General features: G+C 38.3%; 1 protein-coding gene and 1 pseudogene across 10 annotated transcripts; one reads left to right on the top strand and one right to left on the bottom strand.

Annotated features, from left to right (window-relative positions):
• Window positions 1-56,427: 56,427 nt before the first annotated feature.
• RNGTT (RNA guanylyltransferase and 5'-phosphatase) lies at window positions 56,428-276,492 on the top strand. Of its 10 annotated transcripts, XM_089921854.1 has the most exons (18): window positions 56,432-56,672; window positions 65,773-65,882; window positions 69,388-69,491; window positions 69,582-69,670; window positions 77,363-77,438; window positions 78,627-78,867; window positions 88,047-88,156; window positions 89,737-89,838; window positions 92,559-92,566; window positions 112,653-112,803; window positions 120,552-120,687; window positions 130,617-130,688; window positions 141,837-142,001; window positions 164,624-164,692; window positions 184,432-184,532; window positions 227,700-227,766; window positions 274,181-274,304; window positions 275,762-276,492. In XM_089921854.1, exons 1-18 carry the CDS (start codon window positions 56,609-56,611, stop codon window positions 275,920-275,922), a joined length of 1,950 nt encoding a protein of 649 aa, XP_089777980.1. In that variant the 5' UTR covers window positions 56,432-56,608; the 3' UTR covers window positions 275,923-276,492. The 10 variants fall into 10 exon arrangements, 9 of the variants coding, with proteins under 9 accessions (XP_089777973.1, XP_089777975.1, XP_089777974.1 ...); XM_089921852.1 differs by lacking the exons at window positions 92,559-92,566; window positions 112,653-112,803 and adding an exon at window positions 169,633-169,812 and having other exon boundaries at window positions 56,437-56,672; XM_089921847.1 differs by lacking the exons at window positions 92,559-92,566; window positions 112,653-112,803; window positions 274,181-274,304; window positions 275,762-276,492 and adding exons at window positions 169,633-169,812; window positions 255,958-274,174 and having other exon boundaries at window positions 56,428-56,672.
• LOC111163642 (methylglutaconyl-CoA hydratase, mitochondrial pseudogene) lies at window positions 217,772-219,600 on the bottom strand (annotated as a pseudogene).
• Window positions 276,493-288,358: the final 11,866 nt, after the last annotated feature.

Here is a 288,358-nt window from a genome sequence, read left to right as displayed (position 1 = left end):
AACCTCTGGAATGAGGTAATTTGTTCTTTTGTTTTTGTAAGAGTTTCTACTTTTTCAAAGGACTTTTTCATCTGTTATCTCATTTTATTCTTACTCCAATCCTTTAAAGTAAATAGCAACATGTAAATAATATAAATAAAGCCTCTAAAGGTAAAGTAACTTGCCTAAGGGCCACAGTCCCTTAGGTCCGAGTTAGGGACTAAATCACTTGAACTCCTAATGCAGTGCTCTTTTCACCAGATCCCAAGGCCTAAGATTTGACTTTACTAGGGTGTACTATCAAACTGTCCTGAAGAATAATTTACCCTTCAGGGAGCTGCTAATTTGTAGTCAGTTCAATGGAGCCCTTGATCAAGAACACCTGTTGTTGTCTATGTATGTGTCTTGGGTGGGTGTTGGGATTATTATGTGGTATGTAGTTTATCCTTTTGAGACCTGAAGTGTAGGCCTTGCATAAAACCCTGGATTCTGTACTTTAAGAAAGGTAGCCTTGCAGCTGTGGCCACCTGGGTGTTAGGTGCTAAGATGGTGCCCACCACCAAGAGACTGGGAGCTGGAATGGACCACTGGAAGAGAGTAATTTGGGTTTTATAAACCATATTATTGGATTTCATTTTTACCCTTTGTGTATAGTTCCCATAGACTCCTAGTCTTTAGTAAAGTCTGGTTTTAATATTCAAACCTGGTTTCATCTGTGCTATACGATATAAAGGAAAAGATCAGATACGCTTGTCTGGGCCAATATGGAGGTAGCAAGACATTCCAAGGGTAAAGTTAATCTTGAGAGGACTTTAGGGTTCTTGAAGATTTTTGTTCCATTGCATGTCTTGGTTTTATTTTTGTTAAGTCAACAGTTTATTTACAGGAGGTGTTTTGTTTGTTTGTTTAAATAAACAATTGAAAAGTAGTCAGGAATTAAAGCCCACCTGTGTTTCTTTTTCTTTTATTTTTGGCTGCTCCAGAGGCAGGCAGGATCCTAGTTCCCTGACCGGGGATGGAACCTGTCCCACCTGCAGTGGAAGTGCAGAGTCTTAACCACTGGGCTGCCAGGGAAGTCCCCCCATTTGTGAAATAAGCAGTTTACCTGCATTGACATTCCAGAGCCCTCTGAGTTCCTCTGCCCTCTCTTCTGTCTACCTTTGTCTCTCTCACATTTCACTTCTGCCCTCATCCTCTCCCTCTCTCTACCTTGAATATCATCTTTCTCTCCTGCTCTGAATGTCCTTCTTCCCCCTTCACTGTTACTTTGTTTCCATTTCCTCTGCCTATTGTTGCTTAGATCTTGAACATCTAAGCTCAAAAGGACACGTGTATGAAAAGAGGAACACTTACTCCAATTTATACTTTGCTTAATTCTCAAATTATTACTCTTTCAAATCTATGAAATAATATTCCTCTAAACATTGAACATAACCATGAAATCACAATGTTTACACTTAATGAATAAAAATTTCCCTGACATTTAAGCCTTGATCACAAACCTTATTTTATCAACATACCCTGAAAAGTTTATTTGAAATTTAAGGTTTACTTTTTTAAATATTTATTTATTTGGCAGCGCCAGGTCTTCGTTGCTGCATGCAGGCTCTTAGTTGCGGCATGTGGGATCTAGTTCCCTGACCACGAACTAGAACCTGGGCCCCCTGCATTGGGAGCGAGGAGTCTTAACCACTGGACCACCAGGGAAGTCCCAAGGTTTATATTTAAAGCAAACAAAATATGCACAAATTTTCACAAAATTTATACTGACACTTAAATTGCTTGTGAAGTATTATTACTGTAGGTCGAAATTGTTGCCTTCATTATCCCTATCCTCCTTCATTATACCTTTCTGGGGTTGCAGTAATTTTACCACGTGTTTATTTCTTAAACCTTCCTAAGAAGGACAGCAAGCCTTTGCAGGCTGTGCTTTGCACAAGGGTGACTGGCTGAAGGGATGAGGGGGTGCTGAAATACAACTCTAAGTCTGCTCTTGAAAGCTGTTGTCCCAGGGGCTGGGGCCACCTGGAGGAAGGGATCTCTTTTTCTTATTGCTACAAAGGTTTCAGAAGAACTAGTGGCAGCCCTGGGGTACAATAATATTATGGATACTTGATACTATTTCATCCTAGATATGAAACCAAAGGAAAAAGCATGTTATTTAGACCAGCTGAGGTTTCAACCAATTGAATCTTAGTTGGGGTCACAGGCCTGGTTGTGCCTTCTGCCTGGCTCTCCTTTTATACACTGTTAGAACTTTAAAAATCCTTACCACTCATAGAATGCAACCTATTGCCTCTCCTGAAATGTTTTTTGTTTCACTTGGCCACCTTACAGAACCCAGTTTCTTAACATTATATATTGATTGATCTAGACTGTTCATTTTTGGAAACTGATTTTGTCTCATTCATTAATTATGATAAATATGACTATTAAAAGGTTTCATCTTTCATGAGACAGGGGTGGAATCTACATTATTAACTGTCTTCTGTTTTCCTCAGGACATTTGGCAAATCATCATCTTTCTTTTTTTTTTTTTTGAAAACTTTGGAAGACATTTCTTTTTAAAGTCACAAGTCAGGAATTCCCTGGTGGTCCAGTGGTTAGGACTGCACGTTTTCACTGCTGTGAAACACACCACTGAATTCTCCATTTGGTCATTTTGCAACCAAAATGTTGGATCTCCTTTCTACCTGGTTGTTTTGTGTGGCAAATAATGTGAAGGAGTTCTTTCTGTTGTTGGTATAGTTAATAATTTTCTCCAGGGCTGCTTGGCAGATTCCCAATTCCTCCATTCATCCCTCTCTACTTTCACAATTAGAGAAAAGGCGTGTTTGTACTTTATAAGCTAATATATGGTTTCGATTTTTATAAAACCCCATACATACAATTCTCTGTACTTTAAAAAAATTAACATATCTATATTATCACATTCACTATCTTTTATGGCCAAACTACCTATTAGTAAATTGCAAACTTTTTCCTTTGGAGAATCATTATGAACTTTCATACATTAACATAGTTTTGATGATCGATAATTATTTTCCCTTTTTTGCTCAAATCTTTAGAGCTTGGCCAGTAAAACGCCTTTTAGGATGGTTCTATTGTCTCTTCAGCACTTCTCCCAAACATTTTTGAAAACATTCTTGCTTTGCATACACAAGATGTTCCAGATTATCCTCATCTTTCTCTGACCCAAAGCGTGGAATGAGCTATTTTATAAGGAATCTTAGTTCCTTTAAATGAAGAAAAATATTAGAGGCGAAATCTGGGCATCAGGAATGGATATCAGATTGTTCTGCATGAGTACAGTTTGGGATTATGATAGTATCACTGTTAGACCTTTTTTTTTTTTTTTTTGACAACTTTGGAAGACATTTCTTTTCAAAGTCACAAGTTGGGAATTCCCTGGCTGCCCAGTGGTTAGGACTGTGCGTTTTTCTCTGCCGTGGCCTGGGTTCAATCCTGGTCAGGGAACTAAGATCCTGCAAGCCACACGACTTGGCCAAAAAAAAAAATTAAAGTCCTGAGTCTGGTTTTTTTTTTTTTTTTTAAATTCTAATTTAATTCAAATACTACAGAATCATTGAACACGTTTATTCCATTGTAAAAAAATTTAGTTTTCTACCTAACATAATCTTAAATTTTTAATCCCTCACCCAAACTGCAGTTGTGCCCTCATGTATAATCCTTAGGTGTCTCATCAGTCATCATTTCTGTAAACACCTCATTAACTTTGACGTCTTAGTCTGTCTGCTTTGTCTCATGACTTACTCCCCTTTTAATCTTTCTGGTTTTTTCTACCGTTCTTATCATCATCCTTATTTCACCTCCTTTCCCTTAAACACTCAGAGCATGGAAATAAAGGATAATTCCTGCTCTACAATTTTTTTTTTTTTTTTTGGTACGCGGGCCTCTCACTCCTGTGGCCTCTCCCGTTGCGGAGCACAGGCTCCGGACGCGCAGGCTCAGCGGCCATGGCTCACGGGCCCAGCCGCTCCGCGGCATGTGGGATCTTCCCGGACCGGGGCACGAACCCGCGTCCCCTGCATCGGCAGGCGGACTCTCAACCACTGCGCCACCAGGGAAGCCCTACAATGTTTTGTAACTCTGGAGAGTTATTGCTGTGTCATGATTTAAGCTACTTGTAAAACTTGGGACATCCAGGCCCAGCCTTACTTGCAACTACTCCAGATCAAGTCATCAAAAATTTCATGCCATTTGTGTGTGTGTGTGTGTGACAGAATGCATTCTAGAATATTGGCACATTTTTATTGACTTATTGATATACTTCTACTTTATAACCACAAAGAAAATAGCATATCTCATTTCTACAAAATAGTGCAATGCCCTAATTTTTATGGTATTTGAATTTAGGGTGATATGATAAAGTAGAATTTCAGACCCTAGGGCTCTTTCAACTATGTGATGGTAAAAGGTTCCAAAATGAATCTTTGTTTTAGAGAAATGCTTATGATTTTCAAGTCTAAGTGGAACTATATAGAGTTTTTTTCTGTAGTTTGTAACCCCAGAACACAAAAAGAAAAATGAGGTTTGGCCAATGATTTTTCTATTAATTTTTCCTAAGAAAGAAGATTTTCCATGTCCTTATAATATCCATAAAGATTTAGGATTTGTCCAAAACAACCAAATCAACATTGCCTGAGTTATCTTTACTGTGTCCTATTTTATCCTTGGAAATTTAAGATTAGTATAAGAAGATGAAATTGACATTCCCTGAGTTATATCATTTTTTTTAACATTCCTGAACACACAGAGAAAGACCAAAACAATGTTTGGATTGCAGAGCCAAAGAAAAGCACAAAGACGCTCAGAATGAAGCTGTGATATTGATATTTTGCCTGGTTTTCTCTGAGATATTGATTATGACTCGCAGTCAGATATGACTCATTGCTATAATCTAACATGATGTCATTAGCTTTTTGAGTTGCAGGAGAGGTGCGAGTGATATTTTGGCCTAATGAGTAAGTTAGCATATTACAGTCATTCTACATGTACCACAAGTGCATATCATGTGATTAGCTTAAATATTGACATCAGGGATTCTTTAAGATATAGCCCAGCCAGATCATCCCATAGTGATGCCCAGTAGCCAATAATACATGCCATGCACACAGAGTTTACCATCAGCTTCTTATTTCTGTACCCTAAAGTGTAAGCAGTCAGGCAAGGATCACCAGACAAACAAACAGGAATAAAAGGAACTTGCAGGACACAGAGTAGGAGAAAGTTTTAAAAAGCCCCTCTAATTAATAGCCTCAGAGTGTTAGGAGTATAGTACACCCATGAAACAAAAACGAGATGCTATAAAAAGGAAATTGAATTTTTAAAAAATAAATTTATTTATTTTTGGCTGCGTTGGGTCTTCGTTGCTCCGCGTGGGCTTTCTCTATTTGCGTCGAGCAGGGGCTACTCTTTGTTGCGGTGCACGTGCTTCTCATTGCTGTTGCTTCTCTTTGTTGTGGAGCATGGGCTCTAGGCACACAGGCTTCAGTAGTTGTGGCACGTGGCCTCAGTAGTTATGGCACACGGGCTCTAGAGCACAGGCTCAGTAGTTGTGGCGCACAGGCTCTAGAGTGCAGGTTCAGTAGTTGTGGTGCACGAGCTTAGCTGCTCCACTGCATGTGGGATCTTCCCAGACGAGGGCTCGAGCCCGTGTCCTCTGCATTGGCAGGCAGATTCTTAACCACTGCACCACACCACCAGGGAAGTCCCAAGGAAATAGAATTTTAAAAGAGCTATTGAAAGTGTAAAATACCATGGCAAAAATAAAAATTCCAGTTGAAAAAAATAAAAGGTAAATTTAAGGCAATCTCCCAGAAAGTAAAATCTAAATTTGAAGAGTCTGAAAAATAGAAAATAAAAGAGAGTTAGAGGCCAGTATTCCAGGAGGCCCAGTATTCGAAATAAGAATTCCAGAAAGATAAAACAAGGCAAATGGAGAGAAGGAAATTAACAAATAAACCACACAAATTTCTGAGAACTAGAGAACATTAATGTGCAGGTTGAAATGGCCCACTGAGTGCTCAGTATAATGGATGAAAATAGGCCTACATGAAGAAAAAAAGAGGCATGATTATTAAATTCTTTCTAAGGGAAAAACAGGTCACATACAAAGCAACAAGATTAGAATAGTATCTGAAATATCAGCTTGAAGCTAGAAGACAATGGAACAATGAAATTCCAAGGATAAATGAATTACAACTCTGAAGTCTGTTTCCTCCTGTTTGTGTCCCTCCAAAATTCATATGTTAACACCCTACTTCCCTGATGATATTAAGAATTGGGGCCTTTGGGGGGTGATTCGGTCATGAGCGTGGAGCTCTCATGAATGGGATTAGTGCCCTTGTAACTGTTCTGAGAGAGCTTGCTTCCTTCTCTTTGCTCTCTACCAGGTGAGGACACAATGAGAAGTCTGCAGTCTGTAACTCAGAAGAGGGCTTTCCCTAGAACCCAGCCAGGCTGGCACCCTGATATTGATTGGACTTCCAGCCTCCAGAACTGTTAGAAATAAACTTCTGTTATTTATAAGCCACCCAGTCTATGGCACTTGGTTATAGCAACCTGAACTAAGATACCTGTCAAACTATCAATCAAACCTAAGGTCACAATAAAAATCTTTCAAACACAAAACAACTCATGAAATTTCTCCCATGCATTTTTTTCCCCTCAGGAAGCTACTAGAAGAGGCACTTCATTAAAGAGAGTAAACCAAGAAAGAGGAAGACATGGGAACTAGGAAACATGAGAGCCCACAGGAGAGGAGTAGAAGGAATTTTCAGGATATGGGTGAAAGGTGAGCTCAGGACAATAGCTGTACTGTGGCCTAGAGGGCAACCAGCTCAGCCTGCAGCAGGAAGCTGGATGACTCTGGGGGGAGGAGAGGAGTTCCAAGAAAAAGATGAAATTGATAGAATCCTCAATATGTCTGAAGGAACTGAGAAGAGATGTACACCTTTGGCAGAGAGCTTGGGGACCAATGAATGCTGGGTAAATGGAAAATGAAGCAAGGAAAATAAAGTCTAGGAAAGAGCAAGGCAATTATTGATTCCAAAGAAGAGGAAAAAGCCCAAGAAAGAATATATTTATAGTAAAACTGGTTACATGTCAACGCCTGTTAAAAAGAAACAACAGGCCTCAAACAGCAGTCACTGTGCTAAGTCACACCAAGACTTAATACCTAACCTATTCAATAATTGCTGTTTTAGCCTCTCCTGGAAGGTTTTAAAACCATTAAGTCTGAAATTTCCTGGTTGGCACTAGTGAGGTAATCTGCCTAAAACCCCCTGCCTTCCCCTTAGGGAAGGTGACCTTCCCTGAAATAATCTGCTCTTGTAGTTTCCTTGTCCAACCCTCTTTCTGCTATAGAAACCTTCCATTTTGCACAACTCCTCTCTGCTTGCCAGATGAGACGCTGCCTGACTCATGAGTCATTTAATAAAGCCAATTAGACCTTCAGACTTATTCAGTTGACTTTTGTTTTTTAACACACCAAATAGCAACAGAATCCATACTTATAACTATATTAGGAGGATGGGGAAGGAGAGTATATGTATATATGTATATGTGTAAGTATATATGTATAGTTGGGATCTGGGTGATAACAGAGCGAAAACCTCTTCTTTGTAGTAGAAAGTCATCAGTTTGTATTCAACCAAAAAAACAAATATGTCATTATTGGCATTTTATTTTAAAATATGAAGGTTAATACTAAAAGAACGGATAAGAGTGTTAGAAGGTTGGGGGGAGGTGCCGGGAGGAAGCGTGGACAGGAAGCAAAGGGTGGGTAGAGTAAGGCTGATTTCATTTAAGGCCTTATACTTATTTTAAAGAAATAGCATTTTTTTTTTAAAGTAAACCTACAGGATTTCGATATTAAAGCAAAGGCACAGAGGCATGAGTATGCAGGGCAAGCATGGGTAGGAAACAAAATAATCCAGAGAAATTGGAAATTTAGATGGAGGTCAACTGAAAGGGGCACTCAGGGCTCTGCTGAGGAATTTTGAATTCATTGTCTGTGCTGTGGGTACCCCTAGAAAGTGGGGGAGTAGAGATGCTACGTGTGGGAGAGTATATTTTGGAGGGGTTTGAGAGGGCCGAAAAAAAAAAAAAGAGAGCCACGACACCCAAAACTGAAAGGCAAGAAGACTACTTAGAAAATATTTTAATTGATAAGTATTTAAATTGTATTCTATTGCTATTTGGTGTTTTCTTTTAATTTTTAAATTTTATTTATTTTTTTAATACAGCAGGTTCTTATTAGTTATCCATTTTATACATATTAGTGTATATATGTCAAGCCCAATCTCCTGCTATTTGGCGTGTTAAAAACCAAAAATCGACTGAATAAATTTGAAGGTCTAATTGGCTTTATTAAATGACTCATGAGTCGGGCAGCATCTCATCTGGCTATTAAAATATCAGTTAAAGTATTTCCTTTAGTCTGAGGGAACTAAGGCACCTTGGGTGGGAGTGGAAGGGATTGGATATATGAGAAATACTCCAGGTGGAGCTGACAGGATTTGCGTTACTGATATGATATGGAGCAAGGAGAAAAGAAAGTTTAGAAGGACTTGGGTTTTTCCAAAATTTAGTTTGTCCAATGTCAATTGTCCTTCTCATTCCCGCGTTTACTCCAAAGTTTGATCTTTAAGAAAATAAGGCACTGAGTTTGGCCAGAAGCAAACAAAATGCTTCCACTGGTTGGATCTACCTACATTATTACAGGGTCATTATGAAGTCCCAAGGATGTGAAAGTGCTTGTTACACTGTACGAATACTGGTGATTCTATCATAGCCATTATTATTTTCTAAAGAATCTGACTCAATTTCTAAGGGCAACGCCGAATGAAAAGTTCCAAAAAACATTTTGAGCAATGTCAGGAATATTAAATACTGATACATATTGCCAACATGTATCAGCAGGCTTCAAAATGGGCATATCTTTCACTGTGACGTTATTTTATTATATATTACATTATATACGGGTGTAGTGGGTTGGATGATGCCCTCCAAAGATATGTCCATATCCTATTCCCTAGAACCTGTAAATCTTACCTTATATGGAATAAGGGTCTTTACAGATGTTATTGTTACAGATCTAGAGAGGCAGACGTCATCCTGGATTATCTGGGTGGGTCCTAAATGCAATGACAAATGTCCAAAGGGAGCCTGACCCTGTCTTTTGGACTTCTGGCCTCCAGAACTCTGAGAGAATAAATTTCTATTGATTTAAGCCACTAAATTTGTGATAATTTATTAGGGCAGAAATAGGAACCTAGTATAATTGGTAGTATTACATTACCTAAATGTCCTAAAATAGCTAATTACTAAATGTCTTATATATAGGATTAGATGTTTGGTTTCTTTCTTTCTTTTTTTTAAAAATAAATAACTAAATTAATTAATTTATTTATTTTTGGCTGCGTTGGGTCTTCGTTGCTGCATGGGCTTTCTCTAGTTGTGGTGAGCGGGGGCTATTCTTCTGTGTGGTTCTTGGGCTTCTCATTGCGGTGGCTTCTTGTGGCAGAGCACAGGCTCTAGATGAGCAGGCTTCAGTAGTTGTGGCACACAGGCTCAGTAGTTGTGGCTCTCGGGCTCTAGAGCGCAGGCTCCGTAGTTGTAGCACACGGGCTTAGTTGCTCCGCGGCATGTGGGATCTTCCTGGACGAGGGATTGAACACGTGTCCCCTGCATTGGCAGGGGGATTCCCAACACTGCGCAGCCTGGGAAGTCCCAGATGTTTGGTTTCAAGGAAAAGAAACCATACAAGCTAACTCAAGCAAAACAGGATTACTCTAAGAATGCCAAGCTCAAGGAATCTATGGAAAACTAACCAAGCATCAACACAACCTAGTAACTCACAGAGTACTGCTTTCCTGTCCAGTGGCCAAGTCAGCCATGGGAATTCCTCTTCCAAATTCCCAAGAAAGGGCTTGGAGTGACCCAGCCTGCTGTATTTGCTATTCACTCTTGGCCCAATCAATTTTCTGGGGGTCTTCAAGCAATTTGTAATTTGTTTGTCCTTTCTACTAAATAGATTTCTGCTGTGGCTTTTAAGTCTCAAAAAAATTAATATGGGGCTTCCCTGGTGGCGCAGTGGTTGAGAGTCCGCCTGCCAATGCAGGGGACAAGGGTTCGTGCCCCGGTCTGGGAAGATCCCACATGCCGCAGAGCGGCTGGGCCCGTGAGCCATGGCCACTGAGCCTGCGCGTCCGGAGCCTGTGCTCCGCAACGGGAGAGGCCACAACAGTGAGAGGCCCGCGTACCGCAAAAAAAAAAAAAAAATTAATATGCTTTTCCTTGAAAGTTTGCATTATTTTTTAAATTGTGGTAAAATATACATAACATAAAATTTACCACTTTAACCATTTTAAAGTATACAATTCAGTGACATTTAGTACACAGTGTTGTGCAACCATCACCATTGTCTAGGTCCAGAACATTTTTATCATCTTGGAAGAAAACTCCTTACCCATTAAGCAACCACTCTTCATTTCCCCCTCCCGTCACCTCTGGTAATCACCGATCTGCTTTCTGCTTCTATGGACTTGCTTTTTCTGAACGTTTCATATAAATGTGGCCTTTTGTTTCTGCCTTTTTTTTCACTGAACATAGTATTTTCAAGGCTTATCCATGGTGTAGCATATCTATGTAGCATATCCATGTAGCATTATCCATGTTGTAGCATAAAAGTATTTTATCCCTTTTTAAAGCCAAATACTATTCCATTGTATGGATATACCACTTCTTGTTTATCGAGCCATCAGTTGATGGACATCTGGGTTGTTTCCATCTTTTGGCTATTGTGAATAGTTCTGCTATGAACATTTGTGTACAAGTTTTTGTTTGAGCACCTGTTTTCAGTTCTTTGGGGTATATACCCAGGAGTGGGTTTGCTGAGTTACATGGTAATCATACGTTTATTGGAGAACCACCAAACTGTTTGCCACAGGGGATGCACCATTTTACATTCCCACTAGCAATGAAAGAGTCCTCCAATTTCTGTTTTCCATTTCCCAGTTTCCATTTTCACCAGCACTTGTTTTCTGGGTTTTTGTTTGTTTATTTGTTTGTTTTTGTGATTATATCCATCCTAGTGGGTGTGGTTTTGATTTGCATTTCCTAAGGACTGATGATGTTGAGCATCTTTTCATGTGCTTATTAGTCATTTACATGTCTTCTTTGGATGTCTATTTAAGTCCTTTGCCCATTTTTAAATAAGACTTTTTGTTGTTGAGTTGTAAGTATTCTTTATATATTCAGATACTAGGCCTTTATCAGATATACATTATTGTTTTTTTTTTTTTTTTTTTGGCTGTATGCAGGCCTCTCACTGTTGTGGCCTCTCCCATTGTGGAGCACAGGCTCCGGACGTGCAGGCTCAGCGGCCATGGCTCACGGGCCCAGCCGCTCCGCGGCATGTGGGATCTTCACAGACCGGGGCACAAACCTGTGTCCCCTGCATCGGCAGGCTGACTCTCAACCACTGCGCCACCAGGGAAGCCCCATTATTGGTTTTTAAATATGACTGCAGAAGCAAAATCTCTTGCCATTTTTTTGGTCAGCGTATTCTCAAACAGAAAAAAATCAAGGTCCTTGTTTGTGCACACTCACTGCAGGTTAAACCCATATTTTAATAAGCATCTAAGAATACCCTATGTTCCTTCCTAATGATTCAGTAGTTACAGCTGTACAAGTGCTGTTTGTCATCTACTTTCCTATCAAATTCATCTCGGGGTGCCCCGGGGACAAGAAATGACATGTCTATTTCAACCTTTTGTGATTTTAGGTTATTCTGATTCCCCCTGCCCCCCCCTTTTCTTTTTTGCCTTTTCTTCTTTTACCTGTTTTGAGAATATACTTCAAACTTTCTGTTTTTAACCATCTATCCATGTTTGGTTTAGAAAAATTAGTTTTTCAAAATTATTGCACTATAAATAGGTAAGTCAAAAAATGACACCAGCAATCAAGAAAACCAGGATCTTTGATATTTTTGTGTTTGCAGGGAACTGTCCACAGTGAGAAGTGGAACTAAATACAATCTAGTAAATAAAATAAAATAAAAGTAAATTTAAAAAATGAAATAATGATAGCAGGACAATGACCTGATTTGTGTGAGTTAATGATTTTTAAGTGATCAAAAGTTAAAAGTCAGGGGCTTCCCTGGTGGCGCAGTGGTTGAGAGCCAGCCTGCCAGCCAGGCCCAGGAAGATACTAGAGATGTAGAAAGACAATTATGTTATAACACCAGTTCCTTCCCTTCTGAGAACCAGCTCCTTCCACATATGCCCAGCAGGTTGGGCGTCATTGTTTGTTTCCTTCTTTCAGCCCAGGCACTGAGTCATCTTTGTTCATAAATGTGCCTGAACTTCCTTTCTCGCTGAAGAAGGATGGTATGTTTTCTTTCCCTCACCCCCTTTCTAGGATGTCTAGTCCACGCCCTTCTTCCAAGACCAGAACCCTCCCTCAGGAACTTACATCTTAGCTAACTTTCCTGCTCCAGGCTGCCAGGTGTCTTATACATGACTGAAGAAATGTGCAATCCTAAGCCAAGAAACGGGAGGCAGGGAAGGTGAGAAATGGGGATTCTGTTTTTACAGCAGGATCTAGAGTTTCTGTAGGGCTGGGGCTCTGTGACAGAGACGGTCATTATTGCTGCAGCAACTGTCCCTTTAGGACAGCAGTTTTCAGAATGAGGTCAGAAACCCCTGAAGTCCCCAAGATCTTCCCTTTCCTAGCTACATGTCAGTGTGAGGCCAGATTTCAACCAAAACATATCGCAACATATTGAACAGAGGAGCAGATTTGAGAATCCAGCTGCCTTCTATTAAGCCAGACACAACGGACTTGCAAAAAAAGTAAATGCCACTCTTCTCGGTAAATTTTCTTTTGGAAATATAGCTGTGCTTTATACATACTACTGTATATAAAATAATCAACAAGGGCCTACCGTATAACACAGGGAACTATGCTATGTATATATATATATATATATATATATGAATCACTGTGCTGTACACCTGAAAGTAACACAATATTGTAAATCAACTATACTTCAACAAAAAAAGGAAAAAAAAGAAAAAATAGCTGTTTTAAATAAAAATATTACTTATGCTAACATGGAGTATTTTCATTTTAAATAAATTAATAAATATTTCAAATTTTTTGTGTTAATTTTAATACAAGTAATATTGACATAACCCATGTAAGGAGAGCTGCGTGGAGTCCTCAACAATTTTTAAAAGTGTAGAGGGGTTCTGAGATTTAAAAGTTTGAGAACTGCTGCTCTAGGGCCAATCTCGGCCCCCATGTGCGTTCTTTTTTGCTCTTCCCGAGGAACCTCACCAAGACCCACTGCTTCAACTACCACCTCCAAGCTGGTGCCTGCCCTGGGCAGCACGCAAGCTCCTGGGTGCCACTCTGCAAAGACCCGGAGAGAAGGGAAGTAAGATTGCCCTGAGAGTTGGACTGAATAAATCCACACACAGAAGATGTGATGGACCATTCAGTCATTCAACAAATATTTATTGAGCACCTATCCTGTGCCATGTGCTATTTTATTTTATTATTATTATTTTTTTAATTTTTTGCGGTACGCGGGCCTCTCACTGCTGTGGCCTCTCCCATTGCGGAGCACAGGCTCCGGATGCGCAGGCTCAGCGGCCATGGCTCACGGGCTCAGCCGCTCCGCGGCATGTGGGATCCTCCCGGACCGGGGCACAAACCCGTGTCCCCTGCATCGGCAGGCGGACTCTCAACCACTGCGCCACCAGGGAAGCCCCATGTGCTATTTTAGATGCTGCAGTTACAGTAGCAAGCAAAACAGAAAATCCCTGAATGTTCTACTGGGGGTATATAGGGAGAACATAAAAAAGAGTATAATGGGAAATCGAGCCGTATGTAGAAATAATACTAGAAATTATTTGTAAGAGCTTGATTTCATGAAGTTTGGGGAATAATCCGAAATTCCAGGTGTCTTTCCCTACAAGATTCCCAAAGGTCATATTCAGACAACAGACGATGATAAAGGAAAGCAATGTGACAAAGATTATGTATGTGGGGTGTATGTATGTGTTTTCTTCTATCCCATAAATTATGTTTCCCCAGGAGCCATTCTGCTAGTACAGTTCTGGGAAGTAGGTGTTCATAGATTTCTTCTTGGTGAGGAGGCAGATATGATGCAAGAAAAGTTCCTGCCAGCCACAGGAGTGGGGGAAGGAGCAGAACCAGGAGAGCAGACCTTAGGATTGGCAGCTCGAGGGCAAGACCAGACTAGCATCCTTGCAACACAGGTTGGTGACAATCCAGAGGAGAAGAGCCATCATGGGGTGCCTGAACTTTGTAACATCTTCCCTTTAGACACCGTCTCCAGGAGGAATGGAAAAAAGGGAGAGAAACAGCTCTGATAGAGAGTTGTTACCTGGGATAATACTATCTTTCATTAGAAGAGTGAGATACTTTCACTGGTGATTTTAAGCTCCATCTCCAACATTTTCTTTGCACGTCTGAGATATGTGTGATCAAATTTCGATCTGGCTGTGTTAACCTTTTATTGTTGCTGGGCTCGTAAGTGAAATCCTGGGGCAGGGAACTCCAGCAATAGTGACCCCATTAGACCCTGCCTTCTCCTTAAGCCTTAACCCAGATGTAACGACCAGTTGGTCACATGGGAGACAGGAAGTTGAAGTGAAGAGATGCCAGAAGGAAAAGAGAACAGGTTGGACAGGTCTTTTCTCCAGAAGGAAATGGGAACCATTTTCTCTGCCACTTAGGCCACCTGGAAGGAAGAAGCAGAGAGAGATCTGACCACTTACCACTTACAGCATGCACACAAGAAAGAGAAGAGAGGAGACTTCCCTGGTGGTCCAGCGGTTAAGAATCCACCTTCCAATGCAGGGGACACGGGTTCGCTCCCTGGTCGAGCAACAAAGCTCGCGTGCTGCAACTACTGAGCCCACACATGCCACAACTAGAGAGAAGCCAGCGCGCCACAACGGAAGATCCTGTGTGCCTCAACTAAGACATAACACAGCCAAATAAATAAATATTTTTTACAAAATTTTTTTAAAAAAAGAAAGAGAAGAGAGGGCTAAGAGAAAAACAATGTGTGTGTGTGTGTGTGTGTGTGTGTGTGTGTGTGTCAGGGGTGGGGTGGTGGGTCTCCTTCCATGCTGACCTTCAGACAAGATAAAGAAGAAAGGGAGAGAGCCCCTCTCTCCTGTGGCGCAATCCCTAACCCATCAGATTGCGGTCTCCTCTTTGGAGGGGGAATGAAAGCAAGGACCAAGAAAGAGCCTGAGTAGACTCCCTTCTCATGCCCAAACTGTAGCATCCCTGAAAGTCAGGCATTTTAAATAGGCCTATCGAATGAGACTCAAGAAAAGAAATTGAAGTCCTACGCTAAGCAAGGAGCAAAGTCAGGGTTTGAATCCAGGTTTGCCTATTTGCAGTTGCCAGTGATCCATGCTGCTGCCCCCCTAAGCTCCACCCCACCCCACCACAATCAGAACATGATTGGTTAGTGTAGGTAGTCTTTCTTGTATCTTGCTGTCCTGTGTCCTTCCCCACCCTGGGATATTAGGTGAAATTACTGATTCAGAAGGACCACACCTATAGGCATTATTTATTCATCCAGCTAATGTTTATTGAGCTTGAGGCCTTTCCTCAGTTCTGAGGCCTGAAACCGCTTCTGTGATCCAGTTCCCTGAAATGTGATATGCAGTGGAATGGATCCAGCCACAGGAGGACAGCAGGCTGAAACGTCAGGAGGTGGAGGATGAGAGGAGAAAGAAGACCCACATTCGCCAGCCCTAAAGGAGCTGCCATTCCTGGCTGTGAGCAGGACACAGGGGCCGTGTTGTTTACAGGAAATGAGACTGTGGTGATGAGGCCTCCCTCTGCTGTGTGGTTTCTCCTTGACAGCTTTGCTGTTTCTCCTTGACTGTTTGCTGTGCTGGTGGAATCTTGTCCCATGGATAGATAGTGCCTTTTTTAAAATTTATTTTTTGGGAGTTCCCTAGTGGCCTAGTGGTTAGGATTCCGGGCTCTCACAGCTGAGGCCTGGGTGCAATCCATGGTTGGGGAACTCTGTCTGGCACAGCCAAAAAAAGAAAAGAAAAAGAAAAGAAAAAAATATTTTAAAAAGCTGAGAGGCAGCTCCTGTGTTCCCAAACATTCCCCAAGCCATTTGAATCACCTTCTTTCAACTCTCTTTGAGGTGCCTACACAAAATGACCCGGATGTCAGCTGTTAAAAGACAAACGGAGGCATATAAAACATTTTAAGAGTTTATTTGAGCAGAAATCAGTTGGAATCAGGCAATGCCAAACTGGAAGTCGTTAGGAGCACTCCACCAATAGGAGCTAGGGGAAAGACTTACGAGAGAAGGTGGATGCAAAGCAAGGAAATTATTTGATTGGCTATAGCTTAAGTGCTTGCCTTATATGGGAAAAACCGCTTGGCTGTTTGTGATTGGCAGTCCTGAGTTTCGGCTTTCTTCACCGTGAGGTATTTACAGGCTCGGGTTTGGGTCTGTTTACGCCTCTAAGGCATTAGGACCCCCTCAGGGTAACAGCCTCCTTGTTTATTTGAACACTACATAGACCAGTACTTGTCTGTACAACTAACCCTAGCACAGAACTGGTCACCCACAGCAAAATTTATTTATTTATGTATTTATTATTTAAAGTTTATTTTAGAATATTTAGGAGGCAGTACAGCAGGGTGATAAAATGGCAAGAGGCCCTGATGTTGGACCATCTAGGTGAAGTGAGTCCCAGTGACTGCATTTACCAGCTCTGTGACTTTAGAAGAGTTATTTGACCCCCTCTGCTTTGTTTTTCTTGTATGTAAAATGGGGATAATAATAGCTTCTTCAGAGTTGAGAGGAAGTAAATGAGCCAGTTACTACCCAGTAGATAATAGAGGACACTCAGTAAATGTCAGTTTCATCATTATTAGTTTTTAAGGTTCTTCCCTCTTCTTTTCGTCCATTAGCACCGTTAAGCCATTTACTTCTTTTTCTTTTTTTAAAAAAATACCTATTCTAATAACAGAATTAATACATATTAGTAAAAGATTCAGAGAACACATAAAAAGATAAAAGAGGAAATAGAAATTACCCACTAATCCCAGGCCTAAGAGATATAACCGCTTTGAAAATGACTCAAGAAATCTAATTACCAGCATTTCTGAGAAATGCCTGAAATTTCCACTATTTGGTTTTATGGAAAGAAAAATCTCGTTCGTACCAAGCTGCTATTTCTCTTCCCTAGACTGCCTTAGTGTGAATCTGTACACGAGTAGGTGGACTTTTATTCACCATGTACAATTTTCTTCGCCACAAGAAATCAATGAATTATCCTCAATATCCACTCTGTTCTCCTCTGACAGCCTCAGAGGAATCCATCGTTATACTTTTCCCATCTCCATGTGTTAGCGTTGTCATCTGAGGAATAGGGACAGCGAGAACTTGACAGGGCTCCTGGCCCATGTGTTTCACTCGGGGACACCTCCCCAGACGCCGGAGGTCCCCTCTGGGGCTGGAATTAGAAGCTGGATCACCTGGCGTCCAGGCCGGTGCCCTTCCCACTACACCGTGCAGCTGTGCAAGGCCGGACTCAGAGAGTCTGCCCATGCGTGGGTGATTTCCCACCTCTGAAGTCACCGGGTCTGTGTGGGAGAGGCTGTTTTTAAAAAATAAAGCACAGCCTCTGAACCCTGAAGAGGGTGGTTGGCAAGGTAGATCTCCTAGGGGCTGGGGGGCCCTCCCTCTCAGAAAAGGCAGGGAAGACGGCCTGAGGCTGAGGAAGGACTTTAACTAGAAAACACAGTATTACAGAGTAACAGGGCAAACCCCACAGAACCACAGAAACAAGTATACAAGTTGATACTGGGTGGTACGTGTACATAGCTAGATTGGGCAATATATCTTTGAAAGAAACTCTAGTTTTTGTGTTTGTTTGTTTTTTGAGGGAAAAAAACCCACAAAGTTGTCTTATTTGAAAAATGTTATTAAGTAGGTGTTTTCTTTCTCTAAAGTGAATATCAAAGGTCTAGATTTCAGTCAGACATAAATCCTTTTAGAAAGATTTTCAGCACCGATTATTTCAATAATAATAAAAGAGAAATGTTTAGGATCCCATACAGAAAATTAAATGAGTCATTTTCTCTGTGACTTCTATTTGGTCTTTTTAAGGAAAAGGCCACAACGCTTCAGTGTGTTTATATTTGAGCTAGTCAAAATTAACTAAAAGATCAAACATGCAAAGTGCTTGTCTTATAGTAAGCCTTCAATACATATTTGTTTCTTTTCCATTTTTAAAAACATATGTATCATTAAACATGATAACACTAAAATATTAGGGTTGATTTTGCATATAGTTCAAGAATTTATGAATTCTTACTTAATCTGTACAATAGTGCTCCCTTTATCTCTGGGTCATTCCAAGACCCCCAGTGAATGCCTGAAACCATGGATAGAACCCAACCCTATATATACCAACATATACTATGTGTTTTCTTATATATTCACACCTATGATAATGTTAATTTATGAATTAGGCACAGTAAGAGATTAACAACAACTAATGATAAACCAGAACAGTTATAACACTATACATACAGCTTGAACAACTCGGGGTTAGAAGCACTGACCCCTGTACAGTGGAAAACCCGCTGTAACTTTACCGTGGGCCCTCTGTGTCCACATCTGTGGATTCTGTACTGTAGTATGTATTTATTGAAAAAAAACCCCACATTTAAGTGCATTTCAAACCCATGTTGTTCAAGGGTCAACTGTGATAAAAGTTATGTGAATGTGGTCTCTTTCCTTAATCAATTTCTTCAACTCTGCCGGAAATGTGGCAGTGGCTTCTTCATCAACAGACTTGATCTCTCCAGTAATTATTTATTTTTGTGGATTCTACAATGACAGTTCCTTTTTTGTTGTTGCAGTTTATTTAAATTTTTATATAATTTAAAAGGTTATATTCCATTTTACAGTTATTACAAAATATTGGCTATATTCCCTGTGTTGTACAATACATCCTTGTAGCCTATCTAACACCCAGTAGTTTGTAGCTCCCTCTCGCCCTGTCCAAACCCGTTCCCAAGTGTGTTCCCTGACTTACAGGAAGTAGCTGCTGTCACTCGTTTCAGGGGGTTCCTCGCTCAAGTCTTCCTATAGGCTCGTTGCTTTCTGGCACAACACGTTGCCACCAATCAGAACACCTCTTCTGTTTATGTCTCCCACCCACAAATTTAATACCTTTCCATCTTAACTAAGCACTTATGCACTGTGGTCGTAACCTCTGCAGTTTGAGGTGTGACTGTAAAACTAGCACAACTTTACTTTTCTTTCACAATTTCATAGACAGAAGATTCATTCCCACTGTAGATCTTAGCAAACTCAGCAAACCTTTTTCTTTCCTTATTAAAGTTGAGAACTTTCACCTTTTCACTTAAAGAAAGCACTTTATGGCTTCTCTTTGGCATATTGGAGTTGCCAGCATCACTACTCTTGGACTTTGGGGCCATTATTAAATAAAATAAGGGTCACTTGATTACAAGCGCTGCAATACTGCGACAATCAATCTGACAACCCAGACGGATACTAAGTGACTAATGGGCAGGATACACTGGACAAAAGGATGATTCAAGTCCCAGGCAGGAAGGATCGAGATTTCATAACAATACTCACAATGGTGTGCCATTTGGAAACTTATAGTTTACTTCTGGAATTTTCCATTTAATATTTTTAAATATTAAACATATTCAGTCACTGCAGGTGACTGAAACCACAGAAAACGAAAGCACGAATAAGGGGAGACTACTATAAAACATCTATGAGAAAGATAAACTGGAAGATGTGAAAACTGACAGGCAGAGAGGTTGAATTTGCCCAATTCCTGTAACCAGTACTAGTAGATTCTGAGTCTGTCAGATCCATTTCAACCCCAAATAATCAGACTTTCTACCCCCCTACCACTCTACTGAAACTATGTTTTCATCGCCCAACCCAATGATCAGTTTTCAGTCCTTATCACTATCTGATATAATGGACCACTTCCTCTTTCTTGAACACCCACCCCGCCTTGGTTTCCAGTGCCCTGTCCTGTCCCACCTCTCTTGCATTTTTCTTAGCAATTAAGACTCAGTCTATTTGCCTACCCCTTCTCATTATCCCTAGCATCCCAGTGTTCAAGCCTTGCATTTCTCTATATCTCACTCTTTAGGTGATCTTGATTTAAACACCATCTTCCCCAAACCTGTTCCTCCCTGAAACCTCCATATTTCAGTAAATGACATCCTTCCAGTGGCTCAGGCCAGAACCGTGGAGTCATCTTTTTAATCTTTTTGGTCTCCCATTTCATACCTAATGCATCAGCAAATCCTATCGGACCATTTTCCCCACCTTCGTTGCTACCACCCAAGCTCAACTCCCACCTACTACTTCAGTAACCTCCTAACTGGTCTCCCTTTGCCCTGTCTCACCCCTCGACCGTCTAGCCTCCACATAGCACCAGAGTGATTCTTTAAAATGGGATCAGATCCTATGACTGCCCTGCTCAATGGCTTCCTTTATTTTGCCAGAGAAAAATTCCAAGTGCCCACCTGGCCTCTGATGGCCTCTCTGCCCATGGCACCCTCTCCTGCTCTCTCTTCACCCCACATGTTGGCTTTGCTTTTCCTTGGTCATGCCAAGCTGGCCTGGCCTCAGGAGCTCTGAACCTGCTGGACTCTCTGCCCGAACTGCTCTCCCCAGGCCTCTGCAGGGCTCACCCTTGTACTTTATTCAAGGCTTTTGTTAAGTGCTACCTCCTCAGAGAGGATTTCCCTCACATGCTATCAAAAATGACACTCCCACTACTCTATTTCTTTAAATGATTTATTTTCTTCATAGCCCGTATCCCTACTGGCCATCTTATATCGTGTTCATTTGTCTATTGCTTGTCTCTATCACTAAAATATAAGCGGCCTGAGGACAGGCGCCATGTCACTTTTTTGTTCACTGTTATATCATCAGCACCTAAAATAGGGCACATGGTAGCTAGTCAGTAAATATTTATTCAATTCATTAATCGTTCAATACATATTTGTTGAATACTTTCTGTGGACCAGACACTGTTCTAGGCTCTGGTAATGCAGCAGTGAATAAAATAGACAAAGTCCCTGCTTTGTGGAGCTTATGTTTCAGTGAGGAGAGTGGTACCATGGAAAATAAACAAGTACATATGTAGTACACCAGAGGGTGATGAGTTCTATGGAGAAAAATAAAGCAGGGAAGGCGGGGTAGAAAGTGTAAAGGGGCAGAGGTTTTGGTTTTGGTTTTGGCTAGTTTAGTCAAGAGTGGTCAAAGAAAGCCTCACTGATAAAGCAATGTTTGAGTTGAGAATTCAAGGAAGTAAAGGAGCACGTCGTGAGGATATATGGGGGAAGAATGGTCCAAACAAAAGAAACAGCAAGTGCAAGGGCCCTGAGGCAGGAGTAAGTATGGTTTCTTTGAGGGACAGCAAGAAAGCCGGTGTGTCTGGAACAGAGTGAATAAGGTGATGAATCATAGAAGATGAAGTCAGAGACATAAGGGTGACAAGATTGTGAAGGGCCTGTAATTCATGTAAAGACTGGTGGGAAATGTTTCTCTGAGATAGGAATCAGTGCAGTGCTGGAGGTATGCTAAGCAGAGGAGGGGCATGTGATAATGGTAGTGAGAAGTGGTGGAATTCTGGATATATTTTGAGGGCAGAGCTAGCAGAATTTCTCAATAGACTGACAAGATAATATTGAGACAGGAGGGAAGGGCACAGGACACTACCTTTAAAAAACTGCCTTTGGGGCTTCCCTGGTGGTGCAGTGGTTGAGAGTCCGCCTGCCGATGCAGGGGACACGGGTTCGTGCCCCGGTCCGGGAGGATCCCACATGCCGCGGAGCGGCTGGGCCCGTGAGCCATGGCCGCTGAGCCTGCGCGTCCGGAGCCTGTGCTCCGCAACGGGAGAGGCCACAGCAGTGAGAGGCCCGCGTACCGCAAAAAAAAAAAAAAAAAAAAAAAAAGTATGACATAGCTGGTGAGGATATGACATAAACTGATTAGAACTGATCAGACCCAAGAAGGCAGGAGATTCGGTTTCCTCATTATACGCTCGTTGTAATACACTAGCTAAATGACACACCCACAGGGACCATGACAGTTTCGAGGCCAACCATAAAAGGCCAAAAAGTGGACAGTGGCCCAATTCCTGGAAATCCCTGCCCCTTCCCCAAAATAGTTGGAATAATCCCCCCACTCATTAGCCTATGAATTTACCAGCCCATAAAATCTAACCACCCCATATTTCAGGACCTCTTGCCTTCTGAGATGGCCCACACTCTGTCTATGGAGTGTGTATCTCTCTCAGTAAATCTACTTCTTGCCTATCACTTTGCCTCTTGCTGAATTCCTTCTGCGCTGAGACATAAAGAACATGAGCTTCATTAAGTCCTGACACCAGGTGTGCAATTTCAGCTGGGAGATTTGTGGGTTCGGGTCCCCTCTTAAGTCAGAGACTGTGGGTTCGAGTCCCATCTGGGGTGTGCAGTTTCAGCATGAGAGAAAGAGAGGAATCAAGGTGAAACCAAAGGTTTTGGCTGAGCAACTGATAAGCCATTCACTGAGATGGAGAAAACTGAAGGAGGCGCAGATTTAGGGGATGGGGAATTGGGTATTCTCTTTTGGATATACACATTTAATATGCCTGAGAAACATACATTGGCGATATCAAGCAGGCAATTGAGTATATGAATCTGGAGTTCAAGGGAGAGATCTGGGTGGAGATGTATATACATTTAGGAATCAGCAGCATATTGATAGTATTTAAAGCTACAGGCTGCCTAAGGTCATCTGGGGGGTACATCTAGAGAAGGGAAAATGTTCCAGGAATTCATCCCTGAGGCACTGCATCCATAGAGGTCAGGGAGATGACGAGGAATTAGCAGAGGAGACAGAAAGAGTAGCCAGTGAGACAGAGCAGAAGTAAGAGAGAGGATAATCTTGGAAGCCTAGGGAAGAAAGTGTTTCAGGGAGCAGAGAAAGTTCAGCCACGCAAATGCTGCTAAGAGGTCAGGTAAGACTTGGACTCAGGTTTGACTGTTGGATTTAACAACATGGACCTCACAGGTGATCATGACGAAAGCAGTGGAAAGATGATTGGAGGAGATTCCGAGGAGACGAATTGGAGACAGCATGTACTGACAATGTACATTTCCAAGTTCTGTTTGAAGGGAAGCAGAGAGATAAGGGCAGAAGCCAGAAGGGAGATTAATGTGAAATTGAGAGGTAAATGTTGTCATGTGCTAAGATGAGTATATTTTAGAACATGTTGATAGGCTGTTGGGAATGATCTAGTAGACAGGAAAATTTGACTAAGAAGGGAAGATAGGAATAATTTCTGAAACAATGTCGTTGAGTAGGTGAGAGAACATAGGGTCTAGTACCCAAGTGGAGACAGTAACCTTGAACAGGGAGCTTGGATAGTTTATCTATGACAACGTGTGATAAAGCAGAGGATATGCTGAGTATAGAACTTTAGAGTTTGGAGCTACACAGACCAAGTTTTCAATTTCGGTGTATGAGGCGTTCGTAAGTAAAACGTTTGGTATGTTCTGTAGCGGTAGTTTGTGAAGAGAGGGGAGAAGGAGACAGTAATGAAGATGCCTTTGATGGAAGGATTAATAACCGTTTCAAGCGTAAAGGAAGTAAAGAAAGCCAAAATCAAGGTCATAGAGATCCATGTGGGAAAGGAAAAAACTGGAAAGAGATTTGTCTCACATTTCAAGGTAATAGTGACTGATGTAGGTGGGTGAAGGGAATTGGAATCAGTGTTGAAGCAACAATAGCAATACCTGTCCTTGTTGATCCATGAGGGGACTTCCCACAGGTGCTGTCAAGAATCATTAAGATGCCTGATTTTATGGCTCTCCAAAAGCACTTGTTGGTGACATCGGGAGTTGTTTGGTCACTGGTTGCCATGTGTGATGATGAGGCCCAGTGGAAGGAGAGGGCACAGTTTCCTCCCTACTCAATGGTCATTCACTTCAGGGGACATCAAGTAACAGTCAAACCAGAGGATGAGTTGGAACAATAAACCACATTATCTGGACACACTGTGTCTCCAAACACAGGTGTCTGAAAAGGCGGTGAGGGAGACCTCTGGCCACTCAAGGAAAACGCAATAAAAGTTTATTCAATAACTTGGGTGACAGACCTTTCTGTCGCTTATCATTTACTTTTGAAAATGATCACCTATTGAAAAATTCAAATAAAAAATAAGCTCAGAAATGAATTCTTGGGATTTCCCTGGCGGTCCAGAGGTTAGGACTCAGCACTTCCACTGCTGTGGCCCCGGGTTCAATCCCTGGTCAGGGATCTTACAGGCAAGCCACACTGTGTGGCCAAAAGAAAATTCTTTTTCTTTTTAAATTTATTTATTTTATTTTTGGCTGCATTGGGTCTTCGTTGCTGCGCGTGGGCTTTCTCTAGTTGCAGCGAGCGAGGGCTACTCTTTGTTGCGGTGCGCGGGCTCTAGGAGCACAGGCTTCAGTAGTTGCAGCACGCAGTCTTGGTAGTTGTGGCTCACAGGGTCTAGAGCACAGGCTCAGTAGTTGTGGCTCTTGGGCTTAGTTGCTCCGCGGCATGTGGGATCTTCCTGGACCAGGGCTCGAACCCGTGTCCCCTGCATTGACAGGCGGATTCTTAACCACTGCACCACCAGGGAAACCCCTCAAATAAGAATTCTTATTGTGGTGATGGTTGCACAACTCTGTAAATATACTAAAAGTTATTGAATTGTACACTTAAAATGGGTGAATTTCATGGAATGTAAAAGTATACCTCAAAAAACTTTTTAAAAACCCCAAATTCATATTTATTAAATATGGTAATGATATAGTTGAAAATTTAATTCAGGGTTGAGCTTAAAGTTGTACTGAGAGTTGATTTATTAAGTTATTATTTTAAGCAGCCTACCAGGGTATAGCTCTAATAAAAGGAAAATCGAGGGATTTCCCTGGCGGTCCAGTGGTTAAGACTCTGCGCTTCCACGGCAGGGGGCACAAGTTCAATCCCTGGTCGGGGAGCTAAGATCCCACATGCCACACGGCCAAAACAAAAAAAAAAAGGAAAATCCACTGGAAAAGAATTAGGCCACTCATTATGTGTTTGTAGTACTGGTTAATATAAATCGGAAGTGAAACTGTAACATTGCCCAGGATAATAGCTGCAGTTGGCGTAAGGCTCTAGAAAATTCCTTCTTTGCAACACTTCTTGGCCAGTGTGTGCTCTTGCTCTTCCTGGTAAAGTCCAGCCCACCTTGTGTCTGGGCTGGACTTCTCTTTAACCTTCCTTTTCTTGTCGCTTGGCTGGATGTGCTTTGCTGCCAGGAGTGTGACAATTTTTTATACTGAAGTAGGAAAATAGCTAGAAGACATTAGTAGATTTTGCTGCCAGGAGAAAGGCCAAGTAGGAACTTGCTTGTAAATCAGCCGGCTGGTTAGTCATCATTCTCACCAATAAAACGACATAACTGGAAGGTGACCAATGAAACTCCATATCTGGAATGTTCAGCGGCTGGACTGGTTCCTGGGGACTTTGGAAAGTAGCCTGTAGTTGGTAGTTCAGACCCAAGGGTAGAAAGGAGGGGCTGCTGCCTCATGATCTCTTCACAGCTGTTATTTCGTAATAATGACTTATGGTAGTGAGCAGTCAGTGAATATTCCAGGCATACTCCTGTGTACGCCTGTGTATGCCTGTGTTAGTAAACGTTTGATGTTTACTGCCAAAGTGAAATGCTTAGGGCACCCAGCAGTAGTAGGCGAACTGAAAGTCTCCAGTCAGAAGGGCTCCTTTCTAGAATAATTAACTACCAAGTTAATTATTACCAACTACCAATAATTAACTGCCAAGTCCTGCCTCCCTACTTTTCCTCATGTGATTCTCCCGGCCCTGCTGCGCCGACGGCCTGTCTACACCAGGCCCTGCTAGCTTCCCCGGAGCTCCAGCTCTGAGCTGGTCTCTCCCAAGTTCCCGCTCCGGCTCTGCCCCTTAAGCATCTGTGTGATTTAGGGAAGTTCTTTTACCTTCTCTGGAAAATGGGACCATGCTTCTTAAGGTGGTGGCTTGGCACGAGATGCTCAATAAAAATTAGCATCTTTCCTAGCTGTTCCATAAGAGAGTAAAAATTACATCACTTTCCTCTGAAGGGAATGTACTTCATAAGTCAGCACTTTACTATAAGCTCGCTTGTCTTCTGCTCACTGTTTCATGGGGCAATTTGTCTTATACCCTCAGTGAGCCTCAACCTACCCTGGGGAAAGAAAAAAGCTTTTACTCTTTTCTGAAGTCCCCTTAGAATGTCTACTTAGTTCACGCAAGGTTTGGACTATGTTGTGCTTGGTGGGCAGCTTAGTTTGTTGACACCACTGTTTTCAGCTCCATTAGGCTGTGCTAATGAGATCAGACCAGGTGGCTAGAATGTAGGGACCCTGTGACAGGGCTGTTGGACCCGAGTCACTGGCTGACTACTGTGTAGGGTTGTCTCCTGGCATCGTAAGAGTTCAGTTTCTCAGAGGGTGGAAAGCCCTCAATTACTTTATCAATCCAAACAGAGGGCTTTTCATACCATCTAATATGTGAAACTTCTACCACTCATCTCAATTTAGTGACACTCAGCCGGAAACTTGAGACATGCTTAACTCTGCCCACTTTACCTCCCTCACACCCATACAGACATTGTCAGCAAAACCCGGTTGATTCTACCTCTTCCGTGACTCTTCAGACCCGCCTTCCTCTTCACCCAGCCTTCAGGGCAGGCTCCCATCCTCTCTTACCTCGACCTTTGTAATAACCTTGTTGCTAAATTAACACCTCTGTAATTTTCTTCCAAAACACTGCCACCAGTTATCTTTCTCAAATAACCATCAAATCAGATTATCCTCCTTTGTAAAATCTTTTAATGATTCACCATTATGGACAGAAGAAAAACTCCACCCTCCCCACCCCCCCATGGAGTCTGTCACCTCAAATCTCTGTCCCCCGTCCCATCTTTATTTTCCACCATTCTTCTCTTCACATCCTCACCCCAGTTATAACTTGCAGGCTTTGTGCTCTTTCAGGCCTCTGGACCTTTTAATATACTGTTTTCTTGTCCTGGAATGCCCTTCTCCTTCATTTCTTTTACAGCATAGTGCTTCGGAGCAAAGGCTCTGGGCAGACACCTTCATTTGAATCCTGACTCCTCTGCTTGCCAGCTGGGATGTTGGGAAAGTTATTTAAGAATACTAGGTTTTGGGGCTTCCCTGGTGGCGCGGTGGTTGAGAGTCCGCCTGCCGATTCAGGGGACATGGGTTCGTGCCCAGGTCTGGGAGGATCCCACATGCCGCGGAGCGGCTGGGCCCGTGAGCCATGGCCGCTGAGCCTGTGCGTCAGGAGCCTGTGCTCTGCAACAGGAGAGGCCACAGCAGTGAGAGGCCCGGTACTGCAAAAAAAACAAACAAAAAAAGAACAAAAAAAAGAACAACTAGGTTTTATTTTACATAGGAAAGGGACTTTGCAGATGTGATTAAGTTAAGGATCTTGAGCTGGGCGAGTGTCCTGGATTATCCGGGTGGGTCTGAGTAATCACAAGGGGCCTTATAAGAGGAAGACAGGGAGGTCAGTGAGAGGAGAAGAAGGCAGTGTGATGGTGGAAGCAGAGATTGGAGTGATGCAGCCATGAGCCAAAGGATGCTGGCAGCCTCGAAAAACTGGAAGTGACGAGGAACATATTCTCCTCTGGAGCCTCCAGAAAGAACCAGGCCTGTCAAACACATTCATTTTAACCTTTAAGACTCATTTCTGACTTTTGACCCCCAGAACTGTAAGAGAATACATTTGTGTTGAATTAAACCACTAAGTGTGTGTTAACGTGCTACAGCGTTAATAGGAAACGAACACAACTTCCTAGAGATGGGGTGAATCCCATAACACTTACATATCTATATCTATACCTATATCTATATCTAGTCTCTATATAGTTTTTAATTCATATGTCTTCCCCATTAGACTGTGTGTTTCTTAGGGTCTGATGCTTTTGTGTGTGTGTGTGACTAGTGTGAACAAATCCTTCTTCAAATTGTATTTATCTCAGGAGGGCCAAGGCTTGGGTACCAAACTGTACCAGTGAGTAGACAGAGACAAAACCCGGTTCAATAAGGTCCTCTCTGCCAAGGAAAAGTCAAGGAGTCTGCTGCGTCTTATAAATATTTTAAAACACCCACTATCCCCATGACTACATACCTAGCACCATGCGTGGCACATCCTAAAACTCCTATAAATATCTGATGAAGGAATAATTATGGTCTCAAGTGTGATTTTTGTTTTGGTTGGATTCAGTTTGTGTCAAAATGGAGGGACCAGTTGTGGACTCTCAAATAAGGTTCTGGCCCTGGCAAGCACAGGTCTGGGAAATGTGTCTGGGGAATAATTGAAAACAGGTCTGGGGATGGTTGTAGAAAAAGAGAGCTGACTGTAAGTGAAGGAGGGCCTGGCTCTGGAATATTTTATATGATGAATATTTCATAGGGTTCTGGTCTCTCAAAGATATAATAGAGCTAAAAAGACCCAGAGAGGACATTAAAAATGATCAAGGGCAGAAGGAATTAGGTATGGTGGTTAAAAATAAAAAGATTCTATTTGCAAAAAAAGTTAAGTCTTAAATTCATGAAGAACAATCCTGGATTATTTTCTCAAATCTGAAAAAATAAAAATAGGTAACATTCCTTGAAGCCTGACTGTCTTTCTAATAAAAATAAAAAGGAATACCTCTTTATATAGCATACATTAAAATATAGAATTCATTACTCCAAGAGGCTGTGCCTACCAAAAATATAAAGTCTGCAGGCAGAGCTGGATTAGGGGTCAAGCAAGCCAGCAGAGGCCTGAAGTACATCTAAGAGGCACAAATCATTGCTGAACACATTAGAATATGGTGTCTACTAACTCAGGTTTTCCAAATACAGCTTCTTACAATTTTACATCTGTAAAATTTGCATGTCCTTATTAAAATAAACAGTGACCTTGAATGGAATCTGAAGAGAAGAAAAATAAAAATCTCATCATTTGGATTTGTCTCCTTCGGAATGCTTTTGAATTACATATATAATAGACTCATCACCTAAACTTTTGGATTGAACAGAACGGATGGCCTTAGTACTGTTTATCACAAGGGAATGATTTCTTTTCTTATGTACATTTTAATCTTTTTAATATATTTTACACAAAGTTATCTGCTTCAAAAAAATCGCAAAAGGAAACTATGGAGAGAATAAGGATCACAGAAAAGTGGGAATTATTGTACAGATTGTTTTCAGGACATTTAACATATGATCTTGGTATGAGTTGGGACCTGATTTTTTTTTTTTCCAAATGACTAGACAGTTGTCTCAATGCTATTTATTGAATACTTTATCTTTTCTCTAATGTTTTAAAACACCATTTTGTTATATACTAAATTCCCATATCAGTGGCAGTTCTTATGCTTATATATAGAAGTGAATCTGAAACCAGTGGAAGGAGGAAGTTCATGACAAGAAAGGACTGGCTCCTGAACTGTCAGGCCATGGGAGTTTCCAGCAAGGAAAGGATGGGGACTTTCTAAAGCCAACACTGTACTTTTTGGTGTTAGGCAAATAAATTGGCAGCTAAATACTCTAAATTCCAATAATATGAATTCATTTAACAACTGATCATGTCATTTTAGCGTTTTCTTTCCAGAATCTATAAAACGACATCACCCTCGTTGGTGCAGAAAATAAGGTCGGGATATTTATCCTCCAGCTCCTTTCCTGTGATATCCCTTAGACTGCTGGTGTCACCACTCCTCTCTCCTGGATTCTGGCAACCTCTCTCTCCCCTTGCTCCTTTGGACCTCTCCTGCTATTAGTCCTGGGTCCTTGCAGGATCCCTATATCTCTCCCACACCTTTGTATATAGTCTAGTGATGTGCTGGTAAGCAGCTGCAGTGGGGGGTGGCAGTGGGGTGGGGCAGAGCCTTAATTTGTAGCACTTGCCAATTGCCATGGTGTAAATATTCCCATCATGGCCCATTTCAAGCTACCTGTGTGAAGCCACTGAACACGGAGTTGGGAGGAAATGTAGAGTCGGCTTTTATAAGTTGCTATGGGCCAGCTCCAGCACAGCCCTGAATGGTCGTCTTGTAAATGAATTCTTTTAAAATTATGCTAATTGGAGTGTGCCATCTGATTCCTATTGGGCCTCAGACTGATTCTGATACCATCCTGGAACGTTGGCTGACTGTTCAGTCAGAGGGAGAAAGGAGCTCTCTTTTCTATAGGACTTAAATCTGGGAGGACATAAGCCTAGAGCTTCAGAAGCTGTCTGAGAGCAAAGGCAACCAAGAGGAAGGCAGAGCTAAGAGACGGAGGTAGACAAATTCTGGTGATAACCGTCTGGGCTCTGGATACAACCATACTTGGAATGAAGTGTGCCCTGGCCTTTTCAGGAACATGAACTAATAAATTCTCTCCCTCTCTTTCTCTTTTTGTTTCTGTTGATTTCATTGTTTTTGCTTAAGCCAGTTTCCCTTGGGATTTTACCACTTGCACACAGAGCATAGCTAAGGGGTATGATGGCATGGCATGGTCTTTCCGGCCTGTAAGCACTCTCCCCTGGGTTTCTGCACTCCAGCTACACTGGTTTTCTTTCAGTCACTTAGAAGCTCTCGTGCCCCTCTGCTGTAATTGCTTTGCAGGTACCATTTCCCCTGCCTGGAACAGTCTTCCATCCCCTTTGCCCAGTTAACTCCTACTCACCTTCCAGATCTCTAGCTAGTGTTACTCTGGTAGTTTGTTACGTGGCCCCTGATGAATTACACCTTCCAGTATTCGTGCCCTTGTGTAGTCAGTCCCTTCCCCTCGACTCTGGGTTGGCACTGTGACTGCTGTAACCAACAGAATTCAGCACCTAATGGTGCTGCACCAGTTCCGAGCCTAACCCTTAAGAAAAGCATCTTCCGCTTTTGTGCTTTTGGAAGACTTGGGCTGACATATCAAAGGTCTGAGTCCCCTGTTGGAGACACCAAATGGAGAGACCACACGAGAGAATCCTAGCTGTGTCCCAACCTATGTGCCAACTGCATGCAGCGCGTGAGTGACCCCCGACAAGACCAGTAGGGGAATGGACCAGCTGAGCCCAAATTACAAAATTGTGAACAAGTAAAAGGCTCCTCTTCTTCAAGATTGTTGTTTGTAGTTATTACATTTTGGAGTAGTTTGTTGTGCAGCAATGGATAACTGAGAGAATTCCTCCAAAAAAAAAGAAAGAGAGAGAAGATTCCTCCTTTCCTAGATCAAGTCATTCCCCCATCAGACATTATCAGCACCATGCACATGGCCTTCACGACACTCAGCACATTCTGTAACAATACATTTAACTCAAGAATGACTTTCCTTTTTAGCGTCCCTTTCCTGTGATAAATCCTGGAACTCTAAGAATATTACCCAACCTCAAGGCATCAGTCCTTGTAATAGTGGTCAAAAAGTTAGGTCCGCCCGCCCCAGGGCCTGGTCCTCTGCTTTCATTTGTGCTGAATCTGTAGCTGATCCTCTGAATGTAGGTTCAGTAGAAGTTTTTCCACAGACGTTTAGCACAGTAAAGATCCCATATTCTCCCCGCCACCACATTAGTGATTTTACTCTCAAGCATTAGGCACTATTAATAGGGAAACTAGATTTGAAAAGATTCATGATTTACAGGTTTACAGTATTCAGATTTACACAGCGGTTTCTTCCAAATTATACTCAGGGGAATAAATCAGTGACTAACTTTGGCACTCTTACCAAGTACAGAGTCTTCCAATTCTAAAGGATTTTGCTGGTGAGTCATTAAGTTAAAAAAGGAAATCCATATTGGTAATAAATCTTTGTAGAAGTAGTCTATGTTCTTTCGAAAACTGATTGTTTCTAGATGGCTACTTCAACTAACATTATCAAAAACAATAGATTTCTGTTAGAATATAAAATGATGCTTTCTGAGAAATTGTTTCTTTTTTTTTTTTTTAAGTTGATACAGGAGATTTATTATGAAGGGTACTTCCAGAGGACCAGAACTTTCAGTAAATTTATTCTGTTATTTTCATTTTTAAAAAACTATTATAGGGCTTCCCTGGTGGTGCAGTGGTTGAGAGTCCGCCTGCCGATGCAGGGGACACGGGTTCTTGCCCCGGTCTGGGAAGATTCCACATGCCGCGGAGTGGCTGGGCCTGTGAGCCATGGCCACTGAGCCTGCGCGTCCGGAGCCTGTGCTCCGCAACGGGAGAGGCCACAGCAGTGAGAGGCCCGCGTACCGCAAAAACAACAACAACAACAAAAAAAAAACCTATTATAGATCATAAATCTCTACCAGGTTGGAATTTTGGTTGCTGTATTTGTGGGGAGAGGGCATGTGGAGACCTAAATGTTATGCAGCTTAGAACTGACTCTACTGGCGTCCCAAAGCTTCAACCGTGGTGACTGAAGGTAAGCGAGGATTCCCCAAAGCCATCCTCTTGTTCGAGTGCTCTTCACCCACCCTCCACATATCTCCTGACAAAGACCATATATGCTTCCTCTCCAAGCTGCCACCTTCTCTCTTTTGCTATTGACACTGTTCTAGTTCAGGCCTGTGGACTTTCGGCCGCACTGTTCAGCATGCGGAACTTCCCCAACCAGGGCTTGTACCGGCACCTCCTGCATTGGAAGCTCGGAATCTTAACCACTGGACGGCCAGGGGAGTCCAGGTCTGTGGCCTCATGAGTGGTGTTCCTGCCTGCAGCCTCATCTTCACTCCATCTACCTCCTCGTCTGTTTCCGCAGCACTACTGGAGTAATTGGCCACTCTCTCTCTTAAACAACCCTTCCAGGACTCACCATCCTTATCAGCAGAGGTCCTTAACCCATGGTCCACTGACATTAGGCAGATGTATGGACAAGGGACCAGGAATCCTTTGAAGATGTGCAGACAAATGACGTGAATATGTCCATTTCTTGGGAGAGGGTGTGTAGCCTTCATTACATTCTCAAAAATGTCTGTGGCTCCACAAGAGGGAAGAACCACTAAACTACAGGAGAAAAGCAAATTCCTTGGCAAGTAACGTGATTGTTGAAAGGGTGATGGAGTTGGTGAAAAGGTGCTCTAAACACCACAAGCAAAAAGGTATAATTTCCAATCTGGTAAATGTTGTGCATCACAAAACAAGACTTGGGTGGGGGGAGAGATAAATTAGGAGTTTGGGATTAACATATATACATTACTGTTTATAAAATAGATAACCAATAAGGACCTACTGTATAGCACAGGGAACTATGCTCAATATTTTGTAATAACCTATAAAGGAAAAGAATCTAAAAAAGAATATATATAAAATATATAACAGAATATATATGATTATATACATCGATATTTTATGTATATATAATTGAATCACTGTGCTGTACAACTGAAACTAACAAGACATTGTAAATCAACTATATTTCAATAAAGAAAGTTTTAAAAGCACAAAAAACAAAGCAAGACTTGGCAGCATCCTCCCCAAGGGAAAGCCAAGCTTTCCTTGTCCTTGAGTTCCCATAAAGGCACCCTATGCTGGTGCTACCACCGGACCAATGTCCTTTGAGAAGAGACCATCCCAGCCCCTCTCAGAATGGCCAGTTGTTCTCAGAGGCCAATAGCTCTTCTGTGTTCCTGACAGCTTGTTGGTGCAAACTATGGATTAACTTTCTCACGGTAGGAACGTACCCTGCCCTGGGGATATTTACCTCTTCCTTTTCTCAGGTTGGTATTAGGGATGGGGTGAAGCAGGCTCAGTACATTTCTAAGCAACCACAGTGGGCCCAGGTGGAATCCAAGAACAATCTCCAGTGACATCTGAATCTCACTTTCCCAAACAGGATAAAGCTTCAAGCTTATTGGAAGCTCTATCTCCCGTAGGACATACAAGGCCCTTCACGATCTGGCTACTGCTCCAGTTCTGCCATGTGTCCTGTGGTCCAAACATACTAAAATATTCTAATCTCCCTGAACCAGCCATGCACTTTTTTTTCCATATATATATTCATGAATTTGACATTGATCATGTAATTTTCTAGGTAGCGTATATATTTGTTGACCAAAATATGATTTCTTACAGTTGTGAGTGCTTCTAAATCCCTTACGACCATTGGAGCATTATTGCACTACAGCCACGCACTTTCATGACTCTGCCTCTGACATAACATCAGTCATCACCATCATCATCTCCAACCAAAACTGTGAGGTAGGTCATATTATCCCTAGTTTAAGATGAGGACCCTGAGGCTGGTAGGAGTTAATTTATCTGCCCAAATCTAACAAAGGAAGTGAGTATGACCTAGAATTGCTCCTCTCTTTCCTCTGGTGAATGACATTCCTGACAGCATCAGCTCCCATCACTTCCTTGTAAAGCCTGCTCCAACTTCTCTAGATAGAGTTAGGTGTTCATTCCTCTATGTTTCCACCGGATCTTCAAATATATTTTCACTATATCAGTAACATATATGTATTATAGAACATTGTGAGATCTAAAAATTATTCCTCAGTAGTACATCTATCCAAATACAATCATTGTTACTATTTTTATAACTATTCTCATAGATTTTAAAATATCACTGTTATCACTATGTGTGTATTATTTGGTAGTCTACTTTTGGGGGGCTAGTAGTACTGGCATCAACATTTCCTACGTTACACAGTTTCACAATACCTTTACTTTTTCAGTTAGGATACTTTTGGATCCAAGTTAACAACCAACTCAGATTGTCTTAAACAATAAGGAATGTATGATAATCACTGCTGTAGTGGGAACCACAGAAGTAGGGCAGGCTCCAGGCATGCTATAATTTGAGATTCTACCCTATTTTTCTGTAGTTATCTCATATCTGCAGTTGCTCCCCATTCCCCGCATGGGCTAACATCGTCCTCAGGGCCCCCTCACATCACAGGCTGGGGCAGCCTGCTTCCTTGCTCATGAGGGGGAGAAATGTTACCCTAATGATGGAATAAAGTTCCACTTTTCAGTCTGATTGGGCCATTTTTAGGTAATGTGCTTTTTCCTGGACGTAGAATTGTTCCTGAGGGAATCTAACTCTAACCTTAAGCTTGAGGTCTTCTCTTTTTTTTAAAATTATTTATTTATTTGTTTTGAGCTGCGTTGGGTCTTCGTTTCTGCGTGCCGGCTTTCTCTAGTTGCAGCGAGCGGGGGCTACTCTTCGTTGCAGTGCGCAGGCTTCTCATTGAGGTGGCTTCTCTTGTTGCGGAGCACGGGCTTTAGGCGCACGGGCTTCAGTAGTTGCGGCACATGGACTCAGTAGCTGTGGCTCGCGGGCTCAGTAGCTGTGGCGCACAGGCTTAGTTGCTCTATGGCATGTGGGATCTTCCCAGACCGGAGATCGAACCCATGTCCCCTACATTGGCAGGCCACCAGGGAAGTCCAAGCTTGGGTTCTTGAACCAATCACTGGCCACCCACCAAATAGGATTATGATCTTTGGTTTATTTGGAATCAGCCTTTGGATCCCAGGATAAAGTCAACTTCTCTTGAGTCATCTGACTGCATAGATGAGGCATGAACACCCAAAGAAAAATTGGGATTCTGTTAGGAAGGACCAAGGAGAGATTGACTATTACTCTTTTACGTTTATGTTTGCTAATTTGATAGGAGAGAGAGTTCCTCATTGCTATTTTACTTTTCATGTCTGTCGTTCCCTTCCTACCCTCTGTTGTGGCACTTCTGCGTCAGATGGTGGTGGATTCTTTACTCTCTGTGGGCTTCTTATGGATTATGAGCTTCTTAAAGATAAGGAATCTGTAATACTAACACCTGCTTCCTCAGAGCTTAGCAGGTGTTGTATAAATGTCAGTTAAATAAATGATTAAATGAAAGAAAAAAAATGAATGAATGCAGTGCAGAATGCATACAATAAGATGGCATTTAGGATTAAGATACAGAATGATGTTATAATGAAGAAGAGACAGAGATTCCTTTTTTCAGTGAATATTTATAGAGGTCTTATTCTGAGCTATCTGCTGAGATACCACAGGGAGCAAGACAGACGTGATTCTGCCTTCATGGAACTTAGATTCTGATGGGAAGAGGAACACTGAAGAAAGGACGGAGTCTGTTTTACAAAGAGAAGTGCAGGGGGGATGGGAGCTATGGAGTTGAAGGCTGTTCTGGGCTTTGTGAAATTTGGAGCTGCTTCCCTTCTCTTATCAGAATCAGGTCTGGCTCTAGGTCTTCTGCTTCTAACGAGACAGACAACTCAGGGCACCAGAAGGTAGTAACCAAGCCAAGGCTTTCACTGGCTCTCTGGTCCCTGTGACTCCAGTTTATCACTATTGTTAAAAAGGCACTGCTTCTAGAGCTCTGACTGAAGGTGGAGCTTTGCACATGCACGGATGGCTCTACAGCTGGCGACTGGACAGAGTGGCGCGGAAGGGAGCCAGCAAGGAGGTTTAGCTCACAGACGGCTGATGAGCTACTGCACAAACTGACTACTGTCCTACTGTCGTGTGTGTGTGTGTGTGTGTGTGTGTGTGTGTGTGTGTGTGGTGCTGGTGTTCTGGCCCATTTCATTGCTTCTTGAGGGTAGAACTTGTCGGTCCGGGGTAATATCCAATCACAACTCTCTTCTCTTATTTAGGGCACTGAGGGGGCATATTTCTCTCCTTATGACATAACATGAAAAGCAAGCAAGCATGATTTCTAAACCAAAACAGCTTTTAATTGGGGACTTTTAGGTGTTATACACACTCCTCCTTCATTCTGAGAAGGGGAATGCCTTGCTTAAGAGCAACTTACAAAGGTCCCAGCCTGCTTTCTTTGAGCAGGAAACTCCATGGTTCTGTGCTGGCTTCAGAGCAGTTCAGGCCTTGGGAGGTGCTTTCGCATAGTTCCTCCAGGACAGGAACCTGACCTACTTTGGGAGAGGAGGGATTGCTTTACTGGGGAAATGATATTTCTGTTGAAACCTAAATGGTGAGCATGGTTTTTCCAAAAGAAGGAGAGGGTTAGGGAGGGCAGCATTCCAGGCAAGGAAACAGTTTACGTGGAGGCTTTGAGGCCTCAGGCAAGATCAATCCCAGGGCGTTCAGGGAACTGAAAATTTCATGTGCATGGCGTGCAGAGTGAGAAGAGGGGTGCTAGGTGAGACTGGAAGGAGAGGCAAGGGTGAGATCTTGTACGGCCTTGCAACTGTGGTGAATTTAGGGTTCAGGCCAGGTCTGGAATTAACAAGGTCAAGGCGGGACTTCCCTGGCAGTCCAGTGGTTAGGACTCAGTGCTTTCACTGCCGTGGGCCCAGGTTCAAGTCCTGGCTGGGGAACTGAGATCCCGCAAGCTGCATGGCATGGCCAAAAGAAAAAAAAAAAAATATATATATATATATATATATATATATATACATTTTTAAACATTTTTAAAAATTAAGAAAAATAAACCAAAAACCAGGGTTAAGGATTCACTGGGCTAGGCTAGGGTGGAAGGCTATGACCAGAACAGTTTTTGTGTGAAATATTTTCTACCTTAAGGTTTCAGCGTGTAATTAATTGACATTACAAAATAGATTAAAGTTTAATTTTCATGCCAAATTAGAAGATTGGCTTTTTAAAAAATAAATTTATTTATTTTATTTATTTATTTTTGGATGTGTTGGGTCTTTGTTGCTGTGCGCGGGCTTTCTCTAGTTGCGGTGAGCGGGGGCTATTCCTGGTTGCAGTGCGTGGGCTTCTCATTGCAGTGGCTTCTCTTGTTGTGGAGCATGGGCTCTAGGCGCGTGGGCTTCAGTAGTTATGATGCATGGGCTCAGTAGTTGTGGCTTGCAGGTCTAGAGCTCAGGCTCAGTAGTTGTGGGACACGGGCTTAGTTGCTCCGTGGCATGTGCGATCTTCCCAGACCAGGGCTCGAACCCATGTCCCCTGTATTGTCAGGCGGATTCTTAACCACAGCGCCACCAGGGAAGCCCGAAGATTGGCATTTTTATCCAACATTTTATTGCAAAAATTTTCAAACAAAGAGAAAAATGGAAAGAATCGCCTATATTCTACCATTAATGTTTTGCTCTCTTTGCTTTATCACATATCTGTCCATCTAGGCATTCCCCTCACTGTCCCCTCACTCATTTATTTTTTTGGCTGCGTCAGGTCTTCCTTGTGGCACGTGGGGTCTTTGTTGAGGCATGTGGGATCTTTCGTTGCGGTGCGTGGGCTTCTCTCTATTTGTGGCGTGTGGGTTTATCTCTCTCTAGCTGTGGCGTGCCGGCTCCAGGGCACGTGGGCTCTGTAGTTTGTGGCACACTGGCTTTCTAATTGAGGTGCGCGGGCTTAAGCTGTCCCACAGCATGTGGGATCTTAGTTCCCTGACCAGGGATTGAACCCTTGTCCCCTGCATTGGAAGGTGGATTCTTTACCACTGGACCACCAGGGAAGTCCCCAGTCCATCTTATTTTTTGATGCATGTTAAAGTAATTGGAGACATCAGTCAACTTCATCCCTGGACACTTCAGTATGCATACCATTATCTAGAGTTTAATATTTGTTCATGGTTCTTTTTGTGTGTGTGGTAAAAGTCATATACAGTGATATGCAAACATCTTAAGTATTCCATTTGATGGGCTTTGATAAATATGTACGTAAAAATTTGAAGTTTCAAAAAAGATACAACTTTTACTAAAAATTATTATCATATACTGTTATAAGGCCTTTACATTATACATGAAGTGGTATAATATCAATTCAAGGTAGATTGTGATGAATTAAGGATGTAATTGTAATCTTTAGTAATCACTTTAAAAATATTAGCTAAAAAGCCAAAAGAGGAGATAAGCTAGAATACAGAAAAAAAAAAAAAAAATGAAAGAAGAAAACCAAAACAAAAAACTTCAATCCAAAGGAAGACCAAGTAAAAAACAATAGCAAGATGGTAAACTGAAATCTACCTATAACATAAACACACCAAATATAAAAGGACTGAACTCTTCAATTAAAAGATGGAGATTGTCAGCCTGGATAAAAAGCAAGACCCAACTATATGCTGTTTACAAGAGATGCATTTAAATACAGAGACATAGACAGATTTTTTTACCCTCTTTAATTTTTAAACTATTTCTCTATACCATGCAAACACTAAGCATCAGGAAGCTAGTATTTCTATATATGAGGTGAAGTGAATTTAAAGACAAAGAATATTTCCAGGAATAAAGAATGATATTGTAATAACAAAAGGTCAATCAATCAAGAAATCATAACAATCCCAAGTGTGTGATCACCTGATAACAGAGTATCAAAGTGTACGAAAACAAAAATTGACAAGAGAGGAGTAGATCTGCAGTCATACTTGGAGATTTTAATACTTCTCTTTTGAGAAGAGATGTGATAGAATAAATAGACAAAAATATCAATAAGGATATAGGAGATTTGAATAACATTCTTACCAACTTGACCTAATTGACATATGTAGATGACCCAACAATTGCAGAGTATACATGCTTTACAAGTGCACATCGGACATTCACCAAGATATATTTTATGCTACTGGGCCGTATGTGAAATTAAAAAAAATACCATTTATGAGAGCATGAAAACATAATACTCAGGAATGAACAAATTTTACAAAAAATGTGCAAAACATCTATATTGAAAAATACTATACAGGGAAATTAAAGATCTAAATAAACGGAGTGGAAACTGCTCATGATTAGAAGCCTTCATATTATTATGATGTCAGCCCTCCATAAATTGATGTACACAGTCAAAACCATCCCAATCGGAATCATGGCAGGATTATTTAAAAAGAAATTTATAAGCTGACTGTAAAGGTTATGTGAAATTGTAAAGGACAGAGAATAGCTAAAATAGCTTGAAAAAGGACAACGTTTGAGATGTCAAGAATTACTAAAAAGCTACAGTCATCAAGACAGAGTGATATTGATGTAAGTAGATTAATGGAATAGAATAGAATCCAGAAGCAGACTCACACTTTTGCAGTTAATTCGTTTTCAACAAAGGTGTCAGGGGAATCCAATGGGAAAAATGACAGTCATGTCAACAAATGTGACTGGAATGACTAGACAATGTATGAAAAAATTGTCGTTGTATAATCCCATTTGTAGTATATATGCACGACAAATTAGAAATTTTCACCCTATGTTATCCATGTCCTGGGAAATAAATTATGCATCTGGACTGCTATACTAGCTTTCTCAAGCCACAGGAATATTATTCATTAAGAAAAACTTGTGGGGGCTTCCCTGGTGGCGCAGTGGTTGAGAGTCTGCCTGCCGATGCAGGGGACACGGGTTCGTGCCCCGGTCCGGGGAGATCCCACATGCCGCGGAGCGGCTGGGCCCGTGAGCCATGGCCGCTGAGCCTGCGCATCCGGAGCCTTTGCTCCACAATGGGAGAGGCCACAACAGTGAGAGGCCCACGTACCGCAAAAAAAAAAAAAAGAAAAACTTGTTAAGGGGCTGCAATAACATTGAGGACACAAGGGTATCATTCAGAAAATAGTTTGAATTCATTAAATAATGCTTTATTTCCTAGGTGATATAATAAAAATGGCCTTCTGTTTTTACAATGAGTTTAGTCCCTCCTTGTATATTGGTAGTAGGAGACATTTCCAATTTCACTCATGACCAATGATATGTATTTGTGAAACTCCTAGCTGGGTGGAAGGGCAGGTTGCAAAAATGAAATCTCATAAGCCAATAGTGGAAGGCTTCTTTTAGATGCTGGAGGAATCAAATCCTTGATGTACACTGGAGCTGGCATTATTATTGTGACTAACAGAGGTTAATCAAAAGGAGAAGTTCCTGCCCCAACAAACTGAAATGTAAATGTGGTTAAGTTTTGGAAACTTTTCCCTCCTACACTTTGAGTTTTGAGAGGGATTTCTTGAGGACGAAAGATCCGGCTGCTCTGTGGTTGTAACTCCCAGATCCAGGAGGCTCTGTGATTAGATAAGGCTTGGTGTTCCCCAGGGAGTTTCTGCTTCCAAAAGGGCCTATTGATTCTAGAGAATCAAGTTATAGCTGGAGTAGCTGTACCATTTCTTATTCCAATAATCCAGGAAGGTCTCCCAAAACTGGGTCAAAAATGCTCCCACCACGCAAGATAGGTTCTTTCTCCCATACGGTGCTAGAGAGAGGCACCATAAACTCTCTCTACCTCTTTTTTCATTTCTTTTTTTCTATCTCTATAGTGTTTTCTTTTTTATAGTCTGTGCAGGCAATGACACTTCCATTACTATAACGTCACTTAAAGTGTTCAAATTCCAGGAGGGTTGATCAGAATCCATTTCTGTTTAGTTAACTAGCAGGCCTGAGGATACATTTTGAACACTGTGACTGTGGTTACTTTCTCAACTCCTCCACGAATTGTACAAATCAGCTCTTAGGAAGGATTACTTTTGCAAGTGGGTCATCTCAATCATTTTGCATTTATTCTCAGTTTGCTATTCCTGGAGCATGTACCAAGGGTCAAGTTAAGTGCTTTCCTTACATTATTCAGTATAATCCTTATGACACCCTTTCAAATTGATACTTTTATTTCCCCATTTTACGATTAACTTACTCTAGGACAGAGAGTTGGGTGGTGATAGAGTTGGACATCAAACACAGATCTGAGTCCAGAAGAACAAGCTCTTACAAACTCCTTCCTCAGCTCAGAGGATGATGTAATTCTGATCTTACCCCCAATCCCAGGTACCTGTCTGTAACTCCCTGTGCTTTTACTATCAACTGATTGCCTAGTTTTGGCAGAAAAACTGTACTAGGCTGCGTGGGGTGAGATAAAGCAAAATACAAGAAATGGCGAGCTTTTAATCTAGTTAAGATCTAGTTAAGCAGTTGTTTTCAACTTAAGACACACACTAGAATCATCTGTGGAACTTTAACAAATACTGATGACAGAAATCCTGATTTAATTGGTCTAGGGGGAGGCCTGGGCACCAGAATTTTAAAAACTCCTCAGGTGATTCTAAGGTGCAGCCAACATGGACAACCACCTAGTGTGATTTGAAAACACTCATAAAAATAACATCAAAACCACTACAATGTACAAAATGATATATTCTGAAATGTATTTACCTTACCTCATTCCACAAGGATGTGGCTAAAAAAAATTATTCGGTACAGAATGAATTCCATTGAGGGGCACAGAGTTCCAGGTACTTGTCAAATAGGCCGCCAGATGGGCTAGGACACGTGAGGTCAGCATAGAAATAATTCAGGTACATTTTATTTCTCTGCAAGGCAGCGTCGTCAGATTTTAGGAGAAATAGTTCTTAGAAAACGGTGATTGGTCCAGGTACTGTTTCTAGGTGGTTGATTGGTCCAAAAACTGTTTCCAGGGAGTTGATTGGTCTGGAAGCTGTCTCCAGGCTGTCTAGCCGCTAGATTGCCTTGTCTCCAAGGGTTACTCAAGCTACAAAGTGATAACGGGTCTCAGAAGCTTGTATGGAATGATATTTTTTTTCCCATTACAGAGGCTTATTGAAGAAAATACAAGTATTTGAAGGATGACTCATAGGCACATTGCGCATTTCTTTGCTCCAACTTCCCTAAGGGTTATGAATTGCTCACAAAGGAGAAGCTCCCTAAATGGCATTTTCACAAGTAGTGGAGGGGCTAGAGCCATGCCATGAAAAATTTCCAGCCATTAAAAGGGCAGCATTAAACTATTCAGTGCAGTTCAACTGTTGGAATATTTCCTGACTTTTCTTTCTCCTTCTCAAGAGCAGAAGAAGCTGCTGTCAGTTTAATAACAGTAGGGAAAAACAAGATAGTGTATAAAACGATGATGTAATAACAAAGAAAACTGAGAAAAAGGGTAAAATCACTGCAATTCTATAATCTTAATATTCAACTATTTTCATTTTCGCATATTTTAATTCTAACCCACGACCAATATTATTTGGATGACAACATATGTAAAATTTAAGGTTTGACTATCTAATCATATTTTTTAAATGGTGCTATCCGTTTCTTTCTTTTATTTTAGGCTGTGCCTTGCGGTACGCAGGACCTTAGTTCCCTGACCAGGGATTGAACCCGTGCCCCTGCAGTGGAAACGCAGCGCCTTAACCACTGGATTGCCGGGGAAGTCCCCAGTTTCTTTATTTTAGAGTGGCTTACCAAGTTCCTCTACAAGTATGATGTCAACATGATTTAGGAATAAATTAAAAATTTTTAGCTTTAGAGTCAATGAATATATATATATATTTTTTTGCGGTACGCGGGCCTCTCACTGTTGTGGCCTCTCCCATTGCGGAGCACAGGCTCCGGACGCGCAGGCTCAGCGGCCATGGCTCACGGGCCCAGCCGCTCCGCGGCATGTGGGATCTTCCCGGACCAGGGCACGAACCCGTGTCCCCTGCATCGGCAGGCGGACTCTCAACAACTGCGCCACCAGGGAAGCCCCAATGAATATTTTTGAGTGGTATACACACATTCTGTACATTTATTTTACATAATTATCTTATTTTAAAAATAACAATAATAAGCATTTATGGAAGGCCACATTGTGGCAGGCTCTGTTCTAAGGACAGGAGATATAGAGGGAAAAAAACAAACAAAATTTTCTTACTCTAGTAGGACAACAAGATAGGCGATTACAACCCTGACCGACACAGAATGCTTCTGTGCTGCGTGTGGGTCACATATTAACTCATTTAATTCTCTAAACAATCCTATGAAGTAGGTACTATCAGCAACTCCATTTTACAGGAGAGGAAACTAGTGCACAGAGAGGTTAAATAACTTGCCAAAGGTCACACAGTTAGTGAGCATTTGAGCTGGGATTCGTGGCACCACACACTGCATGCTCAACTGCTATGTTCTCCTGTCTCTGTAATTAGCTTATTTATACTTATTCGACTGATGCAAGGTATCACAAGTTTTCTTTTTCCTTTCTCAAATATTTTCAATTTTTACTTCAAATATTTAATATTTCTCTGTAAAGGTATTGGGTTAGTATTACAGCCGACACTTTCCAATTACAGGACACTTACTGTGTGCCTGGTACTCTACTTACCTGATGAAAATAAGGTGAATGTTTTGTCTGGTGTACTTGCAAAAATTTTCCTTCAAAATAAAATGGCAGGTAGATAATATCTATAACCTCAAATTAGGAAATGAGCTAATGAAGTAGGGGCCAACCTTCTCTGCACATTAGATTCATGTGAAGAAAATTTTAAACTATATGGACTCTTGGGTCCCACCTCCAGGAATTCTGATTCAATTGGTCTGGAGTGAGTTCAGCCCACTTCGCTAATATGTTAAAGTGGCAAAGTGATAGAATGTTTAAAAGCCAGACGTTTAAAATCATCATCATTATTAAAAGCACGGCTTTGAATCAGACTGACTTGGATTAAATCCCACATCCACTCATTAGCTGTGTGATCATGGGCAAGTTTGCGCAGGGGAGGAAAAAAATTCTCTACTCTCTTAGCGGCTCCAGCTGGGCCTGAGAATTAAACTGACACAAGAATAACAGGAAAAAAGTGTACACGTTTTTATCAGATTTTACATGTACATTCACAAGAGAATGACAACCCAAAGATGAGACCAGAGCAGGAAGCTTTTATACCTTTTAGACAAAGAAATGATAACTTTTGAAGAAATGACCAGACAAAGGGGTTTGGGCTGGCGCAGTAAGTCGTGGGGAAGCGACTAGGAGATACAAGAGGGGAAGTTGTGGAAGATAAGGGTTATTTCAATAAGCTTGTTTGTACACACCAATTGTACATTTCAATGTCGATTCCCCGGCTCTGGGGACAAGGATGTTCTCTTCCTGGTACAGCAAGGGCAACTTCCTCCTAGGAAATTTTATGTTCTGTTTTCAGGTAGAAAAGGGTAGATCAGAGAGCCCTTCTCTCACACCTGCTGTTTCTCAAATGCCTTCGGCTCAAAATGATCAACATACCAAAGCAATATATTTTGGGGTGCCACATCCTGAACTCTTTAATTTCTAAATCTCTCTGCACTTCTCTTTCCTCATCTGTAAAGTGGAAGTAAACATTCACCTCGTAGAGCAGTTGTAAGAATTAAAGCGCACATGCGGGAATTCCCTGGCAGTCCAGTGGTTATGACTCTGCGCTTTCACTGTTGAGGGCACCGGCTCGATCCACTGGTTGGGGAGCTAAAGAGAGAGAGAGCACGAGGGAGTACGTGGATGACCATCATTTTCACAGTCCTGGCACAAAGTGTGTGCCTAATCGGTGGTTCCTCTCATCTGTTCATGCATTAATTCCCTCGGCAAATACTTGCCGAGCGCCCACCATGTTCCAGGCGTTGTTCCAGGTGCTGGGGAGGCAGCATTGAATAGAACAGACAAGGGGCTTGCCTTCTGAGCACTATTTTGAATTTTTTTTAGCATTAATAAAATGTGCTTAATCTCATGGTCCTTATATTACTCTATCCTGTACTAGGTCATCTGAACTTGGGGTCTCTTCCTTACCTGCCTCAGAGACCTCCCTTCATCAGTGGTCCCTGCTCCTCTCTACTGGCCCTTTGTCGTATTCATTTAAACATAAACACTTTTTTTTCATATTCAAAAAAAAAAAAAAAAATCCCCGAATCAGGGATTTTAGGCTTCAAGTTACCCAACAGTTTCTACTTTCGTCCTTGCATTTTTTTGCTTCACAGGTAAGTATAGATGTTGTCTGTGTGCACAGTCTCCACTCCCCAGGCTGGCTCCATCTGTTCTCGTTCACACTCCAGAGCACTGTGGTCAGGCTTCTGTCTCCATCACTCTACAGATATTACTCTCAACAAGGTCACTCCCTTCTTAAAACCTTTTGATGACTCCAGATTTTCCTCGGGACGAAGTCCAAACTCTTTAAAGTGGCATGCAGTCATTTGTAGCCTTCCCTCCCATCACTCCCTTTTCTGCCTGCACTCCTCTCCCCTGCCTGCTGCCCACTGCCCACACCCACACACACTGTGAGTTCCCACCCCACAGGACTGCTCGGAGTTCCCCAGAAGCATCATACTTCCACCTCTAGGCAGTGATGCTCTGAAGTGGTTTGTACCCGCTTGTGAGAGTTTGGTGTACATTTCTTCCCAATTATGTGTTTGGTGATGCCCTGTTGGTAGCCTAAAGTCGGCCATGGTGGGAGTATTTATATCAAGGAAATGGGCAAATTCTACAAACTAGGGCCTTCTTGCCTGCCTCTAGAGAGATGGCTGTTAAATACCTACCACACACCATTGCTTCTAGGCCTGTGCACATATGTTCTCCCTTCCACCCCAGCTTGGATCAGCTTAAATGTCCCTTCCTTTTGGAAGCTTCTCCTGACTCTTCAAGATTGGGATAGAGGGACTTCCCTGGTGGCCCAGTGGTTAAGACTCTGCGCTCCCAACGCAGGGGGCCTGGGTTCGGTCCCTGGTCAGGGAACTAGATCCCGCATGCCACAACTAAGACCTTGTGCAGCCAAATAAATAATTTTTTTTTTTTTTTTAAAGAAAGATTGAAAAAAAAAAAGATTGGGATAGATACTTTTCTCTGTGATTCTATGGAAACGTGGGCAGCACCCTTCCCCCCTCCCCCTCCCCATGGCATGTATTGTACTGACTTTTTCTGTAACCTATACTGACCAAGTGAAGTCTTTGAGGTCAGGGAAGCCTTCAAGGTGTGGTCCTCCAGTCAGCAGCGTGATCATCACTGGGGGAGCTGGTTGGAAATGCAGACTCTCAGGCACACCCCAGACTGATTGAATCAGAAACTGCATTTTAACAAGATCTCCAGGCATTGAGTCCATTTAAATTTAAGGTGCACTGCCTTAGGGGCCATCTCATCATTTTTCAAATGCAAAAACAAAACATCAGGGGCCTTGTCTTATTCATTGCCATTGTTCTCCACCTGGGATAGTGTTTGGCACATAGCAAGATGCCACATCATATTTCGAAATGAAGCAGTACGTGAGTAATTGAAATAATTAGCCCTCTCTATTAAACAAGAAGCTTTTTAGGGTTCAAGAATGTGTCTTCATCTTTGCATCCCCTAGATTTCCTCATACACGTCAGCATTCAGCAGAAAATGGAATAGGATGAATGAACTAGGCTTGAGTGCACTTTTGCTGATCCTAAAACTAGGGCCCAATTTAAGATATTCATCCTAGAAGTGAGGCAATGACCTTTAAAGCTATGGGTCTGTAGAATCCAAACTTGGAGTCTTGAAATATGTCACCGGAAACTTAAGATTTTTCCTAGCCATCAACCTGCTGCAATGTTCTACTCTTATTTCCTCGTTTCTCCTAATACAGTGATGCCAAGCTTACCCCACCTCCTTCTTTCCTCTTCCTTTAGCTACAGCGTCCACACGCTACTTGCTCAGACTCACACGCACTTTGAACACGAGGTAGAGTAGGAGAGCTGTGCAGTGCAGTGGAAGGCACTTGGCGTTTAGTCAGGAGACACTGGCTGTGTTCCTGCCTGTCACAACCTTGCTGGAGCCTTCGTCTTTCCCTCTGCAACGGGGAAAATGCTATCTTTCCTTTCTAATTCACCACGTTTTTGTAGGATCAAATGAGTTAACATAGGTGAAAGCGCTTTTACACATTGTAAAGCACTGCATAGAGTAGATGCAAAATCTCTCAGACAAATGGATCTCAAGCACACGTTATGGTTTAGTAACTCCCTAGCACGTGGAATATGCAAGGAGATAAAAGAATGTTCCAGTATGGAAGGGTATAGAAATCTAGAGGTTATTTATTTGGGGAACAGGATGCCTTACCTGTGTCCAGGCATGTAATTAGATAAAGATTATGGTTTTGCATTGCAAAGACATAAAAATAAAACATTGGCTTCGTATCAGATGTCACCTAGGAAATCTGGAGTGATTCCATCTGAGATGCCAGGTGTGCTAGTAATTAGCAATAAAGAACAATTAATCTAAGAAGCAAATGATAAGGACATGTTGGTGGCCGATAACTGGAAAAACAGTTTCATTCCCTAATAGGATCTGATAGGCTCCAACTAATCTAGGTGCAAAAAATATAGAGCAATACCAAGCAAGAGTTCCTTTCAAATAGACAGCTACCAGTGAATACTGCAAACTGCAAGCATTGTCCGCCCGTTTCTTAGTGTTGGGACATCCCTTGCAGATGTTAATAATTATCTGCCCACAATAGGAAGGCTCCATGGTGTGTTCTTTCAATCAGCAGCCCGGGCATCCCCTGGGGAGTTGGTCAGAAATGCAGACTCTCAGGGCCACCCCAGAGCTGTTGAATCAGAACCTGCATTTTAACAAGATCTCCAGGGATTGAGTGTATTTAAATTTAAGGCAGACTGCCTTAGGGACCATCTAATAATTTTTCAAATGGAAAAACAAAAAATCAGGACTTTAAGGGTAATTTTTTCCCCTCAAGGTCTAATAGGCATGGGAGGCAGAGCCTGGATTAGAAAGAAAAGTTTTCCGACTCTGTTGGCGGTTCCAGCATCGCTCACCACCTCACAGCCTGGTTCTTCAGCTTCTGGCTGTGAGGCTTAGGGCAAGTTACTGAACCTCTCTGAGTCTGTTTGCTCATCTATGAAATGGAGATGGTAGCAATGTCTACCTCACAGAGCTGTGAGGTTTAACACAAATTAGAAAATCTCTGAACATTTTGTCCAAGGCATAATTCACATGAAAAGGTTTATTATTCTCTAATGAAAAGGCAGACAATGTTCCACATAATTTAAACAGTAGAAGTAAATTTTTTATGGCACACAGAAGGAGATTGTTATTTATATCTCTGAAAATCTTCATGCCTTGACAGTAATGTTTGGAAAACAGTTATTTTTCCTTTTAATCTTTCCTATTTTCCAGTGAAGAAGCTTATATAAGCTACCCCGCAGAGGTGCTCTGCTAGTCACTGTAATTTAATCATCTTGAAGGTTAGGCTGACTTCTGTTATTATGAAAGTGGTGAACCCGGGCCAAATTCAACCTTTGGAATAGGCACCCACATATGTAATTAAAGAATCTGACTCACTGACCTACTTTCTTGGCCACCGAAACAGGAAGGACTGCATTTCCTAGTGTTCTGCGCCATCTAGTGGCAAACATGGTACATGGCTCAATTTTCCGTTACAGAGAAATTATCGGGAATTCTACAATAGGTTTTCATGTCTTAAACACAAAACACATCCAACTTCTCACTATTGAGGAGAAATGATCCAACATATACATTTTTAATGCTGTTTGTTATACTTGAAATAATAGGCTTAGGATTCTTACAAATGTACCATACTAATGCAAGATGAGAGTGGGCAAACTGGGGGGCGGGGAGGAAGGGTCTGTGAGAACGCCGTATTTTCAGCTCAATTTTCTGTAAACATAAAACATTTCTAAAAAATAAATCCAATTGATTTAAAAAAAAATAGGCTTAGGATGCTTGTTGCTGCTTGGAAAGTTGGAGAGTTTCCAATTTGGAACAGGAAGACCAGAGTCATCTTTGATGCTTCCGTTGATGAAAAAATTAGTCAATAATCTAAGAAAGAAATAGAAAACCTTATTCGAGTCAACCTGAGGATTATAAGCCAGGAGACAGTCTTTCAGGAAGCTCTGAGGACTGTTCTCCTGTTAGAGGTTAAAGCACAGTTATAGAAGTTTTTGAGACGAAGGGTTATACATCAAAGTGACATCATGAATGTTTAAATAGTCCAACAAGGTAGGCAGCGGCTTATTGTGACCTCTTATAGGATTCAGAAAGGAATGTCATCTCCTAAGGAGTTACCTTGCTGGTGCCAGGAGGAAACTGCTTTTTTTTTTTTTTTTTTTTGGTGAGGAGGCATTCTTGTGTCTTCTAGTTAATGTATAATGCAGATGCACAACGCCCACTAAAGGGGGGGGGGAGTCGTTCAAATGGCAGAGAAAATTTTATGTTAAATTTTCCTTTTCTTGCCTTAAAATAATTTTATTACATCACTTCCCTCATGTGATGTATCCATTATGTCATCAAACACTAAAAAATTAATTTCTCAACACATTAGCCAGTGTTGGGGAGGAAGACATTTTCCTCTACCCTTCTAGGTTTTTCTGGCTGGTCTAAGAATTAAATTGGCATGAGACAGATTAACAGGAGACAATCAAACAAAGTTTAATAACATGTCTACATGGGAGAGACCCAGGAAAACTGAGTAACTCACCAAAATGGCCCAAACCATTAATAAACCTTAACACCATCTTCAGCTAAAGACAAGAGACTTGAGAGGGGAGAAAGGCAATTGACTTGGAGATTAAAAAAAGCAAATATTTGGTAAATAAATGCTTGCCCGGGCCATGGAGAGATAATGGGACACAGAGGGCACCTGATCTCTAGAGAGTTTTCCTCCCCACATATAGCCCATACCCTTTGTGGATATCTCTGGAGATGGCTCTGTTAGGGAACAGGCTTCCTACCTAAATTCTTTTTTAGACAGTTAGGGGGAAGTTCAAAGTTTCTTCCTGAGTTTTTCAGGCCCTCATTGTTTTCAGCTTGAAGTAACCCATATGCCAAAGAGACATTTTGGGGTGGCAAATTTTGTTCCTCTACACAAGCCACATGTACTTATTTAATCCTTCCTTTGGGACCGTCTGATTAGTGAAGAAAGGTGTTGGACATTACTCCAGACCCTGTAGTTTGGGCATCTCGGAGAGGAATGCCTATGGGTGCACTCAGAAGGCCTGAGCTGTAGGGTTCCCAGTCTCACAGAAGATCCCCTTTCCTCACAATGTGGCCGAGGAGCAATAGAGACCCCCTGGGGCCATGGGAGTCATGCCAAGGATCGGTGTCAGCCAAGGGAACAGAGGGTCAGTGACAAGAGACCAGCCCTTCGGGGCTTCCTTGGTGGCGCAGTGGTTAAGAATCCACCTGCCGATGCAGGGGACACGGGTTCGAGCCCTGGTCCGGGAAGATCCCACATGCCGCGGAGCAACTAAGCCCGTGCGCCACAACTACTGAGCCCACGTGCCACAACTACTGAAGACCACGCACCTAGAGCCCCGCAACAAGAGAAGCCACTGCAATGAGAAGCCTGGGCACCGCAACGAAGAGGAACCCCCCCCCCCCGCTTGCCGCAACTAGAGAAAGCCTGCGCACAGCAATGAAGACCCGACCCAACACATCCATAAATAAATAAATAAAAAACAAAACAAACAAAAAAAGAGACCAGCCTTTCCCTTCACCTCTTTTTTGGAGACGTGTTGTCAGAGCCCCTGAAGCCAAGATATAATTCCAGGCACAGAAATGGGGTCAGGAAGCCCCAAGAATGCCAGAGCTAGCACTTCTCACTAAAGGGTAGCAGAGTATGCTACCCCCAAATATGTCTCTTTGGTATAAAGATTATTTTGAGTGAATTATTTTTTTGAGCAAAGGCAGACACAGGAGAAGCTCTGAAAACAGAGTAGAAGTTACCTTTTTGTCAGGGAAATTTATATTTATAAAGGAAATCTCCATTTGTGAGGGTGTCTCCTTCTCAGTACCAGGAAGAAAGGAATGACTAAAATCACGTGAAACTTATCAGTGAAGAAAGCAGAGACTTAAATCTTCATAACAAACCTTACCTTTTACTGTGCTTTTCCTGGTAACTTCCCATAACTGGTCTCTTTGTTCCCCCAACATCTTTCGTCTTTGGCTAAAGATATTAGTATTTAAGGTGCTAGCCATCTCCGCTTCCCTGGGTATCTCGCATCCGCACATGAGGTATACATGTTAATAAACTTCTGTTCGTTTTTCTCCTCTTTGTCTTTTATTACAGGAGGTCTCAGCCAAGAAGGGTAGAGGGAACATTATTTTTCCTCCTCTAAACGACTGATTCAGCAGGAAGGAATTCAGAATCAGGATTGAGTTGATTTATAGAAAATACATGTGATATCCTTGTACGCAGGTCTGTGGCCTGTTCAGAGTTGGGCATATATTTGCACCCCTGGAACTGGAGTCATTTCATGTTGAGACTTTGTTGGGGAATTGATTTTGTTAATTTAATTAAACAAGGAGGCCATCCAGCTGATGTGGCTCTCATGCCGAGGTGGCCTACAGAGACAAACCAAAATCAAACCCTGTAAATGCCTCCAGATTAGGAAACCAAAACGCTAAGGTCAACTAATCACAGACAGCCAACGAGCCTTTAAGCTCTAGCCAATCAAATACTTTCTTTTCTTTGCTTCTGCACCTTCTCTATATAAGTCCTTTCTCTGGCTCCTGTCCTGGGGAGCTCCTAACCACTTCTGGTTTGGCGCACTTCAACTGAAATTGATTTTTGCTCAAATAAACTCTTGACATTTAAAAATGTGCCTCAGTTTATCTTTTAAAAATATGTAGATATGAATTTGGGTCTTTAGAAACCTGATCACTGAGGGAATACTTGCAGCCTCTCTGGAGAGCAGGTTTGAAAGTGTGTCACTGAAGAATTTAAACCGTTCAAGTGGGATCAGTATTGTTGGTAGAAAGGAAGAAAAGAGGGTGATTTTGAGTTTGCTCAAGATATCTCATTTCCTGCAGCTTCTAGTGTTACCGAACCAAACTTGGGTCCTGTTTGCCCATGTGCAGGAAAGCCAATCTACTGACACTGGGTTGTGATGAAGGAAAGTGTGGCATTTATTGTAAGGCACCACACAAGGAGTCTGGGATGCTCAAAAAGCCCGAACTCTGGACTTCCCTGGCGGTCCAGTGGTTAAGACCCTATGCTTCCACCACAGGGTGCACGGGTTCGATCCCTGGTCGGGGAACTAAGATCCCACATGCTGTGCAATGCAGCCAAAAAATAAATTAATTAATTAAAAAAATTTTTTTAAAAAGGGCTGATTAGTAAAAAAAAAAAAAAAATGTTGTTTAAAAAAAAAAAAAGCCCAAACTCCTTGATGGGTTTCAAGGAGGCACTTTTAAAGGCCAGGTGAGGGAGAGGAGTTGCAGGGTGTGTGATCAGCTTGCGTGCACAATTCTCCGAATGGCTGATGGTGAGGTAACAGGGTGGTGTCACAGGGGTTAACATTATCAGTCCTCAGACTCCAGCAGGTCTGGGGGGGCTACATGCTCATGGTCATCTGGTAGTTAACTTCTTTCATTTAGTGGGGGTTTTATTTTATTTTATTTTTTTGTCCATGCTGCTTGCGGGATCTTAGTTCCCTGACCGGGGATCGAACCCATGCCCCCTGCAGTAGAAGCACAGAGCCCTAAGCACTGGACTGCCAGGGAGTTCCCTTGGTGAGGTTTTAGCATCTGTAAAACAACTCAGGAAATGTGCATCAGATATTGTTATTAGGTACTTCAGAGAGGAGCTACAGCAGAGGACATGGGGGGAGGGGTCTGTCCAAGGAAGGCCCCATAGAGCCCTGCTTTGTTCCACTAGCAGTATACAAAAAAAGGGAGGGACGTAGAAGGTGATTTTTAAGGCCTCTATCTCAGTCTCTGACTTTCCAGAAAAACTTCCTTCAGAAAGAGGAAGACATAGAGCAGCCACATTCCTGGGATTCAAAACAGCTTGTGTGTCTGCAAGCCTGGACTGTGCCTCTGAAAGTAAGAGTGGGTGTTATGGGTTGAACTGTACCAAAAGATACGTTTAACTTCTAACCTTGTACTTGTGACTTTATTTGGAAGTAGGGTCTTGCAGATGGAATCTTGATGAGTTTATACTGGATTAGGGTTGGCCCTAATCCAATATGACCGGTTTCATATGAAGAGGGGAAATTTGGACAGAGGTACACATAGAGAGGAGAACGTTCACTCCACAAATGTAGCAAAGAAATAAACCAGTTTTATTATTAAATACGCACTGAACCAGACTCTAATGCAAATCACAGGCAATCCTCTAATGAGATTGCAAAGTGAGAACACTCACCCTTGCAAACAGCCAAGTATATATGATCCATTCCATACATGTTCTCGAGATAAATAATAACTAGTCCCCACGTAAGAGGACTTCGGCAGCACCGTTTATTATACAGTCTTTCATAGTTCATCCTAAATTTACTTGGTAACTGGCTTGGCTGCCTGTGTTAGCTAACTGCCATTATCTGAAAGGAAAACAAAACTTTTCAATCTCTGTGACTTTCAGCTTGGAACGAGGTGTTTTAGGTTAAATTCCCATGGTGACAGGGAGACAGGGGGTGCTATCTTCCTTCATGTTTACAAAGAGGTGGCTCCCTAGGCCCTAAGAAAATTTCCTGGGTTGTAAAACAGGCAAGAGGCTCGTTTAGCTGTTCAAAAGATTTATATACATATCAGGGTGATGAGGAAGGATTTACAAATACAAGCTTTCTCAAGGAAATACCCTGGGAAAAGGAAAGTCTCTTCCTTTTTGTCAAGAGGGAAAATTCAGTCTTCTTTACCCTTACACACACCTTTCCTTATGGGCAAAATAAATGTTCTATAGAAGAATTCACCTGTGAAGAGTCAATAAAGAGGAGGCCAAGACATATTTATGAGAATGTGTTGGTGGTTCCAGGAGGCCAGGGAGGAGACATGTTGGTTCCTCTGGGGGCATCTATTTTTCTTCTTGAAGGATAGCAGAGATGTGGGAGTAGGAGTGATACTGGCAGAAGTACCCATCAGGCAAAGGATTCCTGGTAGGGAGAAATGGGAGAAATGGCCCTCTCACTTGGATGCCACTGTCCTATTCTGCCCTTTATTGTGGGCAGAAGGGAACCACAGGGTCCTCTGGGTCTGTTGGCACTAAGGATAAAGAGGGCATAACTGGGGACTTCCCTGGCGGTCCAGTGGTTAAGACTTCGCCTTCCAATGCAGGGGGTTGCGGGTTTGATCCCTGGTTGGGGAGCTAAGATCCCACATGCCTTGCGGCCAAAAAACCAAAAACATAAAACAGAAGCAATATTGTAACAAATTCAATAAAGACTTTAAAAATGGTCCACATCAAAAAAAAATCTTTCTTTAAAAGAAAAAAGAGGGCATAACTGGATAGTGGTGTGAAAATTAAGCACACACTGCTGCCTTAACAACCAATAACAGCTGCTCATCGGTGGTATGAAGCCTCTGCGAAGCATTCCCTGTGCCTAGTACTGAACTCCCTAGGCGGACACAGTGTGTGAGAAGGACAGTCTCCAAGGGGAGTCATCCCCAGAAGGGGAAAGTTAAATACTTTTCCAGGACCAGGCTCACCTTTTTCATCCTTGGAGATTTGGGGGATCAAACATTTCACCACTCTGGGTCTGGTACCAACTTCCCCCTGCCAGCAGAGAAGAGAATTGGGCATCATTTGGGCAGATTGCTGATTTGTAAGGCAACAGTCTTGTCAGCAGAGGAGTGATACTTTCACTAAAAGGTCTCAGCAGATGTAATGGCAGGACAGACCAGGAGTGTGACCTAACTCAGGCTCTCTCGGAGAGAGAGCCATTGGGCCCTCTCTGTTTCAAGGGAGAATTCTGATCTTACTGAGAGGGTACAGGCATTCAGGGGCTGAGCTGTCCCGTAAGTTTAAAATGCATTCTCCCAAACCTCACACTCTTGCAGTTCAAACACATCACTGGTAGTTAAAGCCGAACTGCTACATTATAACTAATTTGCCAGCACCCAGCTTTATATTGAATACTTTAACTAAATTAGTCTGTTAACTACAGAAAGTCTTACTACAGTACATAGTTTAGAAAACACTCCCAATTGCCCCTGCTCAACTGGAAGGGAAAGACCGTTTGTTTGGTAAGGCAAGTAACACCGTCAGGTAGTGGTACTCCACTGGGCAATTCCTGCCTTTGCCAATTACACACTTTAGTTGGTAATTTTGAGACTCCCAAATACGCTATAAAACTTTGCTCCAGAAGTGTACAAACAAAACTCATAAAAAATGTTTTGAGATTAATTTCATATGTTTCATGGGTCCCCAGAAGTACTCCCACAAAGAGAAATTCCTCATTCCTGGTGCTCCAATCTCTCGCTCTTAGAATTTCTCTAAAGCTTGTTCCCCTAATCCACGTCAGGAAGAACTTTCCAAATTCCCAATCAAACGCAGATACTGCCGGGACATCAAATTTGGCCGAAAAAGGGCTATCAGGTTCTTGAGCTACGACGGCGGTGGGATGGCCCCCTTCGTCAGTAAAACAGATGCCTTTATGGAATCTGCGGACCAGTCTACGTGTGGCAAGAGGATTTGTTTCCTTTCACTCTCTGGGGTTTCCATCGGCAGTCTATGGGAAATGAATATAAGTGCCACTTCTGGTTCCCAATACTACGGCAGCTGCGCATGTGCAAAGCCGCCCTGAGAGCGCTTTGGATCTGGGCAGGGCGGGGCGGGGCGAGGGAAGACCCGCCCCTCCCATTCGCCTTGGCCTTAACTCCTTCCCATCCGTCCGCCAGCGTCTCTTTCTTCACCTCTGACCTCGGAAGGAAGGGGGTGGGGCTTTTGGGGCGGAAGTAGCGGTGCATTGTGGGCTCGCTTAGAGTTGAGCCTGAATGGAAGTGGCGCGACGCAGCTGACATTACCAGGTCCGGGCGGTTGGGGTTCGGACACCGGCCGGGATTCGGGTACCTCGACCTCGGGAGCAGAGCGGAGCGCGAGGAGGCGGCGGCGGCGGCGGCGCGGCGAGTTGGTGGAGGGGGCGGCTGTGCACGGCCCCAAGACATGGCTCACAACAAGATTCCCCCGCGGTGGCTAAACTGTCCGCGGCGCGGCCAGCCGGTGGCAGGTAACCGGGACGGGGGTTGTTCGAGTTCCTGCGCACCGGCGGGTCCGGGGGTGGGCTGAGTGGGGCGCAGCTTTTCGGTAGTGGTGTTTCAGGACCGAGACGTGCTCGGTCCGATGAAGCTTCGTGGATGAGTGTTTGGGAACCTGGACTGGAGGGAGTGGGGGCACTTGTCACTCTTCAGTAAGGCTAAATATTGCGAACGGGAAGGTAGATAGGAGCTCTGTGTGGCAGGAGCCGAGAACCCAAGAACCCAGTGGGTAATAATACTTTGAAGCTTAGTCAAGAGTTTGTAAACCTTTGAGAGTTCTCGAAAGGGGAAGGGACAAGTGTCGGTTTTGAGAGGAAGGCTAAAGGGAGGGGCAGTTCCCAGCGGTGAAATTCATCCACACTGAGACTGGAGGTTTTTGTTTTTTTAAATGATTCTTAATTGAGGACTTTTTCATCTTTGAGTTTGACACAACAGACTTTAAGGTGTACAGTTTGAAAGTGTACAGTTTGATAAATTTGGACCACAGGCGCACACACACACCCTGTGAAACACGATCAAGATAGTAAACACAATCATCACCACTCCAGGTTTCCTCCTGCCCTTTGTAATCCCTCCCTCCCTCAGGCAACCAGTGATTTGCTTTCTGTCACTATAGATTTAGTTTGCATTTTGTATAATTTTTAAAATAAATGGAAACATACTCTGTTTTTTGGGGGAGGTCTCTGGCTTCTTTAACTCAGCATTATTATTTTGAGATTTTCACGCTGTGCTTGTACGTATCAATAGCCCATCCCTGTTTACTGCCGAGTAGTATTCCACTGTTATGGATACACCAGTTTAAATTGGTTTGTCCATTCACTTGTTGATGGTCCTTTGGGTTGTTTCCAGTTTTTGGCTGTTGCATACTAACTTGCTATGAATATTCATGTGCAGTTCTTTGTAGGACATATGCTTTCATTTCCCCTGTGTAAATCTCTAGGAGAGGAGTGCATCGCATGATAGGTGTAAGTTTAACCTTTTAAAAAACTGCCAAACTCTTTTCCAAGTCATAACATTTTGCATTCCCGCCATCAATATATGAGAATTCTGTTTGCTCCACATCCTCTTTAACACTTGATTTGATCAGTCTTTTTAATTTTACCCATTCTAATAGGTGCTTAGTACTATCTTACTGTGGTTTGATGTTGAGCATCTTTTCATGTGCTTCCTGGCAATTCACATATCTTCTTTTGCAAAGTGTCCAAATCTTTTGCTGATTTTTAAAATTCGGTTGTTTATTTTATTTTTGAGTTGTTAGTGTTCTTTATGTATTGTAAATACAAATCCTGTGTTGAAGATATGCTTTTAAAAGTCTTTTCTTCCCGTTTGTGGCTTGCCTTTTCATTCTCTTAAAAGTTTCTTTTGAAGAGTTAAAGTTTTAAATTTTAACTAACTCCAACTTAATGCTTTTTCTAGAAGGTGTTTTGAAACAAAATTAAAGGATTTTGTAGTGAGCTATGCATACTTACTAATTATGTACACAGCTATAGTATGTCTGCCTAGTTAATTAATTAATTAATTATTTTAAATTTTATTTATTTATTTATTTATTTTTGGCTGTGTTGGGTCTTCGTTGCTGCGCATGGGCTTTCTCTAGTTGTGGCTAGTGGGGATTACTCTTCTTGCAGTATGCGGGCTTCTCATTGTGGTGGCCTCTCCTGTGGCAGAGCACAGGCTCCAGGTGTGCGGGCTTCAGCAGTTGTGGCACACGGGCCCAGCAGTTGCAGCTCCAGGACTCCAGAGCACAGGCTCAGTAGTTGTGGTGAACGGGCCTAGTTGCTCTGCGGCATGTGGGATCCTCCCGGACCAGGGCTCCAACCCGTGTCCCCTGCATTGGCAGGCGAATTCTTAACTACTGCGCCACAAGGGAAGTCCCAGCCTAGTTATTTTAAGTTGTTGGAAGAGAAGATTCTCTAGTCATTTTTTAATTCAGGTTTTCTGGTTCTTCTAGTTTGTCAGCTTTTCTTCACATTTTATATAAAATTCTCAGTTAATAAAGCCATATAAATGATGGATAAAAGATAATCTAAGCAAGCCTTAGGGTGAGGAAATGGTTTTCCTTAACAAAAATGAATAATGTTTTTTACGTTCTAACCATTTTTATACGATTTTCACTTGTGCTTGATAGTCATTGTACTCTCTTCAGATGAATTGATTACAATCCATCTCACTCTTCAGACATTTTGACTTTTTTTCCCTTGGCATCTCTAACTTACTGTTGAATCCTTTCTTTTTACATGTGGCTTTTTCTATGGAGTTATGAAGAAACCTCTAAACTTAGATGTCTAGCTTCTTTTTTAACCTGGAGCATGTTTCCTGGATCCTTTCATTAGAGTTACCTGCTGCACTGATTTGTGAGAAAAACAAAATCATAAAGAAGGTCTTGTCCCAGTGAATATTTTTTATTTGGAATTAGAAAAACAGTTTTAAAATCAGAATTTTAATATAATCTGCAGATGGCAATGACAAATATCAGAATACTGACTTTTTCCTAGATGAATGGGGCAAATGTGGTACTGACTGGGGGCGGACAGCAGCAGATAAGGTGCTTAGCTCCAGGCAGCTTAATACTTCTGTAAGAAATAGAGTTGTGTGCTTTTTTTTTTTCTCCCTCTCCTGGAGATGAAGGGTCAGGAATAAAAAGTTTTTCCTTTTTTATTGTATTACAGTATTTTGACCCCCAAAACATAGACTCTTAATTACTGTGATCAGTGAGTCACTAAGCTCACCTAATCTGAGCAGTTGCTGGCCCTGAACAGAACCCCAGGCCTCCTGACAACCGAACTGAATCTTTACTGGTAATCAATTCTTTGGCTTGGCTTTGTGATCCTTACTAGAAAGTAAGGTGAATACAACATAAAATTCTTGAAAAGTCTTTTTGAATTTCCCTTAAAATTTGATCTCTCTAACATTGCTGTCCTAGAAGTGTTCATGACACATTGTGTATTTTAGATAATGTAGGGTTGGCAGTGTTTTATAGTGGTAGAATAAGAAATGCTAGCTATATTCTTGCAAGCGTTAGAGAAAAATAAGGAATCATTCACATTCCCAGTTTCTACCTGCTATTTTCTTCCTCTTTTCTGTTCTGATTAGAATAGTAATTTATGCTTATTATATAATTTCTTTGATATTTTGCATATTTAGGAAAATGTGTTATGACTGCTTAAATTTTCTCATTGTAACATTAGGATGAATCTTATTAGTACTAGAAGTGCATAATTTTTCTGAATCAGAAAGAAGATGGTACTAATTATAAATAGTAATTTGTCCCACTCTGAAGTCACCTTCTCTAATTAAACCAGACTTCTAGTGAGAGAGTGAGTACCTGGAGATAGGGCCAAGCTTTATTTCTGAAGAATTCTTTTTTCCTGCTTCTGAGTGATAGATTTCAGGTGAACACATTGAAGAAAACAAACTTCTGATTATTCAACATAAAATTATTTTGTATGTACTATGTATAAAGAACCTCCTGGGAACTAACTGGGGGACTATAAATATGATTCAGTCTTATGATAATAGCGATGACTTTGAAGACATTTTACTTAGCAAATATTTGTATATACTTTGTGCTGGCTTTTGGGACTTGGGAGATGATTAAGATATAGTCCCCCACCTTAAAGAGCACACAATTCTGTGAGTAGCAAACCATCATTTTTAAACACAGTTCTGTTTTAACAAGGTCAATAATGACTCTATTATAGAATATTATGCGATACTAGAGATAATAAACCTTTTTTTTCTTTTCTTTTTATTATTATTATTATTTTTTTCAGAGAGATAATAAACCTTGATGTTAGGGAAGAAGAAGGGGATCAGGGAAGGCTTCCCAGAGGGAGGTATATATGAATTAACATGAATAAATAGAAGTTTGCTAGATAGAGTGTGAGTGTTGCTTTTTTGTTTTGTTTTGTTTTTTTTTGTGGTACACGGGCCTCTCACCGTTGTGGCCTCTCCCGTTGCGGAGCACAGGCTCCGTACGTGCAGGCTCAGCGGCCATGGCTCACGGGCCCAGCCGCTCCGCGGTATGTGGGATCTTCCCGGACCGGGGCACGAACCCGTGTCCCCTGCATCGGCAGGCGGACTCTCAACCACTGTGCCACCAGGGAAGCCCTGTTTTTTTGTTTTTTTGAAGGTCTTCTGTTGGGATAGGATGATGGTGGAGAGATTTCAGACTGAAAGTGAGGTTATGGATGTGAGGGTGGAGAGTATGAGCCAGATCGTATAAGCTTATGGTGTGATAAGGGGTTTTAATATTTATATACTTTCACAGTGCACTGGCAAACCATTGCCATTTCTTAAGCATTGGGGTCAGATGATTTGACTTCAGTTTAAAGAAGCTTACTTTGATTGCTCTGTGTTTAATGAAAGAGACAAGGGTGGAAGTGGGGAGGTTAGTTAGGAACTTGTCATGGTAGTTCAAGTGAAAGATAATGGTGACGGTTTAGAAGTAGAGTCGAAGAGTAGTAGGCTGATTTGAGAGATATTAAAGAGGGAAAATAGACGGGACTTGGTGCTGGATTTAGAATGAGATAAAGAGAGTCAAAACTTAGTCCCAAGTTTCTGCTTATGCAGTGGGATGATTGGTACCATTAGGGCTTATTGAGGGGGAAAGCAGGTTGGAAGAAGTATTAAAATCCTGATTGCTTAAATGCTGGAGAGGGTGTGGAGAAAAGGGAACCCTCTTGCACTGTTGGTGGGAATGTAAATTGATACAGCCACTATGGAGAACAGTATGGAGGTTCCTTAAAAAACTAAAAATAGAACTACCATATGACCCAGCAGTCCCACTATTGGGCATATACCCTGACAAAACCATAATTCAAAAAGAGACATGTTCCACAATGTTCATTGCAGCAGTCTTTACAGTAGCCAGGACATGGAAGCAAGCTGTGTGTCCATCAGCAGATGAATGGATAAAGAAGATGTGGCCCATATATACAATGGAATATTACTCAGCCATAAAAAGAAACGAAATTGAGTTATTTGTAGTAAGGTGGATGGACCTAGAGTCTGTCATACAGAGGGAAGTAAGTCAGAAAGAGAAAAGCAAATACCATATGCTAACACATATATATGGAATCTAAAAAAAAAAAAAAGGTTCTGATGAACTTAGGGGCAGGACAGGAATAAAGGCGCAGATGTAGAGAATGGACTTGAGGACACGGGGAGGGGGAAGGGCAAGCTGGGACGAAGTGACAGCAGCATTGACATATATACACTACCAAATGTAAAATAGATAGCTAGTGGGAAGCAGCTGCATAGCACAGGGAGATCAGCTCAGTGCTTTGTGACCACCTAGACCGGGGGGATCGGGAGGGTGGGAGGGAGCCACAAGAGGGAGGGGATATGGGGATATATGTATACTAGCTGAATCACTTTGTTATACAGCAGAAACTAACACACCATTGTAAAGCAATTATACTCCAATAAAGATGTTAAAAAAAAAAAAGATCCTGATTGCTCAGGTAGATATGTTGAGTACACAGTTGGATATATGGTTTGGAATTCAAACAAGTTTGAGTTGGAGATGTACATTTAAGGATCATCGGCATAAAGACAATATTTAAAGACATGGTATTTGATTAGTCAGGGTAAGTAATGCTAGGTTCTCTGACAAACAACTCCCCAAACTCAAGGGTTCCAGTCAACATACTATGTTTATTTTTTGCTCATATCACAGTGCATTGTGTTTCAGGCAGCTTTCCTGGGCAACTTTTCTCCAAGTGGTGACTCTCTGGGCTCTTCCCATCTTGTGATGCGGTCCTCTTAAACATATGACCTGCAGGGTTGCCATGGAAGGGGAAGAGCAGGAGTGGGTGCTCTTGGGGTGGTGTTATATCTCACTCCTGCCCATATCCCATTGGTCAGAGTCCAGTCATATGGCCCTCACCAAATTACAAGAGAAGCTGAGAAATGTAGTCTTCCTGCGTGCCGCGAAAGAGGAAAATAAATGGAGTTTGATGAACAGATAGCATTGTTTCTGCCATGGCAGTGGAAAAGACCTTTCAGGCAGAGAATGTAGAAAGAGTATAAGACAAGGCCCAGGATGGAACCCCCCCTTACCAAAACCTGCCCTTTAGAAGTTGGGTAGGGACTTCCCTGGTGGTCCAGTGGCTAAGACTCCATGCTCCCAGTGCAGGGGCCCCGTGTTTGATCCCTGGTCAGGGAACTAGATCCCACATGCCGCAACTAAGAGTCCGCATGCCACAGCTAAAGATCCCGCGTGCCGCAACAAAGATCCTGTGTGCCGCAACAAAGATCCCGTGTGCTGCAACTAAAAAAAAAGAAAAAGGAAAAGAAAAAGAAAACAAAAGAAATTGGGTAGAGGGAACAAAGGTGTTGAGAAAGAATGGCTAGAAATTGGGGGTGGTGTTAGGTGGTTGGTAGAAACTAAAGGAGTATGATGATATGGAAGCCAAGAGAATTTTTCAAGAAGGAAGGAATTGCCAGATGTATGAGATGCTGTGAGATGTTAAGATACTAGAAAAGTTGGTAGCAACATGGAAGGGAGGAAGAGTTGATTTATGGTCCTTGTGAGTGCAAAATGGAAAGAATCCAGAGCAGAAGGGAGGGGATTTGCCTTTAATGGGAGTAAGGACAGGGGATGAAAGAGAAAATGGACTCAGATACAGAAAGGTTTATAACTGCAAAGGTGAGGCAAGTTTCTACCTGGTGGTGGAGAGGCATTGTTGAATAGCAATTATTTCCATGGACCCTACGTCCAGATCACCTGGGTTTGGATCACTGTTCTCTCATTTACTAGAAGTGTGACAATGGGCAAGTTACTTATCTCTCTTGCCTTGGTTTCCTCATCTGTAAAATGGGGATAATAACGTTACATATGTTTATGTTAGGAGTAAATGAATAAATCTATGTAAAATGTTTTAAACATTATTTGGTATGTGTTAAACATATAAAGTTGCTTCTTTCTACTTTTTCTTTTCAGTACGCTATAATACAAAGCCATCAGTTGAGAAGGGGGTAGGGGAGCTTGGTATATTTTATGAATGAGGAAAAGATGTGAAACATAGGATTGCCTTTGAGATTGATGATTATGATTTATATTGTCACCCTTCTGCTGTGCTCTGAGATTTTCTCTAGGAGCCTTGAGCTGTGTAGGTGGAGGCCCAAAGAAATCAGGTGGTTGGGTTTATCGAGGTCTGGCTTTTTCTCAGGAGAGTGTGACTGAGCAGCTGGGGAGGAGCATGGAGGTTAAGGGTATGTAGAGGAAAGAGAATCGGACCTCTGAGACGACAGTGAGAAGGAGAGAGGTCTAGTGGGATGAAACTTCTAATGTACCATATTATTATTTATTATGTTCATTGTTTGTGGCTTATCTTTACCTAATAGAATATAGCTTCATGAGGGCAGGGATTTTTATGTTTGTTTTTTCTTTTCACTTATATAGTCTGTGCACCTAGAACATAATAGGCACTCATTAAATATCTGTTAAATAAACTAAATGAAGCATAATAATCTAGGTGAGATGATGGTAGAAGTGGTGAGAAGTGGTCAGATCCTGGATATATTCTGAAGAGAGATCTGATAGGATTTGCTGATGGATTGGGTGTGGGGTGTGTAAGAAAGAGAGGGGTCAAGGATAACGCCAAAGGTTTTGGCCTGAGCTACTAAAAAAATGGTGTTACCATTTGCTGAGATGGGGAAGACCATGAGAGGAGTTTGAAGATTGAGAGTTCAGATTTGGATATCAAGTCTCAGATGTCTTTTAGACATCAAGTAGAGACTAAGTCAGGTAGGCAGTTTGATATTTGATTCTAGAGTTAAGGGAGAGGTTTGGCCTGGAGATACACTTTGTCCGTCATTAGCACACGTATGGCTTTTTTTTTCTTTTTTTGTGGTACGCGGGCCTCTCACTGCTGTGGCCTGTCCCGTTGCGGAGCACAGGCTCCGGACATGCAGGCTCAGCGGCCATGGCTCACGGGCCCAGCTGCTCCGCGGCATATGGGATCTTCCCGGACCGGGGCACGAACCCGTGTCCCCTGCATCGGCAGGCGGACTCCCAACCACTGCGCCATCAGGGAAGCCCTACCCACCGATGGCTTTTAAAGCTGTGAGACTTGATGAGACACCAAGGTAGTGAATGTAGTTAGAAAGGAGGTGCAAGGACAGAGCCCTGGGACAAAACATAGAGGGGCCAGGGAGATAAAGAGGAGCCAGTAAAGCAGGCTGAGAAGGAGAGGCCAGAGAGAGGGGAGGAAAACAGGAGGATGTAGTATCCTGGAAGCCACGTGAAAAAAGCGATTCAAGAGCTCCCTCTTGAATTAAAAAATGATCAATTATTTGAGAACTGAGAGTTGACCATTGGACTTAGCAACATGGAGGTTACTGGTGATCTTGATTGGTTTTGTAGAAAATAAAAATAGAAAAAAATGATCTTTTTATGAATTTTGTTTAAAGCCTCTGGACAGATGTTAAGACTTCACTTAGATATTGTTTTAGGTAGATATTTATTCTTATTGATTGTATAATATAAATCAGCTAAAATAGGTGATTTTAAAAGATGACTTCTCCTGTGTTTATACGGTGATTCAGGAAACAAAAAGGCCAAAAGTCAGTCAGTCTTGCTGAAATTAGAATCACTGATACATTTGGAGCGTGATTTTGGTTAGTATGCTTCTCAGCATGATCCTTCTCCTGAGATGTAGGATAAGCTTATAAGATGGAGAAAGTTCCAATTTCATATTAAAAGAGTATGATAGGAATTTCAAAGAATTGATTTAATTTACTTCATTATTAGTTTTCTAGTTTTTTTAAGGCAATAACTTTTAAATGTAGTGGTTTAGAACTTAGTCTTTGTGGAAGTTCCATTCACTGGTAATTTTTTCTTTTGCTATTATATTTGATTATCAATGTCTAGAATTTATGTTGTCTTAAAAAGTTCCAAGGAGCGCCTTTTGAAAATATAGTGTAGGTTGAGAGTATTTCATGAATACTCTTTTAAATTCCATTTAAAACATTGTTAGAAAGTGATTTTGAGAATTGCTAATTATAGAGTTTTAACCTGGAACATTTTCATTATTGAAAATTATTACCTATCTTCATGTTATTTAGGAAGATTTTTACCTCTGAAGACAATGTTAGGACCAAGATATGACAGTCAAGTTGCTGAAGAAAATCGGTTCCATCCCAGTATGCTTTCAAATTATCTGAAGAGTCTGAAGGTAAGAAACAAAACTTTTTTTTTTTTTTTTTGCGGTACGTGGGCCTCTCACTGTTGTGGCCTCTCCCGTTGCAGAGCACAGGCTCCGGATGCGCAGGCTCAGCGGCCATAGCTCACGGGCCCAGCTGCTCCGCAGCATGTGGGATCTTCCCGGACTGGGGCACGAACCTGTGTCCACTGCATCGGCAGGCGGACTCTCAACCACTGCGCCACCGGGGAAGCCCGAAACAAAACATTTTTGATATTGATTTAACATACTTTATCCCTTTCTTGTTCTACAGGTGGCTTTTTATTTTTTTAAAATTTATTTATTTATTTATTTATTTTGGGATGAATTGGGTCTTTGTTGCTGTGCGTGGGCTTTCTCTAGCTGTGGCGAGCGGGGACTGCTCTTTGTTGTGGTACGTGGGCTTCTCATTGCAGTGGCTTCTCTCGTTGCGGAGCACAGGCTCTAGGCACGCGGGCTTCAGTAGTTGTGGCATACGGGCTCAGTAGTTGTGGCTTGCAGGCTCTAGAGCGCAGGCTCAGTAGTTGTGGCGCATGGGCTTAGTTGCTCCGCGGCATGTGGGATCTTCCCGGACCAGGGCTCGAACCCGTGTCCCCTGCCTTGGCAGGCGGATTCTTAACCACTGCGCCACCAGGGAAACCCCTGCAGGTGGCTTTTTAAAATAAAACTTTTATTTTGAAATAATTAACTGACTCAGAGGAGGTTGCAAAAATAGTACATAGAGTTCTATATACAGAACTATCTCTTCTCTACCGAGATAGAGAACAAGTTAGCAGGTGCCAGCCTACAGGGATGGGGGTGGGAAGAGGGTCTGACGGTAAAGGGGTAGCATGAGGGAGTTCCTTTGTGGAGAAGGAATAGTTCTGTAACTACCACCATGAATCTATATGTTAGGTACCGGAAGTTAGGACTTGAATATATGTTTTTAGGGGGCATAATTCAACCCATAACACCAACCATTGTTCTCTTCTATTTTAGACTCTTGGTGGTCTGTTATTGTATGCTCTCTCAGTACATTCAACAAATACTGGTACCCATTCTGTGCAAGTCTCTTATTATGGGATGGTAAAGATGCCACTTAGTTTTTGATAACCTGTTACTCATCCCTATTCTTGGTGTAGTTTTGGATCATTATTTGTTTATATCTTTTATCTTAGCTTACTTGTAAACTTTTAATTTTTATCTTCATTATTAATATACGTTTTGAAAGTCATAGTTAACATTTATAGAGCATTAACTATTTCCTAGGCAGAGTGCTAAGAGCTTGGGCTTAGCACCAATTAGCCTGGGTTTGATTTCTGGTTTGCCACTTAAGCTTTGTGGTCAAGTTACATAATCTCCTCATGTTTTAGTTTTCTCACTTGCAAATAAAGTTAGTGCATTTTTTTTTTTTTTTTTGTGGTACGCGGGCCTCGCACTGTTGTGGCCTCTCCCGTTGCGGAGCACAGGCTCCGGACGCGCAGGCTCAGCGGCCATGGCTCACGGGCCCAGCCGCTCCGCGGCATGTGGGATCCTCCCGGACCGGGGCACGAACCCGTGTCCCCTGCATCGGCAGGCAGACTCTCAACCACTGCGCCACCAGGGAAGCCCAAATTAGTGCATTTAAAGCACACAGAATAGTGCTTGGCACAGAGTAAGGACTTCATTTAAATCTCACAACAACTGTATGAGGTGGATACTGTAATTATCCTTATTTCATGGATTGGGAATCTATAAGGAAAAATAATTATGTGTATGTAATAATAGTTATCAGTATATGTGTATACAGACAGACACATTCACACCCAAACACATTATTCACACAGACACATCACACACATAGACACACATTTACACACATACATATATATGGGCTCAGGGCAGCTAAGTCATGCAGTACAGTTTCTTGGTTTCTGAAGTATTCGTATGTATTTAGAAAATTCATATTTTCTTGCTCATCCCCACTTTTCATTCACTTCTTATTTTGGACCTGAAGACAAACAAAATGGGTTCTAATTCTAACTAGTGAAAAGCTGTAGTATGGCATCTAAATCTTTGCATTTGGCAATATATATCCTCTGAAGGAATTAAGATCACTGAAGAAACCGTCGTGGGAAGAGAAGAGAAGTAGGCCCAGGGGTGCAGATAGTACACAAAATGCCATAAAAAATACATTTCCTGGGGAAGTGAGAAGATGCTTGACTGGAAGAGCTGTCTATTATCCATACATGAGCTAAGAAATCTGGAGAAATCCATAGAGCACATTAAGGCAGCTAGTTATATTTTAGAAGTGTACAATTTTGTCTGTTTTGTGATGTATTAAATTTAAATGTTTTTGCCATTCCCCCCCCCCAAACAATGGAGTTGAATTTTTTTTTTTTTTTTTTTTTTGTGGTATTGCGGGCCTCTCACTGTTGTGGCCTCTCCCATTGCGGAGCACAGGCTCCGGACGCGCAGGCTCAGCGGCCATGGCTCACGGGCCCAGCCGCTCCGCGGCATGTGGGATCTTCCTGGACCGGGGCACGAACCCGTGTCCCCTGCATCGGCAGGCGGACTGTCAACCACTGCGCCATGAAGGAAGCCCGGAGTTGAATTCTTATGTAGACCAGTCTCCTTTAGGCAAACGCAACAATAGGTACTCAATAAAAGCAGTAACAACAAAAGAGAGAAAAATAACAGTTTAAAAAGTACAGGTTGTTTCTCTTGCCATTCTTCTCAGAGAGTATATACTTCAGAATGAGGTGGAAGATGTTTGGATTAACTGTTCACTTGGCTCAGTTCCAGTGTGCATATATTTCAAGGCTGAATATGATTCTGGTTGTTCAAGATTTTTCAAACCTGTGGCCCCCTAACACAAGCCAACTACTTCAGTTACTGCTCAACAGAAGAAATAATGATTTTTGTTCCAATACAGGAAGAAAAACTGGCTGAGGAATGGGAGTAAGTCTTCAATGAGATGCACAAATACGGCCATGTGTACTGTTCTTTATAGATTATTTAAGGGATTTACAAGGGAATTTTGACTGTACACACTTTTTGCCCTGTGTACTCACTTGAGAATTTAACTGCCTAACATGTGCTGTAGTAATGACTGCTCGGAGTGCTGGGTTATTGTGTGCCTGGAGCTTTGGTTGGGGTGTGTTTCAGATAGATGATATCCCTGTTCTGGCTTCTTGTCTAGTAAATCATAGGTGGAGTGACAGATGCAGAAAGCTACATCAGTGTTTGCTTTTTTAGGTACACTTTTGTAATGTTGAAGTGGAGTCTGTTTTGCTTATGTTCTTGTTTCATCATTAGTTTGGGGGTTAATTTATTTTATTTAGTGCCTAAGTTCTATGTCTTGAATAAGACTTGGATAAGTGATACTTTCATTGTTAATAGTTCATTGGCAGAGTGAACCTAAAATCTCCCTTAGTGTAGTTGAATGAACTGGCCTGGAATACTGCCATTTAGTCAGTTTGATTCGGTACAAATTCAGTTACCAGTAAATCTGTCCTTTTTTCTTTCATTCTTTTTTAAGGTTAAAATGGGTTTGTTGGTGGACCTGACAAATACTTCAAGATTCTATGACAGAAATGACATAGAAAAAGAAGGAATCAAATATATAAAACTTCAGTGTAAAGGGTAAGTCATGTATTAAGATTCCTTAATATTTAAACCTTCTGCTGAAATTTGTCATCTCTTCTTAAAAAAAAAATGTTTCTGTATTACTAGACATGGCGAATGCCCTACAACGGAGAATACCGAGACATTTATTCGTCTATGTGAGCGGTTTAATGAAAGAAACCCGCCTGAACTTATAGGTATGTTTGGCTTCACTTTACCAATGTTGAATATTTTCTTTGTGATTGGGTTTCCATTTTCTTTTTTACAAGTGAATTGATACGGAAGTTTTTTTTTCTTTTTTAAGTCATCACCAAGAAGCATTTACTAAAGTAGTAGACTCACTTTTTTTTTTTTTTCGGTACCCAGGCCTCCCACTGCTGCGGCCTCTCCCGTTGTGGAGCACAGGCTCCGGACGCGCAGGCTCAGCGGCCATGGCTCATGGGCCTAGCCGCTCCGCGGCATGTGGGATCTTCCCAGACCGGGGCACGAACCCGTGTCCCCTGCATCGGCAGGCGGACTCTCAACCACTGTGCCACCAGGGAAGCCCAATTTCCAATTTTTAACGTAATTCCAAGCAAAATCCCAATGAGACTTTGGAAAAATTACTATGAAGTTAATTTCTATTTGTTAAGTCCACTGCCTCCATTAAGTCAGTATTTATTGAGTACAGAAAACAATTGTTTGGCAAATCAAACAGGTGAAATTATGGGCAAGAAAATTTTGAAAGATAAAAAGTAACAAGGGGATTTTCCTTACCAGTTATCCAAGCATATGATAAAGTAATGGAAACTACAGTGGTTTCCTAGTGGTAGAGATGTTTTTCACATCAGAGAGGGAAGGTGTGATTATTCAACAAATGGTTATGAGACAATTAGCCAACTGTATAATAAAATATATTTTAGATGGATCAAATATTTTTGAAAGGACCCATAATAATATAGGAGAAATATAGATCAGTACTTATTTAACTCTGAGGTAAGAAAGGGTATTCCAAGTTTATCGTCAAAGGCAGAATCCATAAACAGGTATTTTTTAAGCTGTATTCCTGGACCGCCTGCATCGGAATCACCTGAGGATGTTAATTAGAAGTGCATGCTTTAGGGCCCCTGGTACTGGGCTTGTATGATCAAAACCTCTGGGAATGAAGCCTAGGGATCTAATTGTTTTTAAAACAAGGGTCTTAGGTGATTTTTATGTACACTTAAATTTGAAAACTGCTGTCAAAAACTAAAATGTCTATTCATGGTAATAGTAACAGCTGGGATTAATGAATGCTTATTATTTGCCTGGCAGACTTGGTGGGAAACTCTGAATGAATGAATGAAGGAATGAATGAATGTAATCCTCATAACAACTCTGTAATATGTGGCAGTATCCGTATTTTACAGATAATAAAACTGAATCTCAGAGAAATTAAGTATAGTTTTTCCATGGTAACACATCTGATAAGTGGTTAAGCCAGGTTTGTAATCCGGTTTCTTACTTCAAAGTCCAAATCTCTGATTACTTGCTACACTGGTTTCTAGAGTGACCACATAAAAATGAAAAATAAATTCTGTATTATAAAACACAACAGAAACAGAGCAAAAAGATATTTGACTAATTGGGAGCAATATTTGAAGCATATATGACAGATAAAAGTTAATATTCTTATATACAAAAAGATTTTATAATCCAACAGGCAAAAGAGGCATTTCTCCATAGAAAAATATGGAAAACAATGAAAATGAAATTTATAAGAAATGAATTACAAATAGCCAAGAAACATGAAAAAAATTTTCATTCTCACTTGTTAACAAGAGGTACAAATTAAAATATATGTTGTTACCTTCCCCCATCAAGTTGGCAAAGATTAAAAAAGAATCATAATGTCAAGCTTTGGATAAAGTGGATGTACTTATACATTATTAATTTGAGTGTTAATTGGTACGCCCTCTCTGGAGGGCCAATTTGGTGATATTTGTCAAGATTCTTAAAAGTGTTCACACATTTTGACTTGTCAAGGCCACATTTAAGAATTTATTTAAAGGAAGTAGTCAGAGATGGACATAAAGATTTATGAGAAAGAAATTTAATCACATCTTCATTTGTAATTAAAAAACTGGAAACAGCTTAAACCTCTGATAGAAGCAGATCATTTATATTGTACAGTATGCAATTTATTTAACAGAAGAACAATAATATGGGACTATATGACATGGTATTGTGATATGTATATGTGTATATATTTACACATTCACATGAATATATGTAACAAATACACACATATTTAGGATACAACCAGAACATATACAGCTTAAAATAGCATTGAGACCTTTATTTGAACAATTAAAAACAACTTTTTTCATCCGAGAGGAGCCGTTGTAGGGGTAAAGAAGAAGAATTCAAGAAGAACTTCAAGAACACTTAACATCTGGAATCAGATATCCTGATTTCAGGAAGATTAATACTCCCAAGTCAACCCTTGTTATAAATTGTCCGGTTGTATTCTTAGAAGAACTGATGGGGAAATTTTCTAAATTGAGTGTTTTATGGGTTATAAAAAGAAATTATAGAACTGTGCTACAATATATTATATGTTAATATATATTATTTGTCTTATATCACTGGTAGGGGTTCTCTTCATGAGGATTGAAGTGGAAACACTTGCTTTGGGCCTGTCCAGTTTTGGAGCATTGTAGTGGCAATTATTTATTGTAATACTCTGAAGACAACAACAGAAACTGGTCTTAGAGCTGGTTGCTGGTAACACCTTTTCAAACAAAAAGAATAAAGAATCAAGTTTGTGTTCTTAGGACCAGAAAATATTGGTCTGCTTTTACAATATTTTAATTGTGTTAGTATCAGAGATGGAATTTTCATCAGCCTTGCACACATTCTTGCTGAAGCATACTTGTGATCAACAGTAGACATTTGTGACATGACAAAAGTTAGACTCAGATTTATTTTCAAAGCTACTCTTTTTTTTTAAATCATCATTTTACTGTCAGTTCATGCAGTTAGCCTGGTTGTGGGATAATACTGTAGACTTAGTGGAAATGAAAAGTTCTTGAAACACAGAAGCCTCAGATGTTTTCTGATGTTTAGGAAGAACTACAGCTTCATAATCCCTTATCTGAAACCCGTGGGGGTCATATGTTTCCAATTCTTACCATATGTTACCTCCCCTGGAGATAGTACCTCCTAATTTTTCTTTATTGTAGAAATTTTCAGTCATTCCAAAAATAGGGAGAATCGTGAAATGACACCTCATGTATCCATCATTCAGCTTCAATAATTATCATTTTGCTGGTTTTTTTTTTTCATTTTTCCTCTCCTCCCCCTAACAGATTTTTTTCTGAGTATTTTAAATTAGATCACAGGTACCATGTCATTTCACTTAAAGTGTTTCAGTATGCATCTCTAACTGATAAGGATTTTTGGTTTTTATATAATCACCATGCAATTGTACCAAACAGAATAATGAGAAATTCCTTAAGGTCATCTAAAGCCTAGTCCATTTTCAGGTTTCCTCAATTATAGAAAAAATGCCTCTTTCAGTTAGATTTTCAAACCAGTTTCCAATAGTGTCCACATGTTGCATTTTGTTGTTATATCTCTTAAATCTCTGATTCACTCTCTTTTTTAATGCTATCAGTTTGCTGGAGAAACCACATCATTTGTCCTATAAAATATTCCATTATCTGGGTCTACCTGAGTGCTTCCTCATAGTATTAGTTAACTTTTTCCTTTGTCTTCTGTATGTCCTGTAAACTGGTAGTTAAATCGAGAGGCGTACTTATATATTTTGGCAAGCATACTTCATAGTTGGCATTGTATGGTTCCTTTCACACCACATAATGTCTGGTGGTCCTGCTTTTAGGGGTACGAAGATGATTAAGTGGGTTCTGGTGGCACCATCTTGTTTCCTCTGTTACAGACTTTTTCATCTGTCTTTTACCTAATGATTTTATTATCCATTGATGGTTGCTGCCTTCATCCAGTATTTCATTAGGGGCTGGAAAACAGTGATTTTTTTCTGATTCTCTCTCATTTCTTCATGGATTAGCTGGAATTCTTCTTTAGTAAAGAACTATTCTCAACAGTTTGATTATCCTGAAATGCAGTTTGTAATGGAAAGGCAAGTTAAGCGTCTGATTCTCTTGTTTCTTAATTTCCAGAATAATGAATTGGTATCTTACCAATCTCCAGTGGTGACTGATTACTTTCTTTTCTTGGAGTATCTGTATGAACTCATGAATTTTTATATAGTTGATGTATTTAAATCAGTTGCAGTCAATATTTATTCTTATGCCCAAATTGCTCCATCCTAGGCCAATGGGAGCCCCTTCAAGTTGATTTCTGTATCCTTTTGATAGTACCCTATCAGTCTTTTTTAGAGCTTTTTTGAAATTATAATTACAAATAAGAGATTATGGAGCTATAGTGCCTTTGTTTGCATGTACAGAAATAACTTGAGGATAAGAATTTTGTGGACTGGAAAATAAAAAAGTCTGTTTTGTGTTAAAAGAGAAATGGCTGATTTCTTGGTAAATGGTGGACTACGTATAATAGATGTGTAGCTTAACTAATGCCTCTAATTACTTTAGGTGTTTCTAATTATAAATACATGGGCCAGATTTGTGAATATATATTTTCATGAGTAGCACACGTGTATTTTGATAAAAACATTTCTCTTGATTAAATAAAAATATTTATAATAACTTGGCACATAATAAGTTCTTTTTTTAAATTAGTTGATTGATTTATTTTTGGCTGCATTGGGTCTTTGTTGCTGCGCGTGGGCTTTCTCTAATTGCGGAGAGCAGGGGCGACTCTTCGTTGCGGTGTGTGGGCTTCTCATTGCAGTGGCTTCTCTTGTTGTGGAACATGGGCTTTAGGTGTGTGGGCTTCAGTAGTTGTGGTTCGTGGGCTCAGTAGTTGTGGCCCATTGTATATTCTTGCCTCCTTTATCAAAGATCAGGTGACCATATGGGCATGGGTTTATCCTTGGGTTTTCTTTCCTGATCCATTGATCTATATTTCTGTTTTTGTGCCAGTACCATACTGTCTTGATTACTGTAGCTTTGTAGTATAGTCTGAAGTCAGAGAACCTGATTCCTCCAGCTCTGTTTTACTTTCTCAAGATTGCTTTGGCTATTCAGGGTCTTTTGTGTTTCCATACAAATTGTGAAATTTTTTGTTCTAGTTCTGTGAAAAATGCCATTGGTAGTTTGAGAGGGATTGCATTGAATCTGTAGATTGCTTTGGATCGTATAGTCATTTTCACAGTGTTGATTCTTCCAATCCAAAAACATGGTATCTCTCTCCATTTCTCTGTATCTTCTTTAATTTCTTTCATCAGTGTATTATAGTTTTCTGCATACAGGTCTTTTGTCTCCTTAAGTAGGTTTATTCCTAGGTATTTTATTCTTTTTGTTGCAGTGGTAAATGGGAGTGTTTCCTTAATTTGTTTTTCAGATTTTTCATTGTTAGTGTATAGGAATGCAAGTGATTTCTGTGCATTAATTTTGTATCCTTCTACTTTACCAAATTCATTGATTAGCTCTAGTAGTTTTTTGGTAGCATCTTTAGGATTCTCTGTGTATTACAGTATCATGTCATCTGCAAACAGTGACAGCTTTACTTCTTCTTTTCCAATTTGAATTCCTTTTATTTCTTTTACTTCTCTGATTGCTGTGGCTAAAACTTCCAAAACTATGTTGAATAATGAGCACTGGTACTTTCTTAAATTGCATATCATCGCACGACTTAATCACTTAATTGGCAATTATTCTTACATTTCCTATTCATAAAAATATTTAATCTTGCTAGAGTAAAAATTAGATGCAAAAATAGTAGTGGTGTAGATGAGAAACATTTTTAGAGTATTTGTTGCTTAAATTGGTCTCAAATATAAAGTAGAAAGGAAATTTACGTGTTGGGTTAAGATTTATGTTGAATAAAAATGTCTATTTACAGCTGACATCTTTGTGTAACTTTTGAGGCACGTTTTCTTAACAAAGCACTGGAGATGATGAACTTACAGAGTTTCATGATTATAGCAATTATTTCTAAGGGGTAACTTTTTCTTTTCAAGGCTGATCTCTTTATTTTTTATTTATTTATTTATTTATTTGGTTGCACCGGGTCTTAGTTGCGGCACGCATGTGGGATCTAGTTCCCCGGCCAGGGATCGAACCCAGGCCCCCTGCATTGGGAGCATGGAGTCTTAACCACTGTGCCACCAGGGAAGTCCCTGATCTCTTTATTTTTTATCTCTTTTCAGAAACTTCATTTCAGTTATATCATTGTTCTCTATTTCAGTCTCTGTGATTTAACCAGGTCCTTTTCAGCCTGTAAATATACCCAAGCCTCTTATATTAAAATATTACCCCTCCCTCCAAAAAACCCCCACACCTTTCTGTTTTATATTCCCCTTCTCCTTCCCAGTCAGCTTTCCAAAAGATTGATACTTGAATCCATTTATTTTCATTCACATCACTGCGATCTGGAGTCCTCCCTCTGCAGTCTTAAACAAATAGTGACTTTCAGTTCTAATCATTTTGTGACATTTAAACAGTTGAACACTCCTGTCTTGGAACTTCCTCTTTTCCTGGTGAACATGACCCAGTGTTCATGCACTCTTTGTTTTCTTGACCCCATGATTGTTCATTCTTAGTCGTTTTTTATGCCCTTCCATCCGCCAACTTATTCTTGAAAGGTTAGTTTTCCTCAGATTCCATCCTTAATTATCTTCTCTTGTTCTGTTGATACTTACCCATTCTCAGTGATTTTGCCCACACCACAGACTGCTTCTGTAGTGACTATATGCTGATTATTCTTGAATCCACAACTCCAGCTAGATCTCTCTGTGAAGCTCTTTACCCTTATTTCCAAATATTTGTAAGTCTCATAAGAACCTTAAACTCAGCATGTCCAGCTGTACTCATTGCCTTGCCCGAAAGACTGATGTAAACTCCTGTACTTCCTTACCTGGTAAAGGGGGCCATTGCCCAAATAGTCACCCAAGTCAGAAACCAAACTCTCAGTGTTGACAGTTATTCACCCCTCAGTTTGCACATTCTGCCTTAAATGTTTCTTCCATAAATTACTGGGATGGCTTCCTTACTAGTTTTCTTGCTTCATTGATGCTCCGTCTCTACTTTACGTTGAGCTGCCATTGAAGTGGGTTCTCTACAGCGTGATCATTTAATAATGTACACCAAGCTGTTTTTATTACTTTTCAAAGTAGTTAAAATGACTTGAAAATGCAGTCAGTTTTAGGATTTATGAAACTCACTTGCAGCTTTTCAGAATATAGAGGCAGGACCACACTGATCTTGAATATGTCCTGAAAAAAAGCTTAACAAAAATAAATGTCTTTTTCTCAGCAGGTTTTTCTTCTAAAAGTTCATTTTGGAAGATTACAAGCTAATGTAAAGATACAGTCAGTTGGTTTCTAGAGAACTTTGTTTTTATTGTACTGTGTATCCATCAGTTATTTTCCGTATCTAGTGAAGTGTCTCGCGTGCATGTGTGTGTGCGTGTGTGTGCGTGCGCCTATGTTCTTTAGAGTTGTGTGTTTGATGAAATACCTCCTTATTTAAAATGCTTGGAATCTTTTAGTTTTAAGATAAAACTTTAGACCTTAGAAACAGTTGTAACTAATAAATCAGTATATGTTATATTTAAACTTATAGCTAGTGCTATAAATTATTTTCTAAGTAATTTAAGCTGACAGGTTTAATAGTTATAAAAGAAGGCCAAGCTTTAAAAATGTATTTTATAAAATGATTGAAAAAAATTTTTTTTTTTTTGATTGAAATGTTTTGATTGCAGGTTGGGGTTTTAAAGTAAAACGTAGCCTCTGAAGTGATTTATTAAATCAAAATTGTTTTATTTTTTAGGTGTTCATTGTACCCATGGTTTCAATCGCACTGGTTTCCTCATATGTGCCTTCTTGGTGGAGAAAATGGATTGGAGGTATTTGTTTCTTGTTATAATGGAAGAAGACATATTTAGTAATTGATAAAAATTTTTTATTGCTTTTTCAGTTATAGCATTTTATATTGCCAGGTTTTTGGTGAAGTCATGAGTAATATGATTGATTCAAGTGGTTCTCATTTTAGATTTGGTTAATCTTTCGAACACCATTCATTACCTGGTGTTTTCTACTAAGTAGCACTTTTGAGTGCTTATGGATCCCGTATACTATGCATTTTCTTTTCCAGATTTTTTTTCACATCTTACAGAATTATCAGAGACAAGTTCTCCCAATATTTTGTGTACGTTTTCACCTTGGAGGTTACTATTGTTTTTCTTTTCATTTTTAATAGTACCTTTTAAAAATACCTATTGAGTACTAGGAAAAACTTAAATGCTATACAGAAAAGGTATTTTGGGGGACAGAGCTATTCTGTTTAAACCAATAAGCATGTCTTTCTGAGCAGCTGTTATTTGTAAAGTGTCTTTTTAGATTCTGAGAGATTAGAGAATGGGATACTACTAACTGAATTTCCTCATTTACTTTGAAGGTCTTTACTTTTGTTTACAAAGCCTTTCACACAGTAGATCCTTCTCTGAATATAATCAGCTGAAGTACACATGTGATTGTATATTTTCCTGTTCATTCATCCTTGGGGGTTCTCTACTGCATGCACTTCTAGCCCTGCCTTTCTGGCCTTTCAGATGCTCTACACAGTAATGCTACACGATACAGACTCCTATGTCAGACTCAGCCTATGCTTAGCCTCTCTCTGATGACCTGTACTCTTAATGCCTGGGTGTGTTGAAAGTTCCTGAAGAACCAGCATGCTTTTACTCTCTTTTCATATTGCTATTCACATTTCTTTGATGTTTTCGCTGGGAGTCAGACCTCAAACTTCAAGGGTTTACTTAAATTCCTTACAGACTGTACCCAGTCTCGTCTATACACTCATTGCGGTTTACCTCTAGAGTTTTGGAAATTCCCATGTACTTATGTTAAAAATGTTTCAGAATGAATTTGTCTCTTAATAGATTGAATGCCTTGAGCGTGGGGACTGTGATTTGTCCATTTTAGAAAACCTCTATTATGCTTTGTATAATAGCCTTAAATGTAACAAGTGAATTTTGATAAATCTGCATAAATGGAGAGTAGTGAGGAAATTGCATGGTGTTTATTTTCCATAGTATTGAAGCAGCAGTTGCTACTTTTGCTCAAGCCAGACCACCAGGAATTTATAAGGGTGATTATTTGAAAGAACTTTTTCGTCGCTATGGTGATATAGAGGAAGCACCACCCCCACCTCTATTGCCAGATTGGTGTTTTGAGGATGATGAAGACGAAGATGAGGACGAGGATGGAAAAAAGGAATCAGAACCTGGGTCGAGTGCCTCCTTTGGCAAAAGGAGAAAAGAACGTTTAAAACTGGTAATGTTTAAAAATACTATTATAGTCTTTACCTTTTCTTCTACAGCTTCATTGAGACTTATGCAAACGGAATGTTAACTATGTTTGTTTTGCTAGATTTGTTAGATTATTTCATTCTGGTTATTTCCAGAGACTCTTGATAGCCATGGATCTTTGCCTTTTCTACAAGAAAAGTTTCAGTTATATAAATTCATCCTGTTTTTGTTTCTTAGGTAAACCAAAGAACTCTTAGATGTTAGATTGAGAATTTATTGTTTCTTTGCAAACTATTGTGAGATTCTAACTAAATATGTAGTGAAAATTTTTACTGATGCTTTACAAAATTGTCCCATAGTTAAAATAACTGCATATAAATTCTGCTCCTTTCCATGGGTGGTGTTTTCATATTTTTCTGTAAAGTTGAACTCAGAAGATTCTTATTTCTTCTATAGCCAACTCCTGTTAATCTTCTAGAAATAAAAGGCCTAAGAAAAAACATTAGGCATTACCTTCTTTTCTCGGGAGGACAGGAGAGATGTTGAGAAGAAGATTGCTGATTGTACTTGTACATACACAAGTAGATGGTGTAGACCAAAGGGTAAAGTTAGGGAAAGTGTGGCGGTAATTAATTGTTCATAAAGATAATAATTAAGGTGTGTGAGATATCATGGTTGAGCAGTAAATCCCACAACTCATTTATTAGTATGCATTGATTGACAGGCAAGGAAGAAAATTCCTTGTTTTATGTAAATAATAAAATACAGTTATTTAGGGCTTAAAAAGAAGTCTCTTGTTTGAAAAACATTGTTTTAATATGTATTTACACATTTCAAACTTCAAGACTCAGCGGATACTGAAAGTGTAAATTGTTTTGAAACATAGAAATAATTTCAAAAATAACTTAGTTTTTTACTCTAACTTATTTTCTGGACTAGTTTTTTACTCTAACTCATTTTCTGGACTTAGATATCTGAAATTACTGAATCACATACCTAGAAAAATAAGAATCACATTCTAAAGAAAGTCTAATAGCATAATATGACATATAGATGATTACCCTCTTATCACTTCTGTGAGGGAATTCAACTATTTTTTAAGAATAACATTAATCATGAGCATATGCTTAATATATTTTTGAATTATGATCTAGTATTTGAATGTGTAAAAGAGTTTAAAACAAACAGTTACTATTTTTACAAAATAGGGTCAAGTTTGCGGCATTTATTTTTCTTTGCCATCAGAAGGTATCTTAAAAATGACATTTATTTTATAAACTTAAGCACCATTAAATCCCTATAATTGCAAATGAGCTCCAGCAGCATTAAGAGGAAGCTAGCTAAGAAGAGCATGTTTCTTTAGGGGAATAAATGACATATAAAATAAAATCCCAAACCTAGTTTCTCCTGGTTTGTTTTGTCAGTTACTAAGAGGGGTGTTTAAAAATTCCCCACTGTGATTGTGGATTTACCTATTTCTCCTTGTAGTTCTGTCAGATTTTGCTTTTTATATATATATATACTTTTTTTTTTTTTTTTTTTTTGCGGTACGCGGGCCTCTCACTGTTGTGGCCTCTCCCGTTGCGGAGCACAGGCTCCGGACGCGCAGGCTCAGTGGCCATGGCTCACAGGCCCAGCCGCTCTGCGGCATGTGCAATCTTCCCGGACTGGGGCACGAACCCGTGTCCCTTGCATCAGTAGGCAACGACTCTCAACCACTGCGCCACCAGGGAAGCCCTGCTTTATATATTTTGAGGTGATATTTGGTTTATACAAATATGTATAAAAGATTATTTTATCTTTACAATGTCTTAACTTTTAGCATTGTAAAAGATCTGATATTTATATGGTAGTACAAGTGTTCTTTTGGATAGTGTTTGTATGGAAGACCTTGTATCTATCTTTTTACTTTCAGCCTTTATTAATCCTTTATTTAAGGTATGACTCTTATAAGCATCATGTTGCTGGGTTTTGTTTACCTAGTCATCAGTTTTTGCCTTATTGGAATATTTAGTCTATGTACATTTATTTTACTGATATAATTTAAACTTACTGTTTCACTATTTGTTTTGTTTTGTTTTGTTTGATTTTGTTTATCCCACTTGTGGTATGGTCCTTTTTATCTTCCTTTCTTGCCTTAAAAAATTAATTAATTAATTAATTTTTGACTGCGTTGGGTCTTCGTCATTGGGTCTTCATTGCTGTGCGCAGGCCTCTTATTGTGGTGGCTTCTCTTGTTGCGGAACACGGGCTCTAGGCGCACGAGCTTCAGTAGTTGCGGCTCACAGGCTTAGTTGCTCGGCGGCATGTGGGATCTTCCTGGACCAGGGATTGAACCCGTGTCCCCTGCATTGGCAGGCAGATTCTTAACTACTGCACCACCAGGGAAGTCCTCTTGCCTTCTTTATGCTTAATTATTTTTACCCTTCTGTCACCCCAACCCATGCTTGTTATACATTCCTTTACTGTTTTTTTAGTGGTTACCCAATATTTTAGTATGCATCTTTGACTGTTGAAGTCTGGTAAATGTTAGTACTTTTGCCACTTTTTAGATAATGCAAGAATCCAAGAACTTTTGAGTCCATTCATCTCTTACTGCCCTTTTGGTATTGTGTATTTTAATTCTCTCTATACTTTAAATCCCATAAGACATCATCATCATCATCATCATTATATGGTTAATATTCATTAGCTATACCCACATATTTATCCTTTCTGGTGCTCTTCATTTCTTTGTGTATTTTTGTGGTTCCATTTGCATAGTTTTCCTTCTAACTGAAGCACTCTCTTCAGTATTTTCTTTAATGTGGATCTGCTGTGACACATTGTTTCAGCATTTGTGTGAAAATGTCTTTATATACCCCATGATTTTAAGAACAGTTGTTCTTCAAAATCCAGATTCTAGAATTCTGGGTTGATATGTTGAAGATATTATTCCATAATTCATTTCTGTTGAGAAGTTACTTCTTTGAAGAGAATTTCTTTTTGGTTTTGATTTTCAACAGTTTTACTATGATGTTTCTACCTGTGGTTTTCTTTGTATTTTTCCTGCTTCCTACTTACAGTGATTCTTGAATTTATGATTGGATTTTTAAATCAGTTTTAGACAATTCTTGACCATTATCTCTTCAAATATTGTTTTAGATTCATTCTTTCTCCTTTCTCCTTCTACTCAATAGACCTTTTAAATATTATTATTTTTTAAAATGTCTCATATGTTCTTTTCTATATTCTCCACTTTTTTGTTTCATTTTTTCAGTCTGGTTATTTTTTTTCTGACCTATCTTCCAGTGTATTAATTCTCTCTGTAGCTTTGTCTAAGCTGCTGTTAAATTCATCCACTGAGTACTTAATTTCAGTTATTTTACTTTCACTTCTGGAATTTCAGTTTGAGTATTAAAGTAACTTTCAGTTCTCTGCTAGAATTCTGCATCTTGTCATTTAGGTTTTTGAATTTATTAAGGCTATTTTATTTTATTTTATTTTTATTTATTTATTTATTTTTTTGCGGTACGCGGGCCTCTCAATGTTGTGGCCTCTCCGTTGCGGAGCACAGGCTCTGGACGCGCAGGCTCAGCGGCCATGGCTCATGGGCCCAGCTGCTCCGCGGCATGTGGGATCTTCCCGGACCGGAGCACGAACCCATGTCCCCTGCATCGGCAGGTGGACTCTCAACCACTGAGCCACCAGGGAAGCCCTATTTTGTTTTATTTTTAAATCTTTTGGCCATGCGGCTTGTGGGATCTTAGTTCTCTGACCAGAGATTGAACCTGGGCCATGGCAGTGAAAACGCTGAGTCCTAACCACCGGACTGCCAGGGACTCCCTATTAAGCCTATTTTAAAGCCTATGTCAGATAACTCTAGTATGTGGATACCCTCTGGATCCTTTTTTTAGTTTTTCTTCTTGTATTCATTTGATTTCTAGTCAGCTGTAGGTTTTGTTTTGTTTTGTTTTTGTTTTAAATACCTGGGTATTTCTGCTTACTAGACATTATGTATGAAAAATTGTGGAAATAATTTAAGGTTCTGCATGCTGTTTTCTTCCTTCAGAGAAGATTTACCTTTGCCCCTACACAGGATTAGGAATAGAACATCTTAACTCAATCAAGAATTGAACTGTTTAGAAGCTAGGCTTTAGTTTTGGGGGGCTGGTCTGTTTTTGATTCACCCCAGTTTTGTAGTGTGGCCCCTTGGGAATTCTAACTGAAATCCTGGAGCATTAAGCAGGACCCCTCTCCTTGGTGACCTGGACTCCAATTTTTGTTTTCCCATTCTTGTGATAAATGCTGAAAGTTCTGTTCAGTTTTGTAGCCTCTCAGCTACCATTTTGGAAACAGTACCTTTAGAGGAAAATCCTAGAGGAAAAAAGCTATGCCAGATGTCTGTCTCATCTCTCAGGGCTTCCCTTCCTTCTGAGTTCTTGGCCCTTCAGGTCCTTACTGCCTTTCTAATTCTCTGATATCTTGAAACAGGTGCTTTTAACATTTTTGTCTAGCATTTCTCATGGCTGCAAAATTTGTCTAAATAAACTAGTCTGCCATTGCCGAAAGCAGAATGCTTACCTTCTTTGTTTTTGGAGAAAGTAGTTAGATTTGATTTCTGACTGACAATGCAATGGTAATTTTCAAGAATATTTGAGCTTATACTTCCAAAGGTAGAGTTATGAAAAAAGAAAATTCTGAAGCCTTATGCATTTTTGGTAGGTTTCTCCTCTTTTCAAATCATAACTAGTAAATACTAAAATTATTAAATATGTTTTTATTTGTAAAAATAATATACTGACATTAAAGAAAATTTGAAAACAAATAATCCTTCAACTTTTACCCTACCACTGGCATTTTTGTTATCTTAAAAGAATTTCTCCGCAATTACTTACCTATCTGTCTCTTTAAAAGTGTACACAAGTGACATACAGATCAATTTTCTTTGTAAAATAAAAATGTGAACATCTAGAGGTATATAGGGTAAGAAGTGAAGTTTTCTCTTTTCCTAGTACATACAGAACTACCTCATTCTTTTTGGCTAGCACCGAAGAGAATAGTTTATAAAAAGCAAACAGAACATTTCTTTAGAAGACAAGAGAGGATATCAATCCATAAAATAATGGCAAGCTATTATGAAGAAGAACCAGTTAGGGACCTTAGAAATGATAATAATAAAAATGTCAGTAGGTGGGTTGGATAGCAGACTGAAGTTAGCTGTGGAGGAAATTATCAAGCTGGAAGATCTAGCTAAGAAATTCTTCCTGGATGTAGCACAAAAAGACAAATATGAAAAATAGTTTAGAGTTTTGTAGTGATCTATATGGATGATTTAATAGTATGAAAAGTCATAGAGGGGATGCATACAGTAAGGAGATGAAGTGTCCACCTGAGGATAATTTTCTGTGGTACAGCAGGGCCAGGTCAGACTAGTGATTTTAAGCAGCTGATGGGAGGTGAGAAAAAGGACACAGTTGTGTTAGGGGTCCTCAGTACCACCTCTCTTTTGGAGATTCTCTAGGATTCAGCATATAGTTGTACTCACAGCTAAGATTTAACGCAGCGGTATACTAAGATCCTGCTGGATCATAAGTGACAAAGACAAGTGGAGTTTTGAAGAGTCCACGTGCAGGCTTCCTTATGCTCTCTCCTTCCCACGAGGGGTCGTACAGAGCTCACTCTTCCCACAGCAATGGAAATGCATCAGCGCATGTGTGATGTTTCTGTCTAGGAAAGCTCGTTAGAGTCTCAGTGCCCAAGGTTTTTATTCATGGTTGGTCATGTAGGCAGCTTGTGCCTAGCGTGTATCAATATTCCAGAATCCCAGAAGGAAAACATTTGTTCAGCGTAAACTATTGCCTGTACAAATAGTTTAGGTGTGATGAACCAGCCTTATCAGCTGACTGAGAACACTGAGAGTCATGTTCCCAGATGCCATCCAGGGGCCAACCTTGCAAGCAGTCCTATTATGTTAACTCTTACCTGCACACTGGTACAGACTATTCGAGTAGTTTGGTTATGAGCAAAAAGGGTAACTAAGGGTGATTGCTTGACGCAGACATATTCAGAAAAGGCTTTTTAGTATGGAATAAACTCAAGCATATCTAGTACTTGAGGATAAGGAGCTAGTGGAATCAATGAAGTTGAAAATAAATGAAATGTTAGAGGAATTAATGATAGAGCAGTTTCTGAGGAGATTAAAGGGAATGAAGTTCAAGAGCAGATAGAGAAATAGGTCTTCAGCAAGAGGAGGGAAATCTCATCCTTAGCCCTGAGATTGTGATTTTTCCTCAGTAAATTTCAGCTGCCTGTGTGTGGAAGTGGAGATTAATGGTGGGTTGATACAAGGTCGGCTATATTTAGTATGGGTGTGATGGAAGGATCAGAGGGTAAAGAGTACAGAGGATATCAGGTGAAGGGTAATTGAAGTAATCAGTGATAGGATCTAGGTTGAATAGGAAGTAAGGTCAGGATGGGGGAGCTGTTAGACTGGAAAGGGAGGAGTGAAGGATTGTTAGTCTTGGTGAAATTGAAAAGTGAGCTTAGTGAGAGTAAAAGAGTTAAGCTGTTTAATGAAAGAGGTCAGAAGAGCATATTGGTTTAGAATGTTGTGGGTACCCAGTCAATGTAAGTTGAGTTGATGAATCAAAAGGTGGAGCAGTCTGGAATGAGGATGATATGGCCATGGAGCAGGCTGTTCAAGTTAAGCACAGATGAGAGGATCATTAAAAAAGAAATTACAGGGCTTCCCTGGTGGCGCAGTGGTTGAGAGTCCGCCTGCCATTGCAGGGGACGCGGGTTCGTGCCCCGGTCTGGGAGGATCCCACATGCCGCGGAGCGGCTGGGCCCATGAGCCATGGCCGCTGAGCCTATGCGTCCGGAGCCTGTGTTCCGCAACGGGAGAGGCCACAACAGAGGGGGACCCGCGTACCGCAAAAAAAAAAAAAAAGAAATTACAGAACTGTGAAGCTTAGGTTGTATGATGGGTCAGATTGTCTCAGTGGATGTTAATGTTACCAATATAATGACAGAAGTTAGCATGGTGAGAAATACTGATGGTTTTGATGAATGTGTGGAAGTGACCAGAGGTCAATATATGAAGGATAGAGCATTTTGTTAATTTAGATTATCTGGTTGCAAGTAACAGAAACTAACTCAAACTAGCTTAAGTAATAAGAGGAATTTACTATGAGTAAATGGGTGCAGCTCAAGCGCAGGAATATAGCTGATTCCTTGTTTATCTGGGAGATTTCTGATTCTTTGTTTACGAGGGATATTTAATGTCCTATATCTAAGCTTATGTGTTATAATTTTCGCCACATGCGGAGACTTTCTGAGTCCAAATTCCAGGTTACCAGAAGAGAGAACCTGATAGGTTCAGATAGAGTTAGGGGTTCACTCATGCTCCCATCAACTTTGGCTGGAGTGGCATGTTATCTTTCATGTCATGTAACATGGCTTGTGGGTGGGGAAGGCATCCCATCCACAAAGAGAGCCGTTGTGCAACCAACCACAGTGGATGTTTGCTCTACCTGACATCTAGCTGAGTGATGTAGCTGAATGAGTCTGAATGGAAGAGGAACTTTTGAAAGAGGCCGGGAAAGCAGTGAGGATATAAGAGAATTGTTTACACTACTACCATGGGACTTGGGCAGTAGGAGAATGAGTAGCTTTCACTTAAGAGAAAAGTGAGTGGTCTTCTTGGTGCAGAGCTAGCTTCTAGTTAAGACATGGGGTACAGTGTGTTCATGAAAAAGGTTGAGTTTACAGGGAAGGTTATTGGTAAAACTTAAAAAAAATTCTGTGCTATTAGTACCTTCAGAATAAAGATAATGCTTTCTTTTTTAAATTAGTATATACAAGATGTAATTTCATCAGGATATTGAAGTTATGAGTATCTCAATTACTAAATATGTTTAAAAAACTTATCCACCTGGTTAAGCTTTCCTTTGAAAATTTTCTTTAGTTATTATATTTAATGGTAGAAATGGTTCTAAAACAGGAATTTCATTGGCTGATAAAGAGAGGTTATGGTGTAATAGGAGAGGAATGGTATTCTTTGATACTTTGGCTCATGGAACCTCTCTTTAAGGAAAACAAGGTAGATGACATTTTAGATAACTAAAATATGATTCAGAATTAGGGGCAAAAAATAGTCTGCTGGATTGACTTTAGGACTCTTCTAAATTTGACAGGGATGTATGTGGACTAAGTATTGTGTTCTTTTTTTTTTTTTTCCTTCCCAACTAGTTCAGTTTGCCAAATCTTTGCCAGAATGTTGATCATTGTAGCTTGCAGACCCTGTTTTTTATTCCCGAATTACGTTAACAGCTTGAGTTGTTTTATAGATATTTCTTGAGACTGATGCCAAACCTCTATGGGTCTCAAAGTAATTGAATCAAGACTATTTTTTTAGTCTTTAAAATTTCCAGGGGTGTTCTTTATTATTTGATATATAAATTCTCCATCTGCTTCACTTCTCTGTGATATTCTAAAAATATACTTGCTGTGAAATGGGTGAAATACAATAAGACATTGAATGTAGAATTTAGATTAAAAATTCAGTGATGAGTAATATTTAGTTTTTATGTTGATACATCCAATGACTGTAGCTTAGCTGCTTTGTCTACTGTTATACTCTTATTCTAGTTTACAAAGGTACATATTGTAGGTTTTTATCTCAAAATCCAAACTCCATCAGTGACACAACTTCTCACCCCCTTCCCCAAATGAGACTCATTGGTGAATGGAGAATCATTGGTGAATGGTATAGTATAGACCTGAGTTCAGATTCTGTTTTTACTACTTGAATAAATTACATAAAATCTTTATGCCTCGTTTAGTCATTTGTGAAATAAATATAATGCACGTACTTTTCAGAATTGTTATAAGGATTAGAGAAACTGTTTGTAAAATGCCAGATACTTTGCCTGGCTCTGAGTAAATGGTAGGTAAGATATTATTGCTGTTATGATTACTGAGTAGTACCCATGGATGCTTTGACAACATGATACAGACACTGGCCTGTATATGTACATTGAAAATCATATGCTGGATTAAGGAAAACTAGTGTACAATCCCAGGGGAGTTTGTAGAACCTCCTGTAGCAGACCATTTGTTGCATATATTTGCTCAGATTTCTGAAAATAAATGTATCTTTCAGTCTGGTCTTTGTAAATGGATTTGAACTCTAATGTATTTTTCTTTTCCTTTTATTTTCAGGGTGCTATTTTTTTGGAAGGCGTAACTGTTAAAGGTGTAACTCAAGTAACAACTCAACCAAAGTTAGGAGAGGTACAACAGAAATGTCATCAATTCTGTGGCTGGGAAGGGTAATAAACATTTTCAATATTAATTAAAGTGTTAAATAAAATTTATTCTTATTCTGCAATACTTAACATTAATGCAAACAGTGTCATAGCTTCTTTGCTCCTTGAAGTTTCCTTGTTTACATAGAGTTCTTAAAAACATGTTAAGCAAGAGTTTATCAGATTTTTCTCAAGATAAACAGTGTAATAACCAGACTTTTGAGTCAAAATTAGATGACTCACATGTCTTCCTAATGGAATAGAAAATTACTGTTGTCACTTTCTGGTATTTGTTTTGTGAGATTGATTCTACTGTTGCTGAGTTTTTTAATTATTATTAAAAAAATATATTATTGTTATTTTTTGGCTACATTGGATCTTTGTTGCTGTGCGCAGGCTCTCTCTACTTGCAGCGAGTGGGGGCTCTTCGTTGTGGTGTGCGGGCTTCTCATTGCGGTGGCTTCTCTTGTTGCGGAGCACGGGCTTCAGAAGTTGTGGCATGCAGGCTCAGTAGTTTTGGCTTGTGGGGTCTAGAGCGCAGGCTTAGTAGCTGTGGGCGCAGGCTTAGTAGCTGTGGTGCACGGGCTTAGTTGCTCCGCGGCATGTGGGATCAGGGCTCGAACCTGTGTCCACTGCGTTGGCAGGCGGATTCTTAACCACCGCGCCACAAGGGAAGTCCCACTGTTGCTGATTAATGTTTTAGTTGCCCTTATCATTTTATTAAGAGAGAAGAGGTGAAACTTGAATGTGCCTCATTTTCCAGTTTTTCTGTCATCAGAAACCTGGGAGAATCAGCTTTAAATATGTTCTGCCCCTTACCATGACTTGAAGATATTTATCAGACATTTCATGGGAGAGGATTCAAGAGAGAGTTCACTGCTCGTTGCTCTCAGGTCTTGGTCTATGGTCATTTATGTTGATCATTGCTATCTGTGGCAGAAAATTATAATACAGCTGGAACATGATGAAACAGGATTATTGTTAAAAATTCCTAATATAAAGAACTTTTGGACTGGTATACATACAGATCAATAAACTAGAAATAATTTTAACTAAAAAATGTAAATGATGAAGTGCTATCAGTTTTAGTATTCTGTTAAACCCTTGCCAGTGTACTTTAATCTCTACCTGAATTTCTCCTGTTTTGTCACTTCTGGGCATCTTTTGAGGAGAAACTTGCTAACCCTGCAAAGTTATGCCAAGCTGGCAGTGTCATGATGGAGGAATATGGGGTCTAGAGCAATGTAAGATAGTCAAGGCAAGATTTAAACTTCTTCCTGAAGTAAAAGACTTGTAGATATACAAAGACTTGTAAACAGTATGTGCTTTACTGTTTAGATCATGTGTATTAATATTTAAAAATTAGCCTGATAGTCATAGTTTGCAGTGGCAATTATGATCCTGTTAACTTGAGTTCTAAAATGTCAAGAAAATGATAACCTTTTGGTAGCATTTTTGTGAAAGCTGATATTATTCCAATTGACATTAATCTCATGATAGGGAAAACATTGTGCAAAATGTGTGACTCAGGTGAGCTTGGTTTAAGACATGTATTGCTTTGTATGGACACCAGCCATAATAGTAATACAGTGTTCTTCTTTAAGGTCTGGATTCCCTGGAGCACAGCCTATTTCCATGGACAAGCAAAATATTAAGCTTTTGGAGCAGAAGCCATATAAAGTAAGCTGGAAAGCAGATGGTACGCGGTAAGTTAGATTTCTTAAAAAATTGACTAATAACCCGAATGCTTGAAGAATATTGCTTTGTTGTTAGAGAAGGTTTGTACTCCTGGGAGTGACTTGAGCAGCAAAATAAGCATGTTTCATATATCATATAGTTTTTGTTTTGCTAGTATTCTTAGCTGTGTACTACAATTATGACTCTCATTCTGCTTAATTTTTGGTTTCAGAGTTATGTTAGTTTGACATGAATCTATACCAAATTTAAATCTGGAAGTATTTTTTCTTAATAATATTGTGCTTTTTGGTATGTTTGCTGCCTGCCACCTTGTCTTTAATGGTGTTGGACACTTCTAAAATTAACAGATGTATTATCAGTTTATAATCTAAAAATTACCAAGTCTCCTTGATTCACTCTGTATTTTGTTCCTTCGATAGTTTTCTTTTTCTCTTAATCCTTGCTAATACTTTTTGTAATTTTATACACTCTTAAGGTTGTTGTATTCTTATAACAAAGCTTAGCTTCAAGTTTCATATTCCTACATTTAAAAATATTTATTAGTATTAAAGCATAAAGTTGCTTCCTCAATAACATTAAACTTTTTCTTTCTCTTTTGTAATCCATTTTTTATAGCTTTGCTATATTATTTATTCATTCAGCAAATGTTATAATAATTGAAATAACAGATTAATATAGAACTCTTATTAACTTTTTCATAATGAAGAAAATGTTTTAGAATAATTAGGAGTGCATGTATATATATGCATGTATGTATATATAGTATATGCATATATGTATATATATACATGCAATGTATACATATATATACACATATATGTACATATATAGATATTAATATAGAAGTCCTATTAACTTTTTCATAGTGAAGAAAATGTTTTAGAACAGTGTATGTATTATATATACAAACACACACATATAATTAGAATAATGAGGAGTGCATGTATATATATATATGCACACGCACACACATGTATGTACACTTTAGTTTTTTTTCCAGATTTATTGAGATATAATTTGACATGACATTATGTAAGTTTAAGGTGTACAACTTGTTGATTTGATGCACTTATATATTGCAAAGTGGTTACTGCTGTAGTGTTAGCTGACATCTCTTTCACTTCTCATAATTACCATTTCTTTTTTGTGGTGAGAACATTTAAGACCTGTTGTTGTAGCAATTTTCAAGTATGTAATACAGTTTTTTTAACTATAATTACCATGTTGTTCATTAGATCCTCAGAACTTATTTGTCTTACAACTGGCAGTTTGTACCCTTTGACCAGTACCTCCCCATTTTCCCCACCCCTTAAGCTCCTGGTAACCACCATTCTAGTCTCGGTTTCTATGAGCTTTTTAGCTTCCGCATATAAGTGATATCATACAGTATCTGTCTTTCTGTCTGACTTATTCCACCTGGCATAATGCCCTCAAATTCTATCTGTGTTGTCACAAATGACAGGATTTCCTTCTTTCTCATGGCTGAATAATACTCCATTGTGTATATATATCTATATATACATATATATACATACCACATCTTCTTTATTTATCTATTCATTTCTTGGTGGATACATAGGTTATTTTCATATCTTGGCTATTGTGAATAATGTTGCAATGAAAATGGGAAAGAAGGTATATCTCTTTAAGATCTGCTTTTCATATTTTTAATTTTTTTTTTTTTTTTTTCCCGGTACGCGGGCCTCTCACTGTTGTGGCCTCTCCCGTTGCGGAGCACAGGCTCCGGATGCGCAGGCCCAGTGGCCACGGCTCACGGGCCCAGCCGCTCCGCGGCATGTGAGATCTTCCCGGACCGGGGCACGAACCCGTATCCCCTGCATCGGCAGGCGGACTCTCAACCACTGCGCCACCAGGGAAGCCCCCTGTGTTCCTTTTTTTTTTATCATGGAGAAGGGAGACAAACTAGGAGTGATTAAAAGTCAATCAGAAGCACTGTTTACTGATCTAAAGCTATAGCGGATGATACCTGGTAGTAAACTGGTTAAAAAGAGAAAGTAACAGAACTCATTTTATTCCTTCTCCAAGCCCAAATCTTACTTGGACCCCCCATTATATAAAACAGACAAAAGTGGGGCTGCTTTGGTTGGTGAACATTTTGGGGTAGCATGTGGGGTTGCATTCTGGGTGGTCTCTAAGGTCACCATGGAACTTTTTTAGGGCAGCAATTCCCAAACGCCATTGGATGTTTGGGTTATGTTATCATCATGATTGTATTACCATCATATTAAGCTTGCATTAAAAAAAAAATTTAGAGATCCAAATTCAGGCTTTGAGAATTTGTGTTTTTGAAAGCAACCCTAGCTGATTCTGATTTCCAGCCAGGTTCGGGAGCCATGGCCTTTAGTGCCGGTTGAACACAGTTTAAAAATCAGTGACTAAACCAGAGAAGTGCCTAGCCAGCCACTGAGTTAAGGATACAGCTGAGAATTTGTCCATTAATTGATTAAAGGAGATTCATGTAAAATGTTTATTATTATGGCATTCAATAAACGTTAGTTATTGGTGTCATAGTTTAAGACTCCTTGGAAAATCATTTTTACATGGTAACCAACATTTGCTTTCTCAGAATACATTCAGAATTCTCTTACGGTGTGAGTTAGTTATTGTACAAGAAGAAAAGTAGGTATAGGACAAAAACAATCTAATATTTTTAAATCAAACTTTTGAGATAGATGTCAGCTGGTCACATCTTTAGGATTTACTAGAGGATAGAAAGTTCCTTTAAATATTAGTTTCTTTAATTAAGCTACTTATCAATGTGAGAGTTACTACTTTTTAATAGAGGTACTGTCTCTGAAATGGTACTTAAGGATAAAAATCAACTGAATTCATTACCAAATCTGGCTAGAGAACTCTTAGAGCTAAACGGATATAGGTAAAACCTCTGTTGCAAACATTGGTGCAATCCCTGATTAGAATTTGGGGTTGCCCATATTCTAGGGGTAGCAAGCATCTGGAACTTCGAAACATTAAAAAAAATCCTTTTTTTGTTAATATTTCTAAATACATATATTTTAAAAGAGAGCTAGGCTACAGGACCCAAATATATGAGAAGAATAATATTTATTCATACAGTCAGCAAATATTTATTGAACATCTACCATATGCCAGAGGTTTTGCTGGACTTAGCAGGTAATTAGAACTAACCTGTTTAATATGATTATTTTTATTTTTTAATCTTAAGATGAGCATTTTCCGTTTTTAGAACATACTTTAAAAGATAAGCTGGGACGAAGTGAGAGAGCGGCATGGACTTATATACACTACCAAGTGTAAAATAGATAGCTAGTGGGAAGCAGCCGCATAGCACAGGGAGATCAGCTCGGTGCTTTGTGACCACCTAGAGGGGTGGGGTAGGGAGGGTGGGAGGGAGATGCAAGAGGGAGGGGATATGGGAATATATGTATACGTAGAGCTGATTCACTTTGTTATAAAGCAGAAACAAACCCACCGTTGTCAAGCAATTATACTCCAATAAAGATGTTAAAAAAAAAAGATATTACTTAATTGCTGCCAAGATAAAATTTTTGCTCTCTTTTATTGAGGCATTGGACTGTTTCCAGTTTTTTCTTTTATAAATAACTCCTTATACCCATCTTGATATAGCTTATGATGAAAATAATATTACTTGGATAAAGAGTATGGAAACTTCTAAACTCCTTGATACCTCTTGCCAAAAGTTGTACGTTACACCCCCAAACACTATTGCCTGAAAGAGCCCATTTCACTGCATTCTTGGCAGTTTGGGGTAGTTTCATTTAGTATAAATAATCATGTGGCCAGGTTGACAGTTGGGAAATGAAATTTGTTATTGATTTAATTAGCGTTTTGGGAAACAACAGTCGATTACACAAGTTTCTTTTGTATTTTGGCTATGGCACAAATTATATTTTAACAGATAACACGTATTGAGCACTTAGGTATACTAGACATCAGTCTGAGTATTTTATACAGAATATCTCATGTACTGTGCACAACTCTGTGAGGTGTAGGTACTATTATTATCCTCCTTTTATGAATTAGGAAAATGAGGCATGTAAAGGCAAGTGAGTTTTCCAAGCCCGCACAGTTATGTTAGTTACAGGACTGGGATTTGAATGTGGGTGGTCTGGCTCCAGAGCCTAGGATCTTTACCATGGTCTTGCTTTATACATGTATTTTTTCCTGTGTTGCCAGATATTGTCTTCATTATTATTTTTCACTATTTCTTTGGTTATTTTTACTGTTTTATTCTTATAGGTGAATTTTTATCTTAAAATACGCTTATTCTGGTGATGTCTTCCTTATATAGGGAGAGGAAAAGTTCTCCCCGTGAGAACTTTTATCCCACACCTTGGGATGATCAGTGTTAAGAGTTGGAGGTTTGGTTCTCTGGACTCTATGCCTCCATCTTCCTGCCTGCTGCCGCCTTCCCTCACTGCCTGATCCTCCATATAAATGGATACGATATATGCTGTTCTGTTATAAACTGTAGAAAACTTTATCAGGTTTCCTTCAAATCGCTTTGTGATGGTAATTGGAATTGCATTGCACCTTTCACTTAATGGGAAAATCAGTATCTTTGCAGAAATAATATTTATTGCTTTAGTAGATAACTATGAAGCTACTATAGGAGTTAGAAGGTCTCAAAGATGATACAAGACACTGTAGGTAAACAAAATACAATTCCTGCCCTTGAAGCAGCTTTAAGATGCAGTAAGAGATGTAGTAGAAGTATGTATAGTACAAAGCAGAATAAATAAGGAGAGGTAACAAAGAACTGCTAAGGAGCATTACTTGATATTCCATATGAAATATGAGTGCTCATTTTGATTTTAGGAGTATAATAATGGGTGTCCTAGATGGATGTTTACCTTTGATAGTGGAATAAAGAAGAGATACAGACCCATTTGTTATTTAGTATTGCATAGTGCTACTGACCTCACTGGCGGACATTTGCCCCGACTTCCATCTCAGCTCTAGAGCTATCTCTTGGATGAGATGTTAAGGGGATTTTCATACTTATTTTTTCATAATTCCACTATCCTTTAAGAACTGGTTATTTGCTCACATGCCCTAGTCCATTATGTGTGATTGTAGAAATGCTAAGTACTAGGTTGGGTAAAAAAGAGAAAACAAATCTGTTCCTCTCTGTGAATCAGTGAAAAATTGTTTGAAAGAATTGTAATTGATCTTCTAAGAATGTGTGCCCTATACAAAAGAAAATCAAAAGTAATCAGCCAGGTCACGGGGCAAATGTAAAATAAAACAAAGCCTTTGGAATATTTCTTCTGGTCTTCTCTTCTCATGAAGACTGATTGTTTTATAAAAATCAAAATGATTTTCACACCTTTCAGCCCCTTTGATATGTAAATGCTGCCCATACCATTTTAAGTGGCTTTAACATTTTATTCCAGATCAAGGTAAATCTGAGTAATCAATGTGGCTTTTTACTCTTTCCCATGGAAGACCAGGTAAAAGGATACTGTATTTTACATACTTAACTTGTGCATGGCTATGAAGTTCTAAAAAGCATAACCTGTAACATTCATGGTAGTTAGTGCAAATGAATATATCATTTGATTTTATACTTTGAAGTGTAATGATACTCTGTATTCTCATTATAAACAGAGCTACTTAATCTAAAAGTAACTAATTAAAATAACAGAGGCTTCTTAGCCTCAGAACAGATAGATTCATGAGATTTGTTAACCAGTATTGGAACTAATTACCTGATTTGTGCAATGAATAGTAATTTTGCAGTATTCTGTTACCTTGAAAGATTTTCAGATCCTCTTAATTAGGTCAAGATCAATGAATATGTCTATACCTTGCTAAACATTTTCCATTATTAATAGTTGTGAGTTTTTCTAACTTGGAATATATATATATGTAAAATGTCTTTTTTTTGGTTTCTTTTGTGATTCTGGTCACAAAATGAAAAAGTTTAATGAAAAAATGATAGTGACTTTAAAAATACTTTTCCTCATTATAAAATTACTTTGTATTCATTGTGGAAAACTTAGAAAGTGAAGATAAGGAAAAGAAAAAAATGAAAAGCAGGCATAATCTCACCAGTTAGAGATGTTGCTGCTAATGTTGGTGTGTATATTTTCAGACCTGTGTCTCTGTCTATATATATCATTTTGTTAAGTGAAAATGAATTCATTCCACAGTATTTTTTGGTGTATATTATGTATGCCATGTACCATTCTAGATGCTGGGCATTACAGTGGTCCCTGCCATAATGGAGCTTCTATTAGGGAAATATGTTTTCTACTTAAACTGTTTAGTATCTATGATTTATAGTTTAGTAATCTGCTATTTTTTTTTTTTTTTTTTTTTGCGGTGCGCGGGCCTCTCACTGTTGTGGCCTCTCCCGTCGCGGAGCATAGGCTCCGGACGCGCAGGCTCAGCGGCCATGGCTCACTGTCCCAGCCGCTCCGCGGCATGTGGGATCTTCCCGGACCGGGGCACGAACCCGTGTCCCCTGCATCGGCAGGTGGACTCTCAACCGCTGAGCCACCAAGGAAGCCTAGTAATCTGCTGTTTTTAATTAATGATCCTAAATATTTTTCTATTTTATTAAACATTTTCCTATTCGATGACTAAAATAAAATTGTTTATTAAGGTAATCCTTGTTTATGGTTAAATAAATCAAGTAATACTGGAGATCCCTTCCATATCCCCTCCTTCTGTCTATCAGTATTACTCCCTAAAGGCAACCACTTTTTTTTTTCCACATTATTGCGATATTTGCTTTATTATGGTGGTCTGGAAATGAACCCGCAATATCTCTGAGGTCTAACACAACTTCTTTTAACCTTTTTTTATCTTTTAATTTAATTTATTTTTTTATACAGCAGGTTCTTATTATCATCCATTTTATACATATTAGTGTATATATGTCAATCCCAGTCTCCCAATTCAGCTCACCACCGCCACCCTCCCCACCACTTTCCCCCCTTGGTGTCCATATGTTTGTTCTCTACATCTGTGTCTCTATTTCTGCCCTGCACACTGGTTCATCTGTACCATTTTTGTAGGTTCCACATATATGCGTTAATATACAATATTTGTTTTCCTCTTTCTGACTTCACTCCACTCTGTATGACAGTCTCTAGATACATCCACATCTCGACAAATGACCCAATTTCGTTCCTTTTTATGACTGAGTAATATATGTACCACATCTTCTTTATCCATTCGTCTGTCGATGGGCATTTAGGTTGCTTCCATGACCTGGCTATTGTAAATAGTGCTGCAGTGAACATTGGGGTGCATGTGTCTTTTTGCATTATGGTTTTCTCTGGGTATATGTCCAGTAGTGGGATTGCTGGGTCATATGGCAGTTCTATTTTTAGTTTTTTGAGGAACCTCCATACTGTTCTCCATAGTGGCTGTATCAATTTACATTCCCACCAACAGTGCAAGAGGGTTCCCCTTTCTCCACACCCTCTCCAGCATTTGTTGTTTGTAGATTTTCTGATGATGCCCATTCTAACTGGTGTGAGGTGATACCTCATTGTAGTTTTGATTTGCATTTCTCTAATAATTAGTGATGTTGAGCAGCTTTTCATGTGCTTCTTGGCCACCTGTATGTCTTCTTTGGAGAAATGTCTATTTAGGTCTTCTTCCATTCTTTGATTGGGTTGTTTGTTTTCTTTAATATTGAGTTGCATGAGCTGTTTATATATTTTGGAGATTAATTGTCCGTTGATTCGTTTGTAAATATTTCCTCCCATTCTGAGGGTTGTCTTTTCATCGTTTGTAGTTTCTGTTGCTTTGGCGAAAGCTTTTGAGTTTCATTAAGTCCCGTTTGTTTATTTTTGTTTTTATTTCCTTTTTTTTATACTTATTTTGTGGTTATCCTCAGATCTCTAAATAATATGTTTATGTTGCTGTTTATTAATTAACTTTAGGTGAGTTCCTAATGTGGTCATGAGGATGTGGCTTACCAGTACCTCTGTTCCCACCTGTCTTTTCTTCTAGTTTCTCATCATAGGTAAACTATTATTGTTAGTTCTCTTCATCGATCATGCCTGTATATTTAATCTTCCCTTTATCCTAATAACCCTAATGTAGTGTTTCTTAACTTGTTAAGATGCGGACTTTAGAGTTCTCTGTCTTCCATCTACTTCTGTTATGTCAGCTCTAACTTTAATATTGTCAACTCTGTTTACATTTACATGCTGTTTGTTAAACATAGGGTTTTTGTTTTATGTAAGTGTATGGTTGTTTTAAATGGTGAAAAATACTTAAAATTTTTTTTTCTCACTGGAACTATCATTTAGATTAGTGGAAAGGAATAGATTTCCTTTTTCATGGCATGAAAAGAAATCACTCTTGATATTTCAAACACACAGGAATTTAATACATAGAATTGGTTACAAAGGCATTGAGAGGATGGAGAAGCCAAAGGGTCACCTGGAGTTCAGCAGGCTGCTAGTGCCTCTGGTTGGAGCCTGGTTAGCACTTGCTGCCCAGGTGCTGGAGGAGGTAATATACTGCCTGTCTGGCCGCTGCTCTGGGACCGCTCACCACTGCTGCACAGCAGCCCCTCCCAGGGGGCTCTTCCCTAAGGAGCTGTGCCGTCATCTGGTGGCTGCTGCCTTCAGTGCTGCCACAGATACTGCCAGAAGCAGATCAATAGGTTTTTCCCTTCCTCTTTTTTTCTAATCTCCTTCCAGAGAGCTGGCAAGGGAGTCTGGGAAGTGTTATTTGCTTACTTCTCAAACCAAGATCCACTGAACACACAACTGCAGGGATGGAGCTGACCACCAAAGACAGCCAACTTGCCCAGAGTTCAAAGTCATGCCTTCTCTGCCACATCAAGTAGAATGTTTCTTTTGTTGAGTTTAAATAGGTTCTTTTTTACTAGAATAATTGCCTTTACCCTATAATCAAGTTTTTTCAAGGTTTTAGTCATTCTGTTTCTTCTTTCAATTACTTTTTGTTATCCCAAAGACTTCTCTTTTAGAGCCTTCTGTGATTTCTAGCCTGTGTATAAAGCTCTGGTCCCAACTTTTATCCTGGTTGGATGTAGCTTTCTGGATTCCATGTTTTTCTTTCTTCCCCTCTGCTTCCTTCCTTCCTTCCTTCCTTTCTTTTCTGTCACTTTGCAGGGATACCTCCTTAACTCACTTCCTAAGAAAGTATGTACAGGAAGTAACCCGTAAGCATGCTTAGGTGTATGAACATGCTGTTGCTCTTGTCCTGAATTTAGTAGTTTGCTTGTGTATAAAATTTTAGATTAGAAATGATTTTCCCTAAGAATATTAAAAACCTTACTTCAATTTCTTCTGTTAACCTCTGCCACTGATAAAAGGTGTGATATTATTCTGATTCTAGTGCCTTGGAAGTGGTTCGCCCCTGGAAACTTAGAATTTTCTCTTTATTCTTGTCCTAAAATTTCCCAGTGATGTCTAATTATGTGGGTCGCCGTTGCCCCCCAACCTTCCCATTCATTGGTACTTGGTGATCTCTTTGAATCTGAAAACCTGGGTTCTTCCATTCAGGGTAATTTTATCTTATCTCTGATATTTTATTTCCTCTCTCTCTCTCTTTTTTCTTTTTTCTCTTTTCTCCTTCTAGACCTACTGTTGGCTGTTACACCACCTAGATTCTTAGATTCTTTTTCTTCTCTTATCTTTTCTGTCATACTTTTCATCTCCTGGTCTCCTTTTCAGTTTTCTGGGAGATCTTCTCATTTTCTTTCTATATTTCTAATAAATTACTAATTTCAGTAATTACGCTTTTAAATTTCAAGAGTACCCATGCATTTTTACCCTCTGCTTATACCTTTTTATGCCAACCTGTTCTTAATTTATGGACATGATAGAGTTTTGAATCTCTTATGAGAATACTAACTGGCGGGTATAGAGTTACTTTCTCTTAATCTTGAATCATCTTTCTTCTTCATGTTTCTGGTTTTCCTTAAATGTGCAGTGATCCTTGGTCGGCTGTTTGCATTTAAAAATGAGGCAGAAAAACTGCTTGGAAGAAATTCTGTGAATGTGGGCTGGCTTTGTCAGCTTGAGACCTTTGCTTTATGATAAGCGGTTGTGCTGGAGGATCTTCAGTCCTACTGCCTGGAGAGGTCTTTTATTTCCGGGCACCATTACCCATGTAGTTACTTTACCTCAGGGTTTGGTTCAGTTTCTTTAGAGAAGGACCCTCCAATTTTATTGATTAATTGCTTAGGAGTTGGTTAACCTGTATGTCTTGTCTGTGAGTTGTGGGGATTTAATTGTTTTACATTAGTTAAAAATAACCAATTTCTCTTTTTCAGTCCCTATTGTCACTCTCGTTAGTTGATGTTTCTGGGTCTGGATTTTCTTTGGGATTTTGCAAAATAGGCAGCTCCACTTGTAGATGTTGCTACTTTTGTGCAATGCTTCTCAGCACTTCTCCATCGATTCCTTGTCCAGCAGAAATTTATTGCCATAGTTCATCCAGTGATGGTCTTCCCTCCTTTCCTTCATTATCTTCATTGTTGTGTGTTATGTTAGTTATCTATTCCTACCCAACACATTACCTCAAGATTACCCCCTCAAATTTAGCAGCATAAAACAACAAACATTTATGATCTCATGGTTCTGGGGAACAGTTTAGTTGGGTCGTTCTGGCTCAGTGTCTCTCATGAGGTCGCTGTCACGCTGTGGGCCAGGGCTGCCGTCACCTCGAGGCTCCACTTCCAGGCTTACTCTTGTGGTTGATGGCAGGCCTCAGTTCTTTGCTGATTGTTGGCCTGAGGCCTCCATTCCTTGCCTTGCAGGCCTGGGTGGGGAGGAAAAACTTGCACCCACTGTGTTTAGTGTTTGGGAGTTTGCAGATTAAACTGAGGAAAGAAGAGGAAAAAAGTTTATTCATAATGCCTGTGGGAGTGCACAAAAGAAGTGATGTGCTAAATGACTAAAGTTAGGGGTATATATATATATATACATACATACATACACACACACCTAACTTAATAGGGGAAAGGGAATGGAGACAGAAGGCTTCTGTGGGAAGAAAAATGGGTTACTTTAGGAGAACCTATGTTTAGGATAACAACAGGAGAGAAGAAAGTTTATGATAATCTGATAATCTTTGTTATGCTGGTGTGATTGATCTTTTCCATCTTCTTCCTGGCTGTAAAATTCCCCCAGAGAGGGGTTTTAAGATAGTTTCACTCTCAGTCTCCTTCCTGGGAGTGAAGCTGCTCCAAAGAGGTGATTTATGGTGGCCTCATTCCCAGAAGTTTCTGCTTTTAGTCAAATAAGGGAAGCTCTGGGAACACTTCTTTCTGCATCTCTTGAATCTCAAACATCTTCAGCTTAAAGCAGTCTTCATACTAACTCTGGGGTTCCATGTGGTTCTCCACAGCTGCCTGAATGTCCTTACTACATGGCAGCCAGCTTCCCCCAGAGCAAGTGATCCAAGATATTTCAAGATATCCAGGATGGAAGTAGTAGTCTTTTTATAATCTAAGCTAATCTCAAAAGTTATTTACAGTCATTTCTGCCATATTCTATTTGTTGGGAGTGAGATACAAATCCAGCCCACACTCAAGGGGAGGGAAATTTAGCTCCACCTCTTAAAAGGAAGAGTATCAAAGAGTTTGGGGACTTGTGGACATATTTCGAAAACCACCAGATGGCTTTATACTTAAAAAAAAAAAATCTAACTTTGTTATTTTGATAGTGTCTTAGGAGGAAAAGGAGCCATACTGGATCATTGTATTCCATTGTATGAATGCACCATATATATATATATTTTTTTGTGGTACGTGGGCCTCTCACTGTTGTGGCCTCTCCCGTTGCGGAGCACAGGCTCCGGACGCGCAGGCCCAGCGGCCATGGCTCATGGGCCCAGCCGCTCCGCGGCATGTGGGATCTTCCCGGACCGGGGCATGAACCTGTGTCCCCTGCATTGGCAGGCGGACTCTCAACCACTGCGCCACCAGGGAATCATAATTTGAGAATTCCTGTGTGGTTGAAAATTTAAATTGTTTTGAAATTTTTGCTTTTATAACAAACAGTACTGTGATAATATTATTCTAGGTAACTTTTTTCATATGAGTAATTATTACCTGTTAGTTCATTATAACCACTTATTGCTCTATTCTGTATGCTCTAGAATGCATTTGTGGGAATACACTCACATATATATTTTTTTAATGTGGACCTTTTTTTTAAGTCTTTATTAAATTTGTTACAATATTGATTCTGTTTTTATGTTTTGTTCTTTTGGCCACAAGGCGTGTGGGATTTTAGTTCCCCAACCAGGGATCGAACCCACACCCCCCCGTTGGAAGGCAAAGTTTTAAACACTGGACTGCCAGGGAAATCCCTACACTCACATATTTTAAAGTAAATTATTAAATATTTTTGTAGCGTTTTCTGCAGTGATATTTAAGGCCCATGTTTTGAACTAGTATTTTTGTGTGTGTGTGGTACGCGGGCCTCTCACTGTTGTGGCCTCTCCCATTGCGGAGCACAGGCTCCGGACATGCAGGCTCAGCGGCCATGGCTCACGGACCCAGCCGCTCCCTGGCATGTGGGATCTTCCTGGACCGGGGCACGAACCTGTGTCCCCTGCATTGGCAGGCGTACTCTCAACCACTGCACCACCAGGGAAGCCCTTGAACTAGTATTTTTAATGATTTTTTAAACAGATTCATCACCAAAAAGTTTTTTTCCAGTCACTTTTGGTTTAGTTTTGGCATTTTATGACTGCACTAGATGGCAGCAGAGGACCAGCTTTAATTCAGGCTGTTTTTGTGATGCAGTAGAATTCTGTTACCCAATTCATTGTACATCTAATACATCCCAAAATACTAGTTTGGGATTATTCAGAATTTAGTGAGGATTAGTGGGATCATGTATACAACACTACTGAAAGCATAGCAGTTTTGATAATGTTGCCATGTTCTTTTGTGCATTGCATATGAATTATATGACTATGTCATTTTGGACCTATTTTTGTAAAAACGATTTTGCCACATTAAAGTCTCTGAAAGTGTTTTGTTTGCTTCAGGAAACTGATGTTCTTATGTTGGAATATCAGAAAATGAAAGAATGATTTGAAGATTCTCTCTTATCTCATATGGGTTTTGCTCTCAGTTGTTCATGTTGGGAGCAAAGGAGTCTATAGAAAAACTTTGTGTTGGAATGTAACTCTTCTGTTTTAGATAGTGAAATTTTGTTCATAAGGGAAAACAGTCGTTGGACTTGTACACGGTATATGAAGAATAGCAATTTTGATATATATGCTCCAATTATATTTTGGGAAAGAAATTTCTATAACTACATGCTTTTGTTTTTTAAAATTATACATCATATAGTATCTTTACTTTCTTTAGGAACTATATTCAGTGTTTGCATGTAATCTGATTCCCAAAAGGCATTAGTATCTGTGAACTTAGGTAAAGAAATTGAAAATGAGTAATTCTGACAGCTCTTTTTAAAATTGTAAGATCTGGTTTGAAGATTTTTTTTTTCTATTATTTATTTATTTTTTTGCCGTACGCGGGCCTCTCACTGTTGTGGCCTCTCCCGTTGTGGAGTACAGGCTGCAGACGCGCAGGCTCAGCGGCCATGGCTCACAGGCCTAGCCGCTCTGCGGCATGTGGGATCTTCCTGGACCGGGGCATGAGCCCGTGTCCCCTGCATCGGCAGGCGGACTCTCAACCACTGCGCCACCAGGGAAGCCCTGGTTTGAAGATTTTATATGCAGCCCATCTTAGAACAGTATGTTCCTGGCTTTCAGCCCAGCTCTGCTGTTGGCTGCTGTTTTTGTGGGCAGGTGAGCCTTTCTGGACAAATTTTACTTTCGTAACATCTTAGACTTCAGAAAATTTAATTTTTAAAATATTTTTGCCTGGGCAGAGAACTAAATTGTCTCCCCATGAATTATTTAAAAATGGCTTTTAAGCCTTTTAAGTGTTATATTAGCCTGATAAAATGTAAATGTAGCTAGAGGCACAGAATACAGTATATATAATGAGAACAAATAAAATTGCTCCTTAAATTGTAAACTTTAAGCAACTGCACATTGAATCGACTCTGTGATCTGGCCTTGGTAGTTGCCTTAATACGACGAGTCCATATTATATTTAATTTTGTAATCTCAGAGGTTAGGTACTGTATTTAGTATTTAGCTGTTGACATTGTTGCATCTAGACTTTTCCCCAGTAATTTTATGTGAACATGAACAAAGACCAGTGGAAACCAGTTAATTTCTAATAGTGTGATTTATTAAACATTTTGTACTAATAAATTGGGAAATTAAGTCACTTAAAACATTTGGTGCATTTAGATATAATTTTATGTACTTATATTTCCCTATGTGCATAAAGCAATATTAAATAAAATCAAGCATCTTCGTGTTATGCATCTTCTACATGTGTTTTTAATTATCTTTCTTAAAAGTAACCTAGTGGTGCTATTAGTCTATTTATACATTTAAAATAAATAATGGGGTTTTTATAGTAAAATATGTATGGTAAAGTATAATATCTGTGTTAAACATAAAATTATTTCAAGTTTCTTGTAGATTAGGTCTTTCCCTTTCAGTAAAATAATTAAGAAAAAGATTCATTGTTATATAGAAGAATTAAGATACACACAAAAGATGTTGCTTGTTTTATAAAATTTCTAATTTTTGACAAGTTTTAAATGGTAGCTGTTCTGATGATGTACTTGGAGCCACCAAATTAAGTATCTTAGTGTATGGTCAATTTCTTTTTTTCTTTTTTTTTTGTGGTCAATTTCAATAGCAAAGTTTTGAGAGGAAAATTAGTTTGTACCTATTTTATTTTATTTTTAGTATATTTTAAGATTGTCTAATTTTTTTTTTTTTTTTTTTAATTTGGGAGTATATCTAACTCCAAAGTTTTCAGGTAAGAGGGATTGTGAGCCTATGTTAGGTATTCTGCATAGTCAGTAGAATCATGGACATATAAAGGTAATAATGTAATAAAATTCTAAAAAACAAAGATACTTAAGTATGTTAGCTTATAAAACAGGTCTTTTTTGAGAAGCAGTATAGTATAGTGGTTAAGAGCTTGGGTATTGAAACTAGACTACCTGGGTTCAAATCCTGAAGTTCCCATACTTACTAGTCATGTGACCTTAGGAAAGTTATACAGCCCCTGTAACTCCCAACCTGCCCATCTGAAAAATAGGGATAACAATAATAACTACCTCCTAGATGTTATAGGATTAAGTAATTCCATCTAAAGCATTTAGAATAATGCTTAACATGTAGGAAGTGCTTGGTAAGTGTTGTTGATAGTTACACCTTCTACCAACTTAATAGATTCATTAAAATAAAATAAACCGAACTCTAACTTTCTAAAGAGAAATTCCATAGTCATGGTAAAGTCCTATTTTTAAACTTTGAACCTATTTATAAAAAGAAAATTTAAGACATGTTTCATGCCCTTAAATGGGTGAAAATCTAATTGTGATATTAAAATGGGAATACATGAGAGAACAATGTGAAATATAATTTCCTATAAATGATGTGACATAGACTCTGGAACGTAGGCATTCTTAGGAGGAAGATGACTAGTGGAGAGTGAGTAACATGGGCAAGAGGAGTAGCACGAAGTCATGAAGCGGAAACAGCCTGTCTGAGCTAGACTGACCTAATAGTTGCTGTCAATCCAGAGTCTTTGTTAAGTTCTAGCCACTGGGCAGTACGGTGCTTGGACTAAGGAAGACAATTATTGTACTGGTGGCTGGTGAAACTGTTAGTATATATTTTTAAACATGTCAAGAGTTTTAAGGATTTCTGAGCCATGAGTTTTTGATTTAAATTTTGACTGTTACACCAACTCCTACTTCTTCTTGAGTTGTTGTTAGGAAGTTGTAAGGTGGGAGATCCTTTACCTCAATCGTCTTGAAGTTGAAGGCCGCTTGGGACTGCTGCATCAGTAGGTTAGCCCAGTGGCCTTTGAGGTACTTAGAAGAGCTGTTTTTTTGGAATACAGAGTATGGCAAGAGAGTGTTTTTCGTAGCGATACAGAAGGCAGGGAAGTGAACACTTGAGGAATAGTTGCTGTGGAAGGGGAAGCAGCCAACCTACTTCTGTGACTGGAGGCAGAAAGAGGTAATGTCACAGAGAGCCAGCCAACCGAGACTCCTCAAGGGGGTTTCCTGACAGGAGGCACAGGAAGCCCCTATAGCAACACTTGTTTTTTTTTTAAAGGGGTGGTTTTTGTTTTTTTTTTTTGTTTTATAAAAATTAATTAATGTATTTATTTTTGGCTGCGTTGGGTCTTTGTTGCTGAGTGCGGGCTTTCTTTTTAGTTGGCGACGAGTGGGGGCTACTCTTCGTTGCAGTGCGCGGGCTTCTCATTGCGGTGGCTTCTCTTGTTGCTGAGCGTGGGCTTTAGGCGCAAGGGCTTCAGTAGTTGTGGCACATGGGCTCAGTAGTTGTGGCACACAGGCTCTAGAGCGCAGGCTCAGTAGTTGTGGTGCACGGGCTTAGTTGCTCCGTGGCATGTGGGATCTTCCTGGACCAGGGCTCAAACCCGTGTTCCCTACATCGGCAGGCGGATTCTTAACCACTGCACCACCAGGGAAGCCCCTATAGCAACACTTTTTTTCTCATTTTCAGTTATGCTCAAGGACGATTAAGTGAACCTTTTTGGGGACCTTTGTGAAAGCTTTTATTGAAAGTAGGTTATATTGGCATTCATTCAGCTAGTGTAGGCAACAGTGAGTTTCAAAAGTTGCAAAATGTAAAATGTGAAAACTAGAAGACTGGGATTGGAACTAACTTGTATCTTGCTTAGTCTTCTTTCTCTTCTCTTTTTAATCCTCTGCTCCTTTTACCCTAGTCAGTATCAAAACAATATTTCTGTAACTAAGAAGAGAGGGAAAATCTACTGACTATAACTTTTGAACAGGCATTTTAGTGGAAGCTCTTTTTTTTCATGTTTCTAAAAATTTTAATTTATTTCGGCTTCTGTTGTTTGACTTTTCTCTATTCCTTTGCAATTTGAGTATTAAGGATGGTTAGAGGTTATTTAATCCAGTGCTTTTCAATTTAATGTGCATATGAATCGCCTGGGGATCTTGTTAAAATGTAAGTCTGATTCAGTGAGTCTGGGATGGGGCCCAAGATTCTGCATTTTTAACAAGTTCCCAGGTGATGCCAGTGCTACTGGTCCAAGGACCACACTTTAAGTAGCAAGAATCTATTCCAGTTTCTCAGGATGAGGATACCAGAGAGACCATGTTTGTTCAATGGCCTATACCTAATTAGCAGTTGTGGGCTTGAATTTTTTTTTTTTTTTTGGCCATGGCACTTGGCATGTGGGATCTTAGTTCCCAACCAGGGATCTAGTCCTCACCACCTGCAGTGGAAGCGCGGAGTGTTAACCACTGGACCGCCAGGGTAGTCCCTTGTATTTTTTAATGTGACGAAAAGCCATATTTCTGAGCATAAGGAAATAGTTACAAACCAAGAGAAATCCTCCTGTCCCCCTAATTAGATGGAACTCATTTAGCCAGTGTTATTCAGTTTGAATCTTTAAGATGTAGCTTAAGATTTTTCTCTTGCTAACCTTATCACTTTTGAGGATTTGAAGCGATTGATTTATCCAACTGTGTCTGTATTCAGTTATGGTTTTAGAGTTCTTGGATTTTGGACTTTAGGTGACCATTAAGAAAAACATTTAAATGAAATTAGAAGATATTAAAAAATATCTATATTGTATTCAAACCGAGTCTTTGAGGTAGAAGCATCTTGCTGTAGAAGGGTAAATCGTTATGTTTTATTTATGTAAGTTGACTATTAACCTATACTTTATTTTCAGACAGTTACGAACGGGTGAAGGTAATATAACCAGATAGGTTTGTGTCTTTGGTAGTGCCTGTATGAATACTTTTTGTTCTCACTTGCATTTGAATCTAGCCTGGTTTTTCTTGTGCCTTAAGTGCTGTTTGGGTTTGTCGCAGGGCTGGAGGTGGGATATATGTGTGTGTGTGCACCTGTGTGTGTACACACTACTTGGGTGAAGTGGCACTACATCGTAAGAACCCTTCCAGCCCTTTAAGAGTCCATAATTCTCTAATTCTTTGTAGATTGGTGGAAAGGAGGAGGGAACATACTCTAGCCCACAGAAGTGGCACTTAGCAAGATGCATATTGCTGGTAGCAAATAATTCAGTCCTGATTTGACAGTTCTTTTCACTAGTTGAAAGGTATGCTTTTATATTCTACTTCTTGCATTTCCCTAAACTCTGTTAATTAGTTGATCTTATAAACTTGTACATAGAAAGGGACTTGATCAGCTACTCTAACTGTTATGATAATTCTTATGTTTCTTTTAAGCTGCTAAGGGAAATATGAACCCATGTAGATTTAATGTATTATAGATACACACACACACATACACACACTTTAAATTTGGCCGTACTGTGCGGCTTGTGGAATCTTAGTTCCCCGCCAGGGAATGAACCCGTGCCCTCAGCAGTGAAAGTGAGGAGTCCTAACCACTGAACCGTCAGGGAATTCCCTTAATTATAATTTTATTTAAATTATCCTTTTACTAATTTTTATATAATGAACTAGATTGTGGGACAAAAACATGGTAATTTTCCATTATGTACAATACCTTTTGGAGTAATTGTGTATTTATATATACTATTATTGTTAGTAAATCTTAAGAAGCTGTTTCAGTACATTGGAATATTTTAGGCTCAGGTTTGTTTTTATCATTTTAGTGTTTAGGAAACAGTTTCCTAGACAGATTGAGAGATCCACCTGATTCAGGTTCTTTGATTTGAGCTCTTTGAGTTATTGCTCACTCAGGTAGTGCAGCTTCTGATTTTACAAAATTGTCTTGGGTTACAGCTCTTCATAGAAAAAAGAAATAAGGAACTACTTACTGTAGTTCTTGCCTGCTTTTGTGTAAAGATGCATATAAGCTTGAGTTTGTGGGCTGTGGGTAACCTTCACAGGGAATTACCTATGGTTTACTTTTCTGCACTTCAAAATTTTTGGTTCACTCATCTCTTTTTCCTCTCTGTTCAGAAGAGATGTCCTCTTCTTCCCTGCCTACAGGAAATGAATCCTTTCTGTCTTATCCAGACTTTGTTTATTAATGACCTTGACTCTTTTTTGGATTGTGTAAAGTAGTAGTCATAGTATTAATAACAATGATATCCAGCCTTAATTAAGTACTTACTATGTGCCCTGGACATAGTATAACAATAGCTTACATTTTATTACCATGTGCCAGGTACTGTTCTGTATTCTTCATATATTAATTCACTTAATTCTTTTTCTTTTTCTTTTTTTTATGGTGGTAAAATACCCATAAGATAAAATTTACCATCTTAACTATTTTTAAGTATATAGTTCAGTGGTATTAAATACATTCATAATGTGTGCAAACATCACTGCCATTCATGTCCAGAACTCTTTTCATCTTGCAAAACTAAAACTCTATACCCTTTAAATGATAATTCCCCAGTTCTCCCAGCCCCTGGTAACCATCCGTTCTACTTTTGGTCTCTCTGATTTCTCACTACTCTAGGTACCTCGTATAGGTAGAATCATACAGTAGTTATCTTTTTGTAACTGGCTTACTTCACTTAGCATAATGTCCTCAAGGTTCATTTGTACTGTAGCATACTTCAGAATTTCCCTCATTTTTTAGGGCTGAATAATATTCCATTTAATATATATACCACATTTTACTTATACATTTGTCTGTCAGTGGGCACTTGGGTTGCTTCTACACTGTTGCTGTTGTGGATAATGCTGCTTTGAACCTGGGGGTACTAACTTGTTTAATTCTTGCAACCAGCTTAGGAGGTGGAGACTTTGGATGAGGAAACTGCATCTTAGAATAGTCAAGCGATTTGTGCAAAATCACACAGCTAGGAAGAGCCTGTCTGGGATGAATGTTTTAACCTCCATAGTGGACTCCCGCATATCTTTCTATGTTGGTGCCTTCTGTTTTGCCTATAGATGTCTTCCCCCCTATTTACTATATATTAATATATAATTAATGGTATGTAATAAAATACCTCTATAACTAATGTTCACTAATGAACAACATATAGTATATTACTTTATCTTTTAACATGTGTTGCATTTTAGCTGTAATTCAGCTCAATTAAAAGTAACGTTGAAATTCCTTGAAGTGAACTTTAAGGCTCCCGCTTGCTCCCCGTATGCTTCTCTTCTACCGGAGGCAATTCTTTTTTGTACATATTAGATTTATAATTTTTAGAAAACTTGGAGTGATAGAGTGATTTGAATAGGACCTGTTATTTAGAGTATAAGAGATTTCATGAAAGGGAGTTTTGAGTAAGAGTTTGAAGATTATGTATTTTAGGGCAAGGTATAGTTTTACACATACATAGGCTTAGCAGTAGGCATGTACACATTTCTGAGCAGTGGAGGATGGCAAAATGAGAAAGGGATAAGACAATTGCACTTCTGAAGTTAGAGCATATACCTAGGGACTTCCCTGGTGGTGCAGTGGTTAAGAATCCGCCTGCCAATGCAGGGGACATGGGTTCGAGCCCTGGTCTGGGAAAAGCCCACATGCCAAGGAGCAACTAACCCTGCGTGCCACAACTACTGAAGCCCTTGCGCCTAGAGCCCATGCTCTGCAACAAAGAGAAGTCACCTCAATGAGCAGCCCATGCACTGTGATGAAGAGTAGTCCCTGCTCAACGCAACTAGAGAAAGCCTGCATGCAGCAAAGAAGACCCAACCCAGCCAAAAAATAAATAAATAAATATATTAAAAAAAAAATAAAGCATATACTTAGGAGTTGGACAGTTAGAATCATGTTATAATATTTGATGAGATTTTTGGTTACAGATGCCTGCCTATTTTTTAGTGGTCTAGATGGCAAGCACTGATTGAATCTGGTGTTACAGGCTCTGGAACTGGAATTTTTTTCCCAAAGCCCATAATGATAGCACTGGTACCATTCATACTTCATGAAAACAAAGTAAGAAAATTAAATTTTTAAATTGTTGAGTGGTTTGGAAGCAATTTACTCTAAATCTTATTATATACTTGATTATTTGTATTACGTATCATTAATTCTGTGGAATGGGAGGGAGGACTCTAGAAGCTGATACTGGGCCCTACACCTGCCAGATTCTTTTAGAGTTGATTTTTAAGCTTGCACAGACTAAATCTTGCTGGTTGAAGGGGTTTCTTGAAACAGAAACATCTATGCTTTAAAATTTTTTACTATCTATTAATAGAAATAGGCATACATGATATTTTAATGAGAAGGCTTGGAGGATTTGGGATTTTTTTTTTTTAAATGGTAGATACCCCTGGGTCTTCAAGATTTATTTGCGATGAACTACCCAAGTTGAAATATAAGTCTTTTGACTGATGATTTTTCCATAGACAAAGTTTACCAAGTACCAAGCTTAAACAAAACTCAGATGAACATAACATAGTGGAAAATTTGCTGTATAAACAACATATAAAATAAAGACGACTATGCTTAAGTAGGAGACAGTTAAGTGTTAGCAAACTGTTCAAATGTTCAGTGGCATGCTTTTGACCTGCCATTTAACGTACAATTAACATTCTAAGATCAGAAGCTGATTAGACAAGTTTGACAATTAAATTTGTGTGGAAGTGAATGGGCTTTGCCGTTTAAAATTAAATAATACACATTGTTTAATTACTGTTGTATGCATATAAGTGATCACATAATAGAATGAAGCTGTGGGCTTAAAGTGAATTTAAGACTATAAAACTTTAATCACATCTGTTTTATAACTTTAAATTGATGTGATATGAAGATTAAAAAGGAGCTAATCGTTTTGAAGAAGTCTGCTCTGCGTATAGAATCAGTAAATCAAGATGATAATACCTGTTAGGTTGGAATCTTTTATAATGTTGAATGAAAATTTTGATAGTTTTTGATGAAGAGAACTGTGTCTTCACAGTTATGTGAAGAATATGTTAGGACTGTGTCTTCATTTCAGTGATTGTTAATAGCAGAAATACATTTTAAAAAGGTTAGGTGGTGGTAGTGTTACTGTTTGTGTGTATGTTCTCTTTAATTTGTTAATGTGAAAATAAGAATGACCTTAATATGAGTTCTTTGAGTTTCTGGGAAGATAAAATAAGGTAAAGCTGTACTTCAGATAGTTTCTGTTTTCAAAGGTTGAAATGTTATTTGTGTCAACTAAACAGATTATAGCATTATGTTTGAAAGTAAAGCTGTGTGTAGGGATTACATTGTTTTATCATCAAATATTGGTCTTTTTGTGGAAGCAGTGTAAGCAGTGATGTTTCAAGTTATCTGAAGTCTTTTTCTGAGATTCCTTAATTTATGTTGGTAGACTTTAGGTTGTGTTTCCATAGAATTGTAGTCTAAATGGTGGTTTGGGTCCCAACCTAGCCTATAAAGCTTGCTTAATTCCTAAGGTAGCTAAATCATTTACTGTGTTTGTCTGCTGTGAAAAGTGACAATATGTACTGTTTCAACACAGGTAACCAAACAAACTATATTGCAACAAATAAAGAAGTTTATAAAAACTCTGTTGGGGAAACGAATTTGATTTTTATAAGATGGGGAGGAGCTACATTGAGAGCATGATGGAGACTGGGGGGGACTTTGTGACACTGATTATTTTGTCTAGGTGGATCAAAAACTCATGACTTTTAATTTTGCTTGATACAGGTGTGTCACTAGCCTCTGGTAGAGCTCTCTTAAGCTCATTAATGGAACTAAGTGAACAAGGTGAGAAGGAGGAAAATGGTTTTTCATTTTTAAAAATTGTGGTAAAATATACATAACATAAATTTCTCTTTTGTTTAACAGTTGAAAGAAATGGGGGAAAAATGGGTTAAAGAGGATGTGGATATACTTTGCAAAAGAGATTACCAGAGATCAAGTTTACTGAGCAGTGAGCTAGTGAGAGAAAAAGGCAAAGTGTGCCTAAAGCCCCATGGGGAAGGAAGAAAGCTGGGGTTCAGCAAGTCAGCGGTTCTTGCATCGTTTCTGGAATAAGGTCTGACAGGCGTTGGTGGGTCGGGGCCAGAGTCTGACCAACTGCTCTTACGTCAGAAAGGTTTATGATTGTATCTGGGGAAGTGGCTCTAAATTGTGAATTTCTTTGCAAGAGATTTTAATATAACTGTATTTCTCTACAATCTTGAGAATTAGGTTTCAGAGGCTGTATACCAGTTCTACTGGGAATAGAAATGAGAGGAAATGTAGCTGGTATAGAAACAGTAGAGGTTTGGCAGTGAATTCTTATGAGAGAAAAGATACAAAGGGAAGGTAGACTCTGGGCTTAACATTGTACACTTATCTCTTTTGAAGGACAGGAAATAGATGGCATATCTCTTGGCATGAATTTATTGTGTAAAGAGCTGGTATCACATAACCATTGGTGTTGAGGATAGTTTGGGGGACATTACAGTGTGGTTCTGTCATGGACACATATAACTTACTTGAATTCAGCAGTATATAGTGGGCAAAATGGGAGAAAAAAGCAACAACCAAACAGCATATCCATTAGCATTGCATCGACTGTAAGCAGTAGAAATCAACTTTGGCTAATGTAAACAAAGGAATATATTGGAAGGCTGGCTCTCAGGAGAACCAGTCTCAGAAAATGGATAGGAATCAAGGGAAGCCAGGCAGCAAGGACCAGAGCCAAGGTCAGGCACAGGAACACTTGGAATAGGAAGCCACCACTGGCACTTGGTGACGGTGCCTCTGCTGTCGCTCCGAATCATTTTTAATCTATTCCTGTGCCTCACTGTCTCTCAAGTTAAAAGTTCTGGGAAGGGAGCATTTGGTTGTCTGACTTAGACCCTATTTCCAGCCTGCTAGAGACAGGGATAGAGAAAATCTGGGCCTTTTGGTTTCCAATGTAAAAATGAAAAGATCCATGTCCGTATCCTGTCTGTCACTTCTCCCCAACAAAACTGAACAGTGACTGCTTCCTCCTCCTGTGCTCCACGGCTCAGCAAATAAAGTGCACTCATTCCTCCTGCCAGAAGCTTGGGAGTCCTCCTCGACTTCTTCTGCCCCTCAGCCCCGTAGCCAGTCAAGAGCACACTATCCTGTCAGTCTGCCTCTTACACGTTTTGAATTTATCCGCTTACCTCTAAGTTATTATTGCCACTGTAGTCCCACTTGGAGTACCATAAAAGCCTCATAATTTCTCTGGTCTACAGATCGGTTCCTATCCTATAGGAGTATACATTATGTGGAGGTGAACTTTGAAAAGTGCAGATCAGATTGTGCTGTTAGTTTGCTAAAAGCCTTTCAGTGGGCTGCTGTTTCTCTACCTGCTCTTCCTCAGCTCCCGTTCCACCCTTTTAAACTGTGATGAGGGACTCCGCAAACTGCATTTCTCCGATTCCCTTGCCAGCTTGCCTCTTGTTGGGTTTTACCATGGGGAGCACGTAGGAATTTGGAAGGTGAGAGAAGCGACTTCTCTTGTTTCTACTTTCTTTACCCCTCCAGCCGCCAGCGACAACTCTTACTCCGTTCCCAGCTTCTTTTGGCACTCCCAGCACCAACCGCACTGCTCCCTCTCAGAGGTGCCAGCTTCTGGAGGGTGCATCGTAGGCAAATGAGTGCCGCTTGTATTTCCTCACCCAGTAGGCTGTTTGAGCATCCTCCCTTCTGTGCTTCCTCTGTAGAGATTGAAACTTGAGGTGCTGTGCTCCTCTCCTTAGAGGTCCAGGTCTTAGCCATTTGGTGCCAACTTTTCTGTTTTAGAGGTTTGAGCCCTGAGCTCCGTGGACCCCCACCCCCGCCTTCCAGGCCCCGCACTGCCCATCCTCCAAGCTCCTGGCCTCTGATAACACGCCTCTTCCGTTTTGTTCCACAGCCCTTTAGGTGGTAGTGCTTCCTGCAGTCACTCATCTCTTGTTATCTTCATCTTCCCTTGTTAACTTTTTCAGCTTTCCAATATCTTTGTAACCAGTTTCCTGTATTACATATCTTGGGTTTGAATTACCCATTATGGTTTCTGTTTGTCTCATGCAAGGGGTTTTCCACTTTCTAGAATAAAGAGAAAAAGAGTTTTCATGAATCACTAAGTCCTTGACTACTTCTCTAGACTTAAGCCATGCCATTTCCCTCTTTCTCTCTATGCTTCTGTATTCTGAATTTTTTGTTGCCAAAACACGCACCTTCTGTTTTTGTCTCAAGGATATTGCAACTGGTAGACTGTACCAAGCACTGGTTCTCACCACACACCCCATCTCTCCTTCCCTTTTCCCTCCACCCCCAACAGAAGTTGCTGGATTAACTTCTGCACAATGCAGGTGGAGGCAGGATACTGTAGAGGTTGTCGAGATAGATTATTGTCTAGGTTTTAATAACACCTTTGCTATTTTGCCAGCTTTATGGCCTTGGGCAGGTTACTTACTGTGGTTTCAGTTTCCTCATCTGGAATATGGGAACAATAATTTTCCCTACATGGTAAGATTGTTGTAAGGCTTAATTGAGTTAATATAAAGGGCTTTGAACACTGCTCCGTGCATAGCCATTGCTCACTAAGTGATCACAACCTGATGTTATTATCAGCTACGTGAGAATCCCTCTGGGATGCCTTTCCTGATATCTGAACTCTGACAGATTCTGCCTTTTGTATGCTCCTGTAGTGCCTAGTACTTCACCTTGTCAATACTTATTATGTTTGGGATTATTTGTTTAATGTCTTGTTTTCTTGCTAAGGGTACAAATTATATGAAGTTAGATGAAGAACCTGTGCTGTTCATTGTTATATTTCTAGCATCTGTGCCTGATAACTCGTTGGCCCTTTAGTAAATATTTAAAAAAATTAACTGGTTAATTATTTAAAATAAAAAACCATAGTGAGTTTGATAGGAATTGGTACAAGAGATGGTGGTGAAATGAATCAATTTAAATGATCAACTTTTCTGTTTTTATTACCCACTATGAATGCTTTATAATAGGAGAGGAGAAATACCTGCTAATTTTGAAGCTGCTGTGGTATATGACCATCGAGGTTTAACATCCCATCTTATTTTATTGCCAAAGGAAAAAACATTTCTCAGACTCTGATTAGACTATATTTCTATTTTTTCTTTTTTCTGTAGCTTTAATATTTTCCCCCACCTTGTAAAAGCAATTTGAGCTTACTTCTAAAATTTCTTAAAAGTACAAAAAAATATAATAAGAAAAGCAAATATTATTGATAATTCCGCATAGAGATGACAATTCTCTGGTGTAGGCTTTCCTGTCTATTTTACTATTCATACAGAGTTTTATCTCCCTACCCCTCATAGTCATACATTCCGATTTTTAACTTGCTTTTTCTTCATTTAATATATTGTGGATCTCTTTCCATATTAATGAATATTGGTGATAAATTTAAATTATAAGATGTTTAAAGATTATTTTACCCTCAGACTACTATTAGGAATGTGAGTTAAAACTCTAAGGTGGTATTAGTTACCAATATTTTGTTTTTAATCAGTTTTCCTCTTTAATTATGTGCTTCCCGAATTGTATTAATGTATAATTGGTGGTTTTACTTGATTAGCTATCTCACATCTCAGTGACTGCAGCTTTTCTAGTCAAGCTGGAAAACCAGTATTTAAAGTAAAGCAGTTTACACGGAAATTCCCTGGTGGTACAGTGGTTAGGACTCTGTGCTTTCACTGCCGAGGGCCCAGGGTTTGATTCCTGGTCATGGACCTGAGATCCTGCAAGCTGTGCAGTGCAGAGCAGTGATAAATAAATAAATAAATAAAAGCAGTTTATAAATTTGGCTCTTCTGTTTTTTATATGGTTTGGTATATATACTTCAATATAAAAAGTGAATCAATGCTTTAATTCAGTGAAACTTCTGTACTTTTGTCTTTTTTTTTTTTTTTTTTTTTTTGCGGTACACGGGCCTCTCACTGTTGTGGCCTCTCCTGTTGCGGAGCACAGGCTCCGGACGCGCAGGCTCAGCGGCCATGGCTCACGGGCCCAGCTGCTCCGCGGCATGTGGGATCTTCCCGGACCGGGGCACGAACCCGTGTCCCCTGCATCGGCAGGCGGACTCTCAACCACTGCGCCACCAGGGAAGCCCTGTATTTTTGTCTTTTAATGAGAATGTATATAATACAAATAATTTGGTAATTCTGTATATTAAATTTGCAGTTGAGGTTATTTCCACATTCCTTACCTTTCTTCCCTAACAGGAAATAGCTTCGTATTTTTCATGGGTATCACGTAACAAAAGTACATGTGATTCGGAATGATTGGAGTTCAAACCAAAAATCACATTCCAGAAACTTCTGTTCCAAAGCCTGAAAATTTATATGTGCAGAAGAATCTCTGAATACCAACTGCTAAATAATTTCTCTGATATCTCTGCATATGTAAGCTGAGTTTCCCATGAGCAATCCTTTATAATGAATTCCATCTTCTAATGCCTTTCCTTCCTTGGTCTTTTAAATCTGTTTATGCATAAATATACATAGATAGTATTTTCTTTTAATTGATATTCCACTTGAAGTAAAAAGAAAAGTCTGATAGTAAGATATGTATGCATTCATATATATATATATATATATCTCAAATAAGTGTGTTAAAAAATGAATAGAGAATAATTATGACAGAAAAAGCAGAATGTACCAGCACCCTGGGATTTAATAATTATTCTATTTGAACATTATATTTAATTCTGAGCTTCTGGGCAGCCAGTGAAAAGGGAAATATTATTTCTGTTGTCATCTTATGATCAGAAGAGGGAAACCATTTCTTTATTTTTTTTTTTTTTGGCTGTGTTGGGTCTTCATTGCTGCATGCAGGCTTTCTCTAGTTGTGGTGAGTGGGGGCTACTCATCATTGTGGTGCGTGGGCTTCTCATTGTGGTGGCTTCTCTTGTTGTGGAGCATGGGCTGTAGGTGTGTGGGCTTCAGTAGTTGTGGCTCGCAGGCTCCAGAACTCAGGCTCAGTAGTTGTGCCGCACAGGCTTAGTTGCTCTGCGGCGTATGGGATCTTCCCAGACCAGGGATCGAACCCGTGTCCCCTGCATTGGCAAGCAGATTCTTAACCACTGTGCCACCAGGGAAGTCCTGTTTCTTTTTTCTGAATTCTGAAATTTGTTAGCATAAGCCAGCTTTTCTCACACTGTGAATATAGAATACTAATTCTGGACTTCCCTGGTAGCGCAGTGGTTAAGAATCCGCCTCCCAATGCGGAGGACATGGGTTCGAGCCCTGGTCCAGGAAGATCCCACATGCCGCGGAGCAACTAAGCCCGTGTGCCACAACTACTGAGCCTGCACTCTAGAGCCCGTGAGCCATGACTACTGAGTCTGTGTGCCACAAATACGGCAGCCCATGCACCTAGAGCCTGTGCTCCGCAGCAAGAGAAGCCACCGCAATGAGAAGCCCGTGCACTGCAACGAAGAGTAGCCCCCGCTCGCTGCAACTAGAGAAAGCCCGCGCGCAGCAACAAAGACCCAACGCAGCCAAAAATAAAAAAATGAATAAAATTAAATTAAAAAGAAAAGAAAAGAAAAGAATACTAATTCTGTCGGATATTAACAGATATCAGGATTAAGTTTAGGAAATAATGGGCTAAATAAGATAAACAGACTATTGTATGTTTTCTTTTTTTTTAAACTGGAGAAAAAGTTTAATAACATGTATACCTCCTATATACATGGGAGAGACCCAGGAAAACTGAGTTACTCCTTCCATGTTTTCTTACAACCTTAAATGTTCCTGATATGTATCTTGACTTTCCCAGAGAAAGATATAGTGTTTCCCTAATTTATTTTGCCATGAAATCCTAAAAGTAAATAATAAGCTTTGCAAAATGCTGACCTAGGTCCTTAAACAACATGATGGATTGTGTCTTCAGTACCATTTTTGCAGAAGGTATCACAGGCTTTTTATTTGCCCTATTCTTTTTTTTTTTTTTTTTGGCCAGTCAGCACGGCATGCGGGATCTTAGTTCCCCAACCAGGGATCAAACCCATGTCCCCTGCAGTAGAAGTGCAGAGTCTCAACCACTGGACCGCCAAGGAAGTCCTTATTTGCCCTATTCTTATGTTGATTGAAATTCTCTCTGAAATACCACGCAGGGCAAGGTTGACTTCTTCAAGAAGACTAGACTCTCCCTATCTACTAGGATTTGTCACTTTTGGAAAGCATGTGCAGGAGAGCTTTGGGAACTAAGTATTCCTGTTGTCTGCCAACCTGCTGGCCCGCAGTTGGTCTGACTTTCTCAGATGCACAGTCAGTCCAGACTGAGGCTGATTTTCTTTTTCCAAGTGCAACCTGAGTCTTCACAATCCCCATCTCCTAAGGATACAGCTCTTTCAATACATAGCAAGGGCCCGAGTCCTTCACCTCCTCTCCGGGGGCCTGCTACGACTAATTATTTTGAAAACACTAGTAACAGCATGCTTCCAATCCAGTCCCCAAATGTCAGCCCCTTTGGTCTGCCTTGCTGCTCTTCAGCCTGTTGTCACACACTTCTGTTACCTTAATCAGCCCTCCCATTTCTCCTCGTCCGTCCTGAACATGTCTCTCTGTTTTTTAGAACAGTTGTTTATGGGAAACAAATTGTCCTCTATATTAGCCGCCATGTACTACATTTGCTTCCGTCTCTTTGTTGAACGTTTCTTCTGTCCCCCAGCCTTAAGTTGATTTAGCTCTGTCTTTGAGTTGCTGCTTTTTTTTTTCTGACCTACCTCATGGGTAGGAAATTAGGCAGATGGTCCGCATTCTCCTCTATTCTCAGTGGTACATCCAGACTATTAGTCTTCCAGTGTTTCATTTAACAACAAACAAGACAACACAGTGATTCTTCTGTTCCTTTGAGGCTCATGACTTTCAACTTTCTAACTTATTGCTGTCAGATTTCTCTCATTCTTTGAAGAGTTTGGTACCTGGGTATGGTCTCCATTTTCATCCCAAATCTTGCTATTATCTGTTTGGTAGTATAGCCTGTTGGTCTGTAATTTCCTTGACTTGAATTCATCTGGACTTTATTTTTATATATGGTGTGCAGTAGAGCTCTGTTCTTGATGATCAACTAACTGGGAATCAGTGATAGTAACTCAGCCATTTGGAGGATGACACATTTTAAAGTATATAAATTCCCCCATATATTGATTGGCTAATAAAAATTCTCATGAGCTTGTGTTAAAAAATATTTTAATTTTATAGTAATGAATGAGAGTTGTACCTGAAATGGTGGTATCTGGTTATATCATCACATTAATTCAAAGAGAGAGGTTAGCTGTTTTGCTCACTGTTGTGTGGCAGAAGGAGCATTGGGTACTTTGACGTCTTGCTATTTGCAAATCACTTTCTTTTTTTACTGCAAAGTGGAGAGAGTAATTCCTATAGTTGTTGAGCCAATAAAATTCCGTAATTTCATATATGTGTGTTTGTGTGTTTTGTAAACTTTGATGTTTAAGATCTAATAAAAATTAGAGAACCGTTCTCTCCTAAGATGGGTTATAAGGTTGCTCTTGAACATCACATTGTTTCCGTAAAAAGCTTTGATTTCTCTATACCGTATGTTTTTTATAGGAAACAAAAACGTCTTTAAAAAAGATTTTGTTATTTGTGGTACTTTAATTTGAATGATGGTGGAGGGGGGACTCTGGTGAACATTATTCCAGGCAGCTATTGTAAGTCTAAGGAAAAACAATTCAACTGTTATTTCTTACGACTCTATTCTTGAATTTTCCTGTTAATATTATCTTTTTAATGTTTCATTTAAGGTATATGATGTTGATTGATGGCACAAATGAAGTTTTTATGATTGATAGAGATAATTCAGTGTTTCATGTTTCAAATCTGGAATTTCCATTTCGTAAGGATCTCCGCATGCATTTATCAAATACTCTCCTAGATGGGGTAAGTCATATTTTATCTTTTTTTTAAAAAAATCAAACATTGCTGTTTTTCTTTCTTGTGCAAGTAAATCTGTATTTTTAATAATTAAACAGGAAATTTAGAATCAGATCCAGTTTTTTTTTAAAGTTTTTTTTATTGGTGTATAATTGACAGTTAAAAAATTGAATCTAGTTTTTGTTAAGATGTTAAATTCCATTTATCTCTTACCTGCACTTACTGTCACTTGATCATTGTCTTAGATACAGAATAAGTGAACAAAATTAAATCTTAATTCTTTTGTTCTTTGTGATTGAAAAAAATTCTTATTGAAAAACTCATTTTATTGTTTTACTTGTCAGTTGAATTTTAATTGAGTGATATGACATATCACATTTTTCCTTGGCTCTTTAGCTATATGAACTAATAGTTCTTGTTGAAAGAGGATCGTGTCTTTGAAAGCAGCCACTTGTACTTTTACATTTGAATTTTGAAAGCTGATAAGAATTTTCCCATTCAGACAATCTATACTTAATAATCATAAAATTGCTTGATTAAAAATATTTTAACTTTCTCCTGTGCAGACAGCTTTCTTCTCCCCAATTCTAAATGTATTCGTTCATTGTAAATAAAAATTAAAATAATACAGAACATTACAAAAAAGCTGGTAAAAATCACCTGAACTCTTAACCATTGGAGTAACTTCTGTTATCATTTTGATGAACATTATTCCAGACTTTTCTCTGTGCCGGAACATTCAATCTTACATCTGCTCCTGAAGGATTCACATTCATATTAGTAATACTAACTCAGAGCATAGATTCTTAAACAGAATGTCTATCAGAATCTTTTGGGGACTTGGGACCCCTTCCAGTCCCAGTAAGATTCTGAGTACAGGTACCTCTGCCCTGGCTGAAAATGAGTACTTTGGTCAAATATGTACCCACGTGGATAGTTACATAATTTTGCATGAAAAGATTTAAATGTTACATCTGTTTTGTAATTTGTGTTGTTTTCACTTAGCAATGTGTTTTGGACCTTTTTCACATAAAAGTCTGAATGATAGACCACTGTATATGTAAACACTGTAATTTAGGGTTTCCAGACTATCTTGCTTATGAAAATTATAGGGGATGCTTGTTAAAAATATGGCCTATCCCAGTAGCCTATCCTAGACCTAGTGAATTAGACTCTCCCAGGGGTCAAGTTATCTTTATTTTTAATAAGTGCCCAAGTGATTTTAATTAGGCAAGTTTGACAAACAATTCTGTAATTAATTTAGCCAGCCCTCTTTTGGTGGACATTTGGATTTTTTGTATTATAAAACATACCTGTATGCATATCCTTATACCTTTTTCTTTCACAGTTGTGCAGTTTTTTTTTTTGTTTTTTTTTGCGGTACGTGGGCCTCTCACTGCTGTGGCCTCTCCCATTGCGGAGCAACAGGCTCCAGACGCGCAGGCTCAGTGGCCATGGCCCACGGGCGCAGCCGCTCTGCGGCATGTGGGATCCTCCCGGACTGGGGCACGAACCCGTGTCCCCTGCATCGGCAGGCCGACTCCCAACCACTGCGCCACCAGGGAAGCCCAATTGTGCAGTTTTATAATTAAGATTCTTAGAAGTGAGATTCTACTTAAAGTAACTGAGGAAAAAAGAACTAAATTGGCACAAATAATTAGGTTTCAGCTTGGCTTGCTTCAGGCTGGATCTGGGGACTCAAGTGATATGGGCCATGCTGTCTTTCTCTCTCTTTCTTTGCTTACTTGTCTGTCTGTTCTCACTCTGCATGAAGGCTCTTTCCATGTGGGAGGCAAGTTGCCTTGCAACCCAAGCAGAAAGGGAACTTTTCTCTCCCAATATCCATATATCAATCCCAGGGAAGATTCCAGAGGGCCTTGCCTAAGTTATACATATATCCAAGGAAGAGAGACAGTGGAGACCAGGGGCTCATAGGTGGCAGTACCACTTGGAGTACAAGAAACGTAGTCCTCCCAAGGCAGGGACAGTAACCTGATACACTGTACTGTGTTCACTATGCTGGATTTGGGGGCATTACCCGTTTTAAACATTGACATGTATAATTGCCACCCTTCTTTCCAGAAAGTTTGAACACATGTATAGTTCAGCCATCCATTTGTAAAGGATCTATGCACTGTCTTATTAAACACTGGGTTTTGAAAATTTTAAATCTTCTAATTTTAAATGACTTTTTCATTTTAGGAGACAGTATAGCATAGTGGTTAAGAGCCCTGACTCTAACTGATGGTGTCTTATTGGCTCCATGAGTTATTGTATGAGGGCCCTAATATCGTTTACTCAGTTTCATCATCTGTAGTGAAGTTAGGCTAATAACAGTACTTAGGTCTTGGTGCTGTTGTGAAGATTAAGTTGGATAGTTTATATAAAGTGCTAATAATAGTGTCTGGCACATAGTGAAATAAATGTTTACCTCTTAATTTATGTGAATTGTTAAGGAGGTTTAATATTTTTTCACTTCTGTTTTACTGTATTTAGTACAGTACAGAGTTACTATATTTCTTCTGTGAGTTGCCCATTCAGATCTTTCATACATTTTTCTGTTGGGTGTTCATGTTTTTCTTACTGATTTATGAGAAGTTTTTGTCTATTGGGGTATTACTTTATGTCCCATATTTTGAAAAAGTAATATTTTTTCTGGTGTTTTGGGTGGCACAGGTTTAAATTTATGTAGGTAAATTATAAACACCTTGTTTTTTTTAAAAAAATATTTATTGGAGTATAGTTGATTTACAATGTTGTGTTAGTTTTAGATGTACAGCAAAGTGAATCAGTTATGCATATACATAATTCACTCTTCTTTAGATTCTTTTCCATATAGGTTATTACAGAGTACTGAGTAGAGTTCCCTGTGCTATATAGTATGTCCTTATTATCTATTTTATATATAGTAGTTAAACACCTTGTTTTTTAATATTTGGCTTTTGTGTCATTTTAAGAAAGAGATATTTTTACTTCAGAATTATTATAATAGTCCCCTGTTTTTCCTTCTAATACTTTTATGGTTTCATTTACATATTTAAATATTTGATCTATCCACGATACATTTTGGTAAAATGAGTAAGATAGGGATACAGTTTTATTTATTTCCAAATGTCTAAATTGTTACCTCAGCACCAGTCTGCTAATGTATTTTTCCTTTTTAATTAGGTATATCATTTTTATTGTATATGGGATTCCCTTATATCGTTGTTTGTTTCTTGATTCGCTTTCCCATTCCATTAATATTTTGGTCTTTCTGTGGTAGTTTTAGGTTGACTTACAGGCTGTAACTTTAGCATACAATTTAATGTCTGATAGTGCAAGGATATCCAATCTCTTGGCTATTCTGAAGTTTGTCACTTAGATTTTGCTCTCTTTATTTAGCTTTCTGGTGAACAAGGCTATTTGAGAAGTTAGGCTGAATTAGTGTGTTACACTTTATGTGCAAATCTGTACAACAAGAAGCTTGTATTTTTCTCTGCAGAATGATCTCTGGTAGGCTTATCTCCAGACCATTTACCTTTCTGTTTGCTATGTTTGGTTGTGTGGTTTATCTCTTTGCCACACCTTCACTATTTTTCTTTGGAGGGAAAAGGGACTCTACATCTTTCTTATGGCTTCCCACAACTGTAAGTTTCTTTTCTACAGGGATACTGCTCATGTTCTTTAATATTTATTCACTTTTTCAGTATTGAACCTTTTTCACAAGGCAGATTGAATTATATCTGGCTAATAGTCTCTGGAATTTGTATGAGAATGCTTCCTGTCTTAAGATGAAATTTGCGTCTCTGTTTCAGATTTATATCAGTGATATTGGGAAAATAGTGAGTAGCTTGTGAATGTTCATTTAAACTCTCAATGATAGAATTACCCTAATGAAAGCCACATGCATAAAATATGTATTTATTTGTTTAACAGAGGGAGTACCATTTTCCAAGTGACCTGAATGCTTGTTGCCCCAATCCCATGTGCTTTTTAAAAAATTTACCAGGTAAATATTGGAGTGTGCAAGCCAGAAGATGGAAGACTGTGATTGGAGAATGAGATGTTTGAATCAGCCAGTTCTGAGGTATAGTTTTGGGTGATGAGAAGGTTCAGGATGTGACCTAGAGAGAGTGAGAGTTTGAGGTTGTGTGGAGAAGAGCAGTGGGCATGAGATCAAGGAAAATTTTAGATGGGTCATAAGGAGTGATGACAGAAGTCCAGGGAGAGGTTGACTGAGCTGGATATGAAGATTAGAAAGAAGCAAAGAAGGTAGTATAGTTGATTGAGACTGAGTGGCAAATGGAGACTGAGCGAAGAGTAACTATAGAGTCACAGAATTGTCTATACTGTGTACTCTGTGAGGCTACTAGTATTATAAATTTTCATTCCTGTGACGGTGTGCGTGGTAAAATATTTTGACATATATACGTAAACCTTTTAACACATTTGTGCGTGTGCGCGCACGCATGCTGCACGTGCACACACACACCCCCTTGTGGTTGACAGAGCCACTGCATAAGGTTGGAAGTATTGCTACTGCACATCTCCAAGGTGTTCCGTTCTTATCGTAGTTGATGTGACAGCTACCCCTGGAGTTGTGCTGTCCATAATCTGCATGGCCAATACAGCAGCTCTGGTAATTGGTTCATGGGAACAGCAAGAACATTTATTTTGGTTTTTGTTACTTTCATTTTATTTAAGATAGTTTTTTAACATCGTAATTCATAAAATAAAAGGAAGAAAAAGACTCAAGTTATAGCATTTGCAAAAGTTTAGTGTAGTTTTTCATTCCTATCATGTACCACACCAGGAGTGCAGGCATTGCTTAGAAGGTTGAGGAGAAGGCCTCACCCTGGAGATATCTTACTTCATTGGGTTGGGACGGAGAATGATAGGTAACGAATGAAACGATAACCCGAAGACTGGCATTTAAAGCAAGTCTTTTGGTTGTTTAGAGGAGAAATGAATTATATCTAGTTAGAAACTAAAGATGGTTTATAGAGGAGTTGGCATTAGATATGGGAAGATTTCTATAGAAAGAGATTTTTGTTGGACATGGGCCAAGGGCATTCCAGGTAGGAAATAATGCTTAAAAATTAGATGCTTAACCACCTGCAGATTTAACTTAGCAGTACTATTTATTTTCACCCCAAACTTGGATAACTGAGAGCAACATAATAGACTCTTGTGAGGTTTTAAAATAGCAATATGATTCATGATGTCAGTTTACTTGGACCAGAATTATAGTTGCCATATCTGTTTTTCCACTTAGTTAATTAAAACAGTCCTCTGTAGTTTCCTGTTTCTTCTACATTTTCATTTGCAAATTGTTTTTGTAAAATTCCAAATCCAAGAATAACTCAAACTGCCTAATTGTCTGGCTGTCGTATGTGAGCGTTTAAGCTTTTGTTTTGCTCTCTAGATTATGTTCTTTGACCCACAGAATGTGGAAAATAGGAGTTTAGAAATACGGCAGTAATTCACTTGAAACAAATCAGTGAAGTTCAATCAATTTTATACTGAGGATAAGAGGAGGATATAACAGTTAATCATTAAAGTTAATAACAAAAATCTTGGGAAAATGGCATGTCTTTTCATCTGTTAATTTTTTATAAAGGAATATGCATGCTCATTGTTAAAATTTTAGGAAGTCTGTATGTTATAAAATAGAACTCAACTATCAAGAAGAGATTAAATTTTAACATTTTGATGTATTTCCTTTTAGTCATTTTGTTGTGCCTGTATTTATAGAACGTGTGTAATCAACACGTACATAGCTGACGTTTAATATATGCTGTTTATCTGGGGTTCCATCATTTTCCTTCGCTCTGAAGAACTGATTTTAGGATTTCTTTTTCTTTTTAAAATTTAACTTTATTGAAAAAGTTGAAATATAGTTTACCATTCTAAGGTATATAAGTCAGTGGTTTTTAGTATTCACAATATTATGCAACCACTGCTATCTAATTCAGGAACATTTCATCACTTAACTATGATAATTAGAACCAAGTGGGCCTTATCTGAAAGGATTTCAAGGAATGGGTTACCTTTGAGATGAGCTTTGAAGGCCCACAGGTTTTCCACAGTTAATTACTTCCTTTCATTAAAACCCTTCAGTGGGGGCTTCCCTGGTGGTGCAGTGGTTAAGAATCCGCCTGCCAGTTCAGGGGACACGGGTTCAAGCCCTGGTCTGGGAAGATCCCACATGCCGCGGAACAACTAAGCCCGTGCACCACAACTACTGAGCCTGTGCTCTAGAGCATGAGAGCCACAACTACTGAGACTGTGAGCCACAACTACTGAAGCCCATGTGCCTAGAGCCCGTGCTCTGCAACAAGAGAAGCCACCACAATGAGAAGCCTGCACACCACAACAAAGAGTAGCCCCCACTCACCGCAGCTAGAGAAAGCCCACATGCAGCAATGAAGACCCAATGCAGCCAAAAATAAATAAATAAAACAAATTTATATTTAAAAAACCCAAAACACCCCTTCAGTGGTTCTCCATTGCTTAAAGCATGAAAGCCAAAGTACATAATGTAATATTCCTTATATCTGGGCCGCGCCTAAGCATTTAACATCATCTTTGACTGTGAGCCCTTGAAAGCATAAGTCCCACCTATTACTGAGCTTTGGATAGTTTACCACCTTCTCCATGCCTTTTAAATACCATTTGGCGTGTCCACCATCCTGCTAGAAGATATCCACCACATCTTTCAGGATTCAGCTAATGGGTTTCTCACCTTATTATCAAACCTTTGTCTTACTCTTCATGTAGAAATAACCACTCCTTCTCCTTATGTTTATACAATGTGCCCTTATTGACTGGAATAGTAAAGGTATATACTTGTTGTCTTAGTATAGTTATTAATAGCCATCTCTCACTCTCAAAAGTATCCTGGTTTAGACAGATAGCTACATGGTCATTCTCTCTGTATGGCCATCTGTCATTAAAACTGTAGCTCTTCCTTCGACCTAGCTACTTATATATTTTCCTCTCTTTCTATTACTCTGAGCCCCTTGAAGCTAGGGACTGGGTGCTTAATGTCTCCAGCACTTAGAGCATAGAGTATAGTTTGTGCTCAGGAAATATTAAATGGGTAGGCAGAAGAGTGGATGCCTGGGAACTTCAGATAAAGGCAATGGAATATGGAGAAGTACAGAGGATAGGAAAGTTCAAACATGCAGATTTTGGGGTTTTTTTGGTAGGGCCCATAATAAAGGATTCAGCATCTTTTTTCTGTGGGTTTACAATTTTCATCAAAAGTAGAACGTTTTTGTGCATTTCTACCCTTCCACCTGTTGAAAATTTAATTACTAATGTTCTTTCATTAAAACAACAACAACAAACTTTTCTGTTTCGTTTTGGATCGTTTGTATTGATTTGTCTTCACGTTCATGAATCTCTCCTTCTCCAGCATCTAAACCACTGTCCATCCCAACCACAGTATTTTTCACCTCAGACATTGTAGTTTTCACCTCTGGAAATTGAATTTGAGTCTTTTTTAAGTCTTCTGTGTCTCTACTTACCTTTTTGAATATATGGAATACTGTTAGAATATTCTTGCCTGCTAGCTCTAACATCGCTCACAGTTTTAGTCCTATTTTGATGGATTTTTTTCTCCTCTTTATGAGTTGTATATTTTTGTCTCTTTGCATACCTGGTAATTTTTGATTGGCTGCCAGACGTTTTGAATTTTACCTTGTTGGGGGCTCAATATTTTTGTATTCCTATAACTATTCTTGAGCTTTGTTCTGAGATGCAGTTAATTTACTTGGGACTAGTTTGTACCTTTTGAGTCTTGTTTTTAAGATTTGTTAGGTGAGGAGTCTTTAGGGATAATTATCCTCCACTACTGAGATAAGATCCTTCTGAGTACTCAATGCCCTGTGAGTTATGAGACTTTCTAATCTGGCTGGTGGGAACAGGAGTTATTCCCAACCTTGTTGAGTGACATGTATGGTTCTCTTTAAGATTTTTGGGTACTTCTTTGCCTGACCTTGAGTAGTTTCCTCACATGCTTGCTTTGCTGAATATTCATGGGGGTCTATCTGAAGACATCCCTCTCCCACCCTATCCTCTGCTGTGAAAACTCTAGCCTCATTGGTCTCCCTAGACAACCTGGTCTATTTTCTCAATTCAGGGAGACTGCTGGGCTCTCCTGGGCTCCCCCTGCCTGCATTGAAGCCTGGAAACTCTCCTCGACCAATAAGCTGGGACAGTTGTAGGGCTCATATAGTTATTTACTGTTTCCTAGGAGTTACTGTACTTTGTTGCTGGATGTCTAGTGCCTTGAAGATCATTTCTTCATATATTTTGTCCACCACACAGCCTAGGTCTTTGTTAGAATCCCTGGGTTCTCTTCTCTTTTAAAAACTGTGGGTAAATGTTTTCTTCAGCTAGTTGGGAGCCATATTTTATTCCAGTAATGCTCAGATTGTTTCTCCAAGTCAACACGCAGTCCCGTAGCCTTTATTTCAGACAGGAGGAGTGTTCTGCTATTTTAATTACTTTTTAATCGGAAGAGGGAAAAAAGAAGACAAGAATAACCACTGAGTTTCCTTCTCTATATTTAAATGTAATAGTGACAGTTATCAATGATTTGTCATTTTACAAGTAGGGCTTTTGGGGGTTTAGTGGGCTTGGAGGTGAACCCTTTTTGTTTTATCAGAATTTTGGTAGTTTCCATGGCTATCAGTTTTTAAACTTACTGGTTTGTTTATTCCTTTTTACTTGTTTAGTTTGCTGATAATAAACTTTCTTTTTTGTTATTTTTACTGTTTGAAGAAGATATGTATTTACTCATTTCATCAGGTAATTTGGGAGGGAAATTCTGTGATGTCTGCTCTCTGAACCTGGAAGTCCACTTAATTTCCATCCACACATTTTTGAAAAGATTAATTGAAACCTGTTATTGGTGCTACCTTGTTGGCTTATAAAATTCTCAGATACAAGTACTTAAAAATATTTCAGTAAACAAATTTAAAGTAATGAAAATGATTTATGTCAGTTGTTGGGTTCAAGATGATAACCATAAATAAATGTCTGTAGCTTAACTAATACATATTTGAGAAAGAAATCAATTGGTAATAGTTGCTTAAAACTAGAAAATATATTTGTTTTCCATCAGTGTGTTCTTTGTAATTTTAGATGGTTGTATGTGGATATTGTCATGAAATTAGATAATAAAAAGACTGTTTAGTTTCCAAGGAAAAATAGGAAAGAATAATAATTTTAGGTTAAAACCTATTATTAAGAATTAATATTTTAGGTAATTATTAAGATCCTGCAAGCTGCATGACATGGCAGAAAAAAAATTTTTTAAATCCTACATTATATGCCTGTAATCATCCTTTAGTGTCCTTTATCTTTTTTCTGTCAGAGTGCAGATTTTAAGTTCGTTTCACTTAATGGCTGTGATATGTGATATCATATTCTCTTGCCCTGTTCCCTTTGATCATAGTAGAGGGATACGGAACCAAGAAAGACTGTGTGGGTCACATGGAGATTTTATCTATAATAAGGGCACCATTTATACCTATAGATTTTATGATTAAAGCAATTGGCATACAACAGAATTTAAAGCAATAATGATTTACCAAAATTCATTTTTTAAATGTTGCTGATATTTAGAATTTAAAATTTGTAGTTTCTTTATCCTAATAGTTGCTTAGTAATTTAAACATAAGATGTAGAATAGAAATTCAAATATAAAAAATGAGGCGATATTGTCATATGATTTTATTGCAATACAGAATAAATTCATGGTGGGGTTTTTTGTGGTGCTGACAGTCTATTGATTTGATCCGTGTAGAAGTGTGTTCACTTTGAAATTTCATCAAGTTGTATATTTATGATTTATGTACTTTCTGTGTGAATGTTATATTTTAATCAAACTAAAGAAATTGCTCTTAAAGTATGAATAAACTTACCTTCTTTTCTCTTTAAAGGAAATGATTATTGACAGAGTAAATGGACAGGCTGTTCCTAGATACTTGATATACGACATAATTAAATTCAATGTAAGTACCTTTTATAATTTATAAAATAAAAATGTCACTGAGATAATAATTAGTTTTTAACAAATAAAAAGTTCTACTGCCTTAGAGATAGTAGGAAAGCAGAATGATGACTCATTCAAATTATCTATTTGATACCTTATTAATACTTTTACGTCTCCTTTTCTTTCTCTTAATTGCCTAATATTTAGCACATTTCTTTGTCTTTGGATTCTTTAGGAACTTCAAGTGAGTAAGGAAAAAAGTTTAATTGTGATAAAATAAGACAGCATTTTGTAAAATGGAAAATTCTCAATTTTAGTTATCCTGTACTCGATTAAAAAGTCTCCAAATTTTATTAGTCTGTCACTTAAAAAAAAAACAAAAAAAACCCAGAGAAACTGACTATGAGTGTTCACTGTGTAACATGGAGGCACAAATATGTTATTCATGAGTACATGCAGGAAACTTGAAAACAAAATATAAAATTGCCTGTTGTAAATAGATTAAAAAAACAGGAATTATATTCTCTACCCATTTCCTGCAATGTTAGACTCATCAAGAATCTGTTTTCCTGTTAATGTTTAATTATAGTATGAATGACTGAATTATTTAGGCAGTACAAGATGACTTCTGTAAATGCAAGAAGTTCTTTCAGTAGTGTATATCCATGAAAAGGTGTAATCATTCCTCTAGACGTGTTATTCAAATTGCATAATCTCTTAGTATTCAGACCAGACTGAAAGCAATTAAGACTTCTGGAATTAAAAGTGTTAAGTTTTGAAGATTTATAACAAGGCTTTTAAAAAGTTCTTTTTTAGGGGTATACATTTTAAATTGTAGTAGTAAGATTCAGGATTGCATTTATCCAGATTATTTTTTCCTGGAAATGTTCAATGTATGTATCTCATTTTTTTGTTGAATTTCTATATTTCAGAGTTTCAAATTTAAGAAACTCAGTCAGAAATCAAGTTTTATTTTTGTTCTGTCTGTGACCACTATATTCCTCAAAAGTAAGGTGTTCCAGAATTGATTTACTCTCATTACAGATATTGGAATAATGTTCACTGGGCCATAACGAGATGTAAAGGATGGGTTTGGCCTTGTTTCTTTGTGAATGGGGGTGCACTGTCTCCTTTGCCTCTTGATAATGAACTCCACTTTAATATTGTTCAGTGCAGGTTCACTTCTTAGCCTGGGAGCTTTGCCTGAGACAACAGCCTTCTAATTCTTTAAAAAAATACGACAAATTTCAGCATGCACAAATATATAGAGAATAATGTAAGGCATACTTATGTACTGACCTCCAGATTTGTTGAAGTTTAACATTGTCATTTTTACTCCACTTTCTTTTCAGTAAGGAATAAATCATTACAGATTCAGTAGGAGTTTCTTGTGCACACCTCTCTCATTCCATTCTTGACCATCTTATCCAGAAGCAGATTCTACCCTGAATTTGATGTTTATTATTCCCATGAATGTTTTTAATACCTTTACTACCTATGTGTAGATCTATAAGATATATGTGGTGTATTCTTTTGCAGTGTTTCTACTGTTATATAAATGTCATTGTACTACTGTACTATGGTACCCAACATTTGGTCCACCTTATTTTGTTGATATTTATTTGTGTTAATACATACAGGTTTAGTTCACTCACTTTAATTAGTATTTTATTACATTGTATAAATATACAGAATTTATCTTTTTTCCATTTGATGGACATTTGGGTTTCCATATTTTGCTGTTATACTGCTATTGCATGGAACAGTTTTATATACTTTTTATTGTGTGTGTATGTCCAGGTTTCTCTAGGATAGTTCTCATTCTTGGGATACAATCATCTAGGAAGCGTTTTAAAAAGCCAGTCCCTCATCCCTACATCATGGAGATTCTGATTAAACTGGCGACTTCAGCTTTTTTGTTGTGTTGCTAAATTCCCCTCAGAAGTAGTTGTATCACTTTACCACAGTTGGTATTATCAGATTTTAAGATCTTTGTCAATTGGATTGTTTTAATTTGCTTTCCTGGTTACTAATAAAGTTAAGCATATTTCATGTTTATTTTTACTTGTTTGAATTTTTCTTCTGTGATTTAACTGCAAGTTTGAATAATCTCCTAATAGCTATCTTTTCTGGATTCTAATTCTTTCTTAGTTATATATGTGGCAAACAATATGTTTTCCACATTAATATCTTTTGATTCACAGAAGATTTTCATTTTAATGAAATCCAGCTCACTATATCTCAAAGTTTGTGCTTTTGTGTCTTGTTTAGGAGATTCAACCATATTTTCCTGTAAAAATGATTAATTCATGCTTTTCATCTCTTGGTCTGTAATCATTCATTCAGTAAGGATTTATTGAGTACCTTTTGCTTTATTTCATTGATTTTTAAAATTTTAATTTTTTTTGTGTTTTTGAATTTTACTTTATTTTTTTATACAGCAGGTTCTTATTAGTCATCCATTTTATACATATTAGTGGATACATGTCAATCCCAATCTCCCAATTCATCACACACACACCCCACCACCACCACTTTCCCCCCTTGGTGTCCATACATTTGTTCTCTACACCTATGTCTCCATTTCTACCCTGCACACCAATTCCTCTGTACCATTTTTCTAGGTTCCACATATATGCGTTAATATACGATATTTGTTTTTCTCTTCCTGACTTGCTTCACTCTGTATGACTGTCTCTAGATCCATCCACGTCTTTACAAATGACCCAGTTTCGTTCCTTTTTATGGCTGAGTAATATTCCATTGTATATATGTACCACATCTTCTTTATCTATTCGTCTGTCGATGGGCATTTAGGTTGCTTCCATGACCTATTATAAATAGTGCTGCAATGAACATTGAGGTGCATGTATCTTTTTCAATTATGGTTTTCTCTGGATATATGCCCAGTAGTGGGATTGCTGGGTCATATGGCAATTCTATTTTTAATTTTTTTTTTTTTTTTTTTTTTTTTTTTTTTGCGGTACACGGGCCTCTCACTGTTGTGGCCTCTCCCGTTGCGGAGCACAGGCTCCGGACACACAGGCTCAGCGGCCATGGCTCACGGGCCCAGCCGCTCCGCGGCATGTGGGATCTTCCCGGACCGGGGCACGAACCCGCGTCCCCTGCATCAGCAGGCGGACTCTCAACCACTGCGCCACCAGGGAAGCCCTATTTTTAATTTTTTAAGGAACCTCCATACTGTTCTCCATAGTGGCTGTATCAATTTACATACCCACCAACAGTGCAAGAGGGTTCCCTTTTCTCCACACCCTCTCCAGCATTTGTTGTTTGTAGATTTTCTGATGATGCCCATTCTAACTGGTGTGAGGTGATACCTCACTGTAGTTTTGATTTGCATTTCTCTAATAATTAGTGATGTTGAGCAGCTTTTCATGTGCTTCTTGGCCATCTGTATGTCTTCTTTTGAGAAATGTCTGTTTAGGTCTTCTGCCCAATTTTGGATTGGGTTGTTTGTTTTTTTGATATTGAGGTTCATAAGTTGTTTATATATTTTAGAGATTAATTCTTTGTCCATTGATTCATTTGCAAACATTGTCTCCCATTCTGAGGGTTGTCTTCTCATCTTGTTTGTAGTTTCCTTTGCTTTGCAAAAGCTTTTAAGTTTCATTAGGTCTCATTTGTTTATTTTTGTTTTTATTACCATTACTCTAGAAGGAGGATCCAAAAAGATCTTGCTGTGATTTATGTCAAAGAGTGTTCTGCCTGTGTTTTCCTCTAAGAGTTTTATAGTGTCCAGTCTTACATTTAGGTCTCTCTAATCCATTTTGAGTTTATTTTTGTGTATGGTGTTACGGAATGTCCTTATTTCATTCTTTTACCTGTAGCTGTCCAGTTTTCCCAGTACCATTAATTGAAGAGACTGTCTTTTCTCCATTGTATATCCTTGCCTCCTTTGTCATAGATTAGTTGACTATAGGTGTGGGGGTTTACTTCTGGGCTTTCTATCCTGTTCCACTGATCTATATTTCTGTTTTTATGCCAGTACCATACTGTCTTGATTAGTGTAGCTTTGTAGTATAGTCTGAATTCAGGGAGTCTGATTCCTCCAGCTCCGTTTTTTACCCTCAAGACTGCTTTGACTATTCGGGGTCTTTGTGTCTTCATACAAAGTGTGAAGTTGTTTGTTCTAGTTCTGTAGAAAATGCCATTGGTAATTTGATAGGGATTGCATTGAATCTGTAGATTGCTTTGGGTAGTATAGTCATTTGCACAATATTGATTCTTCCAATCCAAGAACATGGTATATCTCTCCATCTGTTTGTATCATCTTTAATTTCTTTCATCAGTGTCTTATAGTTTTCTGCATACAGGTCTTTTGTCTCCCTAGGTAGGTTTATTCCTAGGTATTTTATTCTTTTTGTTGCAATGGTAAATGGGAGTGTTTCCTTAATGTCTCTCTCAAATTTTTCATTATTAGTATATAGGAATGCAAGAGATTTCTGTGCATTCATTTTGTATCCTGCTACTTTTTTACCAAATTCATTGATTAGCTCTAGTAGTTTTCTGGTGGCACCTCTAGGATTATCTATGTATAGTATCATGTCATCTGCAAATAGTGACAGTTTTACTTCTTCTTTTCCAATTTGGATTCCTTTTATTTCTTTTTCTTCTCTGATTGCCGTGGCTAAGACTTTCAAAACTATGTTGAATAATAGTGGCAAGAGTGGACATCGTTGTCTTGTTCCTGATCTTAGAGGAAATGCTTTCAGTTTTTCACCATTGAGAATGATGTTTGCTGTGGGTTTGTCGTATATGGCTTTTATTATGTTGAGGTAGGTGCCCTCTATGCCCGCTTTCTGGAGAGTTTTTATCATAAGTGGGTGTTGAATTTTGTCAAAAGCCTTTTCTGTATCTATTGAGATGATCATATGGTTTTTCTCCTTCAATTTGTTAATATGGTTTATCACATTGATTGATTTGTGTATGTTGAAGAATCCTTGCATTCCTGGTATAAACCCCACTTGATCATGGTGTATGATCCTTTTAATGTGCTGTTGGATTCTGTTTGCTACTATTTTGTTGAGGATTTTGCATCTATATTCATCAGTGATACTGGTCTGTAATTTTCTTTTTTTGTAGTATCTTTGTCTGGTTTTGGTATCAGGGTGATGGTGGCCTCATAGAATGAGTTTGGGAGTGTTCCTCCCTCTGATATATTTTGGTAGAGTTTGAGAAAGATAGGTGTTAGCTCTTCTCTAAATGTTTGATAGAATTCACCTGTGAAGCCATCTGGTCCTGGACTTTTGTTTCTTGGAAGGTTTTTAATCACAGGTTTAATTTCATTACTTGTGATTGGTCTGTTCATATTTTCTGTTTCTTCCTGGTTCAGTCTTGGAAGGTTATAGCTGTCTAAGAATTTGTACATTTCTTCCAGGTTGTGCATTTTATTGGCATAGAGTTGCTTATAATAGTCTCTAAGGATGCTTTGTATTTCTGTGGTGTCTGTAGCAACTTCTCCTTTTTCATTTCTAATTTTATTGATTTGAGTCTCTCCCTCTTTTTCTTGATGAGTCTGGGGAATGGTTTATCAGTTTTGTTTATCTTTGAAAGAGCCAGCTTTTAGTTTTATTGATCTTTGCTGTTTTTCTCTTTGTATCTATTTCATTTATTTCTGCTCTGATCTTTATGATTTCTTTCCTTCTACTAACTTTGGGTTTTGTATGTTCTTCTTTCTCTAGTTCCTTTAGGTGTAAGGTTAGATTGTTTATTTGAGATTTTTCTTGTTTCTTGAGGTTGGCTTGTATAGCTATAAACTTCCCTCTTAGAACTGCTTTTGCTGCATCCTATAGGTTTTGGATCGTCATGCTTTCGTTGTCATTTGTCTCTAGGTGTTTTTTGGTTTCCTCTTTAATTTCTTCAGTCATCTCTTGGTTATTTAGTAATGTATTCTTTAGCCTCCATGTGTTTGTGTTTTTTAACGTTTTTTCCCTGTAATTCATTTCTAATCTTATTGCGTTGTGGTCAGAAAAGATGCTTGATATGATTTCAGTTTTCTTAAATTTACTGAGGCTTGATTTGTGACCCAAGATGTGATCTATCCTGGAGAATATTCCATGTGCACTTGAGAAGAAAGTGTAATCTGCTCTTTTTGGATGGAAGGTCGTATAAATATCAATTAAATGTATTTGGTCTTTTGTGTCATTTAAAGCTTGTGTTTACTTATTTCTGTTTGGATGATCTGTCCATTGGTGTAAGTGAGGTGTTAAAAGTCCCCCACTATTATTGTGTTACTGTCAATTTCCTCTTTTACAGCTGTTAGCAGTTGCCTTATGTATTGAGGTGCTCCTGTGTTGGGGCATATATATTTACAATTGTTATATCTTCTTCTTGGTTTGATCCCTTGATTATTATGTAGTGTCCTTCCTTGTCTCTTGTAACATTCTTTATTTTAAAGTCTATTTTATCTGATATGAGTATTGCTACTCCAGCTCTCTTCTGATTTCCATTTGCATGAAATATCATTTTCCATCCCCTCACTTTCAGTCTGTATGTGTCCCTAGGTCTGAAGTGGGTCTCTTGTAGACAGCATATATATGGTCTTGTTTTTGTTTCCATTCAGCGAGCTTGTGTCTTTTGGTTGGAGCATTTAATCCATTCACGTTTAAGGTAATTATCAATACGTATGTTCCTTTGACCATTTTCTTAATTGTTTTGGGTTTGTTTTTGTAGGTCCTTTTCTTCTCTTGTGTTTTCCAGTTGGAGAAGTTCCTTTAGCATTTGTTGTAGAGCTGGTTTGGTGGTGCTGAATTCTCTTAGCTTTTGCTTGTCTGTAAAGCTTTTGATTTCTCCAGTGAATCTGAATGAGATCCTTGCTGGGTAGAGTAATCTTGGTTGTCGGTTCTTCCCTTTCATCACTTTAAATATATCATGCCACTCCCTTCTTGCTTGTAGAGTTTCTGCTGAGAAATCAGCTGTGGGAGTTCCCTTGTATGTTATTTGTTGTTTTTCCCATGCTGCTTTCAGTAATTTTTCTTTGTCTTTATTTTTTGCCAATTTGACTACTATGTGCCTCAGTGTGTTTCTCCTTGGGTTTCTCCTGCCTGGGACTCTCTAGGCTTCCTGGACTTCGGTGGCTATTTCCTTTCCCATGTTATTTAAGTTTTCGACTATAATGTCTTCATATATTTTCTCGGGTCCTTTCTCTCTCTCTTCTCCTTCTGGGACCCCTGTAATGCGAATGTTGTTGTGTTTAATGTTGTCCCAGAGGTCTCTTAGGCTGTCATCATTTCTTTTCATTCTTTTTTCTTTATTCTTTTCTGTGGCAGTGAATTCCACCATTCTGTCTTCCAGGTCACTTATCCGTTCTTCTGCCTCAGTTATTCTGCTATTGATTCCTTCTAGTATATTTTTCATTTCAGTTATTGTTTTGTTCATCTCTGTTTGTTTGTTCTTTAATTCTTCTAGGTGTTTGTTCTCTAATTCTTCTAGGTCTTTGTTAAACATTTCTTGCATCTTCTTGATCTTTGCCTCCATGCTTTTTCCGAGGCCCTGGATCATCTTCCTTATAATTATTCTGAATTCTTTTTCTGGAAGGTTGCCTATCTCCACTTCGTTTGGTTGTTTTTCTGGGGTTTTATCTTGTTCCTTTTTCTGGTCATAGATCTCTGCCTTTTCATATTGTCTATCTTTCTATGAATGTGCTTTTTGTTCCACGCTGCAGGATTGTAGTTCTTTTTGCTTCTGCAGTCTGCCCTCTAGTGGATGAGGGTATCTAAGAGGCTTGAGCACGTTTCCTGTTGGGAGGGACTGGTGCTGGGTAGAGCTGGGTGTTGCTCTGGTGGGCAGAGCTCAGTAAAACTTTAATCTACTTGTCTGCTGATGGGTGGGGCTGGGTTCCCTCGTGTTGCTTGTTTTGCCTGAGGTTACCCAACACTGGAGCCTACCCAGCTCTTTGGTGGGGCTAATGGCGGACTCTGGGAGGGCTCATGCCAAGGAGTACTTCCCAGAACTTCTGCTGCCAGTGTCCTTGTCCCCACGGTGAGCCACAGCCACCCCCCACTTCTGCAGGAGACCCTCCAACACTAGCAGGTAGGTCTGGTCCAGTCTCTTATGGGGTCACTGCTCCTTCCCCTAGGTCCCAATGCGCACACTACTTTGTGTGTGCCCTCCAAGAGTGGAGTCTCTGTTTCTCCCAGTCCTGTCGAAATCCTACAATCTATTCCCAGTAGGCTTCAAAGTCTGATTCTCTAGGAATTCCTCCTCCTGTTGCCAGACCCCCAGGTTGGGAGGCCTGACGTGGGGCTCAGAACCTTCACTCCAGTGGGTGGACTTCTGTGGTATAAGTGTTCTCCAGTTTGTGAGTCACCCACCCAGCAGTTATGGGATTTGATTTTATTATGATTGTGCCCCTCCTACCATCTCATTGTGGCTTCTCCTTTGTCTTTGGATGTGGGGTATCTTTTTTGGTGAGTTCCGGTGTCTTCCTGTTGATTATTGTTCAGCAGTTACTTGCGATTCCAGTGCTCTCGCAAGAGGGAGTGACTAATTCATTGGTTTTTTAAGTCACAGTTTTTCACATTTCTGATAATAGAATATATTTATAATTGAAAGTGTCATATATTTAATTCTTTAATATACTGTGGAGCTTTCATTGATGTTTAACCATTTTGTTTATTTTGAATCATGAAATCAAGGTCACCCTTAGAAAAAATTTTTTTGAAATAATTGTTTGAAACTTTTCAGTTCCTTAGTTTATTATTTTGTACAGCAAGAATTTCATTGATAATTTTTTATATGTCAAGTATTAGTCTAGGTATTGAGTATGCCCAGAAGAATAGGACATAATTTCTTGCCTTCCAGGGAGTTTATAATTTAGTGCCCTGACCTTCAAAGGAGGCTACTCCTATAACAGTTCATTGGGATTTGGAAAGAAAATTGGAGAACTCCTGTCTATTCTTAATCTATTATTCAATTTTTGTCTGTTTTATAACATACAGTTGTGCATGTATGCAATTTATTAAAAATTAATATGTATATATTATACACAATTGTTCGAATATGTGTTTAGATTGGATACAAAATCAAAAGAAACTTGCAGGGACTTCCCTGGCAGTCCAGTGGTTAGGACTCCATGCTTCCACTTCAGGGGGCATGGGTTTGATCCCCGGTTGGCGAACTGAGATCCCACATGCTGTACGGTCAAAAGAAACAAAAGAAAAAGAAATTTGCAGACCAGTGGTGTTATGAATGGGGATATAAATATAAAGAAATATTATAATGGTATCATAAGTATAATGTCAAAGATATATGGGAGATATAGAAATATATGAGAGGTACCAGAGAGGTGAGAATATTCCAGCTTACCATGGGTATACTTGAGTTATTTGAAGTATGGAGTTGTAGACAGAGAAAGTGATACAGATTAATTTTGAAGGAGTGAGCCTTAGAAGTCAGGAGCATTAGATGGTTTTTAGTGTACTTGATGTATGGTAAGATGTGAGACATAGCAGGAAATGAGAATGGATTTGTGGGTAGGAGACCAGATTACCTGAATAAGACATTTTAGCTTAGTTCTTTGTTCTGTATATAATAGGACACTACTGAAGGGTTTTAGTTACGGTAATGATATGATCTTATTTTTATTGCTTTGAAGGATAACTCCACTGGCATCGTGGATAGTGTTTTGAAGTGAGAAAGAACTCAAAACAGGGAGGCCAGTTAGTCAATAGTTATTGAGCGCTTCCTGTAGTCTATTCTCAACGATTCAACACCTATCTATCAGGAGCTTCCTTTATGATAGGCAACACAGATTTGAAGGTGAACTTGATTTCAATCTATTCTAGTTGTTTTGGTGAATTTTAAAGTGAAGAGTATCTAGGAGGGAATTTAGACTACTTACAAGTTTTTAAACAATTTTTAGGCTTTTAATTTTATTTCTTAAAAAGAGGGCTTGCTTGTTTCATTTTAATTTTATCAGGGTCTCAATTCATCTAATAAATAAGCGTGACATTTTAGGTTTTTCAACCTTGTTGATGACATAGGTGACATGGAAAAGTTTGCACATGGACTGTGTGGTTACTTACTAACTAGCATTTCTTCAGTAAATACCCTTTACAAACAGTCGTATGCCTTTATGTAAAGGGAATATATTCTACCTTATACCTATCTCTTGCTCACTTGTCTTGCTCCATATTCTTTGCTGAGTATCAAAATTGTCATCCTTCCAAAGTTGAGAAAAAGTCATCCTTGAGGTGTATTTAATGTTCACAGATTAAGCAAGTGTTGCCACCCCTTTGTAAACAGTAGGTTGGGTAAAATGTTAGGTTGAGTGATATAGATTAGAGAAGTGAAAGAAGGCAGAAAAGATGGGAAAAATACGTGGAAGTGTGTCCAATTGCAGAATGAAGAAAAGGGTACTTGATATACCATTGAGGTGATACTGCTAATCCGGACCACTACTGTCACCCAGGTGATATGTTATAGCTGTATTTGTATATACCATTAGGAGAGGACAAGCCCCTACCCTCAGCTCATACAAAAGTGTACATGTACTTTTTATTTCATGGTTCAAACCATATATATATATACACCATAATATATATACTGTATATATACATATGGGGGAAGAAGAAAACTTTTGTTTTTGAATATATCATATAAACCTTTTCTGTATTAGTTTTCAGAGTTGAGAATGTATTTGTTTAATAAATATCTTCTACTTCTTGAAGGCTGTAAAGTGTTAGCACTTTAAACAACAAAAAACATTATAGGTGACTTATTTGCCTATTTTGGTGTGTTGTTTGCTTGTACTTTCCTGACTGTGGATTTTAGTTTTTACACAGGTTTTACTAATTCATGTAAACAATAAAAATGATTAGTGAGTATATTAATACTTTAATTCAGATGTGAAAACTTTGGATCAATTTATATTTGAGAAGATTTATACCATTTTCCCATACTCTTTTATATATTTATAATTAAAATAAGTAACTGTATGTGTGTGCATTTGCATGTTTAGGTATGCTTCTGTCATTAGTCAAATTAATCATCAGGGCTGGCACTTGTGGTTGTTCAGGCTATACACTGGGCAACTCCAAAGGATGCTGTTTATATAGACTGCTATGTATAGTATATCAGCCTGATAATTATGCTGATAAAATAGTTTTTAGTGTTGAAATTTAAATAATTGTCTTGTTTAATTAAGGCACAGCCGGTTGGAGATTGTGATTTTAATATTCGTCTGCAGTGTATAGAACGAGAAATAATAAATCCTCGACATGAAAAAATGAAGACGGGGCTCATTGACAAAACACAGGAACCATTTAGAGTCAGAAATAAGCCATTTTTTGACATCCATGCTTCAAGAAAGGTAAAGTTTTCTAATTAATACTTGCAGTGTAACAAAACTCATCTTGGAAAAAGAATATGAATGACATTTTGAGACCCACTTGTCTTGATTTTTCCAGAAATTACTTGAATTGAATATAGCACTATATTGACAAACATATATAATTCCCAAGTCTGCTCTTTAGCAAGATCCTTTTTTTTTTAAAAAATTGAAGTATAGTTGATTTACAATGTTGTGTTAGTTTCTGGTGTACAGCAAAGTAGTTCATATACATATATATATATATTTTTTTCTTTTTCAGATTCTTTTCCATTATAGCTTATTACATGGTATTGAATATAGTGCCCTGTGCTATACTGTAGGTCCTTGTTGTTTACCTGTTTTATTTTAGTAAGATTCTCAGTGACAGAAACTTAGGTTACTTCCTTGTTTTCTTTTTTAAAAAATATTTATTTATTTGACTGTGCCGGGTCTTAGTTGTGGAATGCGGGATCTTTGTTGCCGCGTGCAGGGTCTTCGTTGTGGTGTTCGGGATCTTTACTTGTGGCATGTGGGCTCTTAGTTGGGGCATGTGGAATCTAGTTCCCTGACCAGGGATTGAACCCGGGCCCCCTGTATTGGGAGCACGGAGTCTTAACCCCTGGACCACCAGGCAAGTCCCCCTTGTTTCTTATAATAGTTTGTGATTCATGGCTATTGGTTCATATTATGTTTTTTAAAAAGCTGTAAACAGGATAGAATTATATAGAGTGAAAATCACCTGTTAAGCCTTCTGAAGGTCAACAGTGTTTACTACGTAGTCTTATTTTAAAAATTAATTTACATATATATATACATACATGTGGAAGGTTTTCTTTTGTTATTTATTTTTGTTGTTTTGACACTGAAAACCCGAGACTTATTTCACTTAACAGTACAACTTGGAAATATTTCCATGACATGCAAAGAGATTTATAACTGCCGCACAGTATTTGACAGTAAAGATGCACCATGGAGTTATTATGTTTTGGAGGAGGGGTGGTTATGATAGAATAATATAGGAAATAATAGCAATGTAAGCAATTAAATGTTTTAAACTTTTTTCTAATATAATCTCACATGTTAGATGATGTAAGTTTTTGTTGTATTTTAACTGCTTCTACTCAAGTCCACTCAATTTGGTATTAGCCCTTGGATGTAATATTAGCAATAATCTCAGCACTGTTGAATGCCTATCTTTTCTTCTCAACAAATACAAAGTTATCATTCTACTTTCACTTATTGTGCATAATGCCTGCTTGGCATGGGACTGTTGGTTGACTTCTGGTGCCATGGCCTTCCCACAGTTCACTGCTTTTGTGTCTGTTTTGGCAGCAGGAATATTATAGGGTTGCCTAAAAGAGCCATACACTTCTGTGCCCTGCCCAGTCGGTAGGGTAGGGATAACGTTAACACGGGCCACACCTTTCTAAATTTTCTAAATTTTTAATTCATTGTAAAAGTTGGTCAGAAGCCAAATTGTTTCAGTTTGCATTCGTTTTTTTTAAAATGTATTTTGACAGCTTGCGCTGCCATAATTCAAAGTTCAGCATTTCAGAAAATGTGTCTCAGTGTAGTTTTATTAGTCAGAATCAGTGCTGCTTAGAAATGCTTAGAAAATAGTTCTTTAGGGATCTGAAGTATATAGTTATGTTGACCAACTTTTCATGTAGTTTTTCACTAGAAAAAACGATGCTCTAATTTTTCTCCTTTCTACTTAGCTTATATAACCACGCTTTGAAATCATCATAGGAAATTCTTTTTTTTCAAGCAGTTCTATTATTTGGAATTTTACATATAAGTCTCCTCTTCCCTCCTTTTCAGTTTTTACTGTTAATTTTTTGTCCTCAGTTTCTCTTACCAAAGTGTAAAGTTGCAGAATACAGAGGGAAAGCACATTTTGCAGCAGAGTTGGTCTAAAGGGTAAGACTGTAGTAACGCCAAGTTATAGAATAGTAGCTACGATTGACAGGTTATTGCTCTAGAGTTGCTTATTATTTTTATGTTTGCTACTGGGAATTGTAAAATAGTGGTGTTACGAATGATGCAGCATTTGTCAGGGAAGTACGTATCATTTTTATGAGAAAGCCTAGTTTTTATGTGGTTTTTAACACATAAAATGTGTTAAAAATGCATACTTTCGGGTAGAAAACAGTAGAATTTCATTTCTGTCTATAAAAACTTGAAGATAACTTTGATTTTAGGAGTTTATTAGCATAGCTCTATAAACAACCTCTCCATTTTGTTGAATTTGATCCGTCAAACTAGTGAAGGGATAATGAGTTGTTTAATTTTTAACTTAATATACATAAATGGGTGTTAGAATACAGCATCCTAAATAGTAATAAGAAGTAGCAGTTTCTTAAATTACAATTTATTTGCATTTCCAGTTTGAAGGCCAATTAAGAAAGAATTATTTGAATAGATTAAATGTGGTTAACAAAATTTTAAAAGTCAGACAGGCAGCAGATATTTATCATCATCTCAGAAGAGTAACCGCTGCTATTAGCATTTATTGTATCCATCGGAATTTCTTTATCCATGTGCAAGCAATACATTTATTTATATTCTTACCACCCTTACCCAAGAGGTGATTCTTAATGCCCTTTTCTGTACTTGCTTTTTTTTACCTAATTTATTTTGTGTCCCCTTGCCCCAGTTTTGGTACATGGAGATCTCCTTCAATCTTTTTTTTAATAGATGCACAGATTTCCATCTTATCAGTGTACCATAATTTACTTAATTAATCCATAGTCATTTGGGTTGTTTTTAGCCTGTTGATAGGTTTTTGTTTGTTTGTTTTGCATATGGATATCCAATTGTTTCTGCACCAAGTATTGAAGAGATGGTCTTTTTTCATTGAATTTCTTTTGCATCTTTATAAAAAATAAGTTGTTATGTATGTGTGGGACTATTGCTAGATGCTCTGTTCTATGCCCTTGATGTTTTTTATCTATCTTTGTGGTAGTACTGTCTTGACTACCTTTGTTTATAGTAAAGATTGAAATCAGACAGACTTGATCTTCCAACTTTGTACTTCTTTTTTGAAGTTGTTTTCTCTATTCTAGGCCTTTGTGTTTTCATTGAATTCTCTTGTTCCATCTGATTCTTGTTTATAATTATTTTTCAGTTGATTCTCCGAGTATCCAGTCATATTAGGTGTAAATTGACACAGTTTTACTCTTTTTTCCTTCCTTCCTTCCTTCCTTCCTTCCTTCCTTCCTTCCTTCCTTCCTTCCTTCCTCCCTCCCTCCCTCCCTCCCTCCCTCCCTCCCTCCCTCCCTTGCTCCCTCCCTCCCTTCCGTCCTTTTCTTTCAACATCTTTATTGGAGTATAATTGTTTTACATTGGTGTGTTAGTTTCTGCTATATATAGCAAAGTGAATCAGCTATAAATACACATATATCCCCATATCCCCTCCCTCTTGCGTCTCCCTCCCACCCTCCCTATCCCACCCCTCTAGGTGGACACAAGGCACTGGGCTGATCTCCCTGTGCTATGTGGCTGCTTCCCACTAGGTATCTGTTTTACATTTGGTAGTGTATATATATCCATGCCACTCTCTTACTTTGTCCCAGCTTACCCTTCCCCCTCCCCATATCCTCAAGTCCATTCTCTAGTAGGTCTGCGTCTTTATTCCTGTCTTGCCCTTAGGTTCTTCATGACATTTTTTTTTTTTTAGATTCCATATACATGTGTTAGTATGTGGTATTTGTTTGTCTCTTTCTGACTTACTTCACTCTGTATGACAACTCTAGGTCCATCCACCTCACTACAAATAACTCAATTTCATTTCTTTTTATGGCTGAGTAATATTCCATTGTTTATATGTGCCACATCTTCTTTATCCATTCATCTGTCGATGGACACTGAGGTTGCTTCCATGTCCTGCCTATTGTAAATAGAGCTGCAGTGAACATTGTGGTACATGACTCTTTTTGAATTATGGTTTTCTCAGGGTATATGCCCAGTAGTGGGTTTGCTGGATCATATGGTAGTTCTATTTTTAGTTTTTTAAGGAACCTCCATACTGTTCTCCATAGTGGCTGTATCAATTTACATTCCCACTAACAGTGCAAGGGGTTCCCTTTTCTCCACACCCTCTCCAGCATTTATTGCTTGTACATTTTTTAATGATGGCCATTCTGACTGGTGTGAGGTGATACCTCATTGTAGTTTTGATTTGCATTTCTCTAATGATTAGTGATGTTGAGCTAATGTGTTTCATGTGTTTGTTGGCAATCTGTATATCTTCTTTGAAGAAATGTCTGTTTAGATCTTCTGCCCATTTTCGGATTGGGTTGTTTGTTTTTTTGATATTGAGCTGCGTGAGCTACCTGTATATTTTGGAGATTAATCCTTTGTCAGTTGCTTCGTTTGCAAATATTTTCTCCCATTCTGAGGGTTGTCTTTCCGTCTTGTTTATGGTTTCCTTTGCCGTGCAAAAACTTTTAAGTTTCATTAGTTCCCATTTGTTTACTTTTGTTTTTATCTCCATTTCTCTAGGAGGTGGGTCAAAAAGGATCTTGCTGGGATGTATGTCATAGAGTGTTCTGCCTGTGTTGTCCTTTAAGAGTTTTATAGTGTCTGACCTTACATTTAGGCCTTTAATCCATTTTGTGTTTATTTTTGTGTATGGTGTTAGGGAGTGTTCTAATTTCATTCTTTTACATGTAGCTGTCCAGTTTTCCCAGCACCACTTATTGAAGAGGCTGTCTTTTCTCCATTGTATATTCTTTCCTCCTTTATCAAAGATAAGGTGACCATATGTGTGTGGGTTCATCTCTGGGCTTTCTGTCTTGTTCCATTGATCTATATTTCTGTTTTTGTGCCAGTATCATACTGTCTTGATTACTGTAGCTTTGTAGTATAGTCTGAAGTCAGGGAACCTGATTCCTCCAGGTCCGTTTTTCTTTCTCAAGATTGCTTTGGCTATTTGGGGTCTTTTGTGTTTCCATACAAATTGTGAAATTTTTTGTTCTAGTTCTGGGAAAAATGCCATTGGTAGTTTGATAGGGATTGCATGGAATCTGTAGATTGCTTTGGGTCGTATAGTCATTTTCACAATGTTGATTCTTGGAATCCAAAAACATGGTATATCTCTCCATCTGTTTGTATCCTGTTTAATTTCTTTCATCAGTGACTTATAGTTTTCTGCATACAGGTCTTTCGTTTCCTTAGGTAGGTTTATTCCTAGGTATTTTATACTTTTTGTTGCAGTGGTAAATGGGAGTGTTTCCTTAATTTCTCTTTCAGATTTTTCATCATTAGTGTATAGGAATGCAAGAGATTTCTGTGCATTAATTTTGTATCCTGCTACTTTACCAAATTCATCGAATAGCTCTAGTAGTTTTCTGGTGGCACCTTTAGGATTATCTATGTATAATATCATGTCATCTGCAAATAGTGACAGTTTTACTTCTTCTTTTCCAATTTGTATTCCTTTTATTTCTTTTTCTTCTCTGATTGCCGTGGCTAGGACTTGCAAAACTATGTTGAATGATAGTGGTGAGAGTGGACATCGTTGTCTTGTTCCTGATCTTACAGGACATGCTTTCAGTTTTTCACCATTGGGAATGATGTTTGCTGTGGGTTTGTCGTATGTGGCCTTTATTATGTTGAGGTAGGTGCCCTCTATGCCCGCTTTCTGGAGAGTTTTTATCATAAGTGGGTGTTGAATTTTGTCAAAAGCTTTTGCTGCATCTATTGAGATGCTCATGTGGTTTTTCTCCTTCAATTTGTTAATATGGTTTATCACATTGATTGATTTGTGTATGTTGAAGAATCCTTGCATTCCTGGGATAAAACCCACTTGATCATGGTGTATGATCCTTTTAATGTGGTGTTGGATTCTCTTTGCTAGTATTTTGTTGAGGAGTTGTCCATCTATATTTATCAGTGATAGTAGTCTGTAATTTTCTTTTTTTTGTAGTATCTTTGTCTGGCTTTGGTGTCAGGGTGATGGTGGCCTTGTAGAATGAGTTTGGGAGTGTTCCTTCCTCTACAATGTTTTGGAAGAGTTTGAGAAGGATGGGTGTTAGCTCTTCTTTAAATGTTTGATAGAATTCACCTGTGAAGCCATCTGGTCCTGGACTTTTGTTTGTTGGAAGATTTTTAATCACAGTTTCAATTTCAGTGCTTGTGATTGGTCTGTTTATATTTTCTGTTTCTTCCTGGTTCAGTCTTGGAAGGTTATAGCTGTCTAAGAATTTGTACATTTCTTCCAGGTTGTGCATTTTATTGGCATAGAGTTGCTTGTAGTAATCTCTCATGATCCTTTGTATTTCTGCAGTGTCAGTTGTTACTTCTCCGTTTTCATTTCTAATTCTATTGATTTGAGTCTTCTCCCTTTTTTTCTTGATGAGTCTGGCTAGTGGTTTATCAATTTTGTTTATCTTCTCAAAGAACCAGCTTTTAGTTTTATTGATCTTAGCTATTGTTTCCTTCATTTATTTTACATTTATTTCTGATCTGATCTTTATGATTTCTTTTCTTCTGCTAACTTTGTGGGTTTTTTTGTTCTTTCTTTAATTGCTTTAGGTGTAAGATTAGGTTGTTTACTTGAGATGTTTCTTGTTTCTTGAGGTAGGATTATATTGCTATAAACTTCTGTCTTAGAACTGCTTTTGCTGCATCCCATAGGTTTTGGGTTGTTGTGTTTTCATTGTCATTTGTTCCTAGGTATTTTTCGATTTCCTCTTTGATTTCTTCAGTGATCTCTTGGTTATTTAGTAGTGTATTGTTTAGCCTTCATGTGTTTGTAGTTTATACACATTTTTTCCTGTAATTGATACCTAGTTTCATAGCGTTGTGGTCGGAAAAGATACTTGATATGATTTCAGTTTTTTAAAATTTACCAAGGCTTAATTTGTGACCCAAGCTATGATCTACCCTGGAGAATGTTCCATGAGCACTTGAGAAGAAAGTGTATTCTGTTGTTTTTGGATGGAATGTCCTATAAATATCAATTACGTCCATCTTGTTTAATGTATCATTTAAAGCTTGTGTTTCCTTATTTATTTTCACTTTGGTTGATCTGTCCATTGGTGAAAGCGAGGTGTTTAAGTCCCCTACTATGATTGTGTTACTGTGTATTTCTTCTCTTACGGCTGTTAGCATTTGCCTTATGTATTGAGGTGCTTCTATGTTGGGTGCATAAATATTTACAATTGTTATATCTTCTTCTTGGATTGATCCCTTGATCATTTTGTAGTGTCCTTCTTTGTCTCTTGTAATCGTCTTTATTTTAAAGTCTATTATGTCTGATATGAGAATTGCTACCCCAGCTTTCTTTTGATTTCCATTTGCGTGGAATATCTTTTTCCATTCCCTCACTTTCAGTCTTTATGTGTCCCTAGGTCTTAAGTGGGTGTCTTGTAGACAGCATATATATGGGTCTTGTTTATGTATCCATTCAGCCAGTCTGTGTCTTTTGGTTGGAGCATTTAATCCATTTACATTTAAGGCAGTTATTGATATGTGTGTTCCTATTACCAGTTTCTTAATTGGTTTGGGTTTGTTATTGTAGGTCTTTTCCTCGTCTTATGTTTCCTGCCTAGAGAAGTTCCTTTAGCATTTGTTGTAAAGCTAGTTTGGTGGTGTGGAATTCTCTTAACTTTTTCTTGTCTCTAAAGGTTTTAATTTCTCCGTCGAATCTGAATGAGATCTTGCCGGGTAGAGTGATCTTGGTTGTAGGTTTTTCTTTCTCATCACTTAAAATTTGTCCTGCCACTCCCTTCTGGCTTGCAGAGTTTCTGCTAAAAGATCAGCTGTTAACCTTATGGGGATTCCCTTGTATGTTACTTGTTGTTTTTCCCTTTCTGCTTTTAATATTTTTTCTTTTTTTGATAGTTTGATTAATATGTGTCTTGGCATGTTTCTCCTTGGATTTATCCTGTCTGGCACTCTGTGTGCTTCCTGGACTTGATTGACTATTTCCTTTCTCATATTAGGGAAGTTTTCAAGTATAATCTCTTCAAATATTTTCTCAGTCCCTTTCTTTTTCTCCTCTTCTTCTGGGACCCCTATAATTCAAATGCTGGTGCGTTTAATGTTTTCCCAGAGGTCTCTGAGACTGTCCTCAATTTTTTTTACTCTTTTTTCTTTATTCTGCTCTGCACTAGTTATTTCCACTATTTTATCTTCCAAGTCACGTATCCATTCTTATTCTTCAGTTATTCTGCTATTGTTTCCTTGTAGAGAAATTTTAATTTCATTTATTGTGTTGGTCATCATTGTTTGTTTCTTCTAGGTCCTTATTAAACGTTTCTTATATTTTCTCCATTCTATTTCCAAGATTTTGGATCATCTTTACTGTCATTACTCTGAATTCTTTTTCACGTAGACTGCCTATTTCCTCTTCATTTGTTTGGTCTGGTGGGTTTTTACCTTGCTCCTTCATCTGCTGTGTATTTCTCTGTCTTCTCCTTTTGCTTAACTTACTGCGTTTGGGGTCTCCTTTTCTCAGGCTGCAGGTTTGTAGTTCCCTTTGGTTTTGGTGTCTGCCCCCAGTGGGTAAGGTTGGTTCAGTGGGTCGTGTAGGCGGAGGGGACTGGTGCCTGTGTTCTGGTGGATGAGGCTGGATCTTGTCTTTCTGGTGGATGAGGCTGGATCTTGTCTTTCTGGTGGGCAGGTCCACGTCTGGTGGTGTGTTTTGGGGTGTCTGTGAACTTATTATGATTTTAGGCAACATTTCTGCTAATGGGTGGGGTTGTGTTCCTGTCTTGTCAGTTGTTTTGCATAGAGTGTCCAGCACTGTAGCTTGCTGGTCATTGAGTGGAGGTGGGTCTTAGCGTTGAGATGGAGATCTCTGGGAGAGCTTTCGCTGTTTGATATTACATGGGGCTGGGAGGTCTCTGGTGGATCAATGTCCTGAACATGGCTCTCCCACAGCAGAGGCTCAGGCCTGACACCCAGCTGAAGCACCAAGACTCTGTCAGCCACCCAGCTCAGAAGAAAAGGGAGGAAAAAAAAAAGAATGAAAAATGAAATAAAAGTTATTAAAATAAAAAATATTATTAAAAATAAAAAAGTAAAAAAAAGCAAGAAAGAGAGCAACGAAACCAAAAAACATCCACCAATGATAACAAGTGCTAAAAGCTATACTTAAAAAAAAAAAAGACAGACAGAAAACCCTAGGACACATGGTAAAAGCAAAGCTATACAGACAAAATCACACAAAGAAGCATACACATGCACACTCACAAAAGGAGAAAAAGGAAAAAAATATATATATTAAAAAAAAAGGAAGAGAGAAACCAAATCAATAAACAAATCTACCATTGATAATAAGCTGTAAATACTAAACTAAGATAAACATAAAACCAGAAACAAATTAGATGCAGAAACTGAACCCGAAGTCTACAGTTGATCCCAAAGTCTATTGCCTCAATTTTGGGATGATTGTCTATTCAGGTATTCCACAGATGCAGGTATTCCACAGATGCAGGGTACCTCAATTTCATCGTGGAGATTTAATCCGCTGCTCCTGAGGCTGCATGGAGAGATTTCCCTTTCTCTTCTTTGTTCGCACAGCTCCTGGGGTTCAGCTTTGGCTTTGGCCCCGCCTCTGCATGTAGGTCACCTGAGGACGTCTGTTCCCCACCCATACAGGACCAGCTTAAAGCAGCGGCTGCTTCAGGGGCTCTGGCTTACTCAGGCCGGTGTGGCGGCGGGGGGGGGTGGGGGGGTGGGGGGTGGGGAGGGAGGGGCATGGAATGCAGGGCGAGCCTGTGGCAGCAGAGGCCAGTGTGATGTACCAACAACAGCCTGAGGCACGCCATGTGTTCTCCTGGGGAAGTTGTCCCTGGATCTTGGGACCCTGGCAGTGGTGGGCTGCACAGGTTCCCGGGAGGGGAGGTGTGGAGAGTGACCTGTGCTTGCACACAGGCTTCTTGGTGGCTGCAGCAGCAGCCTTAGTGTTTCATGCCCGTTGCTGGTGTCCACACTGATAGCCGTGGCTCGCGCCCGTCTCTGGAGCTCATTTAGGCGGTGCTCTGAATCCCCTCTCCTCACACACCCCAAAACAATGGTCTCTTGCCTCTTAGGTAGGTCCAGACTTTTTCTCAGACTCCCTCCCGACTAGCTGGGGCTCACTAGTCCCCTTCAGACTGTGTTCACGCCGCCAACTCCAGTCCTCTCCCTGGGATCCGACCTCTGAATCCTGAGCCTCAGCTCCCAGCCCCTACCTGTCCCAGCGGGTGAGCAGACAAGCCTCTCGGGCTGGTGAGTGCTGGTCGGCACCGATCCTCTGGGTGGGAATCTCTCTGATTTGCCCTCCTCACCCCCTGTTGCTGCTCTCTCCTCTGTGGCTCCGAAGATTTCCCCCCTGCCCACCCCCCGTCTCTGCCAGTGAAGGAGCTTCCTAGTGTGTGGAAACTTTTCCTCCTTCACAGCTCCCTCCCCGAGGTGCAGGTCCCGTCCCCATTCTTTGTCTCCGTTTTTTCTGTTTTCTTTCGCCCTACCTAGGTATGTGGGTATTTTCTTGCCTTTTGGGAGGTCTGAGGTCTTCTGCCAGCGTTCAGTAGGTGTTCTGTAGGAGTTTTTCCACATGTAGCTGTATTTCTGATGTATTTGTGGGGAGGAGGGTGATCTCCACGTCTTACTCTTCCGCCATCTTGAAGCTATCGCTTTAGTTCTTTTATACATTAACTTTTTTCGTGTCTAATTCAGTACACACAAGTACAATTTTAAATTGTAGTAATAGTTATAGGGATCCTTGTCTTGTTCTTGATTTGTGTGGGAATGCTTCTAGTGTTTCTTTAAAGTATTGTATGCTGTCTTTGAGTCTGAAATCTATTTTATCAGATTGAGCAAGTGAATGTTTGGTTCTATTTTACTGAGTCATTTTACTTTTAATCAAGAAAGGTATTCAATGTTGTCCAATTGCTTTTTATCTACTATAGATAGAATACTGGTTTTTTTTTTTCTGCTTAGATTTGTTTATTTTATGTATTAAATGGAAATATATCCTAACACTGAAGCTTTCTTTTGTTCCTGGGATTAGCCCTACTTAATCTTAATATATTATTATTAATTTATTTTTTGAAAAAACTTTATTTTTGGAGCAGTTTTAGGTTCACAACAACATTGAAAGGAAGGTACAGAGACTTCTCATCTGCCTCTAGCCACCACACATGCATAGCCGTCTTGTTTGGTAAAGTCCACATTTTTTCTTTAATGTGACTAAGCCTGAACTGGGATTATTTCCCATTTGAAAAGTTCTGTTTCTGCTAAGTTATTTCTACTAAGTTGTCTTTCTTCATTTCCTGCTTGCCTGCCTCTCTCCACTTCTCCACACCTTTCCCTTAGGGGTAGTTAGTTATGTCCCCTGCAGGGTTGTATGTAGTTAGGATGTAGTGGAATACCGTGCAAGGAGTCAATCTTGAATGGTTTTAGGAAATTATGCTTGATTAAAAAAAAATAAGCAAGACTCCATCCTCCTCTTTCATCTCACACACTCAAATTAAAAAGAAAAAAAAAGGAAAAGGAAAGGAAAAAGAAAAGACCTAATAATCTCTTAAAAGTTTCTAGCAATGAATTTATTGCTTTTCTCTGCTTGGAGTCGTTTTACTTTCTCGTGTCCAGTTTGACTGCTTTATTAAAATTCTGTGGAAAATATTTTTACAATGATTTATTTATTACTGTTTTGAAAGTAAAATATTTGCTATGTAGGATGAAAGAGTAATGAATGTGAAGATCTCCTCTCTAATAACTGTTGAGAGGATTAAGCAGAGAATTACAAAAGCTTTTTTTTTTTTTTTTACTACATTTAATTTCAAGGGCATGAACTCATCTAGTTTAATAAGGATTTTATAAATATTCATCTATTATTTTCTTGCATACTTTGCTAGGTAGGAAGTTTAGGTTTTATGTATGTATGTATTTCATCTGGCATTCAGATTTACTTTCTAGGTATTGCCTTTTCTTTCTTTTCTTAGTTTATCCTTAAATATAAATTTATAGTTCTTGTATGTCTAACACTAGTAGTTCATAAAGAAAATCTAGCCGTAAAGTGTGTTATTTATATATATAAATGTTATATGACTTTATCAGTGTTTTATTGTTTGTATCACAGTAAAAGAAAAAGTAGCTTTGAGAGTATTTTAGTATAACTGTGGTTGAAGAGAAGAAAAAAACCTTGCCTAAATGTGCAGAACTGTTCTTCACACATAGAGGTTCTCAATGATTATGCCTAATTTTTTTATGTAATTACAAATATAATGGTGAAACTATTTTGGTTTAAAGGCAGACACAAGATGAAATGAGGCTAACTTTATATATTCTCATATTTCTGGTGTTTATTTTTGTATTATCTAGTCTATTAATATGTCATTTATCATTGAAATTGAATATGGCCTGATGGATCCTTTCAGTCTCATTCATTTACCATTTCAGAGGAGAATTTAAGAAAATCACCGTAATGCATAATAAAGAGAATTCTTAGTTTCTTTGGTATAGTGAGCCTCAAGATTTATTGTCCCAGGAAACTTCTTTTGGGGTAGTAAATCTTGTTCACTGAAGCATGCAGAAATCATTATATCTGGTGCCAAATATATTTTAAACATTTCTATGGACTCATAATTGTTATGTGGGGAAATTTCTATATGTTTGCTCAGTATAAGAGCTTAAAAATTTTTTTACAATTAACATCCAGGAGATAGGTATTGGTAGATTCAGAAGAAAAAATAATTATTGGCCTCTAAAGTGATTAGGAGGCAGTTCCTTTTCTAAAAAAATCTGATAAATTATTCTAACCAACTGTGGTTGTGAATTTACTACAGGTTAACAAAGGCACAGGGTTGACTTATCATACAAGTGTCTTCAATTTCAGCTGAACACTTTTTTTTTTTAAGTGTATAACTCTTACCAATGTGAGCCAGTATTTTGGTAGTAATGTCTGACCTAGTAGTTTTATTAGAATTTTAAAATGAAAGATTGAAGTTAAATAATAGCCTTTGCCCTTTCTAGTTGCATAGAAAATTAAGTGAGCCTTCTATTGATCATTGTTGAAATGATGGAGGGTACTTAGTTCCAGCACAAGTAACTTTTATAGTAGTACATCTTTTTTTTCTAAAGAAAAAAAATTCACTGCCCTCATCACATTGCTTGAAGAGTAGATAATTAGCAATTTCAGACTTTCTTGAAACCTGCAATTTGTGTTTCAGTTCTCCCTCAAGAACTGAAAAGATGATTATAAATTAGAATGGACTTGGAGACATGGTTGTGAAAATGTAATCTTTTGAGTGGATTAGGAAAACCAGGGACATACATTTTTTAGTTAGATTGTGTTTCTTGGTTATCGAACACACATCTAGTCATTTTTATACCCCAAATAGAGCCAGTCTTACCAAAAGTAAAATATTAAAAAAATGTGTCATTGTTGAAGGATTGCAATAAAATTTTAAAATAATTACAAAATTTCTAGGAAAATGGACTTGGGGCTCCTTATTTTATGTGCTTTACTACTTATGGCAGTAGTAAATATATTTGAATATATATTGTATAATGTTTAGTCATAGAAATTTAGTCTGTGATGATGACCTCACAGGGTGCAAGTGAAGCACTAAAGAACTTGATTGGATTGTAGGGTCACAGATTAATCCTAATATGTGGCCTAATCCTGTAAATCTAATTAATTGGGTGTGGTTTTACAAATACTTTCAGAAGTCACTTTAGAGAAGCCTTAAACTCCTCAGTTCCAGCATTCTTGCTAATAAGGCTTAAGATTCTGAAGACAAATACATGAGAACAAATTGTAAATCACAGGTGTGATTCTGGTGCATGGATAATCTTCCTTGACTTGTGACAGGGTTACGGCATCATAGCAGCTTAGCTTAGCCAACGTTAAATGTGCTCAGAACATTTACATTAGCTTGCAATTGGACAGAATCATACAACACAAAGCCTATTTTTAAATAAAGTGTTGAATAGCTTATGTAATTTATTGAGTACTGTTTCAAAAGTGAAAAACAGAATGGTTGTGTGGGTACATAAGAGTTCTAGGTGTATAAGTTGTTCACCCTCATGATGACTTGGCTGACTGAGAGCTGTGGCTAGCTGCCATTGCCAGCATCACCAGAGAGTATTGTACTGTATTTTGCTAACCTGGGAAAAGGGGAAAAGCTCAGAATTCAAAATTCGAAGTACAGTTTCTAGTGAATGTGTATCGCTTTCAGACCATCATAAAGTTGAAAAGTAAGTAGAACCATCATAAGTTGGGGACTGGCTATATCTTGTTCTGCAGCATTAAGTAATGAAGTTTCATAAGGTTATCAGAGGACTCTCTTGTTCACCCAGAACCATGTTTTCTGTACCTTGTTTTACCAAATAAGATGCTATTAATTATAAGACCATTCCCTTATTTTATGTACCACTGGATTTGAGAGACCTCTGCCAATTAAAATATGCTATATCATCAATTGTAAAATATGTCTTGTTTTCAGAGATGTGAAAAAATATGGGCTGTGAAAAAGGCAAGTATATCTTTCCTGATAGAGAGAGGGACTCCATGCTAGCTCATAAAATTGGTTCAAATAAACCAGGTGTTTGAATAGATTAGGCTGAGATCAGAGCATCTATTTGTTTTTTACTTTGTTTTCCACCAGTGTGTGCCATCAGTCTTGCTTACTTTGTTGAACATGTGTGGAGGTTAGTGGGATATTTAAATGAAGTTTATATGAACACATGGAATGTGGCTATCATAAGTATGATGTGCAGAAGAAACATTTAAGAACAATGGTCATAATCAGAGCAATGTTGTGTAGCCAGTGTTTTCTGGGAAGCAATAGTGTACTCTTACTATAGAAAACCAGTGTAGAATATGGTTGACCCTTGAATTTCACAGGGGTTAGGGGCCCTGACTCTCTGTGGAGTCAAAAATTCCAGTATAACTTTATAGTTGGTCCTCTGTTCTACATCCTTGGATTCAACCACCCACGGGTCGTATAGTACTGTAGTACATATTTATTGAAAAATATCCACATACAAGTGGACCTGCAGGATGGCGGCGCACATGAAGAAGAAGACCATGACCCAAGTGCTAAAGTCCTTGTTGTGAGTTTGATAGATGGCATTGAAAAATTAGGGTTAAAGTTAGAGTAGCTGGTGGATATGACCAGAGGATTAGGACTCTTTATACAAAAGCAGAAAGTAAAGTCTTGGAAGTAGCTGTAAATTGCTATGAGAGTCTACCATTGGGATGGGGATTATGTGGAGGCATGTGTATATTAGTTGCATGAGCTCTTTAAGCACCCTTTTTAGAAGTTGCTCTTTTTATTCTTTCTTCTTGGGGCTCTTTAATCCGTGAGCCCTACCTGGCCTTCTCTGTTACTGTATCTGTTAGTGTACTGGACTCTTCCTACTTCAAACCTTCCCCTTAACATCCTTTTCTTTTCTGTAGTCCATTTGAAATGCTAAGAAGTCATTTTAGAAAAAAAAGATGATTTATATCAGTTGTCCCCAACCTTTTTGGCACCAAGGACCGGCTTCTGGAAGACAGTTTTTCCACAGACACGGGGTGGGGAGGTGGAGGGGGTGGGGGATGGCTCAGGCAGTAATGTGGACGACGGGGAGCGATGGGGAGCGGCAGATGAAGCTTCTAGCTTGCCCACTGCTCACCTCCGCTGTGCGGCCTGGTCCCCAGGGGTGGAGACCCCTAATTCGTATTACCCCCTTTTTCTTCTAAAAGTTTATAAAAGTATACTTTTGGGGGATACTTAAGGTAAGGAAGAACAGTACTCTAAATATTAAATATTTGCTCTAGTTTACAGGTGTTATAATAACAGCTGTATATTTCTGAATTAAAATCTTACGGCAGTTTGCCATGTTTGTTGAATTATAAACCAAAAGAAAATACGTTGAAGACATTAAAGGAATAGTATCATTATCTTTTTTGAACTCTTTATTGTGGATGTAATTTTACCCATCCACAAACAAATTTAACTGAAGTCTACTTCTATATACTGTGAACCTGAAAAGGAAAGAAAATGTCTGGTCACATAAATGGTTTTGGAGATCTAAGTAGTATTCCCTTTAAAAAAGAATGATTGAACTTTGCAAAATTGTATTTATTACTGGTTTTAGGAGAGACCAACTTAATTTCATTAAAGTTATTCTCAGTATGTATTTACCAAAATTAAGCAATAAATATAGTGCTTTTCTGAGTTCTAAGGCCTTCTAGTAAATTATCAAACCTGTGGGAGTCCCTGGGGGATTAAGTTTTTTGCAGCAAAATGGCAAACAGTTTTAAACTGTGTTACCATACACATAATGAATTGTTAGCTAATTTCATAGCCTTATTTTATTAATAAATGTGCATTAATCTTTAGGATGAGTGGATTTGGTTCCACATGGATGAAATAAAGTTAAGTTATGCTTCTGGTTAACCTGACACTTTGAGCTTATTTGCTTAATCTATTGACTTTTTAAATGATAGTATATTTGACTATGTTTTTAGGTGCTTAAAATACAGGAACAGGGCTTCCCTGGTGGTGCAGTGGTTGAGGGTCCACCGGCTGATGCAGGGGTCACGGGTTCGTGACCCGGTCTGGGAGGATCCCACGTGCCGCAGAGCGGCTGGGCCCATGAGCCATGGCCGCTGGGCCTGTGCGTCCGGAGCCTGTGCTCCGTGGCACAGCAGTGAGAGGCCCACGTACCGCAAAAAAAATAAAATAAAATAAAAATACAGGAACAATTAGGTGTGATACTTAACCTCACAGAGATTACATTTGAATAGAGGAAGTTAAACTGTTAAATGTCGAATCAGCTTACTTCTGTACAGACAGAATGTTTTAAAACTGTAGGCTGTGGGAGCACAGTCATATCTTGTATGACTTTGACCTATAAATGTGTTGTATGCACTTGGAAAAGGAAAGTATTTTCTCCTATTGTTGGGTACAGTGTTCTATAAAATGTCAAATAGGTCACGTTGTTTCATTGTTGTTACAGTCCTCCATATTCTTTCTGGTTTTCTGTCTACGTGTTGTAAGTATTTTTAAGACATCTTTACCGTTGCTCTTTGATTCCTCATTCTGTTCCTCCCGACCCCTGCCACCCCAACATCTCCCCTTTTGCCTTTTTGTATTTCAGTTGGAAAAAGTGCTACACTCTTTTCTTCTTCAAGTTCAGTGATTCTTTCCTTTGTTCTATCCAGTCAGTGGATAATCCCATTGATTGTCATTCCCATTGATTAGCATTCTTTTTCTTTGATATTATGTTTTTATTTCTTGCATTTCCATTTGTCTTATTTTTTATTATTTTCAACTTTTTGGTGAAATTCCATGTTTGCTTATGCATGTTTTCCACCTTTTCCTTTAAAATGTTAAAGTTATTTTAAAATCTTTGATATTTCCAAAATATGGGCCATCCCTATGTTTTTTTCTATTGACTGCCTTATCTATTGAATGTAGGTCATTTTCTTCTTGCTTTGTATGTGTGTGTGGTAATTTTTGATTGGATGCTGGGCATTTTTTTCTGTATGAACAATATATACTGAGGTAGATGTCTTTGTGCTTAGTAATGGGTGAACCTCTCCTTTAAGTTTAATAAGCTTCATTTGCTGGAGGCGGGGTTAGTGGTTGAATAGTCTGTATTTAACATGGGTTTGTATTGCTATATAGTTATCTTCTGTGCTCCGAAGCCTTCAGATTCCTTAAGCAGATAACTTCTGTTACTTGAGCTTATTGAGAGAACTGGAGTATAAAATGGGTTTTCTCCAGTGTTCCTGCTTCACTTGTAGCTTTCAGTGGGCTCTGCTTGCCTATACCACATAGTGGTCTATTTTTGTGCTCTTGCATTCTCCCTCATATGTAATCGACTGTTTCTTGTCACTCAGTGCCTGATTTGTGCAGACTGTGGGGTTTTGTTAATTTTCCTCCTCAAGCCTTGCTGTTAAGCAGACCCTGAGCACCTGAGTCTCAGGGATGGGTTTCCCCTCAGTGGGCTGACCTCTCCCTCTTGGCAGCTGAATTTTGCCTTGCATAGGTGGGATGTTTTGGCAGGAGCAAGTTTTTCTCCTTTTTATCAATATAATATCCTTGGACCAAGGCTGTTTCTGGACCCGTGTGTAGCTGCAGAGACTTTATCCTCAGATGGCCTTTACTTCTTATCAGGAAGGGTCTGGAAAGGATTTTATGTCTGTTTGCAACTAAGGTGAGGCTTTCTCATCTTTCTTGTCCTACCCCTGATCTTTCCTGTGAATCCTGATAGAAACCTGGGGAATAGAGCTAGTGAGTAGGTTTGGAGTCCTCTTGTGTTTGGAGCTTCCAGGGATTCTATACTGTTATACTAACCCACACTTGGTTTTTAAGAATTGATCAAACTTTCAGTTTTTCTTTGTACCCACTTTTGTGGCAGCCATTTTTTCCTCTTATGCTCTTCCAAAGGTGAATGGGTTCATGTGTCTCATTTTTCTTTGGAGTGCCTGGGATTCAGTTTACCTGATTTTGTGGAAACCTCAACACTCTAAACCTTAACAAAAGCTATGATTTTATAGATTGTCTGCTTTTAAAAATTTTATTGTCAGGTTAGACATATTTTACACTGTAAGTAAAAGTGGAACTTTCCCATAAAAAGCTTTTAAAAGATAACCTTAGGGGCTTCCCTGGTGGCGCAGTGGTTAAGAATCCATCTGCCAGTGCAGGGTACATGGGTTCGATCCCTGGTACGGAAAGATCCCACATGCCATGGAGCAACAAAGCCCGTGCGCCACTAGCTCGCAAGCCACAACTACTGAGTCCGTGTGACTAGAGCCCGTGCTCCACAACAAGAGAAGCCACCGCAATGAGAAACCCACGCACCGCAACGAAGAGTGGCCCCCCGTGGCCGCAACTAGAGAAAGCCTGTGCACAGCAAAGAAGACCCAACACAGCCATAAAGAAAGAAAGAAAGGAAGGAAGGCAGGGAGGAAGGAAAGAAAGAAAGGAAAAGGAAAAAAAAAGGATAACCTTAAACATGGTGAACACTTTGAAGATTATGAATACAGACCTAAGGAATGGATGAGGGGGGAGAAACTTTGCTAATGTTATTCAAACGGTACTTGTAGCTTAAGATAACATCTGTAGTGACGGTCTCATGTATAATTTGAAGTATGCTATAACTCAGAGATAGCAGTGAAAATAATGGAAATGTGTTAAGTGACTTTATTGGCTCTAACGATAAAGACACTGATATACAGAAGATGCCCATAATAAGTTTGGATAAATTTTCTTTCAGGAATTATGATTGGAAAAAAGCAATATTTTAAATTTAACATATTATTTTATATATGTGATTTCTAATATGAATAAATGAATTATATATATTTATTACATAAATTAAGAAAATTTTTAGATTTTATCACTGAAAAAAGACTTCCCTCCACCCTAAGAATTTTACCTCCCTTTGTATGTATCTTACTCATATAATACATGCTACAATACATTTAAAGTCTGTATTTTTAAATGATGATTGGAGGACCTATATACGTGGGAAGTTTCAGAAGTCTTTGGGGCATTTGTTTCAGAGAGTCAGAGACTTTCTCTGGTTATTTCCTTTTTTTTTTTTCAAATAAATTTATTTATTTTATTTATTTATTTCTGGCTGCGTTGGGTCTTCGTTGCTGCACGCAGGCTTTCTCTAGTTTTGGTGGGCGGGGGCCACTCTTCGTTGCGGTGTGCAGGCTTCTCATTGCCGTGGCTTCTCTTGTTGCGGAGCACGGGCTCTAGGCGCATGAGCTTCAGTAGTTGTGGCACGCAGGTTCGTCAGTGCACGGGCTTAGTTGCTCTGCAGCATGTGGGATCTTTCCAGACCAGGGATGGAACCCGTGCCCCCTGCATTGGCAGGCAGATTCTTAACCACTGTGCCACCAGGGAAGTCCCCTATTTTCTTATTTTTAATTAAAGTCTGATTGAAATCTGTTCTGAGTGATTTTACTTTTTTAGCTGTCTGACTTGAAGCTAGTCACTTAATTGCTGATGGTCTCAGTTTCCTTTTCTGGTGAAGTGAATAGTAATATAAAATTAAAAATTATACATCTCATGAGGAGTTGTGTGTTTTGAATGATGTACATATATTAAGAACCAAGCACAACAACACTTTATAGTAGGTCTTTAATATATGCTAGGTAATATTGTAAATGTATTAAGTAAAGAAAGAAATATTGCCTAGAGTAATCAATAAGCAGTAAAACGAGTGAAAACAAGCAGTATTCTTTTGACCTAAGAAGTTTCATAGTCCCTTAAATTCTCTGATTCTTAAAAAGTTAGAGTAAAATAAAAAAGGAAGTTACTTTCATTTCTGCAGCAGGTAACATCATGTTATCTAGAGTCTTGCCAACACTATACTTTATCCTGTTAACTTTATATATACTTTATCTACAGGGATGGTCCAGTATATGAATGGGAGAAAGATGGTCTAAGAATGGAAAAGCTATGTTTAGTTGCCGTAAATGATGTACCTACTATAAAAGAACAAATTGTTTAACCTTTGAAAAGTGTTTTTAAAAAGATAATTGTGGCATTTTGTTTTCATTGCTTCATTCCTCAGCAGGATTTTATGCTATAAATTTAGTAGGTTACCTTTTCTTACATGATGAAGTACAAGAATTATCAAATTTATACATTTTTTTTCTTGTTTGACCCTTTACCCATCATTAGTTCACTATAAGAAATCAGTACTTTTAATCCATATTGCACTTTTACTTCAGCAGTTTCCTCCTTATATGGGTAGGTCATTTAAACCTATGAATGAATTGGAGATCAATTTCAGATCTGGTCTGAAATTTTTACCTATTTGGCCAAACTCTGGATAGTATGGCTCTAAGAGTCCCAGTCTGCAAGCTCCCCACTTTCTTAGTGTCATAATAAGACGGAAGAACAAAACACAACAAAAAAGAAAATATCAAGAGCATTACAGTTGAAACAGAATTGTGGTAAAATATGCGTAGCATGAAATTGACCATTTAATCATTTTTAAGCATACATTTCAGTGGCTTTAAGTACATTCACATTGTTGTGTAACCATTGCCATCTTATATTTCCAGATCTTTTTCATCTTTCCAAACTGAGACTCTGTACCCATCAAACGCTAACACCTCGTTCTCTCCTCCCCAAGACTCTGTAATTTCTGTCCCCATGAATTTGACTAAGGAGCATTACAGCTTTACGGAAGTGTGATTATTCAAACTCAAATTGGTCTTAAAGCAGCTAGAAACTAGGATTGCTCTTACTTTTCTTTGCTGAACTGCCCCCAGTTTAGAGAAATTACAGATTTCAAGGAATGAAATGGCAGAGAAGATGAAGTCACAGTTTGGGAGGAGAATCACAGATCTTGTGGCATGTGCAATATACTGGACATTTTGATTGTTGCTTTTGGAATGCAAACCTGCCTTTAAGTGTAGTGGTTTTTTAGAGGATGTGATTGTGATGAAAGATTGTGATTGAATAACACACAGCATATCCAAAATTTTGGTGGAACATATTTGAATCCCAGAACCATCCTAAATGTTTTTTTGGTAGTTGGCCAGACTCTGGGTCACATGACATTATTACCTGGCTCTGTGAAAGTATCTTCTGCTCTCTTCCCTGAGATGCAGAAAATCAGTGTGTAGGTCCTCACTCAGTGATGCATATGTTCAGTTCTTCAGAATAATATAAAAATCCATGGAAGAGAAGCATTTAAAACTACTTGTTCAGAACTAATTAGAGAGCGTTGGGCCTATAACTCTGCTTTTCAGTAGATATGGCATTGAAAAAGCTTGTTATTTGTAATTCATGCTGTGTATTCCTTGCAATGCAGTTTTTTTGCTTGAAAAAAAATGTAATAAAGACAAAAAATGAGGCAAAAAGTAGGACAAAAAGAAAGGTTAAATTTTTCTGCTTGAAGGTTTGGGGAAAACACAGATAATGCATTTTGGGGCTGCGATCCCCATGTTTGAGCTAGCTTCTTTTTACCCATTCTCAGAGAATCTTATCCCGGCTCCATCTATCCCCAAGCAAGATTCTCTGCTCTCTCCTTTTTTGTGTATGTTTATTTTTATTCCCTTTATTTATTACTTCCCAACGTTTCTACTTTTGTTTCGGTTTTGGCCTATGCCTTCCTTCCTTTTATGCTGGCTCAGCATAGTGCATTTAAAAATATGTTTTATAACTGGAAGTTTGTACCTTTGACCACCGTCGTAAGATAAATAAGTACTAGGGATGTAATATACAGCATGACTAATATAATTAACACTGCTGCATGTTATATATGAAAGTTGTTAAGAGCGTAAATCCTGAGTTCTCATCACAAGGAAAAAATATATTTATTTTTATTTTGTATCTGTATGAGATGAGTGCTGTATGTCAATTATATCTTAATAAAACTGAAGAAGAAAAAAATTTTTTTAAATATTTTATCCATCATTTTGGTTATTGTAGTTAGAACTGTTGTTCGAGATATCTAGCCTGCCATGGAATGGAAACCTTCATATATTAAAAAATAATCTTACAGTATATTAACCTAGATCCCTCTGGATCACCCCTCTCCCCCATTTTGTATTTCCATTTTTAAAGCTTATGTATTAAGAAGTTCTTATAAAGCTTACAAAAAATTAAAAAACTTTTAAAGTGATTATTGTGTTTCTAAAAATATGTGTGTTTATTTTATAGCTACTTGAAGGAAACTTTGCCAAAGAAGTCAGCCATGAAATGGATGGTCTCATTTTCCAGCCCACTGGAGTAAGTACATTTGTCTCTGTGTGCATGTGTGTGTGTAGTGTGTATGTGTATCCGTGTATGCCCATGCATGTATATATAAAGTACATTTTCCTTAAATATATTTACTTAGGATTGATTACTGCTATAATCACTGCTTTTCCTTAAAACAAATTTTCATTATAAAATAAAATACTTCTTTTATACTAAATACATATAAAAGTACAATGAACAGTTATTTGCTTTTCACTTAGCTTAGGAAATAAATATGACTGATCATTATTTTTCAAGGAAGTTATTAGTCTTATAATTAGTTTTCTTACTACTCTTGCACAATGAGTGTTTTGTTTCTTTACTAGAAAGCTACCAATAACCTTATATAAATAAATGCTTATTTCTTTCTGTAGCCCAGTATATCTTTAAGTATTAATATTTTTAAAACTTCATTTTGCCATGGGTGAGTAAAATTTAGAGTTATCAATATTTGAAGAAAAACACAATTCTTTGCATATTTATTCCATGTCAGATTTCTGAAACTCACTGAAGAACTTTTCACCAACTTAATGGTCAGATCATATATTTGGAGTAATTATGTTTTACTGATGGTAAGGTTTCCCTCCCTCCACATCATTGACGTTTTTGGCCACATAATCCTTTGCTGCGGGGAGCTGTCCTGTGCGTGGTAGGATGTTTCACAGCATCTTTGGTCTGTACTTACCAGGTGCCAGTATTACTTCTCCCTCCCACCCCTCTAGCTTGTGACAACCAAAAATATACACGTTCACTGCCTCATTTCCCCTGAAGGGCAAATTTGCCTTCACTTGAGAACCTGGGCTCTGTGGCGCAGTGCTTTTCAAAAATGTGGCCTGTGGGCTTCCCTGGTGGCGCAGTGGTTGAGAATCTGCCTGCTATTGCAGGGGACGTGGGTTCAAGCCCTGGTCTGGGAGGATCCCACATGCCGCGGGGCAACTAGGCCCATGAGCCACAACTACTGAGCCTGCGCGTCTGGAGCCTGTGCCCCGCAACAAAAGAGGCCGCGATAATTAGAGGCCCGTGCACTGCAATGAAGAATGGCCCTCGCTTGCCACAACTAGAGAAAGCCCTCGCACAGAAACGAAGACCCAACACAGCAAAAATAAATAAATAAATTAATAAACTCCTACCCACGACATCTTCTTTAAAAAAAAAAAAAGTGGCCTGTGGACAAGGTAGCATTAGCACCACCCAGAAAGTTGTTATAAATGTCACTCACCACAGACCTACTGATAAGAAACTGCTGGGAATGGAGTCCAGCAATTTGTGCTTTCTCAGGCTTTCCCAGTGACTCTGATGCGTTTTCAAGTAGGAGAACCACTGCTCTTATAGGAAAGAGTTGTATTTCATGTGCCACACCTTGTCACAAGCTTCATTTTGCCTTCACTAACTCTATCCTTAGAAATTTGGGTGCAAGCTAGTTGTGAAGTTATGTAGAGACACATCAAACTGGGTACCTGGAGAAAAGGGAAGGAGGCTGTAATATTTTTGAACATTATGTATTAAACGCTATATTATATATGCTTTACGTATATAGTAAAACTCTGCTATTATGCAAATTTAGGTATAACGTGGTATGTGATTGGCTTCTGTCTTCCTCCCAGCCCCCCTTGCCAAACAGATGGAGGGAAAAATCTTTTGTGGTCGCAGGAGGAGGAGATGGAGGAGAGTTAGAGGCTGGGGACAGAAATAGTAGAAAATACTATTTTAGGAAGATAGACATTAGATCTTTGAGTTCCAGTATTTTCTAAGTCTAATCTCCCTGGATTGAAAGAAATAAAATCTAACTATAACAGGAATTACAGTGTTTCACTCTGTTAAACTCATGGTGGTTCAGACCCATGCATGTATGATATTTTGGTATATGTAAGAGAAATGGCCTGACAGGTGAGTCTTGTGATGTCTAGTGTAGTAAGTTGGTTTATCAGTCTGTCCCTCTTCTAGTAACCACACTTGTTATTACGATGACTTCATAATTGATTTTCTTAAGTATTTGTGGACATTTGGTTTAACATAAAAGTTTCAATCAGTTTGTCAGGTTACCCAAAAATTCTTGTTGGGAGTTTAATTGGAAACGCTTTGAAGTTAGATTAATTTGGAGAAAATCAGTGTTTTTACAATGTTAAATTTGCCTTCTCAATGAATAAGGTAGAGCTCTTTTCAGGTCTTTTACTGTTCTCCAATCCAGTTTAAGCTTTTTGTTTTTTTTTTGCGGTACGCGGGCCTCTCACTGTTGTGGCCTCTCCTGTTGCGGGGCACAGGCTCCGGACGCTCAGGCCCGGTGGCCATGGCTCATGGGCCCAGCCGCTCCGCGGCACGTGGGATCTTCCCGGACCGGGGCACGAACCCATGTCCCCTGCATCGGCAGGTGGACTCTCAACCACTGTGCCACTAGGGAAGCCCCGCTCTAGGTCTTTTGTATAAGGAGGTAAGAAGAGAGTTGATTACAGACAGGTGTAGCTTCCAATGGTGGGAGGAGACATGATTTTAGGTGGTCCAGAGACAGGGCATTAAATGACATTGCATTACACAATGAGAATTTAGTCCCATTCCAGTTTTTATACATTCTTTCAGTTTATAAATTATACTTATTTCTAGTTTTGAATATCTAAGATTTGCTAATCTTTCCCTTTTTAACAAAATGAGTGTGGACTTAGTTTTACACTGTTCAAAGGGCAGTGTTCTCTACTGGAGTTTAGTATCATTGGTTCATTTCCATCATGTCTAATTTTTAATGCTACTTATTAGGGTAAGCGATACCATTGTCTGTTTATGGTATAAGTGGCGTACCATTTGGCATAAAGTTTCCTGAATATCTTTGGGGGCCATTTTTCAGCCTGCTGCAGTTATTTAGCTTGATATGACATTTCCAACTAATAGCCATAGACCCTAATACCCAGTGTCATTTCTATTTTGGTCCTTCTAAGGTTTTAAGTTACCTTCCTTTCTTAGGCTTTCTTTTTAAAGCAAGTTCTGAATTAGAAGTTTAGGACTCTTAATCAGGCCAAGAACTTTAAAATGTAAAATTTGCCAGCATTTCTAAGTTTTCCTTCTGGGGAAGTCTAAAATCTTGGATGAACTCAGTTTTAATAATGAAGTGCAGGCAGGGTGAGTGTTAGACCCTTATGACAAAATAAAACAGTATATCAGAGATAACCTGTATTTTTTGTCATGTTAAAATACGTTTTCACCCTTTATTTTTACTTTGGAGGATATGCAAATGTTAGAATCCACAGTTCTTTTCCCTGGAATTCTTCAGACCAACCCTCCAGTGTCTTGCTGGGTGGTATTTGCCTGGCTTTTAGCATTCTCTGCATGGAGAAGATCAAGGGGCGAGGGTGTGTTCTTCAGTAGGTAAACTTTTCACTTCACTCTCCAAGGTTCACTTTTCCTCTTCTGTGGTTCTTGAATCTTCTGGACTGGAGCTTCTGTCCTTCAGTTTTGCCACAGAATAAACATCTCCTGCCTCTTGCCAGGGTGGAGGAGGGAAGCTGGAGGTGTAAATGCTCCTTGTGAAGACTTTTACCCAGTCTGTTTCCAGTACCAGGTCTCCCTTTCACCCCCTCGCAACCTTCTCAGTATCTGTTTTCGTATGTTACGTAGCCTGTTCTGGGGAACTCAGCAGGAATTCCTCTGCCTTTGTATTGGTTGCTGCAAGCACTTAGTATTCAGTGTTCTTTGCTCTCTGCTCTGTTAACTTCTCCATCTACTTTCTGTCTTTCCAGAATTCGACGCATTGTTTTCTGCTGTTGTCTTCTCTCCTGTTTTTCCTTTTCTATTGATTCTCTTTTCTGTAACTCCCATTTTAGTGAGGTTTCAAATCAAAGTGGATATAAATGCACATGTTTAGTCGACAACATTTATCAGAAAATCCCCCAAAATTCTCACAATGTGTGGTTTTGCATCTGTTGGCTTCCTTGAGCCAACAGTTTAAATAAATGAAGAAAGGGACTATTTTGAGTGACCAACTTAGCGATCTGAGTGAGGCTGCATAAAGTGGAGAGAAGATCCTGGTCAGGGATGGGCAAAGCTTGACTTATAATCTGCAGCCCACTCTCTAATACCACAGACATATTCCAAAGGCAAATGAAGGGCAAAAAATGAAGAGGATTCTTGGTGCATCTACTTTTGTAAAAACTTCTGGGCCTACGTTTGTTTGGTGCTAGTTACTTAAAACTTAGCAAGAAGTTAATTCTGCTTCACTATAGTAATTATAGTGAGGGAACTGAAGTTGAGTAGAAGGTAGAAGATATTACTACTACTAAAAAAAAAAAAAGAAGAAGAAAGTATTTTGAATCCTGGCAAAATATTGAGGAACAGTGATAAAGATACTATATTAAAGTGATGATTCTATTGAGGGCAAAACCCCAAACACCAGCTTAGAAGAAAGTTCATTTACCTTTTGATTTAATGTTCTATTTTTCAGAGACATAACCTTGTAACACATCCAGAATTGCATTTAGTTTATTACTTTTATAAGAAAAAGGACAAGTAAAGCTAATGGATGGTATATTCAGGAAACTAAAGCTTAGGATATTTCTTTGTGTTTATAAAGAAATGTACTAGTATCTGATATTTACTAAAATACAGCAGTCATTAATTACCATGAAAGCCTCAATTAAAAAAAGTAGATTAAATTGCACTTATAGAATTATAGTAAATCGAAGCAGAAAAGATACTTCTAATTATCTAGCCCAGTGGTTTCAAAACATGAATTTCCAGAGTTCTGGGTTTCTGTGAATTGCCTCAGGGGACCATGTGCAGGAATAGGTTACTAGGTAAGCATTCTGTTTATCTCACGGCAGCCCTGATTTATTTCTTTTATATATTGTACTTCTAGATAAGATTGTGTTTTATTCTTTTTTTTTTTTTTTTTTTTTTTTTTTTTGGTACGCGGGCCTCTCACTGTTGTGGCCTCTCTCCGGTTGCAGAGCACAGGCTCCGGACTCGCAGGCTCAGCAGCCATGGCTCACGGGCCTAGTCGCTCCGCGGCATGTGGGATCTTCCCAGGCCAGGGCACGAACCCGTGTTCCCTGCATCGGAAGGCGGACTCTCAACCACTGCGCCACCAGGGAAGCCCAAGATTGTGTTTTAAAAGGGGCTTCATCAAAGTAAATACTATTTGTATCAATTGCTTTTTTGAAAGGTCACCAGTGATCTTTTTCCTTGCAAAATCATGTTTGTTTTTCAGCCCTTTTCTTACTGGATTATCTAGTGGTAGTCTGTACCGCTGTCCACACCTCCTTAAAAATACTCTCTTGCGTGGCTTCATGCCATTTCTTCTCCATCTCACTCAAGCATTTCGTCTTCTACTAGCCATTGAAGTTCAGAGTTTCTAAAGGCTCAGTATGCTGGACCTTCATTTTTTACCATGCTCTGCTCTCTCCCTTGAAATCTCTTCCACACTTGAGTTATTTCCTGTAAGCCTGACTCAGACTCTTGATTTCTGTTTAAGCTCCAGATTTGTTTATTTAATTGCCTACCCTGATATCACCTTTTAAATTTCTCAGAAACATCAGAAACTCAGTATACTTTGAAGCTGAACTCCATCCCTACTCCCCAAACAAACAAGCCAACATACAAACTGTACAAAATGATCCTTTCCCAACATTTCATCCCTCAGTTGCTTATATGCAGTTACTTGAGTGAGAAATCTAGATGTCATCTTTGACGCCTTTCCTTCTTTTATCCCTCTAATCCATCTCCAAATCTTGCTTTATCTCCTAAATCTCTCTTAAATTATTCCCTTTTCTCTCCATTACCACTGCCACACTCCAGTGTGACTTGTCATTCACTGCCTCTTGCCTGGACCACTGCAGCAGTGTCCTAACTGGTCCTGCAGCCTCCACTTTATCCCCCTCCAGTCTTTTCTTCATACCATATCCAGAGTGGTCTTCCTCCTTAATCTCTAGTGATTTTCCCTTGTTTTCAGGTTAAAGACCAAACCTAGATTTGAAGCCAGCTTACTCTCTTCTTTATCCCATGCTGCCTTTTTGTTTCCCCTTGTGTTTTGCTGTTGATGTGAAAGTAACTGATATTTTTATTTAAAGGTGACTTAACTATATTACTTTATTCATAAACAGTGTTTTAAAAAATAGAAGTATAAGTTATACTTGCCAAAATATTTAAATATTTTGAGAAAAATGGGTATTTTCTTTGAAGAAGAAATTGGCTGTTTTCTTTGAAGAAGAAATTGGCTGTTTATTTTAATATGAACCTCTAGTCTTTCTAAGGCTTAAAGCTCAAACTTTGAACAAACTGAGGTGATCATTTTTAAAAAGAAGTATCTTCAGATTGAATTTTCCATCTGGTTATTAGTCTATACCATAAACCAGATAGGTTTTATTAGACCCTTATATATAAGGTTTTCAGTCTTACGATTTCATTGACATTTTGAATTGCTAATCTTTTGTGGTTTGTTACCTAAAAATGAATATTTTAAGTTGGCCGTTTGACATTTTAATATGCTATAGGTAGTAGATCTTTTACTTGACAGCTATTAGATCTTTAAGTTTAATTTATAAAGTTGATAATCCATGTTTGTTTACTAGCTTTTGCAAGCGGTTTTAATGATTTATGTAGCATAGTAAATTTTTATTTGTAGTAATGATTGATTTCTAACCTTTTAAAAATCATATTTGATTTTACTTTTGTCATCTGGAGACATGTTTCTAGATACGAATTTTTGTGCCATTAATACTCCTCACTATGAAATAAAAACAGAATTATATGTAATGAATTGCAAAATAGAGGTGGTAATAAAAACTTGAACTATTTTCTTTGTTTTATTAAAATAAGACTTTTTCTTGTTTTATCTGCCAGCTATATTGTGATTAGTAAAACGTAGAATTGTTTCTGTATTGAGTTTAGAGTATTTACTCTCAAGCAATAGTGATAGAATTGTTTTTTTATGTTTTCATCACTATCTTGATTTTCTTTAAGGTGGGTCAGCTTGGTTTTGTTTCACCCATTAATCAATTTGCATGTAAATAGAGTCAGCTTTGATTTTAATATTGCTTTCTTGTGAAATATTAATGTTTTTATTAAGTCTTTACTACTGCCAGGTATATTGAATGTTATGGATAGATTGTAAAATGAAAATTGGAATTAGTCTAATGTCTTGTCTTGAAGTACATGACGAATTAGAGTGGTTTTCCTCTGTAGCAGAGATGATGTTACCATGGTGAAAGCTTCTGTTGCCATGACATTTGCTTGCATATTTTGATAGGTCTTCAATTGAAGAAGGGCTCTGTTTCCTGGCAGACTGGAAAAGTGTCATTCTATCTTTCCCCGAAATATGTTATTTTTTTAATTGAGAAATATGTAATAATTTCCAAAGAATTGTAATAGTGAACTGCCAAGGAAGAAAATACACCTTGTTTATTTTTAATTTTTTTTCCTTAATCAACTTTTGGAACACAGCAAAATATTCTTAGCTTGCTTTTGTGTAAGGAAGAAGAAAAGATAAGAATATTATTGTTCTAGCTTTCTTAATAAATAAAACATTTGCTTTTCCATTGAATTTTGTTGACAAAATAAACAGCTGAAGAGGAATAATTTGTAATCAGCCTTAGCTAGATATAGATATATACTGTTACTGTACAACAAAAAGACACTGCTAATGATGACATATTGTTAGCAGAGAAAAGGACAAATAAATGTAAATAGGGACTTCACAAAATGAAGGAATCAGTGAATTCCAAGAAGGTAAATATATAAAGTGCAAAATCAGTTTTCATATAAATGATACATGTTAAACACAGTGAATTAGGGATAGTTCTTTTTTATTGATAACATTTAATATTGAAAAATTAATGGTAGATTTTTAAAAAATTGTGTTTTACAGTGGTAGTTATATGTTTAATTTGAATTTTAACTAGATAATACAGATATTTAACATGTAGTAAGACAAATACAGAGAAGAAAGTCTCCCTCTCCTTCTTCTCGCCTCCCTCAATTATCTACTGTTGTTTTAAACTTATCTTCTCATAGTTTCTTTATGCATTTATAAGTAAATACAAATTTGTTAATACATTTTTATTCCCACTCCACTTTTCAAGGAAGGTAGCACATTATTTTGCACTTTGCTTTTCAGGATTTGTCTGGCCATGTATTTTAATGTATATTTTGTTAGTGCTCTAATTTGAGCATCTCGGGACATACTGGAATCAGCAGAAGGATAGGGCTTATTATTGATAGCTCCCATCCCTTATGCTTAGGGGAGTTCAGACTTCTAGGAGGAAATATTTTAAAACATACACTTTGTCAATTTAGAATAAATTTTCCTTTTGTTGTCAAAGTTCATTGATAACTTCAGTGGGGCTTTTTACTGGTAGACCAATTCATTTTGTAAAAGCTGCAAATTGAAGTATTTGTAATGAGTACATCTTTACACCAGCTGTTTCTTCTGCAACAAACTGTTTTCTTCCTTTCGGTATTACTCCCATTTAGCCTTTGAATATCAAATTAGGTGTGGCTTCCTTGGGGAAGCCCCGCTGATTCGGTGAGTGTGCTCCCCTGTGTTCTTACAATGCTCTTCTTCGTACCAGTACTAGGAGCAGAGAAAATTATTTTAGTGATACTACGCTGCACAGATTAGCAAAAAAGGAGGGTAACGTACTTGATGTATAAAGTAACTAGGCTGCAGATGTTACTTGTATCTAGAGTTTGATTCCCCTATCAGTAGACCACGTTTATTTAGACTTGTGACCACCAGAGAAGAGGAGAAACTGTGAGAATCTGCTAGCTGTCAAAGTTAGTGGAATTTTATACCAGATGGCAGTAGTCTTGGATATTAAGGGAGAGTTAATCCTGAGCTTTGGAATATATTAGCTCATGCCTTCATCTAATAAATTGGGTGTCTACTGTATGTTATACACATTGCTGAGTAAGAAATAATAAAACTGGATAAAGGCAGGGTTTCTGCCCTCAAAGGGCTATGAAGAAACTCGACCCTGCAGCAGTGTGAGAAGAGTGCAGACTGATGGAGTGGCAGAGGCACCTTGGTGGGCCCAGGGAGTAGGGCCAGGATACTTTGGGAGATGGGGCCTGTGCCGGAGATGAGACAGGACAGACGGTTCAGTAGGCTTTCAGTGGGGCCTGAGTGGGAGAGAGGAGGTAAGTGGTTTAGGTGCTGAGGTTTATTCGGTTGTCTGAGCTCCCTCTTCCCACTAGACACGGCATTGCCAGTTGCTTGTCCCTCCTACTCACCGCTCCACACAGAACTAGGCTAAAAGTAATTAGAAAACAACTGACTTGGTTCCTTTTGGAACAGTTTTATAATATGAGATCATCTAACCCAACCTTTAATCATTTGCTTTTGGACAAATGATATAAATCTGTATTTTTTTGTTAATAGTGGAAAGATTTCTGTATTACTGTGATTTGGGAATTTTTTAGACAAGTCTAACGATTTGGGTTATCAGTTAATCTGTAAAAAGAGGGAGTTTACTGCATGCTTTCAGTACCCCTCATTTTTCTAGTATTCTTACTCAGGTCTATTAACTGGTCTTGATACTAACTGGGTATTTTCATTTAACTTGTCTTTACCCCCATTTCCTTAGTGGTTAAAGTTTAATTTCATGTGTAGTTATATGGAACCGCCCAGACATGGAAAGTAAAGCTGAAGTTGCAGAGGTCTTTGTGTAACTGTATTTTTTCCGAAATTATTTCATTAGAAATGTAAGCTATAGGTTATTTTATATTAAAACAACAGCAAGAAATTAGACTTGTGAATCAGATAATAGAAATAGTAATACAAATGTATTTTTGAGTAAGTTTTCCAACCTATTAAGCCAAGAAATTGTATTAATTCTCTAATATTAAATTTTACTCTCAAATCACAACTTCACTTTCCATAAGTAGTAGTAAAACTTCCATAAGCAGATGAGAAATGTCAGCAAGCTTTTGAAAATGGAATTCTCCGTTTTCTTCCCCTGCTTCTTTCTATGATACCTCTCCCTACTATCTTTACCAAGTTTGTGACTTTTTAGAAATGAAATACCAAGGGGTTGCCTTGAGCTATTTTTATAGGAGATCGACTCTTCACCTCCTCTACATCAACAAGAACAGCATAGAGCACTGGGCCAATTTAGTCTCAGAAAACTTGAGCAGACTTCCCCTCAACTCAGGTATATTTGTGTTCTCATTGTGTAGAACTTTCTTGTAGCCTAATTATTCTTCAGAATTCAATTCATGCATTTTTCTTGTTCAAGAAAACTTCCTTTACCCCTACCCCCTGATTTTCATGTTTCTCTGTTGTTCTTCCTCAGCAACTTTGTTTGTGTTCATTTGAGTACTTCTCTAATCTCTCTTGGAGGTTATATTAAAAGCCTCACTGTGGTTGAGCCCACTGTCTTGGGAGAATTTGTATCTTCCCCAACTAGTATGGTACTAGGCACATAGTAGGTAGGTAGTGTTGATTAGGGACTTTTCCTCCATACAGGATATTTATGTGTCTTATTTTGCAAAATAGGTGTTGGTTATTTGCTTCTCAGTGAAACATGAGCAAAAGGATATATAATCAAGTCAATAAATCTAGAGTTGTTTTACTTTTCTGTCCAGTAGAATTACCAAAGAGGATCTTTTCTGCTTTCTTTAAAACTATATTCTAGAAAAACAACAAAAATAAAACTAATACATGGTAAGGCCAGGGATCTTTCCTAGATGTGAGCCTTCTGAAGAGGACAGTATGTCTCAGGTTTCAGTGCAGGGCCTGGAATATATATTACGATAACATAACTGCTCACATTTTACTAGTGGAAATCATAGAGTAGCATGGGCTACAAAGCATTTTAGGTATCTCTGGTTTAGATATTCTGTTTTTAGGCAAGCAAAATGCTCTTGCATTTTTGCAAGTGAAATAGATGAAGCCCACACTTTGAATTTGCTTTGAATCATGAAGTTAGTAGTTAGTAGAGGCAAAGAAGAACCAGATATCTTGTCCTCTTTGTTGTTATTACTACTAGCTTCCTTTAGATCAGTTTCTCAACTTTGGTACCATTGACATTTTGGGTTGGATAATTCTTTGCTGTGTACAGCTGTCCTGTGCGTTGTAAGATGTTTAGAAACATCCCTGGCTTCTACCCACTAGATGGCAGTAGCTCACCCTTCCCTCCCCAGCGTGACAACCAAAAATGTAGGCATTGCCAAATATCCCCTGGGGGGTAAAATCTCTAATTGAGAACCACTGTTTTGTATAGCAGGTATATCACTTCTGCCTCCATTTCATTTTCTTTTAGTTTTAGAGGACTTATTTGGCACATGGCCATCCTGTACCTTTAAGCGACGTTCTGCTCTCTTTTGGTAAACACTTCCTTAAGCATCTTAATTGGTTGCCTGACATCTGCATTCATTACATTTTTTCTTTTTAAAGATAATAATGGACATCTCAGGTAATATTGGTAATTGCTTTCAGACATAATCTATCTCTAATTTTTTATTGAACAACTCACCTGGTAAAATCAGATTTGCTTCTATAGAACTAAGTATTATATGTATCAATTAAATACAGCTTTGATAATTATTTTACTCTAGATACATGCTGGTGAGTTTAATGAAATTAAAATGCATTACTCCCTAATTATACATTGGAAAATGTAGCTTGAAAGGATGTTTTTGTACCCTTGTTTATATTCAGCAAGTGTGTTTCAAGTTTGAGGACTCACAAATATTTATATTTAAAATGCTTAATTCCCTGTATTATATAATATCTTTGACCTTATTATTTTGGGGAACTTGAAAAAAGGTTATTGATAGTTATTGATATACATAGTCTTTTGTGAATAGTGCTAATTTAAGTCATTTCATAATCTAAAATATTCTATTTAAACATATAAATTTAAAAATACCTGAGACTAATATTTTATAAGTTAAAAAAATTTTCACTTTATTTTTTTAATTTTTTTTTTTTTCGCGGTACGCGGGCCTCTCACTGTTGTGGCCTCTCCCATTGCGGAGCACAGGCTCCGGACGCGCAGGCCCAGCGGCCATGGCTCACGGGCCCAGGCGCTCCGCAGCATGTGGGATCTTCCCGGACCGGGGCACGAACCCGTGTCCCCTGCATCGGCAGGCGGACTCTCAACCACTGTGCCACCAGGGAAGCCCATATTTTTAAAATTTTTTATCAAGTATTTATTGAGTATTTTACTAATTGTTTTGTAGGCACATGATCAGACATGATTTTACTGAAGTAGAATTTACATTCGAACAGGTATTTAAATATATTTTACTCATGGGATCTATGTCGTTGCATTTATATTTGGTAATTCAGAACTACAGTATTTTTAAAATATAATTTCCTAAAAATTTTTGTCAGGCATTTCATTGATTTTCATAAAGGTGCTTTGAAATTCTCAGTCATGTCAAGTCTAGGTTTTCAGATTAATATAAATGGTTTGGTGTACAGTCAGATGAGGAATGACTTATGTACTTGAACTATTGCTGTGTAAAAGCAGAAGAGTCAGTATATGCTATTCTCCATTAGATGATTTCCAGAGAGAAGAATGTGAAGGATAGTTAGTAGCTATTTTACAAATAATATTATATTAAAATTACGTTTAGAATTTGTTATTAGGTACCCATTATGAAATATTTTAAAGCTGTACAATCATTAACATTTCCTAGATTTAATAACTTAGATTAGTGTTGGTGTTCGAAGTCGTCTCATACTCATAGTCATATAAATGAATAGAGAACAGAAGTAAATGATGGTTTGTTTGTACATGTGACATTCCCTTGGCAGCTGTTGTGAGTGGGGTTGGTGTGGGATGCTGACACTCCTTTCTCCCCTCACTCCTTTTTACCCTTCACTACCATAGGGAACCACTGTTACTAAAAGGTCTGTGATGTTTCTGTCAGATAGACTTTATTAGAAAAAAGACTAAATTTTATTATTTTTATTAATGGGGTCACGACTGGAAAATTTAGCAGTTTTAACATTTATAAAAACATTTATATTCAGTAAGTCTAAAGAGGTTTATTTGTGATCATCCTGAAGGACATGTGTTACCTAAATGAATCTCTCAGGGCAAATAAATGGACAAAAACTTCCACTGAAATATTATATATTTGATTTTATATTCATTCATGTTTAAGTACAAGCCTTGGGGGAAAATAGTGTGCATTATGTTCTTAAATTTGCTACAGATAAAATGTCTTTCCTATCAACTCCAATGGTTTGTCTTTCTTAACAAAACTTGTTATACTAAATTTGTCATTATATGGACTTCTGTTTGAAGTAAGAGATCCGATGACTAGGGTTTTTGCATTTTTTCCTCAAATTTATAAAAATCTGTTAGAATGCAATTTGACTCGTATATCTAAAAAAATATTAGTAATGAGAACACTTAGCAGTTTTTCCTTCCTGAGTACCTTTCTTATAATATGGCCCCGTCCCCCATAATGCCCTCGCTGAATTGACATACTTTCCTCTCCTTCAGGAGATTCTATATTTTTCTACCCAAGTGTTTTGCTCGTATTTACGTCATGGTATAAGTCTGCATTAGTGAATATTACCCATTACTCAAAGCTTTCAATCTTCATTCCTCTATAATAAGTCCATAGCCACCAAAGTAAAAGATTTTCTCTTTTTACTATGTTCTAGAATAATTTAAAACACTTTTTTCCTGTGCTGTAGTCTCTTTGATTAGATGGACAATGTTGTACAACCATTTCCACAACTTTTACATCAGTGCAAAGAGAAGTTTTGTAACCATTAAGCAATAACGCTCCTTCCGCCCACCCCCTCAATGCCCCCCGCCTCCACCCCCTGCCCTTGGTACCGCTAATCTACTTTCTGTCACTATGAATTTGCCTATTGTGGATATTTCATACAGGTGGAATCATACCATTTTTGTCCTTTTGTGTCTGGCTTATTTCACTTAGCATAGTGTTTTTGAGGATCATTCATTTTGTAGCATGTGTCAGAACTTCATTCTTTTTTGTGGCAGAATGATATTCCATTGTATGTATATACTGCATTTTGTTTACCCATTTATATGGTGATGGAAACCTAGATTGTAGACATGTCAGTATCTGGGTCCCTGTTTCCAATTTTTTTTGCTCTACCATGTGCAGAGTCATATGGTAATTCTGTGTTTCAAATTCAGTTTTTGAGGAACTGTCAAATTATTATCCATAGTGGCTGGATCATTTTGTATTCCTTACAGCAACATACATGGTTACTAATTTCTTCACATCCTCTCCAACACTTGTTATTTTCCTCTAAAAAAAAAAAAAATTACAGTCACCCATATGAAGTAGTATCTCATTATGGTTTTGATTTACATTTCCCTCATGGCTAATGATACTGAGCATCTTTTTATGTGCTTATTCACCATTTGTATCTCTTCTATGGAAGAAATGTGTATTCAAGTTCTTTGACAATTTTAAAAATTGGGTTGTCTTCGTTGTTGAGTTGTAGGAGTTCTTTATGTATTTTGGATATTAAACCCTTATCAGGTATATGATTTGCACATTTTTTCCCATTCTGTAGGTTATCTTTTCACTTTTTTGATATCTTGTGATACACACGTGTTTTAGTTTTGATAAAGTCCAGTTTATCTATTTTTTTTTTTTATTGCTTGTGCTTTTTTTTTTTTTTTTTTTTTTTTGCAGTACGTGGGCCTCTCACTGTTGTGGCCTCTCCTGTTGTGGAGCACAGGCTCTGGACGTGCAGGCTCAGCGGCCATGGCTCACGGGCCTAGCCGCTCCACGGCATGTGGGATCTTCCCAGACCAGGGCACGAACCCGTGTCCCCTGCATCAGCAGGCGGACTCTCAACCACTGCGCCACCAGGGAAGCCCTATTGCTTGTGCTTTTGATGTCATATCTAACAATTCACCACCAAATCCAAGATCATGAAAATTTACCCCTGTGTTTTCTTGTAAGAGTTTTATGGTTTTAGCTGTTATATTTAGGGCATTGGTCCATTTTTAGTTAGTGTTTGTATATGATGGGAGATAGGGTTCCAAACGTCATTCTTTTACTTGTGGAAATCAGTGTCCCAGCATCATTTGTTGAAGAGAGTATTCTCTCACCGTTGAATGGACTTGGCATCCTTGTAAAAAAAAATCAATTGGCTATTGGCTATCAATGTATGAGTTTATTTCTGTACTCTCAGTTTTATTCCATCGGTTTAAATATCTGTCCTTATGTTTTGATTACTGTAGCTTTATAGTAAGTTTTGAAATTGGAAAGTGTGAGTCTTATAACTTTGTGTTGTTCTTTCTTCAAGATTGTTTTGGCTCTTCAGGGTCTCTTGTAACTGCATATGAATTTGAGGATTGGCTTTCCTATTTCTGTTAAAAAGAAAAAGTTGTTGGAATTTTGATAGAGATTGCATTGAATCTATAGATTGCTTTGAGTAGTATTGACAGTTTAGCAATATTAATTCTTCTTAATGGGTGTCCTGAGACCAGTCCCAGTGTGGAGGGGGTTTTCCACACCAACAAGCACTTCTCTGACACCAGCTGGGTGTCCTACAATTCAACTCAATTCTGACACTGTCTACCCAGTGATAGCGTCAGATTCAACAGGTTGAGGGCTCTTCAAAACTGTACTGCTTCCAGTTTCCCCACCCTCCCCCACTCCTTAACTTCAGATGCCAGTTGCAAGTTCATGTTATTACCTGTGCTTCTAGTTGACTAGCTGTAGATTGGAGGTTCCAAGGACCCTGTCCTTGGCCTTCAGACACCAGTTAAATTCCAGGTTGTTACCGGTACTTCTTACCACCTGACTATAAATCAGAAGTTCTCATGACCCCCTTGTCAGGTTCAATTAGTTTGCGAGGGTGGCTCACAGTACTCAGAAAAATATATTACTTACTAGATTACTGGTTTATTATAAAAGGATGTAATTCAGGAATAGCCAGAGGAAATAGATACATAAGGCAAGGCATGGGGGAGGGGCGTGGAACTTCTGTGCCCTTTCGAGGCACCCCCTCTTCCTGAATATCCATGTGTTCACCAACCCAGAAACTTTCTGAACCCCATTTTTCTTTTTTGGTTTTTATGGAGCCTTGATTACACAGGCATGATTGATGAAACCATTGGCCACTGGCAATTGATCCAACTTCTAGCCCCCCTCCCCTCCCCAGAGGTCAGAGGGGTGGGACTGAAAGTTCCAACCCTCTGATCACTTGTTTGGCTCCTGGCAACTAGACCCCATCCCTAGGTGCTACCTCAAAGTCACCTCATTAGCATAATAAAAGACCCATATCACTCTCTTCACTTTGGAAATTCCAAGGGTTTTAGGAGCTCTGTGCCAGAAGTGGGGATGAAGACCAAATGTATATTTATTATAAATCACAATATCAGTTTTCCTATCTATGAATATGGGATGTCTTTCCATTTTTAGGTCATTTTAAACTTTTTCAGTAATGTTTTGTAGTTTTCAGTATATAGACCATTCATTTCCTTTGTTAAATTTATTCCTAGGTATTTTGTTCTTTTAGATGCTATTGTAAATGGAATTGATTTCTTAATTTCCTTTCTGGATTATTCATTGCTGTTGTATAGAAACAACCGATTTTTTGTATTGATAATACCACCAAAGTATTACATTATTAGGAAGAAATTTAACAAAAGTTGTGCAAGACCTGTATACCGAAAACTACAAAACATTGCTGAGAGAAATTTAGGAAGACCTAAGTACTAAGTAAATAGAGAGATTTGAAGTGTTCATGAATCAAAAGATTCAGTATTGTTAAGATGTTATTTTTCCCTTAATTGATCTATTAATTTACTGCAGTCTTACTTAAAATCCCAGTAAACTTATTTTTCATAGAAATTGACCAAGTAATTTTAAAGTACATGTGGAGGGCTTCCCTGGTGGCCCAGTGGTTAAGAATCTGCCTGCCAGTGCAGGGGACACAGGTTCGAGCCCTGATCTGGGAAGACCCCACCTGCCGCAGAGCAATTAAGCCCATTCACAACTACTGAGCCTGTGCTCTAGAGCCTGCGCACCACAACTACCTGTGCCTAGAGCCCATGCCCTGCAACAAGATAAGCCACTGCAATGAGAAGCCCGCGCACCACAATGAAGAGTGGTCCCCGCTCGCCGCAACTAGAGAAAGCCCGCACGTAGCAAGGAAGACCCAATGCAGCCAAAAATAAAATAAATAAAAAATAAATAAAATAAAATATATGTGGAAATATAAATGCTACATTAGCTAAGAAAATTTGGAAAAAGAAAAACAAAGTTGAGGACTTAAATAACCTGCTTTCAAAACTTAATATAGAGCTAGAGTTATCAAGACAATATGCTATGAGCAGAAAGAGAGGCATGTTTATCAATGCAACAGATTAGTAAGAATAGAAATATATCTATATAAACAACTGATTTTTGACAAAGATGTCAAGGCAATTCAGTGAGAGAAGGATAATCTTTTAACAAACGGTGCTGGATGAAATTGATATCCAACTGCCAAACAACAAACAGTCCCTTACTTCACATCTTATAAATAAATTAACCTCAAATGGATCATATACCTAAAAATAAGAGTTAAAACTATAAAATTTCTCTAAGAAAATGTAGTAGAAAATTGCAGTGACCTTAGGATAGGCAAAGATTCCTTAAAGAGGGCACAAAAAGCACAAATTGTAAAAGTTTAAAATTGGTGATTTTGAAATGATGTTCAACATCACTAATCATCAGGAAAATGGAAATCAAAACCACACTGAGATATCACCTAACACCAGTTAGGGTGGCCATCATCAAAAAGTGAAAAGATAACTTGCTGGTGAGGATGTGGAGAAAAGGGAACCCTTGTGCACTGTTGGTAGGACTGTAAATTGATATAGCTCTTACGAAAAATAATATGGAGGTTTCTCAAAAAATTAGTAATAGAACTTACATGTCATTCAGCAGTTCCACTTTTGGATATGTATCCGAAAGAAATAAAATCATCTTGAAGAGACACGTGCATTCCCATCTTTACTGCAGCGATATTCACAGTAGCCAAAATGTGGAAACAACCTAAGTGTCCATCAGTGGATGAATGGTTAAAGAAAATAATGGTATACATATACAATGGAATATTATTCAGCCTTAAGAAAGAAGGAAATTTTGCCAATATTGACAACACGGATGAACCTGGAGTACATTATGCTAAGTGAAATAAGCTCTTATATATATATATGGAATCTTAAAAAAAAAAGTCAGACTTAGAGTTTGGAATGGTGATTACCAGCGGCTGGGGGGTAGGGGAAGAGGGGAGATATTGATCAAAGGGTAGAAACTTTCAGTTATAAGATGAATAAGTTCTGGAAACCTAATGTATAGCATGGTGACTGTGGTTAATAATAAAGTATACTTGAAATTTCCTAAGGGAATAGATCTTAAATGTTCTTACAACATACACAAAGAAGTAACTGTGTGATGATGGATATGTTAATTAGCTTGATTGTGGTAATTATTTCACAGTGTATACATATATCAAAACACCATGTCGTATACCTTAAATTTTTTATTTCTCAATCATACTTCAATAAAGCTGGAAAAAATAGTTGATTTTGACTTCATTAAAATATATTCAAAAGAAATTGTTAAGAAAATGAAAAAGCAAGACAAAAACTGGTAGAAAATATTTGCAGTACATGTATCCAAACAAGGCTATTTATCCAGAATATGTAAACAACTCTTCCAGTTCACTTATAAGGAGATAACCCAGTAAAAACAAGGGAAAAATTTTGAACAGACACTTCACCAAAGAAAATACACAGATAGCAGCAAATAAGCAAATTAGAAGATCTTCAACATCTGTCATTTAGAGAAATGCAAATTAAAATGTTGAGACATACTTTAGAATTAAAAAGACCGACAATACCTAGTCCTAGGATGGATGTGGAGCAATTTGATCTCTCATGTATTACTGGTGGGAATGGAAGATGTCACTGCCACTTTGGAAAACGATTTGACAGCTGCTTGTAAAGTTAAACATACATTAACCATGTGACCCAGCCATTCTACTGCTGGGTATTTACCCAAAAGTTATGAAAACAGATGTCCACACAAATGTTCAGACCAGCATCATTCCTGGTAGCCTAAAAATGGGAACAACCCAGATATCCATCAACTTGTAAATGCATAAACAATTTGTGGTATATGCATAGAATGGAATCCTGCTCAGTTTAATAAAAAGGAACAAGCTAATATATGCACCAGCATATAGCAAAACCTTGTGTAAGAATTTCTTATGAATTCTAGAAAAGGCACAACTATAGTGATAGAAAGAAGGTCACTCTTGCCAGAGAGTTGGTAACAGGGAGCTGACTGCAGCTGTCAAGGGGAAACTTTTTGGGGGTGATTGAAATGCTGTATATCATGATTCTGGCGATTGTTACATGATTGTATCCATTTGACAAAATTCATTAGTTAATTTTATTAATTGTGAATTATCCCACAGTAAAGCTATTGAATAAGAAGGAACAGAATTTTTAAAAAATGATCAAACTTCCTTTAAGTTATAGTAGGATTGGAGGGAATAACAGGTTTCATTATTTTTCGAGACTTTCACAAACAAGTGTCTACATGCTTTGGCAGGAAAAAGAGGCCATCAGTAAGATGGTTGATATCTAACTTCACTCATCAGTTAAAAATAACAAAAATTATATTCAGAAAAAAAGTAGTGATTTTGCTTAATGAAAAGTAATTGATATTATATTTAATAAATCAGATGTTTAATTTTTTAGCTTCATATTAACTATTATCATCATTTTAATTCACTTTAGAAATATAAACCTGGTCGATGTGATGATATTTTGAAATGGAAGCCTCCCAGTTTGAATTCTGTGGATTTTCGCCTAAAGATAACAAGAATGGGAGGAGAAGGGTAAGTATGCCCCTTTGTTTCCCCATGATTTTTACATGAAATAATACCGTTTGCATAAGGCTTCACTGTTTACTGGGTATTTTACATATACTTTACAAAAAGAAAGTAAAGTACTTTTACGTATACTCTATGTATGTACCCATAAATCGATCTCATTTTCCCAGATTACTTCTTTGACCTATCACAGCTAACATGTTGGTAGCATCCTTTAAACTTCACTAATTTTAGTCTTAGAAGAAAGTTATTTCTAATATAAAAAAATGAACTTTGTTTAATTGTAAAAGTGAAAATACATTTTACTTGAAAGTAATCCTGTTCAGTGAATTACAGATATAAGATATGATCATTAATATTATAATTAAATGTTTTGAAACAAGCCTTTTTTCCTTTGAAGGAAACTACTTCATGTTTGCATTTGGATAGCAAACACTTATCTATACTTTATTAGGGTAGGGTTTTAATTGTGGAATTACATTACAATTTTTCATTATGTTCATTGTGTTAATTTTTTCATTTATTGGTTAATCTTCATTTTTGACTTCATTGATTGCTATTTTAGAGTAAAAAATGCTTTAGCATGAATATTTTCATTGTTTTTCCAAAGCCTTGTTTAATTTTACCTTGTTCCACAATTTTTTATGGCATCTCATATAAGTAAATACATAACAACAAAACAAGAAATGTTTAATCAAGAAAATCATAAAGAGAAAGTAAATAAGATAACGCTGGCAGAGAGGTTAAAAGTGTACCAATGCATGCCATAAAATTCTTTTTACTTGCCAAAGATAAACCACAGGTTTATTTTTTTGTAGCTAATGGAATGAAGGATATACGATGAGTTATATGAATCCAGATTCCAGAAGATTAAGTCTCTTAAGAGACTGTATATTTTCAAATAAAGGTACTGTGTAGTGTGGTGAATCCTAACTAAAAAAGAATTTTATTAAGTCATATGGGTATCAGTTTTCAAAAAATAGAGTAGTTAGTATTTTACATCCTTAAATAAGAGTTTGTGACTTAATAGCAAAGTACAGTTTAGCCAGAACAATTATCTGGGGCCCCAAATAGTGTTGTTTAGGTATTTCACTGTATATTGGCCTGGTTTAATCCAAGGATAGATAGATAACTTTTGACTGTAGGATTGGATAGAATATGTATATTCTATAGAATAATATAAAAGATTAGATAAGAGAAATAATATTGGCAATCTAGAATATCTGTATGCCAGATACTTTGTCAGGAAGAATAATCTTTAGTTTCCTGCTTATCAATACTTATCCAAAAATATTATTTCTCTAATTTAATCTTAGCTATGCATTGGTATTAACATTAATATCAATTTTTTATTAATTATTAACCAATATTATCAATATTATATTATTATAACACTATTAACTACTAATAATATGAATAATTAAATACTATTAATCAGTATTTTCTTGAAACTGCCCCCAAACACATTCCCCCTCCCCCCCATATATATAAAATATCTTTGGATAAATATTGCTAAGTAGTAAACTCAAGATTATTCTTCCTGACAAAGTGTTGGGTATACAGATATTCTGGGTTGCTGGTTCACTTTGGAACCTCCACATCAAAAGTCATGCAAGCTGAGTGTAGGCTTATATGTTTTTCTGGAAGTGGCTTAGAGAAGACCACCACTCTTCTAAACAGTGGCAGCTGAGGGATTAATTCAGATGGTGCCGCCTGCATCTTCTTCTTCTTTTTTTTATTCTTAAAAGTCACAGGTGAATATGGTTCTTTGGAAATAAGGCTTCAAAGGTGAACTAAAATTTGTTAAATTGCCTCATTACTAAATCTTTTATTTTGCCTAAATGCTTTATTTATAATATTTAGTTAAGGAGTATAAACCCTTGTGTGTTTCTGTTGATTGTTTCATTCAGTTTTGAAAGGTGATTTTGTTTTGCTTTTTACAGATTGTAATTCTTAGCAACACTTAAAAGCTACATGAGGCTAAATGTAGCATGTCCATTTTTCTGTGTTAGAAATGATATTATTAACTTTTTCCTTCCATTTGTCTATTGCAATTAAATATAGCAAAGTGTAATTCAGTTTAGTAGTTTGTCATTTGCTTTTATTCTTAGTATGTTTAAAAATATATATATATATTTTAAAATTTTACCTATTTGAATGTCTTTTTATTTAAAAAATGAATTATTCTTGATTCTAGTCCTCTTTAAAACACACCACAATGCCAGCATTTAAGGTGATTTTTTTGGATAGCAATATGCAAGTTACACTGGTGTAGGTACCTGATTTATTTATGTAACATGGGTGTCAGTTTTCAAAAATGGGATATTTAATATGAAATATAAAATGATAATTATGACATAAAATACATATTATTCAGTTAGCTGGAGTAATATGCTTTTTTTCATGGAGAGAATGTTATGTATTATAGCAGTTTTCACGAAATAAATGAGTTTATATCTAATACTTATGTTAGATGCAGTATGTTAGAGAGCATTATGAGAAGTATGCCTGTAATAGTTTCAAAGGAGAGTAGCTATGTCTGTGAATCATAAGAATTGTAGCATGTGATTAGAAGTGGGGCTAAGATACTAAAATACCATGAGACATGATACTATACATAGAGAATCCTAAAGATGCTACCAGAAAACTACTAGAGCTAATCAATGAATTTGGTAAAGTAGCAGGATACAAAATTAATGCACAGAAATCTCTGGCATTCCTATACACTAATGATGAAAAATCTGAAAGAGAAATTAAGAAAACACTCCCATTTACCATTGTAACAAAAAGAATAAAATATCTAGGAATAAACCTACCTAAGGAGACAAAAGACCTGTATGCAGAAAATTATAAGACACTGATGAAAGAAATTAAAGAGGATACAAACAGATGGAGAGATATACCATGTTCTTGGATTGGAAGAATCAACATTATGAAACTGACTCTACTACCCAAAGCAATCTACAGATTCATCGCAATCCCTATCAAACTACCAATGGCATTTTTCACAGAACTAGAACAAAAAAGTTCACAATTTGTATGGAAACACAAAAGACCCCGAATAACCAAAACAATCTTGAGAAAGAAAAACGGAACTGGAGGAATCAGGCTCCCTGACTTCAGACTATACTACAAAGCTACAGTAATCAAGACAGTATGGTACTGGCACAAAAACAAAAATATAGATCAATGGAACAGGGTAGGAAGCCCAGAGATAAACCCACACACATATGATCACCTTATCTTTGATAAAGGAGGCAAGAATATACAATGGAGAAAAGACAGCCTCTTCAATAAGTGGTGCTGGGAAACAGCTACATGTAAAAGAATGAAATTAGAACACTCCCTAACACCATACACAAAAATAAACTCAAAGTGGATTAAACACCTAAATGTAAGGCCAGACACTATTAAACTCTTAGAGGAAAACATAGGCAGAACAGTTTATGACATAAATCAGAGCAAGATCCTTTTTGACCCACCTCCTAGTGAAATGGAAATAACAAAAATCAACAAATGGGACCTAATGAAACTTAAAAGCTTTTGCACAGCAAAGAAAACCATAAACAAGACGGAAAGACAACCCTCAGAATGGGAGAAAATATTTGCAAATGAAGCAACTGACAAAGGATTAATCTCCAAAATTTACACGCAGCTCATGCAGCTCAATATCAAAAAAACAACCCAATCCAAAAATGGGCAGAAGACCTAAATAGACGTTTCTCCAACGAAGATATACAGATTACCAAGAAACACATGAAGGAATGCTCAACATCATTAATCATTAGAGAAATGCAAATCAAAACTACAATGAGATATCATCTCACACCAGTCAGGATGGCCATCATCAAAAAATCTACAAAGAATAAATGCTGGAGAGGATATGGAGAAAAGGGAACCCTCTTGCACTGTTGGTGGGAATGTAAATTGATACAGCCACTATGGAGAACAGTATGGAGGTTCCTTAAAAAACTAAAAATAGAACTATCATATGACCCAGCAATCCCACTACTGGGCATATACCCTGAGGAAACCATAATTCAAAAAGAGTCTTGTACCACAATGTTCACTGCGGCTCTATTTACAATAGCCAGGACATGGAAGCAACCTCATTGTCCATCAACAGATGAATGGATAAAGAAGATGTGGCCCATATATACAGTGGAATATTATTCAGTCATAAAAAGCAACAAAATTGAGTTATTTGTAGTGGGGTGGATGGACCTAGAGTCTGTCATACAGAGTGAAGTAAGTCAGAAAGAGAAAAACTAATACCGTATGCTAACACATATATATGAAATCTAAAAAAAAAAAGGTCATGAAGAACCTGGGGCAAGACGGCAGTAAAGGCGCAGACCTACTAGAGAACGGACTTGAGGACATGGGGAGGCGGAAGGGTAAGCTGGGACAAAATGAGAGAGGGGCATGGACATATATACACTACCAAATGTAAAATAGATAGCTAGTGGGAAGCAGCCACAAAGCACAGGGAGATCAGCTCGGTGCTTTGTGACCACCTAGAGGGGTGGGATATGGAGGGTGGGAGGGAGGGAGATGCAAGAGGGAGGAGATATGGGGATATATGTATATGTATAACTGATTCACTTTATTATAAAGCAGAAACTAACACACCATTGTAAAGCAATTATACTCCAATAAAGATGTTAAAAAAAAGAAAAGAAAAAGAAAACCATGAGGCAAATTAATTTCTTTTCTTGATTGTGTTCCTAATATTTCTACAAAGCTTAGTATGGAGTGGAATGTCTTGAAAGGTATAATGTAAATACCAATCTTTGAAAATGTCTGCAATGAGTTTTTTTAATGATGCCTTAGGCTCTCAGAGTATGGTTTTGAATCTCCCTTAGCTGCTGTAATAAAGTGGTTATAGTATAGATTCTTGTTAGATTAAAATTTAATGCAAATAGAAAAATCTATTAGCTGTCCTGTTGATGGCATTTAAAATCTAAACTTTGCTCTTTTCCCTCTTTATAGTACCATTTCTGAAAATTCAAGGTATATTAACTTAATGAGGATTTATCATGGCCTAAAATAACTTGTGTATATCTTAGCAGTTTACATTGTGTTGAGCTTTACAGACATACAATTCAGATTTTCAACTGAAAGCTATACATTGCTTTAAAATTATTGTGGGTTTATATTAACTGATCTCCAACCAAAAATTGTGGTCTTTGTGAAAAGCTAGGATTACAAAGGTTGTCTGTATTCTGGAGAGTGTAAACTCTTGAGTACGATGTCAGTGACTTATAGGGAGCTGTATAAACTTATTATTTGTATAGCATAGTTTAGAGCCCAGATTCTAGAGCCAGGCTGCCTGGGTTTAAATCTTCTTGTTACCTGTGTGACCTTGAGCACAGCCCTTGTTTCTGTGCCTCAGATTCCTCATTGGTAAAATAGGAATTGGCCTTGTAAGACTTTTGTGAGGTTTAAATGATCTAATATATGTAAAATATATATTAATATATATAGTAATTATATATTGCTGTTATTTTTGTAGTTTTCAGTAAGGTAGATTTAAAAGTCCACATTCCCTTTTTGCCGATCCTACAGTTCTGTTGTTTGTTGAACTGTATAAATTTCACTTTTGTTTGTGAATCATTTCCTGTTTGATTCCAATCCCTGTTAATTTTTCCCTTTTAAAATGCATATATCTTCAATTTATTTGTGTAATTAATTATAAATTGTTGAACACCTGGAGAGCAAGAAATAACAGAAATCACAAAATTTTTATGTATAGAATTTTTTGGTAACAAATGTCTTAAAATAATGTTGACAATATGTATAGTGGTTAAGAACATGGATTTTTGGCCAGGACTGCACAGAACCAAATCCTAGCTCCACTACTTCCTTGCTGTTGTTACTTAATCTTTTTAAGCTTCCTCATCTGTAAAATGTCCACAGTAATAGTGATTAGCTCATAGATTTGTTGTGAAGATTTATTCATATTCTATATTCAATTGCAGGAGCGAACAAAGTAAATATGGGTTCTGCCCTTATAGACTTTACAATTACAAGCTACTGGCCTAAAATGCAAAAATAGTATTGCTTTATGAGGTTTTGTAGGATTAAATATAAGATGCATCTTAACCAACTCAGGTCTGGGCATTTGAAGTTGAGAAATGCTAGCTTAGTAAGTAGCATGATGAAGTAAGTGAAATCAACTACATGATTCTACTTGAAAATGTATGAACAAGTCCTCTTAACTCTGCTGACTAAAGTGTTTTTTTTTCCTTCTGCTCAGATTTATTTAAAGAAAACAATAATCTGATTCTAATGCTTACTTGAACAAGTGTTATTATTTATTTATTTTTTTTGCGGTACGCGGGCCTCCGACTGTTGTGGCCTCTCCCGTTGCGGAGCACAGACTCTGGACGCGCAGGCTCAGCGGCCATGGCTCACGGGCCCAGCCGCTCCGCGGCATGTGGGATCTTCCCGGACCAGGGCACGAACCCGCGTCCTCTGCATCGGCAGACGGACTCCCAACCACTACGCCACCAGGGAAGCCCCAAGTGTTACTATTTTTAAGAAAGAAATTATAGTGGTAAAATATTCAGACTGCTGAAAAAAAATGTTCTTGTGTAAGAAAGTATTAAGTCAGCAAGAATATAGCTAATAAACTATAGGGGGGAAAAAGAGTCTTATTTCTCTGCTGAACAGAGCCATTTTCTTTTTTCCCCCTCTGTTGTATTTTGGAATGAAATGCTTAACTCTTTTATTTACAGTTTATTAAAAGAATTATTTTAAATAAATGAAATTAATTAGAGTTAAGAGCACTAATATAACCAATATTATTACATAGTACTTTTAGTAACTGAGCTATTTGGCATATAGCTAGCTGGTCGGAGGGGTATAACAATGGCTACTTTTATTTTTTAGCAAATGGCCATGGTACCTGCTTTGTTTATCCTATTTGAACATATTCTCATCATGCAAACATTTTTTAAGACAAATGCTTCCTTGGGTTTCAGTCCTTTGAATGGTTAGTGTATCAAGTTCTTGATTATGCTGTATTTCCAAGTGGGCCGGGTGAGGGAAGGAGAAGCTGTGGCTGGCTGTTCAGTTCCTCTGCCCAGCTGTCTATGAGGTATTAGTAATTCTTCTTAACCTTTGATTTTGTCTTCCCTGCTTCCTACAGAAAATCGTTCTCAGGCCATCTACCAAAAATAAATATAGTCAAAGCACCTAGGAGAAAAGGAACATGTGGTTTACAAACTTGTGCTTGTAACGTCACTGGTGTCAAAATACTTTTCTTTCACTTGTTAATTTACTGAAGAGAAATTGGTATTACCTTTGTTTTATCATTTGGTTCTTTGGCATTTAACTATTTATTCATTTCAAATTATTCATTACAACGAGAACCTTTTGCTTGTGTCATTTGTTCTAATTTAATGTATGTTTTACTTAATTGCAATTTTTCTAAGTTAGCTTTTACGTTATGAGGAGCTTGTTACCTGGGAGATATCCCTGGGGAATATTGTATAGATTAAATACTAGTGTAGTTCCTACTTTGAATCACATCGGAGAGAATGTGATTCAAACTAATCCAAGCAGCCTGTGAACATAGTATTTTACTATAGACCTCCTTGACTTTGTATCGTATCATAAAGGAGAGTCACTCTCCATGCCATTATATTAGTCTACTGCAGAAACAATTGTGTTTATAACAAAAATATTACTAAGCCTTAGTAAAATGAAATGCTTATGTTTTAGTCCAATGGCTTATATTTGATATAATTATGGATGGAATTTTAAAAATTAGCAATTTGTTACAGCTTGCGGTATTAGGATTTGGCCTGGAGTATTGATGAAGTTACTATAAATTTATTGCTGAACATCCCAAGTTCAAATCTTGTTTATATATTATGGGTAAAATGAGGAAAAATTTGAGCTTTTTAGCCACTGTGCATTTCTCTGTTTAATGCAATTGTGGAATAAATTAAATAGCTCTGATTATTAAAATAATTATAACTAGTGATAGAATTATATTCTTGTAACTCTCACAGTCTGTTTTGAACCAAGCCATTTAATTTGGTTTAAAGAGTTAATTATGACAAGAGGATATTTAATATCCTCTAGCATATGACAGCTTCAAAATATAAATATGGTAATTTATTGTAAAAAGAAGAAAGCTAGGGCACATCATTGTTAATGCAGTCCTTTTATCTCTGGAAAATGGAACTCATATTAAGCTTTGAATCTCAAGGGAAAGGATATGGGGGAAGGGTATGGAAGGAGCTCATTTTGTTCTTTGTGTACATCGGAAAACTATCTTAGCAAACTGGACTTCCAAGTGTTGAATAATGGGATAGTAAGAACAATTATGATCCATGATTTTTGCAAAGCTTCATGAAGTGGTGTTGCTAGTGGTTGTTTTCAGTATCTTACTTTTGTTATATTGGTACCTGTTATATATGACCTTTGTTTTCAAAAAATTATACTCAATTATATGTAGGAAACGTATTTCATTGTGTAATAACAGTTTAAGCTTTAGATCTTCTAAATGCACATATACATACCAGCATTGTTCAGGGTAAACACTACAGATTTAGCAATTGTATTTATAGTACATTACCACCTTGTAATTAGAAACCTCTATCAACTAGAAGTTTTCTATATCTGCAGCTCAGAGATAGTTCATGTTCATGCTGATAAACAGAAGTCATTGCAGGTTTCATACGCATGTTTTCAGTCATCAGAGGAAGTCTAGATTATGCAGCTTTTTAAGAAAGTACATTCTGTTTTTATTTAACTGTTTGAGAATTGATGATCTAAATTGTAGTAAATTAACATGTTAGTATCAAAAGTATTTTTCCTGACCATTATACAGTGACACGAGTTCCTCAAATATCATCAAATTTACCTCTTCTGAGTAATGTTTTAACTTTCATAACTAGAGCTGGACTATGTATTATTTAGATTTTAAAATTGCTTCAGCATTTAAATATGGATTTATAGTAGAAAGTATAGACCGTATTACATAGTCTCAAGGGAGTTTAGAATACATTAACTGTAAATTACATGAATTCATTACTAAGAAACAACGACCTTTATTCATCTTTTTCAGAATCTAATTTATAAAAATGAAAAGGAAATCACTATCCTCTTTGTCTTCCATTTACTTTTGGACTTTCGGCATAGTAAGTAGCAGTGCTAGTTAAAACTGATTAATGATCACTATTCAGTAACCATTCCTTGAAAACCATCTGTGTGCAAACCACATTGTGAGGTGCTGGGAATAAAAAGATGGGTAAGCCCTATCCTGAAGGTATGAGTAGCTTGACTGGAGGGACAGATGTAGATAAATATCAGTGTGACAGATGCTGTACTCTCAGTGTGAGTAAAGTACTACAGAAGCCCAGACAATCTTATATTACATATAAAATGTTTTAATTGTCAATAATAGTACAATGAAGGTTCTATAGAAGAAGGTTCATTTGAGTAGAACTTTGTAAATACATAGGCATGGCATTCAAGATATATAGTCTGAAAAAAGTCATGAAATTACATGAAATGTTTATCGAATCATTAGAGTTTATGGAAGTGAACACTTGAAAAAAGTAGGCTAGGACCAGATTGTGATAGACCAAGAAAAGCAGAGCAGAGAATTAGGACTAACCATGGAGAGTTAGTGACCAATAAAAAGAATTGATATTATCTGTGCTTTAGAAAGTAACTGGCTAGAAGATAGAGATTAATAACATATTCTAATCAGTTTTACAAGCCAGAAACCTATAAATCATCTTTGTCTACCTTACCTGGTTATCCAGTGAAGTCCTGTTAGTTTTTACTTCCTAGATATTGCTTAAATATGTTGACTTTCTTTTGTTCCCTAGTCATGATCTTAATTCAAACAAGCATTGTGTTACCTGGACTACCGAAATAACCTGTAACTGATCTTACCTTACTACCCTTGTTCTCATGTAGTACATTGTCTGATGTTAGTAGACATTACTAGAACTCTGTTAGCTTTTTTCTTCCCACTTCTCTCTTTTTGGTTAGTGCTTGCCTGCTGTAGTAGGTTGAAATGTGTCCCTCAGAAAGGTATGTTGCATGCTCTGTACCTGTGAGTGTGATTCTGTTTGGAAATAGGATCTTTGTAGATGCAGTCAAAGTATAAGTGAAGATGAGGTCATACTAGAATAGGGTGGGCCCTTAATCCAATATGACTAGTGTCATTAGAGAGATATAATTAGAGGGGAAGAGATATAGAGATGCATGAGGAGAGAAGGCCATGTGATGAGGGAGGCAGAGATTGAAATGCTGCAGCTGTAACCCATGGAATGCCAAGGATTGTCAGCAAACCACCAGAAGCTAGGAAGAGGCAAGAAAGGATTTCTCTCCCATGGATTTCAGAGGGGGTATGGCTCTGTCAACATCTTTTTAAATTTTTTAAAAATTTTTGGCTGTGTTGGGTCTTCATTGTTGTGCATGGGCTTTCTCTAGTTGTGATGAGCGGGGGCTGCTCTTCATTTCAGTGCACCGCCTTCTCATTGCGGTGGCTTCTCTTGTTGCAGAGCATGGGCTCCAGGCTCGCGGGCTTCAGTAGTTGCAACATGCGGGCTCAGTAGTTGCGGCTCAGGGGCTCTAGAGCGCAGGCTCAGTAGTTGTGGTGCACAGGCTTAGTTGTTCTGCGGCATGTGGGATCTTCCCGGACCAGGGCTTGAACCCATGTCCCCTGCATTGGCAGGCAGATTCTTAACCATTGCGCCACCAGGGAAGCCCCTTCTGTCAACATCTTGATTTCAGACTTCTAGCCTCCAGAACTGCGAGACAATAAATTGTTGTTTTAAGCCACCCAGTTTGTGGTACTTTCTTATGGAAGCCCTAGGAAGCAAATACACCTTGTATATGTTGTTTTACCCTTTAACTTTATTCTCTTTCCTTATATTTTAGATTTATCTCTTATAAACAGCATTTAGCTGTATTTATTATCTTTGGTTATATTTTATCTTTTAAATGGAGCATTTTGTGTTTTATACTTACTTAAATTAATCAAAAATATGAAAAATTTTCACCATCTTATTTTGTGTTATTTGTCCTACCTTTTTTGTATTTATTTTCTTCTTTCTTTCCTTCTTTTATTTTGATAGTTTTTTCTCATTTTTTTCCTACTCAGTTTGAAGTTGTGTTCTAGAAATTTTACTCTAGAAATTTTAGCATGTGTATTTAACTCAGTAAGTCTAAAGTTGGCATTTTTACCTTTCCAAATAATGTACTTTTATTCTACTCACTTCTTTCCAACTTATGTGTAATTATTGACTTTTTTCCTTTTTACTAAAGCCCATAATACATTATTGTTTTTATTATGTACAGCCAATATTTGATTACTTTTCTTATTTATTTACAACTTCTTTTGTTATGCATCCCCTCTATTATCTCGTACCTTTTATGTGGAATTATTAAACTTCTGTCAGTAGTTATATTCTTTAACATTTCTTTTAGACTCTGCTAGTAGCTAATTTCCATTGTTTTTATGACAGTCTTTAGTTTATCCTATTCATTGGACATTGAATTTGAAGTAACCAGTTATTTTTCCTTTAGCATATCGATGATTTCATTCCAGTGTCCTCTGACTTTCAGTGTTACTGTTGAGAAGTCAGCTGTCAGTACAATTGTCTCCTTTGAAGATAACCTTTTTTTTTTTCTGTTTTACTTTTAAGAGCCAATCATTGTGTTTAGTGTAGTCTAGAGTCACTGTGATGAGTCTAGGTATGGATCTTTGTTTTTCTAACTGAAATTTACTTGGCTTCTGGAAAATACGTTACATTGTTTTTCATCAGTTCTGAATATTTCTTGCCATTATTTATTCAGATGTTACCGTTGCCTCATTTCTTCTCTCCTTCCAGAACTTAGGTTGATTCATTTGATAAACAAATAATTGTTAAGCACCTTCTCTTTGCTAGTAACTGTTTTAGGAGCTTGTGGTACATTCTTTTCTTCCCAACTCTGCCCTGCCATCACTGTTTTCAGGCCACCATCAAACATAGAGGCAACAGGTTTCCACAAACTTCTTCACAGGTGCCCCTGAATGGTCCCTGGTTAGTGATTTTTCTCTGATCCTCCAATCATATCCTTTGTGATCTGTACTCCTTAGCTTCTCCTACAGTGGTATAAGGTCTGATCCTTATAATAAATTCCTGATGCCATATCGCTGGAAGGTTCTGATCCCCAGGTTAAACCATAACTGATACATAGAGCTGACAGGTGTGTGAGAAAGAGAGAGGAGTCAGGGAGTCGAGGATTTTTGCCTGAGCAGTAGGATGAAGTTGCCATCATCTGAGAATGGAGGAGAATGTGGAAGAGTGGGTTTAGGAAGAAAGATTGAAAGTTCAGTTTTGAGCATGTTGAGTTTGATATTGTAATAGTTAACCATCTTCATATGTCAAGTAGCTGATGAATATAATGAATTTAGAATTTTGGAGATTTATTTTGGACACTGTCAGTATATGGATGGAATTTAAAACTATGAGACTGGATGATATAGCCAAAGGAATAGATGTGGATAAAGAGGGTGAAGGATTGAGCTTTGGGGCCTGTCAACATTTTTAGAGGCTGGGAGAAGATGAATCAGCAAAGAAGGTTGTTGGAAAAAGCTTAGCAAGGAATTGGAAGTAATGACTTTAGTCAAATAATGCCCCAAAGTAATGAGAATTGAAAATTCACCTTTGGATTCAAGTCTAGTTTTTTGTTTTTTAATATTCAGCTTGTTTTCAGAACTGGTATGATGCAATTTGTATTTTGTACCACATTTTTATATATTCTAACATCTGTCCAGAATAGTTATTTTGTTCCACTGATCTTTCTGTATTGAGAAATATGTTGTACTCTAAAATTTTGAATTTGGCAGGTTACCAATTACGCTTGTCTTTATTTCTTGTAAGAATATCATAAACATTTCAAATTAAAATTCCTTTTAATTTGCTAACTTTGCTCTTAAGTGAATTATAATCACCCATCACTTTGGGTATCACTTAGCCAAACTTTAGTCTGTTGAGGTAATTCTCTTTTTTCCCCCCATCTGTGGGCTTTGGCTATTTTCTTTTTATATAGTCAATCCAAATATATATTAGAAAAGAAAAATATCAAAGCTCATCATTCAGTTTTGAAGTTTAGTTGCTAAATTTTCTAATAATATAGTGTTTCGAACCTGGTACCAGAACCTATACTTAAGTTGGCTAGTTATCATCCCCTATCTTAACTTTGACAAGGTCAAGCTGACGTTTCATGGGAGGCCAATTTCTAGACTTTCTGCTTGGCCACTGGCTCTGAAGAGTAGACTACAGTGGTTTTCCTTATCGGGGACCTTCGTCCTGATACATGCAACTTTGTGGATCTCCTCTGAGGAAAACTGAAGAATATTCTTCATTCTCTGAAGTGCCATATGTTCTGACTTTGGGGATTTGCATTAATTAGATTCTGACCTTACCTATATCATGCAGCTCTTCCACCTCTTACTTTTTGCATCTGAAATATGAGAACATTGGAAAGATGATCTCTAAAGTCACTTTCTGCTCTAAATTTTTGTGATTGAATATATACAGTTGATCCTTATTATTCACAGGTTCTGCAGTTGCAGATTCACCTACTAGCTAAAATTTACTTGTAACCTTGCAGTGCTTTCACAGTCATTCATGGATATGCACAGGGGGACAGACATTAGGAGTCATCCTATGTACACGTTCCCAGCTGAGGTTGAGCAAGGCAATGCTCTGCTTTCTTGTTTTAACTCTCATACTGTAAACAAGTGTCTTTTTTTTGTGGTGCTATGTTTTTCACGTTTTGGTGATTTCACTGGGCCTCCAAGTGTAGCGCTGAAGTGCTATCTAGTGTTCCTAAGTGCAAGAAAGCTGTGATTTCCCTTTCAGAGAAAATGTGTTAGATAAGCTTTATTCAGGCATGAGTTATAGTGTTGTTGGCTGTGAGTTCAGTGTTAATGAATCAACAATATATATTAAATAATGTGTCTTTAAACAGAAACACACAGAAAACAAGGTTATATGTTATTTGGTTGACAAAAATATGATCAGAGGATTGCAGGAACCTAATGCTGTATTTCCCCTAGAAGCAGTGGTTCCGTATTCACTAATTTAGTGTTCCTGGTGACGTTATAGAACATAACTACTGTGAATGACAAGAATAGACTGAATATTTTTTCTTTTATCTTGTCCTTATGCTCCTTGGAATAATAAGCTCTTGTTCTTTTTCCCCTAGGATCTATCATTCTGCATATCAGCAACATTTAATAAGTACCTGTCCACCCCTCTAGGTCATCACAAAGCACCGAGCTGATCTCCCTGTGCTGTGCTACTGTTTCCCACCAGCCAACTATTTTACATTCAGTGGTGTATATATGTCCACGCCGCTCTCACTTCGCCCCAGCTTATGTTTGTGTTGTATACAACGTCCCTGGTTCTTAATTGTACTTAGTAGGAGGAATAGAGAAAAGTTTGTCTGCTCTGTCTTCCCGGAAGCAGAAGTCCCAGTAACATATAATTTAATTTATAAAATTTAATTATGCATAACCTTTTAAGAACAATTGATATTGTAGTTGCTCACCAATTACTTATTGAATTGAGTTAAAAGTGGTGCATATTTCTTTAGGAAGGCTGTTTGTCTCCATCCAAGAGCTTTGTGAATCGAGAAAAGGAAAACGCAAATAAATACTTGTAGCATTTCTACCAAGTTAGTTTTCAAATATATCAATTTCTACACCTTTTCATAAACATAATTTGTAATTTAGATGAGGAAAGATTGAATGTATTGTATTGACAATAACTTCAGTCTTTTCCTATCATTTCCATTGTTAACTGGTTCTGTTACATTCAGTTTATCTTGGATGATCATTTATCTTTTAATTGTGCTGTGGTTTGTCAAATGAGCCTGGGCTTTTATTACATAACCACAGATCACCTCTGGAGCTAGTGAGCTGGTCAAAGTATGTATTCTAAATTGCAAGTTGTCACTTTGATGTTACTCCACACCCTTTGAAAGATGAAGGTGCAGATGAGTCAGGTGATTTTCAACAAATGCTACTAGAGTATTCAATTTAGATTTTAAGAAGTACATTTTAAGACTCTTCGGTTTGAATAATGACTTAAGTTTAAATTTTAATTGGACTGAACGTTTTCATCATTTTTTGATTTTCACAGTATTTTACCCAGTTAATTAAAGTCAGTAATGTCTTCATGAGGTAGGACAGTTATCTCCATTTTACAGATGGGAAAATTGAAAAATGTCATTTAGTTATGACTTATCCAAGAGCATTCAGTGAACTGAGATTAGAACCAGAACAATAGACCAAGATTGGAATTCTAAATATATATTTTTTAACCACTATCTTGTGTTGAGTCCAATAGACCATGCCAGTAACCAAAATAAATTTATATATCTTTCAAAATGAGAGCAAGGGGGGAAAAGGGTTATCCAATTAGAACTTTAGCTTCAGACATGGTCTGTAAATGTCTAATTTTTCAGTCTGATGCATCAGGAATGTTTCATCATTATCATATCCCCTTTTTCATATGCAGCATAATAAAAAGTCCGTAATACAAGACAGTAATTTCAAAAAATATGAATTTCTCCTTAAGAAATACGATAGTTATTTGAATTTTTTTACAATTTAAAGGAAAACTGAAAAATGTGATATGTATAACAAACATATAAATATAGTGCATATCCTTGCCATTAAACATATTACATTTCTACACTTTATATATTGCACAAATGCAATTGAAAATTTATGGTAGGTTTACAAACTGTCAATGCTTATCATGTTAAAGACTACTAACTGTGTAAAATAAGTTGGAACTTGGAAACTGGTTTGTTAAAATTAAATTTCATTCCATATTAGTCTTCTGTTAATTTGAAATATTTATGTAGAATATTTTAGAGTAGTTTGTTATAATATGTTAGGAAGAATTTATTACTAAAAATTAAGAGTCTGGGTTCTAGATTTAACTCTTATTCTGCTAAATATATTGATCATGGAAGCATATTTGCAGATTTGTCTTTGGGAATTAGAATCTTCATATAGCAGTTCATTATTGATAATGTAGCACCACGGAGATTTCTTCTCTACTAATTTTTTTCTTTTCACGTTTTCTTCTTTTGTATTCTATTGTTAAAATTCTAATCAATGCCAGGTAAAATTGGGTAATAATGTATTGCTTTCCAATTCAGTGCTTCTATTTTTCACAGTAGGTTTTTGTTTAAAATGACTCCGTTTGAGGTGATACTAAGCAAGTTAAAAATTAAAGTCTGTATCTCAGTTGTCCAAGATTAGGAATACCTATAACAAAACCAAGTTTATTATAAACTTTATTCCTCACTCCAAACTAATTCTCCTCTACCTTGGAAGTCCCATAATGTTTTGTTATTGAAATTTGCTTTGTTTTGCCTTACATTATTGTGAGCTGTTAACTTGACCCCCAGAGTACCTCATAAATTGTTTTACACTGCCTGTTGTCAGGTAGATGTTTTGAATTGAATTCAGTTCCCTGAAGACAAGACAAACACGTGACCCCTTTCTGATATCTGGTTTTTAATATGGATATGTTGATTTTGTTTCTGTTTAGCTTGTTTCTCATTAGGCTGTCAAATTATGTATTTATTTTTAGTATTGTCTATTCATAGTCAGTTTTCTTCACCTGGTTAGAATTATTAAGATTTTGTTTCCCCAGTAATCTTCTAATTTGCATGGTGAAAAATCAGATGATCACTGATCAATTATTTTAAAATATAAATTGCATTATAATACATGCCATCTAGATGACCAGTCTAACCAGAACAGTGCCTACCACATAGTAGGTGCTCAAAAAATAAATAAATGGATGAATGAGAGAACTAACAAATGATTCTTATAACCTTTCTGTTTAATAGTTTATCCACTTAGATATTTATAAGTAAGATCACCATGTTCAAGGATTTGTTAAAAATCCTTAATTTTAATTTAAACTCCTTAGTGCCAAAAACTGCATCTCTGCGTGAACATGCCACATGAAGCCTGTTAACTTTATTAAGATGTACCAAATTAATAGTTATCCAAAGTGAGTTGATAGGTTAGGGCCCATTGAACAGAACTGCGTAGAATTGTTAATGAGATATAATGTGTGTGAAGGGCATCTATAGACTGTAAACTACTACACAAAGGTTAGTTCATTTATTAGGCAGCTTTTATTATTAAAATGCAACCAGTAATACATGCTAAATAATACTACTGTACTGTAACTACCCTTATCAGAATATGCAATATATAGTTGAGCATATATACTGGATTGTATAGATTGTCAAGGTACAGACTAAGCTGTATCTTATTCTTGGCAAAGTGTCTTTGGGTGTTCCTAAATAATAAAAAAATACAATTATATAGAAAAATTACAAAGAAATAACTAAGTAGATAGTATGTAATCTTGATAGATGATTATTAGAAAGCAAATTTCTAAATGCCAAAGCTGTAATAAAATCTTTTTTTATAATTGAAGCTTTGGGGAAAATCATTTTGGATAACATAGTAGTAGTTTGGGTTTATTTGTACAAAATATTGAAAGGCTGAACATTGAAAGATTAAAACTTGTCTCAAGATTATTCAAAAACAAGGCTAGATTTCTTTTTTCTTTTAAGTTAGAAATGATGAAGGAAACAAGTAAAATGGTTTATTTCTAGATGAAAATGTATTGTGTCATTTCCACCCAAGAAAACATTTAAGTGCATTAGTAATATCTGGTTTTTTTATCTTAAGCCAAAAGAATTCACTAAGAATAATCTGACTTAAAAAAAATCACTATGAAGTATGTTCCTTAGGTTAAAATTTTGAGTCTTTGGAAACCTATATAATCTTTTTCCTAACTTGTTCAAGGAGAGAGAGTGTAACTTTTCCTTTAAAATTTTCCTTTCACTCATGTTATTTTGTTGTCCTCCTTACATTTGTATATAATAGGATAGTACAAAGTGCTTTGGATTTATTATTCAATGGAAATACGTCCTTTCAGAGATCATTTGCTGTCTAGACCTCTGTTTACCAGCAGTCATGAACAGATTGTACTTTTCTATTGAGGTTAATATGGTTGCAAGGCAGCATTTAAAAAAGAGAAGAGTTTTAAATACTATGTTTGGAAAATATGAAGGACAATTAAAATCCGGTGTCTAACACATAAAAGAGCCATTTTATGCAAATACCATCTTTTATTTATATTTTGTTCCATTTATGATAATAAATCTATTGGTCATTTTTTTTAATAGTTTAAAACCTTTATTGTGTAGCTAGGGAATTAGAAATGGTCCATAGAAAAGGGCTTTTCTTAACACATCAAAGAAGTGCCTCAACTTTGGTCCCCCAAACCTAGAATAGTGCTTATGTTCTATGACACCCTCCTTTCTATAGGGTTTTCTATACTCTGTGTGAATCCTAGATTCTCTATAATTTCTATCAGTCATTTTTTTTCTAAGAGAAAAGGATAAAGGCAGTATAGTCTTAACCTTTAGACCACATAGAGTGCATTTAAATACACATGTGTAATAAAACCTTGTTACTTTAGATTTGACTCTTTTGGAATTCTGGATACAGTTTGTACACAGGTTGAGTAGAAGTTCACTTTTATTGCTTAACAAATTCATATTATAAATACATTTTAGAAAGTATATTTAATCTTAGGGTGTCTTAGTTAAGGCTACTATAACATACCACAGACTTGGTGGCTTAAACAACATTTATTTCTTAACAGTTCTGGAGGCTGGAAGTCTGAGATCAGGGGGCCAGCGTGGTTGGGTTCTTGGTGAGGGCCCTCTTCTGGCTGTGTCCTCACATGCCCTTCCTTGGTTTGTGCCCTAGAAAGCAGGGCTGTTACCCCTGGGACAGTGGTCACTGAGGTAACCAGGCAACTAGGGTGAACTGTGCTGGCTGCAGAAGCCCTCCTGTACTCAGTGATGCAAAAAATGGATTTGAAAGAAATAGTTTGTCACTGTGGCATGGAAGAGAGAGCTCTTGGACTGCACAATCTGAAAGGCTACCTCCTTCCCCCAACCCTGCCTTCACTGGAACCTCCTGCCTCGTCCAGGAAAATCTTAAGCTCTTCAACCTAAATTACAATATGTATTGATATGGTGTCAATTCCAACGTACTATTGGAAAAAAAAAGAAAGAAAAAAAAAACATGAGAAAGAGAAGCAAATTTTACTGGGAAATGAAGTCTTACCTGGTGGACCCATGGAGCCTGAGTCCTTTGGTCCTTCTGTGTATTCAGCGTATTGTATTGAATTATGGAGCTTGATGTTTTTGGTGTCTTTCACTAAAAATTAATATTCTTGAGGGTAGAGTCTATTGTTCCAACGTAAAACATAGTACCTATGGCTTTGAAGGCCTTTTGTACGTTGGAGAGGGTGTGAATGCTTTAGATAATAGCATTTGTCATGATTTGGAAAATGACTGCCTTCAAAGTATCTCTAAATTAAGGTAAAGTGATATCAGCTAGGATTTCACCTAGTTTGTAGCTCCATATTTCAGAGAACTGTTTAACTCTCTTCTGAGAACAGTTCTTACCCATTTCCTTGCCTGAAAGAATGAAAACCCTCAGACTTCTTCACTTGTCCTCTCCCTCACCCTTTCTACCCTCTTTTCTCTTCCGCTAAGAAGTCATAAAGAGCTCACTATAATAATTTTCTTAGTCCTTTGGTGAAATCACTCTGTTGTAGATCTAGCTCTGCTTAAATCAAGTGATGCTTGTTCCCTGAAACGTGGGAACAATGTTCAGCCTTTATTTCTTTTTAGCACAGCCAGTCAGCACCTTTATGAAGTACAAAGATAGTAGATATAAGATAGATCTTTTGCATCTTATATGTCCTATATGTCAGGTGTAATTCCTAATTTTTTTCATAGCTGTGACTAACTTAGTGCTTTGAAAATATTTTTCATTGGTCGTAACATTTGACAGAATGAGAAAATGTATAATTCAAACTTTTAAGATAGAAGAACCTAGAGGATATGACCACTGGGTTCGCTTTTTCCTAAATGGATTTCTACCTAGCAAATTTTGTGAGGGAGGAGGAATAGCAAGAGTTAATACCTGTACTGTTTATGGAGAGCAGCCTTTTTCCTTCTCTTACTGATATTATATCCTTTATGAGATCAAACATAGGAAAGAAAGATGCTTGATATTGTCTCCTTTGGCTGGAGTATTGGTAGCAAGGTTTGGAAACACTTGTTACCTGGTTCTATACACACAGCATGTATATCTTTTAAAGTTAGAAATTAAGAAGGCTTTAAGCATTACATTCTTACCTTGGCATCTTTTATCCTTGGCAAAGGCCTACTGTGCTACTAGACATTTTACATTTTAAATTTTCACAAATCATAGTAGAGTATCATTGATTTCCTACATGTATTTTTAAAAAATTGACTGTGAAAAGTTTATTTCCGTAGAATAATAGCCACTCAAAACTAAACCCCATTCTTAATTCTTTAAAATAAATTGTAACTGGAGGAAAAAAATTGAGTCTTAGAGGGTAGGAGTTTTGTCTCTTGGGTCTAACAGTTTGCAAATGCAGAATAGCAAACTTTTATGAGGAAAAAATCTTTAATGTAAAATGTGTTTCTTGATCCCATAGGATTCTGGTAAATCAGCCATACTTCTAGGCCCTCTATTACCTTCCCTATTCTTAGAACAACCGTTGTGAACTGATTGATGGAAATAGAATCTGGATGTATGGGATTAATCACAGTCTTTCTGTCTTGTTTAAGGCTCTTTAGATAGCGTTTCTGTGGTCATTACTTTTGAGCTAGATGTTTTTAATTTGTTTACTCATTATTCATAATTGTTTACTGTGTAGCATCCTGTCTTTTGACATAGCAGATATTTTATTATAGGATTAGTCATCCACAGATGAGCCTAAATCTACTGTTAGTTAAAGAGGATTCAGGGAGAGAAAAGGTAAATTTGGAATCATATTTGCTTCAACAGTGATCTTTTATATATCTGATTTGGTAAACATGGTTTATTACTTTATATTATAGATGTATTGTGTATATGTATAATTTATATTTGTTATATGTCACATATATATTACACATTTATTTATTGAAGTATCATCTCCCCAGAGGACTCTTGAAATTATCACACTTGACCCTTTATCTTCCTAAGTGAACAAGGGACTGTTCTATCTAAGTAAAACTTAATGTTTTAATCTGGAGATCTTTTTTTTGATAATATTAAGACCAAGTTCTGAATTCTGCTGGGGGGCAGTGAGCTTGGCAGAGAGGGACAGTTAGTATTTTTTATTTTTTTAAATTTTATTTATTTTTCAAAAAAATTTTATTTATTTTCGGCTGCGTCAGGTCCTTGTTGCGGCAGCAGGATCTTTCGTTGCAGTGTGCAGGCTTCTCTCTAGTTACAGCATGCGGGCTCGATAGCACTGTGGGCTCAGTAGTTGAGATGTGCGGCCTTAGTTGCCCGCACCATGTGAGATCTTAGTTCCCTGCATTGCAAGGCGGATTCTTAACCACTGGACCACCAGGGAAGTTCTAGTATTTTTTAAATAAGACCACTGTCATTTCCTTCTTCAGTAATAACTATTTTATTCTAATAAAATTAGGAAGAGAATGGTGGATTCCATACATTAAGTTTACTTATTTAGTTTTTTAATGTGAGAGAGGCTATGAAGTGTATTTTTTATAACAGGAAGTTCACCTGTTCAAGGTTACTGTGTGCCTACTGTGTGGCACTTGCCTGTGAGTTCCAGGTGGGGATAGAGGTATTGACTCTGAGGACCCCTAACAGTTTAGAGAATTTGAAGCATTAACTGGGTAGTTAGCCTTTCTATTTTCCCTACTCTTTTACTTAAGACACTTTTCATAGATTGTATTAGTTTTCATATCTTTTCTAGATAGCATATTTCTTTGAGATGCATGCTCACTACCATGATCCTGTTTGTTACTAAACTAAACTTTAACTTTTCTCATAAAATGGGGTTAATATTAATATCATTAATATGAATTATAACACACCTCATAGAGTTACTGTAAAGATTAAATTAATTGAAGTCCAGTCTCTGGTACACATAACTTAATAAATATTAGCTGTTAGTATGATCATTATTATAATTTATTTTACAAATGCTTATGGAATATCTTACTAATTACCTGGAACAATGATAAGCAATGTGAGGGGTATAGAAGAAATACTAAATGTTGTTTTTCCACAAGAAGTTATAATATAATGTAGATGTGATAAAACAAACACATGAAACAGCAGTGAACTATGTATGTCAATATATAAATAAGGACCAAACTGTGTGGCACAGGTTGTTGATGCTGCAGAAGAATTTGGAGCAATGATAAATCAGTGAGGGTGGGGCAATCAAGGTAAGCTTCGTGCAGGAGATGGCACTGAAGCTGTGTCTGGAAAAATGGGTAGTATTGGAAAAAGATAGAAGGGTATTTCAGGTGGAGATGACTGGCACATTCACAAGAGAGTAAAGAGGCAGAATTGGTGAAAGCAGAGGCCTCCAATTGCTGAGTGATAAGGCAATCAGAGAATAAAATCTAAGTCCTTGTCTTCGATTTTAAGCACCTTAATAGCAAAGTTTTATATTGAAGCTTTTTCAGCTCTTCCCTTTTATACATCTAACTATATAAACTTGTTGCCACCATGTTCCCATATGAATGATGACATGTCACTTTCTCTGAGGAAAGACACTGTATGCATCAAGTCTTCCTGCACTTTTATTTCTGCATGAGAACTTCTTGTCAATTTAATTCATTGCATTTGTTTGTTATTGCAATCAGCATCAATTTCTCTTCTTTATTCCTGCCTCCTTTTTTTGTTAGAGCATGATGGCTGTTTCCTCATTTATTTCTGCAAAACACCCTTTTGGGGAAGAGCAGTGAGAAGGAAGAGTTATGAAATATTAATTAAAAGAGAAGAAAAGTTACACTAAAATATTAAATATTCCTATAAAGGAATTATAAATAATGTTATTTCTAATATATTAACTCTGTCTCATAAAGAGTCCTTGTGTCAGTGGATTCTTCTCCTTTCACAGTGCCCCTAGCACCCAACAACTCTCCCCTCCCTGCCTTAAGAGAGATGTGTGAAGAATCCGTAGCTTGAAGTGAACTATCCTGTTTGTGGTCAGTTTACGCTTGGTCCATTAGAAATTTCATTTCAAGCTGTATTATATGTATGGGTTTGTTTTTATAATAGTGTTTTTCATAGCCTGGAATGGTTATAATTGAAAGTACTGTGCTCTTCATAGTTATGAGTAACTACATCATTTGAGTTTCACTTTGATTGTCAGATTGCTTTTAAACTATGGTTAAAACTTCCAATAAATACAAATTTGGTAGATACTTTATAAGCAACACTGGTAGGTAGTTTATAAACAATATTATATGTACTCTAAGAAGAAAATGAAGCAAAGTATTTTGGATGATTTTAGTTACGGCAGTAGCACATAAATAGAATCTAGTTTGCCATTTCTCTTCAGTATGTCTTCACTTTAGACTGCCATACTTAATCTTTTGAGTACCTCTCTAATGAGTGACGAACTTGAAATTTTAAGTACTTACAGAATAGTTAATTTCCTCAGTAAGCTGTATGCCTTTAGATTTTACTTTTATTTGTGTCTTGTACACATATGGAGTTATTTCACTTTATTTTAAGCTACCTTGATTTTGTCTTACTAAATTATATTTTACCTTATAAAATAGTTGAAATGCGCTTGCCATTTTCAGGTATTGTAGTAGAATTCTACTTAAAAACAGTAGTAGTTGGGGCTTTCCTGGTGGCGCAGTGGTTGAGAGTCCGCCTGCCAGTGCAGGGGACACGGGTTCATGCCCCAGTCCGGGAAGATCCCACATGCCGCGGAGCAGCTGGGCCCATGAGCCATGGCCGCTGAGCCTGCGCGTCCAGAGCCTGTGCTCCGCGACGGGAGAGGCCACAACAGTGAGAGGCCCGCGTACCGCAAAAAAAAAAAACAGTAGTAGTTGAAAGTGTTTTTTTAGCTTTCAATTTGCTGCTTGGAACCATTTAAATTACAGAGTCATATTAATATGCCCTTCTTACATGCCATCTAACAGGAAGTCTGTCAGTGCTGCTGCTCATATATAGTAGCATTTCTTTGTAGCCATCTCTAGATTTCTTACATATAATAGATAAATCCACAGTGTCTTTTCCTTTTCATTAGCTGTGCGTTTTTTTCTGATGGTAAAGATTGTTATTCTTATAAACACTGTACCTTGTAAAATAAAATGTAAAGACATCTCCACTTCCTTGTAAAGTTAATCTGATCTCAGAGGCAACACATTGCTTTACCTTATAGAACCACCAAAAGCAGACTTACTATTCCTCTCCCTCCCCCCAAAAAGGGCATCTCAGTGCATTCATGACATACTTGATGTTCACATCGATTCGATTCGAAGACTTGCCTCATGCTGCTTGCCTGGTGCCGCCGCCTTGCTCTTCTTAATTAAGGAAAAAAGTCATGAGAACAACTTTTATGTTTTTGGAGACAAGGAGTATTTGTGGATTAAATCTCTGTTGGCCAGTTAACTGAAGTCTTATTCTTGGCATCTCTTATGTTGTTCTCCTGACTTCTCCTTCCTCCTCTGCTCTCCCATTTTTCCCAATCTAATCGCAGTAATTCACATATCAAATCACACTCCTGATGCAGAAATTCTAGTCTTAGAAAGAGGCTATTTTAAAATTAAAATTGTTTCGAGTATCACTTGCTAGAAAGTGAAAGGAGGCTCTGAACTTGTGACTTCTATAATAATAACCAGACATCAGGAAATGAAGTGGAATATTGGTTTGATCTTAGAAATAAATTAACTTGGGCCCTACTAGTCATAATCAGAACATTTACAAGACAATATTTGTTGACAATTATGCCACAAGTGCTTTCAGATGTATTAGTCCTAGCTAAGGATGTAATACGGCAACATTTAAAAATTTTGCATGAATACCTCAGGTTTATTTTTCTAAAACTAGACGGAAGAAGAATTTTTGGAAGCTGTTAAGCTCTTCCTTTTTCCTGTTATGCCTCATCTGTCATCTCATTTATAGAAATCCTATTTTAAATTTCCCAAGACCAGGTAAGCTATCTGTTTGGATCATGCTAGAACTTCAGCTGTCAGTTTTGGTTGTGCATATCAAAATATTTTATGGCAAACTCACCTACATATAAATTTACTTAATATCCATTTATTTTAATATCTGCCTTATATTTCTCAGTGTTTTAATATCAGTGGTTAGTTCTTCCTTAGGGAGGTATGTGTTGTTTTTTGTTTGTTTTGTTCTTTTTCTCCTGTGTGTTTTTTTTTTTCCTGTATTTTTTTACTTACCAAGCAACCATTGATCACTCACCTTGTGTCAGGCACTGTACTAGAGGCTTGGGATTATAATATAAAATGTTATAAGATTACACTTCACGGCATTTGATAAGAGAGTCTTGAAAACTTTTATCAGTGGTTCCAGTGTTGGGTCATATTTTGAGGGCATGCGCCTAAAGGAAGTCCCTGAAGACCAGTGTGTGGGTTTTCACTTAACATGCAAGCCTCTACTTTCAGGGTTTAAAAGTCTTTAGTAGTCAGAAGATTACTACAGTACATAATTCCCATGGGTCTGTTATAGAATTTGCCAGTTTGTCTCCGTTTCTTGTAGTTTAACTACTTCAAACCTGCTGCTGCTTTAAGACTATGAGTTCCCGAGGCAGGGATCATCTTTATGTCTCTGATACCTGGCCTAGAGTCTGGCATATACTCTAAATAATTGATGTATAATAAATGATTCAATTTCATAAAGAGAAAGAAGATGAGGAAGAGCCAAGATCGAATAGAGGATTGAGCTAATTTTCCTCCCTTGTTGACTTTCTTTTTTTCCCCCTGTTGCTCCTTTTAAAGAAGTAGGCCATGTTGGCTGAAGTTGTCCGCACACCTGAAGAGGTTGGCCAGAGCTTTGCAAGCCCCACACTGATTTTATCACTCAGCATTGATCATGTTGTGGGGAGTAATTATCCTTAACCAAACATCTTAATTATTAAGAAGTGAGATTTAAGAACAAAGAGCCAGAGGAAGAGAAGTTTGATTCTCAATTCGACCTCTTACAAGCTGTGTGTCCTCAGGCAAATTAGTAATTTCTGTTAGCCTCCAAATCTATTAAATGGGAATAATAATGGTACCTAACACATGGGATTCTTTGACAAGATTAAATGACAATCCTAAATTCCTAACACTAAAGGAGTATTCAAATTAAAATTAATACCAGAGAGAAAGCCGATATAATGTAGAATTAAGCTTAGCACAGGGCCTTGCACACTGAAGGTCTCAGTAAGTAACAACTATAATTATTATGGTTTTCGTGGCTTTGTAACCATCAGCGCTAATTTATAGTAATACAGTCGACCCTTGAACAGCACAGGTTTGAACTGCTCAGATCCACTTATATGTGGCTTTTTGACTTCACTGAGGGTCAGTGCCCCTAATCTCTGTATTGTTCAAGGGTCAACTGTATAGCATTACATATAGATGTGTATGTACACACATATGCATTAAATACACACATATATGTACATACTCAGGTCTCTATTTGTAGCAACTCATTTCTAACTACTCAGAAAGTTATTTAGCCCTTAGAAGATTGTTTTGTGACTGTGTGATCGAAGGAAAAGGGTTAGGTTATCTTGAGGGATATTTCATCCGGAGCTTGGAAAATTAGGTCTTCCACAGTAGTACATGCTTTTCTAGCATCCAGATAACTCCTCTCTGCTAATTTTGTCAGTCAGTCTCTATCCTCTCCTCTGACTATCTGCCTCTTTTTCTCCCTCTTTTCTTACATGTAGACATGCATTGACTATATACATTCTGACAGATTTATACTTTTTAACTCTCTCATCTGTCATTAACATTAAATTTCAATATTTCATACAAGGCAATTCATTTTTTCTTCTTTTTAAGACATCCTGTATTTTGGAAATATGCTTTGGTCATTCAGTGTATTCAACTGATTTAGACTGAACAAATGTTAGTTAAGTACATACATTATTTTATTTAATCCTCAAATCATTTCTGTGGAGTTAAGTCATAACCGTTTGCCCAACAAAATAATGAGGCTACAGAGGAGTTAAATGAGTTGCCTGAAGTTACACAGGAAACAAGCACCACAGTTGGGAATCAGACATACAGTGTGATTTCCAGCCACCCTTTCCACAGCACCATAACAGCCTGAACAAAAAGGACCTAGAAATCTTCATCTATGAGTCAACTATCTCAGGGTAGATTACTTCCACAAATCTTATCCATTCTGTAGTGATTTTTAGTTGACTCAACTTCAGAATGACCGTTCCTGCCCTTGTAACCCTCCTTGTTAACTGGCAGAGTGGGAGAAAATAAAAGATTACAGGTCTTTGAGAAGAGAAAGAATAAGTGTTGAAGTTGGGAAGGTATCAAGTAAGTGGAAGGCTGGATAGTTTTAGCAAGGGAATGAGAAGGAAAGCTAAGGATGTATGTATAGAAATACAGATGAATTGAAAGATGGAGAAACTTGTACCTCAAGACTGGATCTTCTCCACTCAATGAGAAATAAAAGTGGTTTTTGGAGTGAGAAGAGAAAGGGATGGTTTGGGGAGATTTAGAGAAAGGAGGAGGTCTGGAACAGTCTCTGTGGGATTCAAGAAGAGAAAAATGTTTGAAGTTGTTGAGAGACTTGTGTCTTAGGAATGGATATTTTTGGGGCTTTCTAAAACATAGAACGTACCTTTTAGACCTTTTTTTAAAATTTTTTATTTTATTTATTTATTTTTGGCTGTGTTGGGTCTTCATTGCTGCACGTGGGCCCTCTCTAGCTGCGGCGAGCGGGGGCCACTCTTAGTTGCGGTGCGCGGGCTTCTCATTGTGGTGGCTTCTCTTGTTGCGGAACATGGGCTTTAGGTGCACGGGCTTCAGTAGTTGTGGCATGCAGGCTCAGTAGTTGTGGCTCGTGGTCTCTAGAGCACAGGCTCAGTAGTTGTGGCGCACGGGCTTAGTTGCTTCGTGGCATGTGGGATCTTCCCGGACCAGGGATCAAACCTGTGTCCCCTGCACTGGCAGGCAGATTCTTATACACTGCACCACCAGGGAAGCCCTAAACCATTTTTAAGTGTACAAATCCGTGACCTTAAGTACATTCCCAGTGTTGTGCAACCATAACTACTGTCAATTTCCAGAATTTTTTCATCATTTCAAACAGAAACTGTACCCATTAAACAATAACTCCCTGTTCCTGTCTCACCTTGGTCTCTGGTAACCGCTGTTCTACTTTCTGTCTTTTTGAATTTGACTTTGCTACATACCTCATATAAGTGGAATATATAATAGCTGTCCTTTTGTGACTGGCTTATTTCACTTAGCATAATGTTTTCAGAGTTCATCCATGTTGCAGCATGTCAGCATTCCATTCCTTTTTAAGACTGAATAATATTCCATAAACAAGATATATACCACATTATGTTTTTCAATTGTTGATGGGCATATGGATTGTTTCTACCTTTTGGCTATTGTGAATAATGCTGCTATGACATTGGTGACAAGGAATGGGTTTTAAAACTACATCTTAAAAAAACCGTATGAAATAACTATGTGCTTATACTTCCACACTGCTTAATTCTTTCTGAAAGCCTGGTTAATTTATTTGAGGAAAAAGATAACATTGTTTGACTACCCCTCATGGATTTGCTGAGCATATTCTAAGGTTGTAATGACCATAACCCACTTCAAGAATTCACATCAGTCACTTAATAGAGTGGAAAAAATGAATGGAAAAGTATTGTGATTATTAGATAACCTCCATCTTGTGTTTTGGAAATAATTGAATTAGTTTCACTGTAAGGACGTGAGGGCGTGAGGGTCTTTCAGTCATTTATAGTGGTCCTAGACAGCTTGGTAACATTTACTTTATATTCACGGCTTTAAGAAATGTTAAAATTATCATGCTTTATAGCATTGCCAGCACTATCCGGTGATGTCTTTCTTATGGATATCTCATGATTTCCTATTGTCAGCCCAGCATATGAGATTCTGGAACTTCGTCTTGAATATACTTAGACTAGATTATAGCTGTCACATTACTGAGGTTCAGCTGTCTCATGCATTATGTTAACTTTTGTTAATTGATCAAGGCATATGTCAAGGGTAAATATAATGATTTATAAGCAAAATAATTGATGTGCAATATGGTATTCTGGTCATTTTTAAATTTGAAGTAATTAAAAACAATTCTGCTACTATATCATTAGTTATCAGTGTGTTTTGAACAGATATCAAAATAAAGAATAAAATGAATTGTTACAGTTCAAATTCTTTTACATGAGCTATTCAGCTAGGTAAGAATTTCCTTCAAGGGCTTTGCTAACTAAACCAGTCAGTAAGTTACTCTGTTTGAACAAAAGAATATGCTGATTGAATTAAGGCAGGAATTGTCTGTTAACTCAAAATAGGCTCATTCATGTTTATAAGTAGAGTCATGAAAATGATAAAGCATTAACTACAGCAAGTCCTCTACATACGAACGAGTTCCGTTCCGAGAGTGCATTTTAAGTCCAATTTGTTCGTTAAGCCCAACAAAGTTAGCCTAGGTACCCAACTAACACAGTTGGCTATATAGTTCTGTACTGTAATAGGTTTATAATACTTTTCACCCGAATAATACATAAAAAACGACCAAACACAAAAAAATAAAGAAAACATTTTAAATCTTACAGTACAGTACCTTGAAAAGTACAGTAGTCCAGTACAACAGCTGACATCCAGGGGCTGGCATCGAGTGAACAGGCAAGAAGAGTTACCGACTGGAGGAGGGAGAGGAGGTGGGAGATGGTAGAGCTGAGGGATCGTCAGCAATAGGAGACAGAGGGCAAGCTGCAATTTCACTCACGCCTGACTTGATGGAATGCACATTCACATCTTTGAAAGTTTGCAACTTGAAGGTTCCTATGTAGGGGACTTAACCGTACTTTAAAAAATAAAGATAGCTAATATGTACCTAGCAATGAAAAAATACTAATTCAATACCTACCAAAATCTGTATTTTTAAAAAAGGGATGCATATATAATATTTACTAGAGGAGTATTCAAATTAAAATTAATAGTAAAGAGAAGATCAATATAATGTATATTCTATCAGTGAGACACTTAGGCAGTTCTCTGTAGTTTTGGCAGTTCATGTGTCAGCAGTTTGTGGAGAGTTCTATGAAGCTGAAATTCAGATTTGAAGTAATTCTTTTCAGTGTGGAATATAACAGTCTCAGTCATTCTGGGGTCTGTGATTTAAAAAAACATTTCTCTCTTTGATTGATCATAGCTATTATTTAAATAGCTGGTAACGTGACATGGTGCTATAATTTAGACAGAAAAAAATGGAATTGTGAATTATATCCACTCAGCTTAAATTTCCCTGTTTCTTGTCTCCACAGTATCTTTTGTACTTTTTCTGCAGAAATGGCCCCATAGCATAATGTTCCTACATTTTCCCAGGGGAAAAGGAGGATGTCACAGAGTCTTGTCTGAAGTATACAAGGGGAACTTGTACAACAAAAATATAGGGAAAAAATAAAATAAGTTTCAGAATTTCCCAATACAGGAAATGAAAGTTTTATTCATTTATTTTATTTATTAATCTTTTAACAAATATGCTTTACATATACATCTTGGAGTCAATGAGGTGAAAATTTATGGATATGATGATGATTCACGTAATTTCAGATGTTTAGATTTGAGGCTAATCCCTACATAAATCATTCTCCCCTCTCTTCTTTTGTAGGTTAAAAGTAAGCTATAGAATAATTCTTATGACCAGTAGATAATAAACCAGGTGGGGAGCTATATGTGTTTGATGATTTCCCTGTCAAAAACCACTTTTCAGACTTTTTGCTTCATGTTTACACAGGCAGGTCTTAAAATAATAAACCAACTCTCCATTTAGAATGGTCAGGGTGGGTTGATTTAGAATTATTTGTAGGCCCAGTTTGTGATATGGCCTGTGAACATTTGTACTTTCCTTTTTTAATATATTTAGCAAAACTTTGAAGATGAAGTTTGTACATTATTTTTTACAGCTTTATTGGGAAGTATTTGATATATGATAACCTGCACTTAGTTAAAGTGTGCAATTTGATTTTTAAGTGTGAAATCACCACTCCCGGAATAAGATGATGACTGTGTCCATCAGCCGCCCCCCACCCCCCACCCCAAATTCCCTCCTGCTCCTTGTTAATCCCTCCCTCCCTCTCTCCTCCCACACCCTTCACTCCCTTTTCTGGCAACCACCGCTTTGGGGTATTCATTTTCTAGAATCTTATGTAGATGGAAACATACACTGTATGTGTCTGTGGTGGTCTTCCCCCGCCCCCCCTTCTTTCAACATTAGATTCATCCATGTTGTTACATGTATCAGTAGTTCATTTCTTTTTATTGCTGAGCAGCCTGTTGTTGTATAGATATATCGCAATTTACTTATCCGTTCACCTGTGTATGGATGGACATTTGAGATGTCTTCAATCTTTGGCTATTATAAATAAAGCTGCTGTGAGACTTGGAAACAAGTCTTCTCGTAGACATATGCTTTCATTTGTCTTGAAATGGGACTGGCCATTTTTTTCTCCAAAGGATCAGATAGTAAATATGTTAGTCTTTATTGGCTCCAGGTGGTAGGCTGGGGTAGTGGTAGGACTTCATTTGTTTCCCTTCTCTCAGGTACCATCTTATCTTGGCTGGGACTGGAAAATTTGTCTATACATTTTTAATGCACTTATGTTCCTTTTTTTGTTTTTTTTAATTTTACTGCCTTCCTATTTAAAACCATTATGCCCAGATATGTGAGTTCCGTGTTTTCATATTATATTTATGCCATAGAATTTGTAGCTCTAGGACTAAGAAGAGGATGAGTGACTTGTGGATTCCCTAGAAGCTCATCTCTTAAAATACTCATCTATTTTTACAGGAATATTAAAATATGTTAATATACCAATTAATATTGTATCCCTCATTTAGGAGTCACCCTTACTCTCTCACTGATTGCTTATGTTGGTTTTTTCCTTTGGACTTTTTATATTAAGACCTTTTATAGTATGAAGTATACATACAGAAAAGTACATAAAACATAAATGTACAGCTTACTGAAATTTCATGGAACCAACATACATTTAACTACTACTCAGAACAAAAAAAAATCATATTGCCAGCACCCTAGATGCCTCCAGCATGCTATTTCTCATTCACAAATTTCTCTCTCCCACCAAAGATAGCCATTATCTGTAAGTTTGTGATTTTTACTTCCTTGCTCTTTTTTATACTTTTATTACTTAGGTATGCAATTCTAAACACTAGGGTTTGGTTTTGCCGGGTTTTGAACCTTACATAAATTCAACCCTATTATCTTTTATATTTGGCTTCATGTCTCCTTTACACAATCTTAATATAATCTGGGACGGTACCTCACTTTCACTTTTCATGATCTTGACAATTTTTTTTTTTTTTTTGCGGTACGCGGGCCTCGCACTGTTGTGGCCTCTCCCGTTGTGGAGCACAGGCTCTGGACGCGCAGGCTCAGCGGCCATGGCTCACGGGCCCAGCCGGTCCGCGGCATGTGGGATCTTCCCGGACCGGGGCACGAACCCGTGTCCCCTGCATCGGCAGGCGGACTCTCAACCACTGCGACACCAGGGAAGCCCGATCTTGACACTTTTTGAAGTTATTATATAGAACGCCCCTTAGTGTGATCTTTTGGGGGGGGTGTATTTTTAGGAAGGCACACCACGAAAGCAACAGTGTGCTCTTCTAGGTGCATTATGTCGGGGGTGGGAGCTCATGTTGGTAATTTTGATTATTTGGTTAAGTGAGTCTGCTGGATTTTAAAGTTGCTATGTTTATGATTAGTAAGTGTTTTCTGGGTTGAAATTTTGAGACTAGGCAGATGTCAGGTTTCTCATCCTACCTTCCTCTTGTAGTTTTAGTATTTTTCAATGGTTTTTGCCTGCAACAATCGTTACTGTGGTGTTTTTCAATTTCAATTCGGCAAATATTTCAAATATGGTGAATTTCAATTTCCTTCATTCTTTTTTTTTTGGTACATGGAAATAATTTTATTTTCATACTGTAGCACAGGAGACATACAATCAATATTTTTTCCTAGCGTGTGCAATATATAAATTATTCACATTAAAAAATTTAAGAACAGAAAGCCTCGTATGCAGGAGGTATTTAAAAATGTATACCTAATTTTGAATTGGTGTTTTTGACAGTATACACTATTAGCTTTATAAATCTGAATGAAAATGACAATACACATTTGAACAAGTACACATAGGGGTCCACTCCAGATACTTAATTCAGTATATGGATAACTCGCTCTTCACTTTGGTCGCTGGGATTCCAGATGCTGAGGCATATGTGAATCTGAAAGATACTTCCAGAAGTATATTTATTACACTGGCATTTTAAAGATTTCTCTTTCTTCTACTCTCCTTTATAACGAGGGGTCCTTTTCTCTTTAAAAGCAAGAAGACCTTCAAGTCTGTCTTTCGTTGGAATAGTCTGAGCATAACAAGCTTCTTCTATGGCTAATCCTGTTACTAAATCGACCTCCATCCCTTGCTTAATTGCTAATTTTGCCACTCTCATTGCAACAGGTCCCTGAGGTAAAAACTCTTGCTAGGTCCAAGGCCTTTCTATAGGCAGCATCCCCCTCCTGGTTCTGTTCCAGAACATGGCTGATCAAGCCCACTGCTTTGGCTGCTTGGCCATCGAGCACACGTGCAGAGAAGATGAGCTCTTTGGCCAGGGACATCCCAATGGCACGTGGCAGTCGCTGCATGCCCTCTCCACCAGGAATAATTGCCAACTTTGTTTCAACCAGGCCCATTTTTGCAGAAGAAGCTGCTACTCTTGTATCACATGCTAAAGCCAGTTCAAGTCCACCACCTAAAGCGAGTCCATCTATTGCTGCAGTGGTTGGCACTGGAAGATTAGCGATTTCATTAATCACTGCTCTTATTTTGGAGACAAAAGGACCAACTTCACTGGAATTCATTTTGACTCTTTCCTTAAGGTCAGCACCAGCACAGAATATCCCTGGGACTTCACTTCTTACTATTATGGTCCGTACTTTCTTATCAGATTTTAAAGCATCCACAGCTTTTGAAAGCATTTTTATAAGATTTGTACTCAATGAATTTTTGGCATAAGCTCTGTTTATTCCAAGCACCACAGTTCCTCGGTTCTCCTCCTCCAGATACCGCACCCGCAGCTCGTCCTCCGTCTTCACCTCAGAGCTGTAGCCCCTCCGCCAGGCCGCACCCCCGGCCGTGGGTGTCCAGCCCTGAGCCCAGGTTGCCGGGTCGACCCGCGGGACCGTCCAGGAGCCGGACAGCCTCCACCCAGGGCCGAGCCGCGCACAGCAAGCGGCCACCAAGCGAGCGCGGCCGGCCTGCAAGATACCCAAGGCCCCGGGTGCTGCTGCGGCCGCCGCCGCCATGTTGATTGTTTCTCCTTCATTCTTTTTCAGTGCATTAATAGGGATTGAAATGGAAAGAACCACTGTCCCCTCTTCCTCATATACTTATTTATATTATTAAGGATTTAGGAATATTTTACTCCATGGGTTATAATCCAGCACTATGATTTTATTTTACTGTTTTGGCTTCGGTCCTTGGGAACGCCTTCAGTTCAACATCTGTGTCTTTTTGGCATGCTCTCATCACTTTTCCATATCTCCTTACTTCCCAGTACCACAAGATGTTCCAGGCTCTTCTTATACTTTTCCCCCCTCAGTCCAGAAATCAGCCCTTTCTCCAAAGAGCCCAGGTGTTTTCGTTTTTTGGGTTTTTTTTTTGCGGTACGCGGGCCTCTCACTGCTGTGGCCTCTCCCGTTGCGGATGGCCTCTCCTGTTGCAGAGCACAGGCTCCGGACGCGCAGGCTCAGCGGCCATGGCTCACAGGCCCAGCCGCTCCGCGGCATGTGGGATCTTCCCGGACCGGGGCACGAACCCGCGTCCCCTGCATCGGCAGGCGGACTCTCAACCACTGCGCCACCAGGGAAGCCCTGTTTTTGTTTTTTAACTGGTGAAGATTGATGGTTGGAAACACGGATCTAGGTCCTCCGCACGGTTGTTGCTGCTGGGTGTCATTACAGACCCTCTCAGTTGTCAGAGCTAGGAATGTATTTATTTCTACCGGCACACAGATTCTTCATTTAACCATCCGATTGTTGTTGTTGGTGGTGGTGGTTTTTCATTTTTTTCATGAAAGTCTAGAGCATTTTGTTACTCCTATACCAGGGTTTAGAAAGCAAATCAGAAAAGTGTAGGCTATGAAAAGTCTGTAAGGATAATAATAAACTCACTCATTTGCTAATTCAAGTTTCATCTGGGGCTAATGGCATATGCTGCTTTTACCTACGTTCTACTAGAAGTCTCAAAGAATAATGTAGGCCTTCTCAGTAATGTGCATTTTCTCAAATTCAGAAGGGCCCTAGTGATCCCATATTAGATGCATACTTTCTCTTTTTTTCTAGTATGAAATATACTGGATGTAGTCTGCTCTTTGGAGAATTTGCTCATTGGCTTCGAAGTGGGATTTTCTTTGTCAGTCAGTATTCATGATACTGAAAGTTTTTTCAAAGTATTTTTGCCGTTGAAAAGTGTATCAGTTAGTGGGTAATGTAATTAGGGCTTGTAGACAGAACAGTTAATTTTGAGTTATGTAGCTTATTTTTAGAAATATCCCCTTTGCCTTTTTTAACTTTTAATTTGAAATAATTATACACTCAATTTCCTTTTAAAGCAATTTTTTGTAAGCCTGATATATCGTCAGTGAATGATGGTGAATGAGGTTCTTTTAATTAATCTTTCTAATACCTGCCAAGTTTTAATTTTCCTTTATGTGAGAAAATTTTCTGGAAATAATTTTGCAGCTTTCTTTCCAGAATAGATATTTGTTAATATTTGTATTTGGGAAATTGAAGCAAAATGAACATTAGATTTGCCTATCTTTACTTTTGTCGAAAGCTCTAATAGATTTCCTTTCGTTTTTTCTTTTCCAGCAATGCCATTTTTTTTCTAATATCTTTATTGGAGTATAATTGCTTTACAATGTTGTGTTAGCTTCTGCTGTATAACAAAGTGAATCAACTATAGGTATACATATATCCCCATATCTCCTCCCTCTTGCATCTCCCTCCCACCCTCCCTATGCCACCCCTCTAGGTGGTCACAAAGCACCGAGCTGATCTCCCTGTGCTATGCGGCTGCTTCCCACTAGCTATCTGTTTTACATTTGGTAGTGTATATAAGTCCATGCCACCCTCTCACTTCGTCCCAGCTTACCCGTCCCCCCTCCCTGTGTCCTCAAGTCCATTCTCTATGTCTGCCTCTTTATTCCTGTCCTGCCCCTAGGTTCTTCACAACCTTTTTTTTTTTAGATTCCATATATATATATTGGCATACGGTGTTTGTTTTACTCTTTCTGACTTACTTCACTCTGTATGACAGACTCTGGGTCCATCCACCTCACTACAAATAACTCAATTTCATTTCTTTTTATGGCTGAGTAATATTCCATTGTATATATGTGCCACATCTTCTTTATCCATTCATCTGTTGGTGGACAGTTAGGTTGCTTGCATGTCCTGGCAATTGTAAATAGTGCTGCAGTGAACATTGTGGTACATGGCTCTTTTTGAATTATGGTTTTCTCAGGGTATATGCCCAGTAGTGGGATTGCTGGGTCGGGTGGTAGTTCTATGTTTAGATTTTTAAGGAACCTCCATACTGTTTAGATTTTTAAGGAACCTCCATACTGTTCTCCATAGTGGCTGTATCAATTTACATTCCCACCAACAGTGCAAGAGGGTTCCCTTTTCTCCACAACCTCTCCAACATTTATTGTTTGTAGACTTTTTGATGATGGCCATTCTGACTGTTATGAGGTGATAACTCATTGTAGTTTAGTTTTGATTTGCATTTCTCTAATGATGAGTGATGTTGAGCATTCTTTCATGTGTTTGTTGGCAATCTGTGTATCTTCTTTGGAGAAATGTCTATTTAGGTCTTCTGCCCATTTTTGGATTGGGTTGTTTGTTCTTTTGATATTGAGCTGCTTGGGCTGCGTGTAAATTTTGGAGATTAATCCTTTGTCAGTTGCTTCATTTGCAAATATTTTCTCCCATTCTGAGCGTTGTCTTTTTGTCTTGTTTATGGTTTCCTTTGCTGTACAAAAGCTTTGAAGTTTCGTTAGGTTCCATTTGTTTATTTTTGTTTTTATTTCCATTTCTCTAGGAGGTGGGTCAAAAAGGATCTTGCTGTGATTTATGACATAGAATGTTCTGCCTGTGTTTTCCTCTAAGAGTTTGATAGTGTCTGGCCTTACATTTAGGTCTTTAATCCATTTTGAGTTTATTTTTGTGTATGGTGTTAGGGAGTGTTCTAATTTCATTCTTTTACATGTAGCTGTCCAGTTTTCCCAGCACCACTTATTGAAGAGGCTGTCTTTTCTCCATTGTATATGCTTGCCTCCTTTATCAAAAATCAGGTGACCATATGTGCGTGAGTTTATCTCTGGGCTTCCTATCCTGTTCCATTGATCTATATTTTTGTTTTTGTGCCAGTACCATACTGCAGCTTTGTAGTATAGTCTGAAGTCCGGGAGCCTGATTCCTCCAGCTCCATTTTTCTTTCTCAAGATTGCTTTGGCTATTCGGGGTCTTTTGTGTTTCCATACAAATTGTGAAATTTTTTGTCCTAGTTCTGTGAAAAATGCCATTGGTAGTTTGATAGGGATTGCGATGAATCTGTAGATTGCTTTGGGTAGTATAGTTATTTTCACAGTGTTGATTCTTCCAATCCAAGAACATGGTATATCTCTCCATCTGTTTGTATCATCTTAAATTTCTTTCATCAGTTTCTTATAGTTTTCTGCATATAGGTCTTTTGTCTCCTTAGGTAGGTTTATTCCTAGGTGTTTTATTCTTTTTGTTGTAGTGGTAAATGGGAGTGTTTCCTTAATTTCTCTTTCAGGTTTTTCATCATTAGTGTATAGGAATGCAAGAGATTTCTGTGCATTAATTTTGTATCCTGCTACTTTACCAAATTCATCGACTAGCTCTAGTAGTTTTCTGGTAGCATCTTTAGGATTCTCTATGTATAGTATCATGTCATCTGCAAACAGTGACAGCTTTACTTCTTCTTTTCCTATTTGGATTCTTTTTATTTCTTTTTCTTCTCTGATTGCTGTGGCTAGGACTTCCAAAACTATGTTGAATAATAGTGATGAGAGTGGACATCCTTGTCTTGTTCCTGATCTTTCAGTTTTTCACCATTGAGAATGATGTTGGCTGTGGGTTTGTCATATATGGCCTTTATTATGTTAAGGTAATTTCCCTCTATGCCCACTTTCTGGAGGGTTTTTATCATAAATGGTGTTGAATTTGTAAAAAGCTTTTTCTGTATCTATTGAGATGATCATATGGTTTTTCTCCTTCAATTTGTTAATATGGTTTATCACGTTGATTGATTGGCATATATTGAAGAATCCTTGCATTCCTGGGATAAACCCCACTTGATCATGGTGTATGATCCTTTTAATGTGCTGTTGGATTCTGTTTGCTAGTATTTTGTTGAGGATTTTTGTGTCTATGTTCATCAGTGATATTGGCCTGTAGTTTTCTTTCTTTGTGACATCTTTGTCTGGTTTTGGAATGAGGGTGATGGTGGCCTCGTAGAATGAGTTTGGGCGTGTTCCTTCCTCTGCAATTTTTTGGAAGAGTTTGAGAAGGATGGATGTTAGCTCTTCTCTAAATGTTTGATAGAATTCACCTGTGAATCCATCTGGTCCTGGGCTTTTGTTTGTTGCAAGATTTTTTTATTAGAGTCTAAATTTCAGGGCTTGTGACTGGTCTGTTTATATTTTCTATCTCTTCCTGGTTCAATCTTGGAAGGTTGTGATTTCCCAAGAATTTGTCCATTTTCTTCCAGGTTGTGCATTGTATTGGCATATGGTTGCTTGTAGTAGTCTCTCATGATCCTTTGTATTTCTGCAGTGTCAGTTGTTTCTTCTCCTTTTTCTTTCCTAATTCTATTGATTTGAGTCTTCTCCCTTTTTTTCTTGATGAGTCTGGCTAATGGTTTATCAATTTTGTTTATCTTCTCAAAGAACCAGCTTTTAGTTTTATTGATCTTTGCTATTGTTTTCTTCATTTATTTCTGATCTGATCTTTATGATTTCTTTCCTTCTGCTAACTTTGGGGTTTTTTTGTTCTTGTTTCTCCAATACCTTTAAGTGTAAGGTTAGGTTGTTTATTTGAGATGTTTCTTGTTTCTTGAGGTAGGATTGTACCGCTATAAACTTCCCTCTTAGAACTGCTTTCGCTGCATCCCATACGTTTTAGGTCGTCGTGTCTCCATTGTCATTTGTTTATAGGTGTTTTTTTATTTCCTCTTTGATTTCTTCAGTGATCACTTCATCATTAAGTAGTGTATTGTTTAGCCTCCATGTGTTTGTATTTTTTACAGATCTTTTCCTGTAATTGATATCTAGTCTCATAGCATTGTGGTCGAAAAGATACTTGATACGATTTCTATTTTCTTAAATTTACCAAGGCTAGATTTGTAACCCAAGATATGATCTATCCTGGAGAATGTTCCATGAGCACTTGAGAAAAATGTGTATTCTGTTGTTTTTGGATGGAATGTCCTATAAATATCAATTAAGTCCATCTTGTTTAATGTATCATTTAAAGCTTGTGTTTCCTTATTTATTTCATTTTGGATGATCTGTCCATTGGTGAAAGTGGGGTGTTAAAGTCCCCTACTATGATTGTGTTACTGTGGATCTCCTCTTTTATGGCTGTTAGCATTTGCCTTATGTATTGAGGTGCTCCTATGTAGGGGGCGTAAATATTTACAATCCTTATATCATCTTCTTGGATTGATCCCTTGATCATTATGTAGTGTCCTTCTTTGTCTCTTGTAATAGTCTTTATTTTAAAGTCTATTTTGTCTGATATGAGAATGGCTACTCCAGCTTTCTTTTGATTTCCATTTGCATGGAATATCTTTTTCCATCCCCTCACTTTCAGTCTGTATGTGTCCCTAGGTCTGAAGTGGGTCACTTGTAGACAGCATATATACGGGTCTTATTTTTGTATCCATTCAGCCAGTCTATGTCTTTTGGTTGGAGCATGTAATCCATTTACATTTAAGGTAGTTATCGATATGTATGTTCCTATCACCATTTACTTAATTGTTTTGGATTTGTTTTTGTAGGTCTGTTCCTTCTCTTGTGTTTTCTGCCTAGAGAAGTTCCTTTAGCAGTTGTTGTAATGCTGGTTTAGTGGTGCTGAATTCTCTTAGCTTTTTCTCAGCAATGCCTTCTTACCCTAAAAATGTCTTTGGTAGCCATAGAAGCATTTAGTTACAAGCAAATTTTTTGGAAGTTATTAGCATTTGTATAAAGGTTATATTAATGTTCACCTAATAGAAGGACAAAACAATTATCTGGTCCTAAATGCGTCATGGTTTTTATTTTAACATATGCTTTTTATTTTAACATATATTTATAATGCATCTGTAAATGCTGAATTAATGCCTTTACCCTGGGGATTTAAAGTGTGTGAATGCTATATTATATACAAATACCCTGTCATAATAAAATGGTGCCTATTGTTTGACAATAATTATGTATACAATTTGGCATAATAATTTTTTGAAAGGTAAAAGCATTTTAGGAAATGTTCCATCTTAGAAGTTGGAATTTATGTTCTCAAAGTATTAATTATTTTACACATAGCAAACGCTTAAATTATGATACCTATTAAAACCCACTCAAACGAAGGTGGTAATGTAATTTATGTAAGGAATAATATGGACATGAATGAGAAAGAACAGTATTTAAAAAGCGAAATATATATATGCTGTGTAACTACCATATTTAAGATATTTCTTGTTTAGAAGGTAGTTATTAGATAGGCAAGTTGGAGGAAGGGGGGGACACACTGAATAGTATATTGGCAAGCTTCCTAAAATGCATATGCATAGTAATTAGAGGCATATTGATTTTTAAATGTCAGCCAGCTTTTATTCTCTTCCTTTTCTATCATGTATTTGTATGAACAGTGACTATTCTTCTAAAAGAGGTTTATGAAGCTTTTTGTCATCATTTGTTATATAGGAAATAAATTACCACTGCTATATAAAACTAACATTAAATTTGTAATATTAGCAATTTGTGAGAGATTTAAAGTTTTGTTGCTTTGATTAATTTCTTATTTGTCAAATGATGGTAAAGAAATTCTCCATTTCCTAGTTGAGATTTGGGGATATTTCTTATGCTTTCTACTTGCATCCAGTGAACAAATATCCCTTTAGTCTTGTTTGTAACCTTCAACAACATGCTAAAAGGCATAACTGTAAGTATCACTCACATGCCGAACTTAAGTACTGTAGCTTTTTGCTAAATTGGTTTAATTTATTTTTGTGTTTGTCAGCTATTAGCTTTCTTTTAGTGGCCTTCAATACTTTATAGGCCTTTAAAGAATGTAGGGAACAGAGGTGTTCCTAGGAGATGGAATATCTATCTACCTTATTTCATAAAATCTAAGGTGCTTTAACAGTGAACTTTATTAGTCTTACTAGACCAAGTCAGTGGAAGGTTAAGTAGGGGTAGAAAAATTTCCCCTTCTTTTCTTCTAGGTTCTTTGGTCTAATAATTAAATTGACATAGGACAGATTAACAGGAGAAAAACATATTTGAGTTAGTATGTACGGGATCCCCAAAGATACAAGACTCAAGGGTAGGTCGAGCAGTTGAGGCTTATGTGCCATCCTGTGCTAAGGAATGGGATAAGGGCCTGGGTCTTCAAAGGGGAGGAGGGTAACTCACAGGACGATGAGAAGAACAGATGTTTTGTATTTAGAAGTTTGCCCTGCCATGCAGATTGGTCTTTCAGATAAAAACGTTATCTATGGTAATAGCTCTCTTTCTGGGCCAGGCCCCCTATCTAAGTTCTTTTAGGCAGTTACAAGAGAGGTAAAAAGTTTCCCTGAGTCTCTTAGGTCTTGATTGCCTTCAGCTTAAAATAATCCACATGTCAAAGTGGTGTATTTTGGGTTGGTGTATTCTCCCCTTCAGTAATCATACAACCATCTCACGCTGTCACCCGGTGACAGTGATTACAAGATACCGTAGAGTAATCAATTTAATTATGACCTTCTCATACCCAGCACGACTACATGCTCCGCAAGCATAGTTCTAATGATGGTATTTCCTTATTCACAGTGTTTCAATGTAGTCAAGAATGATAGCCCTCTTTAAATAGGAAGGAAGGAATGATGCAGGGAAGGTAACCATTTTACCTCCACCCTCTAGATGGTTTGATTTTTATTTTCATGTGCATTTATTGTCTGTACAAAAAAATAAATATTACTTATGAAATAAAGATAAGACATTTGGCGTTCTTCATGGCCCATTCCAAACCTTCTTCGGGTTTTCATCTCTGACTAACTTATCCCTTACTTCAGCCAGACTTCTTTACTTTTGGTTTCAAATCTTCTGCATTCTCAGGGTATAGTTTAAAATTTCTCCCTTTGCCTTACCAACCCTTTAAAAGTTAAGCCTAAATTCCTCTTCAGGCTTCTCCAGCTCCCTCCATAGAAGGTATCTCTCACTCCACTACTTTGCAATGGCAAATACCTCTAGAATAGCATTTATCAGAGGCCACCTTTTGTTAGGGTTAATTGTGTATCTGGTTTTCTTGTTAAATTTTGGAACTGAACCGTTTAGGTTTGTATTATCTCCATAGTGCATAATATAGACACACAGTGAGTGTTTCTTGAATTGAACTTTTATAGATTTTTAAATATATGCATTGCTTCTTTTAATTCTCCGCTATGTAGTAATTTTGCTAGAATTACTAGTATGTTAGACTGTTTTACATTTAAGTTGCCATTCTCAATATTTACCCATCATTTTCTGAAGTATAAGAATTATTCCTTTCCTGGTTACTATTCCATCGTGTGAAAAGACAAGAATAATTGCATAGATATTAATTTTTTCATAGTCAGGATCTATTATACAAATTTTGGTAATTATACAACCTCATATTTAAGGAAGAGTATTTTATAAATAATGCTTTTTTTTCCTTTGTAGCTTACTTCCTCAGAATGTTGGCCTTCTCTATGTTGGAGGTTATGAAAGACCCTTTGCACAAATCAAGGTATGGTTGTTCATTTTCTAGTATATTTTCCCTAGATACAGTTCACTTGTCCAGAACCCACCAAAACCCTGCAAATAACTATCACAAAAATTTGGGAATGTGAATTATTAATTTCATTTGTTTTTGCATATCTCTGATGAAAAAGTAATTCAGTTTTTCAGTGAATCGATTAGTTTAATAATCTTGCCCTTAGTAGCGTTAATTTTGACCATTGCACTTCAGTGATTAGTTAAGAAGAGTATAATTTAGAGCCACATTACCCTTTTTACCAATAGAATTTTTTGACAGCTTTATTGAGGTATAATAGGCATACAGTAAAATATACATATTTTAACTGTACAATTTGACATACCCTTGTGAAACCATCACCACAGTCAAGGTAATGAACATATCCATCACCCCTAAAAGTTTCCTTGTGCCCCTTTGAACTCCCCCGTCCTGCCCTTCCTTTTTTTTTTTTCAGTCCCCAGGTGACCACTGATCTAATCATTATAGATTAATTTGCACTTTCCAGAATTTTATATAAATGGATCATACTGTATTTCTTTCTCTCTCTCTTTTAGCTTCTTTCATTCAGTGTTATTATTTTGAGATTCACCCATGTTGTTACACTTCAGTAGTTCATTCTTTTTTATTGCTGAGTAGTATTTCATTATATGGTTTTAGCACAGTTTCTTTATCCTTTCACACGTTGAGAGACATTTGGGTTGTTTCTGCTTTTTGACTATTATAAATAAAGCTGCTGTGAACGTTTGTGTACAAGTCTCTGTGTGGACATATATTTTCATTTCTCTTGGGTAAATACCTAAGACCAAAATGGCTGAGTTAAATGGCAGTTGTATGTTTTAACTTTTTAAGAAACTACCAAACTATTTCCCCACCAGCAGGGTGAGTGCCAGTTCCTCCATATCATCATCAACATTTGGTATGGTCAGTCTTTTTAAGTTTAGTCATTCTTATAGGTATATAGTATTTCATTGGAATTTTAATTTGCATTTCTGTAATGACTAATAATGTTGAGCATCTTCCCATGTACTTATTTGCCATCTGTACGTCTCTAGTGAAGTGTGTGTTCAAAACTTGCCATTTTTTAATTGGGTTTTTTGTTCTATTACCGTTGAGTTTTGAGCATTCTTTATATATCTTCTGGATGTAAGCCCTTTATCAGATATGGGATTTCTCTTAACAGGATCCTCAGAGAGCAAAAATTCTTCATGTTGGTGAAGTTCAGTTTATTAGTTTTTTTTCACGGTTCTTGCTTTTACTGTTGATCTAAGAAATATTTGCCTAGTCCAAAGGCTAAAAGATTATTCTCCTATGTATTCTTCTAGAATCTTTATAGTTCTAGGTTTTACATTTAAGTTTATTGTCCAGTGGAGTTAATTTTTGTATATGATGCAAGGTTCAAGGCATAGAGGAATGTTGTCCCCCTACACCCCAACCTTTCTTTGGCCCGTGGATATCCAGTTGTTCCTAAACCATTTGTTAAAAAGGGTATCCTTTCCACCATTGAAGTGCCTTTGCATCTTAGTTGAAAATCAATTCACCATATGTGTGTGAATCTATTTCTAAGCTCTTTATTCTGTTCCATTGACCTATGTATCTATCCCTCCACCAATATCGCACTGTCTTGATTTTTGTAGCTTTAGAATAAGTCATGAAGTCAGGTAGTGTAAATCCTGCAACTTTGTTCTTTTTCAGAGTTGTTTAGACTACTCTGGGTTCCTTTAATTTCCATGTGAATGTTAGAATCATCTTGTCAATTTCTGTAAAAATACCTGCTGGAATTTTGATTTGGATCACATTGAATCTGGAGATCAATTTGAAGAGAAATGACATCATAACAGTATTGAATCTTACTATTCATCAAAGCCACATATTTCTCCATTTATTTAGATCTTTAGTGTCTCTCAGCAGTATTCCATTGTTTCAGTGTGTTGGTCTTGCACATTTAAAAGTAAATTTATCTGTAAATATTTTATATTTGTGATGCTATTTTAAAAGTATTTTTTATTTCATTTTACGATTGTTTTGCTAGTACATAAAAAGACGATTAAATTTTGTGTGTTGACTTTAAATCCTGCAACATTACTATACTCAATTAGTAATTCTAGTAGCTTTTTTGTAGATTTCATAGGATTTTCTACATAAATGATTATGTCATCTACTAAGAGGCAGTTTTCTTTTTCCCTTCTGATCTTGATATTGATACCTTTTATTGCTTTTTCTTGCTTTAGTGCACTGGCTAAAACCTACAGTACAAAGTTGATTAGAAATGGTGAGAACAGACATCCTTGCCTTGTTCCTGATCTTAGAGGGAAAGCATTCAATTTTTTGTCAAAGATTGTTTTTATAGCAATATTAGTTGAGGGTTGAAGCACAGATTCCAATTAGGCTTTCTTGTAAAAAGTGGAATAGTATTATGAATGTTCAAGGCAGTAAATAAAAAGAAAGGTTTGCAGTCATCCTTTTCCTTTGTTATTTTAACTTTATTAATGTTTTCTGACAGACCTGTAAAATTTGATTTGTTTTTTTGGTTTAGTATTGGATTTTTCCTCACATTTGTTTCTTGGCTCTATGAGTTAATTATTTTTCTCACATTCATTTGTTGGATGTGATTTTGAATTCCTTTCCCCCTAAATATATGACATATTTTTATGCTTTGAAAAACAAAGATTTTTCAGAATAGACTGAGCCTGAATAGGACATATAAGATATTTAATAGTGAGGCGGTTTAGTCACATTATTGACATTTTAAGATGAAAAACCTTCTTTAGCTACCATAGCATCAGCACTTCTTTAAGTACCTTCCTTAATTTAACTTAAGACACTCTCAAAAGTCCACATTAGGGTCTTAAGTTGTGGACCCTCTTGAACGTTTCTGATTCCCTAAGTAATGACAAGCATTCAGGTACATTTTTTAAAATTCTATTTTTAACATCCCTGGAACACAAGTGGAGTTGGCAAGAGTCTCTTCATAAACCTCCCTCACTATCCTGTTCACCAAATTCTCCAGTAGAGGCAGGAATTCTAATAAGTTTCAGCAGAAACATTTCTAAAAGCCCAATTTTTTTTCTGTCCATTGGTTTGGAAAATCCTGTTTCTCTGTATTATAACTGAGATAATGAAAAAGTGAGAGGCTTATCTGATATATTTAAGGAAGGGTAGAATTTGTGTGTGTGTGTGTTACATGTTGTCTCAAAAACATAAGTGTATGTATGTATGAGGGTGATTCCTCCATCACTCACCTGATTCATTAACATATCATTTTCTTTATCCAAGGCCTTTCTAACAAGCCCAGTGACAGAGGTCAATCCTTTGTCAACCCTTTATGCCTAGATAATCAACTCAATAGAAAAAAGTCCATTATTTTAGGCCATCTTTTTCCTTTGATGTTGCTATGGGAAGGGTTTCCTCTCATGTACTGTGAAAGGATTTCTTATCCTCATTAATTGTTGAAGTTCTTCTATAATTCCTGTGGTTCTTATGAAAATGCTGTATAGATCCCTACCTAATTAGAATGCTTGTAAGTTAATTGGAAAACAATTTTTAAAAATCATAGTTTAAATGCTTGAGATCAGGCTAGAAATTTAAGGTTCATCCCCTGCCCCTTTCCTTGCATCTGACTTCTTCTGGACATGAAATACCAGTATTCGTTTGCTGTTCAACTAAATGTAATGATACTGTATTGTGTGGCATAGATATCAGATATGACCTTTAATAAATGGAAACTGTTTTGCTTTCTTAAGAGAGTATTGGTTGAATTTTTTTTTTTTTATAAATCAAGATAGAAAATTGTTCATTTGAATATTTAGGAAAAGGAATTCTCATTTATTAACATCACAGGACTAAGTGTGAGTGGCTTGGTGCTAGAGGCTACATTTGTTAAAGTGGCATTTTACATTTGTATTTCTAAAAAGGAGCTCCAATTTATAAAGATCAGAAAGAGAAAAAGGAAAACAAAAAGGATGGTGGATATTTGGGCTAGTGTTAAATGAGTTCAGAAAATTTGCTATAGCGTGACAATAGATGTATGTACTATTAGCATATAACATGAATTGTTACAACCACTCTTTCTCTCTCTCTCTGTCTCTACCTCCCTCCCTCCCCCATGATTAATCTTTTAGTTTTCTGTCCAAGCCCTAGGTAAAGATACCAGTGTGTACAAACATGGGACTTCATTACAGTCTTAGACCAGTACATCTTCATGCTAGTTTCAGGTTTCATTATTTTTAGAGGAAGTTATCCCAACTTTACCTTTTATATCTCTTAACATCTTCTGAAAGTCATCAGAATAAGTTTTCATGGGAAATTTGTCATCTGAAGAACTTGATTTTAAACATACATGATTATTTTCTTATTTTAAGCTAAAATATGATAAACTAAATAAAACACTGATCCTTTTTTTTTTGCGGTATGCGGGCCTCTCACTACTGTGGCCTCTCCCGTTGCGGAGCACAGGCTCTGGACGCGCAGGCCCAGCGGCCATGGCTCACGGGCCCAGCCGCTCCGCGGCATGTGGGATCCTCCCGGACCGGGGCACGAACCTGCGTCCCCTGCATCGGCAGGCGGACTCTCAACCGCTGTGCCACCAGGGAAGCCCAACACTGATCATTTTATAATGAGTTGTAATACAGAGTAAGAAAAGAATTGCCTCACATATCCACAGCTATTGTTTAGTGCTGTAAATGAAGTAGATTTCACCCTCATCCAAGACTAACTTCTTTCAACTTTATTGAGATTAAGATAAGTTTCTAGATGTACTGGGCTGTGTGTGACTTAGGGTTTTCTTAAGTAAGAGATATGTTTCATTATATCTTTATATGTAGTCTTTGAAATTTAAAAGGGAAGTTTTGAAAAAAGTAAAATTTTACTTAATTCTTATTTGTATGCTTTCAAGTTGTCAGAAGCTTTTTTGGGGTGAAGGGGTGGTTATTTCTCTATATCTTTGCATAATACCTTTATCTTAATTCAGTGCAAATATAATTCTATTGTTCATAGTTTAGTTTTATAGGCATGGTCAAGTTTAAATAATAGTTTACATTTTATTTATTTTAAAATTTATTTATTTTTGGCTGCATTGGGTCTTCGTTGCTGCACGTGGTCTTTCTCTAGTTGGGGAGAGCGGGGGCTACTCTTCATTGCGGTGCGAGGGCTTCTCACTGTGGTGGCTTCTCTTGTTGCGGAGCGTGGGCTCTAGGCACGTGGGCTTCAGTAGTTGTGGCGCGTGGGCTCAGTAGTTGTGGCTCGCGGGCTCTAGAGCGCAGGCTCAGTAGTTGTGGCGCGTGGGCTTAGTTGCTCCACGGCATGTGGGATCTTCCCGGACCAGTGATCGAACCCGTGTCCCCTGCATTGGCAGGCGGATTCTTAACCACTGAGCCACCAGGGAAGTCCCAATAGTTTACATTTTATACCTGTTATTCTGTGTTGTTTTCTAAAGCATTTTATGGTGCAGTAAAAATCTCAGTGCTATTCTCATAGGGTTCTAGTCCTGGAGGCTCCACTTACCAGCCATAATCCATAAAACCAAGAAGGATTGAAGCTTGTCAACATCACTTTTAATCAACTCAAGGATTGTTATGGAAAGTCTCAGAGCCACAGGGCTGTCCCTCTCCACCGGGCTTGGTATTAGTTGCCTCTTGCAGTTCAGACAGCCCAAGAAGTGTGTGAAGCTGTGAGGCTGAGTCACATACAGTTTTCACTTTGACACTGCGGAATGGCTGAAAAATGTCTTTTGTATTTTAACTCTGAATTCCATGCAGCAGCCATATGTGAAATGTAAGGAATATAACCGTTATTCTGAGGCAGTTATTTTATAGTCAGTGCAGCTGGGTTATTCTCTGCCTCAGAACTTGGTTCCATCCCTGCTGAGGGACTGGGTGCCATTAGTCACAGTCTCATACTCTAGGCTTTCTGAGCTTCAATTTTTAAGTCTCTTTACAGCCCAGGAAATATAAAATTGGTGTAAAATTGGTGTTTGTATTCATATACATATTCCGTTAGTGCAAAGAAATAGTGATCTCTTCATTTTTGAAATATTTGAAAATCCATCAAATCATTCCCTCAGACTTTTTTAAATTAAAAAAAGTAGAATACTTTTCCTTTTTAGGTATATTGAGCTTGGATTGTTATTTGTTACTTAAAAATATCTTTGAAATGCCTAATAATGTGTCAATTTTAATTTTTAGGGTATATTAAATTTAAAGATAAAGTATTTATTTGGGGTCTCTTAGGAAATACTAAGAAAACTAGGAAAACTGATTTGTTTTGTTCACTGACTGATGATGTTTTAGAAAATGTGTGGCTCATTAGATCAACACTTCTTACTAAAGGAAATTATTTAACATCCTTATTTTAAATCTCTAAAATATCTGAAGTATTACATCAGATATAGATGCAGGCCTAGAACTGAGTATTGTAGTTTAGTGGCTTCCAAACTTACTACCATGATCTGTAGGAATGTAGGAAGTGTACTTTCATTGAGTTCCAGCACACATACACATATGTGTATTTAAACACACACAACATAAACCAAAGTTTCAAAATAAGTATGATTTTCCATTCTGTTCAGTTTATTTTTTCGTTGATTTAGTTTTTAAATGTGGGTCTCAACCCACTAAATTAACTTCTCTGTTTGGAAAATGGGTCACGACTCATAGTTTGGCAGACACTGCTGCAGGGTAGGACTTGTCCAGCTAATGCTGCCATTTGCCACATTGATGCAGTGCAGGCAATGGTGAGGAAGCTTACCTGCCCCTGAGTTGATGGTAGTCCTCGGAGTGGCTTTGGAGGGGAAGAAAGTGGTGTGATGTCATAGTTGCTGGGGAGAAGGAGGAAGAGAGTATAAGAAAAGATAAATGAGAAGTGACTTAAGATGTTTCATGGAGCCAAGCAAAGCTATTTTCTATTTCAAAAGGACCCTAATTCTCATAAACAGAAGAGAAACTTCTGTGCCTACTCTGTCTTCTAAGTGATTTCATGTATTTTGAGGCTAGAAAGACAAATAAAGTTTAGATCCCCATAGACGAATAAAACAGAAAGAAATGGAGATGAGTGAGAAATTGAGAGAAAGCAGTGCAAGCAGATCTAGATTAGTGTGCCATATTCATTGAATAATTGCTCAGTTTTCTGTAGTACTGTGAGTGGAGAGGCAAATTTTCAGTGTCTCATGTTGCAGTAATCAGAGCGGACATGGGTATTTCTTTGTTGAAAGCAGATTCAAAAAGTGAAAAAAAAACTTAAAAAAAAAAAAAAAACACCTCACAAACTGTCATGGAAGCCAAAAGTCTCTTTACTTATATGCAAAAACTATTAAGTTGCTGACAGCATTTTATCCTGCACACTTGCTGACAGAGTGCTTCAGGACCACTGCTGGGCTCTCTAGTGAGCCCATCTAGTAACTTTCTGGATGTTAAAAATCATGCATTGTTACCAACAAATCACATCGAAACTGCAGACTTAGGGTTCCAGAAAGTATTCAGTAGCAGTAGTTTTCCTGCCATTTTTACCAAGGTGCTTTTGGCCGTGTTATTGCCAAAACTGAGTAACACTTAAGGCCTGTGGTCATACATGTTTCAGTTTCAGTATTCTTACTTTCATGTCCTTAAAAAACTTATCTGTTCACAAAAATATGAGTCCCATAGGGCTGGGCTGTGTCTTGTGTACTTCTGTATCCTCAGCAATTAGCCTAGTGCCTGAGACATAAAAACACTAAATAAATATTTAACATTATTATTGAAGAATGCCTAGAAAACCAAATATTGCTTTTTTTTTTTAATTGAGGTATAGTTGATATATAGCATATTAGTTTCAGGTGTAAAACATAATGATCCAATATTGTACACATTGCAAAATGATCACCACAATAAGTCTACTTAACATCCATCCCCTTACATGGTTACAAAACAGTTTCTTCTTGTGATGAGAACTTTTAAGATCTACTCTTTTAGCAACTTCCAAATATACGATACACTATTATTAACTATAGTCACCCTACTGTTAACATTACATCTCCAGAACGTATCTACCTTATAATTGGAAGTTTGTACCTTTTGACCCCCTTCTTCATCCATTTCTCCCACCCTCACCCACTGCTTGCAGCAACGACTAACCTGTTCTCTGTATCTATGAGCTTGTTGTTGTTTTTTTAAACCATCAAGTATTTACCATGAAGTTCATCAAAGTATTTAACACTCTGGTTCTAATTACATACATATTTACTGCATTAAAACTTTATTTTCTCATCTCTTGAGCTGGGATTATCTTTGAGGCAATATAAATTAATTTTACTTTCTAATGTAAGATTGTGGTTGTAAATTGTTATTAACATCAGTAAGTTTATTTGAAATGTAGATTGTGTGAATTATTCTGAGAACATTTTAAATCTAGTCCTCAAATTATTTTCCAATTAAGAAAGATTTTCTTAGCTGGATATTCCAATTACTTTCAATCTCTCTTGAGCTAGCCACTTTATAGAAAAATATTAGAAATCATTTTAGCATATTCTAGTTTTTTTGAAAACCAGATCTATCGTATCAGGCTGTCTTCTTGTTACATGTGATTTGGAGAGAAAAAGACTAAACAGTTCCTTTTTGTAATTTTGAAATGTTCTCAAGAAAGGAGATGGTATCATGCTTACTTACATATTTATAATGCAATGGACATCCTATTTTGGTGAAAGGAAATAACATGGTGTTTCTTATCCTGTTGGGTTTTTTCCCTACCAATGTTTTACTTCTAAAAAGAATTTCAAACGCACTGACAACCACGTAAATAGAAAAGATAATATCTAAAATGACTCTTGTAGAAGTCATATTTCTGACAAATGCCATGGTTTCTGATCTAGATTGTACATTAGACATCTAGAAGTTATATATTTCACTTTTTTCCCACAAAAGGAGAAAAATAATTTCTCCAGTAAATAGTTAGGAAGGAATATTACTTGTCCGCTTGCCTAATAAAATTTGAAAAAGCAACCCCGCCCCCCTCTCCCCTCCCCAAGGCAGAGGTGGCAATAAAGACCCATTTCAAGTGTATCATGGCCATGATTCAGGCAGCTAGGGAAGCTCCAGACCGGTGTTCTCTTTGTTAACCCTTCGAGAACAATAACAAACTATGAAACTCTGAGACTAGATAATACAAATCCATTAATGTTGCCAGTGATTTGTAATGGGCACTATTAAAGTTGGTACCTTTAGCACCTTCAGAAGTTTCAGACTACTGCAGTAAGTGATATTCCATCATAAGTAGATACAGTAATTGTAAGTTATGGGTAGGAGGGATCCTTCTTTTTTTTTTTTCTTTGAATTTTATTTTAGTTTTTTATACAGCACGTTCTTATTAGTTATCCACTTTATACATATTAGTGTATATATGTCAATCCCAATCTCCCAGATCATCACAGGACCACCACCACCCCCTGCTGCTTTCCCCCTTTGGTGTCCATACATTTGTTCTCTACATCTCTGTCTCAGTTTCTTCCCGTGCAAACTGGTTCATGTATACCATTTTTCTAGGTTCCACATATATGTGTTAATATATGATAATTCTTTTTCTCTTTCTGACTTACTTCACTCTGTATGACAGTCTCTAGATCCATCCATGTCTCTACAGATGACCCAGTTTCGTTCCTTTTTATGGCCGAGTAATATTCCATTGTAGATATGTACCACATCTTCTTCTTTTTTTTTTTTGCGGTACGCAGGCCTCTCACTGTTGTGGCCCCTCCCGTTGCGGGGCACAGGCTCCGGACGCGCAGGCTCAGCGGCCATGGCTCACGGGCCCAGCTGCTCCACGGCACATGGGATCCTGCCGAACCAGGGCATGAACCCGTGTCCCCTGCATCGGCAGGCGGACTCCCAACCACTGCGCCACCAGGGAAGCCCTGTACTACATCTTCTTTATCCATTTGTCTGTCGATGGGCATCTAGGTTGCTTCCATGACCTGGCTATTGTAAACAGTGCTGCAATGAACATTGGGGTGCATGTGTCTTTTTCAATTATGGTTTTCTCAGGGTATATGCCCAGTAGTGGGATTCCTGGGTCATATGGTAATTCTATTTTTACTTTTTTAAGGAACCTCCATACTGTTCTCCATAGTGGCTGTATCAGTTTACATTCCCACCAACAGTGAAAGAGGGTTCCCTTTTCTCCACACCCTTTCCAGCATTTGTTGTTTGTAGATTTTCTGATGAAGCCCATTCTAACTGGTGTGAGGTGATACCTCACTGTAGTTTTGATTAGCATTTCTCTAATAATTAGTGATGTTGAGCAGCTTTTCATGTGCTTATTGGCCATCTGTATGTCTTCTTTGGAGAAATGTCTATTAAGGTCTTCTGCCCACTTTTGGATTGGGTTGTTTGTTTTTTTGATATTGAGCTGCATGACCTGTTTATATATTTTGGAGATTAATCTTTGGTCCGTTGATTCATTTGTAAGTATTTTCTCCCATTCTGAGGGTTGTCTTTTCGTCTTGTTTGTAGTTTCCTTTGCTTTGCAAAAGCTTTTAAGTTTCATTAGGTCCAATTCGTTTATTTTTGTTTTTATTTCCATCACTCTAGGAGGTGGATCAAAAAAGATCTTGCTGTGATTTATGTCAAAGAGTGTTCTTCCTGTGTTTTACTCTAAGAGTTTTATAGTGTCTGGTCTTACATTTAGGTCTCTAATCCATTTTGAGTTTATTTTTGTGTATGGTGTTAGGGAGTGTTCTAATTTCATTCTTTTACATGTAGCTCTCCAGTTTTCCCAGCACACTTACTGAAGAGACTGTCTTTTCTCCATTGTATATCCTTGCCTCCTTTGTCATAGAATAGTTGACCATAGGTGCATGGGTTTATCTCTGGGCTTTCTCTCCTGTTCCATTGATCTATATTTCTGTTTTTGTGCCAGCACCATTCTGTCTTGATTACTGTAGCTTTGTAGTGTAGTCTGAAGTTTGGGAGCCTGATTCCTCCAGCTCTGTTTTTCGTTCTCAAGATTGCTTTGGCTATTCAGGGTCTTTCGTGTTTCCATACAAATTGTAAAATTTTTTGTTCTAGCTCTGTGAAAAATGCCATTGGTAGTTTGATAGGGATTGCATTGAATCTGTAGTTTGCTTTGGGTAGTATAGTCATTTTCACAATATTGATTCTTCCAAATCAAGAACATAGTATATCTTCCCATCTGTTTGTATCATCTTTAATTTTTTTCATCAGTGTCTTATAGTTTCCTGCATACAGGTCTTTTGTCTCCCTAGGTAGGTTTATTCCTAGGTATTTTATTATTTTTCTTGCAGTGGTAAATGGGAGTGTTTCCTTAATTTCTCCTTCAGATTTCTCATCATTAGTGTATAGGAATGCAAGAGATTTCTGTGCCTTAATTTTGTGTCCTACAGCTTTACCAAATTCATTGATTAGCTCTAGTAGTTTTCTGGTGGCATCTTCAGGATTCTCTATGTATAGTATCATGTCATCTGAAAACAGTGACAGTTTTACTTCTTCTCTTCCAATTTGGATTCCTTTTATTTCTTTTGCTTCTCTGATTGCTGTGGCTCTGACTTCCAAAACTATGTTGAATAATAGTGGTGAGAGTGGACATCCTTGTCTTGTTCCTGATCTTAGAGGAAATGCTTTCAGTTTTTCACCATTGAGAATGATGTTTGCTGTGGGTTTGTTGCATATGGCCTTTATTATGTTGAGGGTAGGTTCCCTCTATGCCCACTTTCTGGAGAGTTTTTATCATAAATGGGTGTTGAATTTTGTCAAAAGCTTTTTCTGTATCTATTGAGATGATCATATGATTTTTCTTCTTCAGTTTGTTAATATGGTATATCACATTGATTGATTTGCGTATATTGAAGAATCCTTGCATTCTTGGACTAAATCCCACTTGATCATGGTGTACGATCCTTTTAATGTATTGTTGGATTCTGTTTGCTAGTATTTTGTTGAGGATTTTTGCATCTATATTCATCAGAGATATTGATCTGTAATTTTCTTTTTTTGTAGTATCTTTGTCTGGTTTTGGTATCAGGGTGATGGTGGCCTCGTAGAATGAGTTTGGGCATGTTCCTTCCTCTGCAATTTTTTGGAAGAGTTTGAGAAGGTTGGGTTTTAGCTCTTCTCTAAATGTTTGATAGAATTCACCTATGAAGCCATCTGGTCCTGGACTTTTCTTTGTTGGAAAATTTTTAATCACAGTTTCAATTTCATTACTTATGATTGGTCTGTTCATATTTTCTCTTTCTTCCTGGTTCAGTCTTGGAAGGTTATACCTTTCTAAGAATTTGTCCATTTCTTGCCAGTTGGCATTTTATTGGCATAGAGTTGCTTGTAGTAGCCTGTTAGGATGCTTTGTATTTCTGCAGTGTCTGTTGTAACTTCTCCTTTTTCATTTCTAATTTTATTGATTTGAGTCCTCTCCCTCTTTTTCTTGATAAGTCTGGCTAATGGTTTTTCAATTTTGTTTATCTTTGAAAGAGCCAGCTTTTAGTTTTATTGATCTTTGCTATTGTTTTCTTTGTTTCTATTTCATTTATTTCTGCTCTGATCTTTATGATTTCTTTCCTTCTACTAACTTTGGATTTTGTTTGTTCTTCTTTCTCTAGTTCCTTTAGGTGTAAGGTTAGATTGTTTATTTGAGATTTTTCTTGTTTCTTGAGTTAGGATTGTATTGCTATAAACTTCCCTCCTAGAACTGCTTTTGCTGCATCCCATAGGTTTCGGATCGTTGTGTTTTCATTGTCATTTGTCTCTAGGTAGTTTTTGATTTCCTCTTTGATTTCCTCAATGATCTCTTGGTTATTTAGTAACGTATCATTTAGCCTCCATGTGTTTGTGTTTTTTACGTTTTTTCTCTGTAATTGATTTCTAATCTCATAGCGTTATGGTCAGGAAAGATGCTTGATATGATTTCAATTTTCTTAAATTTACTGAGGCTTCATTTGTGACCCAAGATGTGATCTATCCTGGAGAATGTTCCATGCGCACTTGAGAAGAAAGTGTAATCTGCTGTTTTGGAATGGAATGTCCTATTAATATCAATTAAATCTACCTGGTCTATTGTGTCATTTAAAGCTTCTGTTTCCTTATTTTCAGTTTGGATGATCTGTCCATTGGCGTAAGTGAGGTGTTAAAGTCCTCCACTATTATTGTGTTACTGTCAATTTCCTCTTTTATAGCTGTTAGCAGTTGCTTTATGTATTGAGGTGCTCCTTTGTTGGGTGCATATATATTTACAATTGTTATATCTTCTTCTTGGATTGATCCCTTGATCATTATGTAGTGTCCTTCCTTGTCTCTTGTAACATTCTTTATTTTAAAGTCTATTTTATCTGATATGAGTATTGGTACTCCAGCTTTCTTTTGATTTCCATTTGCATGGAATATCTTTTTCCATCCCCTCACTTTCAGTCTGTATGTGTCCCTAGGTCTGAAGTGGGTCTCTTGTAGACAGTATATATATGGGTCTTGTTTTTGTATCCATTCAGCGAGCCTGTGTCTTTTGGTTGGAGCATTTAATCCATTCACGTTTAAGGTAATTATCGATATGTATGTTCCTATGACCATTTTCTTAATTGTTTTGAGTTTGTTTTTGTAGGTCCTTTTCTTCTCTTGTGTTTCCCAGTTGGAGAAGTTCCTTTAGCATTTGTTGTAGAGCTGGTTTGGTGGTGCTGAATTCTCTTAGCTTTTGCTTGTCTGTAAAGCTTTTGATTTCTCCATCGAATCTGAATGAGATCCTTCTGGATAGAGTAGTCTTGGTTGTCAGTTCTTCCTTTTCATCACTTTAAGTATATCATGCCACTCCCTTCTTGCTTGTAGAGTTTCTGCTGAGAAATCAACTGTTAACCTTATGGGAGTTCCCTTGTATGTTATTTGTTGTTTTTCCCATGCTGCTTTCAGTAATTTTTCTTTGTCTTTAATTTCTGCGAATTTCATTACTACGTGTCTCGGAGTGTTTCTCCTTGGGTTTATCCTGCCTGGGGCTCTCTGGGCTTCCTGGACTTGGGTAGCTATTTCCTTTCCCATGTTAGGGAAGTTTTCGACTATAATCTCTTCAAATATTTTCTCGCGTCCTTTCTCTCTGTCTTCTACTTCTGGGACCCCTATAATTCGAATGTTGTTGTGTTTAATGTTGTCCCAGAGGTCTCTTAGTCTGTCTTCATTTCTTTTCATTCTTTTTCTTTATTCTGTTCTGCAGCAGTGAATTCCACCATTCTGTGTTCCAGGTCACTTACCCGTTCTTCTTCCTCAGTCATTCTGCTGTTGATCCCTTCTAGTGTATTTTTCATTTCAGTTCTTGTATTGTTCACCTCTGTTAGTTCATTAATTCTTCTTCATCTCTGTTTATTTGTTCTTTAATTCTTCCACGTCTTGTTAAACATTTCTTGCATCTTCTCGATCTTTGCCTCCATTCTTTTTCTGAGGTCCTGGATCATCTTCCTTATAATTATTCTGAATTCTTTTTCTGGACGTTTGCCTATCTTCACTTCGTTTGGTTTTTTTCCTGGGGCTTTATCTTGTTCCTTCTTCTGATACATAGACCTCTGCCTTTTCATCTTGTCTGTCTTTCTATGAATGTGCTTTTTGTTCCACAGGCTGCAGGATTGTAGTTCTTCTTGCTTCTGCTGTCTGCCCTCTGGTGGAAGAGGCTATCTAAGAGGCTTGAGCAAGTTTCCTGATGCGAGGGACTGGTGGTGGGTAGAGCTGGGTGTTGCTCTGGTGGGCAGAGCTCAGTAAAACTTTAATCTACTTGTCTGCTGATGGGTGGGGCTGGGTTCCTCCCTATTGGTTGTTTGGCCTGAGGCGACCCAACATTGGAGACTACCTGGGCTCTTTGCTAGGGCTAATGGTGGAGTCTGGGAGGGCTCCCGCCAAGGAGTACTTCCCAGAATTTCTGCTGCCAGTGTCCTTGTCCTCACGATGAGACACAGCCACCCCCCGCCTCTGCAGGAGACCCTCCAACACTAGCAGGTAGGTCTGGTTCAGTCTCCTATGGGGTCACTGCTCCTTCCACTGGGTCCTGATGCACACACTACTTTGTGTGTGCCCTCCAAGAGTGGAGTCTGTTTTTCCCAGTCCTGTCATAGTCCTGCAATCAAATCCCACCAGGCTTCAAAGTCTGATTATCTAGGAATTCCTCCTCCCGTTGCCAGACCCCCAGGTTGGAAAGCCTGACGTGGGGCTCAGAACCTTCACTCCAGTGGGTGGACTTCTGTGGTATAAGTGTTCTCCAGTTTGTGAGTCACCCACCCAGCAGTTATGGGATTTTATTATATTGTGGCTGCGCCCCTCCTACCATCTCATTGTGTCTTCTCCTTTGTCTTTGGATGTGGGGTATCTTTTTTGGTGAGTTCCAGTGACTTCCTGTCGATGATTGTTCAACAGTTAGTTGTCATCCCCGGTGCTTTTGCAAGAGGGAGTGAGAGCACCTCCTACTCTGCCATCTTGAACCAATCTCTCTAAATTAAGAAGGATCTTTGATTGTCTTAAAACAGGAATTTAAAAACATAGTCAAATAAATCTATCTCTTAAAACAGTTTTTTTCTAAATAGTGAGCTGGTTATTTGTTTTCTTCATATCCCAAAGTTCCATTTTCTATAGAATTATTTGCCAGTAAGTAAAAATGATAAGCTTGTCGTTCAGGAAATTCACAAACTGTACTAAATGCAATGAAGTGTAAGATTTGGAGAAACTGTTATAAATTTAATATTGCAAATACAAGTCAGCATTAAGGTACCATTTGGATATTTACAGTTTTACTAAAATATTTTAAATATTAATATTTAAGTTCTTTCTACAGTGTGACCAGATCAGAAGTTGTGATACCCAGGAAATAGCTTCACAAGTGGTCATTCATCTGCTAAAATAATATGTTCTTTCTAGTGTTAAAGTAGTTTTAATTGTTTTCTGCTAAGATTTAGTCTGGTAATAGTCAAAATATTAACAGTGAACACACATTATATATCTTTTTTTAAAAATTAGTCTATCCAGAATCTATATAGATAATCTAGACACATAAAATGACATTTTAGGTTGTTTGACTATACAAAATTTCTTCTCAATAGATTGTAATATTTTAGAGTCAGATTCTACTTACTAAGTCTTAATAAAAGCAATTATCTAGTCGGAAATTCATTTCGTATAAAACTTTTTTCTTTTTGCGGGGGTCAAAGGACGCTGAGACTTTGAGAAACAAATAGTATAAAAGAATATTTAAATGTACCCCTAATGTGTATATGTATATATATATATATATGTATATATATATATATATATATATATATCTCTTACATTTTATCAAATGTTAAAACCATATTGATATCTCTTCGGATATCTCATCTTTTTTTTTTTTCCTTATTTGTCAGTATTTGAAAACTTTCTAACACAAAAAAGGAAAGCAGGATAATATGCTTGTTTAAAACCAAAAGCATGAATGGTTAGTACCGTTATTAAGCAAACAAATATTATAGCCAACATTTATTGAGCACCAAGTGCCAGGCACTGCTCTAATTAATTCTCAGACAACCTGTAAAGTGTAGGTACTTGTAGCATTTTCAGTTTTACAGATCAGGAAGACATAGAAGGCTTAGTGACACACTGAAGGTTACAGTGCCAACAGGTAGTTTACATTATATTGCCTCCTATGGAGTATTATTTTAGTATATAGTGTTTAGTGTACTAATTACTATTTATGTTGCATTACCATATATAGTATATTATTGTAATTCTTGAAGCCCTTCTGAGTTTTGATTTTATAGCAGGCCAAAATTATCTCTGTAATTGGTATAATACTAGTTAAGACACGGATTGTACTGAATGGCTTGACCAAAGGAAATGTGGTTCCACCACAAGGATCAAGGTAGAGTCATTGTGGTTTATTTACATACAAAGAGATGGGAGTATAAAGAGCTCAAAATTTTAATCTTACTTCTACTACTTATTTAGTCATTGTTGAGTGTTTATGTTCATTAGTTGTTAATTGTAAGAGCTGAGAGTTCTTGTATTGAGAACATTTGTGAACTGCTGAAATATTACAAGGCTTCTAATTAAAATATCTTCTGATATAGTTATGGAGTGTTTTCCTTTTGTTCCCAAAGCATCTAGTTTGGAATTTATTGTGTCATATGTTTCTCCTCAGCCATGATTTTTTAGAAGGCCCAACCCTCCTAGTTGTTTTCCTTTTGAATTAAATGCTTTTTACTTTGCCTTTATTACTTTTTAATATCCAAGAGATTTGGGTGAAAGTATTATATGGTTATTAATTTGAAATAGTCTCTAGAAATCTATTTCTTCAAGAACCAGCTGGGAAGAAATCAGGTATATACATTTTTTTTTTTTTTTTGCGTTACGCGGGCCTCTCACTGTTGTGGCGTCTCCCGTTGCAGAGCACAGGCTCCGGATGCGCAGGCTCAGCGGCCATGGCTCACGGGCCCAGCCGCTCTGGGGCATGCGAGATCTTCCCGGACCAGGGCACGAACCCGTGTCCCCTGCATTGGCAGGCGGACTCTCAACCACTGCGCCACCAGGGAAGCCCGCAATAGTTTTTTTTTTTTCAGCCAGGTGTGGCAGTTTTGCTAGATACAGTGAAAAACAGTCTCTCACTTTTTGACTCAAAGTTGTGTGTGCTTTGTGAGCATAGATGGAATTAAAGCATTTTAATGTTTTTCAAGATCAGTGTATCTTGGACACATTTTGATGACTCAGGGCTGATTTTAGCTGCAGAAGGAACTAGAGCAGAGTTGCACTGAGAAGGAACAGATGTTTTCTAAGTTTCAGGATGAGTAGGTTGGTTGCATAGCACAAGAGTAATTGGACGATGTAAAAGGCAGTGACAGTGAAAATAAGCAAGGAGATGTTCTCAGGGTGGTGATGGTTTAGCAAAAGGATGAATGAAATAAGGCCACATGCATATGATGAAGGTCATTAGATGTCACAAAGTGGAGATTTCTGGAGTGAAATGGAGCCACACAAGGCAAAGGTAGAAATTGTACTGGTGAGGGTAAGTTACTACCAGTGATGAACTATTCCGTTCTGTTGTATCCTATTAAAAGATACAGACTTCCATGCTCTATAGGGCTCAGTCTTATCCATAATAAGTAAAATCTTAAGCCTGTTGAGGATTTTCAAATGCCTTTACTGGCCTGAATGATTTATTAAATCAATACAATTATGAAAAATTATAGTTTGGGAGAGAAAAGTGAAGACAAGTCCGTTCTTTTGAATTCTTCTTATTCTTGGTGGAGTGCCAAATGTCCTTAATAGATTGACTTCCCTTGAGCCCAGGCCTCTTCTTCACTCAGTCCTGTTGGCTGTTAACTAATGGCCACCTCTTCTGAGGGACTTGAGGTAGAGCCACATCGCTTTCTTCCTTCAAACCTTCTACTCCTTGATAGTTTCTATTTTAGGCATCTTGACACTCTCTAGCATAAATTCAGTCTCTGTTTCTGGCCTTCAGAACCTTTCTTAAGTTTATCCCACACTAGTTTGATTTTTTTTTTTCTTTTTTTGCGGTATGTGGGCCTCTCACTGTTGTGGCCTCTCCCGTTGCGGAGCACAGGCTCCGGACGCGCAGGCTCAGCAGCCATGGCTCACAGGCCCAGCCGCTCCGCAGCATGTGGGATCTTCCCGGACTGGGGCATGAACCCGTGTCCCCTGCATTGGCAGGCGGACTCTCAACCACTGCGTCACCAGGGAAGCCCTTTTTTTCATTTTTAAATCATCACCAAGAGTGGCTTCCTATTGCCCACTGTAGCAAATATAAATTCCTTCCATCGGGCTTTCCTGTGCTCTTGTCCCCTCATTTTCCCTAACTCCCACTCCCCTCTAATGGTGACAATTCCCTATTCCTTTGACTATATGTACTAGTCTCTTGGCAATTTTTTATCTCAAAACTTACCTGCTAGTCAAAAAGAAACATTGATTAGGTATATATGTACAAAGTATTTTGGTGAAGACAGGGATCTAAAGATTAATAAACTATTTTCTCAATGTTTTGTAATAGCCTGTATGGGAAAAGAGTCTGAAAATATATATATACATATGACTGAATCACACTGCTGTACACCTGAAACTACCCCAACGTTGTAAATCAACTATATTTCAATAAAAAATACCATAAAATAAAAAAATTATTTTATATGCCCCTAGCTTATTTATAGTCTGACTGGTGAGATGGAAAGAATCTCTTTGTAAAAAGGTAATTAACAACAGAATGTAGGATGTGATGTGTCAGATGCTTGGAATTAGCTATAGATGTCCAAAGCTGAGGAAAAACTCTGGGCTGGGGCAGTTGAAGTGGGATTCACAAAGGAAATAAGAACTGTGTTTTCTTACCAATTAGGTGAATAGTAGGGTGTGTGTGTGTGTGTGTGTGTGTGTGTGAGAACTGTGTTGTCCTACCAATTAGGTGAATAGTAGGGGGTGTGTGTGTGTGTAAGAAAGACTTTGTCTTTCTCTGTTTACTCCTTGCAGGAATAGGAGAATGACAGGTGTTTTAGGGAAGTAGAAAATGCAAAGTGTGGAGTGGAACTATAAAGTCTTGTCTTGAGTATAAAAGCAAAAGTTTATGTAAGAAAGTAATACGAGATATGGTTGAAGAGGTAAATTGGTGTTAGAGAGTTAAAAAGAAAAAAAACACACTAACAGCAAAACTATACAGACCGCTTTAAGAATTTGTAATTTGGAACTGGGCAGGGACTAATACCTTTTTAGAGAAACACCAGAATTTTAGCTGAGAACCAAACTCACCATCAAAAACTGACATTTTCTTGCTGATTTGTATCAGTATTTCAGATGGCTTCTTTAGACCCAGCTAAAGTAACTAATAATAATGCTCACTGCCATGGACAATGACAAAAGGGTCCTGGATTCCTAAAGTCATAACTGTCAGGTAGTAAAATATTTTTATATCTTCTTCATATTGTTTGAAGTAGAGCTAATATAAAAATAGTTCAAATTAATGTTTCTATTTGTTTTTTTCTGATATTCTCTTGCTGTTCAAGTGGAACTATTATTTGTGACAGGAAATGAATGCCCTAGAGAACCTTTCTTAATGTGACTAGTTATACTTTTGAATCTGACAGTTCAAGTCATGGCCTTTCCATAGTTGTTATTTCAGTTATTTTCATCTCTTTTTGTGTGTCTTGAGAAGTTAAGATTAAGCCCAAGTCTGTTAGACATAGTTTTCACAGGAGATTTGTATCCTGGAAAAAGACAACAGATTGATTGGTTCAGGTTTGTTCAGTGCAGATTTTTATTGTGAGAAAGAAATCAGTTCATTATACCTTTCTCCCCATTGAAGGTGATAATTGACCCTTTATTGTTGCATTCACAGCTTCTTTAGAGAATTACTGTCAAAATTGTGACTTTAAAAACATAGCATCAAGACTATTATTGACTTAAAAATAAATAATAATTATTTATAAATAATACATAAATAGGTCTAAAAATCTAGCTCTTCTAGTGTACCATTTTTATTAAACATTTCCTTCAGTGTTTCTGCGTGGTAATCTGGAAGCAGAAACCTGAACTCTAGTGATATACTACACAGTAATAGAATTTGCATCTTTTTGGTTTGATATGTATTCTTTCTTTTGGAAATAACAACCTTTGACATTTTTAAAGTTAGATGTTTTTGTTAAGATCAATAATCATTTACAGAAACATCTATGGCATAAATGGAATGGTAACATATGACTTTAATTGTACTAGGAATAGAAAAAAATAAGGTATTTTTATAAAGAGCAAAGAAATCATTTTTATTTAGCACGTATTATATGCCCAGGACATATTATACCTTCTAATATTTATAAAGTCTTATAAAGTAAATATTATTTCTACTTACAGATGAGAAAGTTGAGATACAGAGAGGTTAAAGAACTTGCCCGTGGTCATGCAAACCAGTAAATGATATAATTGGATCTGAACGCAGGTTTGCTTGACTCCCTAAGCCCACTCCCTTTGTTCTTTACAACACTGTTTTTGTGTAAATATTGCTGACTTAAATTTTCCATTGGAGACGTTGATCAAGTATTCCAAGGGGGCTTCCCTGGTGGTGCAGTGGGTGAGAGTCTGCCTGCCGAGGCAGGGGACACAGGTTCGTGCCCCGGTCCGGGAAGATCCCACATGCCGTGGAGCGGCTGGGCCCGTGAGCCATGGCCGCTGAGCCCGCGCGTCCGGAGCCTGTGCTCCGCAACGGGAGAGGCCACAACAGTGAGAAGCCCGCGTACTGCAAAAAAAAAAAAAAAGTATTCCAAGGGAGTCAGCACATACAACAACAGTGCACTGAACAGAGCAAGCTCTATAGAAACGCAAGACGGTAGAGAGATCAGTGACCCAACAACATCATCATTTAATGAAAAATTTCCCATGTACCTTTTCTAAGCAAGCATTTATGTTAATTTTTTCATTTGATAAATTGGAAGTATCCCTACCTTCTTAAAGTATCCTATAATTTATAGAACTTTTATTTTGAGTATTGTCTTGGACTATTTGCCTGTACTTTAATAAAGTGATGGCTTCAGGAATTGTTAGTATCTCTTAAGCCAGTTACTGCCTCAGAAAGTGGCCCAAGATTACTGTGCTTCAGGGTTGGTGATTTGCTGTCAGCTATTATTTCTCAAAGTCACATTCTGGCAGTTCCTTTCTTGCTTCTTTTTTTTTTTTTTTTTTTTTCCTGTGAGTAACTTAAAAAGTGCCAAAATTTCTAGGGAAAATTAGGCGACTAAACTTGTTAAATCAATAACCTTAATTTGCACCTGATTATATGCATCCATAAGCTTTGACCAGTGGGCCTAAAGGTGTCTCCACATCCTCCTGGAAAAGTGTAGTACTTTCATTCACTGACATTGTGTTCCTATTTTTTCTTTTTTTAATAAGGAGGTGTTAATTCTGCCATATTTGCCTTAAGACAGTACTGCACTACTGGTACTGTTTTGTTTGCTGGAAGGACCTACAGACTTACCCTTTATTTCTCTTAATTACGTACGCTGCTCTCGTGGTCCTAAATATTTGAATGTGGTTCTGCTTACTGGCTGTATAAGTGTAAATACGGCCAAGAAGGCAAAAAGCATTAGCAGCTCTGCTCAGAAATGATGTTCTTTCACTTGCGGTGGTTTCTTTTCTTCAGTGAGCCTGCTGCTGCCTTTCCTCACCATCTCCCTTTCTTCACGGTGCCAGTAGTTGATGTCTCTGTCACTGCTACTCACAGCTGCACCAAGTGATGTAAAACAGGTTTGAAACTTACAATACTTTTCCTGTAACATAGGTGTATCTTCAAGTTTGTCAAGCAGAGTGACTGAACCACTTCTGCTTTCTATTCTCTTGTCAGCCAGTGCCTTGCCGGAGTTTTCACATTTGTTGTCACAGTAGCAGTGCAGTGTGATTTATAATCCATATGCCTCTTTTAGGTACATCTGCAGGTTTAAACGCTTTGCTTGTCCCTACAACACAGGACTCATCTCTACTGCTTGAGTGCTTCTGGTGTATAATCACGGTAGCAGTGTATTTCAGCTTCACCATGGTCATCTTAAAGAAAACACACAGGGGCTTCCCTGGTGGCGCAGTGGTTGAGAGTCCACCTGCCAATGCAGGGGACACGGGTTCGTGCCCCGGTCCGGGAAGATTCTACATGCCACAGAGCGGCTGGGCTCGTGAGCCACGGCCGCTGAGCCTGCGCGTCCAGAGCCTGTGCTCCGCAACGGGAGAGGCCACGACAGTGAGAGGCCCGCGTACCGCAAAAAACAAAAAACAAACAAAAGAAAACACACAGGAGCTTTAATATAAGCTGGAAGCTTTTCTACCAAACTAGAAATATGCTAATGGCAGATTCCAGGCACTCTCATAAAGGCACTATACTGTTATTAAGAGGAACCTCTTTGGCTTCCCTGGTGGCGCAGTAGTTGAGAGTCCGTCTGCCGATGCAGGGGACACGGGTTCGTGCCCTGGTCCGGGAAGATCCCACATGCCGCGGAGCAGCTGGGCCCCGTGAGCCATGGCCACTGAGCCTGCGCGTCCGGAGCCCGTGCTCCACAATGGGAGAGGCCACAACAGTGAGAGGCCCGTGTACGGCAAAAAAAAAAAAAAAAAAAAAAAAAAAAAAAGAGGAACCTCTTAAAGAATGGTTTCATTTTAATTAATTTTACTATTTAATAAGGCCCCTTTTGGGATTTTTCTTTTGGGGGCTTACAACAGAAACATAAGATGTTGGGTTCTCCTTAATATACAAATAATATGTATTCAGAAATGGGTCAACCATAGTGTCACAGTTTTGTTGTGATCATTTATAGCCATGGAATAATAGCCTGAAGATGCCTCTCAAATCTTTACCTCATTCTTCTCTTAAACCATAGTTTTGAATCTTCAGATGCCTACTGGGCAGTTATATTGACTCTTTCAGATCACCTCAGATTTGCTCATGTTTGTTACTTATTCTTTAAATGAAAATGTAATGGCTACCTGCATCACTCAGTCATGAAGCTTAAGTTTATTAGGTACCCATTATGTGCCAAGCACTTTGATAGGCACTGGAGTTAGAGCAGTGAATAAGACTGACATGGTCCCTGCCTTTATGGAGCTCACTGTGTAATGTACAAGACTGCTGATTAAATCAGTTCTTCAGGAGTGACGACTGTAATGATAGGGAAGATAAAGGGGTTGTTTGGATGGAGGGCAAGGGTCTGTAGCTTTGTCTCATGGGTTGGGAGGACCTCCCTAAAGAAGTCACCTTTAAGCCCAGAATTGAAGGGCATGAAGGAGTTAGATGAGTCGGGGCAAGCTGGTCCCTCTGTGCCTCAGTGTCCTCATTTGTAAAGTACCAAGAGAAAACTAACAGTAAATTAGTTAATGCATGCGAAGCACCTAGGACATCACCTGACCCTGAGTGTGGCTGCTGTCTTCATCACCTTTATCATCGTCACCAGTCATTCATTTATTCAGGTATTCAAGTAAACATTGATTGAGCATGTACCAAGTGCTGGGTATTTTTCAGTACCGTGGTGGGATTCAGAAATGAAAAATTTTTAATCTGCCTATTCTAGGCTCTTAAGGTATGTATACAAATAGCTTAATAGCAAAAAGAATAATACAGTAAGAACTGTACGGGAGATATGAGCCAATATCTGGGAAGGAGCCATCCTTTCTTTCTGGGAGTGGTATATGATTTGTGTCACTTACTTGGCAAATAATATATACTGCCTGTGAAATCTAATATTTTCCTGAATTCTGATTAACTTTTAAGATTTTACACGCGTAGGTCTTTACTTGCCACTGAAACTTTCCATGTTTGAATCGAGAAAGTATATATCACACAGACTGAAGCAGGTGAATAGTAGGCTCTCTGTATGTTGATGAGTGGTCTTGGAAACCCATTAAACTTTTTAGGGTCACTTATACAAAAGCCTCATAACTGCTGGAGACCTTTATTATGGTAGTAGCACATGCTTTAGAGGGACTCAATATAGATTAGAAGTAGATGTCGCCTCCTCTAAAATAAAAAAAGTTCCCCATATTGTTCTTCAGGGGTGCAGCAAATGTTGATAACACCAAATGTCTGTTTTAATACTTTGCTATAGTAAAGTGGCATCCCTGACATTTTTTGAAATGTATTACCATATGCAGCTGAAAAAAATTAGAGCAAGAATCAAAATTGGTAATCATTTAAATGTTTTTTGTTTGACAGTAGCAAAAGTAGCATATTTCACTTTTGCTGGTACAAAATAAGAAGCTCAGCAGACGGGAATATATTTCAACAAAATGAAGTTTGCAAAATGTTACTTACATCTCTCTCTTGAGAGAAAACAGTTAATTGTGTAGTAAATAGCATATTGTAGCTTTTGGTATATAAAATTAGTGAGCTTCTTATTTGCTGGAATCTTTTGTTTTTATGTCTTAATGCAGTACATTTATGATTAAGATGCAAGCTTTCTTTCTTTTTTTTTGGTCTGAACTTTAAAGCAAAAAGCTGTTATTTCTAATAAACAGGTATTTCCCTCACAATTAGGTAGAACATTGAGCTGACCATAACAAACAGGCTCGTAGATTATATCATCCAAAAAGAAATAGATTAATGTATTTTTAAATTAAGGGTAGTCTTCAGAAATTCCCTGGTAATAAGTCTTTGCAGTGGCTTTTAATCTCTTAAAACATAAGGCTTGCATGGGATAAGACATGAATTAATTTCCCAGCTTTTGACAAAATTGAATCCAAAACCATCCACATACATATGACAGTCACTTCTAGAGAGTAATTAGCTTGCTATAAATACAAGAGATTTCCTGTGAGAAAATTGCTCATGCTATGTAACCAATAGAGAAATCTGGCAGATTAAAGAAAAAGTATATCTTATCCAAAAAAATAGAACCCTTCAGTTTTTTAGTTTGTTTTGGCTCTTGTGCTTTTTTGCTGAAATTTAGTTGTGAGAAATGTGGCAGGCTGGTGTTTAAGACATGTTTATGCCCTTTATGGGGTGTGGGATTAACTTCATAATTAGCTTTTAGAGATCTTTATGGAAATTTTTTCATGAATCTATTAAACTGCACAAGGATGATTTGCCATTCAGTTGAAAAGCAAACCAATCCCTGAACCTTAGGATAGACTTTAGAACTAGACGAATCTGGTGGGATTCTCATCCAATGTATGTACCTTGGTTTTATATCTATAAAATGGAAATGACAGCATCTACTTCTTAAAATCATGATGTGAATTCTATAGAATAGTGTGGATAAACCATCTAGCACAAATCTAGGCTTATAAAAGTCATTTTAAAAAATGGTGTTTCCTTCTACCCCCCCATCACTTCTTCTCTAAGGCATTTAATGAGCCATTACAAATAGGGACCTTGTTCTTTTATCACCTTGGGATCCAGAACATTAGGATCTTCTGATCTTTTTACATTTTTCTTTCATATGAGGAATTGTGACATGAGAAACTGAGTACATAACTAACACCACAGGTATGCTTCTTGGATATTTGTTGTAGGGAACCTGGGCTGCCTAAAACTTGATACACCTCTTCTAAAAAAGTAGAGCTGTGCTTGAGAGTTTCTGTCTGTGCTGCAGGGTTCTAACTTAAGGAGGCATTTTGATTTTGAGTTCAAGGTATTGTTTCAAAGCCAGGTATCACTTTGGTTTTAATTTATAAATAACCTCGTGGAATAGCTACTTTTCCAATTCAGGTTAACAAAGAATAGAATGAAAATAAACCAAACAGTCAGTTGTTTGCCTTCCTCTACTACCATTAATAGTTTTAGGCTATATAAAAGCATATAAATATGCTCTATAAAGCATATTCAGTAAAGCATATATTGAATAAGTCAAGGTGAACTGCATGGGCTTTAGTTTCTTCAGTTTTATTGTCATTTAAAATGGAAGTTAACAGAAATAGAATAAGAATTCTTCTGTTTGTAATACATGATCATATTTTCCTAACATAAATTGAGTGCAGAATAAACCCCAGGAAATAACAGGAAAGCAGGCTAACAGAATTGCAGCCCCCTATGTCTACCAAAAGGTTTACATAGGTTAACTCATGCAGACCCAATAGGAACCATCTGGCATTGTGCTCCAGGTTACATGGCTTAAAAATTGAACAGCATAGAGTGGCGTAGCATAGAGCCTAAGGCTTGTACAGCACGGAGCACACCACAAATGTGTCAAAAGCACTGGAATCAAGATTTTAATCTAGTTCTACCTACTCCACAGTTCCTTATATTCTTTTGTAGCACTCTCTTTTCTAAATTGTCTCAGTAATCTAGCAAGGTGAGGAAAATACTGAATTGTCCTTAAATTGCACTCTGTGGTTATTTGAAGAAGTTAAAAGGAAGCAGTCTGGTATGTTGGAAGGAGCTCAGGACTGGGTATGAGATTTGGGGTTCTCGTCTTTGTCTTAAAAGAGTTTTTTTTTTAAATTAGAAACACGGTTTTTCAGTAAATCATGTCTAGCATCCTTTTTAAACTAAAATACAGTCATTTATGATTATTTGACTTTAAGGATTTATAAAAGAAAGTGAACACATTCAAAGTCAAACAAAATAAATGCCTTGAGAATTCTATTCAGATCACATGGTTAAGAGCTTTGGAGTCAGGGGAAAGTAAGCTTGAAACCTTCTGTCACTAGCTGTCTGAATTTTGTAAACACAGCCTGTGACCTCATGGTAACATATGTCTGCTCTTCCTTATAAATTTGGTCTGGTTTACCAAAGGGCGATATATTAATTAGTAATAATAAATTGGAATTACTCTAAAACAGTCTTCCTTATAGAGCAGAATTCAGAATAAGTTAGGTCTACAAGATGTCACAACCATGCTGGCTTTCCTAAAAGAACTGGATCTACTCCAAGGAGCTCAGCAGTACACATGTCAGAGATAGCAGTCGGGAGAGGCCTTCCTGCTCATTCTGCAGGGCGGGTGCTAGAAGATGGCCCCAGCCATGGAGGAATTGTGGTTGGTCTCTTTCTGATACAAATGTCCTCCCACCTCCCTCCCTCCCCTCAGGTGGTGGTAGGGGAAGCTCTTTGGACTCATCAGAATATGACTGTACAATAATACAAGCTGAAGAAGTATTTGTTGTGCAAATGACCTGTATCTGTTAAAAAGGAGAAAGTACCCCTATTCCCATTCCAAAGAGCAGGAGAGTGTTGTACCTGTGATACACCTTCAGGTAGAGTAAATACTAGAAACCACAAGTTCTATATCTGCAGACCTGGAGGCTATAAATAAAAATAATCACACACATCCAAATGATGAAATTAAATTGTATGTTGGCCAGTGTGGTATAGGGAAGAGGAAAGATTACAGGGCTGATTATCAAGAATGTAGAATCTCCTCCTGAATCTGTCATTTTCTGATTGCACAGGCAGTTGTATATGTGTGTTTGAGGGCTGGGATTTGTTCATCTTTAGGCCTTGGAAGGTTAAAAAATGACAGAGGTGCTTTCTGTTTCTATCTGAGCCTCAATTGCAGGGTTTGATTTATTACTCTGCCTCCATTTTAGAAATTTTTTTGTGTCCAAATATCACCTACAGGCTTTCTAAAAGCTCTGCATTTGTTATTTAAAATTGAAAAAAATATGTATACATCATAAACATACATATCATACACACACCCACACGTGCGTGCACACACACACACACACACACACACACACCCCAAACACAGAAAAAAAAAATGCAAAGGAATGAATGCCTCTGTGTTTATTTCTTCCCTGTTACTTTATACAGGCATTTTGTAGTTTTCTGGGTGAATATAGAGAGAAGAATGGAAAAAAGAGCCTAGCAACCTACTCAAACTTAAGCCCAGTTCTTCATCCATCAGTGGGATATTTCTTCTTCCTTCAAGAAAGTCTTTCCTCCAAACTTCTGACTCCTGCTACAGTAATATGACTCTTTCTGTCAAAGGGGGTGAGAACTGTTAATAATAACAATAGTATATAAAAATAGTGGAATGTCTTATTTTAAATCTTTTTCTGATAATCTATCATTTCTTTCTCCACAGTGATGACAGCCTTTCCATTTTCCCTTACATACTAAATATTTACCAGGACTTCATCTTTTGTATTTTTTCCAAGTTACATTTTATTTTCTGCAAAAATACCTTCTCTAAAATTTTCATTATATTGCTTTTCCTAATGGATATTCAAAAGATGCTTCGAATTTGAATTTAGATCCTATTAGTAGGCTATTCATTAAGTCCTCTGTTAGATCATTAATAAAGTGATCAATTATTAGAGACTCGAAACCAACGTTTTATATCCTCAAGGCAGACTCTCAGTGTCTTGTCATATGTCTTTTCTTCGTCTGTAGCCTTTCAGCTTGTGTCCTATTGAATATTTTTATTGAACTAACTTGGCAAATCATATTTCTTGAGACAGTTTGCTGACCCTACTATTTGCAGATTTTGTAGGAAATTTTGATGGAGATCTTTCTTAAGATTTATTATGGAAAATTATTTTAAGAAGGAAATGTAGATTCATTTTAGAGTGGCAGACAGGAAGGCAGAAACTATTTTGAATTTATCCTTATTTACATGGGTCCTAAGTCACTGTTTAAAATAGGAATCTTGCAAAACTAGCTCACGAGAATGTGAAGGGTTAATGTTAACAAAGGTGTTTGAGTTCCTGTGAGTGGAGCTATGTAAATGAATTACTTAGTTAAAATTTGCATATTTACACTGTGTATTTTTCTAGTGCTTCTCCTATTTGTATACTTGATACAAAAAGGAATGATACATTTATCTTTTTTCCTACTGTGAACAATATTGATAAATACTGGGTGGATGGATGCATCATTATCTTTAATATTTTAGGAAGCAGAAAATTCCTGGTTTATAATGAATATGATGCAATGGGATGCCTAAACTTTTGTGTGTTTGTTTTCCATCTGACATAGAAATGCATGGTGGATGGTGTTTGCTTACTTTCTCCTCCCTGTTTCCCCCTTCAGTTCTCCCCAGTAGCTGACATCCTATTTCCTCTTTCACTAGAAGTCATACCCACATCCACAAAGGAAAAGCCTAATTTTATGTGGCAGTATGGTTTAAAAGGACTTCTACTCAGAAAGCTGTGATTGAGTCAACTACTAATTACCCATATAACCAGGTCATTAGGTTGAATTTATTCTATTTTGGTTTGGTTTGGTTTTTCAGGCCAGAAGTACATAACTTTTCATGCATGTTTGCATGTAAAATTTTTAATGGAGGATGTACTGTGTGCAAGGCACTGTATTAAAGCTCCATCCTGATGGAGCTTATTGTCAAGTCGAAGACGTAGAGAATTCACTAGGCCGTTTTTCTAAGATAAGGGAAGAATAAGGTACTGTGAGAGCACATCAATGAAGCAGAGAGTCTGTGGAGTCAGAGCAGGTTTCCCAGAGAAGGTGATCCTGACAAAAGAGAGGTGGTTAGCCAGAGGGGAAGAGAGGATGATGTGAGAGCCTGACCAGTCCAGGGGGTGAAAATCATTTAATAGTGGCTGGAATGTTTCAAAATCTGATGTCACTTCTATAATTTCTTTGTATAATGCTCATCAAGGTTTTTTTTTAAACACATATTTATTGAACACCTCTTTTGTGTTCAGTGGGATCTGGCAGTGAGCAAAACAAGGGTCCTTGTTTTGTTTGCTCAAGGAGCTTACCATCTAATGAGGGAGAATGTAAACAGAAGGAAGAAATTATACTCTGAAATAATATATCACGTGGTATTTCAGGAGCTGACAAAACAGACCCAATTCTCTAGAGAAAAGTGTCTGAAATTATTAAGGTCAAGTATCAGCTCTTCTTGTTGTGCCAGAGAGGGACAACTGGAGAAATGGCTGAGCATGTTTGCCTGGCCCAGGGAAGCCTTAGCACAGTGTATCATTCTGGGAAGGACGAGGGTGTGGGGAAGGGTGGAGGAGCCAGCCGGTGGGGTCTGGCTTGCTGTCCTGAGGGTTGTCTGCCTCCATTTTTTATGCAGTTCCCGCTAGAAAAGGTAAAATGCCTCCCCTACTTCCTTGTTAGTTGTTTGAAATTATTATTCTTAGAATCCTCTGTGAGGTTTTTTTTTTTCTAACTTTGGTGGTTGGTCTTGAAAGCAGTTTAGTGGATCTCAACCAGTTTTGTTTGTTTTTGTTTTCATGAAATGAAATAGAAGGAAAAAAATAGCAAAGTGCACCAAGTTGGAATATAAATTGTTTAATGAAACGTGTATGTGTGTGTGTCCATAGTAGGTTGGGATATAAACTATTTTTAATACATTAGATAAACTGGGTCAAACCTTTTTCTCCTCTTTGGTGAAACTTGCAAGACTACAAGTAAGAATTTGGCCTGCAGAGTTACCCATTTTGCTGGTGAAAGATAGTCTTGTAGACCACAGGGTCAGTGTGCGGAACTGAAATGCTGGGTGTCTGGACCCTCATTCTGACTCTGCCCCTACAGAGCCATATGCTTTGGACAAATTGTAGGCTTTCTGTGAACCTGAGTTTTCAGTCTAAAAAGAGAGGTGGCCTAGGTGAGCTCCTGTGCTCTCTTTTCAGCCAGGATTCTGGGCTTGGTGCTCTTTCTAAAACAGTGAGGTGTAAAAAGTGAATTGTCTTAAGGTTGTTTGAGCATTTGCACAGACCTGTTATCCATTCAGAGAGGCGGTCCTAGGAGGAGAAACAAAAGAGTGAAGCAAAAAATAATGTACGGCTCACTCCCACATGATCCTGGTTCCCTCCCTCTAAAAAGTAGATGGTCCACTGCATGCGGATAGATCTTATGAAGGAAATAATGAGCGTAAAAACGCTTGGCCTGGTACCTGCGTAATAGAGCCTCAAAAAATGCTGAGTTGGGAAAATGTTGCTTGAGGTCTCAACTCCAACAACTAGGCAGTTACATGGGCTACTCGTCACGAAAGCGAGAAAGGCATGAGTGTGTGGAGAAGCCAATATTGGAGAGGGAGGGGCACCTCTAGACCCATTTTCTGTTTCCAGTTATTGGATCTGCATATATTACATGTTCCCTTACTCCTTTGTGAGATGCCGGGGTGACAGAAGGTATCTTCCAGGTACCTTATTATCACTGTGTGCAGTAGGGGGACATCAAGTACAGAAGAATTCTCCAGTCTCATCCCCTCTGGTATTGGAAGACTATCCAAAAAGAGTCTCCAACCATACAATAAAATAACAGAACCCATTTATCCCAGTCACGTTTCGGTATGTAGGGTCGGTTTTCTTGTAGGAGCTCAACTCTGTTCTGAGATCATAGTAATTAAACTGAGCTAAGTGTAGCAAAAGAGTACATGTTACAAACTCAGTTAAAATTCTCCAGTGAAGAGCTCTCTGCTTGTAGCGGTTACCCTGCGTCCAGCGCTGCGAACAACCCCGTTTGGGGCATTGTTAGGCAGTGCTGTTGACACAGGAATACATTTCATATGATTATCATAAAATTGTGGCCTGGAAATTGAGCAGCCATGGCGCTGCATCTCAGACTCATGTTTATAATAAGCTGTAATAAAGTAAACATTTTAAATGGATTTAAGAACAGGCATTACTTGCGATCACAAATGTAAGTTCAGTTGAAGTGCTTTTGAAGCCCAATATAACAAAGCAAACAGATTTCCTGGTGTTATTAACATAATTGTTCTCTGTTGGATTTCGATTTCTAAAGAGTTATTTAAGCCAAAAAAAAAAAACCCAGCAAAAAGAAATGTAAGAATGAGCTACTTTTCCTTTTATTATGTCAGATTAAAAAAAAGAAAATCCCAGATGTTCACTCTGCCACTTCCCCTAACTTACCAAATCATTGCCAACCTCTTTAACTGGGAGTTGATATTTCATGATTAATTAGGGGTTAAATTCAGCTGTTTGCTGTGCCATCAGCAGGCTCTGGAGTGGGGCTACCCAGCATTCATCTGCTGGTGAAACTCCAGGCTGTACTGTGTGATGGTTAAAACAGGGACTTAGCCCCCGCCCTTTCCTAAGGACAGACAATGACTAGAATGTCCACTGAACACGGTAGTGGGGGGGACATGACTGTATGTAAATTTGGCACCAATTAGATGGGTAGGATTCAGTTGTTCCTGGAATGTTTCAAAAGCAAAAATGGAAACGAGAGTGGTAACATCTGAAGTGTGGTAGCAAGTTAAAGCGGTGACGATTTGGAGCCCTCGGGCACAGAACAGTACCAGGAGGTGATCGCCCTGTCTTCTGTGGCAGCCAGCCGCTGGCTGTGAGTGTTCGCACCTTGTTACTTTCCAACACTCCAATTCTGAATAAACCCCCCAAAGAAACATCCTTCCTGTATTGTCATTTGGTCAGAGCAGACCCTCAAGCAGTGAGCCAGATGCACAACATCCACCACCGCGGAAGCCATGGGAGCTCAGGGTGGCAGGTGTCCTGGCCTAAAAGTTGGCACAGGTTGGCACTGGTGGGAGGAGCATCGTCGGAGACTCACTCAGTGCTTTCTGTAGTCGTGGGGCTGAGCTGACTTAGTCAAAATTCGAGGGAGGCGCACTAGGATGAGAATATCCTGTAACATGCGATTTAAAAGCGTTCCTGCCAAGCATGCCACTTACCTGATATGTTATTTTTATTAAGCATCAGGATTGTGCTAGGTACTTTTTAGAGGAAAGGTGAAAAGCCACCCACCTTATTTTAATCTTCAGACTTAATTCCACGTAGTTTAGCACTACAGTCCAGAGAATAATTTCCTTCCTCATAGGCGACCACGGCTACCTTATTCAGAATATACTCTCTGGAGGCTTGATAAGAGCAGTTGAGTGGTAAGATATGTGTGGGAGGGGGGAAGTAAGGGGAGGATTGCCCATGTACTTTTTGCTCTTTATTCCCACTAGGACACATTGCCATATATCCTCACCAGGACTGGGCTAGAAGGAAAACCTAACAGAGTGTGGGCGTGGGGGAGGGAGGGAGCTAAGTGAGAGATTTAATCTGGTTCCAAATGTGAGTTCTCATCTCTCAAAAATTGGGCAATCACATACTTCTAAATGTAGATATCTTTACATAATAGTATTTTTGTGCATTTTACATACATGAATAATTCTTTGCAAAGATTCCCCCCCCCGCCCCCAAGTTTGAAAATAAAAGCAGACAAACCGGTTGCCCGGACAGAAAAGACTGTTTTAAATCAGTGGAGCCTACTAAAAATTTAAATAGCTCTAATCATCACTGAAATCGTCCTCTGTTGTGTATTACTCAGCTGAAAGCACTTTAATTTCACAGACGTGACTTAGGACACTGAGAACTTCCTTTGTCTACTCCCGCATCTTTTCCCTCCCCACTATAGAGATTTCCTCCTAACTTCTTTCCAGGCCTCTTTTCTCCACGCCAGTATTAGCCAACCCATGGCACTGGAGGCTGGTGAGTTTTTTGTCTGTTTGCTCATTTTTGTTTGTTTTGTTTGTCTGTCTCTTATGCAGCCCGTGTTTCTTACCGTTTCTGTTTTAGAAGATTATATCACATTAAACTTAACATGACCTAAAGGAATCCGCACATCGCCTGTAGTTTATGGTGACTGCAAAGGATACTCCATTAGCATTTAGTTATTTAGTAATTTCTTGATTAGGAGTGAACAACAATAAAAGTTTCCTTTTCCTCTAGCATTAAGGATAATAAAGTATATAAAGTGCCCTGCACAGTGCTGGCTACAAAGCAGGTATTCAAAAACTGTTCATTCCCTCCCTTTCCCTTCCCCAAGAAGGAAAAAAAATCTCAGTCAATAATTTTAAAAGTAAATATCTCTGAAGGAAAATAAATCTCTTAGTTGCTGTACAGAAGAAACTAACACAACATTGGAAAGCAACTATACTCCAATAAAAATTAATTCAAAAAAATAAGTATCTTAGCTAAAAACATTAAGTTAGTTTTGAGTACAAGTTACTAAAGTAATGAATTTGCTATTTCACCTGGTTTTATAATCTCCTCAATGCATGAATGTTCACACCCATAAAGATACACTAATTCATAGAGATAATGCAGGATGCACTTTAGTACTTAGATATTTCAGAATAAAAGTGTTTGATTTGATGACCTCCAAGTTTCCTATCAACTCCAGAATATTGGATTTTATGAAAGATATTTGTAGTGTGTTTGGGGAAAAAAAGATCTTTTTTTTTGAGGAAGGGACTGTGACAGCTGATACAGATAATTTATTGTAACCATTTTAAAACTTTCAACCTCTTCTGAGTGGTTTTTGATATCCCCAATACCTGGAGCTAAGGAGGCAGATATAAATAAATCCATTGTGAATGTCATTCAGAAGGTACATAAAGATACAAAACAGAACTCCAGGGTTCTGAGCAGTGTACTGTCACTCTGTGTTTGTGTAATGCTTTTGTCAATAATTCCAGAATTTCTTTCTCAAAGAAGAAGAAATATAGTTGTTGAGAAAGCATATATAAAAATAGAAGGCAGTGTGCATGGCAAAGTTACAGCTACTGTAGTCCAAGTATCTCAGTGAGAGTCTGCACTGACCCGAGGTGCTGAATTGTGAGAAAGGAATCCTGGAAAGCTTTGTTTGCTCAGATGGGTCCCAGTCACCACAGAGCATTATCACTAAACTAAGGAGTTCTGTGTCCCTAAGCTAATGATTCAAAGGTGTTGTGGGCCTGTGCCCATTAATGCTGATAGGGCAAATCAAGTCATTTTAAAGACCAAGTTTACTCTGGAAGATGATCAAAAGGGAAGAGTGTCAACCTTTTTTTTTTTTTCCCTCTAAATAGTAGGCAGAACAGGAAGGAAATCTTTACTTATTATGGTAGCATTTTGGTTTATTGACACATTGATCTAGCTGGAGGACAGTTCTCTTGAGGTCTCTACTCTATAAGATTAGACGGGTTTTAAATGGGTCAGTGGAAAGAGATAAAGTTATATGTAACCAGCGTGTATTGCTAAAGGAATAAACAAATGAACATTATTGGACCCAAATTGTTAGCAAGTCCTTGGAGAGTAAATGAAGGACTCGTTGAAGTAAATTTGAACTATGCATTGACATTTTAGTGACCTGCCTAGCTCAAACATTAGATCCAGTGTATTGTGAACTTTGTTAAGCATGGATATTTAATGACCGGTAACACGATTTTAAGTTAGGTGTTTGTTACTGCCAATAGACAGACCATTTATCAAACTCAATCTGACAGATATACTTTATGAATTACTTGCTTTGGCTGTGAGACAGACATCTTAAAAAACAAGCAACATCAGTCAAGTCTGTCATGGTACTTATAACTATTTAGAAAGAAAAAAGTATTAGGCATGCATATTGCATTTTAGCCTCCTCCCCACATTAATGGTACAGGCAGACCTTGCAGATATTTCGGGTTTGGTTCCAGACCACTGAAATAAAGCAAATATCGCAATAAAGCAAGTCACCCGAATTTTTTGGTTTCTCAGTGTATATAAAAGTAATGTTTACACCAAACTGTAGTCTATTAAGTGTGCAATAACAGCATTATGTCTAAAAAAATCTACATACCTTAATTTAAAAATACTCTATTGCTAAAAAATGCTAACCATCATCAGACAGAGCAGGGTTGCTACAAACCTTCAATTTGTAAAAAACAACAACAACAAAAAACACAATATCTGTGAAGTGAAATCGAAGTGCAGTAAAACGAGGTATGCCTATAGATTGTAAAGCTTTCCTTGGTTGTGTATCGTTTTTATTATCCCACGCGTGCACTGAACCCGTGATCTACTTATAAATTCTCATCATGCTTGGTGCTAAACAGTGCGATACATTGTGCCATAGAGTTTGGCAGTCTGTTTAGTGAGCTGTTAACCATTACCTCACCTTACCTGGCAGAGCTGCCTGTTCTGCCCACACAACCTTTTTCTTTTGCTTGTCATTGCCCATGGAAAGGTCTTCAATCCAATAATGGCTTCTCATTTGGTCGAGAAATCAGACAAAAGCTTTGCAGCTGTGAAGTGCAGCCCATTTTAAAATTAACCTATTGTAAATCCTTAATGATTGAGAAATTCTGCAATTTGCCATGATGTGTGGTTCATGCGCACGCAACCAGAATAGCAAACAGCAGAGATGGTGCAGGTCAACATGGTGGGCGTTTGAAAAGTAAAGGAAAAGAAACTTGATAAGACATCGTGCTTGGTTCAAACCAGCATGTTATGTTCTCCCGCCCTTCGTCTGTCACACATCACTTCGCCTCCCACCCACAGGCTCTCCCAAGTGGAATATAATCCTTGGAAATACTTACTTAAATTACAGTTTATTACACAAGAAGTAAAAGCTTCCACAAGTGTAGTTTACCTTTGCCTCCTGTAATACTTTTTCAACCTAGAGCCTAAATTCTTAGGGAAAAGGAGGGCACAGGTTTTTGACTCACAAAGACCTAGAATTTGAATTTTGATACCAAAACAAATTAGCTCTGTATCCTTATGCATGTTACTTAAATTCTCTGGGCTTGAGTGTCCACATCTGGAAATCTCACTGGATTCATATACAGATTAAATCAGATTATAAAACCTAATAGGGATGCAGTATATTTCTCTGCCTCTTACTGGCTGTGAGACTCTTAATCAAATTCCTCAACTCCTCAGTGCCTTGGCTTCTCTATCTGTAAAAACGGGGATACTTCCTAGAGCTGTTGCGAGGATTAAATAAATGAATCCACATAAAGTACTTAGAACAGTGCTCAGCATCTAGTAAGTATTCAATAATTATTAACCATTCTGGCTGACAGATATTAAACAGATAATCAACAAAAAAATTATATTTACAAATAATGGTAAACAAGGTAGAGGAAAAGTTGTACAACTTATACGAGCTAGAAAAATAAGCAGGGGCTATGTCATTTAGTGCTGTGTCATGAGAAGCCACTGATAAGGGGATGACATGATTTGATTTACTTTTTTTTTAATTGACATTTTTCTTGTTTCTTTTTTGTTTTAATTCATCTTTCAAAATTTACATACAATAAATTCACTCCTTTTGATGTACAGTTCTGTGAGTTTAGGCAGATGCATACAGGTGTATAGCCACCACTAGAATCAAGCTATAGTACAGTTCCATCACTTCCCCCCAAAATCCCACATGACACCCCGGTATAAGCGATCATTTCTCCCACTCCCAAACTCTGCAACCACTGTTCTGTTTTCTGTTCCTATAATTTTGCCTTTTCCTAGGGTATCATGTACATGGAATCACATAGTCTATGTAGCTTTTAAAATCTAGCTTCTTTAATGTAGCATACTGTATTTGAAATTCATCCATGGTATTCCATTTATCAATAGTTTATCAATAGTTCTTATTGCTGGGTAGTATTCCATTGCAAGGCTGTACCAACATTTGTTTTATCTCTTTACCAGTTGAAGGGCATTTGAGTTATTTCCAATTTGGGGTGATTATGAGCGAAACTACTGCAAACATTTGTATTCAGGTTTTTATGCAAACGTATGTTTTCATTTCTCTTGGGTAAATACTTAGGAGTGGGGTCGCTGGCTCTTTTGGTAAGTGTATGTTTAACTTTGGAAGACAGTTAAGAAACTGCTAAACTGTCTTCCAAAGCGGTTATTGTATTTTGCATTCCCACCAGCAATGTGTAGGAGTTCAGTTGCTTGGCATTGTTGTCAGCATTTGATCCTTATTTTAGACACGCTAACAGGTGCATAGTAGTGTCTTACTGTGATTTCAATTTGCATTTTCCTAATGACTAATGATGTGTTGAGCATATTTTCATGTGCTTATTTGCCATTCATATATCTTCTTTGGTGAAGTATCTGTTCAGATTGTCCATTTTTAAATTGTGTTGTTTGTTTTCTTATTATTGAGTTTTAAGAGTTCTTTATGTAGTCTGGATACAAGTCTTTTGTCAGAAATGTTATTTACAAATATTTTATCCTAATCTCTGTCTTGTCTTTTCATTCTTTTAACAGCATCTTTAGATGCAGAGCAGAATTTTATAGCTTTAGGTTTTATGTTTAAGTGTACTTTCTGTTTTGAGTTAATTGTGTGTAAGGTGAAAGATACGGGTTGAGGTCCATCATTCTGCATGTGAATATCCAATTGTTCCAGCACCTTCTGGTGAGAAGACTCTTCTTTCTCCATTGTATTGCCTTTGTTCCTTTGTCAAATGTCAATTGACCTTATAATTGTGGATCTCTTTCTGGGCTGTCTGTTCTGTTCCACTGATGTATGTGTCTCTCTAATCACCCGGTACCATACTGTCTTGATTTCTGTAGCTTTATATACTAAGCCTTGAAATCAGTTAGTGTCAGTTCTCCAACTTTGTTCTTTTTGTTTTGGCTGTTCTAGTGTCTTGGGCGTTCCCTATGAATATTAGAATTAGGTTGTCGATATATATAAAAATCCTTTTGGGATTTTGCTTATGATTACGTTGAATCTGTATAGTTAACATCTTAGCAGTATTGAATCTTCCAGTTTGTGAGCATGATATATCTTTCCATTCATTTAGGTCCTCTTTGATACCTTTCTTTCATTGGTGTTTTGTAGTTGTCAGCATACAGATTCTGCATGTTTTTTTTTTAAGTACCTATTTCATGTTTTTGAATGTTACTATAAATGATACTCCTTAAATTTTAAATTTCCAACTATTCTTTGCTAATATATAGAAATACAATTGGTTTTAGTATATTAACCTTGCAACCTTGTTAAACTTACTAGTTCTAGGAGCATCTTCATAGATTCCATTTATGTAAGTGATCGTGTCTTATGCGAATATAGTCTTTTTTTCTCCCTTTCCAACCGGCGTGTCTTTTATTTGTTTTTCTCTTAAGCAAAGGAATGATTGGATTGGATTTATACCTTTGTCAAAGACCAGTCTGGCTGCACTGTAAAGAATTGATTGGGGCTTCCCTGGTGGCACAGTGGTTGAGAGTCCGCCTGCCGATGCAGGGGACACGGGTTCGTGCCCTGGTCTGGGAAGATCCCACATGCCGCGGAGCGGCTGGGCCCGTGAGCCACGGCCGCTGAGCCTGTGCGTCCGGAGCCTGTGCTCTGCAGTGGGAGAGGCCACAACAGTGAGAGGCCCACGTACCGCAAAAAAAAAAATTGATTGGATGGGGAAAATGTAGAAGAAGAAACCAGTGTGGAAGCTGTTGCAGGAATCTGACAGACAGTGAGGGCTTGGGCTGTGATGATGGTAGTAAGAAGGTAGACAAATACTCAATGTATTTTGGAGATAGAACTGGTAATGCAGTGAATAGGAGGGAAGATAAAAGGGGAAGGGAGCAGAGGACACTAAAGCTTCTGTCACGAGGAACTGGGTGAACGGAGTTAATCATTTATTGAGATAGAGAAGATGAATGAGGAATATATATGTTAGTGATCTAAGTCAACGAATGAACTTAACTTGATAGAAATTTTCCTCTGTACCCATCATCTAGTTTTTGTACCTCAAGCAAAGTTTTTCACTGCTCTGGTTGGTTTCCACTAAGCGCTAGATATAAGCCTACATATGGGTTTAGAGACTAGGATCTGGGGAAGGATGAATGAAAACGCTATAGGGCAGAGATTATCAAACTTTCTTGGTTCATGTTCCCTCATAGACATTTCTAATCCAAAAGAAATACCTAACAATTCCATTTATTAAGTGGATTGATCCAAACTACTTAATAAATGTTTATGTCCTAACAGCTTAGCATGTGTTATGGACTGCATAATTTCTTCTTTCTTTTCTTAGTTTAATCTGTCATTATATTAAATACTATACTCACAGAATTTTTTTAAACTCCACTTTATATCGTCACATCACACATCTTCTCAGTTCCAATATTTAAGGCAGACGGGGGCGTGGAACTCCTCCTACTTGAGCCACTACCCTCTGGCCCCCATAAAACTTGTAGCAGTCTGCTATGCACACTGGCACAGTGGTCATCCTAAAACGGCCTTAGGATGGGAATTGCCTTTGTTTCTCTCCTGAGCTGGATGAACTCCCTTGATTCCACTTCTTCCTCTTTGTTTTCATTGTTGCCCTCATGTTGATGAAATAAAATTTTGGTAATCTCCTAGAAAAGAAAGTATGAAATACTAAAATTTTAAGAATTTGCATGCATGAAAATGTTCTGCTGTCACTCTTGTTTCATATTTTGTCATGATATAGAATTTAAAGTTGGAATTTTTTAAAAAGAAACTTGAAAATGTAATTCCATTTAAGGACTGCGTAATTTCTTAAACCTCGGAATCAGATTATACACCACCAACCTCATTTACTTTCCTCATTGATTTTGGTGATACTTGGTTTTTATCAATGACAATAACCACTGAATACTCAGCTTTGCAGAGATGTTACCCAAAGGAATCTCATGTTGAAAATGTGAACTCCTGCCAACTAATAGTTTGCATGGTGTCCAACACGTGCCACTGTGTTTCCCGGGAAATTTAAAGTACCCCACAGTGCCTCTCTGTAAGGTTGTCTCATTGCACAGTTTGGGAACTGTGGACTTAGGACCTTATTCCAAGACTTTTTGTTTTCTGTTTAAAGGTTTATCTCTTCCTATTGTTTTTGTATCTCTACATTAAAAACCAATCTCATGTTTATCATCTTTTATGAAACATAGTTTATTTTAGGAATTTTTTATTATTAAAAATTATGAAAGTTAAGCATGTATTATGTAGAAAGTTTGGACAATACAGCAAAACACAGAAGAAACTAAGTCATTCCTAACTCCACCATCTACCAATAACCAGTACTAACATGTTGTTGCTTTATCTGCCCAGTTATTTTATATGAAGATGTATTATATTTTGAATAATAACTATAACTAACTCTGATTTTATAAAAAGGTAATAATCTGTAGTTTAGTGGGGATTTCATACCCTGGAATTGTGACTCGTCTGTAATGACCTTTGGGATAAATGAGACCAAGTTCTAGCTGCTTTCTTTTTTTTTTCTTTTCTTTTTTTTTTGCGGTACGCGGGCCTCTCGCCGTTGTGGCCTCTCCCGTCGCAGAGCACAGGCCCCGGACGTGCTGGCTCAGCAGCCATGGTTCATGGGCCTAGCCACTCCGCGGCATGTGGGGTCTTCCCAGACCGGGGCATGAACCCATGTCCCCTGCATCGGCAGGCAGACTCTCAACCATTGCGCCACCAGGGAAACCCAAGCTGCTTTCTTTTTATTGGCAACTTTCATTAGTTGAACTCAGGATTGGAGGGCTTGAAGACCCCACCATTCATGAGAGAGAGGCTTCCTGCTACTGTTTCTAACCTAGCAAATGTGAAGTGTGTTATTTACACAGTAGTTCTTCATTATAAAGGTGCAAAAAACACAAATGGATTTTAGTGAAGGAACGTTTTTTGAAGTGATTAAGTCTAGCATATTTTTTAAAAGGGTAGCTTGTCAAGGGTTTTATTTTCTCCAGTAGATGGATGCGCTTGCTAAAAATAATATATTAAGGCCCTACTATAAGGTAGTAGTTCTAAAAGATTGTCTAATAATTCAGGTTTAAGCTATTTGTATTGTCCTGACACCACAAGGAAAACTTTTATAATTCCATTTCATTTCTGATTTATTTGTTGTTTTATTTTCTCTGCCTCATTCATAAGTACTAGACTTTGAAGTTGCATACGTGGAAACAAGATTTTTGTTTGAGTTCATCTACTTGAAATACGTTTTAAAAATTCACCTTCTGTCACACTGCAGAGTTAGAGCTTGAGTAGAATTTTAAATTCAGAAAAGAAAAAATGGTCAATGTAGTTTAGTTCCAGAAAGCAGTTCACAAAAGATGGGGTGGAAACTTCTAAGTATATATATATACACATATATTCATATTTAGAGTCTCATTGTTACTCTTTATCTGTCTCACACTCACTCCTCTTTCCCCCTCCCTCTCTTTTTTCTCAATAATTGAAAATTCTGACCAAAACAAGTGGTGTGTGTTAGTACTTTTTTAGCATAGTCTGGACTGTCGAAGAGTAATATTTTTCTTGTAAAATCCTGGTAGAGGACCCCATGGCTGACTCTAGAGCTGAGGCAGAGAAAATACAAGATGAGCCTAGAGTAGTAGCTTGTATTGCCAGGGACTAAATGCTAAAAATGCATAAGTAAGTAAAAGTGGAAGCAAGTTAAAAGGACACAGGAGCCAACCTGAGAGAGTTCCCGGTGGCTGAAACTAGAACAATTTGAGCAAGAAAATAAATGACAATACTACTTTATCATAAGCCAAAGAATAAAATAAATATCCATGAGTTCTTACTGATACAAGTAAGCAAATAAATAAATGAGGGAGAAAGGCAAATCTTCCTTACAGAAGAAATCCAGATAATAAATGTAGAAGGAATGGAGAAAATAGAAAATTCCATTAGAACGCCACAGTAATAATTGCTGCAGGCAAGAGTCATGGATGAATGCTAAAATTAATGAACGAAACTTTAAGAAGAAAAGGGATGTTTGTCTAGCCTCAAAATCTCTCTCCCAGGAAATGTATTGATCTCTGTGGTGCTTTTAATAAATGTCCACAAATTCTTTGATACCCTTCCTTCCAGCAAGTGGCTTAATTCCCTTATCTTTGAGCAGGGCTAGACATAGTGCCTGGAACTAAGAGTATGGTAGCTTCACAGTAGAGAAACCTGGCAGGTACCATCTTCGCCAAGTGATCAGGGTTTGTTTACACCACCAGGAAGAAATCACGTTGATCTCATCTACCCCCTAGACATTACACAATGAGAAGGGCGCTTTACCTCTCTGGTGTTCTTTTCCAAAATTCATAACCTCAGTCTAATCATGAGAAGACATCAGGAAATCCCAATTTGAGGAACATTCTATAAAATATCTCACTAGCACTCTTCAGGAGTGTCAAGGAAGGTCTGAGTAACTGTCACAGGTTGGAAGAGACTAAGCAGACATGACAACTAAGGAATGCAGTTTCCTAGATTGGATCCTGGAGCAGATAAAGACATTAGTGGAAAAACTGATGAAGTCTGAATCAAGTCTGTAGTTTAGCTGATTGTATTGTACCAATGTTAACTTCTCGCTCGGAGTTGATAAATGTAACATGATATGCGAAATATGAACATTAGAGAAAGTTGGGTAATGGGAATCCTGGAACTCTCTGTACTATCTTTACAACTTTTCTGTAGAGCTAAAATTGTTTCAAAATTAAAAGTTAAAAACTCCCAGCTTACTGGTGTCTTTCTCAATCCAAGGATATTCGTTATTTTAAAGTGTCTCTAGAGCACCTTAGTTCAGAGAAATCCCCCTCCGCTTCGTACAGTCTCTCTAGAAAAGAAAGATGAGCTCTTGATAACAAAACAGCTCTCACAGAGCAGGGACAATAAATTCTAGGGGCTTGTGCTCCACCATTAGAGACGGAAGCGCATCTCTGCCTGCTCTGAGAGGCATGGTTCAGCCAGCACTGATGGTTCGCCTTTTGTGACTTGGTAGTGTGTCCAGCATTTAGGTTCCAAAAAGTATTCCTTTAAAAAAGTGCAGAGAGGAGCAACTGTGGTTCTGCCTGCCTCTGTCTTGGGCCCTTCGTTCCAAGTATTACCATTGACCTGCTAATCTAAAATCTTCAGAGGTACTAGATCTGGTTTCATCTGACTGTCTCTTAACATCGGATTATTGGTAGACTCAAATGGTATCCGAGGTGTGGTACTCAGAAAGATGGATACATGAAAAGAATTTTTTCTTCAATATAAAATACACTGTATTTTCTTTTCTTTTTCTTTTCTTCCTTTCCCCCCCCTCAAACAGTAGAATCTCATTAATCCAATGTAATTATGGGTACAGACGTGAAATCTTGATTTATAGATATTTTATTCTTATTACCTTCAAGCTCTCATTAGCTCACAATAGGATAACAGAGCTGAGTGTAAAAGGCCTAACCAGATCCTATTTCAGTAAATAATAATATGTGATGGCTGAGGATGATTATTGTCATAGTAACAAATCAGAATTCGGATACTAAAGTTAAACTCCTTCCCTGTATGCTAATCGTTCTCTTCATCTGACCATTAGTGAAAACTGTCTTTAGTTTGTATACATATGGAAGATATTGTTTTATATCTTAAATCTATTTTATTACCTAAATACATTTATTAAAAGTTAAACATATTTTATTACCTACCGAAATTGAGTACCTTGCACTGTGTCTATCTTGGGAATATAACTGGTGTGATCAGTGAAGAACAATGTACTGTTCTTGAACATGGAAGTACGTTTAGGTTAGTGGTAGGTGCATGCATTTTCTGGAAAGCCCTATTTCCCGGATTGTTAATGCGTACCCAGGTAGATACACAGATACTTAATAATACTGCCTAATCGCTGTAGTCAGATGGAGCAACACATAATTTATAACAATTCTGAGACTAGAAACAGAAGAATGGTAAATATGTGATAAAGATGTACTACGATTGGTAGTCAGTAGAAGTGCAGACTGCACATTATTGATAGCAAGCCATTCTTGTAGATGTGTGTGATATAATTTTCTTGACAGGTATTTTCAAAGTGTACCTTTCCATGTCATCTTGGTATCTTTAGTGAACTTATTTGTACACTTAAAAAAAAAGCAATGTTTCATTTCCTAATTTTATATTCAATTAAGAATTTTAGTGGTTGTCTGCTATGTGCCAGACACTTTCATTTATTGTTGCTCCAATGTCCCAGTGTATTAGAAACTCCTTTGCCCATTTTAGAAATTAGAAAATGGAGAATCTGAAAGGTTTAGAAACTTATCTGTTAGACCCTACTTATGGTATAACATAAGTGGTTACCTTACCTGAATAAGTTGCCTAACACTTGGATATAGATAATGTATCAGAAATAAAAGGAGGTAGATCCCTAGGAAGGGAGGGAGGGGAGTTGAGACTAGAATAATGAATATTTGAGAATAAATTTAGCAAGTTTGCTAAGTAAGTAGAGCATCACTTTCTTGGGCAGGTCTGATTCCAATACACTGAATGTATTGGTCCTGTCAGATTTGTTGAAAATGCAAATAGTCCAATCAAGTGTAATACTCATTAAGGGAAAAGGACTACAATTTGAAAGTTTTTATGGAGATATGCACTGCCTAATCTGTGAATTGAAAGCATCTTTTAAAAATTTGCTTCCCTTCATATTCCTAGGTGGTAGTGAATATGTGGGTAGAAAAAGGAGAGCATTTCAAATAATCCTAATGAAGTTAACTGATTGCAATCTTCCGTATTGTGAGGAAAAGTTGTTAGCTGTGAAAGACGAGGACAGAATTAAAATATTACCATGACTGGCATTTGATTTGAAACTGCGAAGATAAGCTTAGGTTCCTATTTATGAAAACCATCCTCACAGCCCAATGAAATATCTTTTCAAAGGTTCTATAGTTGCCATGGATACTTGTTAGCGTTGATAGACTAAGTTGTAATCCATATTCAATCATCTGAGGTGAAGTAACCAAAAAACCTACCAGCTAATATCAAAGGTAGCTTCATCTCTAAATTCATACCGGTTTGGAGATGAAAAGGGTAAGTAGCCTAAAGATTAGATTTTTAGTTAATTATCACTGCTTGAAAAGCAAAATAGTTAGGATGCACATTGCCTGAATCAGATCCTAATGTTTACTCTTTATGCGTAACTTTTTATCTTAACCAGTAATGGGGATTTCTTAGATTCCGACATAGGAATTTAGGTGGTGTGGTCTTTCTAAAAGTTGTTGAAACCTTCACAGATACTCAGTTTCTGAAAGCCAGAGGGACACAGACAATATCGAAGGCATTGGTCCCTATGGTAACGTATTTGCATTTGGCCCAGAAGTGGCTGGTTTCTCCTTAGCTTCTTTTAATTGCTATATATTGACAACCGTTTTCACGACTATTTATAAGGTGTCAGATTGATGAGCAAGTGTACAAGGGAGTGCACACCACATCCTTGGGCTTGATTAGATGCTTCGGATGACAAAAGAGCTCTGTGTGAAGAGGCACCGAGGTGTTCTTGGCATTTCCCTAATGCGTCTGTCAAGTAGTGCAGGCAAGAAGCCTGTCAGATGATTTAAATATTTTCCTCAATTCTCTTTTAAAACAGGTGACAAAAGAGCTAAAACAGTATGACAACAAAATTATAGAATGCAAATTCGAGAACAACAGCTGGGTCTTTATGAGACAGAGAACAGACAAAAGTTTCCCTAATGCCTACAACACTGCCATGGGTGAGTGTGACACCCTCCCAGTGGAGGTTACATGAACCACCCCCCCCAAAAAAACAAAAAAACCCACAACAACACACAAAAGCTAAAGTGTTAGAACCAAACTGTGCTGCCTTTTGTGGTTCAGCTTTGGGGCTGAAGGCCGCGTGGACCGCGGAGGGCTCGTGGCAGGCCTGTGCCCCGCGTGGCTCCTGTCCTCCCTCACCTGTGGGCTGCTGCGGGCACCCAGGAGAGGGGTTAAAGGGCAGGAAATCGGGCTGCGGACAGGATGAATTTGTTGAATGACAGCCACAACAAAAGCCATGGTAGTTGCAGATCCATTCAAAACGCTGAAGCCATCGTCTGCCAGATGGCAAAAGATGGCATGAGCAGGGGAAATGTAATTTCCAGCTCCTAAGATAGTTTTACAAACAATGAAGAACAAAGTCAATGAAAACCTTAAAAAACATAAAATAAAAAAAAAAGAAACGTAAAACCTGCTATGCTGTCCTTCGGGGTGTGCTCTGGGTACAATGTGAGTGCTTTGGGAATTCAGAGTAGTGAGGGTCTTTCATGGGAAACAGCACGTATTAATTAGGTCTCTAAGGTAAACTACTACTGGCAGCAATTCTGGGTTGCTGTTTTTAGTGGAACTGAAAGAAAAAGGCAGATAAGAACCAAGAATAAAGGTTAGTAGGATTATGCACTTTGAGTGCTCAGTCAGTGATGATGATGATCGTATGATAAGCTTGTGAGATAATATAGAAATTGCCACTTTGAGTTTTGTGGCTTAAAAGTTACTGTTGTACATTCGAAGGTTCTTGTTGGAGCTAACGTCTGTGTTCAGACAGGATGCGTTAATTTGGAAAAGAGGAGTAATTAAGCCCGTGTTGTTTTCCTAAAACCAAGTGGGTAAATACAATTTTGATCACATAGGGAAAGGTGCTTTCTTTAATAGTCATTTTGTTGTAATACCTTATTTCAAGCAAGTTACTAAAATAAAGAATAATACGCTCTGCCAGCTACACTGCAGCCTCCCCGTTCAGCGGGCACGGTGGCTGGTGCCGTGTTTACATGCCTCAGTGTGCGCTTCTCTCTGAGAGAGAGAAAGGCTGGAGGACTAGAGCGCGCACTTCCTTTAGAAGCTGTGCTTGAATGTGGACCATAGTGTGACGCACTGGGCGAGATCAATATCCTATACAAACTGTTTGGAGGGATCAAAAACTGTAGTGAAGACAGGCTTAAACCCAAATACTTAAAGTTTGGGTCTAGAATTAATAGTAAAGAGCAGCCACCAGAAATGCACTCATTTCGGGGGCGGGGGAGGGAGGAGCACAGTTGAAGCCACAGCAAGTCGCCCACGTTGGGAAGATGGAAAGTTTGTTGGGACGGAAACGTCTCCCCGTGTCCTCATCTCCCTGGGGCGAGTCAGCCGCCTCCATGAACCCTCACACGAGACTCACGTCTCCCTTTGTCCACAGCCGTGTGCAACAGCATCTCAAACCCTGTCACCAAGGAGATGCTGTTTGAGTTCATCAACAGATGTGCGGCAGCTTCTCAAGGACAGAAGCGAAAGCATCATCACCTGGACCCGGACACGGAGTTCATGCCTCCACCACCTCCCAAAAGACGTTTGACTTAAAGACCTGCCTCTGACTTCAGGATTGAGAGGAAAGATGAGTGAGGAAAAGTGCTGTTGCCCCATTTTCTTTGCGACCAGAGAAATTCAAAACAGAGTGTGGCTTGATGTTGATACACATTTGACTTTAAAAAAAAGAAGAAGAAAGTATTGTAGCCAGCCTGTAAATATTTGATGCATTTGTTTCCTCAGTGCTACAGTACATCATGGACTTAAACATTTTGTTTATATCTGGTAAACTCAGCCTTACCTTGTGGAATCTGAAGACTGAAATATCCAAAGGTTTAAATGAGATCGAAATCAGTGAAAAAGAGGCCTTGTTTATATACGGATAACTTCCACTTTAATTTATAAAGTTAGCAATCTAGAACTGTGAGCGCCTAGAACACTGTATTTTTTAGAAGTTGTATTTCAACTATGATAGATTTTCCTTTTAAAACATTTAGACAATGGCATTAAATATTCTTGCTATTATTTATCATGGATTTCCTACATTTCTGAAATTCTTGTATTCAAAACCAAATGACAAAGTTGTTAAATATTGTGCTATATTAAAGAACTTGGTCTGGCTTATATCATTTTAAGAAGTTGTTTTGGAAATGGAAAAGTAAAAAAGTAAAGCTCCAATTTTGTTAATTTCATCCTTTCTAAAGGAGGTATATTGAATCTTTTCATCGTCTCTTTCTGTTGTTTGAACTGCAGTATCAGCTATCCAATGTATCCACTCTGGCAGTGGTCCCGAGTTACTTCATAGAACTTAGAGACACACCACCCGGTCCTGTGTGTGTTGTTCTCCTGGGAGACTTTTGTTCTCTTTCTTTTTTTTGGTTTTAACGCCAGGGCTACTTCTGCTGTACCTCAGTGGTAGCACATTGTAAATTACGTTAAAACACACAACTCACTGTGATGATGGGAGTGATATCAGATACAGACAGTGTTGTATTTGTTCCCTTGCACCAAACAGCAAAGGAAATGCCAGCTGACTCCTTTAATTAGAAGGTAATGTCAGTGGAAGAGAATGCTGTCACTAGAAAATGCTCTCCCACTGCTTGATAAATGCAGAGGCAAAGACTAGACATCTGTAGGAACTAAACATCAAGGAAGCCAAGACATTTATTTTCAAAGCCAGAATTCTCTCATCTTCTATTCTGGGAATGCTATTTCAGTTGTACATCTGAATTTAAAAAAACAAAAAACAAAAAACACATTTACTGATAGATAATGGATTTAAAGAGTGGCTAATTGGTCACATGCCATTGTTGGGAAACTGTGTTCTGATTGGTTTGTGAAGGAACTCTTGAAAATTAGCCTACTAGAAGCTAATGTATTTATTTTTAGAGGTACAGCTTTTAAGTATGTGTATTTAAACAAATTTTCATGATCTGAATTTTATATATGTATATGCATATATATGTGAGTATATGCAGCAGTGTATATTCTTCTGCTAATACAGTGAGAAACCCAAACAGGTCACGTAGTAGATTGAGTATCTGATAGGATTTCTATATCAAATAGCACAGATGAACCAAACACGTATTTATATTCACCCGAGTTTTAATGTTTTTAAACAAAGTTTCTTCCTGCAGTGCTTTTCTATATGAAATACTAGAGTCATGCTTGGGCTTCTTCCTTTATTGTTCCCAAGTTACGTAATGTATAGTGAATTTATTCAAAATGCCATTTTAGTGTTTCTTTCCTAGAGTACTTTTGTGCGTTTGAGCACAACAGGGATTAAAACATCTGACTGCCGCACTAACTGTTGAAAAATGGAAATTGGTCAAGGTTTCATGGTATCTTGTACAAAGCAGATCTAAAAAAAAATGCCTATGCAACTCCAAATAGTCCGACGCCTGCTCCACCAGGATTGGTGGCTCTTTTCACAAGGTGCATTGCTTTCTTCCAAACCCGTGTAAACGCAGAAGGCTCTTGCAGATGTAAGAGCAAGCTTTTGTCAGCAGTCTTTAATGGAGTTAAAATGTTTATGGTAATTGTAACCTTTTAAATGAGTTACGTGAAAAGAGCATCTCATTTTTAATACACCCAGATATTTTCTCCTTGCCTTTGTGCATTTTCCAGGACTTAATTTTCTTAATTTATCTTTTCCTTTCAATGGTAGTGAAGTATAATAAGTAGATCCCATTTAGCCCCTGAACACATTACCATCTGCAGTGTCATAAAAAGTCATCTGGGAAGTCGGGGTGGGGGGTGGTGGTGGAAGTCTGGAGTCAGGATTTGGGACGTCATGAAGGAAACACTTTCTTTCTCAGCCCACTTCATAATAACTGTTTTCTGACACTGAAGTTTTGTAGATGAGAATAAGAAAACTTTACTTTCCTGAGCTACGACATATAACTTTGCTTTGTGTTTGGAAAAGATGTGGAAGACTCGGCTGCCTGGCTGGTTACATTTGCTTTCCATGAAATGCTCAGAAAATGTCAGGACATTCCTTCTCTAATAATTGTGTGTCAGTGCAGTATTGTAATAAAACTACTGATTTAAAATAATAGAAAGTGTATCTACTTTGTTTTCCTGGTGATGCCTTTGTGTCCCTTTATATAACCAACGCACTCGTGTCCCTTTTATTGCTGGCATCAGATCCTGCTGCTGTCCACCATACCCATCAAAATCCACCTGGTTTTGTTGCATTCTAGAGATTAGCATGAAGACTTGGAAAATCTTCTGTTTTCCTTCCTGAGAAACCGAGAAACTTGGAAGTTAAGAATCAAATACTTCCAGATGGAGAAAACTAATGTGGTAGAGAAAACCCCGGGGCTCAACCCAAAGACCAAGTCTAGGCTCTGCCTCTCGTTGCTTCTCTGTCCTCTCTAGAACTTGTTTCTCCCCGCCCCCATCTATAAGATGCCAAGATTGGATCAGATGATCAAAAAGAAGCTTTTCAGGTCTGACATGATTCTTGTGTAAAAACCAGTGCTTTGTAAACATCCTGTATTCACAATAATAGCAATATGACCATTATGGAATAGTCTCCAAGCCCAAAGATGCCCTAAAGACAACCACTCTGTGCAGGGAGGTACCGTCATCTCAGCCTCATTTGTAGCTGAGGAAGCTCTGACCCAAGGCAACATAGCTAGTTAGTTGTGAGCTGAGACCCAAACACAGGTCTTTCTACTCCAGGTCCTAATTTACTGTGCAGTCAGTACTCCCTGAAAGGCTCTGGTACAGCCTCTGTGAGGAGGGCTGCTTCTGTGCCAGGGTCCCAAACTATTGAAGCTGTTTCTTTGGTGCTAACAGGCAATAGGCCCCAAGCACCTCTCTCCAAAATAAGATGAAGTTGGGAGCAGGAAAGTAAACACATTTTTAGGACCTTATTTAACAATATTTAAATGTGAGTGACGCAGAGGCCGTGAAAAGAAGTTTAATAATTCTCATAAAGATGCTAAGTTCCAAAGATGCAGTTAGCAAGAAATAAGTGATTAAATCACACACTGGGCCAGCATTTCCTGATTGTCACATAGTTTGCTGTCAACTCTGATGCTTTGGCAGGTTATCGTCAGCCTTGGTCAATTGCAGATGTGTCCATCCCCTCCCTGGACTCAGCTGTTAGGTGACCTCCCAAGCTTCTAAGACGATTTCACATTTCAAAAAAATCAGTGCACAGATCTGGGGTAGCCAACTGTTTTGCCATGAAAGGTCATTTACAAAAAACTGGGTTGCCATCGTTTCATAAAATAAAGGGAATCTTAATACCCGAAAAGGAAGTAAGGCATAATTTAGAAGAAAAGACATGCATTTACGCAGACCAAATTTTGTTTTATGAAAGTCTCACTACACCATCCTTTGCTTCTACATTTAACCCCAAACTGGTGAAAACTTTTTCATAGGCCAGTGTTGGGAATCACTGCATAGGTGAAATTCCAGATCGGGGCTTGTAAGTGGGGAGAGGGCATGAAAACCCCAGGGAAGAAGCAGCCCCTGGTTCCATAGCTGAAGGTCGTTTTCATAGTAACTGTCGTCCAGCTACCTCACAATGGTTGATTGCATTGTGCTCTTGTGATCGAAGATATATAGGTGAACAATGAAATTATCTGAATGTTTAAAAATACACAAATAGAATGAAACCCTCACCCCTTAGAGGTACAAAAATAAGCATAACCGAATATAACACAGAAAAACAGAATTTGGCTTTGACAGCAAGTCACACCAACAAGAGTCACCAGTTTTCACAATTTCGAAGTCGGCACATGGTCTATTTTCCCTTTTTTTTTTTTTTTTTTGCGGTACGCGAGCCTCTCACTGTTGTGGCCTCTCCCGTTGCGGAGCACAGGCTCCGGACGCGCAGGCTCAGCGGCCATGACTCATGGGCCCAGCCGCTCCACGGCATGTGGGATCTTCCCGGACCGGGGCACGAACCCGTGTCCCCTGCATTGGCAGGTGGACTCTCAACCACTGTGCCACTGGGGAAGCCCTATTTTCCCTTTAGATTGCCGCCACCGGAATGATCTTTCAAAACTGCGAAGCTGCTCTTGTTTTCCTCTCCAGTCAGAGCTCCCTGGCCCATGACATCAGAGGCCCTGTGTGACCCGGTCTCCACCTGTATATCCAGGTTTGGGTCTCACCGCAGTGTGACTCCTGGCTGTCCCAAATCTCCATGCTCTCTGCACTCAGGAACCTTTGGTGCTTCTGCTGCTTCTGTCAGAAAGCTCCAAGCTCCCTTACCCCCAGGATCAGGGAGGCCTTCCCGCCACAGGTAGCCTCCTGGCTGTCACGCTGTGTCGTGATGGTCTCCCCTGGGCACCGTGAGCGGAGGGACTCTGTCATACACAGCACAGGGCTCGGCAACAGTGGGCACCCGGCAGTAATTAGGGTGGGAGGTTCACGTGCCTTTTTGTACTTGCTATTGAGACTCAGTCAAGATGTGGGAACTATACTCGATATTTTCTTTTTTTGTTTTCTTTTGGCCTCATGCAAGATCTTAGTTCCCTGACCAGGGCTCGAACCCATGCCCCCTGCAGTGGAAGCATGGAATCTTAACCACTGGACTGTCAGGGAAGTCCCTATACTCAATATTTTGTAATAACCTATAAGGGAAAAGAATCTAAAAAAGTATGTATATACATACAATGTTGTGTTAGTTTCAGGTGTACAGCACAGTGATTCAGTTATAAATGTATCACTGTGCTGTACACCTGAAACTAACACAACATTGTAAACCAACTGTACTTCAATTTAAAAAGAAAAAGATGTGTTTGCTCTTGTCTCCCTCAGTTTAGCTATATAGGAACAGAAAATTTTTTTGTCCCTCTAGCCTTCTCATCATAGAAGCACTGATAACATCTCTCGTTTCTTGAGAATTTCTTCACAGCCCATCTCTGATGCATCTTGTATTTAATCCTGATTAGAAGTGTCTTGTCTGTTCTTGCCTTTTGCACTGAAAATGAATGCTTCTGAGGGAAACTTCTCCGCAGGAAGAATCTTAAGACAGTGCCCTGGTCTCCACGCTGTTATATACTCTGAGGGAGGTGTGAAGGAAGCAGTGTTTTCCATCACATCTTACTTTTCAGGGCAGTTTCACGGAGCTGAAACTAGAAGGCTGCTTCTCCCCACCCACCTGCTCCCGCCCGACTTCTGATGTTTCCAAAGAGAAGTCCTTTGGTAGCAGCTGAGGCTTTTCAGTTAGTTTTAAAAATAAATAGCAGTCCGTGATCCCTTAGCGTGAATTGGTGCTTCTAGCCTTGTCTTTTAGAGTGGGAAAGGCAAGTGAAAGATACTCTTCTCGTTGCTACTATCGAATGCTATCTTCCAAGATCTAAAGGAATAAGAAACTTTACTGTTTCTGTAGAAGTTCTGCTTCCCCTCCGAAGGCCGTCAGGGGAGCATTGTATAGCTTTCATCTACAGCATAAACACACACTGGAGGTGAGAGCCACAGAGACCCCAACCGAACAGCACCACAACCAAAACTTTCATATAATAAATTTTCTTGAAAATTCTGTATGTGGGTAGAAACCAGACACCTGGACACATCACATACAGTTGGGATGATGCAGGAGGTGGAACGTGGTCTAGGCCTTGGTGGATGGGTGGGATGAATGGGGAGGGGCAGGTGTGGACAGAGAACGTGGGGAGAGGATGCTTTCCGGGGCTGTGTCTAGAGCTTGTGTGCAGGGCAGTGGTAGGAAATATGGCTGTCCTCAGCCCATCCTAAGCTCACCAACCACCTACCCACCGCTGGCCCCTTGATCTCCTTCCAGCTGTTGACCCATTTCTCTCTGTTCCCCTTTCCTTCGGAATTCCTAGAAGGAGGTGATCGCACTCACTTGCTCCTTTTTTCCTCATCTCCCTTGAAGCCACTGCCAACAGGCTCTCGTCCCTGCTGAGACTGCTCGTCACCACCACCAGTGCCTCTACAGGTCACATCCACTCTCTGAATTGACCCGTCAGCACCATCAGTGTTTCAGTTTCTCTGTTTTACTTTGTTACTTTTTTTTTTTGGCCACGCCAGTGCGTTATGCGGGATCTTAGTTCCCTGCCCAAGGATGGAACCCACACCCCCTGCAGTGGAAGCGAGGAGCCTTAACCACTGGACCGCCAGGGAAGTCCCTGTCACTTCTTTTTAATGGGAAATTTCCTACATATACACAAATAAGGAAAATGGTAAAATGAGCTCCCCCATCTTCCCAGATTCAGCAATGATCAATGTGGCAGTTCCTGTTTATTTTATATACCAACTAGCCCCCCACCCTCCATTACACACATGCGTGTACACACACAACATACACACACGATTATTTTTAAACAAATCACAAACGACTCCCTCCTTGTTGAACCCTTTCTGTTCTTGGTTTCCAGGCCACCATAGTTTCTTGGCTTTCTTTCCTTCCACCCACAGTTCTCTCTTGCTGAGCTCTCTTTATCTTCTCAACCTTTGCATGTGGTAGTGACCCAGGCTCAGTCCACTGGCCTCTGTGGACACTCTCTAAGAGATCTCTCCTACTCTCTGAACACTAATACCATCTACACACAATTTCCAAACCTATTTCTAGCCTGGATCTCTCTCGTGAATTCTAGACTCAACTATTCAACTGACAACTTGACATCTTCACTTGGATACTTCATGGTCACCTGAAGCTTAATACGCCCCAGACTGGACTTTCCTCCTCCTGTAGACTTCCTTCTCTTCCCACAGGCTTCTCAGAGAGCTCAGTTCATGGCAGTTGTGCTTTTCCAGTTGCTTGAGAATCATCCTTGATTCTTTTCTTCCCCTGACACTTCACATCCAATCAATCCACCAGCAGATGCCAGAGGCACTACCTTCAAACCGTAACCAGAATTCAACAACTTCTTACCCTCTTCAAACCGCTCATCTCGTCTCCTGCCTGGATTATTGCAATAGCCTTCTAACTGGTCTCCCAGTTTTCACTCTCCCTCATCACCTTCTCAATTCAGTCCCTCCACAGCTGTCTGTAGTATTTTTTAGAACATGTCACTCAACTACTCAAAACCTTCCAGGGCCTTCCACCTCATTCAGGATTAAATCCTAAATGCACATCGTCATCCATCCAGGACTACATAACCTGGCCTCCAGCCGACTCTCTCTCATCTCTTCCTTCTTGTTCACTCTGCTCATCGATTCTGGCCCCTTTGCAGTTTCTCCAACTTGCCAAGCATGCTCTGACTTGAAGGGCTTGGAACTTTCTTTTCCCTTTACCTGAAATGCCCTTCCCCTCGATATCCATAAGTCTCACCCTCATTTCATTCGAGTCTCTAGACAAATGCCACCTCATCAAAAAGGACTTCCTGACCATCCCATCTAATATGCCACTCCCATCACCGTCTACCTTCTTACCCGAATTTATTTTTCTACAAGCGTTATGATCTAACATATATGTTTGCCTCTTGTCTGACTCTCTTTAGAATGTTAATTCCATGGGAACTGAGAATTCGATTTCATTCATTGCTGTATCTCCAGTACCTAGGCCAGTCTGGCACAAAGTGTAGGAGCTCAGTAAATATTTCTAGAATCTATAAATGAACTTGGGTTACACAGATAGGCTGGGGACAGATTATGAAGGGATTTGAATGTCTGGCTAAGAAGTTAAGCTAAATTTGGTCAATAAAGAGCTATTGAAAGCTTTTTTTTTTTTTTTTTTTTTTTTTTTTGCTGCACTGCCCAGCTTGCAAGACCTTAGTTCCCTGACCAGGAATTGAACCCGGGCCCTGGGCAGTGAGAGCACGGAGTCCTAACCACTGGACCACCAGGGAATTCCCTGTTGAAAGCTTTTAAACAAGGGAGTTTTTGGGTGCAATAAACTGGTAATAATCTGTCGAAGGTGGCCAGTTGGGAGGCTATTGTAATAATCCAGGTGAGAGATAAAGAACCCAGGATAGGGTGGCATCTGCCAAAATCGAGGAGATTGGATGTGACAGGCATTCAGGAGGGAGAATCATCAAGATTCGGCAATCAGTTGAGAAACCAAGTTTACCTGCAAGGGTTTGAGCTGAGGTGGGGTGACGGTGGTGCCCTTAACAAAGCAGAGAGGTGGCAAGGAAGAGCTGATTTGGGGTTGGGATGAAGAAGGGGCCTCTGGACGTGATGAGCGAGAGGTGCTGTCAGGAGATTCAGATGGAATTGTCCAAAGAGAGGGCAGAAATTTAGAACTGGAGCTTGGACAGTCATACCACTCGCAGGATTTTAAATTCGTCCACACAATAGTGATGGTGAAAACAGTGTGTGTAGAAGGTTTGGAGTACAAGAGGGTCAGAAACCCCATTGATAGTGGGTAGGAGAGGGAAAAAGAAAAACAAAACTAAGAAAGAAAGTAAGGCATCAAGAAGTAAGAAGAGGCTCAAGACGGTACAGCCCACAGTCGATAAGAGAGAAATGTTTCTTTTTTTTCCTTTGCCAAAAATAGTTTTATTGAGCATTCAAAGATGAAAAATGCTGAAAGCCAACATAGTAGCCTTGACTTTTTAATGTCATTACAAATACTGCTTCTTTGAAACCTGGCGCTCATCCATTTAGCCCCATCTATGAGTTTTTTTGGTTTTTTTCCGAGAGACTTCAGGGCTTTACACTCAAGTCTCCTTAACAAGTCACACAAAACCTCCTGGTCCTGGCCCGAGAGAGAGAAATGTCTCTTGCTAGAGAGGGCAGGAAATAGTTCTGGTTGCTCCAGAGAGGAGTCAAGGGCTGAGGAAAGGGCCTTGAATTGGGTTTCTAGGTGACCTTCAGAAAGATGATGCTGGTGGCTGAGGTGAAGGGAAAAACAAGAAAAAATAGGAGGAAGTGGAGGTGTTGGGGTTAGGGGCTTCATCTGTGTCAACAGGTGAATTTACTATTCCCAAGAGTAGTGGTTACGCAGGGCGCATTCACTTTGTGATGCTACGTCTAGTGGACGCGAGCGTCTGTTGTACATGAAGGCAGAGGCTTAGCGCCACCCGCTAAAGCCCTCACCGGCCTCCCAGGAGGCCCCTTCTGATCAGCCACAGCAGCCGTGTGCACAGCAGCTCCACGAGCTCTCTGTCCAGGCTGGGCGGAGTCATGCTGCACAGCTGGCTTCACCCAGTTTCCACGGTGGAGCATCTGTACATCATGGTCCTTGATGTTGGTCATTGCGCTTTTGCCTGCAGGAGCCCAGAGGCAGCTCTCGGCTGGAGGCCACAGTCCATGCCCCACCTGGCCACCCTGCGGGCCGGGACAGCAGGGTGTCTTGAAACAGTGACTGGGAAGCTCTCACCCATGGCTGATGAACTATTGTCATGGTCTTCATTTTAGGTATAAGGAGACTGTTTTAAAAATACACCTGCATTCTCCACATTAGGGCTTCCCATTATTTGGAAGTAGTTGACATAAAAATAATCCGATTGGATTCAAAGTCCATTTGTTTTATCATAAGAAACATCAGCAAGAAATCACATTTGTATGTAGAAATGAAAAAGAGAAGAGACTGTTGGTTCTTTAAATATAATTTCAGCTGTCGACATTCTGAAAGGTTCCCAAAGAATGGTTTTAATTTTTTTATTTCTAGCATGTGCAGTTTCTCGTTGATAGTGACTACCAAGAATTTGAAGAGATTATCATTAAAAAGTCTTCAAAAAGACACATGCACCCCACTGTTCATTACAGCACTATTTACAATAGCCAGGTCATGGAAGCAGCCTAAATACCCATCGACAGATGAATGGATAAAGAAGATGTGGTACATGTATACAATGGAATATTACTCAGCCGTAAAAAGGAACGAAATTGGGTCATTTGTAGAGACATGGATGGACCTAGAGACCTGTCATACAGAGTGAAGTAAGTCAGAAAGAGGAAAACAAATATCATATATTAATGTATATATGTGGAATCTAGAAAAATGGTACAGATGAACTGGTTTTCAGGGCAGAAGGAGAGACACAGATGTAGAGAACAAACGTATGGACACCAAGGGGGGAAAGCGGCGGGGGGCTAGTGGTGGTGGTGGTATGAATTGGGAGGTTGGGATTGACATATATACACTAATATGTATAAAATGGATAACTAATAACCTGCTGTATAAAAAAATAAAATTCAAAAAAATTTTTTAAAATATAAAATAAGTAAGCTTACTATTAATAAATGTTAAGAAAGCTACAAAGTACACTACAAAGATAAAAATATAGATAACTGGGCTTCCCTGGTGGCGCAGTGGTTGAGAGTCCGCCTGCCGATGCAGGGGACACGGGTTCGTGCCCCGGTCCGGGAAGATCCCACATGCCGCGGAGCAGCTGGGCCCGTGAGCCATGGCCGCTGAGCCTGCGCGTCCAGAGCATGTGCTCCACAACGGGAGGGGCCACAACAGTGAGAGGCCCTCGTACCAAAAAAAATATAGATATAGATATAGATATAGATATAGATATAGATATAGATATAGATAGATAACTAATAAGAACCTGCTGTATAAAAAATAATTTTAAAAATCTAAATAAATAAAAGATCTTGATTAGGATTCGAGGACAGCATTTGAAGCATTTAAACTGATATTAAAAAAGTCATGTCCATAGAAGAAAGCTCAAATTTCTTGTTTAACATTTTGAAAAGATTTTATTTTGAAGTTTCATACAAAGCTGTATCTTCCCTGGGACTTTGTATTTTACTTTTTTTTAGATCAAAATTTCATAATATTAAAAAATATAATGGACTTTCCCCCCCCAAGACCCATAAAGACACCCTAAATCTCTAGTTTACCCCAGGGTACCCTTCAAAGAGTGTCATGTTTTGAGTTTGCCATGATGAGAAAAGGGCTGGGGAGTGTTGTTCTGATGACCCAGGGTTGGAGATTGGCAAGGTGAAAACAGAAGAAGTTTGAAAATGTGAGGGATTTTACTCCTGACTGGGTAGGAAATCAAAAAACAAAGTCAGGAGGGGATGATGACCTGGGGAATGAGAAAGAGTAAGGAGACCAGATCCCAGGATCAAGTAGACCTGGCTCCAAAATGCTAAGAAAGAAGGGAACTGAGAATGACAGGGCACCGTCTTCCATCTCTCTTACTCCTGTATTTCCTTTGCTGCCTCATCCCCGTATCAGGACTTTTTTTTGTTAAAAAATGACAGAAAGACAAACTTGCCTACTCTAGATAACTGAATAGTGCAGAAGGCAGGCATGACTTCAGGAATGGCTTGATCTAGGAGCTTTCCCATCGATCAACTCCTAGCATCACTGGGCTTCATATGGTAGCCCATGGTTTCTCCAGAATCACATCGCAGTTCACATCCATCATAAAGAGTAAATATCCCTCTACCAACAGTCCCAGCAAAAGTTTTGTTACATCTCATTGCATCTGGTTGGGTCATTTGCCCATTCCTGAGCTGGTCCCTGTGACCAGGGAATGTAATGTCCTCTTATGGCTGGTGCCCATCACTCTAGTGGAGAATGGAACCAACTCCCCCCATATTTCCTTTCTTTACTTACTTTTATTATTTCTTTTTGCCAGTTACGTGAGCTTTACTCATGCAGTAGAGATAGTCCAAATATTAAGTAACTCATAGGCAAGGGTGCTGACCAATCAGAACAGCTCTGGAGCAGCATACCTGAGGTTCCCTGCCAAGCCAGGTGTTAACCCTCTCTGGTTGCTAGTTTTGGGGGAGGTCTGGGGGTGCCGAGGAAGAGGCAGGATAGCTGGGAGGAGAAAGATGCTTACAGGGTGTGGTTAGGGAAGTGTCTCTTTTCCAACTTGTATTCAACTGACACTGGCTTTCAATATTTACAAGCAGTGTTACTATATCATGAAGGTTAGCACTGCTTGTATTCCAACTATTCTTGTGTGCGTTTAATCCTTTCTGCCACCACAGACCATCCCCCTAAAGGCTGGGAAGAGGGCTTGTTTCTGAATCTCCTATAGCAACCAACAAGATACATTCATCCATTCACTTATTCACTCGACAAGCATTTCTTGAGCCCAACAAATAGTAGGTCCTGAATAATTTTACTTGAATGAATGCAATAGTTTCCTTT

Source organism: Delphinapterus leucas, chromosome 12, assembly GCF_059928025.1.
Source record: "Delphinapterus leucas isolate spDelLeu-1000000601 "Yukka" chromosome 12, BTC_Dleu_Yukka2, whole genome shotgun sequence".
Taxonomy (NCBI): domain Eukaryota; kingdom Metazoa; phylum Chordata; class Mammalia; order Artiodactyla; family Monodontidae; genus Delphinapterus; species Delphinapterus leucas.
The sequence above is the reverse complement of the archived record's forward strand: the minus strand, read 5'-3'. Positions and strand labels throughout refer to the sequence as shown.

Coding starts and splice junctions, on each gene's coding strand:
- RNGTT (XM_089921852.1), top strand. CDS start 56,609: ATGGCTCACAACAAGATTCCCCCGCGGTGGCTAAACTGTCCGCGGCGC. Junction 120,688..130,616: donor CAAATACTCTCCTAGATGGG/GTAAGTCATATT, acceptor TTCTCTTTAAAG/GAAATGATTATTGACAGAGT. Junction 130,689..141,836: donor ACGACATAATTAAATTCAAT/GTAAGTACCTTT, acceptor TGTTTAATTAAG/GCACAGCCGGTTGGAGATTG.